A 245,590-nucleotide genomic window follows, 5' to 3' on the forward strand; every position below is an offset into this window, starting at 1 on the left:
ATGTGACGGTCCTGTTGTGCGCGCATGCGGGTGACGTCACTGACGCATTCCATTCCCAGTAGACGGCGCATTTGTTTTTGTAATGTGAACGACTCCATAAAAAGATCGGATTTAACAAAAAAAAAATCCAAATTGGGCATCATGCAGTGCAGTGTGAACGTAGCCTAAATGTGGAAAAAGTGAAGCATTGTGAATACTTTCCAGATGCACTGTATCTGCAGTCCCAGTGTGGGGTTTTCTTGAAGCCTTCCATGTTTCTAATAATGATCTTCGAGCTAGTCGGGCGTTGCTGCAGAAAATGGCACAGGCAGATGACTGCAGCGTGGGCTTAAGGACTAAGAGGTGCTGAGTTCTGCATTAAGTGTTTCCACAGGGTCATACTGGGGAAAGGTGGGGGTCCAAGTGTGACGACAGGCAGCCATGTGTCGCTATCAGCATGCTCTTCACTTAGAGTCCCATGGCAAAGATCAGTGACACCACCACACCTCCTCCAGCCTCTCCTGCACTGTGCAAAGAAATTGGATCTTGTCCTCGTAGCTGAGCACTTGAACACGAGCGATTTTCTCCAGCCCAAACTGTTTGTGTGACTACAGGCGGATCGATAACTCGGTGTCCTCGACCAGCCCGCTGCGCTGGCACAGGAAGCGACGCTGTAACATTGACAGGCCCCACAGAGGCGACAGTTTCACTTACTGGAAAAATGCTCTCCATTAGCTCGGTCACCTCCCTCTGCTGCTTGTCATTGTTATGCTAGCGAGGCTGTGACATTTGCGTTGGATGGGTGGCAAGTGCCTCCCTATTCATGCGTCGCACAGCACCATTAGAATTTTCATCAACTTTGACAGACAGCACCCGCCGAGTTATCATCAAGAGAATGGAATCCTCCCTGACCCGAAATGCCACAGCCGCTTGCCAGCGTCCCCCGGGGCAGCCGATAACAGCCTGAGGCGCTCGCACAGCGTCTCCCCGCGGCCTCTCGCCCTTTAGCTGTTGTCTTTCAACTGGGGAGGTTAAATGGTGCGGCTTTTCTCATAGTTTTTGAAGAGGGCTGCTGATAGGCCGCCTCCTCTCCTTGAAACTCACTGACCCTCGGCCCAGGAAGTGGTGCTCATATCCACCGGCACTTCAGGGCACAGTGTGTTTTTGCTACGGCTATGCTCTTAAACCCAAACGCTCATATTGACCCATCTCCCTCCTTTGCTCGCACAGCCCCTTCCAGCGTTTCCTTGTTTCAAACTCTATTGTCTGCCTGCTGCTATTGATTGCAGAAGATTGGGTCCTGGGAAGTGCTCCTTTGAGTCTGCTGCTACATTAGGCCATTTTTCCAGCAGCAGATGACAGTGCAGGGAAAGGTTTGACCAGTTTTAATTGCTATCATCTTAGTGTTAATTGATTTGGCAAGCAAATGTACAGAGGATCCTGTTACGCTCATGTGTAATTGATAGCATACCTACGGTCCAAAGGGCTAAATGGAGCAGAAAGACCAGAAAAGCAGAAAGCAGCAACAATAGAATGGTACTCAGAACCCTGCCAAGGCCAAAAAACAATGCCAGTGAGAGCAGTGGAATAATCCACCCTAGTTTAGTGACGAGTGAATACTGTATGTGAGAAAAAAAATGAAGTGGCAAACAACTGTGTAAACAGACTACAGACGAGCTGTTTTGGAATCCGTTCTGCTGTTAATAAAATGTCAGAAGAAAAAGCAGCAGAGCGATATAAACTTGAACAGGTGGTAGTTTGATTGGCGGCTGTTCTACTGTTCAATCCTATAAATGGCACTAATCTGCATTACAAAGTTACACACACTGCCCCAAAAAATGACTCTGAAAATACATACAGCGGTTATAAATCATGAGTGTATGTTTTGGTAGAGGCAGACAAAATGTATCAAAAATACAAATAAAAAGACTTTTGGGTTACATCACCGCTATAGGAACGAACGTTGTCATAAACTAAGGATCTCTGTACAGCCTCCTAAACAATTGGAGTGTGCCGCTTTTTATACATTGTTGTCATCTAGAGTACGACCATGCATTTCTAGTTACCTTTCTAAAGGCTGAATGCTAGCTACAACTCTCGTCTTTAATCCTTTCAGGGGAGTTTTCCCTGGTGTACTTAATTTTGCGGTGCATGAGTGTGCAGTAGATGCGTACTTGTGGCCTTAGAGTGGATCCATACTCACAGTAAGTACATTTTGTTGTTTATCCTGCCATCCATTCTGAGTGCGTTTGTGCCGCACAGTCAGAAAGTCCGAGCGTGTCAGCAGTAGCGGGCCTAATATTGCACATAGTGCTGTTTTATGGAAGACACCTCACCTAAATGCTCCATTCATCCACTCTGCCTACTCCGGCCTCCATTTCCTGCTCTGTCACATGCATGATTAAGACCAGCTTGAAGCATTTATCAAGGGGCCACAACATGGCGGGCGGCGGTTGCTCGCAAGCTCGCTTGGTCGGCGAAGTGAGGCTTAAAGACAATGCAAAGACAAGCAGACATCCTTCACTTGTCAGTAAACACGCTTTGCAGACTTGATGAGATTACTCGGGGACACATGATGCAGCTAATTCATTTAGAGCCGCGCGGTCATCATTTGTTTCAAATGGATTCCGCGTGCATGTTTATTTTGGTCAAGTGAATCCCATTAGATAGTGTTTGCCTGTTCCGCTGGGGTGCTTCTCAACTGAGAGCTAATTTGCTAATGGCACAACCCTTATTAGAAGGCCATTTTTATTAATTACCAGCGGCTGATAGCCCTTAAAGCCCACACTTTCCTCCTGCTCCTGTGGCCGTATTTACATGTCTGTGCTGTCTATGTCTGAGACGACTGCCGTCCATTCAGCCTGACCTCCCACTGGCTGTTTGCCAAGCAGCAACATTGTCATTATCAGTGTGCCCGAGGCCTGGTAAAGGCCATTATTGTAGCTTGTGGAGTCCTATAGGGAATAAGTAGCGAGACATTTAATTTCCCTAACAGCCAGGGAAATATTTGTTGCATCACCAAGCAAACATCTATTGCTGCTGTGGAATTAACGACATAGATCTTTTACAGAACTCATTTTCATAATGCTTCTTTTATTATCGGAGGAAGCAATCAACCCAAGAATGCATTTACACACCCATTGCAAATGGCAACAGCGTGCTAATTGGCTGTTAGATGATTAATAAGCTTATGGCACATGCTAATGAATGGCGCGTGCTCAGTGTTTCTGAGGTGCTCCGGCTCTGCGCGGCTTAATTAGACAGATAATTATGTCACTTGTTGCTTTGACTTTCAAGTAAATACAGTCAAATTAAAAATAATAATAAACATAATTTAAGTGGTTTGATGGCCACGAGCTTGTGTGGCAACTCGATATTTTGTATGTGTTATAAATTGACATTAATTGCATCAAGGCCTTCTGCTTCTCCAGTTAACGACGCAATTAAATTGTGACCTCGTGAACTTTTCACATTTGACTTTATTATCCAGCAGAATGTGTTTGCGTGCTCTGGATTTTGAATGATAAATAATACTTCAGTAATTACCATCCCGGACTACCTCTGAGAACAAGCTGAACGAATTAAACCATGTGAAATTTGCTAGGAAAGCCAATAAGCTAAATAGCTTATGTGGGGCGGCATTAGCTCATCTGTAAGGACTTTGAGCTGTGGAACTGGATGGTCGCGGTTTAAGTGGACAAAATGTGAAAATGGTAACCAGTTGTTGGAAAGATGCTAGTTTGCTTCTTGGCCACTGTTGAGGTGCCCTTGAGCAAGGTACCGACCACAATTCCTCAGCTCAAGAAATGCAGGACTTTTTTGCACGCTCTTATGTGTGGTGGACAACACAAAATTGATACAGCAGCAAATTTCCCCTTGAATGATTATAATCAGTGTAATAAATGAATACGAATGTTCAGGTAGGTAGTATTGTAGGTAGGAGAGTGTGAAATGTGATATTTACACATCTATTCAAACTTTGTACATTTTGCAAAAAATGCGGGTTGCATCATTTTGAGCGCTGTAGTGAGTAAATAAGCATCGCACAACACACAATGGCCAACAGGCTACTCTTAAAATAATGTGTTGACTATATTTTGCCAGCAGGCCATAATATTGTCATACAACAACTTTAAAAAGGTTATTTCCTACTAATTACTCAGAATTACGTTCTGTACGCCATCCTAGTCAATTGTGGTAGGATGAGGCAGGGCACTTTGGTGGTGTAAACATTCATTATTCATCGCTGTGTTGCATCTTAAAACGCTAGAGGGAGTCATGAAGTGTAGATTAAACACTTTGTCACGGCAGCGCGGACTATCTTGATGCACTGTTGGGTAATTACATTGAACATGTTGCAGTGTTTCGACATGCATAGATGTAAATGAGCTTTCACTTGTACAGCTGTAATTCTTTTCTACCTAAGTTACTCAAAACTCTTTTACACTATATCCTGATTCACCTACTGACGACATAGCATCAGTCGCAACCGGGCGTTCAGTATCTTGCTCAAGGATACCTGGACATGGTCAAAGGGGCTGAGGATGGAACCCACAACCTTTGGGTTGAGCGAGCCATGAGAGCCATGAGAGCCATGCTGCTCCATGTAGCTGGAGAATAATGTTATCCAAGGTGCAGAGGCTTGAATGAGACTTCCAGACATGACGTAGTTTGATTTTAATGCAGGGGTACATTGTTACAACGCAGGTGTTTGACCAAAATCTTTGTTAAAAAAATATATGATCACCAGTATTGTGACTGATGTTTTGTATTTGAAACCCTGAGTGTAGATGTAAACTGCGACGTTAGCTTCATGTTCTAACCGATAGCTTGCTAACTGTCTAGCGTCAATATGTTGGTTGCTTGTGACCATGGGGGCATTCGGAAATTCAATCTGACACTCTTACTGCGCTCTGAGACTGCAGTGTTCAGAGAGGCAGAGCGTGCTCCATTTTCTATGAATTTACAAACGAGTGTGTTGGCCATTGGCAAGGATACGTCAGTGCGTCGGCCATTTTAATTGTGTCAGTTCTGCCTGTAAACATCTCGTCCTGCCTGACGCTCGGGCCGTGCTTTCTCCTCAGTCAGAGCAGTGTGGCGCTCTCACTAACCGAACGGCACACTCCAACAACACTCCGAGTTTCCGAACGTTCCGGAGGCTAGCGAGTGTGCTTGGAGTGAATTTCCGAACGTACCCCTATGATTGTGAGTTTTTATCTACACTGTATACTACATACAAGGTAGTCAAGATTACACTGACCACTTTCTTTGCTGACAGAGTAAAAAAAAACACAGATCTTAGTGTTAAGAATCCACAAACTTATGGAGCCAGAAGTCGGCCATTAAGTGTTGGCTTGAAAACAATTGCAATGTAGACAAAAGTGAACTTTGAGAATTAAAAAAAAAAATACACCATAGATATATGAAGATAATTACTACAAATGTGCAAAGACAGAGAATTACGTAGTGCTCAACTGTCGAGCACTAAACAGTTTTTTACCATTTTGGTTTTCCTGATTTTTTGGTGTATGTATAAAACAGGGCCCAGTAATGCATTTGGCTACGGCATGTAACACCCCTCCCTCACTAAATACGAACTTCAGCACCTTTGTTCACATCAGCAGTTATCCGGCTGAAATGTAACGTGCAGTTAGCGAGCTAGCTATAACCTGAAAATGCGTCTTCCCTTGCGATAATCTGCTGGATTGGCCGCTTTACAGTGCCTCGTTGTCGGCCGTGAGTGCTGCATGTCACCCAAAGAAACGCAAAAGAGTGAGTAGGGTGGAAATAAAAAAAAAAAAAAAACTATTACAAAAAAAGAAAAGTTTGATTTGACAGTTTGATTTGAATGTGTTGACCAGGGATTCGCGCTGGCGGAGCTACTTTAGAGCGCCTCATTGTCGCGGTGTGGAAAAACCCCGCGGCGACAAGGTGAGATATATTCCAGCCAATGGAGGCTTTAAGAGGATATATTTTCACAACTCAAACATGACATAAGAAATACGCTAGATGCAGTGGCATCCCTTTTTCCGGGTTGTAGTAGTAGTGTTTGATTGACTGTTTGTTGAGTGGTGCGTGATTTCAGCGCATTCAGTGAGAGAGTAGAAAGAATGGTTCAATTTTTCACAATTTTGAAGCCTAATTTTATAGGTTTGGCGATTATTATTTTTTTTTACCCCTTTAATCATTCAAATTTCTCTTTGTGGTGCGTCAACTTTAAAAGGACTTTAGTACTAAAGATTAACTATCCACACTGAAACAAGTTTTGGCACTGAATGATTTGAAATGAAAGAGAAAAAAAAAGGTATTTAAAAATACAACGTTGCATTTTAACATTTTTATTGCTCTTTTTCCCTTCTCAAAGCCTTAAAGTGCATTGACGTACTCATCGCCCCTCCTCCACCAAAGACAATGCCGTTCAAATTGAATCTTAAATAACAGTCATTAAGGGTGAAACTCAGGAAGTTAAAACTGGAAAATATAATACTGCACTGAAAAAAAATAAAAGCACTTCCACTGAAAAAAAAATGGAACTCTAAAGATCAACATTAGAAAACACAATATAATATAAAGAAACATCAAAATAAAATATTGCATTTTTTTAAGATCAAGATTTTATTTCTCAGAACATACTTTTTCATTTCCAATACTTGTTTCAATACAGTCCAAATGGTGTTGTCAATGCCACAACTGAACGGCAATGTTCTGGCTCCATATTAACTCACAACAAGTTTGAAGTTTTATAAAGGAGCCAAAGCACTCCCTTCTGAGTTTTAAGGCCACCATACTGCCCCTAATGGTTGGTAAAGCCAAGGCTTAATGAAACTGTATTTTACCAACTTCACCATTACATGGAGCAGCTATACAGTACACTTGTGTGTTGTTGTGAATACATGAGAGGATCCAGAATGCATCTGGTGGAATGTCTGCCATCATGCATTTGTGATTGCAGGATCTAATTAATTTTTATATATTTAAAAATCATGAGTCCTTCTGCCAGCAGACATGTATAAAGCTATGGAAAAATAATTACATCATCTTTCCTCCATCCTTCAGGGAGTTGTGGGGCATTGTTCAATGGCCCTATATTTCCTCCAAACATAAATAAACACTTTGTAGATAATTACTGCAGTTTGTAACTTTTCTTACATAAGGCCCAATTTGGAGCATCTCGTCCTTACAGGGAGTTTGCTTGCTGTTTTGTTTTCCATCTGCTGCGTATAGAACAAAAGACATTGCTTGTCTGTTGTGCTGGATCCTCTGGGAAAGCTGGCGATGAATATTTGATGTAAAGCCTGCGTTTTATTGCCCACACGCTTCTGAGCAGGAGTCCTCATTGATCTGGTGTTATAATCACAGGCTAAAAGAGAACCCACTAGCTCCCCACCACCAGCCCAAACAATTCCCTGATTAAAGCTTTGTTTGTACGCTTACTTCATGACGTTGAGGAAAGCCCCCAAAGGAGCAAAGGCTCTAAGTGTGGGGAGGGCGCATACAGTACATGCCAGCTCCCACGGGGTGTTGTCAACACCACGTGTGTGGTTCTGTTGCAGCTCATTAGCGATCAAACTTGGCCTGAATGACATGCTTAGGAATCAAACCCACACAGATGAGAAGAGAAGCGAGGATGATGAGATGAGAAGATCTCTACATAGTTCCTCTGCTTATTAAAAGTATTTATCTTGAATCGTGGTTTGGGAGCTCAGTCTTCAAGGCTCTAGCTATCACAGGTGCAACACCCATTGGAGACAAAAACCTGTAATTGTTTGTTGGAGAGATGCTAGTGTGCTTCATGAGCTCTTCCAAGGTGCCCCAAAGCAGGAAAAAACTTCCTAGGGACACCATTAGTCCTACTATTGAAATAATAGTGTCGCTACTTTGTGAAATGTGTGTTCATTGATTAAGCATTGCACCTCTAGTTTTTTTTCCCATAAAAGTCAAATTCTGAACTGTCCTCAGCTGCGTTTGATTTTAGAGGTCTTAAATTCTTGCACAGCACTAAAAGACACAATTTTATTTTTATTTTTCATCCCTGAATGTTTGTCTGGTTTCTTTGATATTATAAAATGTGACCGCCACTCAAAGTTAACCATATGGCACTTCAATTCATTCCTCAGACAGTCGCGCACCCAAACTGGCAGCCAATGTCATTTTAATGGGCTTTCGGCCTTCCGTTGGCCTCCATTTCTGAGCCGAGTTTCATCTTAACGGCGACAAAGACGAGCCAATCCCCAAGTTCACTCTCATTCTCTTCTAGCGTCCCAATTATAAATGTGTCTGCCGGGGCGCCGGCTTCCTCCTCGCACCTCTCCAACCTTTATTATCACTTCAAGCAGGCGAGATTGCTGCGCGCTTGCCTCGTCTGCTGCCATGCTCACAACGAAATTCAGGAGATTAATCGCGTGTGCATGAGGCCAATTCGGACTAATATCAACTCCCGGGATACACCGTGCATGCTATAATCACATGGGGATGTTTTTTCATTGAAGTGAGCTCACACCATCATCAGACTCTGAAATTAAACTTTTTACAGTGAACCTCCCTTTACATTCCTGGTTGAAAATCTGCGACGTAGAGCAATATAAAAAAAACGTTGGCATATTTTTACCACTCCCACACGCTTTAAATGTAATATAAGTTATTAAAACACATTGAAACTTATTAAAACACACTTTTCTAAGTATCCCTTAGCACCTGTTTATTTAAACAACAAAATGTTCAATTAAACCATATAATAGCAAAAGTGTGATCGCTTAATGCTAACATAAAATGCAAAACACCTTAGATAGGCTAAATGAAATTAGCGTCGATGTTACGGTAATTGTAAATCTTCAGACAACTGCTACTTTAACACACAAAACAGCAACATATACGGTAGGAGGAAAAAGTATGTGAACCCTTTGGAATTTTCTCAATTTCTGCATGAATTGGTCATAAAATGTGGGCTGATCTTCCTCTAAAACAAGAATAAACGGAGTCTGCTTAAACGAATACGACACGAACAATTATATGTTTTCATATTTTTATTCAAAATAAACATTTGCAGGACAGGGAGGAAAAAGTAAGTGAACCCTTGGATTTGATAACTGGTTGACCCTCCTTCACAATAACTTTAACCAAACGTTTCCTGTAGTTGCAGATCAGACGTGCGCAACCATCAACATGCCAACATCTCTGTTGACAAATCTACCATATGTTTGTGTGCCCGCACAGGGCAGGAGTACGGACCAACCCCTCATCACGTATTCGGACCGTCTTGGAAATGTGAAAGATTTCCGTCCGCACTGACAATTTGATTTTCGGTGTAAAGATCTATCACAAGCTGATTTTAGACCCGATTTGAACAATGAATATAATTTAGTCGTTAAACAGGATGAAGTATGGAGTTCATGGGAGAACACCATGGAGGAAGCTCTTGTTGTCTAAAAAAAAACATTGCTACACGTTTTAGGTTTGCTAAATAGATAAAGTTTGGGAGGAGCACACAATGTCTGGAGCAAAAATGGCACAGCACCCCAACAGCAAAACCTTAACCCAACTGTGAAGCATGGTGGAGGGAACATCATGGTATGGGTGTGCTTGCTACCTCAGGGCCTGGACAGCTTGCTATCTTCAATGGAAAAAAATGAATTCACAAGTTTATCAAGAAGAATTTGAGGCCATCTGTCGAAAAGTTGAAGTTCAAAACAGGACGGGTGTTGCAATACCACAATGATCCAAAACACAAAAGCAAATGAACAACATAATGGCTTCAGAAGAAGAAAATACGTATTCTGGAGCGGCCTAGTCAAAGTCCTTATGATGCTGTGGCATGACCTCAAGAGAGCTATTCACACCAGACATCCCAGGAACTGTGCTGAACTGCAACAACTTTGGAAAGAGGAATGGTCCGAAATTTATCCTGTTGGTTGTGCACGTCTGATCTGCAACTACACGAAACGCTTGGTTGAGGTTATTGCTGCCAAAAGAGGGTCAACCAGTTATTAAAAAAGGATTGACTTAGTTTTTCGTCCCTGTCCTGGGAAAGTTTACATGCTAATAAAAATACAGGGGGGCGGGAGGGGTGTGTGCGTGCTGCCTTCGCACATGTTCCACTGATTACCTGCTCTGGCGTTACGATTATTATAGCAGCAAGGACAGAAAGATAGAGTTCGTGAGTAATTAAATTATCCCCGAATGACTAATTGGATCAATTTGGAAGGCAGACACTGTCAAGGATAAGAGTAATCATGTATGCAGCAGCAATCTTTTTATTGCTCAGACACATCTTGTAAAAGACAGGGTGTGATAGGGAGGTTAATGTAATTACTGTCCAATTCTCTCAGTCAGTGTGCACAATAATGCTAATTAATCGAAGATCTCTGGACTATAATGAAGCGCGACAAGCCAGGTAATTGTGATTATGCTATTTGGGGCGCGTCTGAATACTCTGCCAATTCCATGCACGCTGCAATTAGCTCTCTTCTTCCTCCCACTCCTCTCGCTTCAAAGCATTCCGTGTAGGGCAAAGTGGGAATATTTTCCTCTCACCTGTGAGGCTTTTTGCTTTTCAGCCCAATAAAGGTGTCATTCACGTTCCATGCAAGACAAGCTCGGCGAGGTGGAAAGCCGTGTAATGAGAGAGCGAACAGAGCATTCGTATTCATTATGATCAGGCCTTCAGGAGGATGTGTGACACAGCTGCCGTGCATGCTTTATGGGTGCACTTAATAGCACCCTGACAGCGGGGCCATCCACCAAATAAAAGCCACAGTAGTCGTCAGACCACTATTGATTCTCCCCTGTGTCCTATTGATCGCTGACGTTTTCATGTGGCACAGAGCCGCTAATCTGCTGTGTATCACAGAGACGCCCACAGTGCAGCCCATTGACTCCACTATCAATAGCCTCAAAGTTGGATATCATTAAATCCTCATCATTTGGTTTCCCTACCAGCCCCACACCAGTGAGCACGGCCCGACCTCTCAATAAACAGCGGTCGCTGGCTTGTTTATGGGCCCCTAACATACACTCACGGCTTCTTTTTAATAGGACCGCATCTGCTATTGACCACCAGAGTGTGTGTGGGATTGGACACGCTTTTATCCCATCGCGTGAGAGTGTATGCTAGGTCAGTGTTTCCCGACCTTTAGTGAACCAAGACAGACATTTTACATTAATAAAATCTCACGGCACACCACTATCCCGTGACCACGCTTGTGACTCAACATGCCATTCATCCGTTCCAGCCTCCCAATAAAAACAAGTAATTTTTGTAATAAAAATACCATTCTATAATATTGGACTTTATTTAAAAAAAATAAAAAAATACAATGTCATAATTAATAGAATTTAAAGAACGGAAACGGCTCAAGTGAACAGTTGAGAAATGTGAGCATTGGCTGAAAAATGAAAACATATTTGTGCTGACCACGGACCGATTTTCACTGCAGTTGACTGTAGCTCACCTCTCGCCCAAAGTTAGCTGGGATAGGCTCCACCTCACCTGCCATCCTGATGATGAAAAGCGCTATAGAAAATGGAAGGTTAAATGGAAGCCAATATTTACCATTTTAATGGAGTGGTAGTTATTGTCTGGGACAAAATGATGTCAAACTGCACCCTAGTGAATTTACACTATCCCTGCTGGTTTATTGGTTTGATCATGCACTGTCATTGTTTCCAATTGGTAGTTACCAAGGTGACAGGGGCTCCTCGGAAGGGTTACGCCAATGAGGAACATCTTTGAGTGATGACAGCATACTCCACCAGGGAGAGGCAGAGGGTTGGGGCGCCCGCAGGACAAGGACGGGAGACCAGGGGATCGATGGTGCTTAAGGGATGGGGAATGACAAGGACGGGTGCAGGAGAGCTCCCTCCACGGCCCATTAGAGACGGCGGCCCCCCGCTGAGAGCAGACAGCATGACAAACAGCCTCAGCTCTGATAATAGTGCTGCTGATCAATAGCCTGTCCCCTCGCCACCCCCCGGGGATGAGCACATCCACCACCAATGACCTCATGTCATTGTGTACGTCTGTGGCGGGAGGAGGGAGGACTTCACCGTAGAGAGAACGATCACTGACTCAGATGGAGCATCACGTCGCCCTGTGACCTCACAAACTAACCTCTAGATCTATCTATCTATCTATCTATCTATCTATCTATCTATCTATCTATCTATCTATCTATCTATCTATCTATCTATCCATCCATCCATCCATCCATCCATCCATCCATCCATCCATCCATCCATCCATCCATCCATCCATCCATCCATCCATCCATCCATCCATCCATCCATCCATCCATCCATCCATCCTAATGTCATACGAAAGAACACAAGTCCCATTTGATTGCTTTTAAGGACCCAGCATTCCGCACAATCAAATATAACTTCATTAACATAATAATGTATAAACATAATTCATTATTAGGGTTGCAGGTGAACCCACGCAAGCACGGGGAGAACATATAAATTCCACACAGGGTGGCAGGAGCAAATCAATTATAAAAATAAAAAAATAAAATCAAATATATACCCATGTTTTGCAAATGTTTTAATGGGAAATAAATACATCTGCAAATAAATCTATATAATATTAAAATAAATACATGCGGTGGTGTCTTGAGGTAACTTATTCCGTGACAATCCTCTGAACACTATCTAAAATCATCTTTCCCCATCGAAATAAATGGAAATGCCATTAATACACTCCAGCCTCCACCCCCCCAAAAAACCTACAAAAAAATGTATTGTAATGTTTTTGTAATAAGGAAAATAGCACTATATAATATTGTACTTTATAAAACATACAGTAATAACAAAATAATTTGTGCATACACATTATTATTTTAGTATAATACAATGATGAGGACATGAATGAAGAATACTTTCACAACTACTGTGACTCAGTAAACTGCACTAATATTATCTTATTTCACAGAGGATAAAGAAAATATGCCTGAGAGTATTGTTATGTCTGTCTACATGTGTTGATGCACCGTTTGTGTTCAAATATCCGTTGTTCAAGGGTTATAACACCGCAACTATCAACGCTATTCTTCTTTAGTCGATGGCGTTTTGCATTGTGTCTTAGCATTAAGCTAGGGAAGGCAACATCAGAATCAGAATCAGAATCAAAATCATCTTTATTTGCCAAGTATGTCCAAAAAACACACAAGGAATTTGTCTCCGGTAGTTAGAACCGCTCTAGTACGACAACAGACAGTCAATTGACAGAACACTTTGGAGACAGAAAGACATTGACAAAAAAAGTCACTGAGCAATAAAGGGTTGCTAGTTATCTGGTAATGCCGGTACAAATTATTATTATTATTATATTTTTTTTTTGACAATTGCGCAAAAAGATGCAGAGTCCTCTAGCACTTAGAGCAGTTTAAATGACTAATATAACAATAGTCCGGTGAAATGACCATTGTGCAAAGGGCGCCGAGACTTCAAGGAGTGTATGCAAGTTTAAAGTGACGAGTAGTGCGATAATCTTGGACAATGTTGATTGTGCAAATGTTGCAGATACTCCTCAGTCAGTGTGCAAATGGGGCAGATGCTACTCTGGCATGAGTGGCCAGTATTGGTCAACAACAGATACGCAAATAGTGCAGCGTGGCGAGACTACTACAGTGAGTGCACGAGTCATGTATAATTGGCCCCACAGAAATGTGACAACAAACTTGGACAAAACAAATTGGCAGCACGTTGCAATGGAATTGTAGTTTAGCTGTTTGAGACGTTGATTGCAAGAGGGAAGAAGCCGTTGGAATGTCTGCTAGTTCTAGTTTGCATTGATCGGTAGCGCCTACCTGAGGGAAGGAGCGGGAAGAGTTGGTGACCGGGATATGGAGGGTCCGAGAAGATTTTGCACGCTCTTATCTTAGTTCTGGCAGCGTGCAAGTCCTCAAGGGTGCTTAGGGGGGTACCGACAATCCTTTCAGCAGTTTTGACTGTCCGTTGCAGTCGGAGTTTGTCCTTTTTTGTAGCAGCACCAAACCAGACTGTGATGGAAGAACACAGGACTGATTCGATGACCGCTGTGTAGAACTGTCTCAGCAGCTCCCGTGGCAGGCCGTTTCTCAGAAGCCGCAGGAAGTACATCCTCTGCTGGGCCTTTTTGAGGACGGAGTTGATGTTAATCGGCCACTTCAAGTCCGGAGAGATTGTAATTCCCAGGAACTTGAAGGTCTCGACGGTTGACACAAGGCAGCTGGACAGCGTGAGTGGCAGCTGTGGCGAAGGATGCCTCCTGAAGTCCACGATCATCTCTACAGTCTTGAGCGTGTTCAGCTCCAGGTTGTGTCGGCCGCACCACAGCTCCAACCACTCCACTTCCTGTCGATATGCAAACTCGTCACCGTCCTTGATGAGGCCGATGAGTGTGTCGTTGGTTGGTGCATTGGATGCAACATTGTGTGGTTGGTTTAAATATGCGTGTAATTGTCTTTGTTTTGTGTTTAGTTGACAATACCCTTGAACTAAGAGTGGCAATAAACAGCTTAAAGCTTTTTTGACGAATTGTTGACTATCTGCCAAACTGCTGCTTGTTGCAAAAGGAGTTAGGTTCACTGCCCATACAGCGCTCGTATCTTGAATTTTTGTTTCAAAGCAAAAAAATAAAATAGAAAATAAATCAGCCAAACGACGGCTTCTCTCTTGGAGAAAAAAAAACAGGTTGGGGCATTCATGTCTCCATATTCTGTCCAGCAAACGGATGGAAACCAGTCCACAGTGTACTCAGCTTCTTGGCCAAAGTCAGGTGGGATTAGCTCCAGCTTTGCCGTGACCCTAATAAGGATAAGCACTCGTGAAAATGGATGGATGGATGGATGTATAAATACATTTTCATCCATCTGTCTATGATCCTATGAGCACCCTTTTTGTTTAGACATATTGTAACTCCAATGTAGGCACGTTATATCCTGTTTTGTTTGCATTCTTATACTTAGCCTCAATCAAATATAGCATTCAGTCATTTTGTTGATGCAGTTACATGTGAAGTACTTTGACTCCATAATCCCGCTCATTAACAATTATGGTCATGGAACTTTTTGTGTGTTCTTTGATAGACGTCAAACATCTCGACACGTTCTACTCTCTTGGAGTGCTTAAATGACATTTTTACAACATATAACGCACACAAAGTGCTTTTTCAAGAGTTGAATTTAAACATATTGGTGAGCCACAATGTGGTAGATTACTTGTGGGGGACAATCTTTGGCTGGAAGGAATTGCTGAACGTGAGACAAGACATTGAATTGAAAGTCTGACCTTAAAGGATCTTTCTACCTTGTTGGTGATGCTGTGGACAATCAAACAACAACTTGGTCTGTCACAGCTGCGTAATTTATGGGAGCGATGAGGAAGAATGTTTTTTTTTTCCAAATTAAACTGGAAGCAATAGTAGTTAGCAGGGCTGTTTGCGTAGGCGAATGTGTGAAAACACGCACGCACGCGCACACACACACACACACACACAGTGTATAGTTGTCAGTCAGTAGCCAAGCGCACGTCTGCTGTGCGAAGTCCTTTCTTCTCAACGTGTTATCTCGCAGAACCAGTTGTGGCTTGAACGGCACGGAGACATCCTGACTTGCAAAGTGTGACCGCATCTCTCTGGAGCGAGCCCACAAGCCGTAAACCACAAGGCAGCAGCTTCTGCAGGCCGCCGAGCTGCAACTTCAAATACTAACAAGCTGGAATAACATTTTGCTTGGGGTGGCTTCCCTTGACGACTCCCAGCTGCTGGCAAACTGCTGGGGAGTAAAGACAAGATTTATTACAGGGCCTTGTTGCATTCGGATAAAACCTAACCGCATCGTATAGAACATGTGGGATCAGAGAACACGCCATTACCGCTCCTTTCTCTTTAGATCAGCGCGAGATCCGGCCTGGAATCCATCAGTTGGAAAATCAATTTTCTTGTCTCAGCCTGCTTCTTCCTGCTGTCAGGGCTTCCTCGGGTTGCATGTGCAATTGTACTGACACTTTGGATTGCTAGCGCGTCTGCTTTTAAACACAGATTCTCTTTAAATGATGCACCACAGTCAGGGTAAAAGGGGATTGGAATCTCCTCGCTTGTGCTTTGTTAAGCGTTTTCTTTTACACGCTTTCATAACAGGAAATGTGAGGCAATGATGAACCTGAAAACACCCTCCCTGCAGGCCATGACTAAGTGAGGACATGCACTAGGCAACCACCCTAGAAGCGGAAGGAAATGTTAAAAAATATGGCAAGACGTTTGAGAGGTTTAGTATCCAACTAGTGTGCTGAATTGAACTAGTAGCACCCAGTTGTCAACGAGTGCAAAATTTTGCCTCAGTAGTAATATACTCCTGAAGGGCGCCCTAGTCATTCTACTAGTGCATTGAATTGTCTTACGAGTAAGTACGTAGAATGTACAAGTACATTGGACAATTCAGTGCACTGGTAGAAAAAGAAGGATGCGCAAGTAAAACGACTAGGATGCACTAATAGTATGTCTTACTATTAGTAATGTTTTTTTTCCACTACTGCCTTTCACTAATGTATGAAATCTCTGTGCACCAGTTGAACGATGAGGGCCCACTAGTAAAGCAACTAGTGTTACTAGTGAGCCAAAACTGTGCATTAGTTGACAACTGCGTGCTACTTGTACTACTAGTGACATTATAAAATTATATTAGTTAACATCTAGTGGTTCACTAGTATAGCTCAGATAACAACTACTGCAGTTTGTCTCACCATTAACATGCTGTTCTACCAGTGTGCCCTAGTCGTTTTATGCATGCCAGTCATTCTACTAGTGCACTAAAATGTCATAAAGTAGTGGAAGGCAGTGGTGGAAAATACGTCACTAGTAAGACATAAGTCATTCTACTAGTGTCCCCTCATAGTTTTACCATTGTACCCTTTCTACCAGTGCACTGAACTGTCCAGTGTACTAGTACGTTCTTTGTTCTCACAAGTACCGGTAAGACAAGTCAGCACACTAGCGGAATGACTAGAGGCACACTAGTGGACAACTACATGTTACTAGTGAGACAAAACTGTACACTAGTAGACAACTGCACGCTACTAGTAATACTAGTGTCGTAATAAAATTCTACTAGTTAACATGGAGTGCTTCACTAGTAGTACTAGTCAGCCACATGCGCACATAGCTGTTAGGTGGTGCTCAAGCACCTGCCCTTTTGCCCTGGATGAAAAAGTGCCCCTTTTGTTGCATCCCTTTTTTTCCGCATTCATTAATATATATATATATATATATATCCTCGTCATCAATTTCACCTACAGTACTTTGAAATCTGACAGGCATATTTCAGTTCTTGGGAGAACTGTACACATGAGTTCTCCTTCCCCCCAGCCCCTCCTTCTTCTTCCAAAAACCTGCCATTTGAACAGGGGTGTATTGACTTTTTATATCCATTGTAGCCTCCCTTGACCTCCTTTGTTAATAGTTGTATTAATTACTGTGTTGATTGTGTTAACAGAAATAAATACATAAGTTAAATTCTAATGTTTTTTTTCCGTAATCACATCAATCATTTCAGCGATGTGTATACCCTTTTTTTGACTTGAGCACCTGCCCCCAAACATGTCTGTGGACGTACCTGGTACTAGTAGTGGGCTGATGTCAACTAGTGCACAATTTTGCCTCACTAGTAACATTTTACTAGTGTGCAAAAATGTCATACAGTAGTAGAAAAACATCACTAGTAAGACAGTTGTTCTACTAGTGCGCCCAAGTCATTCTACTAGTGCAAGGAATTGTCTTACCAGTAAGGACAAGGAGCGTACTAGTACATGGACAATTAAGCGCACTAGTAGGATACCGGCTAAATGCTCAAACGGCTTCCCATGGTTCCTCGTCCGCCTGCTATCGTCAACATTCACATCAGCGTTGTGGCGCAAACGAAACAAGGAAGTGGAAGCCAGTGCAGTTTCTGTCTTGAAAAAGACGAGAAGTGGGAGGAAAGTATTGTATATGAGGTGATGTTCACTTGCACAAAGAGCTGGTGTAGAAAGGTCAAGTTGTGTGTGTGTGTGTATGTGTGGTTTAAGGCATGAGTTATTCTTGGCTACAAAGCAAATGTATCACAGATGCATCCTTCTTTTCTATTCCCCGCCATCACCTTGACTTCGTCGTGTAATTGAACACAGCAGCGAAGCAGACATGTACGCTCACAACAACGTGATTGCATGAAATGGTAATGAAGCACTTTATACAAAACACGACAACAGAAGTAGATGCTACGTGATGTTTACTCCGACCTCGCCCTCCAAATTGACACAAGAGGAAGCCGGGACCACCCACGGCAACTCTAATATGAGGCGCAAAGCGGGCCTCTTGAACCAGATAAATCTCGACTTTCATGAACCACATGAGAAGGGGCCACATCTGCACAACATTTCAGACTATGTTTGGACACGGTGCAGCTTGCAATTCCAACCCCGGAGACCCGGGAGGAGGTGGAAATTAGGGATGTGGGTGTGCGTGTGATGGAAAGTCATGTGGAAACAGCAGCAGCAGGATGAGTGAGGAGGCGGATTCACGTCCAGGAAAAGAACACCTGCCGGCATCCTTTTCCCACAACAACTCTAATAAGAAAACTCCTCATCGTGTATTTTGGGCCTGAATCGTCCGTTGTGACACCCAAACAAACTTTTCCAATTCACATCGTTACCTCCAGCCCGAGGTCTTGATTTTGGCTGCGTGCGATAGATTACATAAACAAAGCGGAACCCAAAGACAGTCAATTCCAGGGTGCTGATCCAACTCCCATTTTCTATAGTGCTTGTCCTGATTAGGGTCACGGGTGAGCTGAAGCCTAGCTCAGCTGACCAATAGCAGAGCACATATTGAGCTTGAGCCTTGAGATACAAGTTTAATACTTTCCATGACCAACACTTGTATCTCTAATCATCTGTCTCCATTCAAATGAACGGAAATACCATTAATCCACTCAAGCCTCCCCCAAAAAAACAAAAAACAAAGATTTTTGTAGTTTTTATTTTTTATTTTTAAGGAAGTAAGGAAAATAGCTCTCTAAATTGCCCATAGGTGTGAATGTGAGTGCGAATGGTTGTTTGTTTATATGTGCCCTGCTATTGGCTGGCAACCAGTTCATGGTGTACCCCGCCTCCTGCCCGATGATAGCTGGGATAGGCTCCAGCGCTCCCGCGACCCTTGTGAGGATAAGCGGCTCAGATAATGGATGGATGGATAATATTTTACTCTATAAAACTATACAGCATTAACATTATTAAATGTAATGTAAATCATTAAACAGTTTATGCATCAAAGTTAATTGTAACTCCTTCTGGTGTGTGCGACTTTGCCCCTAGGTGTAATGTTGGTCGTATTCTAAAGAGAATAAAGAATATATGCATGTGAGTATTGTTAGCATCAAGCTAGAAAAGCAAAGCAAAGAAAATGTATTTATATCGCGCATTTCATATGCAAGGTAACTCAATGTGCTTTACATGATAAAAACATTTAAAAAGAAAGAAAAAACAGCATATAAACATTTAAAACAAAGAGAAAAATAAAAGTACAATTAAAACAGCGTACAGTGCCAGAAATATCATTTAAAAGTGGAAATGCTCTAACAAGCATGAGAAAAACAGAAGCGTTTTTAACCTGGACTTAAAAGCATTCACACTTGAGGCTAACGCCACTTTTGTTTGCAACTTGTTCCATTTTTGTGCAGCATAATAGCTAAATGCTGCTTCACCATGTTTGCTTTGGACTCTGTGCTCCACTATTTTACAGCTTGAAGCCTCTTTTTTGAAGATTTGTTCAATGCCAAACTGCTGGTTGTTGTGAAGTGAGTTGAGTTTAGTTCGCAGCCATCATCCAAGACTCAAAAAGTCAAAGCAAAGCAAACATAAAGCTTGTAAATTGGGTCACTCGCATCTCGAGACTGTATTTAGTTTTTAGAAAGATAATGTTAAGTTTGATTACTTCCCTGATGTTAGTTATGCTTAAATGGCTGTTTGTTTCTACAGTTTTATGCTGATTCAAACACAAATTAGAATTGCCTTGCCTTAGCGGAGGTTCGTGCTCTGCTCAGTGCCATTCCACTTTGCTCCATTTTCCACATTATTTTGATTTATAACTGCAAGTTGGGCCGTATTGGACTAAAAATAACAAAGGAGTAGAAAACAGCACTTGTGTTTCTCTGATTGTATTGATTTCTTCGAGCTGGGCCCAGCGTTTGCGTGGCTCGGGGCGTATTTTATCGAGAGCTGTAAAATAACAAAGGAGATGGGCTGGAAGTTCTCCATGTATACCAATCAGAATTTATAAATTGCTCCATTACCTTTATTTCCCTGGTTGCTCTAGGAACATTAGCAATTATTCTCTCATGGGCCTGGCTCATAAAACTAATAATCTGGTGATTTAGTGCCTCGTGGCACAGTGCGAGCCGGTCTCGCCAACTCCAATCCATTCATCTTACCACCTATTAGTTTTATTTTGGTGGGACAAATTGCTTTCCAAGAAAATAGGTCAGTATGTGTCCTCTATTAGAAACAGCTAACAATGTAAGTGTGCACATTGGTTCGGAAGAGTGGCACTGGCTGATTACCATTCTATTTGCATAGTAGGAGGTTGCCTCAATTATCTTTCTTGGGCCGCATGACAAATTGCAAATAACCGAGGCTTTGTACACCATTCCAAGCGTGTTGTCTCTGAGTGTTTGTGTGCTGCCTCAAAGTGAAGTCAAAGTTGCTTTCTTGTGGTGCCGTGTGATCATGGAGATGGATGTCAGGGCCCCGGAGCTGAGGGCTTCTGTTGCCGCATGATGGATCCATCCTACTGTCCCATTAGCAACTCCCCTGGGAGCGAAAGCGCTGGAATCTCGGGAGACAGACCCAGATTAGCTCATAAATCACCGCTCTGGGGACCCAGGCGAAACAGTGACATCATCACTCTGAGACGCTCTGTGCTGTGATCTGGCGGACGTTGTGGTCCTGCTCAGCTGATGCGAGTTGACAGCAGACTGTGCCGCAAATCACTCCCGCCAAAACTGTCAGGATGCCTCAACGTCTTTATCACGTTTGTTTGTCAGCTATATGAAGTCATCTGCTTTCAATGAAACAGCAGGGATGATGCTTCCATGTTGGAATCAGGCACTGGATATAGCGACAGATACAGCAGAACCTCGTTGAACACCCCTGATCTCATACAGTTTAGAATTCAACCAATATGCTCAAGTAAGGTGGAACAGTGGACAAGGGGTCAGTATATCTGCCTAACAGGTCTGAGGTTGGCGTTTCGAATCTGGGCTCCTATGTGGAGTTTGGGTACTCTGGCTTCCTCCCACATTCCTAAAATATGCACTTTGTTATTCGAAGACTCAAAATCGTCCTCAGTTGTGAATGTGAGTGTGAGTTGTTGTTTTTAAACATAACATTCTGTTTTTAAATGGTTTTATTTATTACGGGAAAAAAACTATTTAAAGCTACGTGGCCCTTTGTGAAAAAGTAATTGCCCCCATAAACCTAATAACTGGTTAGGCCATCCTCAGCAGCAACAACTGAAATCAAGCATGTTCCATAACTGGCAACAAGCCTTTGACATCTTTGTGAAGACAATTTGGCCTACTCTTGAGGGGTTCTCGAGCATGAACTGCCTTTTTAAGGTCATGCTACAGCATTGCAATTGGATTCAAGTCCAGACTTTGACTAGGCCACTCCAAAACCTCGTTTTAAGCCATTCAGAAGTTGACTTGCTGGTGTGTTTTGGATCGTTGTCCTGCTGCAGCACCCAAGTCCACTTGAGCTTGAAGTCACGAACTTATGACCCAACATTCTCCTTCAAGATTTTCTGGTAAATAGCATAATTCATGGTTCCATCAAACACAGCAAGTCATCCAGGTCCTGAAGGAGAAAAGCACCATCACACTACCACCACCATGTTTGACTGCTGGTGTGATGCTCTTTTTTTAAAATGCTGTGTTACATTTACACCAGATGTAACGAGAGACACATCTTGCATAAATTTCAACTTTCGTCACGTCAGTCCAAAGAATATTGTTACAAAATTCTTGGGAATCATTCATAAAAAACATTTTTTATTTGTTTTGCTTTTTGAAAAAGTAAGACAAGCCTTCATGTTCTTTTTGGTCAGCAGTGGTTTTCGTCTTGGAACTCATTGTTGAGTCACGAACACTGACCTTAACTGATGCAAGGGAAGCCTGTACTTTTTAGCTGTCATCTTGGGTTCCTTTGTGACCTCCTAGATGAATCTTAACTGGGATCTTGGGGTAATTTTTGTTGGCTGGCCAGTCCTGGGAAGATTCACCACTGTCCATTTGATGTTAATGGCACTCATCATGGGTCGCTGGAGTCCTAAAGCTTTAGAAATGACTTTCCAGACTGATAGACGTCACGTGCTTTATTTCTCGTCTGTTTTTTGAAATTCATTGGATCGTGGCATTTTGTTGCAGCTTTTTGAAATTTTTTGGCCAACTTCATTTTGTCAGACCAGTTCCAGACCACCCTTTAAAAACTGCATTTTATGTTTCCTTGGGTTATCTTTGTCTGATATTTCCATTTCTTTGATGATCTTAAACATTAAAGTGGGGAAACTATGCCGAAATTATAAGAATATCAGAAGGGGGAGGGCAATACTTTTTCACAGCAGTATATATGTTAAAAGTGAAGAAAATTTGAAATTTTGATACAGTTTTTCTTCCAAAATGAAAAGAACAAACCCAGAACAATATTTGCTTTACTGGGCCACATAAAGTGATGTGATGGACTGGATCTGGTCTTGACACCTGGGCTGTAATGGATTTGATACCAATTCCTCAGAACTCCGAGGCAGATGTGCTGAGCACTCGACCATCGTGCCATCAGAAATTGTTAGTATCGAAGCAAATTAGAATTTGGCCAGCGTCTTGAAATGTACAGTGAGACCGCTTTAGTTCCATCCATCCATTTTCTGAGCCGCTTCTCCTCACTAGGGTCGCGGGCGTGCTGGAGCCTATCCCAGCTATCATCGGGCAGGAGGCGAGGTACACCCTGAACTGGTTGCCAGCCAATCGCAGGCCACATACAAACAAACAACCATTCGCATTCACAGCTACGGGCAATTTAGAGTTGTCAATGAACCTACCGTGCATGTTTTTGGGATGTGGGAGGAAACTGGAGTACCCGGAGAAAACCCACGTAGGCACGGGGAGAAAATGCAATTTTTCATTTTAATGACACATTTTGGAGTAGCTTCACTTGACCCTAACCGCAATTCCAGTCAAATAAATACTGCGAGTCAGACATCCTCTGACCTCACAATTGGATGAATGGACCTATTCTGGATGAGTGGACAAAATTCCCTCAAACACATCCCAAATATGGAAACAATGCAGCTGCAATTTCGTATTTTCTTGCATGTTCACTTCCTGTAAATGTAATGGCCAAGTGTCCAAATATTTTTGACCATACGTCATATTTGGGAGTACCGTATTGTTACGACCATAGGGCGCACCGTATTAAAAGGCGCAGTCTCAGTTACGGGCGCTATTTCTGTATTTAACACATATATAAGGCGCAGCGTATTATGGTAAAACATACGCTAGCTTAAAACATAGAGTAGCATGCATGCACGCTAAAACAATGTTTTTAAAAAGGCAGCGGGAGCAAAACTGAGCTCGGTTGTACTTTATTGAAATATTTAACAATGTACTCGTGGTATTTTTTGATCAATCCTCATCCATAAATCCATCAAAGTCCTCATCTTCTGTATCCGAAATGAACAGCTAGGCAAGTTCTCCATCAAACACGCCAGGTTGCAGTCAGTCTCGTTGCCGTGCGAACGCTCGAACAACAGTGCAAGACACGTTATCCCAAGCATCCACAATCCATTCACAAATTGTGGCGTAACTCGCCCGGCGCTGCCTCCTAGTCTTAGTAAAGCTGTGTTCGCCATCTGTCATCCATGGCTCCCACGCCGCTCACTTCACTTTGAACGCCCTGTTTAAGCCTCCCGGAATGATGGCAAGCCCCGAGTTATTGCACTCAGTCGAATGGTGACTGTAGAGACGCTTCTCCCGGCTGTTGTTTGCTCATTAATCCATTGCTCGAGTTGATCTTCCAACTCGGGCCACCTCGCCTTGTTTCCGCGTTTTGTTTTTCTTTTTTTCACCCGCGGAAACTCAGCTTCGTCTTCTTGACTTGGCGAAGCTCGTTTTCCTGTTTCCTCCACTTGCGAACCATGGATTTGTTGATCTTGAATTCTCTCGCGGCTGCTCGATTCCCATGTTCTTCCACGTAACTGATAGCTTGCAGTTTAAACTGTGCTTCGTAAGCGTGTCTCTTCGTAGGTGACATTTTCGGGGGTCCTTAACCAAACTGGTGTTGTTTTGCACAATGCACACCCCGGAAATGCTCCCAGTCATTCAAGCGGTATAAATTTTTATTTTATTTTTAAAAACACCCCGGTGCTATATACCTACTGGGGGCGTGGCTTTAGCGTCCTACTCGGTGCACAGATAAGGCGCACCGCATTACAAGGCACCCCATCCATTTTGGAGAAAATTTAAGACTTTTAAGTGCGCCTTATGGTCGTGAAAATACGGTACATGCCTTCTGCCGCCGTGCTACAAAGGCTGCTGTGTTCCTTGCTGCTACTTGGTGGTAAGTGGCTGTCTGTGAGGCCCAGTGTGTAGTCGGGTCTGTAATAAGGACCGTAGAGGCCTCCCTCCCTTCTTTCCCTCCTACATCCACACACTAACAGCTCTGTGGTCACACAGCTGGCCCTGTCTGGCCAACCACTCCAACCTCACCACTTCCCCTCGCTGGGTGGGATGACAGGCGCACGGAGAAGTGAAACGAAGGGGTTGGCTGCCCCCCCTCCACATGTACATACAGTAAACACATCGAGAGAGGAGAAGTGTTTTTATGTTTCCTCGCATAAAAAATGAACCTCACACTGTCTCATTCAGTCTGTGGATCAGGGAGGTCACATCCGCCTCACACCAACACACAAACAGCTCAACATAACCCATGGAGACGTTTATGCAAAGTGATCGATGCTGTCCACGACTATCACTGTCACTGCACCCAGCGTGGAGCTGACACTGCAAACAAATGCTGTGGGGGGTGCTTAACAATTTGGACTGCATGGAAGTTGGCAGTTATAATTCTGCTTCCTTTAGGGACTCACACGGCTCCTGTGCATAGAGAGAGAGGCTTGAATTATTTGTCACATGAGGGTAGTCATCCCGGTCCCCCTGCCACACACAACCCCCCTGTTGCTGGACTCTGTCCCCTGCAGGCTCCGCTGATGTAATCTGCCCAACTCAAACTTGCATTTCCACAGATGAGATAAGAGGCCCCACGGTTGACTGATCTGCTGCTATCAGAGGGCTGGCCAACTTTCCTGCGTCCCTCGTGTGTCCTGTTGTTGAGTCACATCAAGGCACATTTAAGTGATGACATCACGCTGCGACAGTGGCCCAAAGGCACCCCAATCGTAAACCTACTGTAATTGATGGCTGTCGCAAGTTAACTACAGAGCAAATTTCCACTGTCTCCCTGTGCTTTTTTCACACCGGAAATGAGGGGGGGGCGCAATCTTAAAAAGTTTGTATAATTTCTTGCAGATCCTGTTTAAAACCAAATCAACTGGTTCACCTATTTGGGTAGGATTATTTTCAGCAAGGCCTACTCTGCTAGCCTAAACTCTCAGGGGCACTGACCTACATTTAAAACCTAAATTCTCATATTTGTTCCATAAAATTGTATTAATTCACCCCCAACAGTCTATTCTCCTCATTTTGTAACTTTTAACTTGGCTGCACTGTTTTCAGTATGTGTATGTTAGATATTTTTTCATCCAATCAAATTTCAGCCTTTATGTGCTGCCATTTCAATCTATCTCCTAAAATCAGTAGGGCTGGCTGATGAAACTTAAACTGTATTAGCAATGCGACTATTTCTTTAACCAGTCAGATTTGAAATTCACCTCACATCGCCAGGTGTGCTGGCCTTCGATGACATCAGCATCAAGGTAATGTCAACTGCAGAATTGAAAAGGCAACAGGAGTATACCGGAGCATGAATCATATTTGGTCATCCAAAAATTTTGTTTATTCCAATAACGCTGCAGTTCTTCAACAACATTACAATTCCATCCGGCATTTATGCCAGTGAAATTTAGAAAGTGATGCTCAATTCCTTCCAACAAAGGTCTCTGAGAAAAATCCTCAAAATCACCAACCATGATAGGATTACCAATGAAGAGGTGCTGAACAGAAGTCAACAGCGGCTACTGACTGAAACTGTCAAAGATAGGCGAGAGAAGCTAGCAGGACACATTCACGCAGAATGTCAGAGTACCGAAATCCCTCTGGACCACGATGGGTGGCAAACAGACAAAGAGGAGACCAAAGAAGACCTGACGATCAACCTTGAAATGGGACACTGTACAAGAAGCTGCAGCTGGCCGTGCAAATGGGAGAAAAAGTGTTTTCCAATGTGCCCCCAGGTTATAGAAGGAGCTAATTCCTGTTTCGAAATCTTCCAATTTGTTGAAAACTATTGTGTGATACTGGCTTGGGGGATTTTCCAGCGTTGCTCAGCTAGTTGAATGCCTGGCGTTATCCAATGGTTAAGCATGGGAAACATGAGGAAAGGTAACGTGGTCATTATGAGGGAAACGATGTGCACATTTATGAAGGATCTTTGGCTGGGCTGCCTGAGGAGCCATTATAATGATGCGGGGGCTGCCATAGTCATTGCACGTAACCACAGTACCTCTGCATGAGGCACCCTCCACAAAAAATATGCTCTGCTCAGCCAATGGGCCGGCTCCACAGCTCCGGGTTAAGCGGCTTGCCGACCTGAAAGCGTGGGGTCAGTGTGGAGGAAAAAACATCACACAAGAACCACAATTGCAGCCCTCAAACATGAAAAGTCTCTTTTTATTTTTGACAGGCTCGCCATGTTTAATGGCCGCTTGTGTGCGCTACGTAAACAAACAGTGAGGCCCTGGCCTGCGCGGGCGGCCAACAGCAGCGGCTTCAGTGGCGAGCTGGATTACAGGCTAGCACGGAGCCGTGGTTAAGATGGCACTCGCACACACTCGGCCGCAGTCGGCGCATCCAGCAAGCGCTCTCCCGCCTTTTAACAGCTCCGCGGTGACTTAACATTTCCAGATGTCAGAGCTTAGACCGCACTCTCGGCTCACTTAGGTGTCAAATATTTCCTGCTTGATACATGTTGTTGACTTTGCCCTTTCGCACATGATGGACTAGTTCATAAATCCGAACAGTCTTTTCCTGTACACATGGATATATTGGTTTGATTTACATGGTTAAAAAGTAGCCTGTGTCTAGTTAGTCCACCTTTAAAGGGGGACATACTGTATTTTTCCAAACCCACTTTTCCTCGTATTTGGGATGTAATATTTTCTCTATGGTGCCTCAGCAAACGTGAAATATGAATTAAAATCGTCCACGCATTCCTGAGTTCCAGATGTTTTTCTACCAACAGGCCTGAAATCAGGTCATTCAAATTTCTCGAGCTTATCTGCGTCACTAGCGAAGATCACCGCCTACCTCTCCGCTCCTGAGCCAGCGCTGTCAACATAACAAACACGTGCTCTCACAAGTGGGTCTTCTCCACGGAGGCAACCAATCAGAGGAAAGGGGGCGGTCTTAGCCAAATCTGGACCAAGCGGATACAAAACTGGGTCAATCAGAAGTAGCTGTCAAAGGGGCCTTTTCTGGACAGTCATGACACAACCAAGGTGTTTTTTGAAATTAAATTGACACTTATATACTACGTCCATGTTAGAGTCACTCTATGGAGGTCTAAATAGCCAAAATATGGGACCTCTAAGAGTATTTATGTAGTTATTTTTAATTTATAGTGATGACTTGAGATAAGAGTTACACAACCCCACTGGCCACTTTATCAAGTAAATCTGCATAATTTAATGATATCTAATACATGATTTTTATCAAAACTCTGCCTTTACAAAAGTACTAATGCCCAATTTTGATTGTGAGGTATTCATTATTGTTGTTATTGTGGCTAAATAACACAATAACATACTATAATCTAGCTATAACAAGCTATAATGTGGATAGCCTCTCTGCCTCGCAGTCAGAGGGTCCCAGGTTTGAATCCTGGCTCAGACCTTCCTATGTGGACTCACATGTTTTCGCTGTGCTTGTGTGAGTTGTCTCCAGATAGACAGGAACTCATGCATGTAAACTGAAGACTAAATTGTCCACAGGGGTGAAAGTGAGTGTGGATGGTTGGTTAAACTGTGGATTGGTTGGCGACCAGTCCAGGATGTGTCCCGCCTAAACCATGCCACCTGCGATAGGGTCTAGCTCACCCGTGACCCGGATGAGGTCAAGCGCTGTGGAAAATAGATGGATAACAATATACACAGCTCTCGGTATGATGCCGTACAGTGACAGTTGATATTGACGATCAAGGCAGATATTTGATATGCTCTTATATTGGATCTCATTAGGTTGATGTTGTGACCAGTGACTGTATAATAATTCCTAGCCTATTAGTGTGTGTGCTGCTGAGTTGCTGTTTTATTGGGCCGCCTGTGTCGGCCTGCTAATGACAGTGAGTTTAATTGGTACCAGCAGAACCCCCGCCTGACTGTAACTTATTTAGCCGCTGTCAGCAGGTCAAGCTACGCTGCACATAAACACATCTCATTAGTCCTCCATCCTGTCCTTTGTATCCCGCTCTGGCATCCCGCGTACAATTTATCTCCATTTATTTGAATTTCACACATAATGAGATTCTTCCAGTTAGGATGGATAGCAGCGAGCCTGTAACGCCATTAATCACCCTCGCTGTGAAGTAGCAGATAAATAAAGATGCTCAGCATTGTGTGCATAATCCAGGATTCTATCCAAATGCATACACTACATAAAAGTTAAGATACTGTGAATGTTTTTTTTGAGAGCTTGCATTGACTGTTTGTCAAATAAACATGATAATGTAGCACTTGTCCTCATTATCCCAGTTGACTTTGGATAAGAGGCGTGGTACATCATGGACTGGTTGCCAGTCTATCGCAGAGCAATTATAATAGTGAAAAACTGCAAGTAACTGAAGATCCTGCCAATTAAAAACAAATAATTTTCTATATTAATAATTTAAACTGTAAATATACCACAAACTATCGTCTCAAAAGATTGTAATATAGCTTACAACATACCCTTAAATATAAAAGGCGAAGAGATGATTTGATTTCCAAAAAATGCACCAGAACTGCACATGTACACATGGCAAAGACTTGACTAACAACCCAGGCTAAACTCATTTGTTTTCCAACATACATAGACGTTAGTCTCTCAGTCGAGCTTGGGGCTTCTTAGCGCGTCAAAGCGCAAAAAGTGTAAATAGGTGAATAGCAAACCTTTAATAGGTGGGCTTTTGCTGTTTATAGACAAAAAACATTGACAATTTAGTCCTCAGATAACTTAAGATTCACATTTTTGTAATGTGGAAGGAATTACCTGGAGAAAACCTACGCAAGCACAGGGAAAAACTCACCACAGGAAAGTCAGAGCTGAGATTCAAACCCAGAACCTCAGAACTGTGAGGCAGACGCTGTGCTGCCCAACATTCTCTAAATCACATCACTGTTACATTTATAGCTCACACAAAAAAAGGGTATGGATTGACCCCCGATGCTATGGCAATGTCCCCTAATAAGCACCAGGGATGGTTGTTTTATCCATCCCCAGTGGGGCGTCTGGCAGTGTGTAAGTAACACAATGCCTGTAAATCCCATCTAAATCCACCATGGAGGGATTTATGGGCCTGCAGAGGTGAGCTTTCCCTTTGCTTCCTGGAGAGCTGCGTGCATCGTGCATGACATGTAAATGTGATCATTTGGCGGGTCAATTATCCTCCTTGCCTCCACTCTATTTGGCTGCAGCTCTGTTTGGCTGCTGATAGATAGAGAGATACCCCCCCCCCCCCCCCCACACAGCTTTGTTTGATCCCTGACAGGCGCAGCTTGTCTGTGTGTGCTGGTGAAACATCCCTAATCAAAGAATCTGTCAAAGCGAGCCAGTGCGTTCCGCGGGGCTGAGCATCATCTCTGCCTTTCATGTCGTGTGGCTGAAGGGAGAAAAGGCCGAGAAGGATCTTGAGCAGGTACACTGTGCTCTTTGTTTACGTGTTGTCTTATCTGTGGGATACACAGATGGCCAACAATTATTTCTCTGTGTGAGCGTCGCTGCTGGCGGGCCACCAGCTTGTGTGAGATTGCTGTAATCCTTTATTATTTATGATTGTCTGGGATTTTTGGATCAAGATTGAACACAATCTGTCGAATAACACCGAGATGAGCGCCAGGCAGAAGAGTGGAATGAAAGACAATCAAAGTGGGAGAGAGTGGAATGGAAATGAAGACGCAACGCACACTGTTAGCACTGCTCCTGAATCCAGCACACTTTAATCCCATTAACACTGACTAAATAAACCATTTGTTTTAAGATTGCCACTGGTGCTGTTTATGCTAATAGGCCGCTCGCTCTAGGCGATTTCACAAGACGTTTGGAGGGCACCGGCTAATAATTGGATTTAATAAGGAAGTCAATTTCCATCCTCATTTGAAATATAAATAAGAAGTTTAGGCTCTCATAGGATGTGCTTTCATTTGTTGATTTGTCTGTGCTTGCTTTCTCAGGGCTTCTGACTCACGCATTTTTAACCCTTCTGTGTCCTTATGTGAGGACAACACATGGGACATGATACACCATTACACCACCAGGAAGTAAGAAAATATATATATATGTAGGTCGAAATGTTACACTTTTCTTCTGGGAAGACTTTCTCCAAAATGCTGTACATCTGTGGGAATGCTTGTCCATACATCCAGAAGAACATTTGTGAGGTCAGTTAGAGTCTGTGTTCTGGTTCATCCCTGTTGCGTTTGATGGACTGAGTTTTGAAAGTCCTTTCACACCAAACCCATTTGAAATGGGTTGGTGAGAACTAGTGAGTTTAGTCCATACTATTTTGAGTAGCTAGCTAGTCAGCCATAGAAATATAACCGTTATTGGTTGGTCATTGTTTGAGCAGATTTGTCATTGGCACTCATCGTTGTAGCTTTTGAGGGTGAATGGCAAGAAATGAGGCAGCACAGTGGATTGGCACGTCTGCCTTACACTCCGACTTCCTCTCATGCATGTAAGGTTCAGTGAAAACCTCAAAAGTGTCCTTAGATGTGAATGTGGATGTGAACGCTCGTTTGTCTATACTGTATGTGCCCAGCGATTGACTGCCGTATGGGCTCCAGCTCACCTGTGACCATAATGAGAACAAGAAGATAGAAAAGGGAAAGAAAGAAGAGGGAAAAACAGCAACATCAGGTGGGGCACTGCCACATAATGCAGAGTCACAAGTGTTATTGTAGAACTAATACTCACCCAAAGGATGTGATGTCTTGCTCCAACACTGAGTTTTTTATTGTGTTGTGCGTGAAGTGGAAAAAGGTGCTACTTGTGTCCCGCCCGGCCAAGCTCATCATCCCAATCGAGCGCCAGGTTCTGCTCCGGCGGGCCCATGAGCACAAGTTCCAGCTGGAGAAGCTCTCTGATCTGCTGTCAGACTTTTTACTGACAACTTCCTCAGCTCTATTATACTTCTTCACTCACTATTTTCCCCGTGCGCTTCCTCGGCCTCTGTTTTTCAACTCAATAATGGACTCAAATAGCCCTCCAGAGAAGACCGCCATGCCGGCCCCTGGTGAGGGATCATTTTCTCCTAGCATGTGTTAGTCAGGAGGTACAGGAGCACTTGAGAGGAGGCACACTATTACACTGTACAGTGGATCCCCGCTGTATTAAAGATATTTAAGCAGTAGGTTTTTACAGTATGTAGGCATGTCCGAATTTAGAGTTGTGTGCCATCAGTGTAGTACCACGTTTGTGCACAATTAACAGCAATAGGAAGTGGCAGAGGTGGTCACCAAATACGGTAAGCTCTAGTAATAGTCGTTGTTCCCACGGAGAAAATTTATGCCTGTGAGTATTATTGTATGCTCTGTTTGTCTGTGTTGCTGCTCCATGTGTGTTAAATGTTGTTGTTTGAAATTTTATAACTTCCGTAAACATCGATGCTAATTTTCATTCGTCCGTCAACAGCATTTTACATTATATGTTAGCATTAAGCTAGCACAGTTTTGCTTGACGAAATTACACAGTTTGAGTCAACATTTTGGTGTATGTGTCAGTTTTTACAGTAAATTTTAACTGGAAGTTACATATAAACAGCGTGAAGCAAGCATGCGTTGTCTCTAGTTTGGAGAACTGTGCGAATGAGAGTATCACAATGTGAGTTGGATTGGACCCAAGAGCAGAGGAAGTAGATTTTGATTAGTTTATTGCAGTTTGACACAGGGTAAGGATATCCGAGGCGGGGTGGCGGACCGGCAGGACAAGGAGTGAGCAGGAAGCAGGAACTGGAGCAGGTGGAGTGGCTTGGCGGCACGACTGGAGCAGGCAGCGAGGCGAGGAAGGCACGGGAGGAACTCTGGAGACCGGAAACAACACAATTGGGTGAGTACAGTAGCGCGTTGTAGGATAGTTACTGTCATACCACAAAAACCTGGAAGTACTAGAGTCAGCCGGTGAGTCACAGACAGGTGTTAATACTCTAGCGAAGGCTGTAGAACTTGACAGGCTTTAAATGCAGGCAGTAATCAGTGCTGCTTGAAGACAGGTGCACTGCACAGGTGATGAGGATTGCTAGGGCGACAGAGGGGGAGAGGGAGAGACAAGGGACACAGCGCCACCCAAGCTCCAAAAGAGGAACTGCAGGGCATGGATCATGACAGAGTCTTATTTTCGTTCCATCAATATTATGTTATACAATAGTCTTCCATTTCTTGACAGCAAGTCAGTGAGAAGAGTTGCCGAGGAATACCTTGAAAAGTATGAAATAATAACTTTTTGTGAAGGGTTCAAACTCTTTTCTTCTTATAACGCAGATTTTCGTTAGGAATCCCACTGGGATTGCCTGGCACGCCCTGTTGTGGGGGATTTGTTCCAGACCCATCCGTGATGAGTAATTTGGAATCCATGCAGATGTAACGAGATTAACATTCCAAATATGCATCACATTTGTAGAAAATGAAAATTATTAAGTTTGTTAGGGTTAGGTTTAGGGCTAGGGTTGGGGTTAGGGTGGGTTACGATCGGTTAGGGTTAAGATTAGGATGGGTTACAGTTAGTGGGGATCATATAAACATCACTACATCCAGTCTGGAAGCAGTAGGGCGTGCCCTACTGGGATACAGCAGCCAATCATTGCAGCGGTGCATGTCCTGCAGCCAATCATAATGAAGCGGGCTGTGTCCTTTTCCTGAATACGAGTAGGATTCCTAATAACTCATCGTGGATGGGTCTGGAACAAATCCCCTACAATAAACAGTAGGGTGTGCCAGGCGATGTGAGTGACGCAGAAGAGGCCAAACGAAGTACAGGAAGAGAAGAAGGCTGCCGTCTCACTAGGAGGTCACAGGAGGTCGGTTGTATGTGACGACAATGTACACCCAGACGCTCGTTGGCAAATATTTCACACGCTCCAACCTAATTGCATTTTTCCAGCATGCGCTCGTTACCTTGATAATGCGACGAGAGGGTCATGTGAAGTCAATCCCATGCCATGTGAATGTAATCATGAACCGTGATGGAATTTAGGCCCAAAGAATCTTTTTAATCACATCAACCATTCAGCAAACTGGATTAAAGTAACCAAATCAGCTCAAAATGGGCTTAGTCAACTGGTACCGCTTGAACCTCTGATGTGTTTAGTGTTGAATCTTTTTAAGGTGTTTGTGTCCCAAATTGTGGAATACGTCCAGTAGGAGATTATCAGCAAAGACAGACTGCCTGTGAAGTAGCTGCACTAAAAAATGAGTGGGTCACCTTCCACTCTGGTGGGCTACATAGCAGGCAAATTAGTCTCAACTTTACTGTCTGATGTTTCTCTTCCTACTACCAAGTTTTAAATAAAACTTCATAACACTGAGTTATCTTGTAGTTGCAACAACGTACAGGTATATAAACATCCATCCATCCATTTCCTTATCCTAAGTCAGGTCACAGGTGATATGAAGCCTATCCCAGCTGACTTTAGGCGAGAGCTGGGGTACTCCGTGACTGGATGCCAGCCAATCGCAGGGCACAACATTTGCACCTATGGACAATTTAAAGTCTTCAATGACCCTAACGTGCATGTTATTTTAATGTAGGAGGAAGCCAGAGTACCTGGAGAAAACACACAAAACATGCTGGAGAACATGCAAACTTCACACAGCAAAACAACAACAACACACCACAATTAATCACTGCTATGCATTTAACATAAACTACTAGTGAAATTGATGAAAATGCACCCTTGTCTTGATCTAGTGGGATGCGGCATTCTCTATCCTACAAATGCAGTCTCCATTGGTGAAATATGCCTTCCATCTGTCCATCCATTTTCAACAGCGAATGTCCTCATTATGGTCACGGCTGAGCTGGCGTCTATCTTTGCTGACTCTGAGCGAAAGGTGGGATACAACCTAGATTGGTCGCCAGCCAATCACGGGGCACATACTGTATACTCACATTTATCTGTGCATTGTTCACATTTAATTTCAGTTTTGAACAACGAAAAATGCACATGGTTAGCAAAAAACGCTATGGAACGTTAAAGAAACAGCTCCATTGCTGCATTGATCCATTTGTAACGCATGTGCACGTGTGTGCGTGTGTGTGTTAAACTCGGTCTGCCACCTTCATCTACGACATTCTCATTACGTTATCATGTGAACATGCACACAGGTGCTAGTTGCTCCCACGTTTCTCCCCTCCTCCATTAATGGGATGTGAAAGATAAAAATTAATTAAATGGAATTAAAAGTAATTGAACCGTTTTTGTGACACTGGATACATTTGAATGGCCATTGTGCTGCTCTTTGTGGAGTGCCAACCTTGACCGCATGGGGCAGTATAAGACAGACAGAGACATCTCAGCTCCTCTTAGCTCATCCGTACGGCACTTAGATTAGTCGTTCTTCGCAGAGGATAAAAATATATGACTGAATACTGTTGAATTGTCTGTCTCCATGTGTTGCTGCACTGTTTGTGTTCAATCCGTTACTTAAAGGGTAATAGCACTCCAACATAGATGCTATTTAGCGTTAGCATTCAACCAACAGACTAAAAGGCTATGTGGTTGTTTCCAATACACGAGGTGCAATTCTCTTTGTTTTATTTTTAGTTTGACAATAAACTTCAACAACTTCAATAAACTTCAGTGGCAATAAACAGTTTGAAGCCTCATGTTTTAAAAAATTGTTCACTATTTGCCAAAGTGCTGCTTATTGTGACGTGAGTTGACTCAAGTGTGCACTCACAAGTCAAAGCAAAAAATCGGCCGAACAACAGCTTATAAAACTTGTAAGTTGAGTCATGGCTCAAAGCACTGTTGTATGTATATTTTAAATCACATCTCCAAACGTATGCTCATTATGAAGCCATATTTGTGCATTGGTTGTGTCAACGCAAAATACAATAAACTTGAGGGCTCCTGCCAAAGAGGGCATTTCTTTGTTTGTGTCCTGTCTGCATTTTTGTCCTCTGATAAGAACTTTTCATCCTGTGCTCATCGATCACTGGCTTATGAGTCACCCTGATAATACTCTCGGGGCAATGCATCTTGACACAACACGCTTGAATGAAATCTATGTGTGTGGTAGTGAACCACCGCCTCTTCTCGATGAATGACGCGTCTACGGTTTACAGAAATGTGTTTGTGAGTATGCTTATCCGTGTCAACGACGAGCGCCAATGTGTTAGTGCAACACAAAGTCTGGCTGTGCAGCTACAGCCGGCAACATTTCCAAGATGACATTTTCTGCTTCGTGAACAAGAACATGCAAAAACAAAAAAATGGCTGAGTCATTTATTAACTCCCGAGTCACTTTAATGAGCAACTACTGCACAACCCACAAATATATGGACGCTCATGGTACGTAAGTAGTTGCACCATGTTGTTGATCTTAGTCTTAAGGGTACGTTTACAAGACATCAACCAAGTACAAACAGGAACACTTATAGTTATGTGAAGCTGTCAAACCAAGACACAACATTTCTATTCATACTGACACACACGCAGACCTGCAAAAACAGCAGACATTTTTGACATATGCCAGGCTAGTAGATGGCGATATTAAGAAACACTGTCACCTTTTAAACAAAAGCAACCACTTTTGGCCTTCAGGTGCCTCCCAAACTATTGTTGCAACGAGGGTGATTATGTCCCAAACAACTGTAGTTGGCGGGCGGAGGGCTCTCCAATGTATCTTAAAGACTGGTGTTTTGCATCCCAAAAGAGTGAAACCACTTTGGGTTGAGGTGTGCCACTAATTTAGAGGATAAATAGTTGGGTTTCTACTAGTGATGTACCAAATTTGCAACCACCATAAATGGCCCAAAATTGCCTTTTTGGCTTTGGACCAAAAGATTTTTGTCACCGAAATAAAACAGCGGAAACGGGATGTTCTCCTGATGCAAGCAAAAACCACAGACAGCGTGCGGTGGTGTACACTAGATTGTTTAAAATAAATAAATAAAAATAAAATGCTCCATCCGCATTGAACAGTTGCTCAACCTCACTGCTTTCGCTGATCGTGTCGGGGAATACTTGTAGCATGCTTTTGGCGCCACACCAACTACCTACGAGCTACGGCTAATGCACCAAAATACGATGCCGAGCCGTGGAGGCGAACGTTCGCGTCGCGTCCGGTGTCAACACAGCATAAATCACTGATCATCGCCTCCATGTTAGCGAATAAGCTACTCTTCTCATACGTATCAATATCACAAAAGGAGGACAATGAGTAATTAACAGGAGAAAAACGTAGATGCCATGCTAATTGACAAGCTATCATGATATGAAGTCAGATAACATCACATAACAGTCACATAAGATGTCTATCATAGTACCAAGACTGACCTGTGAGAGGCAGCATGGTGCCACGTGGCATACAGACGGAAAATAAGGGGCAAAAAAAGATGAGTAGCAGTAGTTGTAGTAGTGGGAGTAGTAGAAGAAGAAGAAATAGAAGAGGCTAGACTCCACGTTTGCTTATCTTATAACTACATTGCGGTTGCAAACTCTTCTCCTTGTCATTTCGGTTGCGGTGAATGACTTGCGAGACACGTTATACACTCAACACAACCACTTATTCCTCTATTTGTGTATTTGCGTGATTGTGACATGAAACGGAGCGATAGCTAGTTAGTCGCTCTTTCTTCTTCTTTGTATTTTACGGTAGTCAAGGTGCACTGTGGCACCAGGGTGCCTCTCACAGGTCAGTCTTGGTACTACTAGAGACATCTGCTTTGGTGGAGGTGTCACGATTGTTGGTGGAGATATCATTTACTTGTGTGGTGTGCTGTGTTGGTCAACTCGAGTACACCACACACTAGAAGAGCCGTAAGAACACGTGCCGATTTATTTCCTCGTCGTGTGGGCGACATTTCAAATATCAGTTAAGATCTTAATAGTATATATCTGTGTTCCCTGCTTTACACTGTAATGGCATTGTTTTTGTTGTTGTTGTTGTTTTTAATCTTCACTTTTCAAACATTTACGTTTTTCGCCTCCGAAAATGCTGTCGTCACGTAGTAGACCAGCCAAGACAACAGGGTTTTTTTTCTCGAGTGTCAACGGTCCCTAAAGGTTTGCAGTTGCATGGACAAACGAAATCTAAGATAATGAAAGAAGCTGAATGTTTGAACAGGGGTGTGAGTTCACGCTAATTGTTCCGTGGTAGCAAGTATTTGTTTTGTGTTAGTGTTGTGCGGAAAGTGAGCCGGTTGGCAGCAGCGAGAACAATCACTGGTCTGTCAAGAATTTGAGCCACCTCTGCAAATAGGCCAGTGTGTAATGCCTAGGGCTGGGTGTTCCAGTCAGGCTGGGGTTTCCGTGTAAATAAACAGTGTGGGGGTCTCACAGGGTGGAACCCCCCCCCCCCCAACCCCACCCTTTGCTCTCTCTGGGGTTTGGCCTAGCCTTTGTTGCCGTTAATCCAAGTGCTCTCTATTGCACAGCAAGGGGGTTGCCTGTCTCAGATTAGGCTCTTGTGTGTGCTTGAGTTTCTCACACAGTCCTTTACTTTTTCAGGGAAGGGGGATGGTAGGAAAAAAAACCACACAGACCCGTTTCCTCAAGGTGGCTGACAAGAATGACAAGTAGACAACTGCTGCGCTCAGACCTTAACATGACACAATGACCTTTGCAATGCCAACAGGCTTCTGTACGACCAGTGTGAAACATGGCATGCTTTCACACTTTAGGCGTGGCACAACATCACTAAACCTGGGAAATAGACCAATAATAAAAAATATCGCTATCTACATCTATCATTTAAATATGCATGACCATCGCATTGTCCTCAATTCCCCATTGACTGCACTAGTTAAAGCGATTCATGATAAGTACTTGTGCCAGCGTCCATGAATACATTCGACATGACACTGTGTTTGGAATCATTCACTCAATTTTTTTACTCCCTAATTACTATACTGTATATTGATTTTTATATAGTGGACTATTTAGTTCACTCATCAGAGAAATTAAAAATTGTTTTTGAATATATTCGGGCACATCGTTAATTATGTCATTGCTGTCGCATACTTACAACATACCGGATCAATGTCAGCTGGTTTACCTTCTGTAATAAATACTGAATTTATAAATTCTAATAACATATTCTCACCCACTCTTCCAGTTCCTTCCTTCAGATAAGCTCTATCGAACAATGCACACTAAAACCAGCAGACATTCCAATAGCTTCTTCCCCCTTTGCCGTCAACTTCTTAAACAGCTGACTTGTAATTTCATGGTGAGATTTTGCCCATTTTGCACATATAGACATTATTATCATATTCATCGTTGTACTACTGGACACTTTAAATTGCTTAAGGGCTCTCTGCACCATATGCACAATTGGCGTTTTATCAGGATTACGGCACTACTGGTCACTTTACATTGCTTAATCACTCTCTGTACTACTACTAATTGTTGTGGCCTTGTTCTACTTATATTATACAAATATTTTTTCCTTACAACTTCTGAATTAAAAAAATAATCATTTAAATCTGTGTAATGCTTCATGGGATCTATTGCTTTTGTACTGACCATCAATTGTCACTACTTTTTAAGATGGATTGTGGGATACGTTAAGAGCACTACTATAGTCAGCACACATTTAAACAGCACTACAAAATGGCGAACTCACTATATAGGGCACTATATAATGAATAAGGGGTGATTCCGAGAACAGCCAAGAATGATAAATCCTCGTGTCGGTGTCCAAACATACATCCGCCATGATGTTGAGCCTAGTGTGAGCGCAAGCTAGCTTGATTAGCATTGTGCTAAAAGGTAAAACATTTGAATCATTTTGCCAGTGTAGAGGGAAAACTACAGGTTGTAATGTTACAACTGCTTCCTTTTCCTCTTTTGTTTAACATTGGCTCTCATTACCACGTGGTGGTAACAGATTGTTTGAACAGGAGAGAAAAGCCATTCGAAGCTAATTAAGCAGCTATTGCAGCCTCTATTCACAGGCAGAGGACCGAGGAGCACAGGCATTTGTCAGCGCTTGACCCCGCGTGGTATTGATTGACAACGCGGCCGCTTGACTGACAGGCTCCGCGAGCCCCGGCCAATGGGAAGCTTGCGAGTAAGTGCACCGCGTCTCCATTGGACGGGACGCCTTAAAGCAACAGCGGCGTCCCACGTGGGGCAGAGTGTAAGCTTCAAAATAAGGCGTCGGGGCTCAGACATGGCTGCTGATGTTAATATCAGACAAAGGCAGTCGGCTGTCCTCTACGCTGCAGCGCGGCTAGCACCCTAAATGAGCACAAAGGGCGTCCGGGATGTGTCGAATGAACCATCGTCGTATATATATTTATTTAAAAAAACAAAAAACAACTCAAGGCTGCGAGGCTTTAATTTGATAGTGGATCGATTGGTCATTAACGTGTTTTTCACGGTGTTATGGAGAGCGACGGGGAGTCGAGCGTCTGATTTGAGGCTTTTACTTCACGTATGTGGCCGTAAACCGTGTCACGTCGCATCAACGTCTCGCACACAAACGAGTTCATTTCGCTTCCGCGGTGATACGCGTGGAATTTCAAACGCTCCCACCCCTCCCCCAGCGGTGTTGGTCTCACCCAAGAAAAACTTTGATTAGGGCGCAAACTAGCGCGCTAATGAGGACGCGCAATTTGAAAGGCTGTTGTCGTTGTATACGTGTGTGTGTGTGTGTGTCTAGCAGCCAGGGGCGGGGCGGATGCCTCCGCGTGGTGACGTCATCTGAGCGCTGCCGCCACCCCACGTGGGCCCGTCGCCCTCCGATAGGCAGATGTGGCCGTCGTCCTGGCGAGTAATCCGATTGGACATTTCGGCGCTTTCACGGTCGTTCAGCCCCGCTGCCTGTGTGTGGCAACCGGGCTAAACTGGACAACTGAGAGGGAAGCGCGAGATGGTGGAGAGCACCATGTTACGCTTTTAAAGAATCTCCTCTCTCTCTTTTTTTTTGTTTTGTTTTTTGGTTGTTTTTTTTTTATTTTTTGAACGCGGAAGGAGCCGTTTCGGAGGCGTATTTTCGCCGCTCTTTCGGGGATTACGGCGGCCAAATTCCTGGGAGGACGAGGAGAAAAGTAGTTTTGTTTGCGCTCGGACCGCATCGCCGCCGTCTTCTTTTGCCCGCTGCCCCCCCTCCGGTGTGGCTGGGGTGCGCTCCGGAGACAGGATGCTCCGCCACGCTCTCGTTCGGAGGGATTAAACGAAACGAGTGGATTGTAGCCTGCTTTCTCTTCTTCGGTGACGGGTACGTGTTAAAACGAGCGGCGGGTAGCATTTTCTTGGCTATTACGTGACATTTTAGGGGGCAGATGGAACGCGCACTCGGAGGGCAGACTGCCATTGCTTGATCCCGCTCGCCTGGGTTGGCTTTTTTCTTCTTCTTTTCTTTTGTTTAAATTAAGATTTTAAACCGTAAACGCACCCTTCCCCGCGCCATCATTCATACACCACCTGCGTAAAAGTGGCTACTCCCTTTTCTCTTTTGTGTTTGGATCTATTTTTATTGCGAAAATCTGTTTTTTGTGTGTGTGTGTGTGTGTGTGTGTGTGCGTGTGTTTGTACCGCGACCGAATAAGGTCACCCCCGAGGCGGTGCTCTTTCTTTGGCTTCCACTTACTGATTGCGTTATTCTCACAGGGATTATTAGTTGCAAACAAAAGTGCATTTGATTGTACCCCTGGTGATTAAACCGCGTCGTTCTCCCAACACAGGCTGTTCACCACCTCCTCTCCTTCACCGACAACAAGCCGTCGGCTGTCGGCTGCCTGCTCTTTTCAACCATTTTGCCAAAGGACCTGCAGAAATAAACAAAGGCTTCATTTCAAGATGTATCCACAAGGCCGTCATCCGGTATGAGGCGCTTCCTCTTCTGTGCATTGCATTTTTTTTTTTTTTTTTTTTGGTATACATATTTATTAGTGGTGTTGACATGGCTCCTGACCGAGCTTGCGCCCCATCGAGTGCCTATGAGGTTGTATTTCAAGGATACATGGCAGACCATGTGGTAAATGGATGCAGTGCTAGCTCCAGCAAGTAAGAGTTCATGTTTTGGTTTTTAATTCACTTTTGAAATGCTATTTGATGTTCAGCCCGTTCATTGTGTTGTTATTAACAATCCCGAAGTATTCATGTCAAGATGTGAATGATTTTGGCTTGCCTCATGCACAAAGTAATGATAACTCATGACTTTTTTATTTTATTTTATTTTTTTATTTTTTTCTGTTCCTGTATTTCAGGCTCCTCACCAGCCCGGGCAGCCCGGCTTCAAATTCACTGTAGCGGAGTCGTGTGACAGAATTAAAGACGAATTCCAGTTCCTTCAAGCCCAGTATCACAGGTAGTGATGACAAAAGATGTCAGCGCGCACTCACTTACAGTACATTGCCAGGTTAAGGCTAATATTTGGTTGCATGCAGAATGGAACTGCCCTGTAATCCACTGCCAAGTGGTTAAGTGAGTTATGCAAGTGACAGAGCGCCTGAAATTGACACCTTCTTTCCTATTTTAGTCTTAAGGTGGAGTATGACAAGCTGGCCAATGAGAAGACGGAGATGCAGCGCCACTATGTCATGGTAAGATAATGTTGCTATGGGCAGCAATTATGGTCCCAAATTGCACGGCTTGTTGAAGAGCTCGCCTGGGTGGAGTGTGACGGCCTCTATTGTGATCACCTGAGTTGTTGTTGTTAGGGACTGCTCTAGTGTCACGTACGGGCCTGTGAAATCCCCCAGGAGGGTTTGATGGTAGCTGGTCGTTACGAGGGGTGGGGGGCTCCTCCTGACTGACAGACAGGCGGCGGTGGGCTGAGGCTCCATTAAAGCGCACCCCTGCTCTCTAAGGGTGGACCGCGGCGTTGCCACATGTGTGCTGATCTGATTATTCTCCTAGGAGACTTCATGCTCGCACACACGCACGGCTGTAAATGAGGAGCAACGTGCGGGGAAAATGCGCCCCAACAAAATGGAGGCGCTCACACTGCAGCTCTTTTTGCACAAAGTTCCAATGTGGATTTGGAAAACATAGGTGCGCCTGTGACGCAATGAGAGACCCTGTTGTCCCAGGTAAACACGCCGGGCAGGACTTCCAGCGGCAACATGCAGGTTGGAGCTAAACATTCTTTTTTTAGTGGGGAAAACAACATGTCAGGCCAACAGGGAGGAGGTTAGGTAAACGCGTGAGGAAGTATGGAGTGTCAGCTTACACTGCAGGGGCTCTGATCTCAGACAGAATGGCTCTCTTGTTTGAGACTCATTTTTTTTCTTCAATGCTAATGGACTGAATAATGCATTTGCTTCATCAAAATAGACACAGACTGGAAAGCCATTTCTGCCCCAGCTGCCACCTGTGGCCTGCCTTGGTTCAGCCAGACGCACTGACCTGGTTCGAAAAAAAACGCAAGTGTTGAGCAAACACTTTAGACTGAGTAAATAGACATCCTGGACATTCGAGGGAGGCTGCCAATCAAAACATCGAACGCTTTGTTTCTCTGCGCCTGCACAGAAAACCCCAAAAGTCAATTTCTTGGCTATTTGTTGCACTTGGATCTTTCTTGCTTCTCATCATAGTTGATCATGATCCCAATTGCTGCATGGTTGACTTATGTAGAACAACATTATCGCATGAAATTCAGATATTGATCTTGTCTCTACAGTGGAACCTCTGAGCTCGACACAATATATAAAGGGACCACTTTGTATGGATTTTATGAATGTGAACTTGTAGATACGAACAACAATGCCACACAAATAGTGACTCACACGCTCACAGTTAATCCTTTGATAGCTCTTCTTGTGATGTAATTTGGGATCTTAGATCTCTTATAATATGCGGAAGACGTCTCGTGACATTCTGCATGATGCCGATTGTTTCAATAAGTGGTCAAAAAAAAAAGCCAAGTAAAATGCAGTCAAGCACCTAAGATGTGTGTGTTTAAAAATAAACACCTTCATTTGACTTCATAGTTCCTATTGTATATAGCATGCATACACTAAATGAATGACTGAATGGCTTTCCTGTTTCCTTTGCAGTATTATGAGATGTCTTATGGACTCAACATTGAGATGCACAAACAGGTAGGTACCCTCTTGTTGATCATATCAATCACTTCAGTGATTTTATTTATTTCTACTGGGATAGGCTCCAGCACGCCCGCGACACTAGTGAGGATAAGCGGAACGGGAGATGAATGAATGAATGAATTTTTTTTTTTTTTTTTTTTTTCGTGTGTTAGGTTAGAGGAGATCAAACCTGCTCGGAGGCCATGAACTTTATTCAGTTCCATATTATGAGACATTTGCTGTTTTGATAATCTTATATAATTCTGGATTTCATTGAACAAAACCAGTGCAATGACAACAGTATTTACATTTGCGGAAAATTACGTTTTATTTCTGTCATTACATTATCAACCCTCTCATCTATTGATCTTGTGAGTCAACTGATATTGTCTACCTAAATCTCATTTGAGGGTTCAAGAACTGCCTTCCGGAGCTGCTGTTTGCAATCTTACTGCTGTTCACCCTCAAAGATCTTCCTTTTAAGGATTGTCAACAGGTTCTCAATTGGGTTGAGGTTAGGGGAGTTTTTACTCTCTTTATTCCCATAGCAACTAAAGCTTTGAAATGTTTTGCAGCGTGGGATGAAGCAATGTCTTGCATTAGAATTATTTTACTGTGAAAGGCACCGTTCCTCTCTATTTATTTATTCACCATAGAAGGAAATATTCTGTCAGAAAGTCTACACCTCCAGGCATTGTAAAGGAGCCTAACTTCTCACGCCTCGTGATTCCAGCCCAAAACATCACTTTGTCCTCTACTTTCTGACATTGCAGCTTTTTTGGGACGTGGTGGCCATCCACCATCGATCTAAAACTCCATCCATCTGGAGCATCCAAAATGGAATGTCATTTATCAGTGAATAAAACTGTGAAAATTAGTCTTTAGTCAGTATTTCTCAGCCCTGTGCAAAAGCTCCTCCTTGATACAACTTTGAGTTTTAATATGAGGCAGTAAATACACTCGTACTCATCTCAATAAAAGCAGAAATCTTGTCTAATCCAGTATTGTGAGCGTTTTGTCTTGGAGATCAAAATCCCGGATTTATCTCAGCCTGTTGATTAGATTTAAGTAGACTTTGGCTGGCTCGACCTTTGACTTCCTGATTAAAGAGAGCGTATTAACAATCAGGGTCAGGGTTGGCCAGTAATTACAGGAAGGAGTGCAAAAGTCCTTTTGTCAGTGGTTGTGCTCCTATCGTTGTCTAAAGATAGTGTCTTGTATTGCCTCACAGATCTGCTGCAAAGATCCTTGAAGCAGTTTTCGTCAAGCAGTGCAGTACTGTGATGTTCAGTAGACAATTGTTGGCGTATCTATTGTCAAAGGTCGCTGTGGGAATTGAATTTACTGGCACCCTTACGTTTGGGTAAAAACCGGCAGTTGGCGGGTTACACTGTTTCGCAGAATAATGATGTCACACTATATATTTAGTTGACGTAGCTATCATCATTCGGCTTACACGCCCTCCAGTGGAAATGCAAGCCAAACCTGCGCCATGACGACTGAACTGCATTAAACACATGGCTTAAGCCCTTCGATTCCCTGGTGTTCAAAGCAGTGCGGTTGTCCCTTCCCCCGCTACCACCCCGCTCGGCTAATGACAGTGCCGGAGGCGTAGGGTGATCCATCAGAGTCTGGGCCATGTGTCACACTGCCACATGTCTGTCAGAGCCGGCGGCCACTCTGATAGCTTCTGTCAGGCACTTATCGCCAACCAGAGGGCCGGGAGGGGGATGGGAGCGTGTGGACAAGTAGGAGAATAGAGACTAGTTGGGGGGAGGGGCGACAACCCCAGCTTTGTGTAAACAGGTTAATCGACTGATCCATTTTAGTGGCTGACTTTTTTTTTTTTTTTTTCTTTATCGCGAACCTAAAAAGAGCTGCAGGAAGTGCTTGAATAATTCATCAGTGGGGCCCTAACCTGCTGAACGGCGTGTTTGTGAGCAAACAGTGTGGCCCCCTTCCATGCAGCTCTCCCAGCTTCTGCCTAGGTGGGGGGAGGTGGAGTAGATGGCGAGCGGTTAACAGGCGAGGCTGGGATGGATTATTGGATGCACACAAGCATATTACTTTCCTGCAAGCAGAATTTATTCCACAGTAAGGAAATCCATTTCTATAAACCGTGCCTTAGTTCCTCACGGTGCAACGTGAATTCACATTTCGGTATGCACCCGCCTGCCTCGTTGGACTGAGGTGATCTGCTATTTGATCCCCCTCGACATCATATGTGACGACACCGCATGCGCGATGTCTGTTGGTAATCGCCGTCATCTGGTGCTTATTAGCGCCGTCCGATTGGGCCGTTACCTGCAGTCGTCACTCAGGAATGAGAAACATGGCTGTGAGATTTGTTTGCAGCTGTAGTAATCGCAGCATTGGTCATACCCGGGGCCAAAACAAACATGGTCAGCCAAAGGACTGTCTGCTGTGTACATACAAAAGAGGCATATGTCACGGAAAGTGCAAATGGACTACATCTTAATAATCTCAACCTTCTTAAGTCCATTTATATAAGCGACATAACATAAACTATTACAGAAAAGGGTTTTAATGCCAAACAAGGGTGCAACTCTTTAGTTTGGTAGAAACCTTGTACTGTGGATGACCTGTTAGAATATTGGTGCATTTCTTTCGTCGTTTACTTGTATTTGACAGCCTTTTGCAGCCTGAAAATGCAAACGTATCACAGTAAAAAACAAGAACAAAAAAAAAATACAGGATAAATACTGAATACACATATAGTATATGTGTTCCATGCATCTACAAAAAAAAGCAACCTCTAATGATGTAAAGTTTTAACGGGTTTCCCACAAAGTGTGCCTTTATTGTCCCGCTAATGCGTCAAACAGAATCACATTATATACATACATGCGGATTATAAAACCACACACAAATGAAGGATATTTTAAAGGCGTGTTCGGATAAAAGTTATTTTTGCACGTCAGTTGTCCTGACGTGTATTATGGTTTCGCAGGTCGTGTGTGATTGTTTTGCCTGTCCTCAAAAGCCCAAATGAAAAAGATGATCCTGTTTTTACTCGATATTTGTTGTTCAGGCGCACCCTAATTCTGCCCCTGCTGGAGAAACATACTGACTAGTGATCTTTGCATCACAGCCAATTTGGTGCCCCTTTTAATCGAACAGGTCAAATACCGTTTGCCGACAGACAGTTGCCAGTTGTTTTCCTCTAGTTATTTAATCCTAGTCACTTTCTCCACTGCGTTTTCCCTCTGCTGATGGCTATGGGCAAACACCTCACTGCATGCCACTGACAAGGCAGCGTGAGAGTGCTCTTAAAGTGGTGCTACACAAGTCCGAGTACCTGTAATTGTGTAGCAGCAGCGTAAAGTTGGCCTCTCAAGGGCAGAGCTGTCATCTACTGAAAGTGACAGTAACCGCCTGTTTTTATCTGTCAGCGGAGCAACAACAGGAAAAACTCCTCCCAGCTCTGCACTGAATCTTTTTCTTTTTTTAAGCAATTGAGTCGAGTTGACACCTTGTCTGTGTATTTGCATGTTTGTGTTGTTGTTGTTGTGCGTGCGTGTGTGTGTGTGACAGAGTGTTCTGCCAGTTGCTCAGGGCGCAGCGGATGAGCCACCTCCTGACCTCTCCCAGCCAGCTGTCACGGTAACACTAAGCTACAGAGGAATGGGCTGTGCGCTCAAGGCCTTCTCACAAATCCTGTCAAATGTTTGGCTGCTATTGACATGGCTTATCTCGACAAACATGGATTACACGAGCTAGGTTGCTTTTCAGCCATTTCTGAAGGCCCTTCTTGAGCTCTGTCCAGAGCACACACTTGAGTGCATTAATACAGATGCTCATAAAAGCCTTAATCTAACCGTCTTCATTGCTTGTTGATCAGTGTTATTATTTTATAGGGGTCAATGTCTGTCTTCTATGCAGAAAATAATCTACAATGTTGTTTTAAGGACTATTGCATCCTGTGGCTCTGATAGCACATCTGCGGTACATTTCAATTTGTTACACCACAGTACGGTTTGGAATGGTAAACCTTTATCTGCCATGTTTGTCACCGTGGAGCCGAGATGGGGATTGCTAAGTCAAATATGTAAATAGTGTGACATCATACTTGGCAGGGAGTACCGTGATAATGTACAATGCTGAAAATGTTGACATACGTAAAGTAGAAAGGCAAATAGAATCCACTCAGTTATCATATAAGAAAGAGGATAAGTACAGTACGTATTGTTAAAAAACACATTGTTGAAGAAGATAAAACACTGTAAAAAGACGTCCTCGTCCCCCCCACCCCCCCAAAAAAAATCCCATGTTTCCATCTGGCTCGCCATGCTAAGTGGCTATCCATGTTGCAGCTTGGGTCAGCAGGTCTCGTTCTGTTGCACATTACTCTCCAATCTCTCTGGCGCTGCTCAGAGGTAATACATCAGGCTGCCAAAACAGCCTGGCATTTCTGCCATGTGTCATAAATAAGCTGGCGGTCCGCAAAGTACACTTTGTGTGTGTGTGTGTGTGTGTGTGTGTGTGTGTGTGTGCGCGCGTGCGCGTGTGTGCGTGTAAGTGTGTGTAAGTGCACTGCTCCAAATGAAAAATCTGAGCAAATCCCTGTGATGTGTTTGTGTTCCGCAGTGGCCCTGGGATGAACTGCAGCTCATAAATTCCATAGATGATGTAGCTTTGGCACTGTTATTTTTCTGCTCCCAGTGCAGAGCTTGAACCTGAACAGTCTTATCTTCCATCCCTGGAAGAAAAGAGCAAGCAGAGCAAGCCAGCTGTGCAGTGTTTTTACAAGGGGGGGAGTCGATCACACCTCCGCTGCACACCTCCTCCTGCTACTCTTACTTTTTTTTTTTTTTTTTTCTTTAACCCGACATTCATTTGCAACATTCATGTGATCGACAGGCTGAAAATTCAATTTAATGACCAGCCTCCAAGCACGTAATATGATTTTAAAGCCTGTTACGGTCAAGGAGAGGTTCCATTTGCATAATGATCCCGGCAAGATAGGGCTGCAGCCGTTGCCATGGCACTTGGTAGACAGGCAGAAGAATGGAGGCAGGCCTCTGTGGATGGGGGGCTTTGAGGGCAGTGGCAGTTGGTTTGCAGTGACAAATGGTCCAGGAAAAAGGCAGCTTTGGCTCTAATAGTATTGATAGGTTTGCTGTGTGTTCCCCTTGAGCTCATTACGGCGTGTAATTTTTACATTGCGCATGCAAACTGCCTGAAATGTCACATGTAAGTAAACCATAAAATTTGCTTAGTGGGCCCCACTTCCCGGGGTGTGGTTGTGCGGTTTAACATGGAGGTTAAGTGCAGGACAGTGCACTCTCAGATGAGGGGAAGGAGGGCATTGCGAGAGAGGATCCTCTCAATCCAGCAGCACTCTGCAGCCTCATATCCGTTTAGCATGGAGTGCACTCTCAGCACAGCTGTGCTCCATCCCCCTGGGCTCGCCTAATGTTTTAAATCTTTCAAATGTCAATATCACGCTGTTTAGAGGATGTTGAGTCAAGCAGTTCTGATTGCCGCAGTAATTGACTTAATCGGTGTAAACATTAAAGGCGGGGTTATGTGAAGCTACTGTCTTGTTACATATTTTAACGTCTCCTTTTGCTCCTCTGTTGTCTTCTAGACGGAGATTGCCAAACGGCTCAACGCTATTTTAGCTCAAATTATGCCTTTCCTGTCACAAGAGGTAAGCCTTGAATGTAGCTGTCAAACACCATCACTTTACACTTTCAAGATAAAGGCACTTTATGCCTAATTTATACCACTTCACGATAAAAACACAGCGGAACCTCTGAAGTCGAACACGGGAATGCTGGTCGACCTTCGATTTGTTTGGATTTCAAAGCAAATTTTGAGCATGGAAATACAAATGATTCATTCCGTGTTCAAACCTTAGTCATCAAGAAGCTTTTGACTGTGCAGGCACTGTTTTTAATTATCATTTATCAACTGTCATACATGTATAAGGATACATTAACCTCTATTAAAATTACAACCTAAAAACAATAAATGTTTTCACAATTTCAAACTGTTTTCAGGTGTCATTCTTTGGTCAAAACACCCCTAGGATCAAGAATTACAGCACGATAATGATTTTTTTTTTAACACCTCTGTTGTGCCACTGTGCACGCATTACACGTTGTGCCGACATGAGTATGGCTTTGCGTTACCGCGTTTGAGTCCGAATTGGAATTTTACTTGCAAAGAAGAGAAAAATATGACACTACAAATTCAATTTGTGTCCCGGACCCATTGGCCAACACAAATTTGAGTGCTTATTTCACCTAATTTGGGGTGTATATTCTTCTTCTCTGAACAAATGCTGTTGAAGCTTGTCCTTCTTTTGGAACTAAAAAACAAAAGGCTCAAAATAGACCCCGCAAATCAAAGTACGCATCTTGTGATTCTCTGCACTGAGGTCTTGTGATATATAGAGGACCTCTGTTTGAATTCCAAAGTTTTTGCGCAAGATATATTCCCCGAAAAATATTTTGGTCAAATTGAAAATTGTTTAACTGTAGAGGTTCACTTGCAATTCAATATTTGCATAACGCATTTGCAAAGACTTTTTAAACTGAAAGCAAAGTGGTCGATTTACAGATGAGTGAGTGTCCTAATGTGTCCCTGTTAATGTCTTCCCACAGCACCAACAGCAGGTTGCTCAGGCAGTGGAGCGGGCAAAGCAGGTCACTATGACTGAGCTGAATGCCATCATCGGGGTACGTGGACTTCCCAATCTGCCTCTCACCGTGTGTACCCCCTTTTATTCTTTTTTTTTTTTTTAACCTTGGTTTATTTCTATAATGCACAATACATATTTATGAATGCTTTTCATGTATCCTATGTCGTGAACTGTTGATGCTATACCTCTTAATTAATGCAGCTTTGAGCATAGGGTGTGCTTATGTGTTTATATTCTTGTTTAGGAATAATTTCCAGCTATATACTCTATAAGTGGAGCTCTGAACCCTTGTGTTGCTCCCGCTTCGGTCTCTATGGCGTCTTCACTGCCTTGTTGCGTGTTTATAAATGAGAGCCTGAGAGCTCTTGAGAATCCTCCCCTCAGCCAGTATTGCTTTAATTGGTTAAGGTTTTAACGAGGAGCCTCATCCCTCACTGCCGACCTGGATAGCTGTGGGAATTAAAAGGCTGAGGGCGAGCAGAACACAGCCAGCTGAAGCTGAGGCAGCGCAGACAGCAATTGGCCATCACGCCTCTGCTGCACACAAGCCCAGCACTCTGTGTTCATCACTGCCTTAAAAACACCATCTGTTCTTCATTGATCAGCACCCACCCAGCGCAGCGATGATTGGTTTCACCCTCACGCTATCAGTAATCGACTTCACTTGCAGAGTCTTTAGCAGAGGCTGGCCCCCCAAGCTGATTTGATGATTGGAGCCGCGTATTGCAATTCAATTGATGCCCTCTTCGGGACTTTTTGTTCCAGGATGATTTCTCCATGGATTTTTTTCTGAGCAGGTGTCTTGAGAGCATGGATTTTATTATTATGATTTTTTTTTTCTTCCCTTCCCTGTTGGACTGAACCAGATGTTTTATTACACTTTACAGATGCTGCTTGGTGTAGACGATGCAATACTGATCCTTACAGTCGCTAGGCCAATTTAACTGGTCAGGTTGCCACTGACTGGATACATGGGTTCATTGTCAATACACACATTTGGTGAACAATGTGTTTTTTCCATCATTAATTTTCTATAGCGCAGGTGAGCTATAGCTACCCCAGTTGCCACTGGGCGAGAGTCGGGGTACACTCCAGATAGGTCGCCAGCCATTCATAGGGCACATACTGTAGACAAACAGCAATTCACACTCATTGAGTCGTCATACGCATATGTATAACATATGCATGTTTTTGGAATGTGGGAGCAAGCCAGAGTACCTGGAGAAAAGACGGGGAGAATATGAAAACTCCACACATACAAACAGAGATCCTCAGAACTGTGAGGCAGACATGCTAACCACTAGGTTACAGTGTTGACATCCACCTACTACTTTTTTTTTCATGAATTCAGTGCAAAGTGCCAAATAGTTAATGGTGTCGGGGTCATAGGTGGTGGTAGTGCAGACTACAAACAGATCGCTAAACACTTTCAACATTTGGAAGATTGTGCTTTCCCCCCTTTTTTGGCACCCAACCAATTTTATGAGACAGTCAGCCCACTCCCCGAGTCACGCCGGCCGCTCATGGTGCAGGAGTTGGTGATGTAGCTACTGTATGTTTTACGAACACCTTCCCATCAGTTATTCATTGAGGAGAAGCTCTGCAAGGCATGCCAAAATCCTCATGCATATTGGAAAGCAAGGTGGGGTGAAAGAGCGTGCCAGGCAGCCTTCAGGAGATGGCTACATGCCTTATTGATGGGGCTGAGGGCCATTAATAGGATGCAACTAGGGCAGCTGCATGTGTTGAGATGACTGCTTGTGGTTTGCAGTTAGAGTCGCTAATAGGCCAAATACAGAAGTAGTCCAGATGTAATTTTCCTGCAGTGAGTATGTGCAAATGTCTTTTTAATTTATGTTAAATGTAAGGTCAGCTGGTTTGTTTGTGTGTGTGTGTGTGTGCAATGTATATTTGCAAGTGAGCTGATAGGGTTAGCACAGCACAGTTAATCAAGATGGTACACAAGAGATTACATAGAATCATTCTTTATTGTCCACCGAGGTGGGAAATTATCTTTGGCTCACCAACAAAGATGACGGCACTAAAATAAAGATATTGACATATTAAAAACAAAGCAAAGATAATAACCACATTAAAAATGGAAGCAAAATGTTGAGGAGAAGAATAACAATAAAAGGACAAGGTCTACAGTAGTAAAAGAAGTAAGACATCAGTGGGAAGCAGTTCAGGTCATACGCGTAGATTGGTGTCACCTTGTTGAGTTCAGGATTGCGGTGGTATTTGGAATAAATATATTTTTTAAATGCGTTTTTGCCAAGTCCAAGAAGAAAGTGGCGAATATTGGCTCTTTATCTTGGAAGATTGCATTTGAGGAAACCGAACAGACTCCTTTATTTATTATTGTCTTCATTTATGGTCCTCTAATGAGGGCTGTTGCTGATCAACCATGCATATTAGCCATCAGTGGCTCATTAAACACAATGAGCAAGGATGGCTCTCCCCTGCCGACGACCCATAATTTCCCTTATGGATACAATATTATAACACACTTGCTGTTCATTTTTTTTCCCTCCGGCCCTCCCTCGCTGTCCTGGATGTAGTTTGTAATTACAATGACTTATGCCCTCTAGAGCAAAGGATGAGGTTGCATGGTAAAGGCACGGCAGCCATTTTCCAATGCAGGCCTCTCTATTTCCAAGACGGATAATGCCAGAAGAATGAAGCAATTAACAACAACAACCCTAGAGGTCTACTGTTTCACCTCCTCAGTCTTTACAGAGTGCGCAATATTGGTGAAATGGTGATAATGGCCACAGATTCTTGTAAAAGGGAGGAGGCGAACGTCGTAACAGCGGCTGAATTATTCAGCTGGCTCACAGACGGGTAATAAATTGCTGTTGTTTTTATTGGTGTCTCAGCTAAGTATTATTTAACCTTGCTTCAAACTGCGTACTTCCATGCTAAGGGGCTTTTTAACTCCCATCCATTTCCCCGTGCCTTTCAAATATTGATGGTGAATATGGGAGGGTTGAGTGGGTGCCAGCGTGGGACCCCCTGCTCCTGGCTCCCACAGCAGCCCCCCAGATGCACACAAACGCACACTCCAAACACTCCAAGTGAGACGGCTCCAGTGCCAGCTCTTGGCACTTAGTGTTCCTTCAGTCTTTTTAAGTTTGCCCGTGCAAATGATTCATGTTCTGTTAATTCAGGAACATGAATATGATGGGAGTAAAAAGAGGCTGCTTGGGTGTTTGGAAGTGTTTTCAAATCAGGTAGTTGTTTAGGCCACAGGCTGACAGATTCCTACACATCCTCACATTGCTTAAGAGGATTGCTCACCAATGGCGCAGAAGAGCATAAAGTGCTGTGGTGCTGCAGTGCACTATTTTACCTGAAGTGAAATGTTTACTCTCCATTAAGTGCAGGTCGACTCAGAGTGCCTCTTTGTCGTTACTATTTCTTTCACTCGACAGCCTACTCCTGCTGTGCAATCAAGCGTCATGGTCCCTTAGTCTCGTGCATGAATTTCGTAGAGGGGGTGAACAGAAGTCATTACGACTACTCTTATGTGTGCAAAGCTACGGTTGGCACATCCAGAAATAGCACGAGTGGGGTCGCATTCTGGTCCTGTCAGTAATAGAATGTGTCAATGTGTTAATTTTGTCAACAGATCAGCCTTATTCCAGTTTAGTACGTGCTCTCTACTTGCCTTTTCCCTCTGACCCACTTGGTGTCTTGTGTGTCTACTTGTAGCAGCAGCAGCTCCAGGCGCAGCACCTCTCCCATGCGGCTCACGGGCCTCCCGTCCAGCTGCCCCCGCACCCCTCTGGCCTGCAACCTCCTGGCATCCCTCCCGTTACGGGTTCAGGATCGGGCCTGCTTGCACTCGGAGCCCTGGGGAGCCAAGCCCACCTTCCGGTAAAGGATGAGAAGAACCACCATGATCTGGAACACAGAGGTGAGGTCCAATTAGCAGCGGACGGACGTGTACATTACTGTTGAGGCAGCGGTGTAGATGTTAAACAAGGCTAAAACATCTCATGGCGGAGCGCTCCTCCGTCTCTATAGAGCAGTCGCAGGGCCCTGAGGTGATGAGCACATCCTGTCTGTTCACATTCTGTCGGGGTAATGAGCTGATACATTCCCAGCCCATGACTGCATAAGCTATTCAACAGCTTTAGCTCGCTGATAAGTGAGGCCTGATGCCCTCAAGTTGATTCTCACGTTCTGCCAGGGGGCATTTGTTATTATACGCTAACAGGCTTCCTTTTTGTCTTTGTTACGCTTGACTTCTTCATCATCATCATCATCTTCATCGTGACCACCATGGTGATGTTTGCCACGCAGAGAGCACGGTGAGTGTGAAAGTAACCTATTCTTTCTATTTCTATTGCATAGTAGTTGTTTTGTTAAGTATAAAATATGGTTCACGGGCAGCATGGCAGCCTAGTGGTTAGCACATCTGCCTGCAAGATGTAAAGTTCTGGGTTTGAATCTGTGTGGAGTTTGTTCTTCCTGTTATTGTGTGGGTTGTTCTTTTTCTCACATTCTAAAACCCATGCACTTAAAGATTATTGATGACTTTAAATTGTCCCTATGTGTGAATGGTTGTTTGTCTAAATGAGCCCTACAATTGGTTGGGAACCAGTCCAGTGTGTTACCTGCCTCTCGCCCAAAGTCAGCTGTGACAGGCTGCAACGACGACAAGCGCTTTGGAAAATAAATGGGTGTACAGTAAGGTTGACAATGTTGTAATATGGAGGAGAAATTCCTGGACCAACGCCATTGTCCCGATGCACAGATTTAGTAGATTCTTCCTTGGCCTATGGTCACCCCTGCACAAAGTTTAGTATGAGTCTGTTAACTAGAGGTGTTTGAGAAACAGCCAAAAGTGAAGGAGGTCTTGGGGAAGACTGTGGATATGCCGGATGGCCTCTCGTCTCTCATCTCGGGATACTCCCGATGGAGCAAGAAGTCTAGGCCTCCCTGTTCAGACTGCTGCCCCAGCAAACGGGATCTGGGTAAGCAGAGGAAAATGGATGGATGTAAAGCAGTTTTTGTGTAATTTGGTCAACTGAAAAAACAAAAAAAAAACAAATGGAAATGAAAACTTTCTTGAGGGAGGTAAAAAAAAAAAAAAAAGTAGTGATTCATGTCAAATGAGGTTGGTAATGTAAATCCAATGTGCTTAGGGAAATAGGGAAATGACTGGTATCATGCCAAAGAGATTAGAAGCCATGTAATTTCATCACAATTATCGAATGACGCGGACATCCCTGTCTTAAAGGATTTATTTGATCCCTTCCACTGTCTCCCTTGTTTACCAGCTTTTTCCCTCTTCTGCTTGGCATGTGATGAATACTTAGAGGCACACATGGGAAACTGTTTTGATTTCCTCGTTTCAAAGCCGTGTGGGTGGACCTTCCCGAGCGTTTAATTTGAATGGCTGTGATCTCTGATGGCTTGAGATGGCCGTGTGCGATTGGGTTTCTGTAGGCTCAGTCAGATCAATGGGTTCAGTCATGTCTGAAGAAATGGAACTCCTGGGGCGATTAGCAGGCCTTTTTTTTTTGTTTTTTTTTCCTGCGCTCTCGTCCCAGGTCATCCGATAGCCGAGAGGTGACTTTGGTTAATGAGTCACGCTAAGCATCCTTATAAAGGTCAGTCATTATACAGACAGTGGCCTGTTGCCCAGGCTGCCAGTCCGCTGACTATTGTTCACTTCTTCAGCCTGCTGCTGACTAGCTTTTGTTCCATGCAGGGAATCACGGGAGAGCTTCTGGACTCTGGCCGAGTTCCTCTCATCATGTTGGCGTTTGGAGTGCGCTGTCTTTGTTTGTGTGGGCGTGCAGGCTCCACGAAGAAGCACCGGTCTGTCCCACGGTGCCGTGCCCACTGGCAGCTTGTCTTTCTGTGTCAAAGCCCGAGCTGACATGGCGCCCGAGAACTGTGCAGCAATCAATGCCCACGACATCCACATTCTCTCCTCCCTGTGCTCTCTCACGCTTAGCCTGAGTGACTGCAGAGAAAAGGCCCTCTGTTCAGCCACAACACTCTGCTCATGTCCCCGTGAGGTCGTTTGTTGTCCAGCTATGAGAAGGAGGGAGCCCGGCTTAGAAAACAAGCCATCCTCCTTTCAGCTCAGATAATGGCCCATTCTGTTGCGCGGCCAAAGACAGGCTTGTTTGTATGAGATTGGGCTTGGCTGGTGTCAGGGTACACTTTGGTGCTGGCTCACAGCTGCATTTTAAGAGTCTGCGGCATCCGTAATTGCGCGAATGAGACGCTTTTAGTGTTTGCCTTGGCACAGGGCGTTCCCTGTGAGCAACTTGTAACGGATGAATGATTCACTGGTAGATGAAAAGCTAATAAAGCCTTTGTTTGCCTTTCTCCTTTCAGAATAACTCAATATCACCATCAGAAAGCTTACGCACAGCCAGCGAGAAGCACCGCAGCTCCTCTGACTACAGTCTGGACTCCAAAAAGCGCAAAGTGGAGGAGAAGGACAGCATGGGCAGATATGTATGTCCCCGAAAAAGATGGTGCACGCAAAGATTACTTTAAAAAATTTATTTGTTTACTCATGATCGCTTTATCTTCACAGGACAGCGATGGAGAGAAAAGCGATGACTTGGTGGTAGATGTATCTAATGAGGTGAGAAAACGACTCATCTGACGATTGTCTTTTTTTTTTTTGGGGCACCCATTTAAAATCATGAAATTGTAATTTCTCTAGGACCCCGCCACGCCCCGGGCCAGCCCAGCACACTCTCCGCCTGAGAATGGCATCGATAAACCCCGTGCCCCCAAGAAGGACACACCCAACAGCCCTGCATCAGTGGCGTCCTCTGGAAGCACCCCATCCTCCAAGGCCAAGGAGCTCAGCCATGTAAGGCAGCAGAGAGTCAATTCAAACTAGGCCAGAAAGGGGTTTAAAAGAGCGAGCAAAGGGATATGTCCAAATAAATCTAGGACATTTTTGGCAGTGGATTAGAGAATAGCTGTCTGTGCTTTAAGTGCATGACTAAATATCAGGGATAATATTGTCCCAAGTCAGGATCAGTCAGGTCCTTGCTGTTAATAGCTCAATGTATTTAACTATTCCGGGATTTTTTTTTTTCCCCCTCCCTCTGCCTCACTGAAAGATTAAAGCCAAAGCACTAAAAGGATAAAAAGTGCCTATCCCCATTGTGGTTGTAATAGGTTTTCGAATAAATAGCAGTTTATGGATCTGCAGGACTGTATGCGTTGTCAGAATTAGACTGGATTATGTTCAGTTTGCTCTCAAATTGTCAGTCTGAATGTTGCCCAGCTTCCCAGATTGTGAACATACACACTCCATCGTTCCCTCGACAGAATGACAAATCCTCCACGCCTGGCCTCAAGTCCAACACCCCCACCCCGCGCAATGATGCCCCCACCCCTGGCACCAGCTCCACTCCTGGGCTCAGACCCATCCTGGGCAAGCCACCAGGCATGGAGGCTCTCGGTTGGTAACATTCTCTTTTCTCTCTAGACATTGTAATACAGTGCTAGGCTTTCCCATCCTGTTTTCCCTCAACCTGCTGTTATGTCACAAAGTAACGCAATGCTCTTCCTTTGTCTACAGCAGCCCCAGCCTTGCGTACACCTCTGTCCATCGCAGGCTCCTACCCCACGCCCTTTGCCATGATGGGTCACCATGAAATGAACGGAGGCCTGACAAGTCCTGGTGTGTATGCTGGTCTACACATTTCCCCTCAGATGAGCGCCGCAGCCGCTGCAGCCTATGGACGCTCCCCTATGGTAACGCATCTTCTGTGTTGATTAAGTGCCAATTGGGTCTAACAGCACTTAATAGCTAAGAATGTCTGAAGTACACAGATTGGATCATTGATTACTTCTGGCGTTATGGTTATTTTTCTGTTGTTAATGTGTGGTTTATTGTGTAGTCAATGTGAAACTGATGTCAAACGTTTTTGGGCAGTATGTTTAAAGGTTACTCATTGAAATATGGAATGAACTCGCACATTGACCTGTATTAAAATATATTATTAGAATTTCCAAAACAATTATTATAATGGCAAGAACTTGAAGAATTCTACATTTGTCCCATTATCCAGTTTTTTTTCTTTGAATCCAGGGTCAGAACTTCAAATGTCAGTCATCTGGAATACACATTAAAAAAAGTATTATATTTTAGATTTAGTTTTATGTATATACTATAGCCATCAGTTGTAATATAATGAATAATCACAAGTTATTAAATAAATGATAAAAAGTTAGGTTTTTTTTTGGCTATGTAGGAGCTTTTTGCTAAAGTTTCCTTTTAACTATTAAGGTTCTAGATCATTAATTTTACGGGTGCTAAATGTTTAAGCCTTGGCGGAGGTATTGAGTAGTCTTATTTTGTTCTCTTTAAGGGTTTTGATCCTCACACCCACATGAGAGCCCCTGGCCTTCAAGCAAGCCTCACGTCCATCTCAGGAGGCAAACCGTAAGCACTACACCTTATTTATTGCAGCAGTGGTTCAAAAAATAAATCAATAAAAAGACTTGAAAAAATGCTAACAGTTCATGTAAATCCCTTTATTCCCCCTCCAGTGCTTATTCCTTCCACGTGAGTGCCGATGGCCAGATGCAGCCTGTGCCTTTCCCACCCGACGCCCTGATTGGGCCTGGAATCCCACGCCACGCCCGTCAGATCAACACACTGAGTCACGGCGAGGTGGTGTGTGCCGTAACCATTAGCAACCCCACACGCCACGTCTACACGGGTGGCAAAGGCTGTGTCAAAATCTGGGATATCAGCCAACCTGGCAGCAAGAGTCCCGTGTCCCAACTAGACTGTCTGGTGAGGAGTGCCGCTGATTCACTGCTCACTCATCGAGTGCATTTTCACAACCGAGTTTGTTGTTTTGACAGGTATGAGCTGTTTAAACAAACGCTCGTTCCGTTAGCAATAGTATGAGCCTTTGTTACACGAGGGCCACGCCAGACACGCACACATACCGGTGACAGCTTCACTACAACAAAAACAAGCAAGTTTTCATTCAATAACATGAGCTCTAGACCACAAACATTTGAAGGCAGGAACAGATAACTATTACATGACAGTTTGCAAAGAACATAAACACAACAAAGGAGACGTGACCGTAAAAATCTGTTGAAAAAAATAGCCGACTAGCTTTGAGAAACACTCGTATTGATTTGTTATGACAGCAGGATTTTTTTTTTTGCTACCGACTTCTTCCTAAATCTCCCAAAGCTGCACGACCCCGAACACGCATTGATTGGCGTTTGTGTCATGTCCGAAACAGAACAGGGATAACTACATCCGCTCCTGTAAGCTGCTGCCTGATGGCCGCACATTGATCGTGGGAGGCGAGGCCAGCACGTTGACCATCTGGGATTTGGCCTCTCAGACACCACGTATCAAAGCTGAGCTCACCTCCTCTGCGCCGGCGTGCTACGCCTTGGCCATCAGCCCTGACGCCAAAGTCTGCTTCTCCTGCTGCAGTGATGGAAATATTGCCGTGTGGGACCTCCACAATCAGACTCTCGTCAGGTAGGAAAAAAGCAGTTGCGCTGCGTGGGCCGCTTGAAGAAAGCTATATTTTTTTCTTTTTATAGTAGATGTCTGTAATGTTTGGCCTTCTTTTATTTTTGGTTGTAGGCAGTTTCAGGGTCACACAGATGGTGCTAGCTGCATTGACATATCCCATGACGGCACTAAGCTATGGACGGGTGGCCTAGACAACACGGTCCGCTCCTGGGATCTGAGGGAGGGTCGACAGCTGCAGCAGCATGACTTCACCTCGCAGGTACGACGACAAACAAGCAGGGAATGGGAAGAAAACACGCCACATCACAATGTTTGGTCATTTGGTAGCCATGATTACTCTGTTTCCAGATCTTCTCGCTAGGCTACTGCCCGACTGGCGAGTGGCTGGCTGTGGGCATGGAGAGCAGCAATGTAGAGGTGCTGCACCACTCCAAACCAGACAAGTATCAGCTGCACCTGCACGAGAGCTGCGTACTCTCCCTCAAGTTCGCCTACTGTGGTATGAACACACAAAAAGCCACAGATACCTTTACATACACTTGAGTTTATCAGTTCAGTCTGTTGATATTTTTTTGTTTTGCTAATAGGGAAATGGTTTGTTAGCACTGGCAAGGACAACCTGCTGAATGCTTGGAGGACTCCCTACGGCGCCAGCATATTCCAGGTATGTAGATCAATATTTTCTTTTTGGAGCCGCTCCCAAATTATGCAAGTTTGGACTAAGAGCAAGGTCACCCTACCGCTGTCTGTCAGGGCTCTTTTATCAGTGAAACCTGAGTTATTGACTTGATAAATAAGTGTGAGGAAGGCGAACCAGGCTACCACTTCGCAATCGCTGCAATCTAATATTGCATTGCAGTCAACTGATCTTTTTCACTTCAAACAATGTCCAAGCCTGAATTGGTTCTCTTTATTTCTCGACACAGTCCAAGGAATCCTCGTCTGTCCTGAGCTGTGACATCTCCACGGATGACAAGTACATTGTGACAGGCTCTGGTGATAAGAAGGCCACAGTGTATGAAGTGATCTACTGAGAACGGAGCGCTTTGTCTGCAAGCATGCTCTTGCTCAGGACCAGCACACTCCTCCATGGATTCCCCCTCACAGACAGCATGGATGTTGCCCACAGCCCCGACATGGATGGACAGGAGGTTTGGCAGTGCCAGACTGAGGTGGATGTTTTTCTGGCCCCCGGATGTTGTGACCTTCGGCTCTGCACTTCCTCATTCATCCAACTAACACTTGTACAGCGAGCGCAGTTCCCCAAAGGCACTAAGAAGAAAATCATGTCTTGCTGTTTTTTCTTTTGTTTTCTTCTTTTTTTTTTTAAATGTGGAAATACATTTCCATGACACAACTAGAAGCGGCGCTTCGCTGTGGAGTTTCTCTTTGGAGGTCCTGTGAAAAGTGTACATAATGGAGTCCAAAAAAAAAAAAAAAAAGGCCTTTTTATAGATTTATATTTTGGTGTCCAATTACGCTTGTGATGGTTCTTTCTTGTTCTCTGTGAATTCTGTCCCCTCTGGGAATGAAAATTAGATTAGGACTTTGTAAGAGGATATTCTATTTCCCTTTTCCCCTCTTCGCTGCTTTTTTCCACAGTGGTTGTGCTGGACGACCTTTACAGAAATCTAATTTGGATTTTTTTTTTTTTTTTTCTCCCCCCTTCTCCCTGAAAAACAACCTTTTCCCCCCACTGGAATTTGCTTTAACACAGAACACAGATGGTTGACCTATGGATTTTAACAGTGGATAATTCTAAAAATCTTTTTGTCAAACTGGAAGGAGGAAAATGGTGGTCTGTTCATTTTTGCTCGGACTCCGGAAGGGGAAAAAAACAGCTCGATGAAGACCTCACTGTGTACTCTGGCTGCTTTCAGTAACATTAAAATGGATTACTATCTACTGAAGGACTGATGGCTTTTATGGAGAAGCAGCTGTGACTTGATTTTCAGCCTGTTAATGTGACGCTTCATTGCCTCATTCAACAAAGTCATCAGTCTAAATGGCCCTTCTCTATCTTGCTGGTGTTTGACGCTTTGTGACTGATATGCAAGTCTTATGGTGGCAAGTAAACATCATCAGCACATATGACATTTTTGATATGCTCTGTTTGCTTTTCTGAGTATCTCATAATATTCCACTACAACCTGCTCATAGAGGAGAATTGTCCCTGCGTAAACATATTCAACTCTCTCATGTCCTCGTCCTTGAAGACTGTACAGTTGGCAGTTGTTGATGAGTCAATAAACTGTTTTTGTAATTAAAAAAAAAAAAAAAAAACATGTCTTGGACTGCTGTCGAATTGAACTGAGTTTACTTTTGAGTATAGTTTATCTTTCAAAGTCGAATAATTTCAGGTCCTTGGAAAGACATAGGACCTCTTTGGATGCTGGCTTTTTTTTAGGAACATTTCTTTCCTATTTGAGGAAGATGACCCCGAAGAACTGTGTGGGAAAGGTTGTTGGAATTCTAAAGAATGCTTGGGGAAGGTGCCTCCATGCAACCTTTAACTCACTTTTGGCATAGATTACTCCTGATCAAACTTCACGAAAGGATGTTGGCCCACAGTCATTTACGGCAGCAATATTTTAAGCGACAGGCCACCGACGAAGTTTACGGACTACCCGAAGACGCTCGAGAGTACAGAAGCAAAACAAAACCCTAGTCTATGGCCAAGTGAGGAAGATAGCATGATGCTGCAAAACAATAACTTACATTGTTAGGATGAGAAAGTTATTTTTTTCATAGCCCACAATTTAAGCAATAAGAAAATAGAATTCCAACGTCATATTGAAAAAGGACTATGCGGAGGTAGAACACTTTTATATCAATATTAGTTTAGCCTCTTAAGTGATTGTCACTCTTTGCGACAACCTGAAATACAAGTACACAAGAAACGAAGGAGCGCTTATTGTTGTTTGTCTTTGAAAAATAGTACTGGTAGTTTCCCGCGAGAGATCTGCAATAATCACCAATGTGTGATGACATCGGTTGATTAAAAAAAGGAGTCGATTTTATCTTAAACAGTGCTGTCTTTTCCAATGTTTGAAGGGAGCCACAGTTTCACTTCATGGTCTAATGATGTTTTCAGCAAAGTTTAAGGAAAGTTGGTCTGAAGGTGAGGAGATTTAACTTTGACTTGTCATTGACTTTGTTGTATACCATTGGGGGTTACAAAGGATTTGTGGTGCAGAGATTATTTACGTATGCAGGTGCTCTTGTCCGTATCAAATTTAGTCTGTTTGTAACAGTACTTCAGCTCGCAACATGGTCTCAACAATGTCTCTGATTCTTGATAGTTTTTTCTTCATATGAAAGATAACAGTTTACTTTGAGCTGACCTTATTATTGGAATCTGATTGTTTTGTTGAATAACTTCTCCATTACTTGGGTTAAAGCACATTTTTTATTTTGTGACTTACCTTCCAATCAGGTAAGAAGTAAGATGTATTAAGATGTATTTGGGGGGGAAATGTATACATTTTGCCAAATGATTCAATGTCCAAAATGTTGAATATTTGTCTGTACATGCATACTGATTGTTTTATATGAATAGCTACAGACAGGTGATTAGAATGGTCGAGAATAGATTGTTCTAGATGATATCAGGATCCTTAAGAATGGTGCAAAAATAATTTGCATTTGTCTCGACCACAATGTCTCACATCTGATGCCACTTCATTGTGTCATTTCCAACCAGAGGTTACCCATTCAGCAACTACAAATTCACTTTAACTCCAGATTTGACTACTGTATGTTTTGCTGAAGTGCACAGGCTCGTAAACATTTGGACGATGCCCAGGGGATACATTGTGGTCTATTTTCTCGTCATCTCTGCTATTCTTTGTGTCTGGCTCGGCTCTCCATCTAGTTGCTAAACAGAGTCCCTTCCATGACAGTAAATGGGAGGTCGTCAGAAAACGACGGTAAATACATGCAGGCAAGAGTTGACAAGTATCTCTGCAGAAGCACAAACATAAGAGAAGGCATTCTGGGTACTGTTAGAGAGATGGAAGGGAACTTGAACCCAGAAGTGACATTAATATTGGAGGCACAAACTTGGTTCTGCCTTCAACTCATCAGTGTGCAGTGCGGTCAATACCTAGCAACCAAACTTTTTTTTTTTTTTTTTTTTAAATCAGTGTACGACAGTAGCATTATAACCTCACAATGTTTCTTTGAGCATTAATGTAAGACTTTATGCAGTGACACTTGAGAAATATGACGCAATTGCTGCTCTTGAATTCTCTCAAGTGGGCTTTTGGTAGTTGAGTACTTTTGAGCGTGGATGATTTGAATGGCCCCGGTCCCTGCACTCCACAGCCAGGCTCCTCTAGGACTTTTGTGAGCCCTTCTTATGGCTACCTCTTCACAGATGTTGTTGTTAGACTATAATAGCAAGGCCGGATGCTTTCAGCATGGAGCCAACTGCCGTGCCCCGCTCTCACGGGCCCATTTGTTAACGGCTGTAGTCTTTCTTTTCCCACATGGTTGAAATGTATTCTTCCTCCAACATTTGTAGCCAAAGCTCCTTGCTCAAGTACAAATGTCTTCCTCACTTAATCAAACAAGTAGAATACTGTATCTCCAGATGCAAAATTGTACCTCTGAGTGGCTATTGCTGCGTACTCTGGGGGGAGGCGGGGGGGTTATTGTCATTGTCTCGCCTTCCGCTGATCGGGCTTTCAGTACTTTCTCATGGAGGAGCCCATGTTAAGAGTGTTGTACTGCAAACACAAGAACAAGGTCCAGTATTCCACTTCTGCCTGTATTGTTGAGGCCAAGACCCTCTAGAAAATTAATGGGGTGGGGTCAGGGTTTTCAAATGCCAATACATGCAAATGACTGCTGCCAGGCTTTGGTCGCGGTCTGCCAGCCAAGTGGCTTTTTTTGTTCTCTCCCTCATCACGCTCTTTCTTTCGACAGCAGGGGAAAGAGAGGGACTGGCACCATGATGAAATGCAGAATAATAATCCCTTAATCACCTGAGTATTGCCAGTTTGAGGTTTTATCTGCAATGGATGTGAAAGCCTCCAGTGCCAAGTGATTACAGCATTTGATCTGGGTAATCATGTCTTCACTGGCCTGCCTAGGGCCCGAAGGCTGTGTAGCTCTAATCCACAGTGCATTCTGGTGGAATCGCATTACACAAAGACCACCAGGGTTCTCCTCGAAGGGGTGGGTTAAAGGAAGAGGTTGTCATGGAAACAGGCGTTTCTTTCTCCATCTCCTACACACACACACACACACAGCCTCCTGGGGTAGATAAGCAAAGGACAGGTTCTATGTTTACTTCCCATGAAGCCTCCAATCCCCTAGCAGGCCAAGTTCTGATAAGACCCGTACAGCCAGCGACCACAGGCAGAAGATAAGCAGCCCAGCCAAGGCGAGCCGCCATCAGCCGCCAACCAGGATGAAGAAACCTGCAAAAAAACAGGATTCATTTGGATTAGTTCGGATTGCTTTTGCTGCTATATTCAGACTAGTGGTTTTTGTTGTTGTTTTTTTTATTTTTTTTTTTTCATTAAATTTTGTATTTATTTTTTGTACATGCGCACTTGATGTTGCACTTGACTCTGGAGTCACATGACATCAGCTCAATGATGGACTGGATGCTACTTTAGATAGTCCAAGCATTGGAGCATCCACATTGGAAAATGTTGTGTCGCTGCTGCTTAAATCCTTTCTGAAGACTACACACACGTTATCACTATGTGTCGTCATCATCATCATCATCATCTTCATCCTCTGATTTTATTCCAAGCATCCACCAAAATGTCATTTTTCAATACCCATGGGAATACTCGTATCTTTGATGCTACGTCGGAGACTGCTACACATGCTTCATTATTATGCACAGTATGCTAACATAATTACAATATTTCAACACACACTCTTTGAATAAGGCACAGCTGGAGGTATAAATGCAACATGACTAATTACAGAGGAAAATTGTGCTGGAGCTTCAGTGTCAGGAGCTAGCTTTCCCTTTTGGCATGTTGTGCCTGTGTTTATACTCTGGTCTTTATCTTTCTTTTGTTTGGATGAAAATAACTCATTACGTTCCGTCATATCAAATTAAAGATGGGTTTGCATGTCTCTTTGTGAAACAACAGAGTACATGTTTTAATTATTTCAATTAAGCTGTATTGACATTGAATGTTCTCCAAATGCACAATTCCCTTTTAATGCGGCTATTTGATTTAAAAAAAAAAAAAAACTGTATTTACATGTAGCCTACATTTCCAGAGACATCTATCCGATATGGTTGTGTTTACACTGAGATACATGAGTTTAAGTAATGCCACAAATGTCAACACCGAGCGGTGACAGCTCAGAAGTAAACACATTTCTGCTTTAAAAGAACAAGAACGATCCCACCCACCTGCCCGAATGACTACAGACCAGCAGCACTCACTCTAGTTGTTATGAAGTGCTTCAAGAGTGTGATGCTGGCTCATTTCCAGCGCAACAAACCAGACTCATTGGATCCCTGCAATACGCGTACGGACACAACAGATGCACCTCAGATGCCATCACTGCCACAGTCCACTCCTTCCCCTCCCAGCCAGAAAACAGACTCTTACATTAGGATGCTCTTCACTGAGTACAGCTACACCTTTAACACGCTCATCCCCTAGGCTCACCCAGAAACTGTCTAGGTCAGGCCTCTGCAACTTTAAATACTCAAAGAGCCATTTGGACTCTCCCACAAAAAAAACAAAAAACTGGGAGCCAGAAGACTCTTCTGATATCTAAAGTGAGGATAGAAATTGAAAACACAATAAAATTTGTAAAATATCAATAAAAATACAATATAACAAAAATATCCACTGGAAAAATACCATTCAAAATATCTGGTAGTACAACCAATTTTCAAGGAATGTACACTGTTGTTTTTTGTACATTGTAATGCACAATGTTGATGACAATCATGCTCCTCTAGCAGTGCCACAGTATTTGCGGGTAATGTAAACATGTATTGCATTCAGTTTAAGAGTGACCAGCGTAACACCATGATCTATAAATCTCTCTCTCTCACTCTCTCTCTCTCTCTCTCTATACATATATATATATATATATATATATATATATATATATATATATATATACACACACATATAAATATGATCTGTTCGGGAAAGAAGTCAGGACCGACAATCATAAATATCACACTTGCTTGTAAAAATTGTTGGGTACACTGTTACATTCTATATTCATTGAATTCGTCTTTCCATGTTGTAATGTTTGTCTTGTGATGTAATGTTTGTTTGTCAACAAACAAAGCAAAATCTTAGTTAATAACAGCTAGCATCTTGACCATATTTTTTTTGGGCCCCTAGTCTGTTTTCTCACACGTAAAACACTATATCTATTTATTGTTGTCCATTGAAGTATCCGTCACTCCCAGTATTCCCACTGAGGCTCACAAAAGCAAAGGCACATTACATTGAAAAGACAGGCGAGCAATCTTTGGAATGGATCTCTTTTCAAAAATATATTATGACATAATCATGTTTTCTCCTTAAAAGCCCAGGGGAGAGCTGTCTGTCAGATTGCACTCCTCTCTTGGCCGCCTGGCCCGAGCAGAAGCAGCCGTTGTGTGTTAATAGAACCCAGAGGCACTCTGAAACCTGACTACCCATTCTGCTTTACGCGCTCAGCCAGGAGATTAAAGTCAGGGAAACATTACTGGGGGCTGGATAATTGCCCCGTGTCTCCAGCAGACAAAAAGCAATGTTCGGCAATTCCCCTGGTAAATTGTCAGGAGAGGCTCAAGGATCCTTCAAGGCTGCAGCAAATTGTACGGTGCTGTCCAGCAAACTAGCAATCTCTGGATATTATGAGACTTCCATTTATCCTTGGCCATAATGACAACTTGCACTCTGATAATGGAGTGGAGGTACCAGATAGACATTGTGAGTGCACTTCCAATCGAAAAATTACTACCTTGGTTGCCACTTTGCTTGCTTTCTTGTTTTTAAATCCCCATTTGTATTCTGAGTTATTTGTTTATACTTTTAAAATTTTGTTTTTCATTAAAAATGTTTACCGCTTCCACCAGCACACGATTGCAACATTCATCCCTAAGGGCTACTTGATCCTGACGTAAGGGAAACACCTGCAAGCAATAGAGATCACAATAGGTTTCTTTGGCCCAGGTCCTCATTCACATTTTCTATTTGCTATGTTTGTAAAATACAGACACTAGACGATTTTAGGACACTAAACATAAGACTTACATTTGATATATCATTACAATTAGAATTATAACATATTTCCTTTTGTAATGTCATTATTTTGTGTGTTCATTGGCTAGGAGAAATCAACAGCTTCTACTACCTCATAGCCTCGTCAGGCATTGTGAATCAATTTTGCCCTCTGGTGCATGTAGGCTAAAACAAACACTTCAACAACGCTGTGTTCCACCAATATTTGGGCTGTGACTCACGCATGTCCAGACTGAAAACATGGCCTCAATTTTCAAAGGGAATATTGAGACTATAACAGTAACCACTTTTCCACTGCACAATACCAACTTGATTCTACCCAGTGTTCCACTTCAAAACAGTATTGTGGTCCACAGCAAAAAAAAAATTAAAATAAATAAATAAATCTCTGCATTGACCGCATCAGTGAGAACGAGACACACTAACAACAATGGAGAATCGATGGGTCCTGTATTTACTCCTCAGCATGTGGCTGTTGGCCACAGTGGGCCCATTTGATCCGAGATGAGTCTGAGAGCATTAGGAGAATGGAGCTGCAGCAAAGTGGAGACTTTTGAGTATGCAGCGTCAAGATCTAAGGCATAGTACGTGTGTTCCATCTATCATTTTTTTTTTTTATATAGTGCTTGTCTTCATCAGGGTCGCGGGTAACCGGAGCCTATCGCAGCTGACTTTGGGCGAAAGGTGGCGTACATCCTGAAATGGTTGCCAGCCAATCACAGCAGTATGTGTCCACTGGAGCAGCCGTTACAGGCCAAGCATGTTCCATGAGATGGATATGATGCCTTTGAGACTAGCTGCTTACAGCAGTGATTCTTAACTGGTTGGTCTGGACGCAAAAGCGGGTTGCGGAACCATTTTGGGTGGATCGTGGACATCTAGTAAAAAAATTACATGTGTTCTTATTTTGATTACATGTACAGATGCATTCCAATTTCCCACATGGAACATATTAGGCAAGCGACAGGAAGTATAGCTACCTCGCGCTTTAGCAACTAGTTTACGCCATAAACAAATACACTGTTCAGCGCAATGCACGAGCGCTGTTTTGAAAATGTCCTGCAGTTCTCCTCCAAATCGGGGGGTGTCGCTACGGCTAGTATTGGCCAGGACACCACAGGGTGGAGTTTCCGCTGCATGTTATGGCCATTTCCGGTAGCCGTTTTTTACTTTCCTTTCCGGGACAAGGAACAAAGCAACAACAATGGCGACTGTGGAACAGTGTCTGCTAGAACAAATAGACCTAAATGACCAGATGATATGTTTAATTATGCTGCAAAATCGATCAAGAAGGCGGCAGCAGCGTCGGTGTTATGTGGAACCAAGGGGAAAGCTGACTACGTCATCACAGCATGTGACAAAAACGGACCAAATAGGAGAGATGAGCTCCGCAGCATTTGTGCCGCATAGGGGCCCCGCGGCCCTATGCGTCGGTCACGTGATGCAATGCGGGCGCGGGGGTATAAAGAGGCCTTCAGAGCGTGAAGATTTGGATGTGCTGCACTTATTGCTAATGAGTGGCCTCGATTCCGAAAACTGGCTCGAACCGTGTTGATAACCTTGAGATGGACAGGGGGCATCCCCTGCAGTTAATGAGTTGCTGTCAAGTGTTAGGGCTCTGTCCAAATTAACAGAAGCCTTTGTCGGGGCTCTCCTTTGCTCAAGCACTTTCAATCGCTCACGTCCCCCCCCCCCCCCCTACCCCACTCCGTAATTTTCTCCCTCTATCTACCTGCTTCACGCTCCAGTGGCTCTGTGTTGTCTGGCTTTGGCTCTGAGCAGCACTCTTTGTCATGGCGGTTCATGTTTGGAATTAGCATCTTAATGAGAACAAAAGGAATTAATTGGTGGTTTTAAGCCTAATGAGACCCCTGTGAAATTAACGGGCCTCATCAATAGAAACAAATACAATCCTCCAGCTTGCTGTTGGAGAGCTTTATTCTGACAAAGCGTTTGACACAATGATGAATAGCAGGTCAGGAGAGACCATCTGTGCTTTTTTTTCAAACCCCTACGGGAGGAGGGGGTGGAATGCAGGCTGGCTGTAAGAGATGGTGATATAAAGAGGGATGAGAGAAAAGGAATGAGCAAAGAAAGTTGAAGGGAAAAAAAACAAATTTGCTCACTTTATTCATCGTCCTCTAGCATGATACCACTGTCCAGCCATGGTTACAAAAGAAATTAAAAAAAAAAAACACGCGCATTAGCATGTGAAAGGTACTTGCTGTCAGACGATGGGTCCAGAGAGCCAAAGAGCTCTGATTTGGAGGGATATTTAACCTCCATTCAGACAGCAACAAAAGCCTGGCTGTCACACTGAGGGCTCTGCTTCAGCCTGATTGGGGCTTGCTTGCGAGGGAGGAGGAGGAGATGAGGAGGGGGTACAGCTAGGATCACAGACCTCATTTGTTCTCCCTCTTTACTTTAGCCTGTCTCTATTCCCACTGAAGAGCTGCATTTCCTCCCAGTCCGCCCCTCCCCCAGCTTCCTCTTCTCTCAAAGTTGTAAATGTATGACCTGAGAAATAAATTGGATGGGAAGGAGGCGGCCAAGGGAGGAGTAATACATCTCGATCACGTCCGTCGAGCCACATTGTTGTCCGCTCGGCGCATCGGCCTCGCTCCTTCTGCTTTAAGCGGCGCAGTGAGGAAGTCGTAGATGTGATGGAGGTGGTTATGGTCAGCTCCACCCCTGCCCACATTCTGGCCACCCAGCAGGGCCAGTCGTGCCCGGTCTGTTTGTGAAACTGCTTGCTTTCCTTTGCCTAGCAAATAAACAGGCTGTTTCTTTGGGGGCGGGCGGTGACAGGCGTGCTGTCTCAGTGTTGTTTAGCTCTCTGGGTGGAGATAAGGAATTCTTTGATGGGCTCGAGAGAAACGAGAGCGATTTAGAGCAGCTAATCTGATTTACCGAGAGATGCTCTGGTCATTGCAAGGAGCAGTAATTACATAGACGGATTAGGTGCACGCCCCAGGAGCTCCCAACCTGTAGGGAAGAGAGAGAGAGAGAGAGAGAGTTCAAGGTTTAAGGCATGAGAACTGCTTGTTGCCGCAACAACTGCTGAGCAGTTGATGGTGCAGATTAAGGCTGGAAAAAAACAAAACGTCATTTCAAGGCACTGAAGAAATGACCTTCGAAAAATTCTGGCCAGGATAAAGATTATCAAAGGGAATGTTACGTTTACCACAAGATACTAAAAACAGGAATGTTGCAGCTTTGCATTTTGTTGTAATTAAGGTCATGATGAAACAATAATCTCCTAACTGACAAAGTTGATTGGAATGAGCACGCCAGGCCAATAGTTGCCGATGGCTTGGATGAATTCATTTTTTGAATACTACAGCTGGAACGTTACACTAAAGTTAAGATTCGATTTGTATCTCGATTTCTGACCCACCGTTCAATACATGATTTGATTTTTTTTATTGAACAGTTTTTTTGAAGGACTACGCAATTTCCATCTCTGTTCTCAATCGGGAGAAGAGTATTAGAGTATTGCGATTTTCTGTTTCCATACTGTATCGTTCCAGCCCTATAATGAACAGTCCTGGTCAACGTACAGTATCTGTAAATGAAGACATATGCAGACCCGTCGCCACACCTGAGTCCTAAGGGGGGCACATGAAATGCATGGGAGGGGCCCAATTACTTGTATTACTCTACAGACAGTACTTACTCTGCTTTATATATTTGATGATTCTTTACTCGATTTGCGGAGCACTGCCGCACAAAGTGTTGTTGCTAGCTTAAATGGCGCCTTGTGCAACAGGCCGCAAGTATTACCTTAGACAACATTTGCAGTACATCTGCAAAGACCCCAACTTGAGTGCTGAATCGTACATGAACATTTCAGCTGTATTGGACGCGGCAAAGTGAAGCGATCTGTCAAGATGCGTCGTTCAACCGCTGCATGGAGATGCATCAAGCGTACCCAGACAAAAACCCACGTAAGCGCGGAGACATGCAAACTACACACAGTGGAAATTCAAACTCCATCTCATGACTGTGAGGGAGATATGTTAACCACGGTTTCAACGTATTATAGTCGAAAAGATCTGCTTTAGATTATTTACCAACCTAATAGCTATTTATGTCCTATGTAGGCAAAAACAATTTCTGGATATGTGTTTTTCCCAGCATGCCCGTCTGACGTGACCTTTCTTCCCAAGCATCCCATTCCATTTTTCTTTCAGACACGTTTACAAAAACCACAGCACTCATTCTGTCACGTTTGCAGCACGTCTTATTTTGAACGTGTGACGCATGAGCACTTCCAGCATTGACATTCTCCGCACGTTTTTATATGCTTCCGTGAGGCGCACAAAGCACATATTCAGCATCTCTCTCCTTGCCATTTATCAGTGTATTTAAAATGCACGGCTGAAGAATTGCACCACCAGAGCCATCACTTCATCTACAGGAATGACTTCCACGCTTGGCTACCGTTTCTAAAGTGTGCTTGGCTAATCCACTCATTGCTTTGTGCCTTCAGTGCTGTGAACCATAGGGCACCCGCTTGGTTGCCCATGCATAAATTACTGCCATGGGACATAAAGTGCTGGGAGGATTTTCCTTAACGATCGCCAACGCTTTAAACGCTTCTGCTTCAACAGTCGATATTGCTCAGCCCATTCAATTATTCAGCGGCCCGTCCCTCATTAACAAAATCCTGACCTTGACATGTCTGCCCTATTTCTCTCCCCTGACAGACTCCGCTCGCCAAACGACTCTGTTTGCTCTGATATTGGCTGGGAAATCCATGCATATTGATAAGTTGTTTGCAGTGTAATTGAAAATGTCAGTTATGAGGCCCGTGCAGACAAAGGTCGGCCCCATGAATAAAAGCTGACAGGCTGCTATGTATGGCGCGCATATTGCAGTGGAAGGAAGGATGAATTCTGTTTTTATACACTTGAATGAATTTCCTCCCCTCCTATATATGTGCTCATTATTTGCCCAACGGACCCGTGCTAATGACCAGAGCACATTGTTGTAAGCCTGAGCTAATTGCATGGAACCACTCTGCATTTTCCTATAGCTTTGTGCATCAGTTTTTGGTCTCTTGATTGAAATTCAAACCTGCTCGCAAAGGTCAAATTGTTCATCATTCATATCTCATGGTCTGGGTAAATATCCGCAGCTCAAAGATTCGATTGGACCTATGAATATTTTCATCAAATTGGTTAACAATGAGGCAAAGCATGTGTCCTTTGGGTGCCGTCTTATCTTCAGCATGCGTTGTAGCTTGTGCAACGGTGACGCGAAATGTCAATCAAAAGCTCTCATGCTCTTCATACTGTGCGACCAGCTCGCAATTTTCATATCATGTTTATAGCGAACAAAATGATCCTTGTTATGAGTAATATTGAAACCTTACTCAAATAAATATACACACCATTTTTTTAAACATGCACCAAAATAATATACTGCAGCAACCAAAAGGAATTTTCATGCATGCAAGTTCCCACCATATATAAAACCAAATTACATTTAAAAAGTTGAGTCAACAGATTTGCCTTGTTTTTTTTCTTTCTCCATTTATTTGGACCGAACGGGAGAATGATGAATAAGGATAGTGAAATAATAAAATCAATTTATGATTTAAAAAAATAGGATGATGAAAATTTGAAACGGTAATCCCGTCTGAAATTCTATAAACCGTTTCATCCCTAATCAGCTCCACAGGGGTGCAATCCAATGGTTAGAGTGCTTGCCACTATTTCTACATAAACAAAGATTTGAACCTCAATCCCCAGGAGTCTTTGCTGGCCAATAGCCCCCCCCTAGCCCGCCCACGACTGCCAGTCCCCACCCTCCCCGCAGGCTGAGTAGTGGCTGCCTGCTGGTTCTTTAATCGATTGCTAATGGGTTCAATTCCAACATTGAAGAGCTGCTTGGAACCTGGCCTTGAGACTGAATGAAGTGGAAATACCATTTGCGGCTTTATGAGCCGTTATACTGCAGTGAGAGACCTCTATTCGGCATACTCCATAGAGCTGCACAGACTTCTGCACAATTGCCTGATGGTTTTTCTTACGCGCTCTCCTGCTGCTTTCGTCTCAGTGCTTTACATTTACACCGTGCCCTAGAGCATTTTCATCTATTCAATCTGCAACAAAATAGCTTTGCTTTGCTGCATTTTTCACAAGCTCTGATGGGATTGGTGGGAGGTAACTACGATATCTTCCTTGTACACACGGGCCCCAACAGATGAATTCTGTCTTTTAAAGTGTTGTATTATTCATCACTTTGTAAGTCGGGCTCATAGGCGCGCGCGTCTTTTAGATCACAGCAATGAGCATGCAGCCCGGAATAAATGAAATAATCATTTACGAAACCGCAGGGATTTTTGGTCGTCATCGTGCCGTCTGAAGATGCTGCCGTGCGAGAGCTTTGGCCTCACACCCCACTCTCCCAGGTTTACAGCTCTGCCCAGGGTTCTGCAGTCCTCTAAAGAGCTTACTCTGGCTGAAATGCAAAGCTAAGCAGCCAACACTGCTCTACATTTCACAGCCAGTCCCAGCAGACATGTGCTCTTTGAAGCATTTCTGGGCCAGGGATACAAGTCTTGTTTGTTCAGTGCTTCTGGAGAGGGAGTGAGGGGGGGGGGGGAAATGCAAGCTATTTTTTCCTTTCACCACAGTAGAGAGTAGCATTCTTTGACGTCTTAACAGAAAGCCTTGTATTACAGTGCTTGCTGCCAGATGCCTTGGTAGAATCACCCATGTCAAACAGGAAGAGAAATAAATGCTTCATTGAACTAGAGTACAGCTTAGTGATGGTGGGATAGAGGAATTGCTGAGGAGAAAATGAGTACTGGGGAAGCTGCAACACTTTGTGGGTGTCAGTTCTCTCAGGAAGTGTAATTCTCAACCCTGAGTAACAACACTGTGTTCCCTGCGCTGTGAATAATTAGCATGCCGTAGACCTCATCGTGGACATTTTAAGCCCTGTATTTACCAAGCAATACCATTTGTTACACTATGCAATTTCTTACATTTCTATGGGCAAAAGACAGAAGGTTACCAAAATAACTAGCATCCTTCTCTTGTTAACCACAGTGGTACTGTAGTTGGTGGTGGAGTGAGACCCACTGCAGTCTATTCGTTATCAATTCATTGATCATTAAGAATCACTTCTTGATCATTGAAAATCATGTTGATGTGGAATTGATGGATGATTATTTGTATCGTTACCAAAAAATGTCATCCTGTGGCAAAATGCTCCAAGGAAAAACAACAGGACATCAGCAACAGGAAATTGCGCTACAGCCAAGAAGACCTCGGGGCAGGACTTTCCTGCTCAAAACAACAATGCCATCCCATCAAAAATGCCATTAAAAAATATGCTGCTGATTATTCAATCACTTAGTCAAATGCCCATTGCGGTTCAAATCGTCAGCTTTTAAAAAACAGTCGATTATGTTATGACAAAGATGATTTGAAGGGATTTTTGTTTTACGTTGACAGATAATGTCAGCATGAAGTAACGTACAATGTCACGTTGCTCGTCTTTGTGGAATTCATCGTGTCGCCGCAGTGGTGTCACCCTATCTAAGTGGCTGACACAGCTACGTATCGCCGACCCCGTGTGGGGGGGAAACACAAGTCAGTTTGAGCTTTACTGTTCCGAACAATATCGCGGTGAGCTGAAGTGAACTTGGTGAATTGATCTTCTCCAGAATTAATCAAAGCCTACTGCATTCAAGGAAACAGATGATACTGGTTGCCAAGCTGTATCAAGCAGTTGCAGCAGGGTACAAAGCACTTGTTTGTGTTTGTACTCCGCTGGCTCAACTTCCAGCAGCAAGTAGAGTATGCCAGGATTTACATGCACGTTCCTAATCTTTGTCAGTGAACCTGTTTCGGGATGTAATTCACATGGTATGTCTTTTGATTCGGATTAGTCTGGGCAATCCTCTTACCCACGGCTCAGTATAACTTATCACTGACAAGGCCGTCTCGTGGAGCAGTACAAATCCTCATATCCACCCCTCCCAGACTTCCAACTCTTAATTCTAATCTGGCCAAATCTGATCTGAGACTTTAACTTCCAAATACCTCTTGAAAGCCAGAGCTCAAGATGAAGTTCATGCGAGGGCTTTGGATTACATAAATTGCGGTTGCGGATTTCCAATATGGCCTTATGGTTGAGAAGCAAGCAGGATTTACATGTTAGTTGAGCGGCAAATGTTCTTCATGTTACCATTTTGCCTCTTTCGTGTCTTAAATTAAGTGCTCATTACTGATGCTACCCAGCATCCTTGCTAATTCTTCAGTCACTTATTCAGTCTGAGCATGGATTTGCACAATCCATCTGTTATATTTAGAAAATGAATTTGTCGAATAAAAAAAGTTGTCAAATGCACTTGATGACATTCTTTGACATGAAACTACTATGAAGTATTTAAATGTATGAGTCATACTCCTGATCCTTTAAGGTTCTTTATAATTCAATAAACAGGATTTAAAGTAGAGCAGGCATGCTCCACTTTTTCTGCCTCAGCCGGAAGCCCACAAACCGGCACTTATTAAACGTTGTAAGATTATGTGTTAATCTCACAGAACACATGTTGGGTGGAATAAAAGCAATTTTATTTCTGAAACAGTACTCCACTCTCCGCTCTCCCTCTCGATAATCTTATCCCAGCTTCTGCTACTGAATGGGAAATGTTGGCATCGCCAAAGAGGCTGTGTGTTTTAAGGATGCTGAGCGATGTGGCTCCTATCTAAGCGTTACAACCCATTAGTAGTACCTGCGCCCGATTTGGCCTGCACCTGCAGCCCAAAGACAAACTTGGTTCACAGTCGTAGAGGATTTAGGGGCCGTGTACTTTGCTCTTGGTGAGACAGTGTGTGAAGATGACGATAAGCCAAAGCTCTAAATCCCAGACTCAGCTGTCTTATCTGGGACGTGTGGCATGCTTTAATGGAGGCGGCTCACTGTCTGAGCTTTAGCTAGAATCGCATTAAGATTCCCCTTCACCTCGACGAGGCATGTTTGTTGTCAGGTTTTGATTGAATCTCATGTCGTCTTGGTTAAAGTCATCTCGCGGTTTAATTCTTGTGACTACCGTGCTTCCAAGATGGAACAGTCTGGTTTAATCTCTCAGCACATGCAAGAATGACCACAAAGCTTTTAATAATATTACAATAAGTGCAGAAGATTTTCTTTTTTTTTGTAACTTGCAAAGGGAGCAAAACCTCACAAAGATTTGATCACAGATTTATTCATGTTGGAAAAAGTAAGTTTGAATAAAAACACTTCCCCTTTTTGCCATTTGAAGGCAAACACTGGATGAGACATTTTGAATAGCAATGATCAACCAAATCACAAAGCATTTTTTTCGTACTGTCATTTCCTGAAACTAGGATGTTTGAAATATGGGTGTCTAACTTGTACTTGATATGATTTGAATAATAAAGAAAAGGCCTGCCACTTGTACAACCCCAATTCCAATGAAGTTAGGCCGTTGTGTTAAACATAAATAAAAACAATACAATGATTTGCAAATCATGTTCGACCTATATTTAATTGAATACACTACAAAGACAAGATATTTAAAGTTCAAACTGATAAACTATTGTTTTTAGCAAATCATCATTAACTTAGAATTTTATGGCTGCATCACGTTCCAAAAAAGCTGGGACAGGGTCATGTTTACCACCTTTTCTTTTAACAACACTCAAAAAACGTTTGGGAACTGAGGACATTAATTGTTGAAGCTTTGTAGGAAGAATTGTTTCCCCATTCTTGCTTGATGTACTGCTGGAGTTGTAATGAAATGCTCTTTTTTTGACAGGTTTCTCTGATAAATGTGTTTGTTGTAATGTACCATGGTTGCCTTTGCTCTATTTTGACAAAATAGTTTGAGCCACCGAAATAGTGCTAATGCTATTGCAGTATTTCAAATCAATTCGATCTATATCAATCAAACAATATCATTAACAATGCCAAATCATTACCCTTGTCTGATTAAACACTTCACTAGTCACTTCATTAGTGCACAATCGAATAAACTCCAATACAAAAAGGGTTTCTGGCAACACAGACTTTTTAATGCAGCTCCAACAGTGAACCTGGTTGCTTAAAATTTGGTTGGTGCCTGTATATTATGCAGCAGTTAAAACGACAACCAAAGGCACTAGGCCATAACAAAACATCAGTTTTGATATGAGTAGTCTCAGTATGATGCTTTTGCTGCTTGATCTGCCCTGTGTTTAACCCGCCCACTCCACACCTATATGGACGGGTGCCTACTGCATCCCGACCTGTTTACTCAGCGCAGTGCTGAACTCCTGTGCAGACTTTAACACTCTGCTGCCTCTCAGGCAAATGCCAAAACAAATCTTGTCATAATTAGCAGTAATCCTGCTCATTACCATCTGCTTAATTATCCTATTAATAGCACTTCCTGGGAGAGCTTGTTTGCCGTGCAGACAAATGTTTGTTCCTAAATTAGCAGACAAGAAGACAGCTCCATTGTTCAAACAGCAGCTTTGACAAAGCAGAACAGGCAGAATTAACAGCACACAGAGCGCGCCACCAGCTCATCTCTGCTTGGCGCTGACAGGCAGGGAGGAGGCAGCATGGGGCAACAACAGCACTCTTCTCCTGTAAGCTGCTGTAAATGTGCATAGTCAAGTACGCACAATCAGCACTAGCCACTGGTGTCAGAGCAAAGCAGCTGGGAAATGTGAAATAATGACACCAGACCAGAACAAAGCAAGGCACAGGTGCCCGACTGTTGTGCAGCTTTGCATCCAATATTTTGTCTCTCAACAACACTGAAGCTACAACATCACATCCCATTGAATGCATCAGTCAGCATCAACAATAGGTCGTTTTCCCGTGATGTAACACACCCGTGGAGACGCCCGCGGCTCCCATGTTGGAGGTTGACGCATTGTTTTTCAATGCTTATTGAGTTTTTGAATAGATACATTTGATAGCCAACATCAAAAGGCTATGTAGCCTGGAGACTAATGTTAGGCAAAGTCAATGCTGTTTTAGCTAAAGTAAGCCAGGCTGTCAACTAAGTACAACAGTCTTGTCTTCGTACACAGGTAGGCAGTGAGAGATGCTTGAATTATGAAGGGATCGTAGTTGTTTATGACAACCACTTTCTCATCGTGTCGTGTCTTTCCCACTGCACCCAAAGATTCAGGGCTCGATTTTCGTAGTCGAGGGCAAAAACTGGCATATCTTCTTGATTTTCGTGCTAGCGCAAGGCTTTTTTACGAAAAGGCGGCAGCATTCGTCTGCCAAATTACGAAGACCTGGTCTAACACCCCCCATGGAAACCATGACTTATTCTATTGTATGAATGGCAACAGGTGGATATGCAGGTTTATTGTACCTTCTGCCATCTATTAGGAAAAGCATTTCATTGTTCTTTCTGTAACTATGTCGCTGACATAAATAGACAACAAAGATTTATTCGTGATCAATAAATTCAAATATTTGGACAAATGATGTGAAATTGGAAACGTTCCCACAGCACAGCTGATGATCTCATACGGCACACTAGTGCGCCACGGCACCCCGGTTGGGAATGACTAACCTGCAGCACTGTTATAACACCCAGCTGACAATCGATCGCCTGCTGTAACTTATTACATCCTCAGTTACAAGACACTAATGTGGTCTTACGATAATGTGTGACTTTGTGTCTGCTCTCATACTTGTACAATTCCCAGTATTAGCGAATTGGATCTGTCTTACCCATTAAGCCCAAGTTTCCAAACAAGAGGAAAGCTTTTAAAGTAAACGAGGCAAGTGCTCAGGGTGAGATGAAGACCAGCCAGTAAGCTAAGCACACAACCTGAACAGACCCAACACCTCATGTTCTGGCAGGCCTATACATTATAAGTGAAACTCAGCTCTCTCCCTCTCCCCACATGAACCCCCCCCCCCCCCCCCCCCCCCCCCCACACACACACACACATGCGAGCGCGCACACACACACACACAGACAGACACACACACACACACACAGTTTGCCATAGCTGGATAAAGTAGAGCCTGCAGCACTGTCAGCCCATTGATGTACGACACTCTGCCCTTTGTTCCCTGTACACAAACGCCCTTTCCACATTAATATTTTACAAGAAATTTACTCCACGCTTGTGATTTAAAGCATTTTCTTGTTAACAATCCTGTTTTCTCGATTCTGTTGTGCTGAATTATGAAGTCAACATGTCAGAACGAAGACATGCCTGTGAGATTATACCACTGCGGATAAATGATTCCGGGCAAGGCACATGTGACTTCATGCACAGTGCCTGTGTGTTCTAGTTGGAATATTTTCCCTCAGGTTGCACTCGCAGCTATTAGTTAAGAGCATGGCGATGTGTTTAATGTGGTGTGTATTCGAGCGCGTCTACAAAATGTGTGTACGGATTAGGCACTTATGCATAATATTCATTGCCTTATTGTTACCTCATTTTCCTCAGATCTGTCACGAGTGTGGAAAAATGCACGGCCATGTGATGTCATGTATTTGTTCTTTTTGTCATAGAGAAGGCAAGGATCAATGGCTTTTCCTCGCAAGAGTGAAACATGACAGACATAACGAAAGGCTTTCATGAGAAATGAATGAATAATTTATAGGTTCTCTCTTGCTGTGCTTTGTTGTGTCTCATACAGATGGGATTACAGAGGGCTAGATCTTGGAAACGTATGAAAGATTAATTTGTGATCTGGGACACTGCTTGCTTACAAAAGGACTAAATAATGATTTTACTGAGAGTGGCAGCGATCTGGGGATAGGTATGATGTGCACAGGGGCCGGACACAAAGAGACTAAGGAGAACAGAGCTCACAAGAACTTGGAATAATGCAGTCTGACTGATATTCAAAAACTTTGTAGAAAGAGTCAACCTCAGCTCTCAAACATAGGTCTCACAACGATTGATTTACTCTCTGCAGTGATAAAACACAATGAAAACACTGAACTAATTCTGTTTTTTTTTTTTTTTGTGATCTCAGAGGAGGTTTGCGTTACCTTTTTTTTTAGCAACAAAATGTTTTCTGTGTAATAATGATGTTGAATTCATCCAACTGTTATAGTTTTACAGAACTTGGATTTTTATGTGGATTTGGATGGCGGAGCGAGACACATTGCCGTCTATGAATTGGTCATCGGACAATTGTCTGCCTCTTGCTCTGTGTTACAATGGAATGACTTAATAGGAAAACAATACTGCGGATTATGGCAGAATGAAGATTCAAAGCAATGTTTCTGTATTAGTAAGTAGCACACTGCACTGTAACGTGAAATTATTTGAAGAATAACATATTTCACTGGTATGATATGATCTGATCTCCCACTGTTAACTCACACTCAGCGGTAGGAAAGCAAGCCTGATCAGGGTTACCGAACCGTCCCGTCATGAACTGAATGAAATGTACCATCTGGTGGGACAAGCTGTGGTTGTTCTTGACCATGCAATTTTTGTTTTACATGGATTCAAACCCTCAGCCAGTAGAAGTTCACATTTCAACGCATAATCGGTCATCAAGTAACTGCTAGCTTCTATTCTGTTGATCTGGCTATGGAATTAGGGGCTTGCTTGAAAGTACCTCGTTTTGAAACAATGTCACCATGAATTCACCTGGGAAGACGGGATGCTTTTCTCTGGTCTTACCCAGATGGCAGGGATTCCAAGGTGGCACTGCTTGCTGTTTTTTTATGAGCTGTGCGTATACAAAAGCAAAACATCTGGAGCCGCCATGTGGCCTCTCCATTTGGCCAAGCCTCGTGCCTCCCTTAGCCAGATGCACCCAAACAACTGTGAGCTAAACAGCATGAATGATTCATAGAGCAAAATGAGGCACAGCTCGCAGCAGGAGACCTGCCAGCCACTGATCAGAAATTTAACAAAGCAATGAATATGCGCAAGACATTAAGCCTCCATGGACGTGTGGGGGGGGGGGGGAGGCAATTCTTCAAATGATCAGTGTTGGACTATTATAGACAAAGCTCCTGTGGTTATCATGATTACAAAATAAGAAATTGAACGACTAATTGTCAAGATCACTTAATTATATTCTCAGTCAAAATGTTTTTTTCCCCCTCAGTCCCATTACTACCAGTCTTAGGTAAAATGAGTTCTCCTTGTGAGATGTGCTCATTGTGGAAGATTTTCCTCCTGACCAAATACATTTTTCTATTTGGAACGTAACACTTTTGTCTGTATATAACAATATTTGAAATCAAAATATTTGGACACATTCATGATGTTTGAAGGGTTGATCAAATTGATTTACTCACTTGGTTGAGCCAATACAGTATACTCTTATTATTATTATTATTGTTGTTGTAGTTCAAATGTGTAAGTCAAGTATAAAGAACGAGGTATTTACAGTATAGGAAAATCCAACATATACGTGTTGGGATGAGGCATGGGCCAGTATCGGATTCTGCAGGCATGAGCAAAAATAGTGTTATTGCAACTCCAGCTTTAAAATTGATTATTTTCAAATGTTTAGATAAGTACCAACAGGCTCTGTAAGTAAATAGTAAATGTAAAAGAAAAATAAACAGATTATGTCTATAGAAAATCAAACTGTATCACAACAGTGAATGTACTTAATTCTATGAAAATGGGTAGCGACTTCTCTGCTCTCTCAAGTGAAGTCGGAGAGGAAATGAACTGATGTTAGCTATGCTATTTAGCTCGTTAGCTCGTTACCCACCTCGGTAGCGAGCATACATTATTTATTTCGCCAAATGTTGACACACTAACTCGTAGCTGGTTGCAAATGTTCATTTCAAGACAGTGTTATAGTAATACTACCTTGAATTTGGCCAAGAGTGATGAGTGGCACTCTCCTAAATGTATTGGAAGTATTGCCTCCTAAAGCAGACACTCCTTGTAAGCACTTTTCTTGTGCAGATTTTTACTCGAAGAAAATACCCAAAGGGTTGACTTTTTCGACAACGGGAAAAGTTGTCATGGTCACTGATCGCTTGCACCAACTGGACGTGGAGTTGTGTCACTTTGCTGCACTGATGAGTCAAAAAAATAAATAAATAAATAAATAAATAAAAATAAAAAGCTTTTCCGCTGATACAAACTTTTAGCGTTTTTTTAAAATGTTTTTTTTTTCACTGCGGCATAGTTTGAAACTGGGAGGAAACTTGTCTGAATCACCCATGCCTACTCGGGACATCTTGTGAACATCTGTGACCATGCACAGACCCCAGCAAAGCCGGATATGGCTGCAACCAAGTACGCTTTCACATATTATATGATTAAATGCATGCCAGTGATTTATAAAATAGGTTTTAAAACAACAGGGCAGAGGCAGAAAATGTTTTTGAAAGGCAGTGTTGAAAGCAGACAAAAAAAAAAAAGACTTTGGCAGCATTTAGATAAGTACCATATTAATCTCTCATTTGCTGCAAAAACAAAAATGCACTGCTTATTAGCACAGTGGGTGGGTGTGTGCCATTGTGCAAACAAAACAGTTTTTAGATGGAGGCAATGCATGTGTCTCAACAATGAGGTGGTCACTGTCTAAATACAGCCCAATAAACGGAGCGTTGTTGAAGAAACTCTATGGAGGAATGTATCGTCAGCGCTCTGGCAGCATGTTGTCGACTCAGCACCAATGCCAGCCGCTGTCTAATGAGATGAGCTCTCACTGCTAATTAACCCGGCGCTCTATTCATCACCACACAACATGAAAACAAATGCCGACAAGGATGGCAAGGATCTGCTAAGTATCTCTGGATATTGTATCTGACGGACGTTAAAACATGTTATTGTTACTGTATGTATTGATCAGTAATGTGCGCAAATTGCTATCCAGACATCAGTGCATTTGTTTATATGTTTGGAACAAAGACGACGACGAATATAAGACACGAGAAGTACTTGACGCAGAGTTGGGCCACTTAGTTTTAGCATCTTGGACAATTTTGTGGAAAAAGTTTTAGGAGGCCCTTTTCTCTTTCTGCTTAACTTGACTTTAACTCAATAAAACAACGTTGAGATGAACTATGTTTTTTTTCTGCCCAAATAGACACCAAATCATCAGAGTTAAAGCTGTTAATTGCTGCATAAGAACCGCTCAATTTTTTTTCTTCTGTTTTCACTTCCTGTAGCATTATTGGTCCCAATACATTTTCCATTACACATACATAATACATTCATAATCAATAAATAAGGCAACCAATGGGTTCATTGAATTTACTGTTAACTTGACTGTTAAGTTTCATTTACATTATTATGGATTGCAAATAAAGGAGAACTATTGACTGGCCAGGGTTGGTGTTGACTCAGGCATCAGTTTGATTGTTCTGTGACTCAATTATTATTCCGAGTTGATACTTGTGTGGTTTACTGAGCCTTCTCAACACCACCCAGAGACAGTCCCTGCCCAATAGGTCAAAAGGCATCACAACAAGCAAACCACCTGCTTTAGTATTTCAGGATAGTGGCTCCCAAAGGAGACTGAAGGATCCTTGATGCTTCATAGGACACTCTGTTCTGAAGCGACAAATTGCCATTGTTACACCCATTTTCAGCATACATAATTATTCTTGAGGGAACATTCATATTAGAATGACTAGAAACATCCATCCATCCATTTTCTGAGCCGCTTATCGTCACAAGGGAGTGCTGGAGCCTATCCCAGCTATCATCGGGCAGGGGGCGGGGTACACCCTGAACTGGTCACCAGCCAATCGCAGGGCACATAGAAATGAGCAACCATTCGCACTCACATTCACACCTACGGGCAATTCAGAGTCTTCAATTAACCTAGCTTGCATGTTTTTGGGATGTGGGAGGAAACCGGAGTGCCCGGAGAAAACCCACGCAGGCACGGGGAGAACATGCAAACTCCACACAGGCGGGGCCGGGGATTGAACCCCGCTCCTCAGAACTGTGAGGCAGACGCCCTAACCAGTCGTGCATCCGTGCCGCTGAGTAGAAACAAATATACAAATTTGATTTGCTGTAAAATACAATTACTCAATGACCTTAATTCATTAAACATAAAATGTGTGGGAGGAGTCTGCAATTACAAGAGTGATTTGTTCTTTTTTAATGAAATTAAACAGTAAATACTCTACATTTATAATATTATCCTGACTACCAGAGAAAAAAATATTATCCAGTCACGATTTTTTTAATTTAACTAATGAAAAAGAAGTCGGTAACAAAGCCCCACCCCTTCACATGTGGCATCAATGAAAAGCTCTAAATGTCCTCTATAGAGGGCAAAAGGAGTTAACTCAGTACTATGCAGGGGATGGGAGATATTAAAGTTTAGAAATGTCCACCACAGAGGACAAATTTGAAATACTGGTAGTCAGCTGGTAGCACTTTTTTTTTTTTTTTTTTTAAACCTTTGTGATGCACTGTAAGCACTATTAGCATCCTCTTAACATTAATAAGTGGAACATGTTTTCATTGGTTTGGCTTTTTCTATTTATTTAGGGGGGATTAATCTTAAAAAAAATGTCAACACCAAAATATGAATTAGACAACAAACTGCCAGAAAGTTCTTGAGTGTGGCCTTCATCCTCCTTTGACTCACTGTTGCCGTGTGAGGATCAAACTGATATTTCGAGACAAAATGGATCAGCGCTAGCCACCACCAACACCAACCCCAGCCACCCACCCCCACCCCCACCCAAAACTCAGCAACACAAATGCCAGCTCTTCACCATGAAAATCAGGATGAGTGGGTGTGATTACCCAGGAGAAGTGCATAATGCTGTGTGGCACTAGAAGCTAGCTAGGAACTGTCAATATGGATGTCATGCTATAGGCAAAAACAAAAAATGCAGTTCCCCTTACGGTGGCCTTATAGGCTGTATTTGGTCAAGGCAACTACAGTTTGTCTTCTCGTCCATATGCTTACATGTCTTCAAATTATGCCAGTGGCTCGACTTAACCGTGCATGTATAAACGCACCGAGGGTTATTGCCAACAAACAATACGATCTTACTTTCTGTTTTTTTGAATCATGCAACATTAAACTGTGAAGGGAATCAAACATCTCATCTCCTGTACAGAGGGCCTGGATATTTTTGCAGCTTGTGTCAGTAACAATGCTTTGCACTGAGGGACACAGATGAACAGCTTTAGTGTCCTTGTATGAGAATGACATTGGGCCCTTCTGCTTGTATCTGAATCCGGTTTATTGCATTGATGGCAGCTTTCAATTTCCCCTGTTCCCCTTGGTTTCAGGACTAAGCTGCGTAAAAAAGGATTAAGATTACGCTTTGAATGAGTCATCACTTTAAACTACAGATGGAGTTTACAGTTCAAAAAAGGATTATGAATATTAAAGAGTGAAGTTTTATTTTCCAATAGGTTTTGTTCCGCTTTATTGGTGAATCACGTAGCATACATGAAATTAAAGGAGTACAGCAAAATTTGAATATCTCCCTGGTGACAAGGACTTTATTTGAATCACCTCTGAGTAATTCAAGCAATCACAATGTCTGTAGGACAAGCGGACCTGTCACAGAGACGGTGTGAAGGCGCAATGATAAAGTCCACAGATATTTGATGTGGCTGAATATTGTATCATATCTTATGATTTTTCTTTGTGCAGTCACACACACTTCCTGTGGAAACAAGAATAGAGTGGCCATTAGAATGATAATGTTATGATCAAAACACTAACACAGTAGCGAGTAATTTTCTAGTTATCATTATCCATTATTTTCATTAATTCTACAATTAATTCTACAAATCATACTAATCCCAAAGAATGTACAAATACTAATAAAACTGATATGTACAAAAACTGCCAGTAGTCTATTAAATCAGGCTTCTCTCAGAAATGATCAATTTAATTAAATGTAGTAGGAAAAAGCTTAGTTGCCTAAACATTTCTCTGTAGCCACCAAAATGATGAACCCATTTCAATGTAGGCTTAGAATATATAAAAGACATCCATTTGTGGGAGAAAAAAAATGTATTGGCTGGGTCGATGACCGGTAAGCACATGAATGGATCAATATTGTAAGTCCGGGGTTACAATCTTCACTAAGATGACAGTATATTGACTTCTTAATACTTTAACCGCTCATGTTTCAGTAGAGATAATCATTGCTGAAATTGGTAAAATGTGTGTTCGTGTGTGTGTGTGTGCGTGTGCATGTGTGCGTTTGGTTGCGTGAGTAGGCCGATGATGTCTGTGTCTCCATGTGTGCAGTTGTTTATATATGTAAGGTCACACGTGCAAAGATGGCTGCTTAGAGGTTATGCGTTTCTACTTGTCATGCATGAGACTTAATGTGTAGGTGCATGTGTCAGGCTTCTGTTTATGATATTAGATCAAACATCTGTCTTGCTGTTAAATATCATTTGCCTGAATTCAAACAGGCATTTTTTCCCCCCCTGAAAATCAAACTACATTGGAACCTCGATAGAACGAACTAATATGGGTGGGGGGTCCAATATAGTTGATTATCCATTACATTGAAGCACTTTTTTTTTTATTTTTTATTTTTTTGAGGCTATATGCACCCATATTACTGTACAGTACAAAATGATTGTTTTGTAGGTTTTTTTTCATGGCCTAAAATGCCCAGTACAGTACAAAGATATTGTAAATAAATATAAAAAAAACTTTCACATTTATTCACATTTTATCCAAACTTACCATGCCAGTGTGCTTGGTCATGATGATGTTGTTGACGTACATTAGGTGAGTCGCTTCCATGAGCCATGAGCAATTAGTGTGCTTCCTAGTTCCAAACCCTTTGCCAAAGGTGAACAGCTTGACAAAAAAAAATGTTAAATGTCAAAAATAGCATGTTTCATACTCCAGAGACTTGTTTTACATTCCTCAGAGTTAACACTGCCGCCATGCCGCTCTCTCTCTCGGCTAGAGCTCTACGTACAGTAGACAATAGATATAATCATCATGAAATGGCTGCTATGTCAATGCGCCACATTCAACATGGCCACCACGTAGGCACAAGAAGAACATCTTTAGGAATTGGCTGCATTGCGCTACTGTGCCAGTGAACAACAACTGCCAATTCTGGAACTAACAGACTTTATCAACGGCAGTTTGAGTGACAAGTAGTGCTTTGACAGACCAAGTGGAACACTAAATGTAAACAAAAAACACCTTAAGATACCAATGTTTGTAGTCATATCAAAGCAACAACAACAACAATAAAGAAGCGCCAGGTAATGCAGGAACCCAATAAACTCAACCCAGACCGGAGGGTTGATATGGAATGATAAAAAATAGCTAGATAAATACATTTTAGAACACAAGTCCCAAAATATGAGTTCCATTGAAAATAGTAATAATCCTGAAAATTAAAATAAATGAATAAATAAGTAGATAAAATCAATAGATAAAAATAAAGAAAGAGAAAATGCCATCCCATAAAAGCCAGTCTGTAAAAGTGTGTTTTAAGAAGTGATTTAAAAGATGCCACCTGTTTTGCGCATCTCAGCTCCACAGGCAGGTCATTATGGTGGGCTTCACACAACTTTACTTAAACAGCAAGCAATTATAATGTAATCAAGGATTTGATTGATTTGATTTCAGTAGGTATGTCAGTAAAACATGCAGAATAGATGAGATCATTGATTGCATCTAGGGCTGCAGCTGTCGAATATTTAAGTATTCGAGAATCCTACCAAATAGTCGTGTATTCGGATAAATTCTATTTTTGCTTAGCTAAAGAGCAATTATGAATACACAAGAAAAAATAAGCTCGTTCACTTAAAAATTAATGACAAATTGTTTTCTTTACTGAGATAATCAACTGCTTTATTTCTTAAATTCACAATGAGCAGCAAACTGCTTTTTCTTGTCTAAAAATATTTTCAGCGAGGCAATTTCAAACACAAATAAAAATAAATAAAACACTAATTTCATTTTAAACTTAGCATTTTTTGTTCTTTGTATTTCTTTTAAGTATAAAAAAAACACAAGTTAATAAAAAAGGCATAAGGAGCCTGTTGTGCAACACCACTTGAGCAGCTTGCGTTTTAGGATGTGACATTATACAGTAGGTTCGTGGCTGTTTGCTTAAGAGCTTAGACCAGACTCAGTAAACTAAAATGAAAATTAAGACACCTTTATAAAAAACACAAATATAAACTTAATACTTTTTTTTTTTGACAAACTTTGCCACTCGCTTCATTTTGTTTTTTCACTGACAGTACTTGACTCAAAATGTAGCCACTTACAGATACAATGCTCGTGCACTGTCTCACATACACACTTAAATCACTCAACATAACTGTCCCTTGACAAGCAAACACCCTGAATGAAGTCACATTATGGCCGCACACATACTGCTCAGTCTGAAATGATCCTACACTTTCAGAATGTTGCTTTCTTTTCTCACATTTGTCTATGCTGCCGTTGTTGCCATCTTCTTCTTTTGTTGTGTTTAACAGCGGCTTGTAAACTACGCCATTTATTTCGTGCTCCTTCAATCAAACACATGCACGCCGCTTCCGCTTCCGCCACCTTTACACACGTTGATTGATGTAACCATGTTGCGCTAGTCCGTCTGCGCCGTTAAACTTCACAATTTAACTCTTTCCTGCAATTAACAGGCAGCTATTGTTTATACTAAAAGTATCAGGGCTGGCTGTGAATGAGTTAAGTAAGCAGATCCTCGAGGCAGAAAAAAATCCTTGAGCATTTTGTCTACTCGAAACATTTGAGTCGAGTACTCGTCGCAGCCCTAATTAAATCAGTCACTGTCATCCCTGACACTTTTAGAGAGCCATTAATACTTAAGACCCTGCTGGTGTTCAACTGATTAGTATAGGAGTCTACAAGTAGTACAACTAGTAGTTTACACAATTACTTTAAAGACAACCGCCCTGAATATAAACAGAATTGAAATGTTAAATTTTTACAGTGTCAATAGAATAAAAAAGTTAATGGCTAAGATTTTTTGTTGCATTACTCTGTATAGTCAGAATGGATGACGATGCCAGAAACTTTTCTTCCCAGTCACATTTTTCACATCACAATTTGTGAACAACACATTAACTGTTTCAAAAAAAAAAAAAAAAAGCAAGACAAATGCACTGGGTGAGTTTACCGATGTGATGGATTTAACGCAGAGGTCAAATGTTGTGTATGCATGCTCTTAAAGATGCTCAGGGGTGAGACAAACAGAACCTTTTGCGTGTCAGACCAGCACCACATTTCACTCTGCAACCTGACCTCTTTCCATTTCGACTCAATGAGTTTAAATTGTCCTGCTGGCTGCACAGGCTGAAATCCACAAGACTTCAATTAGACGACAACAAGACGTAGCAACGAAACAGCATAACCTCATTGCCATCAAATTCCACCATCAATTATTGATAATCAATAAATCATGCACAATTGTTGCAGACGACATATGTAACTAAAGTATCTATTAAAATACAAGTGTCATAACAATGCCTAAATTCCTGCATTTGGAATATTGCATTTAAAACTCCAAACAGCAGCTGTGACATTTGCACTCACACTGTTTAGTGATGAAAAACAATGGTATCTTCTGTTATTCCACCACACTCCACATGATTTCATTTATATAATGTGACTGACAGATGCATTTGCACCTAGCTGAAAAGCAAATACAACCCGGAGAGCAATTTTCCTCCTACTTGTGTCTACCTCATCGCAGTGATCAGAGAGACAAGAGAGGCGAGAGGGCCCTATGTTAAGTGTCTTATTAGTGGGAAATGACTGCAATGTCGCAGCAGCCCAAGCTGTCACAGTGCAGCCATCTTTAGAATGAGAAGCTCTTGTCGTGGATGGAATCACATTTTAATCCCCACCACATTATTACCGTGGTGACGAAGGTCAGCACTCAGGCACATTTAAGCAGGAATAAACCCCCTTGAGAGCTTATGATAATGTGTTCCCTCAATGGGAAATATTGGTCGTATTTTAGTTTCAAGCTTTTTGTAGAATACGGCGCTGCTAATGAAGAGCCTAATGCAATGCAGCTGTGTGGGCCGCCATGGTAACCATGAATAATGCAGCCTCCTTGTTCTTTGGTTTCCTGGTCTCAGGAGGGTTCTGCCTATATTGTCCATTATGACAGGCCATTATCCAGCCTTCAGCCTGCTAGCTCTCAGATGGAGCGCAGAGCCCATTTGTTACCCCTCTTGCCCCGAGTAACCTTCAACCAGCTGGAGAGAATGATTGAAACTATGCTGTTATATAAACATGAGAGCGAGAGGTGCAAGACGTTCGAAAACGAAGAGAACCCTGCGCACCGGGGAATTCAAAGAGGCCTTCCCTTTTCATTACATGTGCATATTACTTCTGCCTCCAAAAGCCAGTAGTTACTCTTTGAATACAAATGCACAAACAGACCACTTTTATATTAATGCATGTCGTGGGTGTCTTGTTCTGTGGAGTAGGCGAGACTTATTCGGATGCTTTGCAGTCATATTGGGGTTGGAATACCACAGTGAAGAAGTTGAATAATGTGATTATGAACAATACGGGAGTAGCGATAAAATGTCAACGTTTGAAGACATTGTCTGCCACCCGTTCATCCCATAAATGCCTGGTTCTTTATCATTGTGTCATGTTAACCATAAATGTAACTTGAAATGTAAGTACTATAACCCCTTTATTTTTACATTGATTACTTTGACGGGACCCATAGCAACCGACCCATTGGCAGCAAGCTAGTGGCTAACGTTAGCAGTCGACTAACTTTCATACAACATTTGATTTGAATTTGCAGCACAAGCCGCACAGAGTAGAAAGTATATATGCTTGTGACTATTGTTATATCATCTTTCTGTGTTTTTTTTCTGTGCCATTTGTGTTCTAATGTTCGTTGTTAAAGGTTTATACTGCAACACTGACATTCATTAGCCTGTCTACAGCGCTTTGCATTGCGTGGTAGCATTTCGCTAGCGGACTTTTACAAGATCAAGCTGTAAATATGGTAAAGTGGTATCTGATGTTGTTTTCACTAATACAGAGGTACAATACTGGCACAATACCGATACTGGTATCGCTTATTAATATAAATAACAACTGTAAACTCGACAGAACATATTCAGCCATGGTCCTTTACCAGAAGGGAGCTGTGTGTGTTTAAGTGAAATCTCCACTGTATTTGCTGCAAATTGATGATCACAGCCTTAGTATTCAAATAAAGACGGCTCACAGAATACATTTGACTCAAAATGATTGTATTTGGTTTGGAGCGTAATCAATATTGGACCAGCCAATTGACGAGGTGCGATGCATTTGATCTAGTCATTAAGGCGGACAAGATGCTCCGTGCCCCGCTACCTCGGCCATCTCAAATCAATGTCTGCGGTGGCTCTTAAATCAATGAGCGCGTTGCATCTGAGCAGCTCATCAGTGGACCGTCCCCTGAGAGAATGTGTAGAAAAGTAGAAAGAGACCAGGATCGAAGAGGAAGATTGACATCAGGAGTGGTGAAAGAGGGTGTTTGTGGCGGAGGTGGGGGGCCTTACGCTGTTACCTATACTAACCTGTATAATTACCGTGTGTCACTGCCTGACTCTAAATGTTATCCAATTCAGGTAATTGTCATTTGGAAACAGCTTTCAGTGATCTGAGCCTGGACCACCCTGAACCTGTGTCATGCTCTGGCTCAGCTGCTGTCATGCCTGATATTTAGCAGAGAGCTGAATTGAGACTGATGTTTGTGTTCTTGTGATTCCAGGCCAGCCATTCTCCCAAGGGCAGGGCACAGTAATCAGGGTAGTGATATCATCCCTCGGGTGGGAGGAGGAAGAAGCAGGGCGTGTGGGGCTGATCCTTGGGGCAGATATATTTATCTGGGTAATGAGAGCCCAAACACTGCACCTCTGCGGGGAGGGCCGGGGACATGGCCTATTGCGCTGGGGGACCCGCCGGTGCCATGGCAGCACAGTCCCCGTGCTGCTCATTAAACTTCCATCAGCATGTGGTCACCATGTTCCTGCCTGGCCTCCAAAGTGCCTGTTATTAATTCATGAAAGCACAGTGCACATGTGATTGAGTCTGGCGAGGAGTGAAGCAAGTGAGGCATGGGAGATGGGGGAAATATTGTCTGTGTCTGAACATCCATCCTTCCACCAAACCCCTCCCACGCGTTCCCTCTGGCGATGTGGTCTTGGGGAAAAAAGCAGAAACACAGACATAGATACACTATGTTGTGAAACATTTAATAGCCTTAGTTGCAGTTTTCCTACAGCTGGAAAGAGAGCAATGCAGGTGGCGCGTGTGTGTGTGTGTGGGTGTGTGTGTGTGTGAGAGAGAAAGAGAGAGAGAGCACTTTTATTGTATATGAATCAGGATGCTCAGTAGCTCTTTGGCTTCAGTGTGTTCAAAGGCTGGTGGAGGAGGTTGAGAATTGCAGAAGCATTTTGTGTGAATATATTATGAACAAATGTGGTGTTGTTTGGGAATGCTTGCATATATGGTGAGCCAGCTGGTTTTATCTTTGCTCCACAGACGTGCTTTCTTGTGTTGGGAATCCCCGCTTAAAACGGGAGACAGTAATTTGGACTGGATATGGATTGTTGCAATTGAATTTAAAACATTAGCTCCAGGATAATAATGGTTGTGACAGAGAAAATCTAGGAAATGCATTTGGTCGTTAGAGCATGGAGGGATGGGGCTAATGGCGCGCGGGGGTGGGCTGGGGGTGGAGGCAGAAAAAGATGAAAACCATTTTTAGGATGAATGGGTTATTTCAGAGCAACAGCGATGGGGGAGAGAGAGAGAGGAAGTGAACTAGAAGGGGGAGAGTGAGAGCGAGAGAGAGAGCGCGAGAGGGGTGCTACAAGATTTCAAATTAACCATTATTGTAGGCTGTGACATGTATTATGTCTCCCGAGGCTGTGAATCTTGAGCTCATTTTCACAGTGGAGAAGGGAATATGAGTCCACTGTCACAGTCTGAATGCATACAGCTGGCTTGCGCTTCTCATCTTTGGGCCAATTATAATTCCTTCTTCTAGCAAATCTTGAGACCGGCTCTTCCAGGCAAAATCTCGCCATGCATAGCTTATTGTTAGCAGCACACGATGTCCAATTAACAAAATGTTCCCTTCCATTTCTCTCCTCCTTGTGAAACTGGCCAATGCAACTGCGTTAAGCGGCAGTATCCTTTATCAACATAATGATAATGAGAGGGGGCAGTTTGAGATAATTATATTCATGCAAAGAATTGGGTAAAATCATATAGCAATTTCCATAGTTGCGCGAATAAGTGGGAATTTAGTTATTCTAATTAAGCAAGCCATCAAGGGACAATGTTTCTCTACCTTGCCAGAACTAAAGCCATAGATAGCATCTTCATTTCGTTTGTAGACCTCATAAATCATCAGTTCACATCTTCTCTACTGACATTAATTCAGTCATTATTTTATTAAGGCTCATCTCATAATTGCCAGTGTGAGGTACTAAAGATTAGACAGAGAATGAAATTGATGTTGTCCTAGCCTGCAGAAGACAAAAGAATCGATAAGACAGCTAACCTTGCATGAATAGACAAAGAAGAGAAGTTTCACAACAGTAGTTCATGTTTACTCTCTTGTCAATGTGACAAGCAGAGATAATAATATGCTGCTGTCCAACCCCCGGAGCATCTCTGTCAGATTCCATCATCGTATAATTAATAAAAGACGGTGAAAATGCTCCTCTCATATTTACTGCCGTATTAACTGAAGGGTTTATGATATTGGGCCAGTGTGTGCTGTCATTATCAGAAGCGTGCGACTGATAATGTAATAATATGGAAAGATTTATGAAAGTCTGATATGAAAGAAGCCATAATTATTTAATAATATAATCTTGAGTTCTGCTCAAGTAGTCCTATTTTATAGCTAATAAATTATGTAAAAAAATCCACATGGTTAGCACATCTGCCTCACAGTTCTGAGGACCCAGGTTCAAATCCGGCCTTGCCTGTCCGGAGTTTGTCTGTTCTCCCCGTGCCTGTGTGGGTTTTCCTCCCACATCCCAAAAACATGCATGGTAGGTTAATTGAAGGCTCTAAATTACCCATAAGTGTGAATGTGAGTGCGGATGGTTATGTGTTTATACTGTATGTGCCCTGCGATTGGCTAGCGACCAGTTCAGGGCGTACCCCGCCTCTTGCCCAAGGTTAGCTGGGATAAGCTCCAGCACGTACGGAAAATGAACGAATGAATGGTTTGCGGATGTGCAAAGTAAACTTTTAATGGCTATGCATTGGGGAAAAAAACAGTATAAACAATGTAAGTAACAGTATAAAAAACTGTAGTTGGTAGCCAGCGGCGGTAAAAAAAAACTGTTTTAATGTCTTTATGCCAAAATAGACATGTTACCATAATGATCTAAATTGGATAACGACCTGTTAATTAAACAGATCCTCCTTCAAGAGCTCTGTGGAGTGAATTTCTTTTGGAGTGGTAGGAACAAAATCATCGGTTTTCCATTGGTGTCGCTAGAGAACCAATGAGCCGTGTACCACTTGTTTCAACAGTACATTAGGTTTAGTAGCAAGTAAGCAAGTACTAACCTATTATAGCCCACCGGGGGGGACAGATGGCATGGCCTCAAAAGCACAAGGTGCGTGCTTTTGAAGTTGAAAGAGAATGTTAGCTTCCTGTGCAGCAGTGGGAATGAAACGGGTATGACGGAGAAAAATTGATTTTAAAAAATACAAGTAAATCAAAACCTGTTTGCTGAATTCATTGGCAGATTGGCACGCTACTGAAATAGCTGATGCAGTTATTTGCATCTGTTGACATTTGGGGATTGTGGTTTACTCTTTCAAATGATAACTTAAAGAACTGAACTGAAATACTTGGTGGAAACATGTTTGTAGACGGTAAAATGAAAGTAGAAGAGAAATTCTTTCAAATAGATGCTCTATTTTTTCGTGATACATCATGAAGGTCTCTCATCTGTATCGTTGTCTCACCCTGTAGAAATTAAGCAGTTAGCATCACCCTGGCAACCTGTGACTGCAGTCTAACCCTCCCAGGTAATTGGAACCAATTGATTTGATTGATTCTGTTATGTCTGCGGTCCATGTCTATCACACAGCCATACATTATCTGCACAGAGTTACTCGACTACGGTAGCAGTGAATGGAGCTCTTCCCAAGTGATTAAGCAGGAGGCAAGGTACACCCCTGGACACATCTCCAGCAGTAAGAATCACATAATTATCTTGGCAGAGGCAATGATACAGTAGGCGGTGGTGCATAAGTGTTGATATGGGAGCTGCCCTCTTAGAATTCAATGTGAAGAAACGACGATAAACCTTCCTTGAATCTTTTTTTTTTTTTATTATTATTTTTTTTAATCATAGGTGATTCACAAGATGGGAAGGCGAGGCAGCAGGAGCCTGAGAGCACTGCTCTTCGGGCCTCTTCATCAGTAATTTAACTGCAGTATGCGAGAGGATATGGATACATCAACGTTCGGCACCTCAGTACTTGAAATTGACTGTGAGGATATGCGACAGTGCGTCACTGGGTGTCGCTCAGCTACAGAGCTGTTGGCTTGGGATCTGAAAAATCAGTCTTCGGAATATTACTTCATGGGTAGAGTGCCGTCACTGATGGTGTCGTGGTACACTTGCCTGACTTTGGTGCGGGCAGCGTGGGTTCAGGATGGGTAGTGTGCCATCTGACAATAACAAGACTATTTCGTGTGAAAGTAAACTTTTGACTTCTGTATTGTTTGTTGTCAAGTGAGTTGTTATTTATTTGTCATTCACTTTATTTTTTCTTATTCATTTATGTACTTGTGTTTTATCTTATTTTTATTTTTTGTCATTTATTGATTCTCTTTTTTCTTTCTCACATTTTAGACCGATTTGCATGGTCAAAGGACACGTGCAAGGAGTGGGGATCTTCTCTTCTTGTCCCTGTGTTTGCCGTTCCAGCGACTGTGGGGGCTTGACTTTCTTCACTCCGTCCCGATCTCAGGGGGGGGACCACTAGCTTGACCTCACGGGGAGCATTGATGGTGTGATGGTGACTCACCCATGTTCCATGGGTGCTGGGGTGTTGCTAGCAGCTGCCCGTCTAGATCCCCCGCTCTGGCTACTGGTGTGGCGGTGGGACCCCCTGTTGCTCCTCAGGCCTGCTTCCTCCTCTTCTCTCGTTCCTTGCGTCCCGCTGCGGTTGCCTCTTTCTCTTCTCGCGGGGGGTTGGGGGCAGGGAGGGGGGGGGGGGGGGTGTCCACCTTCCACACTTGGGGGTGGTTAGTGGGTGCTGGCTGGAATGTGGGGGGCGGGGGGATCCCGGGTACGGTGCTGCGGGGCTGGGTGAGGCGGCCCTCTTCATCTGTGATTGTCCTGCCTGATGGGTCCGACCTGCAGGAGCCATGCCTCTTATTCATATTTTTCTCACTAGTCACATCTGGGCACACATACATATCCAGAGGTTCCTGGGGGGCTGCTATGGGGTTGGGTGGGTGCGGGTGTCAGACCGGGTTTCAGCACGTCAGTGCTGTTTCCTGGTCCGGGTGCCCTGCACCTCCACCCTGCCTACACCGCTGGATTTTAGTGCATCACACACACTCATCCCCATGTGTTTTTTAATGCACCACATACACCCATCTCTGGGGGACGGTGGGGGGGATTCGGCTGTTAGGCAGCAGGTTAGGGGGGCGTCTTGCTCTGGAGGGGGGGTGGGTGGTGTCGGAGCGTGTGGGGCGGTGGGGTTTGGCTGGGTGGGTGGCATTGGGTCCCTACGGTGTCCTCCAGAAGGCTGGTTGTCGTGGCGCCTGGGTGGGGTCGGCGGACCGCCCTGGGTCCCTCGGTGTGGGACGTGTCCCGTCCACCGGGCTGCTCTTAGGTGGACTCCTTTAGGTGGACTCCTGGGCCCAATCCCCCCTCTCGATTGAATGGGTGGGGCCCTCAGGCACCGCGGTGCAGGCACAGCAATTAAAGGACACTTCTGTCAGTCATTGTGCATGCGAAATAGTGTCAATTCACTTGCATGTGTCCACAGGCACACACACCTGGGACTTTTTCGCTGGCTGCGGGGTCACTCATTTATTGCGACAAATAACTCATGAATATGCAAATTGATTGAGTATCCGCTCACTCACGCTCACCTCATATAGACTTTTAAAATTTACATAGCCACTCCCACCAGACTTCAGTTGCACAGCCAGGTTCACGACCTTTGTCCTGCATGCTTCCTCTCCTGTCCTTGTCCTGTCCTATCTTGTCCTGTCCTTCCCCCACAAGGTGTAGCACTACTGCCCCATACGACACTTATATCTAATGTTACATTGTTATATATATATATATATATATATATATATATATATATATATATATATAAGGATTTTCTTTTCTCATCTTGTTTACCATTAGTACTTTTTCTCGTCTTCTTTTCTCACTCCCCTCTAGAAACTTTGTTCTATTCGACTGCTCGACTCGGATTCCCAATAAATATTCATTATAATACGAAGAAACCACAGCGGCATCTTAAAAACTCCACTGCGACACAACAACACTGTTCCGGCATAAAAGGGTTACAGATCCTACATTCTGCTTGACATAACAGCCGAACAGGACAACAACAAAAAAAAAAAAAGGAATATTAATTTATGAATGATGTCTCAAGGATTAGAGTTATTTGTTTTCATCAAGCATGTTTCATGCGTCATTATGAGTCAATGGAAACCTTAACAGTAGATATATTATTTTAATCACAGTATTAACTTGTGCCTTGTTCCCACTACGCTGCTATAACAACTTTTTGGTTTACTAATTGGCTTCTAAAGTGAGAGAATCTGGTGTGCTGTTAAATGGCAGGCAGAGGTGCAATCTTATTCTCATACTTGGAACTAACTTGATCTTCGCTCCTGCAATTTGCTCTTTGCTCTTCCAGACACGATACTTCTTTCGTTGGGGTAAAAAAATCCTATTGAGCACTTTACCCGACAATCAAAATGTAGCTTTGGTTAATCCAGTGAGGTTTATTTTACCTATTACAAAGTGACAGGTGATATTATGAATCCAAGTTGTAATATTAATTACAATATAGGCAAATGTTAAGGGGGCCATGGCATTCAGGGTGTGCCACAAAATCGGGGGGAAAAAATTAACCTTAAAGTAGTTACTACTTTTAACTCTAAAAATGTAAATGCTCACATTTATTACAATGTACAGATAAATAACGAAAAGAAAAATAATGGTGCTTTTATTTTTTTGCATTTACAGTACTTTACATCTGGATAGCTAACGTTTTTCCAGCTTTTAATAGTTAATCAAAATAGTTTTAACTGCGATTTTCAACTGTAGTTGTTTGTTGTGTTACAGGACAAATTGTCTGAAAGCATGTTAAGTGTTTTCAACTTTACATCAGGGTTAAAGTAGGCTACACATTATAATTAGAATTATTTTGACGCTATAACAGCAATCAAACTTTCCATATTAAACTACAGTTTACAGCTTCTTGGCATCTGCAAATCAGCATTTCACTGTATTGACAATAGTTATATATACAGTAATCTAATGTACATATCAGAAAAATACATTGTATATTATACACGCATAGTAGACAGCATCCATCCATCCATTTTCCGTACCGCTTATCCTCACTAGGGTCACGGGCGTGGTGGAGCAATCTTCGGGCGAGAGGCAGGGTACACCCTGAACTGGTCGCCAGCCAATCACAGGGCACATATAAACAAACAACCATTCACACTCACATTCACACCTTTGGGCAATTTAGAGTCTTCAATTTACCTACCATGCATGTTTTTGGAATGTGGGAGGAAACCGGAGTGCCCGGAGAAAACCCACGCAGGCACGGGGCGAACATGCGAACTCCACACAGGCGAGACCGGATCCGAACCCGGGTCCTCACAACTGTGAGGCAGATGTGCTAACCGGTCGTGCACCGTGTCGCCTGCTTTTATATTTTAAATTAAACTATCGTAATTATCTTAAGAATTGAAGACAGTGTTACAAACAATGCTATTCAATTTCTCGACATTCCTTCAGCTTCTTTTTTAAGCGTATGTAAATCGTCGACGGCTGGGCCGTCATATACTGTAAAACCTAGACTAGGGCCCTACATTGGGTAGGTCTGTCTCTGGCTGTAGTAGTTGTGCTTATGGGCATTTAATTTGAAATGTCTTTCTATTAGTGACCGATATACAGCACAATGTAATAAACGCTTGATAATTGTATAGAGTGCAAGGTAATTTATTTCTTTGTGTCCATGCTGTTTGATTGTGTGTGAAATAGGGAGGGCATACATGGAAGGGGACTGTGACATTTCCCAATCGAGGTCTAATCTGAGCCAACGCACTTAAACAATGTAGCACCTGATTGTTGGCTTATCCCATGGTCACCGAGGTTTGTTGTGCACACACCGCCTCAGTCACGTGGGGGCTTTATTGAGGCGCTCTTATTGGTTACCGAATGGACAAGTGTCTGCTTTTAGGGTGGGGAGTGTGACTGAGCACAGATATCTGTGCTTGCCCACTTGTCCCAGCAGGATCCCGTTGCCACTCCCCTCGAGCTCGCTGGTTACCCCCACCCCACCGTGACAGCCGAGTCATCCCAGCAGCTGAGGTTAGCGATGCTTGTCAGCAGGACGATCATGTATCCTCGGAGGCTGTTCCCTGCATGTCCCGTGGCCACGTCCACCGACAGCCAGCATCAGCTGATTATCGCCACTGTGGCAGTAAAAGAAACCCACTTTGGCAGAGACAGGCTTCTGGCCCACAAGGAATGCTGATATTGAGTAACCAACACTTCATCCACAGGCTCAGGCTCTGTTACCCTAGCCTTGAGAGCACGCCACAAGCCAGATGCCCTGACACATTAGCAACCTGTTTAAGGTGAAGGGATCACATTTATAAATTGCATCACGTAGCTATAAAAGATGTTAATGTGTTTATACGTTGTAATTGAACTTTATTGCTTCTTTGACAAGAAAAGGAGGCTTCACGGAGAGGAATGGCATTCTGACTACATCTACAATATTATCTACCAGCCCATTAAAGCAAACAGCTTCTCCTCAATGAAGTGGTTCTTTGATATGTTTGAGTAACTTAGATTGCCAAAGGGCGCAAGTGTGGAAGGTGTACGAACAGGGTACTCGTAAAAGTTATTTTAATCCCTGCTGGCCAGTCAAGCTTGGTGTTTGTATATTTTGAGTGTGTATCTCTGAGAGGTTAACACCCCTGCACTCAGAGGCTCAGACGGACTACTGGTGTCTGGTATCAAGCTGAATTAAAGCTATGTCAACACATTCAGTCAGCTAGGCTTACTTGACAGAGGCCCACAGTTGTCTCTTATCTGAGGCACTGACAGTCAACTACATCGCACGCGCGCACACATACACACACACACACACACACACACACACACACACAGACACACACATGCACGCGCACACACACACACAGTTTATGCTGTTGCCAGTGTTTATTCTCTAAATATATTTTTTGCGTTGAAATTCAAATGAGTTTGGGAGTCTCTCTGTTGTGCGCCATGAGGCCTTGTTTGACTTGTTTACAACACACAAGGATTAGAAAGCAGTGAAATGTATTATTTATTGAAGGACTCAAATTAAAAGTCTGATACTTGTAGCTGTAGGCATCAGCATTGATTTAAATAATAATAATGACGTAAATTGAGGTCTTCTATTCTTGCCGCAGCTTGTTTTTCCACACATATTCTCCAAAACCGTTGTTCAGAGAACCATGTTTATTGTGCATCTAAATGATTACAAAATCTGCTGCCATTGTGTGGGATTTTAAATAACATGTCTGTTTTTTAGACATAATGACCACCCTTGTAGAAATAATTTTTAATATTGGAGCAAGAAAGCTAAACAGTGAGCAAGAAAGCTAAACAGTGTTCACAAGTAGTTCAATCTTGGGCTTGCAAAACCCTAATCTCCACAGTCAATCTAAAGCTAACAATGAATTACCACCACACAGGACAACAGTTAAAGACTTTACTTTTTTTTTTTTTTTGTTAGACTTCATTTTGGAAATAAATTCAATGTTGAGAGTTTTCAAAAATGTCTAGATACAGAAAGTCAACCAAGGCAACACAATTTACTGCAGAAATTCTTGACCATGCTATCATGTACTGTTTACATGTGGTCTAATGGAAATGCAAAATGCTAAAATTCTAACTCGAAAGGAAGTGCTGGCCAAAGTGAATGAGGAGGTGTTGATGATGTCCTCACAATACTATTGTTCTGTTGATTGTCTGTGTGTCTTGTTCAGATGCTGACAGCATTGTGTTTTGTCCCAGATATGGCGGCTTGAAGGTGACATCTGTCTGCAAGGTAGAGGGGAGAGTAGAGTGCTTGCCAGGATGCTATAAATACGCCCGAGCCGTGACAGCTCACAGAGGAAGCAGCTGAGAAGAGCTTTGCTGTGCTGCATACCTCCTAGTGACCCTGTCACTTCGACAGAGGTCTTAATTATTCTGCACTGGCAGCTCCCCTCTGCTCACTGCTGAAACTGTGACACACAAGGATCTGTCAGCAAAAAGGGCCATGTTTTTCTCCACCTGCAGACCATGCCAACATCAGTTTAGTCTAATGTAAGTACACTCACTGACTACAATATTATACTGTAAAATTTAAAGGGAGAGGTTACAGTTTGGGAAAAAAAAAAACTTCATCATATTTTTTAAAACTGCCAGTATGACCTGACAACATGAGGAAAATGATCTGTGAAAAAAACGTCAACCCTCTCTGGCCCCATCTGGCTTCTCTAATTAGATTTTTAAGAAACCACCAAATTCACCAAAATCGCATTAGACCAGCAGTCTCCCTTACGGCAAAAGTTAGGCATGGTCTGAGCAGGTGTAAATTTAGACTTTCTGACACCAAATTGCCACTCCGCCGCAAGCATCTCAAAGAACACACCCTCGCTGCACCGGAACGCTCAGCTTGGCACAGACCAGTCTACCAAATTGGCAAACACGCGCAGCCAGCCCTACACTTGCACAAAAATCAAGATAGGCCAGCATTTGTGCCCCATCGCAGATGCGTTGTGTATGAAAATAAAGCCCTTTTTTTTTTAAACCGATCATATTTAAAATTAGCCTCACAATAACGTGAGCATTTTTCCGACCTCTGATCGGTTAGTCAGAGCAAGCCAAGTTCGACTAGCAAAATATGTCTGTAGCAATCTGCACACAATACATTTAAAAATCAGCATCTCTGGTGAGTATGATTTATTTTATTAAATGTTGAATGTTTTTGTCATGTTATTTGACAAATATTGATTATGATCTGCTTCATGTGATGTACATACACGGCACAGTTGTGAGCATGATATTATATTGCGTTTTTGTACAGTATTGATGGTTTCCATAACAGCGATGTGATAGTGGTGGTATTAAGCGGTGCCAAACGCACCTGTCACTGCAGTATACGTAGTGTATACAATATGATAAACTTGATACCTTCGACGATGTCCAGTGGCATGTATAGCATTTTTTTACATTTTTGCATTCAATCTTGTATGTTCTGTTATGCAGGTTTACTGAAGTGAGTTACAATGCACTTTAATTTCAAAAACCTTTCGTATAAGGTCATATGAGTGTCCGGTATGTGGTTTGTGCTCTCCAGTTCTATACCTTTATACTTTGTACTAAACTCGAAAGATGACAATCAATTTTAAAACTAAAACTGTCCCCCAAATGCAAATATTCAGTAAGGTGCATAGTTTCTAATCTTATCCTCAAGGTTGCAGACCATAAAACAAGTCATATTTTAGCATAGTGTGAATGACCCCTGTTACTCTGTGAATGACGTTAGTAGCTTTAACAGCGTGCACTGGTAGGGAGGTGCATCATTTTCACCTTTGCAGGCTTAATGGCAACTTATATTGTAAATGCGGCTTGTGTTTCTACACTCGGGTTTCGATGTGTCAAGGACACAAAGTCGATCTTGTTACACTTTTGTGCACAGCACACAGTAAATACATAAACACGTCTTTGATTAAGTGTTGAAAACACGTACATATATTTTTGCTGCTTCCACAATTTTGTCCACTACCCAACCTTAAAATATGAACTTGACTCTGACAATGATACAGTTATGTTGCCTTTATCTTGACCCAATCGTGTACTTTTGTTCTATGTGTGTATGTGTGGCTGCGACACGAACTGGCATCAGTGGATAGATTACCTAATACAGTCCAAGCACGTTATTAGACCCCAGGGCACTGGGTAAGTCACTCTGAGTTCTGTTTCTGCCCTTTTAATTATTCATCAAGGTACATCCTGGGATGTAACCTCAATTACTGCGGGCTGTGAGGCCAGGTCACGTGTTGTTAACACTGGGCTGTGATCAGAGCCACCACAGGGAAGTCTGCCAAGAGGAAGCAGTGCTCTGTGGTATGGCCTTCCACCCACAGCCGCTGATTGGTTCGCATTTAGCTGGGATGCTGCCTGCAGGGAGGGGCGGGCCATTCCTCGCATTCCCTCGTAGCCACAGCGGGGGCAAGGGGATGGTGTAAATACTGTAAATCAAAGTTTGATTGGTGTGATCAGATCACCGTATGAGGATAAAGGAGGGGAGGCGAGAAAGGCCAAGAGCAGCTGAGGGTTTAATGAGATTAGAGGAGATGTGAACTCGCCCTCTGAGCACACCTGTAGTCAGCAGACAGGCAGCTGCATTTTGGAGGCCTCGGCATGGAAGTTGAGCGGACTCGGGCTGGCTTTGCTGCTACACTTGATTGAAGGTCACAGGGAAAAGACACTGGTCTCTGAAAACATCCATCCATCCATTCTCTGTACTGCTTCTCCTCACTAGGGTCGTGGGCGTGCTGGAGCCTATCCCAGCTATCTTCGGATGAGAGGCGGGGTACACCCTGAATTGGTTGCCAACCAATCGCATTTAACTGATTTTTAGAATATAAGAGACCATCCACAAGAATAAAAAACAATTGTCATGTGCGTTCTTTCTACTCATATAGTGTGGGGTGTACTCATGCCTTCGTTTTCGTACGGTTGGGTTTTGGCTGATTTCTTTTGCTGGAATTTTGTCCCAGTTTTTATCCATCAGCTCTTTTCATACAGTTAAAAATGGTCAGTACCAAATTCATCACGTGACTCAGGCACTCATTTCCTGGAATCGAGCGCCCACAGAGATTCCGCCATGCACATGCACAACTTTGTTTTCTTGTTGAGTTAGCGTTACCCCATGGGTTTATTGGAAGCATATCGAAAGTTTTGTTTCTGTTTATTTATTGAGTGCGATTGTTCAAAAAGCCACCATGGGGCCCAAGAAGGTCCCCTTTGATAAAGAAGATGAAAAACACCATAGAATTCAAGAAATAAATCATAGCAAAGAAGAAAATGGTTGGTTCCCCCTTCCAAACAATATCTTCTCTTCCCTCTCCCCTCTTTGCCATCTTTCATAAGCAATCAAGTGTCTTCAGTAAAGGTCAATATAATTTGTCCATTTAATTAGTCATTTATAGTTACGAAACATTGTTTTCTCTATGTTAAACTATAGTTATTCTCTATGAAATGTATTTTTGTTAATATCCTTGGGTGTTGGGAGCAGACTAATTGGATTTACATTTTTTCCTCTGGCAAATATTGTATTATTAAATTTTCATCAAATTCGGTTTTACTCAGTTTTTTGGAATGGAATAATCAGGAAAACCGAGGTTCAAGCGTTATACTAGTAGTAGTGGTGGTGGTAGTACTAGTCGTAGTTCTTCTAGTAATTGTAGTAATAGATGAAGAATAAATAGAAGAAGCTTGGCTAATTGTTAGCTGAAGTGGTAAAAATATTGCGGTGGCAAACTCATCCTTGTCATTTTATTGTGATAAATAACGTGGGGGACACGTCATACAAACACTCAGCATAGCCCAGCTGCTTCTCCATTTCTGAAGTACAGCAACAGCTTCAGGTCGCTTCCTTGTTGGCTATCATTCATTTTAGTTTAGTTCAGAAATTCAACTAAACACAAGGGCATAAGGATTTATATCCTGTGAATATCACAGTCGTCTCTCCAGAGATCATGTTTGGACAACGTAGAAGCTACTAATTAAGCAGCTTGTTCTCCTACTGGTAGCGAATGTCACAATATTGCTTTGCCCATGTGGATCCAGCAGATAAGCTTTGTCTCATTGCTTTTCATTATCCTTAAAACCAGAAAACCCTGAAGTAAACCTGCTTGATGAATTCTGGGACAGAAAATGCAAACCCAGTGTGAGGCGTGTGAGCTGAGTAGATTATCTATAGCTGCAGTCCTGCTGCTTCCCCGGGATTGTGGCTTTTATTATGGAGTGTTTTATTGCTGCCAGGAGTAAAGCTGACAAGGAAGCGGCAGCTATAAAATGAAGCCTCCCATTCTTGATTGTCTGCCACCTCCTGTGGCGGCTCTGCAGTCTTTATGGATGTGTGTCCATGTCAACTGTAAAGTGCTTGCAAGGGATTGATGTGTATTGTGGGCTTGTTTGTTTATTTAGTTGGTAGGAGATGAGATCTCTGAAATAGACCAACCATCAGTAAAACTTGGTACTAAACATTCAAATAAAGTATGAGGCACCATGGAACATTACAGTTGAATGCAACCTAGTTTAGTACAGTACAGTGTGGAAAAATAAGCATCGAAATTCCCTCCTGATGAGATGGCGTCATGCAGGACGTCAGCATATCGCACTTGATGCTCTTCAGTGAGCATCAAAGAATTAGATCTGGGCATGTTTTTTACTTTTTCTTTGGCTTTTTGGAAACTCATTTTTTAAAAGGAGGACCAGGTTCAACAAGGACGGACGGCTAAGACAAGAAGAAAAATACACTGAAGTTTATGGAGTCATTATGACCATGGGTGTCATCATTAAAAAAAAAAAAAATATTTAAAAAATCGAAGTTAAGGCAGAGTATCCATCCATCCATTCTCTGAGCTGCTTCTCCTCACTAGGGTCACGGGCATGCTGAAGCCTATCCCAGCTATCATCGGGCAGGAGGCGGGGTACACCCTGAACTGGTTGCCAGCCAATCGCAGGGCACATACAAACAAACAACCATTCGCACTCACATTCACACCTACGGGCAATTTAGAGTTGTCAATTAACCAATTAACCACAGGCGGGACCGGGGATTGAACCCCGCTCCTCAAAACTGTGAGGCCGACACTAAGGCAGAGTATTTTGTCGTTTTTATGTTTTACACATACATTAAGAATGTTTATCCTTAAGAATGTTTAAAAAATGTGTGGATGTGAGGTGCAGAGAAGTTTTACTGTCTTGTATTCCTGACTAGAGGTTTATCCCACAACATCAAGACCACTGCTCCTGCACAAGCTCTGTGTGGCGTGAGAAACTAGAAAAATGTGAGAGTCCAATGTATATGATATTTTGCCACAGGATATTGTGCCATCAATTATGAACAGGATACAAACTTGCATGCATGGCTACCTTCACCATGTTAGCTTGGCACTAAGGGGACAGCATGTATAGTGTTTGATGACTTTAAGGCTTTTTATTGTACCCTAGTGTAATAAAAAAACAACAACACTGCATCTGTCTTGCAACAACTCCCCTTGGTGTGATTCCTAGCTGGCAGGAGATTTCCCCCACACACACTTTAATCTTGTAAAGCATTGTGTTTTCTTTCTTAACAACCGTTCCATTCATTTTCTGTAATACATCACTTATCCTTTGCAGGGTCACGGGGGGATTAGGTTAGGCACTACTTCCTGATTTGAGATATGAGTTACTCAAAACACTTTTATCGCAAATCCTCATTTCTTATTGAAATTAATGAAAATGCCATTAATCCATGACAACCTCCCTCTAAAAGCCAACAAAAAATTGTAATGGGTTTTTTAATAAGGAAATTAGCACTCTATGATATTTTACTTCCTAAAAACAAACAGTCATCCTTTCCAAGTAAGCCTATCTCCCGCATCCTCCTCTCGAACACCAACTGCCCTCATGTCTTCCCTCACGACATCCATCAACCTTCTCTTTGGTCTTCCTCTCGCTCTCTTGCCTGGCAGCTCCATCCTCATCATCCTTCTACCAATATACTCACTATTTCTCCTCTGGACGTGTCCGAACGTGTCTGGACGTTTCGAAGTCTGCTCTCTCTAACTTTGTCTCCAAAACATCGAACCTTGGCTGTTCCTCTGATGATCTCATTTCTAATTTTATCCAACCTGGTCACTCCGAGAGCGAACCTCAACAGCTTCATTTCCGCCACCGCCAGCTCTGCTTCCTGTTGTCTTTTCAGTGCCACTGTCTCTAATGCATACATCATGGCTGGCCTCACCACTGTTTTATAAACTTTGCCCTTCATCCTAGCAGAGGCTCTTCTGTCACATAACACACCTGACACCTTCCTCCACCCGTTCCAATCTGCTTAGATCTGTTTTTTCACTTCCTGACCACACTCACCATTGCTCTGGACTGTTGACCCCAAGTATCTGAAGTCCTCCACCCTCGCTATCTCTTCTCCCTGTAGCATCACTCCCCCCCCCCCCCCCCCCAATTCATGCACATATATTCTGTCTTACTTCGGCTAATCTTCATTCCTCTGCTTTCCAGTGCATGCCTCCATCTTTCTAACTGTTCCTCCACCTTCTCCCTGCTTTCACTGCAGATCACAATGTCATCTGCAAACATCATGGTCCACTGGGATTCCAGTCTAACCTCATCTGTCAGCCTATCCATCACCACTGCAAACAGGAAGGGGCTCAGGGCTGATCCCTCCACCTTAAATTCGTCTGTCACACCTACAGCACACCTCACCACTGTTCTGCTGCCCTCGTACATGTCCTGTATTATTGTAAAATACTTGTCTGCCACTCCAGACTTCCGCATGCAGTACCACAGTTCCTCTTTGGGTACTCTGTCATAGGCTTTCTCTAGATCTACAAAGACACAATGTAGCTCCTTTCTAGGCATGAAACCATACTTTTGCTCGCGAATACTCACTTCTGTCCTGAGTCTAGCCTCCACTACTCTTTCCCATAACTTAATTGTGTGGCTCATCAACTTTACGGCTGACGTTGTTAACCCGGTCCACGACCGATCCGGTATGGAATTCTTTGGATGAACGCTCATATTTGTTTGCCAAAGTTTTAAGCCGGATGCCCTTCCTGAAGCAACACTCTGCATTTATCCCGGCTTGGGACCGGCCTACAGTTTGCACTGGCTTGTGCCCCCAATAGAGCCTGCATTTACACACAGTAAATGACATAATTAAATAGAGTGTACAGAGTAAACAGTTTGTGGGTCATGATTAATTCCTCCTTCTTGTGTGTGGGACTTGGCCACAAAATCATGCACGCAGTAAACTGCAGTTATTTAGTCGCTTTTCGCAAAGGATAAAAAAAATATATCCCTGTGAGTATTGTTATATTCTCTGTCTACGTGTGTGCCTCTACTGAATACAGTTGAAACCAGAGATCTACATACACTAAATGAAAACACTATAGTATAGTCAAATCAGATGACAGAAATTTGACAAAACTGTGGTTTGATCATCACAAAAAAATCAATTCACTGAGACTCGTAGCTCGCCTTTGTAAAATTTTCATTTGAGTCACGGGCTCTTGTGAAAAAGCGCTGCTGTGGTATCAAAACAGCTTCCAGTGGATTCAGTTTTTCGGTGCGTTCGTTCACCGTTAGCTTGTCGTAGTTAGCATGTTTCTTCTGGTAGTGCCTCTTAATATTAAATTATTTGAAAACAGCCACAGTCTCTTGGCAAATTAGGCAGACACAGTTGTTTCGTATGTCAGGGAAAAAATCCATTTGTCCTGGACACGGCGGCCCAGCGTTGTCAACTTTCCTCTTTTTAGTTTCAGTTGCCATTTTAGAAATGGGCTAAAAACATACCACAGGGGTCTCGTGACAAGAGTGCGGCCACAGGTCTACTGCCACCCTCTGTTGAAATATAAAATGGCTTTTTTTTTGTATGTGTGTATTGTTTACTGTGGTAAACTGTGCTGGCGGGCCACATATTATTGATTGTATGACATGCTTTGGGCCGGCGGAAATTTGGACACGGGCCGGATTTGGCCCGCGGGCCGGACTTTGGGCATGGCTGGTCTTATACTATGTTTTCACTTGTTAAACAGCACAATACTGTAGGCTTACCAGGCAGATTACAAAAGCAGGAACAAGACTGCAGTGGATATAAAAAGTCTACACACCCCTATTCAAATGCCAGGTCTTTTTGTTGTAAAAGAGGTTTAACCAAGATATATAATTGTAACACTTTTTCCACCATTAATGTGACCGAGAATTTGTACAGCTCAACTGATTTATTTTTGCATCTTTTTGAGAGGGGAGGTGGAAATAAACAATTGAAATAAACTTGAATGTAATTGCCTTGAACTTGACGTTTAACTTGCTGCATTCTTGGCCAAGTCACCGCTGCAAAAGAGATGTTCTGTTTTAAACTGGTCTTTTGCTTGGATAAATAAAATTTCAATTAAAATAAGTATGGTTGCAGAAGGATGCACTCCCTGTTATACTGTAACATGTGGCTGTATTCAGTAGTAACAGATCACATTCAAACTCATGTTTAATGGGAGTCCACACACACCTCCCGCTATTTCAGTTTTTAAGTGAAAAAACAACAACAACACATGCATGGGGCCTTACAGAATGACTGAATGAAGAAGCCGTTTGCTGACCAGACTGATTAATAGAGTGTGTGTGTGTGTGTGCATATGAGAGAGAGAAAGAGAGAGAGAGAGAGAGAGAGAGAAAACAAGGTGCAGTTACTTGTTACCAGAAAATAGTGCTAATGTTGCCATATGAACAGCCAAAACAACATCTGCAACTTACCGCAAGGTGTTTTCAGAAGAGGGTTGAAATATCCAAGCTTGGGCAGTGACAAAACTACAACGCATGATGCAGCTGTTGTTTTTCGTAGTCTGTAATGTAAACACGAGTCGCGCGCAGCTGTCACGACTCAATTTGATTGGGCCGTGAAGCCCAATTGAAGACTTTGTGTGTGGCTATGTGGCTTTCTTGTGTCTTTTGATTGGTGCACTTGAGTCAAGCATCACTGTGGTAATCACGGTGGATTGGAGCAACGGAGCCCGGTGCGGAAGTTGTAAACAAAAGTCTTAAAATAGGTAAATATAAATGAAAGTAGCGAGTGACATGTAGATTATTGTAACGGAGTAAAAGTACAGTTTTTTCTTAACATAAATACTCGAGTGAAAGTGAAAAGTATGCTTCATTAAAATTACTCTGACAAGTACAATTTATCCAAAATGTTATTTGAGTAAATGTAATGGTGTAAATGTAGCGCGTTCCTACTCTGGTTCAGCATATGGTTGTTTTGAATACATAACATGTAATTGCCTGTTGTGAAGTACTTTGAGTTGAGTTCACTGCCTCCATACAGTGGTCGTATTTCAAGTTTTTGCTCGCAAGTAAAAGCAAGAAATTGGTGGATCAACAGCTCGTAGCCTGAAAAACTTATGTCAGGTCATTCATACCTCAAGACGTCACTGTTTGATTCTAGATGGGGAGGAATTATTGGGATAGTCATCACCAATGAGACTATCTGAGGGATTTATACTCCAGAAATAATTTACATAAATATGCAGTGGTATTTTCTTGTATTACTATTATTTTTAAATCCTTTTTTAAATTGATGCCACATGCAATGACACAACATTGTGTGTGCGTGCATGAGTCCATAACAGTGTTCATATATTCACGTGCATGCCTTACGCTGGGGAGCATCAGGGATGAGCGGAAGCCGAGTGCTGACAGGATGACGCACGCAAAAGCCCTCTGTCATTACAGGGATCAAACTGTTCAAGGCCACAGACCTTCACTCACTCCACACGCTGAAAAAAAAATGCTGGACCTGCACTACTTATTGAAAGAAGTACAGTTTCATGATCACAATATTATACAAGAATGTACAACATGCGCATTTTATGACGTAAAAGCCTCCTTGCTATCTATATTGAGTGCCTTTGTGAGAATGATGCAGAAGCTTATTTTTGGTGAAATTACTACATTACGCTGCAACAACTCATTGAAATGTAATCAGCATGTCTACTTTTATACTTCCAGGAAAGACATTTCTGTATTTGGCACCTTACTCTTTGGCCAAAACATCTTTGGCCTCATGCAAGGAAATAAAGACACAATATCACAGCACTTCATCCAGTATCACTTTCCAGCTTCTAAAAATGACATTTATGTACTTATAATTAGTTTGACCAAAACATTTCAGGGTAATTGTAATTTCAGCCTCGGCTGGGATGCTACATTCCTGTATGTACTTGAGATGTGATTTGTGGCCACTAGAGGGTAAACAACCTGTCATGACTGGGACATTTAAGCTAATAAGACTTTCGACGGTTAGACATTGTGGTTTTGGTTACATCTTGTAAAGACAGATTGTGTCTTGTGCTTCGGTTCAATGTTGATCCATTCCAGGCCACATTTACTAACTTTAACTTTTGGGCATCATAACCATCAAGATGACACTCATTTTCAAAAAAAATAAAAATAAATAAATGAGATCACTGTTGACCCATTTAAGGCTGCAAGCGTTTACTAACTTTAAAGACTCTGTAAAGCAAAGTCAGAGATTTGGGCTTCGTGTTGGTGTGGCCACTTAAGAGAGAGTGCTTTATTGTCGTGGCGCGAAAAAGCCCCACGATGACCCGTTGGGATATACAGTATTCCAGCCTCCCGAGGCTTCAAACGTACAGGATATATTTTCACGGCACAAACATGTAATTACATGCAGGCATAAGAAAGATGCTAGACGAAGTAGCATCAATTTGTCCAGGTTGCAGCAGCGGTGTTTGATTGACAATTGAGCGGCACGTGGTTTCATTACATTCAGCGGACATGCCAACAGCATTCAAGAGTGAATTTTTCACCATTTTGAAGCCTCGTTTTATATACTTTCTGATGTTTTAATCATACAACATTGGCTGGGTTTTTAACAATACTCTTCAATTGTTCTCAAATTTAGAAGACACGTGTATTTTCACTTTACGGGGACTTTAAACCGACGCCACTAATGTGTATTTCTTATTTTTTTTAATTGTCTGATTTCCCAATGTCCTGTCATTTGACTGTTTAGGAGCAAGATAAGATAGCAGCTTACTTTTTTCATATCTACTTATAGCTTCTCATCTTTACCTTCATTTTCGCATTAATCATTTCCATTTTTTTAATCATTCAATTTTGGTAGGGTTTGGAGGGCCAATAATTAATCGATTAATCGACAACTAATTCATTATCAAATTAATTGACAGCTATTTTGATAATGGATTAATCCTTTAGAGCCATTGTTTAGCTTAAAATTGTCTGGATCCCCAGAATTTCAGCCTCTCAATAGTGAATATTCTCAGATTTCTGTAGTCCTCCATGACAGCAGACCGATTATCTTCATATTTCATCAAAATAAGACATTTGCAAACATCTGCTTTTACTTTGGAAAACAATGATAAGCATTTTCATCTATTCTCTGACATGTTATGAACCAAACCAGTAACTGAATCATAATCAATGTACAACCCCAATTCCAGTGAAGTTGGGACGTTGTGTTAAATATAAATCAAAACAGAATACAATGATTTGCAAAACATGTTCAACCTATATTTAATTTAATACACTACAAAGACAAGATAATTAATGTTCAAACTGATAAACTTTGTTGTTTTTAGCAAATAATCATTAACTTAGAATTTTATGGCTGCATCACGTTCCAAAAAAGCTGGGACAGGGTCATGTTTACCACTGTGTTACATCTCCTTTTCTTTTAACAACATTCAATAAATGTTTGGGTACTGAGGACACTAAATGTTGAAGCTTTTTAGGTGGAATTCTTTCCCATTCTTGCTTGATGTACAGCTTCAGCTGTTCAACAGTCCGCGGTCTCCGTTGTCGTATTTTACGCTTCATAATGCGCCGCAGATTTTAAGTGGGAGACAGGTCTGGACTGCAGGCAGGCCAATCTACTACCCGCACTCTTTTACTACAAAGCCACGCTGTTGTAACACGTGCAGAATGTGGTTTGGCATTGTCTTGCTGAAATAAGCAGGGGCGTCCATGAAAAAAAAAACGTTGCTTGGATGGCAGCATATGTTTCTCCAAAACCTGCATGTACCTTTCAGCATTAATGGTGACTTCACAGATGTGTAAGTTACCCATGCCATTGGCACTAACACAGCCCCATACCATCACAGGTGCTGGCTTTTGAGCTTTGCGTCCATAACAATCCGGATGGTTATTTTCCTCTTTGGCCCGGAGGAGATGACCAAAATTTCCAAAAACAATTTGAAATGTTGCAGCCCTAACACTAACAGGGCTAACACTAACACTTTTCTCTGTGACGTGTCACATTTCGAAGAAAATCTTATTTTCACTTTACATGAACTTCAAGGTTTCAGCATCCAAATATAATCATCAAGATGAGGTTTATTTGCTAAAAATAAAACAGGTTGTAATCATTTTGTATCATATGTTGTGCTGCCCAGTGTTAATAGTTGATAAACAGTTGTTGTTTTCCAGAACTGTAGTTACTAATTGCATTTTGTCATAGACACAGGCAAGAGGTCAAAACTAGCTTGGGCTGCCTCTTCAATAACAGCCTTCAGAAAACACGAAGTCAGCAGATGTTCAGTTTGTTTGAAAATTATACCTGCTGTAAGGAGTAGACTATGCGTTTATGTGCTTGATGCTGTGTTAATGCTTCCTTACAGCAAAGGCAAAAGGAAGGTGTCTGTAGTGTGAAAGCGTGTTTTCTCTCTCCTCTGATTACTGCTGTTTAGGCTGCTGACGCCCGGTAATGGAGACATGGCTGTCAGGGAAATTTGTAGCTGTCTGCTGTAGCACTGCTCTTCATTCCAATCAGCAGCTGTCAAGCCAGCCAGGGTCCTAATTAATGACGGCCACTGCCTCACAAATTCTCGACACTATTTGAGAGCCAGCGTGAAATAAGGTTACACTCTCCTAGTGTGTTGCAGGGGGTTTGGTGCCTTCATCTCAGATATCAAACAGCTCCACTTCTAAAGCTCCTCTTTGGAGGTTGGGATTTTAGAACAATGATTAGAAAGATTGTTCATTGGGAAAAAGAGCAGTCGGATCAGTAGTATATTTTAATATGAAACCAAATGATGGGGAACCAACCACTTTGGTAGGCTCCAAGAAAAAAATTACTCTCTCACACTGTCTGATGATTTTTTTCCCCACACTTCTAATTTCTATCTCAACTGCATATCTCTAGCTTAGTAAACTTTGCGAAGAACATTTTAAGGTCCCAGTCCTGAGATCACTTGTTACTAGGCAGTTATGGAAGGTGCAATCATTTGTGCTCTCAAGCGTTTTAAAAAAGGGACACTCTCATTCGTTATTATGGACAGGCATGGTAATAGATTGATTATTAATTTTTAAGAATTATGTTGGTTCTGTGGAATTGATTGTTAATTAATTGCGTCTTCGAGGAACCAAGGCAAATGGGAGTGATGCTGTTGATTCAATGTCATCTTCTGAGGAATTGCGAGAACAACATGTTGTCAGCTATGGGATGTTGAGCCACATCCATGCTATGGCAATGCCTTTGAGTGGCATTATTTATCTCCATACCACAACTCCATATAAGCAATAGTTCAGGACACTCTGAGAGAAATGTTCAATAATGACATTTAAAAAAAACATTTTAATAAACTCAAACTGACCAACAGCTGCCATATAAATCACTCACTCCCGAAATGCTTTTCCATCACTCTGCAGGTGAACGGGGCAGAGGCTCAGGACGGGTAGGGGCTGACACCCAGGAGGTGACACCCCTTCCAAACTGCATGCCAGGCAAAGCAACACAGTTCTCCAGCGGACACGTTGGTTAAGTCTGCTGCACCCTTCTTCCCTCTGCGCTCCAGGCCAAGCAGTGTGGTGTGGCGCCGCCCAGAAACACACAAAGAATTCCACCACAAAGTACTCCTCAATCTATGTGGCTGTGTTGGCTCACAGGGTTTCCTCCTATCTATCATCTGCCAGATTATTTATCCGCCCTTTTAGGTTGATGAGCTGCTCCACAAAGAAGATTGATGCTGTTGGCTGTTATGGTCCTTGTAAAAAAGGGAGGGAAAATTCCTGTCCTGTAACAGCAAGCAATTACGTCTTAAAGAGGTGTAACAAGCTTCTGGATTATCCTTGTCAGAGGTCAGATCAAGAGCAGCATGCCTGCTATTCATGAGTAAAGACAGAGTTGAAGCGTTTGTATTAAATCTTGAGCCTCAGAGGTGTAGGTGTTTTTAACTCTCAGTCATAGGACTGCTCTTTCCATCCCTCTTCAGTCTGCCAAAGAATGCCCACACCTGCAGCAGTTCACCTCAGTGCAGTCGTCTTGTGGGAATCCACCTCCTGCAATTGCATATTGCTGATCACTTAGCAGATAACATGCTGTTGTTTTGGCAACTGTCCGACTATCTGATAAATGAAAGAGCAAAAAAAAGACTAGTGGAAATAATAATAGTAATGATGAGAGTGTGTTATATGAGATGTTGGCGCCATTGCTCCCCGTGGCTGTATGTGCTTCAATAAGACCTGTCTGCCCTAAATCAAGCCACATTCCGCAGCATGCTAAGCTGTTAAGTGGCTGAGGAGGGCGGATGTGTGTGAATCAACACCTCTAACAAAAAGTGCATGTCACAGGTGAGTGCTTGTGGGTGACTGATGTACATGTGGCTTGTTTGGTTGTTTATGCATTTAGTGTGAGATTAGGAGGTCATTTCCTAATCAGTAAAAGTCATGAACTGAATGAAAAAAAGTAATCCATGCCCATGTACCATGCCATGCACAACAGTACACCATAGATAGATAGATAGAGAGAGAGATAGAGAGATAGAGAGATAGATAGATAGATAGATAGATAGATAGATAGATAGATAGATAGATAGATAGATAGATAGATAGATAGATAGATAGATAGATAGATAGATAGATAGATAGATAGCTAGATAGATAGATAGATAGATAGTTTACATGTAAAGGTATTTTTGCTGCCCTGACTTTTGAACAATGATGACGTAACATTCAATTGACAGGTACTGTACTTACTTTGATCAGTGTCTACTATTCAATTTACAGTAGGCAAAGTTTGACATATTTGATTAATAAACTGTTAATAACTTGGGATAAAAAATCTGACCTGAACAAGAGATACAGATATCATTTTCAGCGATGCAAAATTGCCCTAAATCAGTTGGAAAAAAAATAATAATAGACAATAGACAATTCATAATTATCTCGCATCATTGGAGACCGGAGAATGATGAGTTCCGAATTGACGGACTGAAGAGTTCATATCCAGATTTGAGAGAAAATCTTTGGGCGTGCGTACAAGACAAGTCAACCGAAGTTTAAGGAGGCTGGACAGTTTGCTCAATAGTCTGTATTCACATATGGGCCAAGCTAAGTGAAGTTGCCAAGTTATGTGGCTATCATTTGTTGTTTTGGCACATTGACAACTGCTTCGCATAATATAAGCACACAATTTGATCCTTATCCAAGTACTGTAAATCAACCTCATGGTGGCACTTAAGTAAGAGGGGGGGATCCCTATCATTAAGACTCACATCCAAGACCCATCATTGGCTACATTTAATAAATACTGTAGCACCATATGATCTTAATTTAGGCAACATTAACAGTAATCAACATTATCAGATTAACTTAGGCAACATTAACAGTAATCAACATTATCAGATTAACTTAAGTGGATAAGGTTATTTTTGGTATTAACAATAACCACTTTGAGACAAAGAAGTGTTCGATCTAAAGGAGGCGTTAAAAATATTTAACTAAAAATGCATAAAACCTACACAACAACAGCATTTAGGAGTGTCAAAATATAAGTATTGAAAATGGACTCAAAGTGGTCGTCTATGAAAAGAAAAATCCTGGGCAAGTGTTCAACGTAGGCATGTAGTACGTCACAACCAAACCAGCAATGGTGGACTAATAGCACTGTTATAGCATGGGAGCTTATAAAGCTTCTCTAACAAAAATAGAGTCACATTACTTACATATGCATCAAATTCTAAATCCAGACACACACAGGTAAAATATATTTAAAATAAATAAATCCTACAAAATTATCCTGGGAACATGTTACAATGCTAATGTTTTTAGTGGTGGTTTTGGTTTTTAAACAGATACGACCTCATGTTTGGTTCATACTTTCTGTATTGTGCCTCTTGTATGCGTCACCCCTCTGTATAAACAACACTGATACGGAAGCTCTTCGTTCACACAGTAACATCACAATATGTGTAAAAAATGAATGCACATGCTAGGGTGGTGTTACAATAGACCAGTGTCTATACAAGCAAGCAAAAAATGTGATATGTGCGTGGCAAGACTTTCCACCTGTATGTTGAAATTGTGTTGTGCGCACCTGGGAATTACACCACAGGAATGTGATCATGAGTCATTTATTGGTGTGAATTATCTTTAGTTTGCATCACATTCCAAAATTAATGAAGCATGAAAACAGCCTGACAGTAACCTTTAATTGTCACCCTGAGGAGAAATTTTATCCTAACATATTTTCATGCTGTAACATGTTACATTTACATTGTCAACACAGTATATGGTGATCCTCACATACTGTATGTTCTCACATACAAATTTACTGCCAACACTGTTTGGTTCATCTCACTGATCAGTGAATAAATTTTTTCTGGAATTTTTGCATTTTCCAAAAGTCAAACAGTCAGAGTAGCTCTTAGAAATAATGGAAATAACAAGCCTCGAGATATGTGAAGCGCTGTGAGTTTTAATTTAAAATCTTTGATTACAAAAAAAGCTCTAAATTATGTTTTTGAATAAAGGATTGTAAAACTGTCTTAGTTGGACTACTAAATCTCCGTTCTGAGTCATATACTCTGTTTGTATATAAAATGTTGAATATTGTTAGTTAACCATCTAATTGTTGTGTTCTTGGATACAGAGATAATGTGTTTTTATTATATTATTAACCATTAGCCTTTAAACAGCAAAACTATCAGATTTAGCTTCAACCATTTGCCAAAGCAATTATACACAACTGCCTTATATATTTTGTATAAACAGCAGTGAAAGGTCTATTAACAGACTCACTGAGTTCTCCTCAGAGCAATGTTAGCAACACCAGAATGTTTAATCCATCAGCCTTTGCAGGCATAGAAATGGCAAACCTTGCTTTACTCCAAGTCGAATGAAACACAGTGAAGCGCAATAAAGTCCCACAGAATTATAAATTCACTTTTCATGTGTTGGGCTGCCATCGAGCGGGACGCGTCTGGTCAACCACAAGGCCCATTATTCATGCACGCTCCCTGGGTTTCATCTGTGGGAAGATGAAAAAATATCAGGTTGTGGGATTTGCTCTCTCACTCTTGTGTCATCTTATTCATCAATATTCAGCAGACACAAAATGAAAAATAATTTAGTATACATTGCAGTCCCTCAGCGGCACGATGCTTGACGGGTTAGCACATTTGCCTCACAGTTCTGAGGGCCCGGGTTCAAATCGAGCCTCGCCTGTGTGGAGTTTGAATGTTCTCCCTGTGCCTGTGTTGTTTTTTTCCGGGCACTCCGGTTTCCTCCCATATTCCCAAAACATGCATGGTAGGTTAATTTAAGACTCTAAATTGCCCGTAGGTTTGAATGTGAGTGTGAATGGTTGTTTGTTTCTATGTGCCCTGCGATTGGCTGGCGACCAGTGCAGGGTGTAGCCCGCCTCTCGTCCAAAGATAGCTGGGATAGGCTCCAGCACGCCCGCGACCCTAGTGAGGATAAGTGGTACGGAAAATGAATGAATGCAGTCCTTCATTCACTTGGCTCACGTTGATGTAATCCCTTGAAACAGAAACCTTTTTTTTTTTTTTTCCCATCCACACTTTTCTGCTAATACTGACATCTGGGTGGTTGAATCTTTTGGTTCCCACATCCATTCACAAATACCTTTCAATTTTAAACCGACAAATTAAAATGCTGGTATGACACACGATGTATTGGGAAGGCTGGCCACTGGAATTAAAAATGGAAGAAAACATGGAGTTGGCTTCAGCCAGAGGTGGGGTAAATTACATAAGTGCAAGTCACAAGCTAGTCTCAAATCATAACCTTCAAGGCTCAAGCAAGTCCCAAGTCAGAGGGGGAAAAAAAAATCAAGCAAGTCAAATCGAGTTGCCAGTAAATTTCAAGCAAGTTGCAAGTCAAGTCATACAATCTTGCTCCAGTCGCAACATATATTGGAATGGTAATAAAATGCTTTTTCACAAATCATAACAATAAAAAAAGTATTCACACCTTATAAAAGTTAAATGAACAACAACTAAGACTATGATTTATTGAATTGAATGCACTGAATTGTTTTAAAGTTTAACTCAATTTAACTCAACTTTGACAGCCTTGTAATGCCTACGAATGGTGGGGCTAAAGCACAGCCCCGTGACATCACAGGGCTGGGGCGTATACTTTCTCGCGCGAGTTCCCTCTCCACTATATAAGTAAAAAGTGGCGTCATGTCTTTTGGCTGCACTCACTTGTGAGTTCGCTGTGTTTAGCGTCCATAACAAGGCCCATTTACCACTCCGGCTTGCACTTAGCAAGCTAACGATAGCTACGCCCCGAAAATGCGTCTTCGCTGGATGCGTCGATTTACAGAACAGCTCGGTGATGGTTTTTTAAGCTCCCAAAAAATGAGGAAATAAAAACGCGATGGATTGACTTTTTAAAGACACTAGACGCTACTTCCTGCTCTGCTCTCGCCCCATTAGTAAATGAGACAGAGAGAAGAGAGAGAGACTTTTGCGTGCCTATATGCACCGAAAAGAAGGGTTACGACAATTATCATAAAGCGTCCCACTCCTAGTTACGCTACTTAGCTGTACTAAAATGTTCACACTCACAGCATTTTGTTTTTTAAATCGTCCCAAACCAGTATGAAACTGAATGTTTGACCAGCTAGCTAAGCTGTTAAATTAGCTTACCTGTCTTTGTGACTTTTGTAGTGACGGAAGAAGTTCGACGTCGTTGTTGTTGTTTCTTTAATGCGCGAGTTGCGAGCCATGCTGGTTGCCATCCTCTTTTTGCAGACTTCGACATAATACTTGAATCCAAATTGTATTATCTTTGGAGCTCCTTCCATCGTTAGTCATGTAGGTGGCTACATCACACTGGCAAGTGCCCAACAACGCAGACTGTGTTGACGGGTTGGCGCGAATGACGCCCCTAAAATGTTTCTTTCTTTCAAAAAAAAAAGGCAAACGGTCTTAATTCAAATCCAGATTTCTAAACGAGATGACTTTTCAAGTCATGTAGTTCAAGTCAAAGTCAAGTCTTTCGGCTACCGAGTCTAAAGTCAAGTCTTCCTTAAGTATTTGGCAAGCAAGTCGCAAGTCATAAAACTGGCAACAAGAGTCCCCGAACTCTTCTGCACAGACTTTCTATGAGATTTTGAAGTGTGTCTTTTGGAATGTATGTCCATATTTTACATTTATTTATTAATTTAATTTATTTAGACTGATGTTATCAGTCTTTTGGTATTGCATATGAAAAAAGAGCTACTCTTTGTATATTTGTTACTAATGTATACTATTTGTAGTACAATATAATTGCTTTTTGTATTCTAGAAGCTGAGAAGAAGAACCAAATAGAATAGAATATCTTAAAAAGTATGTGGGATCTTGGAATTAGTCACACGTAGCTGTTTTATAACCCATCATTTGCTTAGTTTCTTGTTGGGATTTGCACCTCACAGCCACTTATTAAAATTAAGAGCTTGAGGAAATGCCTTATTTCTTTCTTCCTCTTCTCAACCTTTTTCTGCCAGGTCTCTGTGGCCTACGAAGACTAAATTGCCTTGTGACTAAGTGCCAGATCTTAAAATCAATAGTAAAATCAACAAGACTGAAATGGGAATAATATGGCTGTTAATATGGCCCCTACTGCTCATTAAAAGTGTGGACGTGATTAACCTTATTACAAGTAAGTCATTTCATGGATTACATCACATTATTACAACTCACCATTTAAGATTCACACCTGAAAACCTTTTATGACTTGGCACGACTATGATGGACATCCTCTCTTGTTCGAGAGGTTGTTTTGGGTTGGAATTATACATAAATAATTGCCCGTGGGCAGAAGTACGAGTCAAACATGCACTCTGCTCATATGTATATAGAGCTGACTAAAACAATGAAAGGAAGCCATGGAAATGAACAATTTAATGGCTGAGCTATTAGCGTCGCTTTGGCTGGCAATGGTAAAGATGGATCGCTTATCTGACTTTAATAGCTGGCACAGCAGCATTAGTGCTGAGCTGAAGCGAGGAGAAGAACAATACGGCACATTAGACGGCCCAGCCAGCACATGCCAGAAACTGCTCCAGAATCCTAATTAGCATTCATTAACAGTAAGGGAAAGAGCGATTATGCTCTTTAAGTAGTGCATTAGCTCATGTTGCTGTTTCCACTTGTCAGCAGATTTAAATAGGGAGATTGTGCTGCCACATCAGGGAGACTACTTTGTGCTGACTGCGAGGTTATTGCTGCTTTTTGCGACGACCTTAAAAAACACCGCCGCGCTTTGTTTACACGGCTTGTTACTGCTAACAAGGCCTCGGGCTGAGTCAAACAGGACTGTCTGCTACTGTTGCTGCTGCTACAGACTCTCATAAAAATGTGTGACTTCTCCTTTGTGTTATCACTTTTATAACAACAGCGTTTTGTCCCAGGGTACGCATAGATACGACCTGGACTAAGTAGGGATTATAAAGTAGATACTGTATACGGATGGATAGATTGAGTGCATATTAAAAGTACCCCTCTTCAAATGCCAGGTTTTTGTCATGTAAAAAAAAATAGACCAAAATACATTGTTTTAAAATGTTTTCCAGCATTGACATGACCTATGATTTATACAACTCAATTGAAAAAAAGATTTGGCCAAAAAAGTGGACTGTAACACATTTTTTCACACGTGTTTGGGTGATTTTGTTATGGTCCAATGAAACCAAGGTTGCACTTTTTGGGCATAAAACACAAGACTGGTAGGTGCTCTACCTAATTGGTTATAGTTTAAAAAAATTGACAAGGAGTTGTAAAAAGTGTTAATTTAACTGTGTTTATTTTTGCATGTTATTTTTATGTTAGTGTGGTGCAGTAAAATTCTACATCGCTGCAAATTGCAGCTACAATAAAAAGTATACTATATTGTTAAATGGATACTCTAAAACTACTATAACAATGTCAATTAAAATTGAGCATTACTATATTTGTAAAGGCAGAATTTTCTTATACAGTTGTTATCATCAGAATGTACATGTGTGCCTAATAAAGAGAGTGAATTGCATGTATTTATGCAGTCTTCACAGTGAGAAAACAAATAGTTGACATCATAATTATCATCACCCACCATGAGAAGAAAAACATCAAGTTTTCAGCTGTTCAGCCCTGACTTAGCTCAAAGAGTGCCGACGGCCGCGAAAATGACCGCAGGAACTCCCAAGTCTAACAATAACTTCCTCATGAAGAATAAAAAAAAAGATAAAACAGGTGATAAAAGAGATGTCGGTGGGCTCAAAGGAAGTAAGCGAGACAAACATACGCAGGAATTGGCTTGCTTCCTTTTTTATTATCTTTATTGTTGTTACTGGAGCAGGCGGTCAAGGTTCACTAACGGAGCACCCTCAACCACATATCCTCCCTCTCTCTCTCTTTCTATCATACACATGCACGCACGCACACACACACACACACTCTCTCTCTCTCTTTCGTCACACCAACCCTGTGTGCTCTGCCAATATTGACTCTGCTGACTTACACTGCCTCTATTGAGTCAAACACAGAAGTGTTTGGCTAGAATTAGAACATCATTGAGATAACAGCCATGGAGCTGCCCAAGCTGGGGTTAGGTGCTAATGGAAAGCAGAGCAGGGGAGCTGCAGCCATTCAGTCACCACATCTACATGCACTAACAAAACTCAACAAACTGAAATATTTGTTTTTAAAAGGGAAAATGTGAAACCAACCACCATTTTAAACTGTGATATGATGACGAGGCCAATCCACTTATCCATGTATCAACCAGTTATATCTTCAACTTGCCTCTGGTTAACCTAATGGAAAAAAAAAAACTCTACTAGAAGAACAGTAGAGTCTGTTTGATAAAACTTTATTTTCAGTATATTATTTTATATTTTATTCATGTAATGCAGTGGTGCCGTGACTTAAATTTGTTCCATGACCACGCCCATAACTCAAAACACTTTACCTTCCCCATTGAAACAAACAAATGTTTTTCAATTTCAATTTATTTTTCACAGAGGATGAAGAATATAAGCCTGTGAATATTGTTATATTGTCTGTCTACATCGATGGCTTCAGCATTTGAGTTCAAATATCCATCGCTTAAAGTGTTATAACACAAGTGACATCAATGCTATTCGTTAGCCTTCTTTGGCAGCGTGTGTTAGCATTATGCTAGCAGACCTTTCTAAGGTTATGTGGTTGTTTTAAATACATAATGTGTTTATTTTTAGTTTGAAGTAAACTTCAACTGCAGTGGCAATAAACAACTTGAAGTGTCTTTTTGGAAGTGATTGTTCACCATCTACCAAACTGCTGCTTGTTGTGAAGGGAGCTGAGTTGAGATGAGTTTGCTGCCATCATCTAGTGCTTGGATATGACATTTTTGCTCAAAAGTCAGAATCAGAATCAGAATCATCTTTATTTGCCAAGTATGTCCAAAACACACAAGGAATTTGTCTCCGGTAGTCCAAGCAAAGCAAAAAAAAAAAATAATAATAATAATTTAAATTGACCGGGACGGCTCATATCTCGAAAAACTCATAAGTCGGTTCACTCGTATGACAAGGTAAAAATAATAATAAAATAAAAATAATTTCGTGAGTACCTTTATTGTAAAAGTGGGCAAACTTATTGTGTTGAAACCCTCCTTGCCTTTGAAGGTGCGAGATATGCAAAGCTGTAAAGTTAGCCCTTGTACCATTTATCATGTAGCGACCACGTCCAACCTCTCGCCAACAACTTGTTCCTTGTAGAAAAATCCACTGCGAAACAAGTAAAAAGGAGCCGTTTCACCACCTAGTGTTAGGGGTCTTCCATTGTTTGGCCAAAGATCAAATTACACCCAGTGCAATGTAAACTGGGACTTCACAGAACAGTGTAACAAAGTGGAGCTAACTAGGTTAGCACAAGGGCTGTCACTATTGAATATTTTTAGAATCGATTATCCTATAGATATTTCGTCGACTAACCGAGTTTACATCCCCCGCAAAAAAAATAAAATAAAATAAAATAAAAATGTTGGTACTAATAATGTTACAACAAGCAATGCGAGAGTAAGAGTACATTGTGACCACCTGATGTTAAGATTGCTCAATGGTAACACAACCGTGATGGGACACAGAAAACACTAGTTCAAATCCCGGTCACGGACATTAACAACCAGCAGAGTAAAGGCAAGGCGCTATATCCCCCCCCCATTCCAACTGAATATGTGCGTCTGACTGCCTTACGGAATTAACGTTCATGCTTGCAGTTCCAGCTTTCCACCAATAGAGGATGTACACAGTGGAAGGAATTTAAATGTAGGTATATGCGGATATGGCTGAATGCAAGGTGGCTTGTATGGCTCCGGCGGAGCTTCGAGGCGCAGATATCCGTGTCGACTTATTTTTGATGTCGACTTATCCGAGTAAGTAGATCCCCCCCATCCCAGCCCTAGTTAGCACCTTGATTAATATTTGCACTTAAAAGTGGGCTACTGATTGATTGACTGTAAACGGAAATAGGTTCACCAAGACTGTAAAATTGGCTTGGGTATTTTGTCGTTTGTGTGTCCGCAGTGAAAACAAAGTACAATAAAAGTGGCTAACAATGGTCTTGTGTGCAGGAGCATCATTAATCTCAGTGCTTATGAAATTATCTTACTCACAACAGCTATGATATTAACCGTGCTAGCCAAACATAAAACACACAAAGAGAATGCTCATTTTTGCATATTTATTCCTTTTAGGGAGAAAAAAAGACATGGACATTACTATATTGCTTTCAAATGTACTAAAGCACTAAAGCTTCTTTTCCTTTCTGGCTAGCTACTGTTAATTGCGCCTGCAGTTACAGTAGTTTGCACTCAACACTCGTCAGATTTTATAGGCTGTGCATGCAAGCTTAGCTCCTCTGGTGGGCCATTTTTAAAGGCCCAAGCTTGCTCATTTGAAAACATAATCGTCTAATACAACTTCACCTTCCAAACTACCAGCTAGTTCAAGGGAAATATTTTGGCATGTGCTGCTGATGTGAAATGAAAGTGCCCAAAACAGAATTAAATGCAGTCAAGGAAGAGTTGAATGCAAGCTTGTTAGCCTTAAGCTTAAAATAGAAGTATTCTGAAAGGACACAAGACGACCCCCTCCAAAGCTTTAGTAATGCATATCATTGCAAAGCCATGAATTGTACACGGGGGGCTAGATTTAACGTATCAATGCCACAACGTAGCGTCCATGTAAGTGCGTTGAACTGATGCAGCTTGTTGAGTTGAGCCCTCCGAGGCAGGAAAAGACCACATTTTAAACAGCATGAAGGAGGTGAAGAGCACAGTGAAACGCTGGTGGCAGTGCAGCAGTCTTTCCAGCTTACGTGGTTTAGTTTTATCCCTATAGGCACTCGGAATGTTTTGAATGGCCTTGGGTTATGTATTCACTGGGTCATGTAAGTTAAACGAGCCAAGCATAGTGTAAGTGGGAAAGGGGAAGAGAGAGGGAGAGACAAGGATGCAAATGCAGTCAGTAGTGGTGTTGAGTCCGCATTTTACTTTCAAATACTCTAAGCTTCAACTGACTTGATTTAGTCATCAATATTATCATCAATAACAGCCAAAAGATCTGCATTTCTTTTTAAACACTGAAACTTTTTATGCAAAAAGAAAAGAAATGATGTCGTGGTATCGCCTATTGCACGTACTAAAGCGTCCAATCAGATTACTCTGTTATCTCTATGCCACTTACAGACGCTAAGGGACATATTTGCATGGGGTCTGGTGATTGTTATTTGTCGCTTCTTTTTTTTATGTTTATCTGAAAAATAACAAATATAACACATGTATTTTTTGTTTACAGGGCTCCAGACTGCTAAATGGTTGTTTTTGCCCCTAAAATATGAGACACTTGGAGTGAATTTTTAATCTAGTCACCGATGTGCGACCAGTTATTTTTCAGATTCTTTAAAATTGTTCTTAAATAATAATAATGAACTTAGTGTGCCAGAGGAGACAAATCCTGATAATGACACATTTTGTGAGGAAAGTGTCGTGCTGAAAAAAGGCAGGAAACTTTCTACGAGTGGCTGCGTGTGTTCATCTGGCCAAGGTATTTCAAGGAGACGGATTCAATGAACTGAAAATTCTGCTGTCAATACCCAGATGCGGAGAACATGAAATTTGCTGATAATGAAAGGAGGAAATGTGGGTCTTTACTTTGCTAGTTGATTCGTAGTCTGCACCCTTCCATTTTCTAATTGCGCCCCCAAAATGATAAGTTAGGGGCCACTGTGCTCGGACTAAAACGAGTTTGTTTTGGGCTCTGAGTTATGATAAAAATGTGCACAAGCCACTACTAGAGGTGACTCAATGCTGATTAATGCTATCAGTTCCTCTACCATCTTGCTGCAGTTTTCAGAATTTGATTGTTTATATTTCATGTCGACCGCAGACATTGCAGGGCATCGCGCTTGATGGCGAACAGAAAATGACGTAGCGGAAATTTTATCTAGCAATGTTGTTGTAATGGAGAATTACAGCCTTGGGGGCGACAGAAGCTACGCACTGCAGCTTTAAGTCATTACTAGTTATTAGTTTGTTAAGAGGGGTTTTGAAATTTTACGTTATAGCAAAGTAGCTGTGTCTTTGTGTTCATATAGGGTCAGGTCCTCTTATCACATTGACTTTAATGGAGGGCGGTATACTTAACAAGCTGGGTTAAATTAGTAGAATAGTCTACTTAGCCAAGGTTTACGATGTACTTAACAAGCCAAGTTAAATCGATGGTTGGCATTATGTTACGTTTTTTTTCAAGTAAACTCTCCTTATCTGGGTTTTTCTAAATCAAATGTTTTCTCATGCAAGAGACTGATTCAATATATCCATACTCCACTTGTCACCAAGGAAGTGTCAGATGACAGTTCTTTTGTGTTCTCTCAGTGAAAAATCTTTGCATTTCACTACTTCCACAATGTTCCAGCCAATTTAATGTCAGATATTTGAGATCCCACACAATCAGGCATAAGTTAGAAGAAAAAAAAAAAAAAAAGGGGGGGGGGGGGGGGGGGGGGGACAAGACCTGGCAGGGTGGACATGTTTGTCTGCTCATATTGAGGAAGAAAGAGGGGAGGGGCATTGTCTGTTCTCCATTTGAATACACTCAGTTCCTGTTCAAACACAGAGGATGCTATCCAAACAAGCTTATTCAAGGGGGTTCTGCGTGGACTGTGTTAGCTCAGCAAATCCAGCTCCACAAACATGCTTCAAAGGATCCAGCCATCTCCGTGTAGCGCTTGATGTGCGTATTAATCACACAGCGGCCTGTGAGAAACACGGCTGCCCCGGTTCTGGCTCAGATCGACAAGATAATAGCCAAAACATGTCACCTGTGATTCAGCTGCATGACCATTTTCTGGTTGGATGGTGCATGTGATTAGTAGTAAAAGACAAGGGAACAGGAAAATGGATCAGTTGCTTTAAGACAGGCTGCTGAGCATTATGTCTACCACAACGCAAGAAGCACAACAGAATCTAACTTCCAGCATGCCGTAAACATGACACAGGAACATAGCAGTTCAGTAAACATCAGCTAAGTAACTATGCATGTGTTTTGTGCTTTTTCTTTCATTGGCTGTTTTGCAACACTTATTTCATTAGAAGATCCATCCATCCATTTTCTGAGCCGCTTTTCCTCACTAGGGTCGCGGGCGTGCTGGAGCCTATCCCAGCTGTCATCGGGCAGGAGGCGGGGTACACCCTGAACTGGTGGCCAGCCAATCGCAGGGCACATACAAACAAACAACCATTCGCACTCACATTCACACCTACGGGCAATTTAGAGTCTCCAATTCATGTATGTTTTTGGGATGTGGGAGGAAACCGGAGTGCCCGGAGAAAACCCACGCAGGCACGGGGAGAACATGCAAACGCCACACAGGCGGGTCCGGGGATTGAACCCTCGTCCTCAGAACTGTGAGGCTGACGCTCCAACCAGTCGTCCACCGTGCCGCTTATTAGAAGATCCAACAACAAAAAAAAGGAGTCTGTAAATTACATGAATTCAAAAAAAAGTAAGGCTCCAACTTAACCATACGCATCTTCACTTATGAAAGTGAACTTTTTAAAAATTGTTTTTACATTTTACTATTAACAGCGGTTAACTTCTTTTTGAACGAGTGTGTGACGATTAAGTATGAAAAAAAATACGGGTGTAAAGACCACTGTTTGCTACGTACCTTCGTTTTAAGGTTATAGATAGATTTATATTTGATAAAGTAAGGAACAAAATGCAAAACATAAACCTGCTTGTCTTTAGCGCTGACAGGAACACATTTAATGACATTTATAATGAAACTTGAAAAAAAAATCTAACTTCTTGCAGTATGTTCTTGTAATTGTCTTAAAGGACAATGGTTTGTCTTTATAGGAAATGAACAATGCAGAGAGTAACAACAACAATAATGGTTAGAGTTCATTTGTATGCTATAAAAACACTAGTGGTGTCTTTTGGCTCAGTCAACATCATTCTTCATTAAAGTCAAGATGAAGTTCACATATTTTTACAAATTGGTGACGATTAAGAAGAAGAAAAATTCGATAATTCGACTCACATTATGCCTTTGTTGTTAAAGTACAATGTTGGTGCGTTATTGATACTAGGGTGTCACAATTGAATATTTTTAGAATCAATTCTTCTATTGATTATTCCATTCATTCATCGAGTAATCAAATAAAAATGTATTTTACATTAGTGTATTGCCTATTTTACCCCCAATTATTGTTTATTAAGCAATTATTGTTTGTTTAATCATTAAACAATACCAAATAAATGACAGTTAAGCAATATCACACGAAAGGGAGTTATTTTGTACTCACCAAACACAAAAACAAACTAACAGACACAGAGCTACTTCTAGGGTACTGATTAATGCAAAGGACTACAAGTTTAATATATACTGTACATGTGAGGTAAAGGCTGACACGGGAGTGGGTGTTGACTCCCGCCAGAGGTGGGTAGAGTAGCTAAATATTGTACTCAAGTAAGAGTACTGTTACTTTAGAATAATATGACTCAAGTAAAAGTAAAAAGTCCAAATATTTACTTGAGAAAAAGTAAGAAAGTACTGAGTGGAAAAACTACTCAGAGTAATTTGTGAGTAACTTCTGATTAAAAATAAATAAATAAATCAGAGCATGAACGTCAAATCAAATAAAAATAAAATAAAAAATAATATATGGGTGTCCACACACACCTGCCACCATTTAAAATTTTAGCTGCCCACAAACCAACAACACTTGCATTGGGCCCTACAGAAACAATATTGGCTTTATTCAAGACTTATTGATAGTGTGTGAGAGAGTGAGAGAGAGAGAGAGAGAGAGAGAGAGAGAGAGAGAGAGAAAACTGAAACTTACCGCAAGATGTTTTCTCAAATTAGAAGTGGGCTGATATATCCACGTTTGGGCAGTGATAATTTAAGACGACATTGCATGACAAAGCTGTTGTTATTTGGAGTCTGTAAACACTTGTGCGACTTTTTTTTTCACCCCAAAATGAGACACTTTGATAATACCACGAAGGGTTTGTGTGCGGTCCTGTGACTGTCTTGTGTGATCTAAATTGTGAATTGGAGTCAAATGACACTCATGATCACGTTGGATTGGGGCAACACCACTGGGTTTATAAGGTCAGGCCTTTCTCATGAGGAAAACAAGTGTACAGTGTTCAAGGTCCTTCCAAGTGCCACAATCCAGTAGCAAGAAAAGGCAAAGCGAACCCAAACAAAAGCAACACTTCAAGAATCACACAGTCGACTTGTAAGCTCTAGAAAGACGAACAAAGGCTGTTCCTCTCCCAGCCACCCACGGCCCCGCTCCTGTCTCACACTGAGATCATTAGTCACAATGATTTCTCGGCCAGCTGTCCCGGTGTTTGCTTAAATTGGCCTCACAGGCAGGTTGAGCCTCTTTTCAATTTGTACTTCCCGTTATCAGGCATGTTATGTAAGCCGGATGCAGATATATGCGCTCCTCAGGTGATGTTCAAATGGAAATGTTCAATGGGCATTAATCAAGTGGATAAACACGCTGTGAAAATAACATGCTTGGTGAATTACATAAAGCCCTGCAGTAGGCATTCAGTGTTTTTGCTCTGGTCCCGTTCACCAGAATTCTAATCTTTGCCATGCACATGGATGCTGTAATCTCAGCCTTTCTACGCATACCTGCTCTTGTGCGATAAAAGGTGATGCCTTATTAGACTGAACGAACTTAACAACTTGACCATGTCGAATGAATTAAGTAACAACTCCTTAATGCACCACCTATAATTGCCAACCAATTACAAGTGAAATGTGCAAAGCAGTGGATAAGAGCAGCAGTGTGAAAGACTATTTAAAAAAAAAAAAAAAAAAAAAAGATGAATCACTAATGTGTGTATTTAAAGCCCAAGTACCGGGCTGACTTACACAGCGCACAGATAATATGGTTTTAGTGGGAGTGCTTTACACGTTTTGATATTGTTAGTACAGTGGATATAAAAAGTCTACACACCACTGTTAAAATGCCAGGTTCTTGTGATATGTGTGTATATATATATATATATATATATATATATATATATATATAAAAGTGAGACCAAGAACTCCGTACTTACCATGGCGCACGGTGGCAGCAGCATCATGCTTTTTGGCTGCTTTCCTTCATGTGGAATTGGGCTTTAGTCAAGGTGGAGGGAATTATGAACAATTCCAAATACTAGCTCAAAAGCTTCAGGTTTCTGCTAGGAAGCAAAACACATAAGGAAAAGCCTACTAAGAACTGCTGAACATTATTTGACGTTAATCAGAGGCTCTTGGCAGATGTGTAATGATTCCTAATTCACGAGTTTTAATATGAGTGGTTAATTCTGCACATAACCACATCCCAGTAATAAGAATGTGTGTATAGTTGTGCAACCACATTATCTAAATTTCAAGATTTCTTCATTTTTTTGGTAGAGTTTTACAGGTTAAGGGTCACATTAACCGTGGAAAATGTTTTGAAACGATTTATTTTGGTCTCATTTTTTTAAATCCCACAAGAACCTGGCATTTAAACTGGTGTGTGTATACTTTTTATATCTACTGGATATGCATTTAAATTATTCACACTCATTCAGTCTTTTTTTTTTTTTTTTTGCATTCGAGGGAAGGAAGCTCATGTGACGTGTGAAAGTGAAATTCAGATATTATTTAGTCATCGTGCATTGGGCTGCTTTGTACAAGCGTCAGCGCAATCTCCCCCCTCATTTCGTCAGCAAACTCCTTTCAGCGCTGCTTAATTCATCTGCCAAATGCACGCAAAGCCACAGCTTTAACTGGATGACATCAAGCACTGATTCTTTCTTTCCCCCTCCTTCTGAGGGACCCATTGTGGTTACAATGAAAGTGAGTCAACGGAAATCCGTCATGGCATACTGTCACCACAGGAAGGACACCACTAGCTAAAAGTGCAGCCAGTATACACTCAGCTGAGAACTGCGAGCACTTAGTCGACTGTTTAGAACAAAAAAGGCAAGAGGAAAAACAATTCAGCTAAATTTGGTGCTTGGTGATAGTGACTTCCAATATTTTGAGAAGGAAACTACTCATTGTTTTATTTAGAGGTCCACTCACCAAGAAAAGAAATAAAGATAGAAGCATACATTCCAGATCAGAAATAGTTTTTTTCTTTTTAAATCCACTGCTGGCCATACAATTAAGACAGTGGTAAAAGCTAAAGAGGCAAATCCTCATGCTAAAAAAGTACGGAGACGTTACTGTAAGAACAACACCGGTGTCATTCTCTAGTTTTCCATTTTTGTTTTGCTTGTAAAGTACACACAAACATTTTTCAAAGTTTTGTATTTTCAGGGTCCGGTGTGCAATTGTCACATACAGAAAATGTGCATCTCAATAAATCAGAATGTGGTGAAAGTTTCATTTATTTCAGCAGTTAAATTCAAATTGTGAAACTCACATACAGTGGCGTCTTGAAATACGAGTTTAATTTGTTTCGTGACCACGCTCGTAAATCAGAACATGTATCGTTAATCGTCCTTCCCCATTGAAAAAAATGGAAATGTCATTAATCTTTTCAACACTCACCCGCCCCATAAAATTTGTAAAAATGTGTTTTTAATAAGGAAAACATCACTCTAGAAGCATGTACTTTATAAAACATAATAGAGTAATTGCATAATTATTAAGTATAACACAGTCATACAGACACAAAGAATAATAGTTTCAAAGATACTGTGACTTAATTAGCTGCTGTAATATTAGTTTTTCTTAGATGAAAAAATGTGAGTATTGTGATATTGCCTGTCTACATGTGTTGCTCCGTCATTTATGTTCAAATATCAGTTGTATACAGGGTTAAAACACTGCGACTATTGATGACAAATGCTAGCCAATCAATTGCGTTTTCCATCATGTGTTAGCATTAAGCTAGCGGGAGCATTCTTAAGGCAAAGTCGTTTGGTTGTTTTTAAGTATGTGTAATTCTCTTTGTTTAGTTTGACAGTAAATTTCAACTGGGTGTGGCATTAAACAGCAACAACGAACCCTAACCCTTTTTGGAAAAAAATAATTGTTCACTCTCTCCCAAACTGCTGCTTATTGTGAAGTGAGTTTAGTTAAGTTCATTGTCACTATACAGCGCTCGTTTGTCAAGTTTGCACTCGCAAGTCCAAGCGAAAAAGTCCAAAATCAGTCGAATGACGGCTTATATCTGGAAAAATGTGGAAGTCAGGTTAATTGTTTCTCAAAGCAGCACTTTATTTTATAGAGTCACTACTCACTTACAGTGAAATATTTCAGGATTCAAGTTTTTTTTTCGTAATTTTGATGGTTATAGTTTTCAGCTAAAGAAAACCCCCAAATTCACCATTTCAAGAATTTTGAATATTACATGGAAAAAACTAGCAAATTTGAAAAATAGAAATTAGGTAGGAATTGGCCTTCCTAAAAATATTTTATGCGTTTTTATGGCTCTTTTTTTAATTTATTGGGATGCACCTATGTATGAAGAGCCAAAGCAATGCATTTTTGATTGCGGACTTCAGCTGTTTTCATTTCAAAATGGTGTCATGTAAACAACCGCCATAATAGCTTGCCATGTTCATGCCTTGAAAATTTAGTATTCTACCAAGTGCCCACAAACTGTGAGCACTGTTGTTAGCCTGAGACAATGGTTAAGACTGCATTACTTCCATAGACCACGAAAATAAGGCAATCCAGTATTGCCATGGCAACGACAGAGGCTCAGTTTTCTCAAATAAAAGCCAGTGTACAATCAGAATTACTATATAATACCTGTATAATCATCTATAAACAAACTGTTGCTTACACAGTGCTTAACGAGGATATATGACACATTTAAAACAGTTCCCAGGTGTGTTAATAACATGTCTAGTACACTTAGACACCCTATTTCTTGTCTTTCTTGAGTCAACCCATTTCAAGTGGGTGCGGAACCGAGAGTGGAAAAAAGCAATTCCCTATAGATAAAAGTATTTTTACTTGTGGAAGGAGGCAGCACTTCACCGAGTACTAAGTATGTGTTACTTATCAGAAGATCAGAATCAGAATCATCTTTATTTTGCCAAGTATGTCCAAAAAAACACGAGGAATTTGTCTCCGGTAGTTAGAGCCGCTCTAGTATGACAACAGACAGTCCATTGACAGAGAACACTTTTGAGACATTAAGACTTTGTCACTAAACAATAAAGGATTGCTAGTTATCTGGTAATGCCGGTAAATTCTTTTAATTTTTTATTATTATATATATATATATTTTTGGGACAATTGTGGAAAAAGATGCAGAGTCCTCTAGCACTTAGAAGGACTAATATAGCAATAGTCCGGTGCAATGACCATTGTGCAAAGGGCGCTGAGACTTCAAGGAGTGTATGCAAGTTTAAACTGAGCAGTTCCGCGATAATCTGGGACAATGTTGATTGTGCAAATGTTGCTGATACTCATTCAGTCAGTGTGCAAGTGGTCCAGATGCTACTCTGGCATGAGTGGCCAGTATTGGTCAACAAGATAACACTAACCCACAAACCCAAGAAAACTCAATGCAACTCTGCTTACCCTATGGCTTTGACATGATAGCAGAGGTGTGCACCCATGGGGGATATCCGTGTTTCTACATGATAGAGTTTCTGCATGTTAGTGTTTCAGACTGTGTAGTCCGACAGCCGGGGTCCTGCTATTGCTTGAAAGTGGCTCTGGATCTTTACTCAGCCTAGCTGGTCATGTGGGTGGTGAAACTGTGTGTGGGTGTGTGGCATTGTTTTTATGTCCAGTGAACCCCTGCCTATTCACAGTTGGCTATTCTCAAATTCACCTATTGATTTCCCCCCCCCCCCCCCCCCCCCCCTGTGGAACCTATCCTCGGTTGTTGATGGTGCCAAAGCCCTAACTAATAGGAAAGTCTGATGCTTGTTTCAAGGAAGAGACAATCTTTATGTCAGGGCGGAGCTAGGTTTAACCTGGGTTGTTAGCAGAAGTTATGGAGAGTCTTCCCTGCGTGTGTACAATTTTGCTTTGCTAAGTGGTTATTGAAGCTCAAGCATCTGTAAGCCATTTACTTTCACGGTAATGTTGTAAAACGAGTTTGAAATGATGACGTGTTTTGGGGTAATAGTTTGTGGTATATTTACAATTTAAACTGTTGTCAATTATTACAATTTTTAGGGGGTGTGTTTTTTTTTTTTTTTTTTCGAAACCAGTTTACCTGCAAGCGTGTCTGCAGGCTTGTGATTCTGACCTCGGTGTCTGTCAACAGCAGGAAGAGAGAATGAGATTTTCATTCCTTTGGTATACTCAGCAACACAGTGTATTAGCATGCACTAAGGCGAAGGAGCGTGAGGTGAGCAAGCGCCGAAGAGGAAGAATTCCCAGGACGTCTGGAGATGGGCTGAATGACAATTGACTGTCTGTCAGCCCTCATCTCCAGTCTCATATCTTTTGTAGAACATTTGGCTGGCAGGCAGCCACAGCCTTGACATATGACAATGCAGACAGATCCCACTCAACCAAAGCTTGGCTCTCACGCACTATTTGCACGCTTGCCGCTAATTGACTTTCACTGCCAGGGTTTCTTATCCCTGCCTGATAGAAAGTGTCATCATGAATTCTAGTGTGGTTGTGGTTGAAGTTCTTGCTCCAGCAAGTCCTTTTACAACCCCAGTTCCAATGAAGTTGGGACGTTGTGTTAAACATAAATGAAAACAGAAAAAAATGATTTGCAAATCATGTTCAACCTATATTTAATGGAATACACTACAAAGACAAGCTATTTCATGTTTTTAGCAAAATATCATTAATTTAGAATTTTATGGCTGCAACACGTTCCAAAGAAACTTGGACAGGGTCATGTTTACCCCTGTGTTACATCATCTTTTCTTTTAAAAACATTCAATAAACAGTTGGGAACTGAGGACACTAATTGTTGAAGCTTTGTAGGTGGAATTCATTCCCATTCTTGCTTGATGTACAGCTTCAACTGTTCAACAGTCCAGGGTCTCCGTTGTCATACGGAGACCCTGGACTGTTGAACAGTTGAAGCTGTTGTCATATTTTACGCTTCATAATGCGCCACACATTTTCAATGGGACTGCAGGCAGGCCCGTCTAGTACCTGCAGTCTTTTACTACGAAGCCACGCTGTTGTAACAAGTGCAGAATGTGGTTTGGCATTGTTTTGCTGAAATAAGCAGGGGCATCCATGAAAAAGACATTGCTTGGATGGCAGCATATGTTCCTCCAAAACCTGTATGTACCTTTCAGCATAAATGGTGTCTTCACAGATGTGTAAGTTACCCATGCCATTGGCACTAACACAACCCCAAACCATCACAGATGCTGGCTTTCGAACTTTGCGTCCATAACAGTCCAGACGGTTCCTTTCCTCTTTGGCCCGCAGGACACGACGTCCACAATTTCCAAAAATAATTAGAAATGTGGACTCATCGGCTTTCAGGACACTTTTCCACTTTGCAACAGTCCATCCGAGATGAGCTGGGGCCCAGAGAAGCCGGCGGCGTTTCTGGGTGTTGTTGATAAATGGCTTTTGCTTTGCATAGTAGAGTTTCAAGTTGCATTTACGGATGTAGCGCCGAACTGTATTTAGTGACATTGGTTTTCTGAAGTGTTCCTGAGCCCATGTGATGATATCCTTTACACATTGATGTCAGTTTTTGATGCAGTGCCGCTTGAGGGATCGGAGGTCACAGGCATTCAATGTTGGTATTCGGCCTTGCCACTTACATGCAGTGATTTCTCCAGATTCTCTCAACCTTTTGATGATATTATGGACCGTAGATGATGAAATCCCTAAATTCCTTACAATTGGACATTGAGGAACATTGTCCTTAAACTGTTCGACTAATTTATCACGCACTTGTTCACAAAGAGGTGAACCTCGCCCCATCGTTGCTTGTGAATGACTGAGCAATTGAGGGAAGCCCCCACCTGTTCCCAATTAGCCCGTTCAGCTCTGGGATGTTCCAAACAGGTGTTTGATGAGCATTCCTCAACTTTCTCAGTCTTTTTTGTCACCTGTCCCAGCGTTTTTGGAACGTGTTGCAGCCATAAAATTCCAAGTTAATGATTATTTGCTAAAAACTATAAAGCTTATCAATTTGAACATTAAATATCTTGCCTTTGTAGTGTATACAATTAAACATAGGTTGAACATGATTTGAAAATCATTGTATTCTGTTTTATTTGTTTAACACAACGTCCCAACTTCATTGGAATTGGGGTTGTAAATCAGGATCCAGTAACTTGTTAAAATACTACTTATGAAAGCATTACCATGCCTGTACAGCTAAATTTAGTTCTTCAGGATGAGGTAAGAGTTGAATACAAGTATTTATACGTTTCACTGCTTCATCCTATTTTGGTAGCCCACATTACTGGAGATGCATAAGTAGCCATGTGGCTCCTTTGAAACTGGTACCTGATCGGCCAACTGTCATATCCCCATATCCCCAACACTGAGGACTGTATAGTTAATACAAATAAGAAAACCCTGTTCATGGAATTACATGCACATCTTTGGCTGACTTCAAATTGATCCCACGGGTTGGACGACATGTCTGGTTTAAACCGTCAAAGTTGAAACTTTAAGTACAGTACATTTGTTAATGAAGCTCAGTTGTATTTAACTTTTAAGTACATTTGTTTTTTGTTTACAAGCATTTCTTGAGGTACAATGTTTATTTAACATGCAGTTTGATGTGCAATACATTTTAATCGAATCAGTTTTTTATTTTGTGCATGCTACAATGGCTTAAAATAATAAGCAATATACTGTATATAATAAATACTTCTTAGCAATAAAACCATCTAATTTTTGATGAACACAGGCTTCGTATTAATGTTGGTCATGATGGTTTTACTTTTAGCGCAAAGTATTATTTGAGGTGGTACTTTGAGTCAAAGGTTTACGAACACATTTGTCTGAAGGTGGATGTGTAATACAACAATACAGTTGGTTGCTTTTAATATTTTCCACATCGCGATGACTGTGTATTCAGAAGAATATGAACATTTATTAAATGTTTCACAATTGAAAGTGCGGCACGGTGGACGACTGGTTAGAGCGTCAGCCCCACAGTTCTGAGGACCCGCGTTCAATCCCCGGCCCCGCCTGTGTGGAGTTTGTATGTTCTCCCCGTGCATGCGTGGGTTTTCTCCGGGCACTCCGGTTTCCTCCCACATCCCAAAAACATGCATTAATTGGAGACTCTAAATTGCCCGTAGGCATGACTGTGAGTGCGAATGGTTGTTTGTTTGTATGTGCCCTGCGATTGGCTGGCAACCAGTTCAGGGTGTACCCCGCCTCCTGCCCGATGACAGCTGGGATAGGCTCCAGCACGCCCGCGACCCTAGTGAGGAGAAGCGGCTCAGAAAATGGATGGATGGACAATTGAAAGTGTCGTACGTGGATGCTCATTGCAGACCACTGTGTGCAGCTCTCACCGATTCACCTCAAGAGTCTCTTTTAAAACTTGTAATGTTGATTAGGGGCTCAAACATAATAACATCTCTATGATGCTCGTACCACTTGGCATTGAGGGCTTGCAGACCATAATAGTGCGGCCGGTGCAAGCCTGGTCAAAAAGCAAAGCACTCGGAGTGAATTTAATGGCCGCTGGTTGCTCTGGGCTCTTGACCTTCTCCAAGAGGCTCCATGTTAGTCACTCTTCAGCGCTTTCCAATTGAAACTCAGCCAGATGAGATTTCAACTGTCTCTGTAAAGCTGGGATTAGCTTCGGCTCATGTTCACACAGGGAATGTGCGCCCTCATATTTGGTGGCTTTTATTTAGATTTTGGAAAAGTGGAGAATGGCAAATATAGTGTGCAATTACAATGTAAACACAATATGAAAAATGGGCTTAGTAATTACTACCGATGCACTTGTTAGTACAAATACTTGTTACTATAGCTGATACAATTACTTTAAGTAAATAATACATTTTACATTATTTAAATCAATATTGTGAAATCCCTTTTTGATATGTTTGTAAAGTTGTCCAAATTGAAATTAGTGAGAAACAGTGATGCTATAGCACCTCCTTTGAGCCTTGTCCAGATTTAACTGTTGTCCTGTGCTGCCACTCAGTGGTTATTCACTGTGTTGCACTAGGCCCCTGCTATGACAAAAGACAACCTGGTGGTAAGGAATTTTATTCCTGAGAACAGTGAACACTGGAGGGTTCCATTTATCTCAAAAAAAAAAAAAAAAAAAATCTCCGGTTTAAAAAAACAAAAAACAAAATACATTGTAGACTACAGAGTATAACTGCAGTAACGACAACAGGCTAAACGGATGCCCTGCAAAAAAAATAAAAAATAAAAACTGACCTACATATCACAAGTTCTGTTTGTTCAAACAACACATAAAATATTTTATAAACAGCTTTGGAAGTGTACACGCATAAAAGCTTCACATGTTAAATATCAGCAGAGATATAAAAAAAAAAAAAAAAAAAAAAAAAAAAGTGTGAACTATTGCACAAAAGGTGAGAGTATAAGAGAGTGATCATCAGTGGAGCAGTCACTTACTTGCTGCTTTCATGGTTTTCTGCGCCTGTAAAATAATTGACATTTTATCAAATCAGTCCTGTGGTCATGTATTACAATATAAAACTTGAGTCAAACAGACAGCAGCTTACTTGGTGATGCAATGATGCTCGACACCAGGACCCATGGTGGAGCCAGCCCTCATCGCCATAGCCACAGCGCACTGTAGAGAAATCACGATTTGAGACACCCCTTGCACAATAAAATCTCTATTTATCCATCATTTTTAACAGGGCTGCCAATACTGGAAGAATGAAAATTACAGCTTTTCTGCCTAAACATATTTTCAATGCAGGGCTCAGATATAAAAGACAATCATTTGTGAGAAATGTGTGCCAGTAAATAAGTTGCATCACTTTGGCAACACAACACAGCAGTCTGCAGTCAGGCTTACAGTGTTGTGAAAAAGTGTTTGCCCGCTTCCTGATTTCTTCTTTTTTGTTTCTCACACTTAAATGTTTCCCCATCATCAAACAAATTTAAAAATAAGTCAAACACAAGTACACACAGAATGCTTTTTTTTTTTTTTAAACGTTTTTTATTGATAAGGGAGGAAAGAAAATCTAAACCTACATGGCCCTGTGTGGAAAAAAGTGCTTATACCCCCCGTTAAAACATAAAACTGTGGTTTATCATACCAGAGTTCAATTTCTCTAGCAACACCCAGGATTGATATTGCTACACCTGTTCTCAATCAAGAAATCATTTAAATAGGACCTGCCTGACAAAGTGAAGTAAACCAAAAGATCCTCAAAAGCTAGACATCATGCCGAGATGTAAAGAAATGCAGGAACAAATGAGAAAGAAAGTAATTGAGATCTTTCAGTGTGGAAAAGATTAAAAAAGCAGTTTCGAAAGCTTTGGGATTCCAGCGAACCACAGTGAGAGCTATTATCCACAAATGGCGAAAAAACATAGAACAGTGGTGAACCTTCCTAGGAGTGGCCGGCCGACCAAAATTAAACCAAGAGCGCAGCGCCGACTTCATCCAAGACGTCACAAAAGACCCCACAACAACATCCAAAGAACCGCAGGCCTAGCTTGCCTCAGTTAAGGTCAGTGTTCATGACTCCACCATAAAAAAAGAGACCGGGCAAAAATGGTCTTCATGGCAGAGTTCAGCAGGACAATGATCCAAAACACACCAGCAAGTCCACCTCTGAATGGCTGAAGAAAAACAAAATGAAGACTTTGGAGAGGCCTCGTCAAAATCCTGACCTGAATCCTATTGAGATGCTGTGGCATGACCTTAAAAAGGCGGTTCATGCTCGAAAACCCTAGAATGTGGCTGAATTGCAACAATTCTGCAAAGATGAGTGAGCCAAAATTCCCCCACAGCGCTGTAAGAGACTCATTACAAATGCTTGAATGCAGTTGTTGCTGCTAAGGATGACCAAACCAGTTATTAGGTTTAGAGGGCAATTACCTTTTTCGCACAGGGCCATGTAGGTTTGGATTTTTTTTGTTCCCTTAATAATAAAAACCATTTAAAAACTTCATTTTATGTTACTTGTGTTATCTTTGACTAATATTTAAATATGTTTGATGATGGGAAACATTTAATTGTGACAAACAATAAGAAATCGGGGCAAACACTTTTTCCACACCACTGTATGTTCCATTGGTTGTCCAGATCTTTTAATTAAATAGAGATTATATACCCTGCACTCGCTCAAATAAATTAAATTTAAAAATGCATGTGTTTCAAAGGTGTCGTCTTTGAATTTTCGAACAAACATTACAACATGCAAATGGAAGTAAGCTTGCAGCTTGGCTGTAGAGTAAACCCCTGCATATTTCGTGGCTCGACATTCACAAATGCACCTATTTGCTTTTGATATACAATCGATTTGCCATTTTGTGCTCAGGCCAACCATCTTGTGGCATCTTGGTGCCAAGAAAGTATGTTGATGTGTTGTGCTCATATTGTGATTTTCCGCCATCTATAGAACATTACAGCATTTGCCTGGAGATATAATTAACCCCGACTGACGTGTTTTTCAAGATACTGATTTTTTTTTTTTACTTGCGAGCAACTTCAGGTACAACTCAGTGCTGTATGGTGGCAGTGAACTCAACTCACTTCACAAAAAGCAACAGTTCGACAGATAGTAAACAATTCTTCATTCCGTTAAATGCCACCTCCAGTTGTCTTAATATATACTGCCCCCAGGCACACATACCGGGAGCCGTGCAATTGCAGTAAATGTGTGTTTAATTCATTACGCTCTATTTAATTATGTCATTACCATGATTTTATAATGTACAATTATTATAGTCTATTTTCTTTATTTATAAAAAAAAAAAAAAAGTACAACAAAAATTTGCGGGGGGTGGCGGTACTTTGTCTTTGCATGCTTTTGAATTACAAGCATGGTCATGGAACACATTAAACTCAGAGCTCAAGGCACCATCTGCATAAAAGTTTCAATCGCACTGATTTTCTCTGCTCGCACCAGGGCTTAATCCCTATCCACCACAAATACTGGGGGTTCACTGTGTTTCCAAAATCTATCTATTTTCATTATTTTTTTCTAAAATTCTCACTCATCATACCCTCGTCTCCACATTGGTCGAAGCGCCAGCTTTTTGGTCTCCACTATCTCCTTCTGAAGATTTCCTCTTGCGGCTTTAGAGACAAAAACAATCAGTCAACATATGGAAGCTCAGCAGTTCTATTTCATCCCTGCTGAACGCTCAAAGGAATTGCTGAAAGCACTGAATATTCCCTTTGTGAATGCGCAGTTCAAGTATGCATACCAAAAAAGTCACGTGTGACACCCCCCGCCGCCCGTGACGGGACGTTCTGGTGTCACACTTCCAACAAAAGCTCCACACATGAACATGAGGATACTGAGTGACAGAGTGATCTGCCGGTCATTCGGGACTCATAGAACCGTAGTTAAATAGTACTAACTTTCGTTAGTCATGGCCAATGAGTGAATACCATTCGATTGTGGTGAGCTGCTGTTTCAAAGTCTCGATGTCAGTGAACTGGACAGCCTGTCCTCCTCCTCTGGTCTTCATCACATCACCCTGGAACATACACAAACATGTATGAACTAGTGGCCTGTGCTTTTCTTTGTAGCAGTCGACACACAGAAAACTCAACAAAGTGAGTAATGTTAAAAGCATGCTTGGAGTCCTTACCTTAATAAGTTGGGTCTGTATCTCGCCGTCAGAGGCAACTTCCTGATGCGTCAAAACGTATCTGTCGCACTTGGACAGCACCTTCTCATTGGGTGTTGACACTTTGATGGCGTTCGGAACGATGGGCTGCAGCACCGTGCCCAAGTCCAGGCTGGAGGAGGGCTTATGGTCAACCCACTTCTCTCCACCTGCCGAGCGGGACCGTCGGTGAAGGGGCCGAACCGGCGTCGAAGTCTGTTAGATCACAGAGGGGAGCAACATGCCCCCATGTTTAGAGTCAAATCGTTGTTTGTGGATTATGTCGCGTTACAAGAAGTTTTGCCGTTCCTGACAAAATATGTTGGGCCTGATCTGAAAAAATCGGCTGCGATTGCTAATCGGGCTAATATCGGGGCTACAATCCTGTAGTCTGAGCTAGGCATAAAGTCCTATACTAGTTCACGTGGATATGAAAAGCCTGGTGATTGAGTTTGCCTTGGACAACGTCACTGTGCTTAGTTATGGATCACTCGGTTTGTGCTTTGATTATTAAGAACGCAGCTAGCTAACGAGCTAGCTGCAGGATGATTATTGGCACTTAAAACGTACGCTTAATTTTCGCACAGACCTGGGCGCTGCACGTAGACAGGCTCTCCCAGATGCAGCCTTCTCTTTACCGATGGATTGTGAGGGATCGTGAGTCGTGACTTCTCAGCTCCTCGCACGTGAAAGCCGCCGAGCCTGTCTGCCGAGCCCGCTGAGAGCGGCGGCACTACGCCGGAGTACTTTAAGCCATGCACTACGCAAGCTACGACTACCATCAACCACTGCGTTTGACTAGTGAGTGTGGAACACCAACTATTTTGCAGACCACGTGTGTGCCGAACTGTTGAGAGTTATCCGTACGGATCAACGATGATCCGTTGCACTAGTTGCAGCTCTACTAGTGAATTTATCTTATTTCCTGTGAAAACATCACACTGTACTTATTTTATACAGATTTTCAGCAAGATGAAGACGTATTTTAATTCATTCTTCATTTAATTCATACTAGTTCCATAGGAAAACATTTTTCACTTTAAACAAGACAGAGTGAAAAAGAAAATCTGCCAATGGAATTAGTATGAATTGCCATGATACAATTCTTGTATATCTTAAAATAAGTCTTCACCTTGCTGAAAATTTAGAAAACAGTCAAAACGGTCTTAAAAGATGTACAGTAAGAGGTTTCCACTAGAAATGAGAAATTCACTAGATAAGATTTGCATTTTTGCAGTACAATCAAATACTTAAACTTTGAGATAAATTACTAGCAGAAGATGTTTTACATTTTATGATTAAATATAGAAGCCCTGTAAATAAGAAGATAAAAAATAAGGTCTGCTTTTTATATGTGCTTTCGCAACTTGACGTACTGTCGGTGAGGGCGAGACAGATCTCTTCGCGGGGAGGGGCACTCGCTCCTCCCTGGGCGGCGGCTTCGGTTGTGTCTGACGGGGTGGGGGCTCAGGGCGACCCGGCGTCTTGCCCTCAGTCACAATGGCTTTAAGCTGCTTCAGCTTCTCGTCTTTCACCCACAGTTTGTTCTGCATCTCCTGTTGCATTGCATTTACACGTCGCTCCTGCACAGTCAGAGCACAGCTTGACATCAGTACAGAATTGTGTTGCGTGCGCAAAATGAAAAGTACATTTTGTGTAAGAAGGACACTCACGCATTCTTTTTCCCACTTGTGCTGCGTGTCTGTGACCGCGCCATGCATGCGCTGCTCCATGCGTCTCTTCTCAGACAGCTCTCGCTGCAGCCTCTGCGCTCTTGTTTCCAACTCGTGCTGCAGGGAACGCTTGTCGTCCTCATAGATTTTGGTTGTTTTTTGAAGGATGTCAATCTAGGAAAGGAAATGGCTCAGTCAGAGAAACCAGCTCTTGAGGGCTTGATTCACGGACATAAACTCACTTTATGTTCAAGCATTTTTGATTTTTTCTCCAGCCGCTCAATCTCTGCCTTGTTGTTTTGGACGACCTTGTCCTTTTCCAAGAGCTTGTTGTTCTGTTCATGAATGTAATTCTCTTTGGAATTAATATTGCTGTCAAGCTGTTGTAGGAGAGATGTCATTGTGCTGGCTAAAAGACAAAGAAGAAGGGGATAAGCAAAGAAAGTTTTGGATTCAAGACAAGATCTCAAACGTGAGCAGGCACCTGCTTTGTTGTAGTCTTCTAACATGGCCTGTCTGATTCTGTGTCTGTTCTGCAGAGCCTCAATCAGCCTGGGCAGGGTGATATCATCGTGAACATCTGTAACTTGGGTGGAAGGGATGGGAGGGAGGCTGTGCATCGCTAGATTCAAAATCGAGGGTATGTCTTTGAAAAACCACAGATCAAATCAAAATCAGCTTTTTGTCTAGTGTGGCAAATGTTCATCTCAGCAGCACATTCGAATAACATTTTTGCAAACATTGTTCAATTACTACATTTGACACAGTCAAACAAAACTGGGCATTATCATCTTTGTGATGGCAGATTTGCCAATTACACAACACTACCTCGGTCTACTGGACCACCACGTTCCTCCAACTTGCGAGACAGCTCTTCTTTGAAAGCCTGGTTTCTTTGGCGGCGGCCCGGCGTGAAGCCACAGATGGGTCTGTCCATTGGCCGAGCTACTTCCACTTCCTGTGTCATCTCTGCAAAGCGCATCACCAGCTAGAAAATGTAGAGAATACCATGTTACACAGAGGAGGAATTTGCATGTTAATGGTAACAAAGAGTTACAACGCATGTTGAGCTGACCAAGGTTTCGTCATAGTCGTCTGCCTTTGGGTTGACGCACACGATCATTTTGACTTTGCCTTCTCCGTCAAAATAGTTTTTGAATACATGGGTGACTTTGGAGTCTCTGTAGGGAACCATCTAGTGGAGAAACATCATCACTCACACTGTGGATTTACGTTGGTGAGTAATACGCTTCAACTGAACACCGACCCTGTTTGTGCCACACAACTGGTTCTCTCGCAGGATCTCGATACACGTCCGCAGGGTCAGAAGAGACTGATTGATGTTTCCTGCAAGGTAACACACGCAGTTGAACGTTAGGTGCTTTTCAAGTAAGAATTAAGGCAATCTGCAAATAAGAGGCTTTTAAAATCCTACCAGCTTCGCGTATACGAGTGCCCTCGGCCCCTGTCCTGCCAGTTCGCTCACTTCCTGCCAAGTCCACCAGACACAGCTGACTGATGGCCACCTGGTTCTTCTCATTAAAATAAGTCAGGAGGGCAAAAGAGCAATAAAGGTCAAAGCGGTTCTTAGTCCAGTCACAGTTAATGCAGCTTTAGCTTCAGCTTACCTGCAGGATGGTATCGCCATCTGCGTCCAGAGGAGCCTGCGCCAGTTTGATGATGAACACGCTGTGGGAGCGGCTGGACTCACGGTTCAGTCGGGTGTTTGCCACCTTCCTCCTCTTCTGACCTGGTGTGACATCACAGAGCAGGGGGATTATCAACACAATCTACTAAACAGAGATAACGTCTTAAAAATCTATATCGAAATCTTCCGTAGCCTGCTCAGAGAGAAGATCAACTGCGCTCACTTCCTGGTCAGAGGCCGCCCGTAGGGCAACAATACCAAGTCAGAAAAATCTATGATCATCAGTGCAGAAGTGCCTGACATTTACATTTTGTCCCCTTAGATTTAGATTTCTACTACTCACCTTTCCAAAATACTTGAAACGCCTCTTCAGCAGATTTGACTTCAATCTCCATACAACCAGCAACATACATGTTGTGGTTCTGGTCCTCTCTGAGAATTTTAGACTGAGGTGGTCTATGTTCAGGGGAGGGGGGGGGGGGGGGGGGGGGGGGGGGGGGGGTAATAAGCATTAGTCTCAAAATACAACAAATTGCATGTGCAGTTTAGGAGAAAACGGGAGCGAGAGGCAGGCAGACCTATTATTTAAGCGGTTTTAAGGACATTCAGGAACTCTGCCATAACAAAGACAACAAGCAGCAGGGAGGCAACATCAGACGGAAAAGATGCCATCACTGGATATGGCTTGATTGCATGCACTGAGGAGAATTGCTTTGCCAATGCCTCTGGATTAGGTGACAAAATTAGGTACACATGCACAATCCATATCTGTATCATAAAGCCTGCCTTTAAAAAGATAACATGCTTGGATTTATTGATGCTCTCATAGAGATTAAATTCAAACCTATGTTCATGATTTCATTGCAGTGTTGTATAAATGCACTGCATTAGACAGTGATGTTAGTAACTGGGAACAAAGTAAAAGCACCTCATAAGATTGGGGAGGTGTACCTATTAATGTCTACAGTGAGTAATATTTTGCACATGTACAAATATTAGATTTTCTTCCTGACATCAAGAAATGGGTGAATTCATCCAGCAATGGCAAAGTTTTGAGGCATAGTTTGCACACTAATGTACAACAAGAATACCAACTTTAATGGAAAACCTAATACAATCCCTGCATCATAAATATTGAGTACAAACTACAAAGTAAAAGTTTGCCACTGGGGTGCTATAGTTTGGTTTACTTCGTGTTCACTGGTCACATACGTGAACTCAGTGTTCTGACGCACAGGTGTGCCTCCAGCATTCCACCTAGCAAAAATAAAATACAATACAACAATTTGAGATTTTCAGCTACTTTCAGATACTCTACTGTAGCTATCAGAATGTATTGTGGCAGTTTTCATGTCTATTCAATCATTTGATTTCCTGGAACTCACTTTGGCCTGGGTGCTTCCTCCTGGTTTTCCTCAAGAAGATCATAGATGTAGTTGTTGTAGATTTCGATGTAGGACACAAAGACGCTGTAGCTGCTGTCCTCGTCGACATTGTCGGCTTTACAGGCCTCCGCCAGCTTAATCATGTCAGCAATTTCAGGATCGAGCTTTGGTCTAAAGTCCAAGTAGCCAATTCCAGATTAAACTGACATCAGGTACATAGAAGCAGGTTTATGTGAATGGTCATGACTCAGACATACCTGGACGAGGCCAATTTTGGAACACACACATTTTCTCGCCTTTGCCGCTCCAAGAGGGCATCAACTTCATTCTGGACCTCTATGCCATTTTTATCATCTGACTTAAAGACCTATTAAAACATATTAACTGATGTTTGAACTTTGGTCAAATGTGTTCTACGTTTGTGTGTACAAAAGAGGTTTGAAAGCAGCCCTTACAAATCTTTTGGCCTGGTAGGGCCCGATGCTGTTGAAGAGCATGTCAAGAGAGCGAGGCAGAAGTCCACCTAGGCCCGGAGAGCCAGTCATGGTGAATGTCTTCCCACTTCCTGTCACTCCATATGTAAAAAGCAGGCCTGCATCAAGCAAGAGAGACAACTGACTGAAGTGAACCTTGGAGGTAGCGGCAACAGCAACACAAAAAAACATATATATCAAGTATCTCAACTTAGCCAGTGCTCTTACCGTTTCTTCCATGGATGAGGTCATCAATGAGAGGTTTGGCAACACTCTCGAAGAGCTCGGTTTGAGATACTAATACTCCAAAGACTTTTTTGAAGGAGTACTGCGTCTGTGAAGTGAAGAAGATGGAGTAAAAAGGACAATGTTTTTTGGGTAGGATTTTAAATTGCACTGGGTAATTTTCTGACTTTCCAAATGCCTCTTAAAAAGAAAATACTTTTAGGGTGGTATGCAGTACTTTTCTACTTTTAATTCAGCAGCCTACATCAGTCGTTCTCAAACTTGGGTTTGCAAGGCATAACTTGTGGCTCCGCAAATTAAAAAAATGCACTCCTATATATGCGGATGGGAGCACTAAGAAAATAGACCAAGTACTTCTCTCTACCATAGCGTTCACTCAACGAGCTACAGCACATGCTTGATTGTGCAATCTGAATAAGTGATCAAACTGCTGAATTCCGTGTTTCTCTGTGTTCGCGTTAGTTTCCTTACCACTATACACCAATACAGATGACGTAGAACACAGCTCCTCGTTTGTACACAAATTAAAACTTTTTGTATCAACCAGGTACAAATCCCAAAGTTTACAGCTGACAAAGGACCATCAAATACATCAAAGACTTTCAAATCCCTATGGGTTTTATACTATGAACTTCTGGTTTTGATCCAGCTCAGGTTCTTCCAGTCCATCTATCGCCATGCAAAATGACTGTATTCTTCACAAGATCGCTTAGGTATATCAAAGATTTCGGTGAATGATCCAAGTAGTATCATTAAAGTTTAATTTTCCAAAGCAAACTCATCCACATTAAAACTTCAGTTCAGTTCAGTATGAACTGATAGTCTAATGTGTAGGCTACAATAGCAATCATTTCATTTCCTAGACCCCACTCATGCTTTGGTCAAAACTACAAGACTATAGAATCATCGACATTTTACTAACATCTATTAACAAAGCAAACTACATCACAACATTGTATTGCCCCCCACCCCCTCATTTCACGGTTACTTCAAGTAGTGAGCTGTTTGTATCAGTTGGCCCCATGAATAGGGATAATGAGGACCGCAGCCCGGCTCGTCATCTCTGTGTTTTTGCACAGAAAAGATCTTGACACCTCTTGTCCCGTATTTAAAATAGGGTATTGCGTTTTTTTTTTTTTTTGTTGAAGGCAAGCAAACACATTACTGATGTACAAAAAAAGAAATAGATCACTCCGATAATATGGGGGAAGCCAGCAACCGCATAAAAGCCATGTTTTTTTTGTTTTTGTTTTTAAACTTGGACCGAGTGCATTCCAATTTGATGTACAGGTATACGCTCATCTTGCTTAACATTGCATTTAAAACTTGGAACAGTACACCCAGAAAAGCATGGGAATGCAGAGATGAAAGGAGTTTTGAAATAGTTGGGTGGGCTCCTTGTAACTGGCTCCAAGTCAACCCTTTGATCATTCATCCATCCATCCATTTTCTGTACTACTGAGCTCCAAAAATTCTATTACTTAATAGACAATGTGTCAAAATAATGTTTTTTTTTTTACAAGTTGAAAAGTTCTCCCTGCCCACTCTCATTTTGCCCGCTTTGCACACTGGTTTGCTCCTGCCTTCCAGACGCACGGTTACTTAATAGAAGCCTCACACAAATCCACACATAGGCAGTAGTGCTCTTTGGTTGTTGAAACTTGAACTCTTTCATTTTCCTTTGTGACCTTGCCGTAGCATTGACTAGCAGAGAGTGCTTCCAAAAATCAGATGGCCGTAGCGATTGTGGCAACCGGAAATAGTGGAGCTGGTCTAGAATTTCAGCAAGAAGTCCCGCACCGTCTTTCCAATTATACCAACCTGTTGAAAATACGATAAAAATTTGTGATGCACGATAACTATCGGGACCGATAATTATCGGCCGATATTGGGGGGAAAAAAATGACGACGCACTAATCGGTTTGATATGGGGAAAAAATAGACCAACAACAAGAGCAGTCTCATTCAGTGGTGCGCTGATCACCAGCGGCTGCTGTTGCATTCATGGATATTGAGACAAAAATGCTTTGTGTATGACACCAAAGATAGTCAATATCCAAAGCAAATTAGCATATGATCACCAGCACTGAAATTGCTATCATCCAGTGAATTTGAGTTCATGACTATGACACTCCCAACCGTTTAGTACCCAACGGCTTACGAAGCCTTGTCTAGCAGCGTAATCCAACAAAGGAGCAAGCGGAGGCAGCTCAATCGGACGCGAAAATGCGGTTGTCGGTGTGGACTGATAAGCAAGATAAAAGGTAACCCCTACAGAGCGCTGCTTCTGTCCACCTTCCTCTCCAGCATTCACTGACTGAACAAATTAGACCATCTACAAATGTAATCAATATCAAAACAGACAACAGCCCTCCTTCGTTTGATAGGGCCAATGTGCCCGCGCATCCAATAATGACGCGGGTCGGGAGGCTAATCGCTCGGCACCAACACTTCCCCGCCCCTAGTACCCTTTGCTCAGCCACAAATTTGTTTGAGTACACATTAAGATGATCGCCCTTATAGTATATAGGGGGTTCCTTGACCTGGAATTTTTGGAAGACGCCTCATATAAACCATTAAAAAAATGATATCGGTTATCAGTATCGGTTTGGGGAAGTAGCAAGTGATCGATGGAAAAAACATTTATCGTGCATCCCTAAGAAAGATCATGATCATGTTTGAAACAGATTTAACACAAAAGGTCACATCTGAATATTGACCCCTGTTTAGAAGTTGGACAGATATTTGCCATTTTGACCAGTTTCAACGGTTAATAACGGTTAATATTCATCAATGGAAATTATAGTTATATCACTGTAATAGTCTTTTAAAGATCTGCCTGATAATGTTGGTCTCATGTAATGCTAATCCCAATTAATCGTTGAACTGTTACACACACAGCCATTGAAAGGGCTTTCTGTACCAGATATGCAGTTACCCTTTCCGGGCCTATACGTCGTTACAAATTCATTCACCTCTTTGTACTCTCCATTGCGGTTTGTTTTGAAGCCTTCGGGTGCATGCAGCTGGATGGTGCTGTCGCTGATCACCTCGATGCAACATTCCTCGTCTTCACCGCCGAGAGGTCGCACACGACAATAAACCTGAGTGGGGGGGGAGACGAACGCCGATGTACTCGTGAAAATCTCCTACGCTTACATCCCATCTCGACACACATCAGTTAATTGTTGAACAGCCATCTAACACTCACCCCAACTGGTTCTTTCTCGCTGCTTGCTTTTTTGGGAGGCGGTCGGCGGGGGTTTTTGCCTTTCCTGAAAGAAAGTCAGTTTTTGAAACTCACGCCATTGTTATTGGACAAGTTGGAAACAAAGTCACACGCTACATTGGTAGCCCTGCGGCTAAACGTTTCAACTAAAACTGGTGAACGTCCAAACAACAACATGAAAACAACACGCCGGCTACAAATATCACGTTTCTCTTTGGTGATTAACATATTTAGCATTTCGACATCTTTACTTACCCTTGTCTGATCATTTTGGCTTGCACCTTTTGTAAAACGTTCGTGCCTCTTATTTTCACTCCCTCCCTCGTCTGTGTTCAAACGAGAGAACGTTTTCAAAACGAGCCGGTCGCAGCCAATCAGATTCGCTGTCTTTGATACAAGTGTTTCCGCTTCCTGTTTAGTGCGTTCAGTTTACCAAGGAAACCCTACAACTAACTTGACCGACATCCCTGGAGTCTTTACGAATGGAGAATGTGTAAACTATTGTCGTTTTAGACTATATAGCCATTGTACGTGCTTAACTATAAATAATTTAATGAGTTAATACGATTTAAACAATTCCCTTTAAAGGATTAACGTTCCAATTTTTCTCGTAACCATATTTGCGCTTTTGTTTTCAAAGAAGGCCTTTCTGTGCCCAAAACAATTTTTTAAAATTTATTTTCAGGTTACACTTTATTTCGCCGGTGATGACAATCATGCAAATCGATAACTATTTGTTTTGACGTGCTAAAACGTTAAGGTGGCTTTCACGTCACGCGCTAGTGGTTCAAACACCGCCACCTACAGTAGAACTAGGGTAAAACAAGTTACAAAACACCCATGTTTTGAAGTCACATACGTTATGCAAACGCCAGTGTGGTCTCCTCGTTAAGCTGCTACCACAGACTGTAAAACATCACAGGTGAGCTGTCAGTGTCTATGACGCATGTATAACGTATTTGGTTAACTCGTCCTATTGTCAAACGCTCCGTGTTTGCAGGGTTAGCGATGAAAAGCAAATCTTCCAAGTCAGATGACCTCAAGTCCAAAAAGGCTCAGAGGGATAGTGGGGAGAATTCTGGTGCAACTTTTTCCTCTAAACTACGGGACAAGAAGGATGCAGAGGCATGCAAAAAAGGTATTTGTACTGTGCACAAGTTAGTGGCACTAACGTAACTTTGAGTGATGTCTGTTGGTGTCTGTGGTTTTGCAGGGTTTCCTCTCAAGTCCACAGGAATCCAGAAGAAAATTGCACATGGAAGCATACTCCACTACATCTACAAGAACACTCTGGGTCAAAGTGTTCATACCCAGATGAGACAGGTAGGGGCCGTTGGTGTATCACGAGAACACGAGCAGTAGCGCACTGGCGCCGCCAAGGATTTGGCGCCCTGCAGAAAACAAAAAAAAAGACACTTTGGTCCCTACCCAATCATGCATCTGTCCATTTTCTTTCACACTTGGTCTCATTATGGTTGCGGGTAAGCTAGAGCCTATCCCAGTTGACTTTGGGCAAGAAACGCAGTACACACTGGACTAGAGGGCCCTTAGAATTGTCATCTTTTTTTCTCCCCTTTGCGGTGCCCCTCATCATTAGAACTGTTTACTTTCCATTGCCATTATGTAGCATTGGTGAGCAGTTGTAATAAACACTTTGGTTATTTTCTTCTTTCAGTGTCTTCAGGAACCTTTTGTCCGCTCGCTCTCTTTGTACCACTATCACGCGTCGAAGCTTCCTTTCGACCGCAGAGTCACCTGCCTGGAGTGGCATCCCACTCATCCCACCACACTGGCAGTGGGATCCAAGGGTGGCGACATTGAGCTGTGGGACTTTAAGCTCCAGGACCAGAAGACATTCATCAAAGGGGTGACTAGCTCTCACTGCGCGTGAAGAGGCAGTAAGGTGCTTCGCTTGGTTTAATAGCCAGCTGCTGGTTCTCTGTTCAGATGGGTGCAGGAGACTCAGTTACAGATATGAGGTTTAACCCGTTAAACCCGACTCAGCTGTTCACATCATCTATGGGGGGTACGACAGCCCTCCGAGATTTCAATGGGACCCCTCTCACAGTGTTTGCCTACACAGACACACTAAAGTAAGACTGCAGTCCCCTTTTGTTACATTGGGTACATGTGGTGAGGGTCACAGAGGTTTTGGGTCTGATCAGTAATTCATCAGTCTTCTTCTGAGGTGCTCCTTACTAGAGATGGGATTGCACTACCACACTGAGGCAGCATTTGATCACCAATCTATCGAATTACACTTGTCAATTAGTGAAGCCGTGTTGCACATGACAGATATGGTAGGCCAAATAACCTTTCCCCCCACGTCAAAAACAATGTGCCGATATTTGAAAGCTAACCTCTCCAGAGTGTACGTGGCCTCTGGTGAGGGGCACACTGACCATGCAGAGCTTTGAGGGCCACGCGGCCACCGTTCTATCCCAAACGGAAGATTAGGGCCACAATCACCACAACGTATGGTGAGAAAAGTGCCGAGAAGACTGATGAAAGATGCCCAACCTATTTGTTTTAAGATACAGTATTATTTAAAATGTTTGAATACATAATTTAAAGGCACATTTTTTGAATGCTGTACACCCAGTTTCTGGTACTGCTGTGTGGACGTGTCCATCAGCCGACAGATGCTCGTGACCGGAGACAATGTTGGCAAGCTCCTGCTGCTGGGTTTGGATGGGCAGAAGGTGAGTGATCCTTTTTTTAATAAGGATTTCTGGAACAACTGCACTTTTAGCCCCATATAAGGATACTGAATGCTTTTTGGTTTTCGTTCAATATTGCAGATTTTCAGTGATAAGTTACACAAAGCCAAAGTGACCCATGCCGAGTTCAACACGCGCTGTGATTGGCTGCTTGCGACGGCGTCAGTGGACCACACGGTGAAGCTTTGGGACTTGAGAAACATAAAGGACAAGAAGAGCTTTCTTTATGACATGCCTCACGAGAAGGCCGTCAATTCAGGTGCTTCTCTAACAAATTAACAAATTGACATGGTATTGGTGTGTACTTAAGCTTGGGTACGCTGGGTTTTTCAATCATTTTAACAGATTTTTAAAATGTGAGACCTCGTATCAATGATGTGGTAAAAATCGCTACGTGTGTGCCAACTGCTTTTATGGTTTGTGGTGCACTTGAGACGCATGCGATTAATTGATTTTATTAATTAATTTAAGTTTGTTGTTCTCGGGACAATTTCTTTTTTAAAAATGTTTGTTTGGAGCATCTTCCATTGTTCAAACCATGTGCTTACATGCGGTACCTCCACTAACAACAAGGCTATGCCAAGTTAGCAAAGTTTCGGACCCCTCTACAGCAATTTTTCAAAAAAGCGACTCCTCCCTTTAATTCCCGCTAAAACAGACAGGCTGAATCATTTTTACGTTGTTTTCGATATGACAAGAAAGGACCACGCTGTAGGGCAATCATGGACCCAATCGCACTCAACATTGCAAAAGATATGGTGGCCCATAATTATCCATTCTCCGTACCGCTTCGGGTCGCGGGCGTCCTGGAGCCTATCCCAGCTGACTCTGGGCAAGAGGCGGGGTACAGCCTGAACTGGTCGCCAGCCAAGTACCAGAGTACCTGGAGAAAACCCACGCAAGCACAGGGAGAACATGCAAACTCCACACAGGAGAGGCCGGATTTGGACCCGGGTCATCAGAACTGTGAAGCAGATGTGCTAACCATTCGTCCACCGTGCCTCGCGCCATAATTAGTGGATGTAAAATGTCTACACACTCCTGTTAAAATGCCATTTTTTTGTGATTACTGATGCCTTTTAACAATGAGATCCCTTTGATGGTTTGTAAGTTCTCTGTGGACCATGGTTTGGTGCTTTAAGATGTGACAACTAAAACGTCAGGAAAAGCTTAATGGAGCATCTGAAATTTATTTGGGGTAAATAATGGCATGTGTGTGCTGACTCCATTTAACATGATTTTGAATGTTAGCAAAATCCCAGTTGAGAGGGTGTGCACACTTGTGCAACCACATTATCTCATTATCTACTTTTACTTTTCCCTCTCAAAAACACTTTCTCAATTTAGTTTGACAGATAATGTCACAATGGTGGAAAAAAGTTTTGAAATGATTATTTATTTATTTTTTAATATCACAAAAACCTGGCATCTGAACAGGGTCATGTATACTTTTTATATCCACTGTATGTTGCAAAAGCAGTGATTTTGACATGTTGAAAACGTTTGACCCAAGGTACTGTATGTGCTTCCAAGCTGCAACAACAGCATGAGCTTCAGCAGTTCACTTTTTCCGTAACTACAGTATACAAGACAATTGATTTTCCTAAGAGTCAACGTGTACCGAACTGAAAACTGTGACCACAAAACCGAGATACGAGCTGAACTATGAATTTTGTGAACCATTCCACCCCTAGAGTGTACCCTGTTTAAGATGATGAGAAAATGAAAAATGGCTGCCAGCATTTCATAGCAAGCAGCTTGTTCAATGTTGGCAGATGATCCTCATACATCATGTTCTGTTTCATCTTCAAAGCTTATTTTCATCCCTTGGACTCCTCAAAGTTGCTAACAACTGATCAGTATGACCAGATCCGTGTGTATTCATCCTCTGATTGGTCCAAACCTCAACACATCATCCGGCATCCACACAGACAATTTCAGCATATTACATCCATCAAGGTTGGTTTCTCTGCGTAGTGACTTCCTGGTCCAAGATACTCCCCCAAGTTCTCACAAAACATGTCTGACACAAGCTAGGAAAAAAAACTATCAAGCCAGACTTGCTTTGTCGTTTCTACAGGCTACATGGCACCCTGTGTATGACCTTATCGTGGCGGGTCGTTACCCTGACGACAGGGTCTGTCTCGGCGACCAGAGAACTATCGACATCTTTGATTCCAACACAGCGGAGCTTGTGGGTCAGCTGTATGATCCCAACGTTGCAGGAATCAAATCTGTGAGTGTAACCGAGCACAGCAACAGCAGTGTTTGTATACAGACAGTTCACATGCATGCGAGCCTATATTACACTCCTGGAATTTTTTTTTTATTCACTTAGCAGAACTCCGCAGGAGTCAGAAAACAGATTCCTGCTGCTGCAAGATGCATTTGTCACATTATGTAGAACATTATACAATTGGTGGCTCGGTGGCCGACTGGTTAGAGCGTCAGCCTCACAGTTCTGAGGTGTGGGGTTCAATCCCCGTCCCTGCCTGTGTGGAGTTTGCATGTTCTCCCCGTGCCTGTGTGGGTTTTCTCCGGGCACTCCGGTTTCCTCCCACATCCCAAAAACATGCATAAAATTGGAGACTCTAAATTTCCCGTAGGCATGACTGTGAGTGCGAATGGTTGTTTGTTTCTATGTGCCCTGCGATTGGCTGGCAACCAGTTCAGGGTGTACCCCGCCTCCTGCCCGATGACAGCTGGGATAGGCTCCAGCACGCCCGCGACCCTAGTGAGGAGAAGCGGCTCAGAAAATGGATGGATTATACAATTGTTATTAAAAAATATATAAATAAGTGCCAGTCACATGGCAGTTTGTTTATGTTAAAAAAAAGACAATTTTGAGCCCCCTCTACATCCCAGTTCATTGTTCGCCATATCACAGATTTTCATGTGGTATTTTTATTTTTTATATATATATAAAAAAAAATATATATATATATATAATATATATTATATAAATGGGCTTTTACAGTACAGTATACAGGTAAGTCTGAATTTTAAGTCGCATATCATCAGTGTAGTACCGTGTTGCGTCGCACCATGCAAGGCAGAGGTCCACTGAATGTAGGTTAGAGGAAGGAATTGATAAGATTTTATCAATATCAATGCCATTGTTGATTCTGCTTATTGATTCAATTCCTTATCAACAGTGATGCCAGTAACGCGTTACAAAGTTATGGGGGAAAAAAGTACTTCTGCTGTCTTCCACACCAAAGGCAACCATTTCTTCCCCCCCAAAATGATGTCTGCACAAGACCTTTTTTTTTTAAATTAGTACGTCACTGCTGCTACGCCACTTGAGAAAATGAACCTATAATTTAAAATTATGTTAATATAATAAATATTGATAATATAACCTTTATTAGATCATTTTAGTAGCAGTAGTGGATACAGGAAATATAAAAAGAGCGTGCAAGAGATGACATTTGGCTGCAATAAGTACTTTAAAATAACTAATATTGATGTCATAATTTATTAACAATTACAGCATACTGATTATGGTGTGAAATTGAACAGTGTGCTGACATTGTTTTTATTCTATTACATAATATACTGCAATGACTGTCCCGCGGTAATGTTCTTGACATAATTTTAAAATTATGGAAATTCAAATTGTTCTGGAAGTGAATTTCTCTTGGTTGGCAGCTCTGCAGTCATAGCCATAAATGCAATTTTACTTATAATTGCCATAGCTTTATAATTAGTAATTGGCGGGTTTGATTTATTTTTATATTTTAATTAATAAAAAGCACTTTGTGTTGCATTTCTTTGTATGAAAAGCGGTTACAAATAGTTTGACTGATTGTTTGGTCATTTCCTTCGGTTTTCGGCCTTAGGTTCCTCAGTTTCAGTTAAAAATGTTAGTCCCGGTGCATCACTATATAATATGTTAAGTTTTAGTGATTATTTCATATATACGTCTTTATACTGTATTATTTGAGACCCTTTAACAAATTATTAATACAGTTGCTCTCATGGCTATGACCGTTAACCTCATTAAATCAAGGCATTGCAATTGGACAAATTAATAATAATGCGTCAAAGAAAAAAATCCAGCCATCCATCCATTTCAATGACAAAAATATTAAAATATTTACATAGCACTGACATTCTAGCAATGGTTTATCTTGTGCCTTGATGTTGTGTACACTATGTATATTATGCATAAATATTGGTTGGTTGGAGGGAGGGAGGGTCAATTTAGGAGAGCATCAAATGTGTGTGTGTGCGTGCGTGTGTTTGCTTTCCTACTTGTGTGTCTGTTGCTTGTATTGTGATTTTCATTCACCTTTAATTATTATTTGGTATTTTGGTGACTGTGTTGAAAGAGAGAAAAGGAAAGGATGCATCCCTTAACCCTAAATAAATACATAAACAAATAATGCACAGTATAAAATATATGCTTTTTTATATAAAGGGAGCAGTCTTAAAACGTTTAAGCGCCACTGACCATTTTCATGTGAATACATTTTTGGTCATTGACACAATAGCGATAAATAAACACGTTATAGTATACAATATCTATTATTTACACATGCCGGCCATATGCCGTATTCCGTCCGACAAGTAACGACGACGACACAGCGCTGTAAAGTTTTATGTGTTGGTGCGCGTTTTCTTACTTATATGATGAAGAAAGCTTTCGTTAGCACACAGTTGTTGTCCACGAATTATCGGACATAATAATCTGGCGATGAAGCTTCACTTTGTATCACTGCCCTTCTTCTTCACCGACGTTCCTTGTCCCGCTGCCGGCATTAGCTTCGTTAGCTTTGGCGATCAACTTGAGGCTGACACGTCTCCCGTCAAGCACGTGTCGTGTTTTTTTTCTTTCATCATCATAACATCCCGTGTCAGTCTGAGCGGGCCAGCGTCAAGAGGCACGTGGCGGCTGACACCGCGTGAAGTGACGTTATGCTGGGAAAATGAAAGCGTCGTTAAGGAGAACCGACAATGTTGGAGATGTACCACTACAATGGAATCGGTAAATAAGACCGGGTTCTAAGTTGGAACCGGTTTTCGATTCCCACCCCTAATGGAGATAGATGCAGTGTATTCAACAAGTACAAGAGGTACAGAAGGTCCCCTACTAAGCTGCTGTAATAGTTGTTGTTCCCACATCGCAGAAAGAAGATATGCCAGTGAGTTTTGTTATATGCTGTGTATGTTCGTTTTGCTACTCCCTGTGTGTTAAAGTAGTTGTTGTTTGAAGGTTTATAAAGACCGTAACATCTATGTTTCCGTCAGCTCCTCTATGGCATTTCGGAATACAGTGTTTATTAGCATTACATTAGCTGCCATTCATCAGACAAAACTACACGGTTTGGTTGAACGTTTTGGTTTGGTGTTTAATTACTTTGTTTAATGAGTCAGTTTTACAGTAAATTTCAACTGGGAGTGACAAACAGCCTGAAGCAAGGATGCCCTGCCTCTTTTTGTGTGCGTGTGTGTGGGGGGGGGGGGGGGGGGGGACTGTGCGAGCGAGTCTTCTTTTCATTTCCTCAGTTGTTATTTGAAATTAAATGTGTATGTATATAGCATGTGAGAAGGCTAAAACTATATTTAAAAAATGATCTCTCATTTTCACCTCACGCTCTTGTCTGGAAGAAATACCGCATGATAAACGGTTTTCATTGTTAAACAACTTACTCTAAAAGGAAAACTAAAACAATGTTTGCCCCACTCTTATAGCACTTTTTAAATGCATTTTTAATGTATTAGCAGTATTTTGTCTTGTTCCTTTTGGTATTATATGGTATATTAGCATGGTAAAAAAATTTAAAATGATAGTTTGTGTATAACTTCATTAAATATAACAAAATGTGTCTACTCGTCCTGTAAAAGTGCTTCAAATGAGTCAGATTGTGGTCGGCCCACAGATTTTTCATTGGACAAAAAAAAAACACCCAACTAAAAACTTAAAAAGCTCTGATCTTTTTGGCATCCACCGTGACTGGTTTTCTTCATCGATTTTGGTGGTGTATTTTTTGTTTGTTTTTGTTGCTGTTATGCAATCTTGGGGATTTGCAGTACATCCACCCACCCTTTCCTGGCTGATATTTGATCAGTTTAAATCCTTTCCGTCCTTTTATACTAGTATTTACAGACATTATTTACTAATGTTGGCCAAATTCCTCTGGATCACTTCACTGTAATTGTTGACAGTAGGTTGACTGACTATTGTTTAACTTGTCTTGTCGCATCTATAATTATGAACACATGCAACTACATCCCCATTCCAAATGTTTCTTTACCCCACCCCCCAAATTCCCCTTTGTTAGTATTTTTTTTCTTCAGCCGAATTTACATTATTAAGACTTTTTATTTTCTTGGCATTACATTTTTATTTAATTTTCTAAAATGAAGGTCTTACATCCTTAAAATGACAATCCATAAATATTCAGTTTTTAAAAATGACAAACTGCAGGGGACACTATTGTTGGTGGAATTAACTAAATACTGCATTGCATATTAATGTTGTATCTCTGCTATTTTACTATAATTGTAGGGCTTGCACCTTGTGGTCACACTACAACATTTTTTTTTGCTGTGTTTTGAAATCACGTTATTTTATTTCCAATCCACAATAGGGGTGGGGAAGGAAAAATCTAAATACGTCTGGACTTAACTGTAAATAAGGATATATGGTGAATGATGTTAATGTACACAATTGTAAATTTGTTTTTCAGATCAATAAATTCAATCCAATGGGTGATATCATTGGCTCAGGAATGGGTAAGCTGAAGGGGGGTGGGGGGGTTTACACCTATATTTTTATGCTCGGAATAAACCCATCACTGTATTTGTGTCACAGGTGTAACAGTGGTAGTTTGGGCCCGAGATGAGTCATTGCTTGGTGATGAGCACACACTGCAGGTGGAAACGTCTACCTCAGCTGAGCGTCCGCAAAGAGAGCGGAATAGTCAGCAGCGGGCCGCCAGGAGCAGGAGAACTGGTGTGGAACAAAGCAAACTTAAAAAGAAACTGCTTGCTGTGCATGAATCAGAGACAACGACGAAGACGAAATGCACAAAGCGCACAAGAAAGCATTGAACTAAAGCTTGTGGATGTATTTTTTTGTATTCATTTATTACGTAACTGCTATACGTTATACTTCAGGGAACTATTAAACCTTTTGCAGATATTGTTCTTTTCTACTAAACTGTAATAAAGTGGTATTGTATAAACTAGACCTTTGTTTTCCTTTCCATATCTATCGCTCTAATGAAGTATATACATATGCTAATTGTACCTTCTGCCACATAGTGGAAGAGCATTAAATTGTTCTGCCTGTCCCTCATTTACAATGCTGACCTGCACCAGAGTAAAACAGTGAAATCAAAGCAAATACAAATGCATACAAAAATTCCATAGTGTGATATAGTTACATAAATTACAAATATAATAGAACTCTAAATAGAACAGTTACATAAATTAGAAAAATAATACAAGTCTGAATAGAACAATAGAAAAAAAAACTATACAAATAGACTAAGACTATACACTATGTCACTGGCATAGTTGAACGGAGAGATTACAGGTGAGGTGCGTTTTCCAGCAAACTAGGGAAAGAGGCGAGGTCCACACTGGAGTGATCGCTGGCCAGTCACAAGGCTTGTATTGTTGTTGCTGTTCATGTTCATGTATCGCATCTGAGTCATAGTACTTTCAACAGTGATCGTGGGGGGGGGAAAAAAATACCTCATTGCTTTTAAGAAGGAATGAAATGTTGGTGACATGCCTTCTGGAAGATTTCCAGTCTATTCTAATGTTATGAGGTTATGGAAAATGTGACTCACATGTTGGTGGTTTGTTTATACTAGAAATTTGGAGTCATCGATAAGAACTGTCAAGCAAATGTTAAATTTTTTTTCCATATGTTGCCTATTACCGATGCACAATACACAAGATTATTTTACAATTTTGTTGTCTATATGACTATCCATCCATCCATTTTCTGAGCTGCTTCTCCTCACTAGGGTCGCGGGCGTGCTGGAGCCTATCCCAGCTGTCATCGGGCAGGAGGCGGGGTACACCCTGAACTGGTTGCCAGCCAATCGCAGGGCACATACAAACAAACAACCATCCGCACTCACATTCACACCTACGGGCAATTTAGAGTTGTCAATTAACCTAGGATGCATGTTTTTGGGATGTGGGAGGAAACCGGAGTGCCCGGAGAAAACCCACGCAGGCACGGGGAGAACATGCAAACTCCACACAGGCGGGGCCGGGGATTTAACCCAGGTCCTCATAACTGTGAGGCTGACGCTCTAACCAGTCGGCCACCGTGCCGCAATCTACATGACTACTTCATTTAAATTTCACTTTACTGGATAACTTTTTTATTTCCAGTTTGTACGCTCGTAAATTCCCACAAGTTCCCCATGAAAAGTTTCCATCAATGCTAGTTGTAAATGACAGTGCTGTTCATTTGGAAATGTGTTTATTAGCAGTAGTTTGAGAAAGAGAGGGAGTGATTTTTAGTTTATTTTACTCATTTTAGTTTAACTTTTTTTATTCACATCGGTTTAGTCCTTTTGTCTTGATTTGATATTTTGACTCGTAGCTTTTTAGTTTTACTAAATGTATTGTATGTTTTTTTTTTTGTCATTTGTTTCCATTAGTCTTGACTTGAGTGATTTTAATGTCTTTATGTTCCAAATTACAGATGTCATTCACAAGCAGATCCTGCACATGCATTACATGTACCAGTACATGTTCTGTATCTAACTGAGCTTGCATTGAACCAGTTTTACAAGTTTGCCAGCATTGATGGTGGGAGTGCATGTGGAATGACATCAGCGCTCAGTGCACCTGAGGAGCAGCAAGGACCCACACTTGGCTCACATGACCGTCCGTCCTTCAAGGTGATGGCAACGCACAGTGTCATCTCCAGAGAGGACCTCATTTGTCCTCAGTGTACGGACATCTACTGCTTCCCTGTTCTCCTCCAGTGTGGACATAACATTTGCAAAGTTTGTCTGCAGAAGTTCTGGGAATGGAAAGGATGTCAAGAGTGTCCAGTGTGTCGGGTCGTGTCCATTCCCAAAAGGCCTCCTATCAATTTGGTTCTGAAGATAGCAGCCGACCACTACCACCTGGAGAAGATGAGTGCAGACCGTTGCCAACTTCACGAGGAGAAGCTCAGTATTTTTTGTCAGAACGACGAGAAGCCCATTTGTCTAGTGTGCCAAATGTCCAAACAGCATAAAATCCACGAGTGCTGTCCGCTGGATGAGGCTGCCAAGCAGAAGAAGGTATAGAAACTCAAACTATAACTTACAAACATGGATGTATCAGAATTACACCACTCGCAAAAAGTTAGGGATTTTTGGGTGAAAAATTGACTGATACATTTCTTGGTTCAATTACAAATGGTATTTAAACAGTCTTCTTTATCGTGCTGTACCAAGACGACGCCTGACAATTGATCAACAATATCTCACCATTGCCAAGTTGTAAACTGGATGTTTTAGGAGCAAAGTGGCCACTGAGCGTAGAGTATCACAGTGTCAGCAGTTTGCAACAGAGACTAGAAGAGTCACAGAAAGGCGTAGAAGTGGACATCGTTGGAAATCGCTAAAACACGTGAATTTTGCCATTTAGCTTTTTGTTAGAGAACAAACTGTGCTAAAAAGAACTGCACTATATAAAAATACATTTATACCACAAAATCTCACGATATAGTGAAAAAAGTGCAGTATAAAATTTTATATGTACAATTTAAAAAACCTCAATACAGTGAACGAAAACTGAACAACGAAACGGTGAGGGACAACTATCACCTGATTATCGATAGCATTTTGTGAGTAGTGTATTTAATGGTAACTGTGGACTAAGGCCCGGCACACACACTAAGACAATTGGCCTCTTTTTGTGCCTAATTTACCCCTTCCCGACCAAGCACGTCAAACACCAGACAATCTTAAGTCTTATAACATTACCCTATAAAATTGTCCTTTGTTTAGAGTGAACTCGTCCTGATTTTAGGGTCCAAAACAGAACGTGTTCAATATTACGCAGAGAATGGTGATGTCGAACGGAATGTATCCAACCAAAGAAGCACCCAAGATTATTTGGGAATTGCCCATACTCTGCCCAATTATGGAAATAAAAAAATAATAAATTGGATGTACTGATGTGCTCCATATAATTTATTTCTGTAATGAGACTGATTGTTTCCTTGTATTTGTATTTCACCTCCTGGCAATTGAATTTGTATGTTTTGTATTCTTAAATAAAAAAAATTAAAAAAATCTGAAGCACCCAAGACTGACAAGACAAATACGGAAGTGAGTGCAAATGTCTCACCCGATGTTGTTTTATGTAGCAATGTGGGTCCCAGAGACAACAAGACGTATTTTCCTTTTTTTTTTTTTGTCCTGTTTGGTTGTGAGGTCAAGCAGAATGGAGGATCTGTATCCCTTTTATGCCGGAACAGTTGTACTGTGTCACAGTGGGGTTTTTAAGATGCCATTGTGGTATTATTATAATGGATATTTATTGAGAAAAGACAAAGCACCAACTGTAAAACAAGATGAGAAAAGTAAATCCTTATGTACTGTATCGAGAACAATGACACATTAGATATGAGTGTTGTATGGGGCAGTAGTGCTCCACCCTGTGAGGGAAGGACAGGACAAGCTCAGACAGGACAAGGACAGGAGAGGAGAGGAAGCATGCAGGACAAGGGTCGTGAACCGGCTGTACAACCGAAGTCTGGTGGGAGTGTAAATTATTTAAAAAAACATATACAAGACCAGATTGTGAGTGAGGACATACGCAAGCAATTCGCATATTTGTGAGTTATTTGTCGCAATAAGTGACAATAAGACGTATTTTCCAAAGCAAGTCGTTTTTTGAAAATATTTCCATTTTAAAAGGTTCTCGACATCGGCAGCCTTCGGGAAATATCGGCGCGTTTCCCCGGTTTTGTGAGATCACGTCTAATCACGCGATGCTTCGATCGACGGTGCAATTGAATCTTTGTGTGTGGTCTGCTGTGTTGAGATTTTCGGAGAACACCACACACATGACGACCAAAGCTATTGACTGCCCGATTTTTTGTATCTCTATGTTTGGGGTCTGGAGCATATAAAAAATATTTTAAGTGAATTCAAATCTTTATGTGCGTACCAGGCTTAAGGTTAACAATTCCGTGTTAATGTGAACATGTCAGGAAGACGTTGCAGGCAGGATGGAGTCTCTGAAGAAAAAGCTGCAGACTCTGAACAAGACGAGGGAGACCTGGGAAAATACCAGGACATTTATACAGGTTGAAGTTACAACACACACACACACACACACACACACACACACTCCAGTGTACATGCTTCAACTAAGAGGCTACAGTCACATTACAGAGACAAGCGGATGAAAACAACAGAGCCATCAGGGAGGAATTCCAGAAGTTGCACATGTTCCTTTTCGAGGAAGAAGACTCCAGACTTCAGGTGCTCTCGCAGGAAGTGGACGTGAAGGTCAAAGTGATGAGCATCAAGCTGGATTCCATTGAGAAGCAGATCAAGAGCCTCGTCTCAGTCATCAGCGACACCGAGACGAGACTGAGAGGAGACGACTTATCCTTCTTGCTGGTACGCACAAACACATGAAAGCTTTCTTCTTCAAAAGTCTTAACATAGCTTTAAATGTCTCGCCTTTACTTCGTAGGACTACAAAGACACCAAGAAGAAGTAAGTGTGTGCAAGTGCAAAGCATGAGTTACACTACTGTCCTCAAACAGTCAATGTGTTTTTTTGTTTTAATGTAGGCTCAAATGCAATATTGGAGAACCGGAAATAATCAGAGACATCCTGATCAACTCTGGCACACATCAGGCGTCTCTCAAATTTCAAGTTTGGAAGAAGATGGAGCGTCTCGTCAAATATGGTGAGTCAACTAAATAGGGACTTCTTTTTTTTTTTATTATTGTGGTCAGCACACTGCCACAGCCAACCATTAGCTACAGTAAAGTATGACTTCATTTATTTCCTAGTCCCTTTGAAAATCCTCTGACAACATTCTTCCAGTTCCCATCACGTTGGATCCAAACACGGCCCAGGCCAACTTGGAGCTGTCTGAGGAGCTGAGCTGCGTTCAGTACACCAGTCAGCGGACGCTCCCGGACAACCCGGAACGCTGCACGGGTGGCGTGTGCGTGCTGGGAGCGGGCGGGTTCGTGTCCGGGAAACACCGCTGGACTGTGGACGTGAGTCAGGGTAAAGACTGGTACATCGGGGTGGTCCGGGAATCCATCCAAAGGAAGGCGGCCATGTCCCTCAAGCCCTCCGAAGGGGTCTGGATCATTGGGGGGATTATAGGGGACGTCCTGTGGGCTCAGACTTCGCCTCGTACCAAGCTGGAATGGAAGCAGAAGCCCGAGAGGATTACAGTGGAGCTGGACTACGACAAAGGGAAAGTGACGTTCATCAATGCTGTAGATTCAAAGACCATTTTCACGTTTAAAGACAAGTTCACTGAGAGGATCTTCCCCTACTTCTCTCCTGGGATTCATGATGAGGGAAGCGGTCCCTTCCCCCTAGCCATCTGTTCTCAGACCATCACAATCGCCGTTTCAAACAAGTGAAGACCACAGCTCAACAGCCATCCATCTGTCCATGAATCAATCCATCCATCCATGCATCCATCTACCCATCATTCCATCCAACCACTTACCCATCCATCCATCATCTAGTCATCCATTGATCTATCATCCATTCATCCACTGATCACCGATCCATCCGATGCATCTGTTCACTGATCCATTCATCCATCTATTCACCCATTCATTATCCACCCACCCATCATGTATTCATGCACTGATCATCCGTCCATTGAGCCATTCATCCATTTATATCCACTGGTCCAACATCCATCCAGTCATCCCTTCATCCATCTACTGATCCATCCTTCATCATCCATCAATCCATCCATCAACCATCATCAAGTTAGCCACTGAGCTTTCATCCATCCATCTATTGATCCATCTGTCCACTGTTCCATCCATCCAACCTTACTTAGAACCATCCATACCGCTTCTCCTCACTAGGGTCGCGGACGTGCTGTAGCCTATCCCAGCAATCTTCGGGCGAGAAGCGGGGTACACCCTGAACTGGTCGCCAGCCAATCGCACGGCACATACAAACAAACGACCATTCGCACTCACAGTCACACCTACAGGCAATTTAGAGTCTTCAATCAACCTACCATGCATGTTTTGGGGATGTGGGAGGAAACCGGAGTGCCTGGAGAAAACCCACGCAGGTACGGGGGAGAACATGCAAACTCTACACAGGCGAGGCCGGGATTTGAACCCCGGTCCTCAGAACTGTAAGGCAAATGTGCTAACCAGTCTTCCACCATGCCGCTACTTAGAACCAGCTATCAATAAATCCACACATACTGGAGATAGGTGTTTTGCTGGCTGGCTGTAACAAATTTTGCTCTGACCAACCAGTCAGAGGATGAAAAAAAAAGTAGTTTTTGTTGGCTGCCCGTGTGAGGATGAATTTGAAAGCTGACTGGTTAAAGCAACAGTCACATTGCTAATTTGGCTCTGGGCAGATTTGACGTTAGCACATAGTCATAGAGACTGAAATGTGATTGGACAAAAAAAATCTATCATACACATGTACTGGAAGCAGTGCAACTAAGAGTAACGCTACGATATGAAGAGAATAGATTGTTGGGAATCAAGTAATGTAATTTCATGGAACAAATATTAAAATTTAGACACACACACCCACACACATACATAAACACCCGCAAACACCGTGCCGAATGTAAAAATACAAGTCTGGCAAAGAGTGTCAGCATTGTCTGCAGTTCATTAAGTCACTATCACAATGCTGTAAATCATGCCAGACTTGTTCCTTGTACATCTCTATTGGCATGCTTGTGCTTTTTGTTCTTGTCTTGTGATGTCAATAATTGAGTCCCGCAGTGGAAAGCAATAAAATATCCATCTGAAAGTTTTATAACTTAGCTCAACCGAAGATCAAACATCAGTTATTTTTGTTTTCTTTTTTCTTTCTTTCTTTGTTTTCGAAAATATTAACTCTGATGGTATTTTAACTCATTTATGACACATTCAAACCCACTTAAGGTGCAAGGTGCAATTGTAACTTGACTAGAAGTAGAATGCAAAGTATCTGCTGAGATGGAATTGTTATCAAACGTGAAAGCAACAATTGCTGAGTGTCATATTTGTAATTGTCCAACCAAGTAACTGAACGGTATGATAAAAAGGCCTTGTTTCCAACTACTGTGACAGCGCAACCTCTTAACAGGACCAGCATACCACTTACAATAGAGGGCCTATGGAGAGAGTGAGGGTACTTTGCAGACACTAAATGGTAAGCAAGAAAGAGAAGAAAATCAGTTGTTTCCACTCAGTCTGAAATCTGGGACCTTTCCTGTGTGCAGTAAACATTGTGACAAATACAATGTGACTCGGGGTCACCAACCTTTTTGAAACTGAGAGCTACTTCTTGGGTCATGATTAATGTGAAGGGGTTCCCAGTTTGATAGGCACAAAAAATATTTGCTCACATTTTATTTTTAAAAATAAAACCCCAATTCCAATGAAGTTGGGACGTTGTGTTAAATACAAATACAAACAGAATACAATGATTTGCCGATCACGCTCAACCTATGTTTAATTGAATACACTAAAAAAGACAAGATATTTAATGTTCAAACTGATAAACTTGATTGTTTTTAGCAAATAATCATTAACTATTAACTATATATATATATATATATATATTTTTTTTTTATTACAGGAGCCAGTGTCCTTAAGCAGCGCGATGCTTGTTGTACTGTCAGAAAAAAGAAAATAAATAAATAAAAACAAATTTAATACAAAAAAAAAACACACGCACACACACGCACACAAAAAAATGCAGCCTTTGTCGCTATTTTGTAGATTTCCTGGCATCTAGTGGTAAGATGTCGCATTGCAACTCATCAGCCTCATCCAATCGTGACGTATCTATCCGAATGTAAAAAGATGCGTTATTTGTATGGTCTTTTTTATTCTTATAATGAGTTCTAATGTGAATATAATCACATCAGTAGTCATTTCCAGGGTTTTCAGCATGTTATTTAGATCGTGTGCATGAGTGGAAATTCAGCAAACCAGTAGGTAAAAAAAAACCTGTTTGATTCGTCGTCATTATAGAAAAAAAGAAAAGGAAAAAAATTAGACTTGTTGAAAAGGGATATCATTACAGTTCCATATGTGGACTCCTACTGGTATAAGTATACGGACTTCATTGACTGGAAAGAAATCTGGCTCTTACCCAGCCGCTACTTGCTATCCAATAAAATCTCGTTCAAAATGATTCATAGATTTTATCCATTTAATGATCATACATTGATGTGTAACATACTTTTTGTTCTGTACATGTTGAAACAGTTATTTATTTTGGCACTGCCCCATTGCGGCTTGAGATCTGTGACTTTATTGCTCACAATGTTGCTAATTGAGGCCAATTCGATTGTAATTATAATAACATAAAGTCCATCAAAACCTTTATTAGTAACCAGCATTATGTTAGTCATGTACGTACAATTTTGTTGATTATAGTTTACAGTTAAGATTATACATACAGATTATGCATACAACAATGCATGGCAAAATTTACATTTCTATCGAATGTTCATGCACAGGCGTAGGTCTGCTTGAAAATCCACATGTAAAGAATTCTGCTGCCCTATCTGATGTAACTGCTGTCAAGACACCAAATCTTCCATTTGAATCCTGTGGACTGGATGTAGCTCACCCAAGATATTTAGCAGTTGTTATTTGTTTATGTGGACCATTTTCAATACAGGCAGCAGTCAACAACAACTTGAAAATCAAGATCAAGAGGAAATTGATGCGGAAGGTTGTCATTATTATTATAATTATTATTCCGTATTGTTAGTCTTTGACTAACTTTATCTAGATGACTAAGATAAATGGCGTATAGTTCAAGACCAACTGTGTCTTGTTTGCTCATTTGCTGGTTTGAATTAACAGTGAGCAGAACATGTAAAAACATGAATATAGACAGATTTAAGTTTGTTATTTATTAAAATTACATCACACCAGACAATGGAAAAGGGACATAAAAGGATGAGGTTATTTTGTCAGATATTGCCCTGATAATATAATATTAGCTTGATATACATTTATAACGCAGGTGTTACGTTTGATATTTCACTGTTAACGAGACATGGGGCAGATGTGAACTTTTATTTATTATATTCAATTTTTACTAAAAGCGGATTTCCGACTCCGCACAGTCTTGGACTTGCATTATGGGACAAGTTGGTATTTTTGAGACACTTTTATTTTGAAAAAAAAAAAAAAAAAGCACACAACCCGGAAATGAGCCAGCAAGGTGTGTTTACAGCGTGGATCCACTTTCACAAGCGCCTCGCGACGAAAGATATTTATTGTAGTTGTTATTATTCGTCCTTAATCGCTGTTCATTTCTAGTCATCCGAACAGGCTCGCTTTTTTGGCTCGTCCGTCGGCGCGGAAATGTTTTGGGACGGTCGTCGTTCACGGCGCAGCCATACAGAGCTGAGCTAGGCGCAATTATTGTTTTATTTCACCACCAATTTAATATTGAATTTTTAATATATTTTTTTAAATTATTATTTTGGAAATGAGAAGGACGTTATTGGTTGTCGTGGTGTGCTACTGCTGCTGCTCTTTGGTCAGTGGCACACTCTCGAAAACGGATCTGAAGAAGTCACAGAAAGCTGAGTTTGAGAATGAGGTAAAACCACACACAACTTTAAACTATCAAATAAATGACAGCGCTAAATACGTATTCTTAAGGACACTGCGTAATCCTGAATTGTCGTACGTCGGGACCGTCGTAAACCCAGGTTGGCTATTTACGAATTCACCTTTGTGTTCCCCCCTCCCTTCCCTGTGGAACCTGTCCTCAGCTGGAAAAACTCACCTGTTCACATTTTTCAATGCTTTTTCTGTAACTCTCTCTGATGCCTCAGGATTGTGCAAAGTATTGATTGGTATCACGTAAATACGAGAAAGTATTGATTGGTATCAAGGAAGTACCTATGTTGAAATTACATAATACATTTTTACTGAGACAGAGAGACTAACTAACGTCTTGGCTGTTCGTCGAAATTACGGAGAGTTCACCTTGTGCATCTACACTTGGATTTATGATACATTTAAAAAAAATCAAATAATCTCAGTGGATGAATAATTTTTTTAAGAGTAATGATGTAAAATAAATTAGAAATTATATTGAACTGTTTTGGGATAAGTTTGTGTTATATTTATAGTTTTAACTATTCAAGGGAGGAATTAAAAACATTTTTGGGCGGGCATCGATTGTTCACATTTCCTCGCTATTTACAACAGGGCTTGGTCCCTCTTACTGCAATACTTTTGTCCACGTGTTGGTGTCCAGGCATCCCCAGCATCAGAGTCTGTGTCAGAGAGAGGACTGGTGGCATCAGCCATCCACTGGAAGGATGTCGTGAAGGAGGAGAAGAGATATTGTGCTCACATCCAGAAAACTTTTGAAGGAGAAGTGCTTGGTTATGTTACACCTGTAAGTCTCAACTACTCTACTGGTGCACTTTTATAACTAATACACACTATTTGTATTTTTTTACATTTTTTATAGTGTATCTAAACTAACTAACACACATTTGTGGTTGTAGTCTGCAGTGGTGAAGAATGGCACTGCATCATAATGAGAAATATAATCTGTAATGCATTTGGCTGGCATTTGGATTCTAAATATTACAATCAGCTCCTCAGTATGATGCAGTGGAGTGGAGTTGTACAAAATAATACACACATTGTTAAACTCCCTGTAAAGTGAAAATAAATGACTTCTAAAATTGTCAGACCACAGAGATGAGTGTTGTTAACCACCCGGCAAAAATTTAAATGAACACGAAAAAAAAAACAAGTGTAGAAAAACACACACACACACTGGCTGTCACATCTGCACCCCCACCCCCCTCGGTATTCCACCTTCTCTCCATGACGTGCAAGCACTCATGGCCCATGCCAGCCCAAAGCCCCAGTCCACACGCAGGCTGTCAAGTCGGATAAAAAAAATCAAACAAAAATTATAATAATCCCCCCTCTTCCGTATTTCTCTACGTGACGTGCATGCACTCATGGCCGACAACAAGGCGCTCTAAAGCGATCACGCCAGCCCGAGGACCCAGGCCATTCCAGTGGACTGTCTGAAGGGAAGATGTATTTTTGGGGGGGTCTTTGGATTCCCACATAGTTTCTAGGCCGGATACACCCCTCTGCAACATGATTGGCTCCTGCATTGCGAGAAAGGCAGGCTACGCAGTACGAAATAAAAACAAAATTTGTTATGGTTAGGTTTAAGGGTAGGGTTGGCGCTTAAGGCAGTTTAGGATGGGTTAAGGTTAGGATTAGGGTGAGTCAGGGTTAATGGGAAATATATTCGCATCACACTTAAGTCACATCTTTTCCCGTCTGGAAGCAGTAGGGCGTGTTCTACAGGGATACAACAGCCAATCATAGTGCAACGGTGCATGTCCTGCAGCCAGTAATATTGGAACAGGGCGTTTCCTGCCTGGATACTATGTGGGAATCCTAATGCATTTTTGGGGTGTAGGGATAGCTGGCTAGCTAACTGAATTTCGGAATTGCGTCGGATAACCATTTATACGACTGAAAGTGCGCAAGTTCTTGGAATATTTAGTAATACTACTAGTAATAGTAATCCTTTTAAGTTATATGTGGTAAGGCAATGTGCAATATTCATTAGTACATTCTGTTACATAGCATTTTATTATTAATTTGCCTTTTACAAGTGCGTGTAGTTTTTTTTTTTTTTTTAATAAGAGTAACCGTTTCATATCGCTCCTTAACGAACAAATAAACACATCCCATACATACATAATAGGCCTTCCCGCTGCCCTTTTTCTCACCAAGGTAGCGAGCGGGGAGCTCCTGCTCCTCTGCCCTCGTCCCACCCCTTCAGTTGTTGAACAGATATGGTTCAGTATCCACGCTGAGCAGTGGGGAAGCTAATTGCTGTGGATCCCCTGCTTGACACGCCCCACAAGGTACTGAAACAATGCTAGACTATGTGCCCAAGATGAATTTCCTGTAAGGGACAGATGCATCTTATTTACGCTTAGCACTTACAGGAAGCCCTTCTCTCTTTTGCACACTAACTCTAATGGTCGCCCGCCACTGAATAATCTGTGTACTTGTATTGTGTATGTCTTAATTTTTCTGACTGTATTTTATACTTGAAATGTTACATCAGCCTGCCAAGGACTACAGATGGAAACTAGGCTATGGCTATAATCTGGCGCTGTCCCTTTTTAAATAAATGATTAAATTGGGGAAGTGGTGACACATGCTGGGGCTGAGGTAGGTCACTGGGCCCCGTTTTAGCCATGTCTCCCAAAAAAATCTGGAAAACTGAAATGGTGAAAGAGTTTAACGCTTTATCTCCACACTTGAGTACTACATAGTTCTGACTTTGCTCATGGCTTTTGGAATACATGTCAGAAATGTGGTGGAACAGCGGAGGTTGGTTAGCATGTCTGCCTCACAGTCCCGAGGTTCGAATCTCAGCTCTCGGTCTCCTGTGTGGAGTTAAATCCAGTCAATTCCCAGGGGGGGAAAAAAAAAATCATTAAAATTCTGCAGCCTTTCTGACACCTAAAGTGTGTTCCATTCTGTTCTTCTCTACCAGTGGAATTCCCACGGGTACGACATCGCCAAGCTGTTTGGCCCCAAACTGACCTCGTTGTCTCCAGTGTGGCTTCAGCTTCGCCGGCGAGGACTTCAGCGCTTTGAGGTCACGGGGCTCCACGACCATGATGCAGGTACACTGCTCACTCTTTTTATCTTCTTCTGCTTTGACGTCATTCAGAGTCCTATAAGTATTTGTGTCTATCCAGGCTGGGTCAAAGCGGTGCGCAAGTCCAACAAAAAAATCAAGATTGGTGAGTAGATAAGGCCTCATTGTGTGTATTTTCAGATAAAGACTCAATGTTGTTTGTGGTCAGTGCCTAGGCTACTGTTTGACGGCTGGTCCTATCAGGACTACATGAGCGTGCTGACCAGTGAAGATGAGATCGAGGAGCTGGGAAGTGAGCTGGTGCAGGTTGCCAAGGTAAACCTGTGCCGAGTCAACTATAGTGAACCTCTTTGCAACTGCAGTCGTGCCTTGAGATACGAGTGACCTGACTTAAAAGTTATTCCAGATACGAGCTGTCATTCAGCAGATTTTTTTCTCAATTCACAATAATCAGAAATTTGGCCACTATTGAGCAAATGAGTGGTGTTTCCCTACCTTTATTGAGACAAGGCGGATATAAATATATTATTATTAGTATATTATCCTAACACATTAATAGTCATAATTGCAGTAAATATTTGTATGAAAATGGAAGTGTAGGTCATAAATACATTTTTTTTTTTTTTAAAGTGAAAAACAGTACATTAACCGACTGTGTATTGCGCTGTGTAACAATGTATTGTTACGCCCAACACGTTTGTAAACCCGAAAGGCCCCGTAATCACGCACTCGGTCGTATTTATTCTTCCAACTGTGCGCGAACAGTTTGGGGAAGGCCCTTTTCTGTTGTAGTGCACAGAGTAGCATCCAGAAAGAAAAGCTTGTTTAAGATGAGTGTGCAAAATCATGAGCGCCCCTACCTCAAAACCATCAAACTACCGCAGAAATTGTGAGTCAGAACAATCACAAACGGTAATCCCTGCAAACCAAAGTCTACCCTAAAGAGTGCAAGCTGCTAGAGCTGTGAAGGGGTGGGGGGACAACTCCATATTTTTCCACTTTTTCTTCACTTCTGGTTTCAGTATTTAAGGTAACCCAATACTTTTGTCCATATGGTGTATTTGGATCTGTTTGGATGCCTGGTGCTGCAGTCGGAGGGATTTGATGGCTTCACCTTGGAGCTGTGGAGCCAGCTGGCAGGCAACAAAAGAAAGTGAGTTCTTCCCCCCCCCCCCCCCCCCCCCCCCCAAACCTGTTAGCACTTTTGAACTTGGAATGGCACCAAACCTTCCCCGATCTGCCTGAGTATGAAACATTATGTATGTGTGTGCCCCACAGAGAACTGGTGCACTTGGTGACACACATGTGTAAAATGCTGAAGGCTGACCAATTACACTGCATCCTCGTCATTCCTCCTGCTGTGACGAGGTGAGTAAAGCCGGTAAGACAAAGTGGGCGACGCGCCGATGTTGACCGTGTGTGGAATCTGTGTCCTGATCAGCACCGGACAGCCTGGCATGTTTGACAGGGAGGAGTTCGAGCAACTCGCCCCTGTAGTGGACGGCTTCAGCCTCATGACATATGACTACTCCAGTGGTGCCAAGTAAGGACAAACATGCCTTAACACATTTTAATACCCAAAAGGAGGTCAAAAGTTTCATCTGGAAGAAACTAACAGTACAAATTGTACTTGCATCCTACAAAAGCCCACAGTTACATTTATTAGGTGGTTAATGTCTGGGTTTTGCTTTATTTAGTTTTATTTTACTTTCTTGTTCCTAATTATTTCTATTTAGTTTTGGTATAGACACTCTTCAGCTGAGAGATTTTGCTTGAGAATCTCATTTTTTTGTTATACCAGTTTTTGTTTTCAAGTCTTACCAGATTAATAATTGGTACATTTTGTGTTAATGTTGTTTATTTGTTCAACTGTGTAGCATGCATTTCGAGTAACTACAGCATCAATGAATGATGTCTTAAATTAGGCAAATATGGTTTATCCGATGGGTCATCCCTTGACCTCTTTATTTGTTGTTGTTCTTTCTACCTCTGTCAGTTTGGAATTTGTCTTGCTTTGGCGTTTTGTTCTCTGTATGTATAAAAAAACAAAACAAAACCCAAACATAAATAGTTGACAAAATGAATTTATCTTTAACAGAATTAAAAATGTACTGTCTATATAAAAAGTACATATTAACAAGGATTCTAAATTAATAATACAGGCAAAAAAATAATAATGCATTAATGCGGCCCCTGCGACCACTACCGAACATCCAACCACATCCATTTATGGGCAGTGTGGGTTAAGTTGCCCAGGGATACAACGACGACGTTTTTCGCTGTGGCTAAAAAACATTTGCTGCCATCCAAGCAACGTCTTTTTCAGGGACGTCCCTGCTTATTTCAGTAAGACAATGCCGAGATACATTCTGCACAGTATTGCATTGTACTTAAAGAGTGTGAGTATTAGACTGACCTGCCAGCAGTCCAGACCTGTCTCCCAATGAAAATTGCATTGCATTATGAAGCACAAAATATGATAACGGAGACCCTGGACTGTTGAGCAACTGAAGTTGTACATCAAATCAAGGATGGGAAATAATTCCACTTATAAAGCTTCAACAATGGTGGTCTCAGTTCCCAGACGCTTATTATGTTGTTAAAAGGAAAAGTGATGTAACACAGTGGTAAACATACAGTCTCAGCTTTTTTGGAACATGTTGTAGGCATCTCATTCAAAATTAGTCAATAGTTGCAAAAACAAAAAAAGTTTATCAGTTTGATTAAAAAAAAATCTAATCCCTCAAACTTGTATGACATTCTCACTAAAATGCATTGTCAGCAATACATAGAAATAATAAAATGCCTTTTTATTGGCAATCACGCTAACACAATGATTTTTATTGTTCTTATTATATTGAGCGTGCATTTCTTTAAACCATGTGACACACCAAAAACAGCAGTGCAGTCGATGTAAATAACATAAAACCACATGAAGCTAGCATTTTTCTGCATTATCCTCCACATAGAAAGGAAGACAACATTTTGCAGTGAAGTGCTGCCCAGCAGCATAAAAGTGGCTCAAGCGTGTACAATTTTAAAGTCCAAACTTGTCAATTGAAGGCACGTAAGTCTCCAAGCGCTCATGAGGTAATGACACTAAAAAAATACAACATCAGTATGGCTCATCTTTCAGATTTTGATGAAGGCAGCAAGTAAAGATCATCCCAAATAGCTGAAATAAAAGATACAAAGAAAGTGTTAGTTCCACACTTTACATGGACACATTTGTCAAAATATTTACTTGTAAGGGACTTCACCTGTAAAAATGCAATCCCAATGCCCAGTGCACCCACAATATACAGCTGACTGAGAATAAACTCCTCCAATTTCACAACACAGCCTCCCTGGCGTTTTGTTCTCTGTATGTATAAAAAAACAAAACAAAACCCAAACATAAATAGTTGACAAAATGAATTTATCTTTAACAGAATTAAAAATGTACTGTCTATATAAAAAGTACATATTAACAAGGATTCTAAATTAATAATACAGGCAAAAAAATAATAATGCATTAATGCGGCCCCTGCGACCACTACCGAACATCCAACCACATCCATTTATGGGCAGTGTGGGTTAAGTTGCCCAGGGATACAACGACGACGTGCACTCGGGTGGGATACGAATCGGCGCCACAACCCTCACATTATTATTATTGACATAGCAAACAAACAATGATGGTAACTTGCCGTCCTGTATTAAATGAGGCGAGCTTCTTCTTGCATTTTGGTTGTTCCTTTGCAGACCGGGTCCGAGTTCCCCCGTGTCCTGGGTGAATGACTGTGTCCTCCAGCTGGCCCCCACCAAAAAGTGGAGGTCCAAGATTCTGCTCGGACTCAATTTGTACGGCCTGGACTTTGCCGACCAGCAAACGAACCCCGTCATCGGGGGCAGGTGAGCATCGGGCGGCTGCCCTACTTTTATGCATGATTGCCATTTGAGTTGAATAGTGTCACACTCCAGTGGTTGACCTTCTCCAGGTACATAGAGATTTTGCGGGAATACAAGCCAAAAATCATCTGGGATAACTATAATGCTGAGCATTACTTCACCTGCAAGAGGTAAAGATGTCATTATTTGTTTACTAACGCATTTATTGGCTTCCATCACTACAGTTGGAACTGATCTGCCCTCTCATTTCAGAAGCAATGGAGTTAAACACCTGGTGTACTATCCATCATTGAAGGTACAACTTGAAATATACTGTAGTTCTTTAAACATACTTTCTGAAGGTAAAGTCGATGTTTTTAATGATTCAAAAGGTCCAATATTTGCATTTCAAATCTTTCTTTATGGTTCTTTGTTGGATGAATGTTCTTTGACTTTCCAGTCAATACAGATTAGGATCGCTGTGGCTAAAAAACTGGGTACTGGCCTCTCCTTATGGGAACTGGGACAAGGGCTTGACTACTTCTACGACCTCCTTTGAGCCGTCAGCACATGGATATTTCATCTATTTCTCATTTTGTTGCACTAAAAACTCACGTTTCTGTGTGGGTATATTTGGTTTGGAAGTGCAAATGATGTAAAATCTATGACAAAATGAGCTGCCGAAGGGATTTAATGGCTGATCGTAGCAAAGGAAAGGCACCTTGCTGTGGTTTCTGTGTCATTTCTGAAAATAAATCAACTGTGAAGTTCAGTCGTGTGATGCAGCAAGGAGGAGCATGTTTTGCAGATGAAATCAAGCAACGTGTATTCTGTTCAGTCTAAACGATACAATAACATTGCCTTCACTATCAACTACGTTTTCTCTTAGAACACATTTGTCATTAGAAAATGCTGGAGGGGGGGGGGGGGACAGTTTAGAGGTGCAACAATTAATAAACAACTCGTAGATTTACTTTGCGACTATTTTGTGATGGGCTATTCAAATAAACTTGATTTGAGCATCAAATTAATCAATAATGATTGTATAATAATTGTTTAGACCTTGTTTAACTTAAAATTGTCCCAACCCTCAGGATTTCAGCCGCTCATCAGTAAATATAATAATAAAGCAGATGCAAATGCATCCATTTTCTGCACCGCTTCGTCCTCACACGGGTCGCGGGCACGCTGGAGCCTATCCCAGAAATCTTCGGGCGAGAGGCGGGGTATCCAAGTTATTATAATACAGTCAGAACTTGTGAATTTTTCAAGCTGATTATTATTTTTTTTGCTTTCTGTTGCAATCACAATTTGAGTAACGAGTGAGCTTCAGATACATCGCCGTTTGAGTGAAATGGAAAAAGATTGGCACAATTAAGGTCCCCTAATGCCCTCTCATGTGGGCAAGGAGAGCCAGTCGCTGAGGCACCTTCAGCTGTTTATTGAACGGGACAAATACACAAATACAAAATTAGATGAATACCAGCAGGGAAATTCTGACGTCACTCACAATGGTACATTCAACACATGAATACCGCAGTACGTACAGTAATTACATGTTTTTATACAATACAGTTATGTTTCGTTAAAAAATAATAATGTTGGGATTTTGGGGGGGGCTAAAATGGATTAACAACATTTCAATTTGTTTGATATGCAAATGAGTTACCAGCTTGGTCAAATAACAAATTAAACTCCTAGGTCGAGGTACCACTGTACAGTGTTATGAAAATTCAAAATGTGACACAGGTAAGCTTACTTGGCGCTAGTGAGCAGAATTAAATTGTTGACCGCAAGCCAGGTGGACTGCGTGTTCTGTCCCGTTATCAGGTGTCTGTCGGCGACGACGTGCACGGCGTCCTCTTGGCTCGCTGCGGAAACAAATAATAAAAGATGTTCCCAGACAGGTTTTGGAAAATATGATCAAGACCGATGATATCAATTAGCGCTCACCTGTGTACGAGCCGCCGCTGTCCTTCACAAAGTCTTCCACGATAAGAGGCAGGTTGGCAAAGTCCGTCCTGCGCACTAGTTCAAACACCGACGGCTTCAACAATAACACAGAAAACGGCACTCAGCTAGATTTGTCCACAAGCGGCGGAACTTTCCAATGTACTGAACATACCCCAGTCAAACTATACCCGTTGAAGATCCACCTGTTTGCCTCCGTGGCACAACACAGCGCCGACACTCCTTGTCCGACTGCACACACGGGCTCTGCGTACACAAACGCTTAATAGCGTGCACAAAGAGACTCACACGACACTTTGACAAGAGGCCTCACTCACTTTGCTGAGAGATGAAGTGTGACAGAATACGGTGCAGTGAGCCGCTGTGCGCCAGGTCGCCGGCCGCTCCAGGACAGTCCGGGATGAGCAGAGACTGGTACCGAGCACCTATTTCAATAATAAATAAATAAAAATTAGGCCATGGCGACACAGCTGAGCGGCAGTGACACGTGGGGTCAAGCAAACAATCTGACAGTGACTGTGAATGATTCTTACCATCGATGGATTCAAGTTTGGCGGGAGTTGCGTATGGTTTCATGTTGAAGTCCTGCACCCATCTGGACGTGCTGTCATCCACCCCAACGAAATCCATTGGCTTCCCCTTGAATGAAACATCCAGGCTTGCTTCAGCTTTGTGTCGTGTGTAATACAGAAAGTATACAAAGTGAAGCTAGTCCCTGTGTAAATAGCAAAGGCGGATAAATAACCATTTACACTCACATAGATACCTATGGGCAATTTAGAGACTTGAATGAACTTACAAAAGCACGGCAAGAACATGTAAATGAGATTCGAATCAGAACCTCTGGACAGCGAGGCAGACTCCCGAACCACTCTCCAAATAGCAAGACCTTTATAAAAGTCAGAACCCCGTATACAAATCTACTGGAACAGCAATACTGATTGAAAAAAATTTAAAAGTATACTAAAGAGACTATAAGGTGGTTGAATAATATTGCACCAACCATCTTTATCTTTAATTACATCAAGATGTCTTCACAGAGTGTTAGTTTTAAGCTAACATCTTACTGTACATTTGATCATTTCCACATTCAGTTCCTTATTATTTTAATCTCAGAGAAAGCTGGTACGCCATGAACTAGATCGCTCAGGGGTGGCAGGGCCGTAAAATACAGTTGTATCCTCGGTTTACGAACAATTCGGGTCACGTCCCAAATGTTCGTTGAAAAATGACCTCTGGTTACGTATTATTTAAAAGGTCTTTTTTTAAAATGAGAATGTTTTAGTTTCATCGATTTTAGTGCAATTTGAGCAGATTCCTGTCTCCGGTAAAAGAACACTTACCGCCGGCGTGGCTGTCTGGAGGTTAAACACAGAGGAGCAAAGACTGAAGCACTGCTGGAAAGACTTTACTGACACTCCTTTGCGCCATTGAACAAACGACACAATTACAACAACACTCAAACATGAAACGGGAAGAAAAAAATGGATCGTATTTCTCGCGTTGCCCAACGCACCTTGAGGAGAAGCGCTCAACACAATCAAACACGTCGGCTTCGCAGACATTCTGATTCTTTCAGCTCACTTGACATTCAATTTTTGACAATATACCGAAGCGATCGAACGTATATTTGCCGATTGTCAACAGGAAGCGAACGCGACGAGGAAGGAAGATCAGCTGACCAAAACATCCGCCTGAAGACCTTCACAAAAAAAGAAACCGCACTGAGTCTCATTAGTGAAAAATGCATTCTTTCTACTTTTCAGCAGAGGGCGCTATTACAGTTTTTGTCATAAATGCACAAGCATTACATAAGTCCACTTACAGTACTATTCATACACAAGGTGGTTAACATTACCAAATGTACTTTGCGCAGCAAAGTAAGAACACAGTATCACACGACATAAGGTACGCTCAGTTACTGCTGTGCTTACTATTTTTTATTGGCTTCTTCTACAAACCCAAATTCCAATGACGTTGCGTAAAACGTAAATTAAAAACAGAATACGTTGATTTGCAAATCCTTTTCAACCCAACTTCAATTGAATACACTACAAAGACAAGGTATTTCATATTCAAACTGATGAAAGTTATTGTCTTTTGCAAATATTCTCTCTCTTTTGAATTTGTTGCCTGTAACCTCACATTGCAAAAAAAAAAAAAAAAAGCAGGAACAAAAGACTGGGAAAGTTGAGGAATGCTCAGAAAACACCTATTTTGAACATTCCAGAGGTGAACATATTAATCAGAAACAGGTGAATGTCAAGATTGGGTATAAAATGAGCATCCACAAATGGCTCAGTTGTTCACAAGCAAGGACGAGGTTCACCACTTTGTGAACTGCGTGAACAAATCAAAACGTTTCTCAACGTAGAATTGAAAGGAATTTAGGGATTTCATCATCTATGGTCCATAATATCATCAAAAGATTCCAAAAATCTGGAGAAATCCAACAACGCCAAAAACCAAGGCACTGCATTAAAAAAGTGGCATCATTGTGTAAGAATATTGCTACGTGGGCTCAGTAACATTTCAGAAAACCATTGTCAGTGGACACGGTTGGTCGATACAGCTACTGTACAAATGCAAGTTAAATCTCTACTATGCAAAGCGAAAGCCATATACTGCATCAACAACATTCAGAAACACCAGCGGCTTCTCTGGGCTTGAGCTCATGTTAGAGGACTGATGCAAACGAGTCCACATTTCAGATTGTTTGGGAAATCATGGATGTCGTCCAAAGAGGAAAAGAACCATCTGGATTATTTCATGACAAGTTCAAAAAGTTCAAAAGACAGCATCTGTTATGGTATGGGGTGTGTTAGTGCCCATGGCATGGGTAACTTCCACATCTGTGAAGGCACCATTAATGCCGAAATGTACATGCAAGTTTGAGAAACATTTGCTGCCATCCAAGCAACGTCTTTTTCAGGGACGTCCCTGCTTATTTCAGTAAGACAATGCCGAGATACATTCTGCACAGTATTGCATTGTACTTAAAGAGTGTGAGTATTAGACTGACCTGCCAGCAGTCCAGACCTGTCTCCCAATGAAAATTGCATTGCATTATGAAGCACAAAATATGATAACGGAGACCCTGGACTGTTGAGCAACTGAAGTTGTACATCAAATCAAGGATGGGAAATAATTCCACTTATAAAGCTTCAACAATGGTGGTCTCAGTTTCCAGACGCTTATTATGTTGTTAAAAGGAAAAGTGATGTAACACAGTGGTAAACATACAGTCTCAGCTTTTTTGGAACGTGTTGTAGGCATCTCATTCAAAATGAGTCAATAGTTGCAAAAACAAAAAAAGTTTATCAGTTTGATTAAAAAAAAATCAAATCCCTCAAACTTCTGCCGGGTTGTATGACATTCTCACTAAAATGCATTGTCAGCAATACATAGAAATAATAAAATGCCTTTTTATTGGCAATCACGCTAACACAATGATTTTTATTGTTCTTATTATATTGAGCGTGCATTTCTTTAAACCATGTGACACACCAAAAACAGCAGTGCAGTCGATGTAAATAACATAAAACCACATGAAGCTAGCATTTTTCTGCATTATCCTCCACATAGAAAGGAAGACAACATTTTGCAGTGAAGTGCTGCCCAGCAGCATAAAAGTGGCTCAAGCGTGTACAATTTTAAAGTCCAAACTTGTCAATTGAAGGCACGTAAGTCTCCAAGCGCTCATGAGGTAATGACACTAAAAAAATACAACATCAGTATGGCTCATCTTTCAGATTTTGATGAAGGCAGCAAGTAAAGATCATCCCAAATAGCTGAAATAAAAGATACAAAGAAAGTGTTAGTTCCACACTTTACATGGACACATTTGTCAAAATATTTACTTGTAAGGGACTTCACCTGTAAAAATGCAATCCCAATGCCCAGTGCACCCACAATATACAGCTGACTGAGAATAAACTCCTCCAATTTCACAACACAGCCTCCCTGGCAGCACAGCAACAACAATTTTAGAACGTCGTTAATACTGTATGTCAGCTGATATCAATGGAACATGCGTACCCACCTCCACCTTGTAGACATTAGAGGGATGGTCTCTGAGGCCGCAGAGGCTGCTGGGAGTTTTACAGCAGCTGTCGGGAACAAGTTGCTGGTCCTGTGCGGCCCACAGAGAACTGGTGCACTTGGTGACACACATGTGTAAAATGCTGAAGGCTGACCAATTACACTGCATCCTCGTCATTCCTCCTGCTGTGACGAGGTGAGTAAAGCCGGTAAGACAAAGTGGGCGACGCGCCGATGTTGACCGTGTGTGGAATCTGTGTCCTGATCAGCACCGGACAGCCTGGCATGTTTGACAGGGAGGAGTTCGAGCAACTCGCCCCTGTAGTGGACGGCTTCAGCCTCATGACATATGACTACTCCAGTGGTGCCAAGTAAGGACAAACATGCCTTAACACATTTTAATACCCAAAAGGAGGTCAAAAGTTTCATCTGGAAGAAACTAACAGTACAAATTGTACTTGCATCCTACAAAAGCCCACAGTTACATTTATTAGGTGGTTAATGTCTGGGTTTTGCTTTATTTAGTTTTATTTTACTTTCTTGTTCCTAATTATTTCTATTTAGTTTTGGTATAGACACTCTTCAGCTGAGAGATTTTGCTTGAGAATCTCATTTTTTTGTTATACCAGTTTTTGTTTTCAAGTCTTACCAGATTAATAATTGGTACATTTTGTGTTAATGTTGTTTATTTGTTCAACTGTGTAGCATGCATTTCGAGTAACTACAGCATCAATGAATGATGTCTTAAATTAGGCAAATATGGTTTATCCGATGGGTCATCCCTTGACCTCTTTATTTGTTGTTGTTCTTTCTACCTCTGTCAGTTTGGAATTTGTCTTGCTTTGGCGTTTTGTTCTCTGTATGTATAAAAAAACAAAACAAAACCCAAACATAAATAGTTGACAAAATGAATTTATCTTTAACAGAATTAAAAATGTACTGTCTATATAAAAAGTACATATTAACAAGGATTCTAAATTAATAATACAGGCAAAAAAATAATAATGCATTAATGCGGCCCCTGCGACCACTACCGAACATCCAACCACATCCATTTATGGGCAGTGTGGGTTAAGTTGCCCAGGGATACAACGACGACGTTTTTCGCTGTGGCTAAAAAACATTTGCTGCCATCCAAGCAACGTCTTTTTCAGGGACGTCCCTGCTTATTTCAGTAAGACAATGCCGAGATACATTCTGCACAGTATTGCATTGTACTTAAAGAGTGTGAGTATTAGACTGACCTGCCAGCAGTCCAGACCTGTCTCCCAATGAAAATTGCATTGCATTATGAAGCACAAAATATGATAACGGAGACCCTGGACTGTTGAGCAACTGAAGTTGTACATCAAATCAAGGATGGGAAATAATTCCACTTATAAAGCTTCAACAATGGTGGTCTCAGTTCCCAGACGCTTATTATGTTGTTAAAAGGAAAAGTGATGTAACACAGTGGTAAACATACAGTCTCAGCTTTTTTGGAACATGTTGTAGGCATCTCATTCAAAATTAGTCAATAGTTGCAAAAACAAAAAAAGTTTATCAGTTTGATTAAAAAAAAATCTAATCCCTCAAACTTGTATGACATTCTCACTAAAATGCATTGTCAGCAATACATAGAAATAATAAAATGCCTTTTTATTGGCAATCACGCTAACACAATGATTTTTATTGTTCTTATTATATTGAGCGTGCATTTCTTTAAACCATGTGACACACCAAAAACAGCAGTGCAGTCGATGTAAATAACATAAAACCACATGAAGCTAGCATTTTTCTGCATTATCCTCCACATAGAAAGGAAGACAACATTTTGCAGTGAAGTGCTGCCCAGCAGCATAAAAGTGGCTCAAGCGTGTACAATTTTAAAGTCCAAACTTGTCAATTGAAGGCACGTAAGTCTCCAAGCGCTCATGAGGTAATGACACTAAAAAAATACAACATCAGTATGGCTCATCTTTCAGATTTTGATGAAGGCAGCAAGTAAAGATCATCCCAAATAGCTGAAATAAAAGATACAAAGAAAGTGTTAGTTCCACACTTTACATGGACACATTTGTCAAAATATTTACTTGTAAGGGACTTCACCTGTAAAAATGCAATCCCAATGCCCAGTGCACCCACAATATACAGCTGACTGAGAATAAACTCCTCCAATTTCACAACACAGCCTCCCTGGCAGCACAGCAACAACAATTTTAGAACGTCGTTAATACTGTATGTCAGCTGATATCAATGGAACATGCGTACCCACCTCCACCTTGTAGACATTAGAGGGATGGTCTCTGAGGCCGCAGAGGCTGCTGGGAGTTTTACAGCAGCTGTCGGGAACAAGTTGCTGGTCCTGTGCGGCCTGGATCCAGACACTGTCTTTCCAGTCTGAGGAGCTGTTACTGCCGCAGCACTGGAACTGAACGTGACGAACACGCACACATGCATCGCATTTCAACTAGACTCAGTCAGTATGTACAGAAAGTATTGGACGTCCACACCTCCTGATGGAGCTTGTCCACAGCATGTGTGACGCTTTCCTCCCCAGCTTGTTGGTATTTCTGCTGCATGGTCACCTTGAGATTTTGCCTCAGTTCCTCATCCAGCTGTGAAACACAAGCCGCACAATTAGCACTGGTGAACAACAAACTTTTCTATTCTACCGTACAGCCTATAAAATTAAAAACGGACCACACACTGTATGACTTGTCTTCGTGTTGTTCAGAATTGTTTTAAAATGATTTAATCTTGAGTGAAAACATTAATTTCATATCAACCTGCAACAGAGCGTGTTGATATACAGGTGCAACTCAAATTATGGTAGAATATCATACAACAGTTCATTGACAGTATTTCAGCAGCTTAACTCAAACAGTAACATTCATACAGTATATTAAACAGATGCAAAAACAGGAAAAACACTTGTCAGAAGGCCAATTTCTACCGAATTTAAAATCATTTTGTTTCTCATTTAATATCGCAATTTCTCGATGAAAAATAAAATAATGAAATATTGCACTCTGTGTGTAGTGAATCTATAATGTATAACTTTTATAACTGAACTAGTGAATTCAATTGAGTATTCTCTGATATTTGAATTTACTGAGATGCACCTGTAAAATGAATAAAATGGCAGCAGATTACCTGGTGGCAGAAAGGGAAACACTGGAGCGAGAAAAGGGGAAAGAACGAAGGAAGATGTGAGATGTGTACACACAGGTACTACTGGTATTTAAACAGTCAACCTCACACTTTTGTGTTAAAACCCTCCCAATAAGAAACACAAATGACCAGGAGGAGGAAAACAATTACGAAACATGCATGAAGAAAAACATGATCTGTTCAACTTTTAGAGGCATTTAAAAACATGCTGGAGTGCGATTTAAAGGGGCCCACAGCACTTGAAACACACAAACAAACAAACAAATTGGGGGTAAAACAGTTTACCTCTTGGTAGGTAATATATGTCAAGACCCCGGCAACGATTTCCAGCAGAAAAACACAGAGCAACAGGACCAAATACTGAAAGAGATACAAAAACAACAACAAAAAAAGAACAACTCTCAATCATATTTGCAGGGTTGAGCGATGGCTTTAAAATCTGTTTTCCGATTTTAATCGATTTTTCCCTTTTGCTTACAGAAAAAGCAAATGACAATGACATTATTCAAAACAACTTTTTTTTTTTGTTTGTTTTCCTTCTGCGATTTGCATTATTTCTCCTGAAATGAAACAAGCTTTCAAACGTACATCAACTTGGCAGTGAAAAGCGGTTTTATGTGTTAAAATATGCTCAAACGAGTCTTTGAAGCGGTCATTGGAAACGAAGACTCTTTTACAAAGTATTAAATTAATTACCAGTTGGCGTGTTCCAAAAAAATCCACCACCTGGAAATCTGCTATGGACCTGGCTCAAAAAAAAAAAAAAAAAGATTTAGAATTTATATCTGTTTTAATATGTTGTTGGAATTTTTATTTTTTTATTTGAAATAAATCCTATTTAATTGCATTTGCCTAAGACAGGGACCACCAACATGGTGCCCACAGGCAAGGACCACATGGGTAGCTGTTCTAAAAATAGCTCACCGATGACAAGTCGTGATTTCGTTGTAGAAATGATTATTTGAAAATGTATAAACCTGCAGTGCTACATATTGAGATTTATCTGCTCCCCACCTTGTTAAATCAAGGTAATTCGAGCACATTTGTCATTTTAGAAGTGTATCAAACTGATAGACCTTCACATTAATTAGTACCAAAGATGTAGCTCTCAGCTTCACAAGCAGTTATGCAGATATTCACATGTCAAATCTTTCAAAGCTACAGAGCAAGTTGTTCGTATGTTGTCATAGTAATACGGTCAGTGGGTTTGTTGACTGGAGCTTCTCTATTTACACAACACGTATCTGTGTCTGCACGTCTGCTGCATGCGGACGTTTGTGATGCTCCTCATTCCTCTGACATTAGCCACACTCTAAATGTAAACTCTTGAAGACACGCCACGTGACCCGGCGCGTCGTACTGCAGCTACACTTACTGTGGGCCATCAACAGTGAGCTGCAATCAGACAAGGTCACCCAGAATTAACTTTCAACACCCCCAGACCAGTGTGTGTATGTGTGTAAAATAGAATCTTTAACAGGACTTTCCTTGTCTTCTTTAACTTGACGAAATAAACATTATTTTGCCTCACCACAATCAGAAGACTTTTCATCTCCCTCAGAGAGGCACAGCATCCAATGATGCCAATGATGATCACAACGGCCCCGGCGGCGATTAGGATGTAAGCGGACGCAGTGTAGAAGCTGGAGTTGAGCAGACTGATGTAGTCGATCTTCTCCAACAGAGTCCACACACCCACGGCCAGCATGGCACCCCCTGCCAGCTGAGAAAACATGCCCCACACACTTATATACACTTAGAAATGTAATGACTTCTACTTTGGGTTAGTCTACAAGTAAATAGATGTGCATGAAACACAAACAATTCAAATGAGCACATCTTCTGTAGAGATTCTCCTACATCTCTGATTGAATCATTCTTATAATTGTCAAATATTTAGCATAGCTAAGTATACATTAAAACAAATAACACACGGAATATTCACTGTACAGTGGGAGGACAAATTATGTGAACATCAACCCTTGGGAATTTCTTACATTTCTGCATAAATTAGTCATAAAATGTACGGTAGTCTGATCTTCATCCAAAGCACATGAAGAAAATAAAAGTTTTCTTAAACTCATACCACACAATTTTTTTATTGTTTTCCATATTTTTGTTGAAAATAAACATTCACAGGACAGAGAGGAAAAAGTAAGTGAACCCTGGTTGAACCAACTTTACCAGCAATGACCTCAACCAAACGTTTCCTCTAGTTGCTGATCAGACGTGCACAAACATCAGGATGAATTTTGGACCATTCCTTGTTACAAAACTGTTACGGTCCAGCAAAATTCCTGGGATGTCTGCTGTGAACAGCTCAATTAGATTGAGGTCAGGACTTGACTATGCCACTCCAAAACACATTTTCTTCTTCTGATCACATTTTGTTGTTACTTTCTTGTTTTGGATCATTGTCCTGTTGAAACACCCATCCTCTTTTGAGCTTCAACTGTTGGACAGATGGGGTCAAATTTTTCTGCAAATATCTTGATAATCTTCTGAATTCATTTTCCCATTGATGCAGGCTCCCTTTTTCCTCCCTGCCCTGTGAATGTTTACATTTTTTTCAAGAAAAATATGAAAACGTAATTGTTTAAGTGGTATTACAATCCCAATTCTAATGAAGTTGGGAGGTTGTGTTAAACAAATAAAAACAGAATACAATGATTTGCAAATCATGTTCAACCTATATTTAATTGAATACACTACAAAGACAAGATATTTAATGTTCAAACTGATAAACTATTGTTTTTTCAAATAATCATTAACTTTTTAACTTGAGAATTTTATGGCTGCAACACGTTCCAAAAAAGCTGGGACAGGTGGCAAAAAAGACTGAGGAAGTTGAGGAATGCTCATCAAATTGAGGAATGCTCATCAAACACCTGTCACCACAGGTGAACAGGCTAATTGGGAACAGGTGGCTGCCATGATTGGGTATAAAAGGAGCTTCCCTGAATTGCTCAGTCATTCACAAGCAAAGATGGGGTGAGGTTCACCTCTTTGTGAACAAGTGTGTGAGAAAATAGTGGAACAGTTTAAGGACAATGTTCCTCAATGTACAATTGCAAGGAATTTAGGGATTTCATCTTCTACGGTCCATAATATCATCAAAAGGTTGAGAGAATCTGGAGAAATCATTGCGTGTAAGCGGCAAGGCCGAAAACCAACATTGAATGCCCGTGACCTCCGATCCGTCAGGCGGCACTGCATCAAAAACCGACATCAATGTGTAAGGGATATTGCCACATGGGCTCAGGAACACTTCAAAAAACCAATGTCAGTAAATACAGTTCAGCGCTACATCCGTAAGTGCAACTTGAAACTCTACTATGCAAAGCAAAAGCCATTTATCAACAACACCCAGAAACGCCGCCGGCTTCTCTGGGCCCGAGCTCATCTGAGATGGACTGATGCAAAGTGGAAAAGTGTTCTGTGGTCCGACGAGTCCACATTTCAAATTGTTTTTAGAAATTGTGGACGTCATGTCCTCCGGGCCAAAGAGGAAAAGAACCATCTGGACTGTTATGGACGCAAAATTCAAAAGCCAGCATCTGTGATGGTATGGGGCTGTGTTAGTGCCAATGGCAAGGGTAACTTACACATCTGTGAAGGCACCATTAATTCTGAACGGTACATACAGGTTTTGGAGAAACATATCCTGCCATCCAAGCAACGTCTTTTTCATGGACGCCACTGCTTATTTTAGCAAGACAATGCCAAACCACATTCTGCACGTGTTACAACACCGTGGCTTTGTTGTAAAAGAGTGCGGGTACTGGACTGGCCTGCCTGCAGTCCAGACCTGTCTCCCGTTGAAAATGTGTGGCGCATTATGAAGCGTAAAATACGACAACGGAGATCCCGGACTGTTGAACAGCTGAAGCTGTACATTAAAGAAAGTTGGTCCTGTTGACATTCCTGTGGAGGTATGGAAGCATCTAGGAGAGGTGGCTGTGGAGTTTTTGACCAGCTTGTTCAATAGAATTCTAGCGCGTGAGAAGATGCCTGAGGAATGGAGGAAAATTGCGCTAGTGCCCATTTTTAAGATGATGTGATGTGCAGAGCTGTGGGAATTGTAGAGGAATAAAGTTGATGAGCCACACAATGAAGTTATAGAAAAGAGTGGAGGCTAGACTCAGAACATAATTGAGTATTTGCAAGCAACAGTATGGTTTTATGCCTAGAAAGAGTACCACAGATGCATTATTTGCCTTGAGGATGTTGATCAAGAGAAAGCCTATGACAGAGTACCCAGAGAGGAACTGCGGAAGTCTGGAATGGCAGAGAAGTACGTTAGAATAATACAGGACACGTACGAGGGCAGTAGAACAGTTGTGAGGTGTGCTGTAGTTGTGACAGACGAATTTAAGGTGGAGGTGGGACTGCAACAGGGATCAGCCCTGAGGCCCTTCCTGTTTGGAGTGGTGATGGATAGGCTGACAGATGAGGTTAGACTGGAATCCCTGTGGACCATGATGTTTGCAGATGACATTGTGATCTGCAGTGAAAGCAGGGAAAAGGTGGAGGAACAGTTCGAAAGGTGGAGGCATGCACTGGAAAGCAGAGGAATGAAGATTAGCCCAAGTAAGACAGAATATATGTGCATGAATGACAGGGGTGGTGGTGGAAGAATGAGGTTACAGGGAGAAGAGATAGCAAGGGTGGAGGACTTTAAATACTTGGGGTCAACCGTCCAGAGCAATGGTGAGTGTGGTCAGGAAGTGAAGAAACAGGTCCAAGCAGGTTGGAACGGGTGGAGGAAGGGAATGAGCTCATCAGAGGGACAGCCATGGTTCGATGTTTTTGAGACAAAGTAAGAGAGAGCAGACTTCGATGGTTTGGACACGTCCAGAGGAGAAATAGTGAGTATATTGGTAGAAGGATGATGAGGATGGAGCTGCCAGGCAAGAGCGCTAGAGGATGACCAAAGAGAAGGTTGATGGATGTCGTGAGGCAAGACGAGGGCAGTTGGTGTTCGAGAGGAGGATGTAGGAGATAGGCTAACATGGAAAAGGATGACGCACTGTGGCGACCCCTAAATTGACAAGCCGTAAGGAGAAGAAGAAGAAGAAGATAAAAGAAAAAGAGACATAACACAGTGATAAACATGACCCTGTCCCAGCTTTTTTGGAACGTGTTGCGGCCATAAAATTCTAAGTTAATGATTATTTGCTAAAAACAATAAAGTTTATCAATTTGAACATTAAATATCTTGTCTTTGTTGTGTACTCAATTAAATATAGGTTGAACATGATTTGCAAATCATGGTATTCTGTTTTTATTTAGGTTTAACACAACATCTCAACTTCATTGGAATTGGGGTAGTAGTTTAAGCAGACTATTTGTTTATTCTTGTCATTTAGATGAAGATCAGACCACACTTTACAACCAATTTATGCAGAAAGTTAAGAAATTCCAAAGGTTTCACATACTTTTTCCTTCCACTATACCATTATTATATCTCCATCATAAAAATATGCACTGACTGAAAGTGTATCTATCATTTGTTTTGTTGACACTGCTTTTGTAACTTACCCAAAAAAGAATGTTAATTATAAAGAGAAGATACTTTAGACAAATCGTCCCACAGGTGTTGTTGTTTTCCCTCCGAGTTTCCATTCTGAAAAGAAAAAAAAAAAAAAAAAGAAAACAAAGAGAAAAATTAATGGACCAAGTTGTACAGTGTGACATGGCCTCAAACAAATTTGCATCAGAGCATATTCGGGCTACATTAGATTGATTGTGATATAACTTCAAGACTTTAGATTTGGCAACAGCCTTGTACCTTTCGAATCAGATAAAAATAGAATGTCCTTTCTGTCAAATTGGCTGAAAATTGAACCACTAGAAAAGTAAAAAGTGCATTTTTTAATTTTTTTTATTTTATTTTGCTATATGTGGGTCAGGCCCTCATGGGCACCAGATCTGTGTGTGTAAGGTTTTCCAACACCAGAGGAGCAAAAATAACTTCAAAAATGTTTGCGACAGCATTATCTGTCGAATTGGATGAAAATTGGTCCAATGAAAAAGTGCAATTTTTTGCTTTTTTTGTGTGTGGAAGATTTGATTGGTTATAGTATAAACTAATATTGTGAGAAGCGCTGTATGTCCATGCCCGTCGTGTAAGTCTTGCATGGAATGAAAATCTAACAACGGTGCTGTGAAATATATACATTGCAGGTGCAATACGGTACATGTTGACGATATTCCCCCTTGAGTAAATGTGAAGAACTTCCCCAATCTTGCATAGACTGAGCAGCAGCAGCTCACTGATGAAATCAAATATGTGGCGGGTGACAGCTTGTGTCGCATGACATGCAGCAATAAATACACTGTAGCGCAATGGAGCTGAAACCTAAATTAACTGTTCAGATTGAACAATTTGATATTTTAAGACAAATAATCCTACTTTAAGAGCAAGTGCATGTGTGAGTGGCGGTCTAGCAAAACATTCTCCTACACAGTTATTTTTAACTATGGTATCATGGAAAAAGTGCTACTGCTTTCAAGTGAGGCCAAAACTGTCCTACCTGATTCAAAATGTTAATTTCTGTGGCAACGTCTTTCAAGATCCCACTCAGCCCGCTGCGGATTTCCTTCTGTCTGTGGAGGTTGTCTGCAGCACTTGTGTGAGTGTCTTACTGTATCTCCAATTGGAGCTGCTAGCTCAAGCAAACACTTTAAAAAGTGCATGGCTGCCCCCCACTGTCCTTTCCCACACACAAGTGAGTGTGGCGCCTGAAGGGAACCTTCAGCAAATACTGATAAACACTGTGACAAGTGGCTTCAACAAAACAATTATATTTGACTGAATCAAAGCATTCTAAAAGCATATAAACTTTACAGTAACCATGACTTTCAGTAAACAGAAGACTATACAGTGTGTTAATACAGTCACAGGAAGAAAAACTTGACCTCTGGACGTGACAGTCCCGTTGTTAGGTGTGATTTGAACCTTTAACTCAACCCCAAAAACTGTCTCATCATTAGAACTGGTAACAGCTGAACCCTGGTAGTTGTAACCCGTTTTCATACATTTGTCTTTTTACGATTACATACAACAACTTCTTTGTGCAGCATACTCTGTCAGGGAAAGTGTGTCTTCACTTTGTCGATCAAGCTGGGCAATTAACTTCCTGAAATAAAGAAAAGGTGATGCACACTTAACAGTTTCTCAGTGATCCAGTACAAGAAGTGGTAAGTTTCATTGTTGTGTATAACTATACTACATCATACTGAGAGGTGTTACTAATATTTTACCCCTCTCATTATTTGAATGAGGTAAACGGTTCAATTCTACACCGCTGCATACTATAACTCAAATAATACACATATTGTTAAATCAAAAACGCTCTAATGATGTGAAATTGAGCAGGATGAAATAATAGAACTTTTGTAATGGTTCTCTTTTGAATGCACATGGCCAGTAGGGCTATGTGTGAGGCAAACAATTTCACTGTGATGAAACCATTTTGAAAGAAACATCATAAGCAAGTAAAATGAAACATAACGGCAATCTAAATCAAAGCATCTTAAAAACAGAGTTCATACTCAGCCAGATGAGTCATCAGCTCCTCCATGTTCGCGCCAGTTTTGGCACTGCATTCAAAAAACGAGGCCCGGTGCTGCTGCATGGACCAGAGTTAGACAGAATATATTAATTTATTTTTTCTTGAGTTGAAAAAGAAAGCTTTTGAACAATGAATTGGACCTCACCTCTGCCAACTTCTGTCCATCTTTCTCTGCGACTTTCCTACAGCGACTGTCAGCCAGGTCCAGCTTGTTTCCGAGCAGCATGAGCATCGCACCATCGCACATCTTCTCCTAGGACACATTCCGGTTTATGTTACACATTGCGCAAACCACCAAACAAAACTGTCACAGAGTATGACTACTGAAATAATGATGATCTCATCTCAATTTACTCACAAATATAGACTTTCTCAATGTGAAATTAGGGCTTGTTTAATTGAACAAATAATAATTGACTCATTCTGTTGAATGCGTGTAACATGGTCAGTTAAGCACGTCAATATTTTGTATTTAATTTTTTTTTATTATAATTACATAAAGTCGGTTAAATGATAACCTGACGTTCTTTTAATGCGGCCCCCAGTATCAAAAGGTGGAACATAAATTTTGTGTGTTGTGTCCAATACTTAATAACTATTCCAATAATTGTTACACTGCCCTCTTCAAGTTGGGTCCTTTCATTTTCCCATTTTTTTATCTTGATGTCCATGTGGGAGGTAAGTCCCATTACCACTTGAGAAATGTATTTTTTTTTTGTTTTATTTTCATTTACAAGTTTATTTAAATATTTTAATATATTCCTCTGTCATTTCATCTGTGTAGGGGCACGTTATATGGCCACATTTGAGGGGACTTTTGTTTTGTGCTGACTTGGTCAGGTACGATGTCACGAATAAAGTACAACCTCGACACACTCCTGGTATGTGTCGTCACTACTTCAATACACAAAATTTATGTTCCACCTTTTGATACTGGAAACACCACTGGTTACCTAAACCTGTTTATTGAACATTCTGCAATCTAATGGAAGAACATTTAATTGTTCTAACTGTTACTATATGTGCTGACACAGATAAATAAACAAAAGATATGTTTTTATTCATAAATAACTTTCGGACAAATTTATCAAACTGGGTGTGCCACAGTTCATTGTGTGGTGGCTCTGTAATAACCCAAAAACTAATGGCAAAATACTGCCGACTTAGCATCCACCAGGTCACCTCCACAGAGTCTATCCACTCTCTCGCAGCGGTGAATGAGGCCGACCAAGTGATGTCATACACTACCAGGATGGCGTCAGCCTTGCGGTAGTACTGGTCGGTGATACAGCGAAACCTGCAAACGTGAAAGGGTGAAGGATGTCACATGCGGCGTAGCAGCAGGCTAAAGAGGCGAAGGACTTACCTTTCCTGACCGGCAGTGTCCCACAGTTGCAGGGTGATGGAGGTAGAGCCCAGAGAGATGATCTTCATCTGGAAATCAACACCTAGCAACGCCTAGCAAGCTCATAAACTAAGCAAGGTTATAGGCTGTACAAATCTGATAAAAGCTTACCAGCAGTTTCGCTTCTAGGGCTGCAGAAATGTCCTGTGCAGTAGTGCTGGATGAAGGCGCTCTTCCCCACCCCTGAGCTACCAAGGAAGACCAACTTGAACACGTGCTGAGGAGGACTCATAAGTCTGCTCTAAAAAGTCACATATAATTAAATCAGCCTTTGTGTTTTTGTTGTAAGGGAAGGAGTTTGACTCTCTGCTGCAGTGAATTCTGTATTTGTGAATGAAGTACAGCATCTTCCCTACCTGCCCAACTCTCTCACACCTGACTCTACATGATGCCTTTGAATCTATCGCTATTTTCTCCGTGTCCTGTTCCTGCTCATCGTACGAGCTCAGCCGTCTTCAGTGGTGATTAGCAGGTACACACAATTAGTTACTTCTGCCTCCATGGGCCGCAAAAACAGTGGATGCATGTAGACTTGCTCGCACAAACCTTTTCACTGGCTTCTCTTGGAGAAAGTAGTGCCCTACAACTGACCCTGTCTTCTGCAAAGTTTCTTCCATATTTGGACTCTGAAAGGGGTTTAGTGGAAAGTCATTATTATTGTTAGTTAACACCATCAACAAACACCAACTTAAAAAAAAAATGGAACTCATAGCTCAGTAGACATTTATTCTGCTGTGCAAGTAAGCATTACACATGTAACACTCGCTGAACTGTAATTGGTACATGATATCAAACAGGTGGCATTTCAATGGAGTGATTACTAATATACATAGCCTTTTGTCAAATATAACAGAAGGAATGTTGTTTGGCAGAATAGCCTTCCATAACGCAGAATAAATGTCTTTTCAACACAAGCCGTCAGGTCCCTTATGCAGGCAAGATGCTGACTGAGTTCAAAAGGTAACAAGCTGTCGTATGGTATGATGGTCAAGGGGCGGGAGGGTTCCATGATGCTGTCCCCACACTTAGCTTAGGGCGGATAATTGTGCTGTGTCCACGCATTGTAAAAGTCTTCATTGAGGTCATAGGTTAGCGGCAGAGGAGGAAGGAGCTCAGATGGATGACTAACCCTATTCTTGGTCAGCTGGGCATCTTTCTCATCCCGCAGCCGTTTATTCATGTCCCTGCAGAGAACAAGGTTTGGCACGCTGTTCTTATTTACAGTGGATATAAAAAGTATACACACCCCTGTTGAAAAGCCAGGTTTTTGCAATATGAAAAATGAGACCAAGATGAATCATTTCAAAACTTTTTCCACCATTAATGTGACATATAACCTCTACAGTTTAATTGAAAAAAATATAAACATTTTCAAGAGGCACCGTAAAATAATGTGCTTCCACAAGTGTGCACACCCTCATGGCTGGTGATATGGCAGTGTTTAGAAGTAATCAATCATTTTCAAAACATTGTTCCACGCTTATGCATGAATCCACGCTCCCCCCTCCTACGCATGCACATTTAATCCAAATGGCAACCTCACGGAAGCGAAAAAAAAACAGTTCCAATGTCTCTTGCATTTGCATGAAGAGGAGAAAAAAGTCAAATGAAGATACAATGTGCAACCACTGAACATAAATAGGAGAAGGGGCGGACAACTCAGCAGACTGGTGCAAGAAATGAGAGGCATAGTAGAAGTATCCTCACGCATAGGGGCAGATGAAGATATTAATGTCACATGGACCAATGCACACCCTCCGGAAGCCAAAGCGGACAGCATGAGCTGGCCTTTAATGAGGACACTTGTCAAGTGAGCAATATTAAACATGCAAGACAGAATTTTAAAGCCAACTCTTGTATCCGATCACATTTGAATGTGCAAAGTGTACTTGAAGTAGCGTGTGTTGAGTGTCAGTCTAATTTTTTTTACCTTTTATTACTTTGCAATTGACTTACCTCAACAAGCCGAGTTGTCGCAGGAGACTATCCTTCTCTTTCTGCATGTTTCTGGACACTTTGATCATATTTCTGTGGTGGAACAAGAAATGGATTATTAAAACGTATAAGAGGATGCCTGATTCATACATGCAATAATATTGTATTAACAATATATACTGTACATTCTAGAAAATGTATTTTATGTCCTGTGATCTGTGTAGGAAAACCACATTTTCTGTATTTCTTAACACTACCAACAAATAAATGCACTGATTCTGCTCTTCAGTTTGAGCAAAATATATATCTATCTTAGTATGACAAAAATATATTTATTCAAATGTAATTTTTAACATACGATGGTGTAATAAATCTACCCAAAAAACAAAGTGAGCCTGAATCTTACTGCTGTCTGGCCGCTTGCTCCTGTGCAGCGCTGAGCTGTAGCTGGGCCAGCTGAAACAAAGCAGCCTGCAGCTGCATCCTACTACTCTGTGCCTGCTCCTGCAGCTGGACGTTGAGGCTGCGCAGCTCCTGGTTCTGTTCCTTGATGTTTGCCTGCTCACAGATGAGCTGCTGCATTTTGCTCTCCAGCTTCATGCAAAGAGAAGTTCTGTTGACTCCCCCGTTATGCTGGCGACCACTTTATTAGCTGGAATATCAGCAGGACCATCAGTACGGACCTCTTTCTGTTTGCTCAAGGTTATCTCCAACTCTTGGTCCCGCATCTTCAACTCTTCCTCAACCTGTATTCCTCTCTGCTTCTGTCTGATGCTCTCCTGTATTCCATCAAAAAATTATTTAATTGGTGAAAATAATGCTGGAAGAATGAACATGTCACCATCCTGTTTTGTTGCTGTCCCCCCTTTCTGTTACAGTCTCCATGGAGAGTGTTTGTGGGCATAGTCTACTGCGTTGCACCTGTTGGTGGTTATCATTAGTAGGGTATTTAGACGCAGCAGAAATAAATGGAAGATGCTGAGTTATTGTTTTTGCTTATCACCATTGCCACAGCATTGTGTTACTTTTGTGCTTGTTCCTTGTTCTGCTCGTCCCGCCACTACTTATTTTTCACCAGACTTTTGCCTATAAGTGCTACTGTGATTTTCCGTTTCTTGTACTTCGCCTTGTGTAGGTTATTTGGGTTTGTGTTTTAGTTGGTACCGACTGTCTTCCTTCCATTGTACTTTGTCCATCTCTTTTTGTTTGTTATGTGAATTATCCTAGTTAGATTAGTCGCACTGACCTTTTGTCACGTCGCCTTTTGTTACTTGTATTTTTCCTTATGTTTGCATAGTCAATGGTTTAAATTAATACTGCCAAGCTGTTTGTGTTTGCTTTGAATTCACAGTCAGCGTTTTGACGCAAACTTACAGAGCACCCAATGATCTGTACCTTAGCCAGGCGTTTCTCTCGTTCCTCTCGGACTTGGTTTTCCATTTCTTCGTACATAGACTGAACAACTTGATCATGTTCACTCTCCCGTCTAAAGTGCATAAAATTTGAAGGAAATTTTAAAAATCACCTCACTGTTTAAGCCCACTAAGCAGAATGTGAGCGGATGTGTTTGTGCAATACCTGCGCAAAGCTTGTTCCAGGCTGTCTCTCTCTCTGATGGAGTCCCTCAGATGTGTGACAGCGTGGAGCAGGATGCCTTCCAGGACCCTGAGCAGCTCTGGCCGCTCTCTCTGCAGCTCACACCAAAAAGTACAAAGCTCCTGCTGACTGACACACAACAGCAAAACAAAGTGGCACTTCACAATAGTGTTATACAATACAATACAATCCATCAGGTTTAATATCAGCACAAATCAGCAAAATGATTAAATGATACTACATCTGAAGCCACCCAGGAAAAACTCCATTACCTTGTCAGAATTTTATACAAAAAAAAACAAAAAAACTGTAGAGAAAACAGTTCAGCAGCTGAAACCGTCAACGAGCTGTCTTGACTCAATACCCTCTGACTTTTTCAAAGCTATTATGAAGTCTATGCTGGCTGTTTTGCAGCAAATAATCAATTGCTCACTTCAGTCAGGCGAGTTTCCTAAAGCTCTTAAAGTAGCTGCCATTAAGCCTCTTCTAAAAAATAGAATGCTGGACGCTTCCATGTTACCAAGCTATAGACCCATCTCAAATCATCCTTTCATAGTCAAGATTGTTGAGAAAGTAATTTTTAATTAACTCAGCAATTTCTTGAATTTAAATGGACTTTTTGACAAATTTCAATCTGGTTTTCGACCTTATCACAGTACAGAATCTGCTTTTATCAAAGTGCTAAATGACATAAGGTTGAATACTGACTCGGGAAAGGTGTCAATTCTGGTCTTGCCTGGAGGAAAGGAGTTATTTTGTAACCATTGGAAGTGTTCAATCTCATTGAATGGCAATGCCCTATGGGGTCCCTCAAGGGTCAGTTCTTGGACCCCTCCTGTTCAGCCTGTATATGCTACACTTGGGTCAAATTTTTCAGAACTTTAATTTTGACTATCACAGCTATGCAGATGATACACAGTTACAGTATATCTAGCAGTGTCTCCAGATGACTACAGTTCAATTGAGGTGTTGTGTCACTGTGTAAAACAGATAAAAAACTAGCTGAGCCAAAATGTTCTTCAATTAAACCACTACAAAACTGAGAAAATTGTTTTGACAATAAAGAAAAGAGGATTGCTGTTAGTCACTCTCTTTGAAAACCAAAGACCAAGTCAGAAACCTTGGTGTACTGATAGATTCCGACCTGACTTTCAGCAGTCATATCAAATCAATTATTAAAACTGCCTTCTACCATCTGAAGAACATATGCAGAGAGAAGGCTTGCATGTGCCAAGCAGACCAAAAGAAGCTCATCCATGCTTTTGACTCAAGTAGATTTGACTATTGTAATGGTCTTCTGACTGGACTCCCCCAAAAGATCATTAAACAGCTGCAGCTCATTCACAATACTGCAGCTCGGGTTCTGACCATAACAAAGAGGTCTGAGCATATTACTCCAATTCTAAAGTCTTTACACTGGCTCCCAGTCAGCTTTAGAATAGATTTTAAAGTTCTGCTACTGGTCTATAAATCACTAAATGGTTTAGGTCCTGAATACATGAAAGAAATGCTAATGGGATATAAACCCAGTAGGGCTCTGAGATCGACAGACTCAGGTCAAATAGTGGAGCACAGAGTCCAAAGCAAACAAGGCGAAGAAGCATTTAGTTATTATGCTGCACACAAAAGGAATAGGTTGCCAACAGAAGTGACGTCAGCCCCAAGTGTGAATGTTTTAAAGTCCAGGTTAAAGACTTATTTTTTCCTCAGGCTTTTTAGAGCATTTCCACATTTAAATGTTGTTAAAAACGCTGTTTTAATTGTACTTTTATTTACGTATTTTTTTCTCTCACTTTGTTTTAAATGTTTATAAGCTGTTTTTTTCTTTTTTTGTAAATGCTTTTAATCATGTAAAGCACATTGAGTTACCTTGTGTGTGAAATGCGCTATATAAATACATTTGCTTTGCTGTGCTTTGTCAGAATACTAAAATTCTTGACTTTGACACTATACCTGTATAAAATACCAATACTGAAACAATACCATTGCAAAAAACTAACATTTCAGTAAAAGGAGTCGAACCATAGATGGCAAAACATGGATGGTGTGGTTGCATGTGCAATCTGAATGCTCAGATATTTTGTTCTAGCAGTGGCGTTCCCACCTGTCAGAAAGTTTATCAGCGCCAAGCTCATTCAGAATGTCAGTAAGTCTTATTGTAGCAGCATCCTCCGACCAGTCCACCTGGTCTATGTCTTTGCCTGGAAGCTCTTGGCTCTGCTCAGTCGTGTCGTTATGCCCCATCAGCTCTCCTGCACCAGAAAGACAGTTGTTTGCTAGAGAGATTCCCACATAACTGTTCTACTAAAATATTGCAGTATGCGCACCAAGTCCAGTGCTGAACTCAAGTGGTGTAAGGAACCCGTTGCTCTCACGGTCCAAACTCTCAAATACGGTCTCCAGCTGTTCGGGCGACAGAGGCAACTCCACCTGTAGCCTCTGAGGAAATGATATAAACATTAAAGATGAGGAGTGAACTTACATTCTGCCAAACTATCAGTCCACCTGCATGTCCCGTTTCGTGATGAAGCCTTTCCCCTCTTTGTCACACAACACAAACAGCTGCTTGGCCTTCCCCATGGTTGCTGCTTGCGGGCTTGCTGTTGCCTTTCTAGGGGTGGGCGAGCTTAGTGGGCTGCGGCCCCTGGCCAGTCTGGGGCTCCCTGCTGACATGCTCTGAGGTCGCGGGCTTACAGGTACAGCCTCGCCGCTGCCTTGACCTTCCAGCACCTCCCCATCATTCAGCCACTTAGACATACTGTAGCTTTGCTGGGACAGACAAATTAATGAATACAAAAGTAGACATCTTAGTATTTACACTGACATTTTTACTTACTTTTTGCTGGAAGGTTCTGTGACAAGTCGGCTCACAGGTCCTCCCTTGTCAAACAAGAACAACAAACTCTGTTGGGACCGTACGCATTATCTACAGCTGCTCTGTCAAACTTGACTTCACTTATGTCTGCATAGGAAACATGACTTACATACAGAATACAATTTTTTAAACAATGTTCGGCTCAAAGTGCTTATAGGACTCTTTCAGAAACAGGGTATTAGGGGTGCATTTCTGTACTTTAAAGTACAATCTATACTAATGGACACTATATGGCCGATTACAGGAATCCAAGGTAACTGTTTATACCTTTCCCATGGCAAAAAGGTACAGCTTGGAGGAGAAGTGACACCCAATAAATTAACCTAGCCCTAGGATGTGTATAAAATAAAGAACAGGATGGAGTCATGTGAGTTCGTGTGTACAGTACTTGAAGAGGAGGGTGAGGAGATGCAAATACACTGTTTGTACTCATTTGAATGGTGCGACTACCACAATTGCTAGCAAATATTTTCCCACGATGATATATTACATACTATTACACATTTTAAATCTGTCACACTATCGACAACTCTTCCCATAAGTGATTTATTCTAGCGATGATGGACGCATTTTAAATTCAAAAGGCAGAAACAGTATGAATGTGACCACATGAGAAGCCTCTCCAAACAATGATGTTGCCATATCCATAAAAATAAACATTTAGACAGTGGCTACTGATAGCACTCTTGGAGATGATCTATGAAGCCTTCACAACTTCCTCCTAACACAAGAGATAAAATGAATTCCAGCGTATGTAGAGGTTTTTTCTAAAGTAGTCAACGGGCAGGGCAAAGCGTAAATAAACTTTACAACTTAGTCATGTTTTTAAGGTGCGCTGTTTTCTCACAGAAAGGGGAAGTGGAGGAAAAAGGTTTAAAACTTAGATGGGCAGACTTGACGACGATTACATGTCAGCTCTGAAGAACTTCAATGTAGATGGTTTCACGTGTACAAAACGTAAAAGACAGTCCTATTCCAGCCTCATAATCAAACAGCTGTCATTCTTGTAGCCACTGTGACGCTAGCTAACCAAGCTAGCTGAAACAACCCAAACAGTGTTGCGAACACAGTACTACTTGATATTCTTAAAAAAAAAGGCAAATAAATGGGAGCAAAACATGCTGAATAGCCTATGTTGTGAAAAACATGAAAATTATTTAAAATCTAACGATACTGACTGTATAATAACGTATACCATTTAAGACAGGTTGGAAAACTGGTGAAATAATGACATACCTCCACGGAGTTGGACGCAGGTGTCCACTTGACCACCTTTGATCACTTCTCACGGCAAACCTGGCGAGTAGTACTGCCTGTAGCCGATAGATGGCACTGCGTGCAAATGCCGCTCAAGCTTTACCGTAAAGTGTAGTATGGTGTGCAGTAAAAATGTCGTGTTTGTATCACGCGTAATTTTGTCTGGATTTTAATGTGATTTTAGCAAGTATGTTTTATTAATGAAAAATATTAGCCGAATCAACACAATGTGAAATTTCATCAACGCAGCTAAATGTGTCTCATAACTATTCCAAGAAATCCTTTAATTGTGTATTACGGTAAAAGGTTCCGTTACCATGGAAGATACGGAAATGCGTACGCGACTGGCGAAAAGCATTTGGGGGCTTCAAGTGTGCATTATTGTCTCCCGACCAATTCGGATTGCAAGGATTTTGTTGTTCTTGATGTTGTTGTTGTTGTTTTTTTTTTAGTCATTTCGTGAGTCAACTTTAGTGTTCTCGTGGATTCTGTCGGTAAGAAGATACTTTTGAAACCTTGCTAGTACGTTAACAAAGGAACAAAACAACAAGACGAGGGCTTAATGTACAAGTCTGGGCGGAATTCCTCGAAGTAAAAGATCTGCTGTGCAGCCATGCCAAACTAGCGATTAATTACCGGTAGAGATAAAACAGTGTGTTACTCATTTCCGAACGAGTGTCTGTTGTCTTGAGCTAGTTTGCGCAGGATCGCCATCGTGGCTTGAATCACTGCGTCAAAATCTACTTGAGGTGATGATATAACTTAGAATACTTGCTTGAGTAACATCCCGAGCGCGTTGATTTTTATATAGTAGTGTTACATCAGCTCAATGCACAGAACAGAATACACAACCTTTGGTTTCCTATGAGACAACTATGTCACCATTTCTGTGTGCTTCCTTGCAGGTAATTCAGCATGAGGAGACCTTCCGTCAATCGACCAACAATGTCAGCAGTAATTTCTTGGACTACTTCCAATCATCGGCAAACATCTCCCGCTTATAGAGACCACACAGGAGGTTACTTTTTGGAAGTACTTTATGCAACACTTCCTCACAAATGTGAATGAACTCCAGCAGTTCTTCCAGAACAAAAGCATCAAGAATTAATGTAGCTAAACGTGCAAAGAAAGTGTTTTTGAGATGCTGCAGACGGGCAACTACTCCTTGGTGCTCCTGATCCAGCTCACACTGCTGGCTTTTGACCTTTTCGTCAACTCCTTCAGTGAACTGCTGAGAGGAGCGGCCGTCATCCAACTGGTGCTCTTCATGTAAGTAGCTGGCCTACATCATCCTACACATGGAAGTGCTGGAACACTTACAATTACATTTTATTCATAAGGATACATATACAATATACTTTTGAATTTGAATCATTTTGAATTGTGCATAGTCCTGGAAAGTAATTAATAATACTATCATACTAAACCACTGCACCCCAGCTGCCTTTTAAATGGAGCTTAAATGCTAACATGATTGCTCAAACCTCACATTTAACAACTAAAACGACTTAGTGGTTATAATTGTATTATTATTTGCAGTGTTTTGTTGTCTTAGGGGTAAGTGTGTTTCAGAGATATTCAGATATATATGCATATTTTTTCTTCATTCCGTGGATATAACTGTAGAACTGCAAAGCTTCTTTAAAGATCTGAAAAGGTTTTGTCGGTATTCTATTATTACTTTCAGCTTACTTGAAAACTGTTTTCAGCATTCAGGACATCGCCATCTTGTTCAACGTGATCATCGTCCTGCTGATGATGTTCAACACGTACGTGTTCCAGGTGGGCCTGGTCTCTCTGCTGCTGCAGCGCTTCAGAGCTCTGCTGTTGTTCTCCACTCTCTACCTGACCCTCAGCATCTGTCTACACAGCTGGGTGTTGGTACGTACGTCAGCTCTGTACAAACTCCTCAGTCTCTTGTAGTATTGTGCTTATTTTAGTTGTCCTTTTTTGTATAGAATCTAAGATGGAGAGTATCTTACCGCTTTGTTTGGACGGATGGCCTTCAAGCTCTCTTTGTGTTCCAGAGGATAGGTAATTGGTCAAAGTTGTACATTTTCCAACTCTTTCTTTTTGTGTGTTCAGCCAATATCTTTCTGCTTCCAGTGGCAGTGTTGTATTACTACTTGTACAAGCGCACAGCCGAGTACATGGGGGACCCAAGGCTCTACGTGGACTCTATTTGGCTGCGTGAGGCCTTTGCCAGAGCTCGACAGTAGACGCAAAAGAAAAGCACAGGAGCAGTGGATTTTATTTGCTAATAAGCAAGAAATGCGCTCCTGCTGTTAGTGAATACATATGTAGCAGCTTCAAGACTCACAAAGCGCTTTGACACTATTGTTGCCTCATAGACAGACCACCGGGAGTAAATGTTGGTCTGGAGTCTTGCTCAAAGACTGAAGAACAACAAGGTGATCACAACACAAGCCCCACTTACAAAAGAGTGTTTGTTTACTATACCCAAGCGGGCTGTTGGTTTAAATCTTTCCACTGGCAGGTAAGACAAGGGTGGCAGCTTGTATTAATCAGGATTGAGCCTGGTAATCTACTGTACGTGGCCTTTGTACTCAACTCTTGAGTAGGAAACTGCATAGCAAAATAATGTTAAGATCCAGTCTTATCTATTGTAGACCTCTTTACTGACCATCCATCACTTCCATACCTATGAAAAAGCCTGGTGGCTCATTAGGCCCTATGGAATGCAAGTCTTGAGTATTTTTACATGATGCCAGTGATGATTTTAGAGTGAATCCACTCATCTGTCAGTGTAGATATTGTGAGTTGTGTTCCGGTTGTTGTTGTTTTATTTTTTTTTAATGTATTTTTATTATCAATTAAATAATCCTTCTCTAATCCTGGTGTAATCTATCACTGCATATTATCCTGGAGACAAGGTGAAACAGACTGCTCTATTTTTAACACAAAGATTAATCAGGATTTAGGTAACATGAGTCCAACAAGCCATAAATAGTTGTCCGAGTGTCACACATAACCTTTTCGCTGCAGGTCCAGTTGCTATTGTGTACCTTAATGGCTGGTTCTTGCAGTGGTGTGAAAAAGTGTTTGCCCCCTTCCTGATTTCTTATTTTGTTTGTCACACTTAAATGTTTCCCATCATCAAACCAATTTAAATATTAGTCAAAGACAACACAACTCAAAATGCAGTTTTTTAAATCAAGATTTTTGTTATTAAGGGGGGGAAAAAATCCAAACCTACATGACCCTGTGTGGAAAAGTGATTGCCCCCTGAACCTAATAACTAGTTAGACCACCCTTAACAGCAACAACTGCAATCAAGCATTTACGATAACTTGCAGTGAGTCTCTTATAGCACTGTGGAGGAATTTTGACCCACTCATCTTTGCAGAATGGTTGTAATTCAGTCACATTGGAAGATTTTCGAGCATGAACCGTCTTTTTAAGGTCATGCCACAGCATCTCAATAGGATTCAGGTCAGTACTTTATCTAGGCCACTCCAAAGTCTTCATTTTGTTTTTCTTCAGCCATTCAGAGGTGGATTTGCTGGTGCGTTTTGGATTGTCCTGCTGCAGAACCCAAGTTCGTTTCAGCTTGAGGTCACGAACAGATGGCCGGACAGTCTCCATCACAATTTTTTGGTAGACAGCAGAATTCATGGTTCCATTTATCACAGCAAGTCTTCCAGGTCCTGAAGTAGAAAACAGCCCCAGACCATCACACTACCACCACCATATGTTACTGTTGGTATGATGTTCTTTTTATGAAATGCGGTGTTACTTTTACACCAGATGTAATTGGACACACACCTTCCAAAAAGTTCAACTTTTGTCTCATCAAAACACACAGAATTTCCCCAAAAGTCTTGGGAATCATCAAGATGTCTTCTGGCAAAATTGAGACAAGCGTTAATGTTCTTTTTGCTCAGCAGTGGTTTTCGTCTTGAAACTCTTGTCATGCAGCCATTTTTGCCCAGTCTCTTTCTGATGGTGGAGTCATGAACACTGACCTTAACTGAGGCAACTGAGGCCTGCAGTCCTTTGGATGTTGTTGTGGGATCCTTTGTGACCTCTTTGATGAGTAGCCGCTGCGGTTTAGAGGTCATTTTGGTCAGCAGGCCACTCCTGGTAAGGTTCACCACTGTTCTATGTTTTTTCACATTTGTGGATAATAGCTCACTGTGGTTCGCTAAAACTTTAGGAATGGCTTTATAACCTTTTCCAGTCTGATAGAGCTCAATTATTTTATTTCTCATTTTTTCCTGAATTTCTTTAGAGCTTGGCATTATGTCTAGATTTTGAGGATCTTTTGGTCTACATCACTTTGTTAGGCAAGTCCTATTTAACTGATTTCTTGATTAACAAGTGTGACAGTATCAGGCTTGGGTGTTGCTCGAGAAATTGAACTCAGGTATGATAAAACACAGTTTGTTTTAACAGGGGGGAATCACTTTTTCACACAGGGCCATGTAGGTTTGGATCCCCCCCCCCCCATCCCTTAATAATAAAAACAATAAATAAAACTGCATTTTGTGTTTACTTGTGGTCTTTGACTAATATTTGTTTGATGGAACATATTTGTGTGACAAACGTGGAAAACAAATAAATCAGGAAGGGGACAAACACCTTTTCACCACTGTATTTGCTAATGGAGCTAGGCCAATGTTGCATCTACCCCACTCGAACGAATGGAAATGGCGGAAGTTGTACAAAGCCCTCTTTTATTTGAAAACAATCCATGTTATTGTCAGTGCAGTCCAATCAAACTCAAAATCCAGTTCCTGTGTCAATGTTATCCGTCCCACTGGAATGTGTCATCTTTTGTGTCGGCCACCTGAAATGACAGCAGAGCTGATTTAGCTGTAGTCTGTTACCAAAACAATCAGTTCTTCACAGAGAAATAGCTTCTAATACCGTTATACGTAGATGCCAACCCAGAGTAGTAAGAAGAGCACACCAAAGCCCATGAAAAGTGAAGCCACCAGGGAGATGAGCAACTCCTTGTAGATGTCCCTTGTGTATTTGGTTGAAGTCACCTCATAGCTGATATACAATGTCAAGGCCGAACTCACTTTATATATATATATTTAAAAACAACAGTACCAGCTGAACCATAACTCATGCCAAAAAAGGTGGTGAAAATAACATCTGCTGGCATTTCAGAATGTTGGGGTACAATGTTGATACAGTATTTGAACAAGAGCGGGTGCTTATTATAAGTGTTTTTCAATGTATTACAACCACTGTGACATACCAGTACTTCTTATTTCTAGACATTTAGGACAGTATATGCTTGTAACATTGAGGGAATTTGGAGGATTGTCATTTTTCATTGACAACATGACTCTGCTCTTGTGCCAAGAGAGATCATCAGTTGTGCTGCGGGAAAATGATCCAATTGCTTGGGCCAACTTTTTTTTTTTAAATTACAAACAATGTAGTGCCGCGAAAAAGTATGGACCCCCTTCTCAAATTCTTATATTGTTGCATAGTTTCCCCCACTTTAAGATCATCAAACAAACAAATGACAGACAAATATAACCAAAGTGAACTTAAAATGCTGTTTTTAAATGGTGATTTAAGGGGGGGGGGGGGGGGGGGGGGGGGGAATATTCAAAGTTACCTGGCCCTGTGTGAAAAAGTACTTACCCCCTTGTTAAATTATCAATTGTGGCTAATCACAATTTTTGGTTAATTTTCACTGATCACACCTAAGCCGGATTACCTCCAGACCTGGTCAATCAAGAAATCACTTTAACAGAATCTGTCCTGACAAAATCAAGTGGGGGAAAAAAGATCTAAAAAAGCTGCAACAAAATGACACGTGCCAAAGAAATTCCAGAACAGTCGAGAAATAAAGTAATTGACATCTATCAGTCTGGAAATGGTTACAAAAGTCATTTCTAAAGCTTTAGGATTCCAGCGAACCATAGGGGCAGCTATTGTCCTCACATGGAGAAAACATGGAGCAGTGGTGAACCTTCCCAGGAGTGGCTGGCCTTCAAATATTACCCCAAGAGAACAGCAATGACTCATCCCGGAAGCCACAAAGGAACTCAGGACAACTTCTAAAGAACTGCAGAACTGCTTATCAACAATAAGGACGGGACTGGACAAAAATGGGATCCAAGGCGAAAATCACTGCTGACCAAAAAGAACATAAAGGCTCATCTTACTTTTGCAAAAAAACAAACAAAAACAAAAAAAAACATCTGAATGATTTTCAAGACCTTTGGGAGAATATTATATGGACTGACAAGATGTAAGGTGAACCTTTTGGAAGGTGCGTGTGTCTCGTTACATCTGGCATAAATGTAGCATAGCATTTCTGAAAAAGAACATCATACCAACAGTCAAACGTGGTGGTGGTATGATGGTCTTGGGCTGCTTTTGCTCCTTCAGGACCTGGACAACTTGCTGTGATTGCTGGAACCATGAATTTTGTTCTTAAATAGAAAATCCCAATGGAGAATGTTCAGCCATCAATTTGTGACCTCAAGCTGAAGCGCACTTGGATTCTGCAGCAGGATAACGATCAGAAACACACCAGCAAGTCAACTTCTGAATGGCTCAAAAAGACAAAATGAAGGTTTTGGAGTGGCCTCGTCAAAGTCCAGACTTGGGCCAATTGAAAAGCAGTAGTGGGACCTTAAAAAGGTCATTCATGCTTGAAAACCCTCCATTTTGGCTGAATTCAAACAATTCTGCAAGGACGACTGGGCCAAAATATCTCCACAGAGATGTGAGAGACTCATTGCCAGGTATAGAAAGTACTTGATTTCAGTTGCTGCTGCTGAGGATGGCCCAACCACTGATTAGGTTTAGGGGCCATTATTTTTTCACACAAAGCCAGGTAACTTTGACTAGTTATTCCCCCCTTAATAGATGAAATCACCATTTAAAAACAGCATTTTAAATTCACTTGGATTATAATTGTCTGGTATTTACATTTGTTTGATAATCAAACATTAACGTGGAGAAGCTATACTAAAATATAAGAATTTGAGAAGGGGGCAAATACTTTTTCACGGCACCCTAACCTTGGCTCATCTGTGCCAGCGACGTAAAGTGACGGGCACAGCAATTAAAGGGTCTAGATGGCAGAATGTACATAACCTGTGCATCCACTTTTTGTGACAGTTTTGTTTGATGGTGTGCCATGAGATTTTATTCATAATGTGCCTTAGCTCAATAAAGGTCGAGAAACTCTTATGTGCACTAATGAAGTAGCCGAAAGGATACACGAAGAACCAGGCGGTGAAGAACATGCCGATAGCCAGCAGGACCACTGTGAGGTGGGGGAACACAGCCGGATTCACCGGGCTGGTGTATCTGGTCATCGCCTCGAGTTCCTACAGCGAAACAACACAATCATATGATAATTTTTCGTTGCATACAGTTTGCATCATTTGAGCACAATCGGCTGGGTTCACTCAGTGATTTGTATTAAATCGGAGTTCAACGCGTGTGAGGCTACCGCCAATTTAATTTTCTAGCAAGCACCTCGTTGCTCAACAAACGACACATTATAGCAACTTCGTGCTTTGGTAATAAAATGCACAGTTACATTCATCAAGTGCAAACGCAAATTAAAAAAGAGTAAAAGTGGAAACCAGACCATTTCAATGAAGCGAAGCTCCTGGCTCTGTGGTCCAAGATGATAAGGCCACGTACTGACTCTCTTCCTAATCTCTTCCGGGTTGACTACATGACGTAGCGAATCACAAGATTGCAAAATATGCTCTTTATTTAGTCTTTCAGGGTTCACCAAACCTCATTTTAGTCATAATAGCGCATTCTCTCCAAACCAAAAGGCTTCAAACATTGCAAATACATCAAGGTAAAGATTATTAAACAAGCTATCAAATTTAAAAACGGCGTATGTTGCCACAAAATTATCTTTTTTATTTTTTGGGCACCTTTCAGATATAAATCAGGGTAAAATGACATAACGAACTAAACCTTGGCTGTTGTCTGCTGTCCACAAGAAAGATGAGCACTTACCTTACGTTTATTTCTTTATTTATGTATATGTTTATGTATTCATTTATTTGCTTTTACAGTATTACAGCATTTTCTTGACATAAAAAGCTCTGGAAAAGTGGTGACAAAGTGGACTCAATAGTGATTTAAGTATTCAAGTTAGTTATATGGTATTTTAACTTCACATTTCATCATTAATCTTGTTCTGAGTAGCTAAAGTTGAATTTTTTTGTAGACAGCAAGAACAAAAACATGGACTTTAAAAACAACATGATAACACAAAAATTAGCATCTGTTTTAAACACAATGCTGCCACACAGTTACATGTAATGCAGTTCTACTGGAGTATCTAAAGCTGACGGGCAGAGCAAGATAAATTCATTACTTATATACAGTGTATATATACACACAGTGTGAAAAGTGCTACAGTGGTTTCATTTATGCTAGCTGGTGCATTATAAATAAGCAAAAGTACTACACAACCCATAAGTAACAGAACAAATCTTGCTCTGAGTATTCATATTATGGTAAATACATTGTTTTCTCTGATGGCTGTTTTTCCTATAGAAGGTATTGAATTTGTTTGAAAACCTATGTGTGGACAACTAAAAACACAACATTTGAGAACAAGACAAGAATGTTTTTAAATCGGAAAACATACCCAACATTATATCACCCATATTAAAATTGTTACAAAACGGTGCAGATTATTCATTGTAGTGTGAGAGACATATTTTAAACAGTGATGTTATAGTCATTTCTGGAGTGTCTTGCAGCTTTATAATCACTGATGAAAATGTGGGAAAGGATTTTTTTTTTTTTTGGGGGGGGGGGGGGGGGGGGGTGGAAAAGCAAAATGTTCGCACATTACCAGCATAAGCAAATTTCAGTGTGAGCTATTCCAGTGTTGTTGTTTTTGTTTCTGTGAAATATTGTCATATTATATTATAATCATCTATGGAATTTCCAGTTACTAACCATTTATTCATCCAGTCTTATCACATGTAACTGAAGAAATGAGCATGACTTGGTCCCCTCAACAACAGACAAGCATAACCATATTTGTGCAGTAATGCATACATTATCAGTTTTATGCAGGATTCTGATATTTTGAATATGCCATTAAGAGGAAAAGTGTCCTCATCTGGATGCGCAGTATTCTCACAAACTGAGGCAAAAGATGCCAAGGAAGTAGCAGTGTGGACTATTTGAGGTAAAATGCAGGTTGCAGCCATACCTAGCTGTACCTTTTAACTCACCAGTGTATGAACGTATTCATGTTTTGAGGTGACGGTAGTTTCAGTGTACATATAGTCAACAAAAATGTGTACAGTGTCATCCAGAGAATTCTGGTGCACAGTACGATGTGTTTGTGATCGTTAATTTCAGTTCAAAATTCTCAAGCATCATTTCACGGTGGCATTAAACTGTGGTGCAACACAGTTGTCAATCAATCTCAAACATTTCCAGACGCAAACAACAGCCGATGACAGCAAAAGGAGATGTCGATCCGAGCGAGACAACATGACGTGCAGTGATATATAGTTTTACATGACTTTTTAAAAAAAGAATGTACAATAATGAGACAAAATCCACAGGTGGATGTGGCTCGCTCTAAGGCACAAGGAAGTGGGCAGGCGTCCTCTCACATCTCACACGCAGCTGCTTTCAATGACAAAGTGGTAGTCTGAGTAGGAGGTCGTTTCTCCCTCGGTGGCACAACTCATTCCATCCTGTCAGTAAACAAAATTCAACACAAATAAAAACAATGAATGGTATATGTAAGTCGATTCACTTTTAAATACCTCGTAATACCAAAAGAATGCTTATTATTAAATCACAGCATTTATAGCAATAGAAATGTTTTCTCCCATAACAGTATCAGGATCCAGTGCCACTGTTGTTATTATCAATATGACGATACATGACGATATCTGTGTAAACCAACAAGTTAAATATTAAGGAAAGCAGTATTTAAAAAATAAAATAAAAATAAAAATAGAATACAACCCCCTACAAATAATAAAATAAAACCCATCCAACCAACCATCCATTTTCTATAGTGCCTGTCTTCATTCGGGTCATGAGTATGCTGGAGTCTATCCTAGCTAACTTTGGACAAGAGGCGAGTTACACCCTGAACAGGTTGCCAGTCAATCACAGGACACATACAGAAACCATTCAACCATTCAAACTCACATTCACACCTGTGGTCAATTTAGAGTCTACATTAAACCTAACATACATGTTTTGGGAATGTACTGTAGGTCAGTGCTAGAGTATTTGGTGAAAACCCACGCAGGCATGAGGAGAACATGCAAACTATATACTTTAAAGCTGATGCCAAGATTTTAACCCGGGACCTCTTGTCTATGAGGTAGACATGCCATCTACTAGTTCACCAGGCTGCAAATAAAATAACAAATCAACAAAAAACACAAAATAATAAAAACAAAAACACGAATCTGTTGTGTGCACAAATTATACAAATAAACGGAAAAAAGTAATGATGTAAAAAAAAAAAAAGTGTTCACTCATGATTTACCATAACCATAATACCCCTGAGGATCTGCAAATTAATACAAATATTGATAACTGATTATAGTGTATCGACATGAGATAACCACACAAGATATTGCAGCGCTGCATTAATATTTCGTCCCATCCCTTCTTGATTCCCAGCCAGTCCCAAGCTAAATTCAAGTATACTCACAGACGAGGAGACACGAAAGTGATAGGTGATGTCCTGGAAGGACAGCAGAGGCACTGACCACAAGTGATGAGTTCCCTTAAAGAGGAAATTTATCAATCAGCTAACAAAGCAGAAGGAAATTTGACTTGAGTGAAAATGTGTTGTGATTTTATGATCAAACATAACATGTTGTACCTGTGTTGATGTTTGTTCTCCACTGTACAGCTCTGTCTCAGTGTGATTTGGACAAAGACGTCCTTTGGTGGCTCTACATTGTTGGACCCACACACTGTCAGTGGACCTGAAAATCAAATGACTAGGCTTCAATATATCCCTGTACGTGCATATTATGTGGTCAAAGTCATTTTTTCTTTGCATTTTTTAAACATATTTTCCCCTCATTTATGTTCTTTGTGTGCCACCATCTGTATTGAAATAACTCCTTGAAAATAAATGCCCTGTTGTTGCAATGCATGCATACTAATTACAATAAAATACAGTTTCTTTGTCACATACAGTATACGTTAATGTAGGTCAGTGAGTGATTCTCAAAGTGTAGTACGAGGGCTAAGTACAGTTCAGTTATATTTAACTTTTTAGTACAATACATTTGCATTTAATGTTTGTTTTTCAAATTTTATTTAGGTCATTTTTTAAATGTAATTTTTATGTGCAATACATTTTAATTGAGTCATTATTTAAGTACGGTATTTTTTATTTTTAAATGTTAATGTTCAAACTGCATAATGTTACAGTAGCAATGACATTAAATATACTTAATACAATAATAAAACCTCACTCATTTTTGATGAACAGTTAGGCCTACTACACGGTTGTATCATAGTGTTGGTCATGATGGTGCTACTTGGAGAGCCAACTATTTTTTTTAGGTGGTACAAAATGTAGAAATAGTAATAGTAATTGATGGGGGTTACCAATTTAAGCTGGTATTGTGCAAATAAATGCAATTTATTCCATAAAATCCATTCTTGTAGCCATGCAAATAGTGTGATGCATTCATATACTCACATCATGTGCAAAGTGAGTTGTGATAGTGAAGAATTTGTGTTTCCATGGAGGGATATTGTGTAGCTAGAGCAAAAATAAAAAAAAGTAGCATGAGGATACAAAGACCTGCTTTCAAAGTCTGAAAACACCAGAAGAAATAAAACGTAACTATACAGTAAAAAAAAAAAAAAAAAAATTCAGACTACAATACACACCTGCAGCTTTTGGGGGTTTTACATTGTTGTGTTGTGATTTCTTGGTCCGTCTCCACTATATGAAGACCGGTCAGAGATGGAGTTGATCTTCCTCCTGGAAAAATAAGCACAGCATTCCGGTGTATACTATGTAGACCAGCTGTATTGCAGACAAACATTCTGCTTCACCGTGTTTGCGTGCTACTCTTGAGAATTTACCTTTTAAATATACACTGCGCTGTCTGCGTGGTGGTGGTTGCTGTCCGCCAGGCAGACGGTTGGCGGCTCCCGCTCCATCCAAGTCTGTCGATGGAGGCCTTTTGGACTTGGCCAGGTACAGCGGCGCAGACGTGTGACTGAGACGGTTTCTGTTGCGTCCATCCTTGTCCATTATTCGGGACTTGGCCTTCTTATTAATGGTGCCTGGTGTGGGAACCAAGTTGTCTGGAGCTACAAAACACAGATCATTATTTATTCCTCTTAATTCATTCAATAATAAATCATTTAGTTGTAGTTTCATAATATCATTCATTAAATATGCACCTGTATGGAACACAAATATACTCAATGGACTTTTGATTGACACTGTCAGAGAGGTATTAATTTAACAATAGTTTGTCTCTCTCATGTAAGAAATATAAACTACACCCTGTGTGAGGCAGTTCAATCTGCAATCTATACCCACAATAAAAAAAAATATATACTGTTATATTAATAAGCAAAATAATAAACAGGTTAAATTGATGACCACAAACAAAGAACATAATATTAAATTAATAACACAATAGTAAGTATACATTTAAATGAATACCTCACTGGTAGTGTCACTTTGAACTGAGCTTCACTAAGGCAGATTTTTTGATACAGTTGTTGCATTGAATCTCATATGGATGGGGCAGGTGTTCCGAATGTTGAATGACCGGTGAGTGTTTATCATGGTGTAAGATGTGATTTTTGGTGAGTAGCTCTCTTACCTGCAGCAGATTGGTTGTTATTTAATGTCACAATGGTTGAGGATTGGTTGCTTGAGGCTGTGGTCGAACAGCAAGCTGTCAATAAAGCAGATTTGTCCCATGTAAGTGAAGTAAAAGTATTCTGAAAGGACTTTTATCGATCCATTCATTTTCTCTACTGCTTATCCTCGTTAGCGTCGGGGCTGTGCTGGAGCCTATCCCAGCTGACTTTGGGCGAGAGGTGGAGTACAACCTGGACTCCTTGCCAGCCAATCGCAAAGCACATTTGGACAAACAACAATTCACACCTAATGATAATTTAGAATCTTCGATGAAACTAACATGCATGTTTTTGGAATGTGAGGAAACCGGAGTACCCCCCCCCCCAAAAAAACACACACATGCACAAAGAGAACCTCTAAATTCCAAACCTCAGACCCCCAACCTCAGAACTGTGAGGCGTATGTGCTAACCACTCACCTTCCATTTTTATGAAACCTCCAAAATATGTTTTACCTGATACAGGCGTCGTGGAAAGCAGAACAAATGGACTCTTGTGTGAGGATCCCATTGCAGCTCTTGACCTGCACCAACCAGATTGTATACATGAACTGCACATTAAACCACATTAGTATTCATGATGGCAATGTATTTACAGCCAAGATTGGAAGAATCCATGGAGTCAAAGACAGAATTTCAAGAGAGGATCAGAAAATCAAAGAAGAACTGTAGCAGGGAAGAGAGGCATGCATCGTACCATGAACATGCAGGCGGACAGAAAGTGACAGTGGCAGTGAAGATGGGTATCCAAGAGACGGAGAGAGCACAGGGGTAGGAAACAAAGCTACAGCAGACAGGCACAGATCACATATAGACAAATATTAAAGAAGGATGTATCAAAAACAATTTTTTTTCCTGGATAGGTATGCAACTGAAAACACTGACATACCCATCTTTGTCTGTGACGTCTCCTCTATGATGAAGAGTCAGTACGTAAAGGATGGACATGGATATGACACTGCGGGGGGGATTAAGATTGAAAAATTAAGATTCAATCCATTTATAGTTACATTTTCTTTCTTGGGTTATGCCCAATAGAATTTTTTTTCAAGTCTATCCATACTTATGTGTGTAAGTTATTCAAGGTGACATGAAAATGCATTTAAAGATTTGAGTGTGCATGCCAAAGCAACAGGGCGGCGCTATAACATCACACAAAAACATTTTGCAAAGGAAAGTTAAAAACACAAAAATTGCTGGTTTTGTTCAAAACACGTCTGGTCTTGGGTTCAAAGTGAAAACACTTTGTCAGTCAAATGCAGTTTTCCATAGGCCACCATGCATACAAAACATTACAAAAAATAAATAAATAAACATATCCGTGTGAATATTGCCTCTGTCTAACCTGAAGGCCATGACGATGACGAGGGCCAGGATGCTCCCCTGCATGAACTTCTGACTGATACAGCCTTGATCTGGAAGTGGGCTCTGTAAAAGGTCACATAAAACTAAACATCTTGCTGCTACGACAATACCAATGCCATGTATGTATCCCAGCAGACCTTGCTCCCAGGTTTGACCGTCTTCTTTTTGTGGGGACCACTTCCTGTCCTGCTAAAATAACTTCCTGACTGGCTGCAAAGAAAATGACAACACTTGATTGATTAGATGTTACATCCTTGAAAATAGGGACGTACTCCTGCATGCACCATCGCGCTCTCACCTGACCGTGCCTCCGCTCACGGTGCTCTTCATGCTATCGAGACGTCGCAGCTTGGCCAGTTTGCGGCTCCAGCGCTCCAGTTCGTCTATTCGGGTCTCGAGGTTGTCTGTCAGCTTGCATAGCTCCTTCACCGCACCCACGTTCTCCATGAAGATGCGCTCCTTGTCAAAGAGAAAATTGGAGATAGAGAAATATTAGCGTTTTTGGAAGAAGTAACTGCGTTTTACCTCTACCAAGGAGGTTTCATTTGAGATTTGATTGTTTGTGTTTGATATCAATTGTTTAATACTGACTGAGAATCTAAACGTGATGATGTCTATCAAAAATCACCAGTGTTGTTTTATACACGTTAGGGCCACTGGTATTGTAGTGTGGTAGCTGATGTGGGATCAATTCACACAAAATGCACCATTTGCAATTGATCTGTGATGGACGGATTGGATGGATGCAGGGGTAGAAGCTGACCAATGTTCATCTGATTCTGATACAAAGGTATCACTGTTGATTATCAACTCTGTTGGAATTTATTTAAAAAATGAAATAAAAAGTTTCCTTTCCTGCCCTACAGTTGATCATAGATGGAATTGCAGTAAGTGTGTTGTAGTTGACACACACTTCTGTAGAAGTTGATTGGAATATTATTGCCTTGATTTTTCAATTGAAGCAGATGGATATGCCTATGTAATGGGAGCCAGCTAGGCTATGCGGGTATACTGTGAGAAACGGTTCGTTCAACGATCAGGAAACTCGACTCCCAATAATAACAATACTAGTTTGTTACGTTCACATACAAAAACTACTGAACACATATGCAAAAATTGATCCCTTGGGCATTGCAGAGAATTAAGGGTGTTCGAGAGCAGTGGACAGTTCAAGGACATTTGGCTCAGGAAATAAACATATCTGCTGAGGTGATACCGCAGCTAAAAACGAATACAGCGGTGTTACGGTTACCTTGTTGACAACTAAAAGGTTGGGAATGGTTTCACCGTTGGCGCACACAACATCACCCCCCTCCTTGACTGCCTCAGGTAAGATTTGTTGGACTTCTTGAGCAATCACCCCTGGAGGAGAACATGTTGGTATAGTATAGAGGGAAAAAATACACATCCAACACCCATGAAGCACAACGCATGCAGTTATTAGGATAGTGACCACGATATACAGAAAGTGATGAAATGAGATGAGTTACTATGTTTGTTACCAGTCTCTGCAGTGTTCTCTATGCCGACGGTGGCAGCAAACTCGGGCTTGTATTGATAATGGACCAGCCTCATCTGAGAAATCCGTTTCAAATTGTCTGTGGTGTCCACCTACACGCACACGGAACAACAACCAAGCAGATGCAGATGGGATGAAAACACAGATGAATGGATCAAGGCAGGAATGATTCACGATGACAAGGAAGGAATGACAAAACACACACACACGAACATCCTGACCTCTTGTACATTCTCTTTGGCTCGGATGTCAGACGGATGCACAAGGGAGCCCATGACCTTGACATTACCGTGGACAACAAGGGCCTCGTCCGGCCGGTCTGTGTTGATGCCGACTCTCCCGTGATGGTAGACTGAGTCGGGTAATTGGCCTCGCTGCCACAGCACATCTGAGTCACTTTCAAATTGGCCTGGGTTGGATGCCTGTGACCGACAGATGTGGCAGAAGCGCAAAGAAGCTGTCGTTGAGTTATTTTCAACGACAAGCTAAAAATGTCCACATAGACACAATGGACAAAAGTATCGGGACACATTCAATGAGGTTTATTAGCAACAAAAGTACAGTGAAAAAGTATTATCCTCTGAGGGATTAAATACCCTCTAAAGTGAATTCATAGATTTGTTTCTAAATACATTATATTATGGAGTTGGAGTCATGTGACACATGTTTTCCAGTTTACATTGAAAATAATTGCTGAAAACGTGCAAAGACAGAAGAACTATGTAGTACTGAATTGTGGCACTAGAGTGTTAAACTGTTTTTCACCATTTCAATTTTACAGATTTTTTTGGGTTAAGCTAAAATTGGGAGTCCGGAATGAGTCCCCCCTCCCCCACTATATAAGCACTTGAGCGGCTTCGTTTACATGAGCGATTAGCCGGCACAATTGTGACCTGCAGTTAGCTAACTAGCTAGCTATGCCTATACCTCTAAAAGTGCATCTTCCCTTCGGATAGTCTGCTGGTTTGGCTGCTTTATAATGTATCTCGTTCGTGTGTGCACATCACACAGAGAAAGGCAGAAGTACGATAGGAAAAAAAGGTCAGTCAATGTGTGGAACAGGGCTTCGGGCTCAAATGGTCGTTTTTGAGCGCCGTGTGTGCGCGAACATCATAGAGAGAAAGACGGAAGAGCGATGACAGACAGACAGCATATGGACCGGGGCTTTGCACTGGCGTGGCAGCTTTCAAGTGCCTCGTTGTCGTCACGGCGCATTTCCACGCCGCTTTAAGCGGACATTTTTTCGTTGCTCAAATAAGTAGTTACAGTATGTGTAGACATAAGAAAGTTCTTAAATAAATTAGCATCCATTTTTGAGGTCACAGTAGTGATATTTGATCGCCAGTTGACAGTTGGGTGTTATTTCACACATTCAGCGGACGCGCCCACATTAAGAGTGGAGACATTGGCTTGATTTTTCACAATTTTGAAGCCTCATTTTTTTAATCATTCAAATTTGGCAGGGTTGTAAACAACACTGTCAAATTCAGAGGACATTTATTATGTATTGTATGTTTTAGAGATGCAAAACAGGTGACCAACTCCATACTTTGCTCAATTTTCACATCCTATAAGTCAGTGTTTCGTAGCCTTTATTGTGCCATGGCACATATTTTACATTAACAAAATCTCACAACACAGACCCACAGAAAAAGAAAGAAAGAAAGAAAGAATTATGATCTTGTCTCAATGTACACACATTTGTACTGGCAGAGTTCTGCTATCTAGTGGAAGAGCATCTAATTGTTCTGCTTGTCCCTATAAATCACTGGCATAAATAGATGAACAAAGAAAAAAAAATATCTGACTAATTAAGTCAAATTGGATAATTTCACACAATAATGTGGCACGACAGTGTTTGGGAATCACTGTTATAGGTGAAGTTGCAGCTGTCCGAATACCTTTGTCCATGTATGTCATATTACACAAGCCTATAATGTAAATGTACATATACATTTGATTGACTATTTACTGCATTTTATTTTGACATTACAGAAATTATACCTCAGCCACGCAAAGGAGAGGAATAGAATGAGAGAAACTACAAAAGAATGTCATGCAGAAAAAATGACTGACAGCTGATAAGATTGCTGTAGGAGGCAGACAGACATGGCTGGACGTTACCCTGACGATGATCCTCTCAGACACATGAGCAGCCACAGTGTAGGTCTGACTGTGGGACTGAGCATGCAGTGCCACCACCAGCATGAAATACCTGCAAGGACAACATATGCAGCACCACTTAGGACTCGTGGCGCTCTGAATGTAACTGAAGTGAATCGAGACACACACCTCTGGTCAGGATTTGGTTTGCCTTTCTTCCTCATGTTGTTTGCTGTGGTTTCGCTGAAATGGAGCCGCCCCACTGTCACTTTTGTGACTTGCTCTGGGGGCAAGGAGACCCTTCACGGAGAGAAAAGTCATGAGAACATCCTCCTGGAACTTTATTACCTCTGCCAAGGAGGTGAGGTGAGTTCTTTTTTTTTTTTTTTGTGTGTGTGTGTGTGCAACTTTGCGACTACAGTTTTTGATATAGCACCTGGGATTTTATATAAGAATACGGTAAACCGCAGTTCGCTACTGACAAATTCATCTATTTGCGTTTTATCTGTAGTACCTATTCACTGAAAAACTCACCTCTTTGCATTTTGTGCACTTCCTAAAGACGCCACAAGAAGGCGCCACGGTAAGTAAGATACATTTCGACAAACATATTTGTATTTATGTCTTACTGTTTTATTGCCTTCCTGACATGTATGATTTTGCTCTGCTGAATGTGTATTAAAAAAAACTTAAAATAAACGATGGAGGTCTCGTTATTGCTTGATGATTGGTATTTTTCGCAAAGAGAAAATGCACTTTGTGCATTTTTTCAAAATTAAATAATTTGTAAGGATTTACTTTCAGGATAAAGTTGTGAAATGAGTTTGAAATTATATTAAAGTGTTTTGGGATCTTAATGTAATTTGTGGTATATTTACAGTTAACTATTAATATGGGCACTTATGAAGAATTTTTGGGGCATCAATTACTTGCGTTTTTCCACAATTTGTGGCAGGGCTCGGTCCCTTTACCCTGTGAATAGCTGGGGTTTACAATATGTATTTCCATGGGTGCTCCTATTAATATTTCACAGAGTCATACAAATGATCAAAAATCTATAAAAAAATCTATAAATCTATATCTTTGATGACATAAAAATGAGGAAATCATATCGCTGTCAAATATTATTTGTTATGAATCATTGAATAGAACATATTATTGAAAATATGTGCTCTGATTCTTTTTTTCATCATAGTGTAAACCCAATGCGTTCCCGACTTACAGAACTGGCTTGAAAGGCCTCTTGCTTCGATCTGACTGTGACTGCTCCACATTGATGGACTGGTTCATGGCCTCCACCTTGCAATCCAGAGAAGGAAACAAAAAAATATACTAAATAAATTTCATGAGAGGCCCCTTTTAACATGATGGCATCTGTAACTACAGTCCCTCACTTTCACTCCGTTGAGTTTGAGATAGAAACAGTCGATGGGCTGAAGGCCTTCACTTGTCTTGACGAACTTGGGATCTCCTAGCATGCCTACGTACACCGTCACCTGGAAGTGGTTCTTCTTCTGGCACACAAAAGCATCGTCGGACAAGGAGAAGTTGAAGCCTTTGTCAGCGTCAACTCGGTAGGTCGGCATCGGACTAAAGACACGGTGACATAAGAAGAATGTGTGAAAAATGCTGCATCATAGAGATTCGACATTTACATTAACGGTGGAAACGGAAATCTATTTTTAGTAACAAGGGCCTCCAGCCATCCATTTACCATACTGCTTATCTTTATTAGGGCTACACTCGACTAATCATGAGACAATCACAGGGCACAGACAGACAAACAACCATTCACATTCCTATTCATATATGGGACAATTTGGAGTTTTTAATGAACCTATCATTAATTTTTTTGGGATGTGGGACCCTCAGAAAATCCTCAAAAGTTCACAGCGAACTCCCATGATTTCCGAAGATTTTTTTATTTTTATTTTTCAAAATCCAAACACATCCGATGCTACGTTACAGATTGTGTTGGACCTTAGAGTGAGATTCCTAAAATACATGCGACATCTTTTCCATGCGTTGCCGTCCACTACTAAAAGGACTGGTCCGATCATTTTCACTCATGACTTTCCTTTTCCACCATTGCAAAAGCACTCGTGTCAGCATACGTGCGCACTAATTTCTCCCTTCACTCTCCTCCTCCCTCCTCACGATGTCTTTCTTAATCGAAACCCTGCGCTGGATCTCTCCCCCGCATGGCTCACCTCTGAGGAATTTATAGACCTCTGCGGCTCAGCGATGCCAATTCTGTGGTTGAATTATCTTTTCAAACAATTATCATTCCTTTCCATTTTTGGCTGTTCTTTCTGTATTTTTCGCCCAAATAAAGATTTGCCAACATAAATTCCACCCACAGCTCTTTGCAGTTTGCATCATAAAGTGGCGTCCACTTGTTCTGCTGGTGAGGTTGCCACTTGATGCACTGATAATTTGGGTCCATGTATCCACTGTCTGCATCCTGCATCAAACCTGTAAGAAAACCATATGGTATAATATCAGGAACGAGGCAAGAATGCATAACACCCCTAGAATGTGCAAACTGTTCTGTTTTGTTAAAAGCAAAGAGTGGGTGAGGTAGAATAGGTGAGGAAGAAAGAAAGATGCCTGCCTACCTGGTTCTTGTTTGATGATACCTGTGAGGATTTGGGAATTGAGAGTGCTGTTGGGTGAGTCAGAATGCTTCCTCTTTTTGGCCTGGTGAACAGGAATTCCACTGTTGAAACAAATGGAAACAAATATCTGATCATTCCCTCTCTAAAGTATGTCAACAATATAGCAATCCCTCACTAACAGCGGAAAAAAAATCACAAGTAATTGATAGCACCGGCACACACACACACAATTTATTTTTAAAATAACTGCTTATATTAATAGTTCAAACCGGGGGTCACTGACCTTTTCGAAAATGAAAACTACTTCTTGCGTAGGCTACTGATTAATGCAAAAGTCTACCAGTTTGATACACAGTTCCGAAACAACAAATTTGCTCCAATTACCTTTAGTTACATATCATTCAAATTAATGATATTCTTCTATTTGAAGACGATGATGTTAATCATTTCTCACAATATTCATCAACAATGATTTAACAAGGTCAGAAAAAGAAAAATATGTTGCTGACCCTGGTTTAAGCGGCAAATATACCACAAACTATGATACGAAAGCAGTTTAAAAACATTTCATACAAATTTTCTTAACCTTTCAAAACAAATGGCTCGCAAACGTTTTTATTTGGAAAGAAAAATGCACCTTATGTGCGCATGCAGCAAAGACTCTCCGGAACAACGCAGGCTAAACTTAACTCCTCCCCAACATACAATACAAAGCTCGTCTCTCAGTCAAGATATATCACTTCCCTAATTAGACTGGGCTTTGGCACAATCCTGCCTTGGCGCCACCTTAAGTGCATTTCAGAAATATTACAAAAAAGTGAATTTACTTATTCAGCAAATAATGGAAGATTAGAAATTAAAAAAGTGAATTTGCAAGTAGTGAACAGCGACTGTGGGGAGAATTATTGTATTTCTTTTCATCATCATCATCATCATCATCATCATCACTTACTCCTGCCCCTGCGGATGCTGCAGAAGCTGGTGGAGCATCTGTGCCTGCTGCAGGTCTCCTCCACCTGCACTCGTGGCTGGACCGATGGGATATTGTGATATTATAGGCTCAGGCTTCAGGTACATGTCACGGTGCATGCTGGGATAATGCCCATGAGGCGGAAGGGGTGGCGTTGGAGTCATGTGACACATGTTTTCCGGTGTCATGGTCCTGATCATGTGGGGATCTGAAAGAGACAGTGGCAGGTTTACACAGTCATAAATAAGAAATGACCTTTTGTCCTCAAAATAACTTGTTTCAGTCATTGAAATGTCAGCCAATTTCCTGAATGATTTACTTTTATTATTTTTAAAATGTTATATGGATACTTCATCATTGTCAGTCCCATTGACTGGGAGAAATTACATTATCTTTCCATTGAAGACTAAGTGCATTTTGCATTCTTTCAAACTGGACCAGTGTCACTCAGATAACATTTCTCCTTTGAACAAATGTATAAGAACAAGGCAAGTATGTGGACGTTTAGTTTCTATACAGCTTAAAACAATTCATTCTAAGAGGGACCACTTAAAGCGTTAAGTCTTACATTAAGAAAATGTAATGATTCTTCTTGTGGATTAAATAGTAACAGATGCAAGCTGCTTTCAGTGTCTTGAAATATTGACTTATTTGCAGATCAGTTCATTTTCATCTTGTGTTTAGGCTCGTTTGAATGCCATAAAGTGATGCGTAAAATCACATTGATTTGATGTGTTACTCCGATGAGGCTCATTATTGTCCTCTCATTTGATGATCGTCTGAGGGCAGACGGAATAACATTTATTGCATCTTTCTGTTTGTTTTGTTTGTCAGTCCATTTGGGAAGAAAATGTAGGTGCTACAGAAACTACGCACACTTTGATTCCTGCATTTTTCTGACATTACTTGTCCCTATATTATGTGTATCCCCGGTCTGTAGATGTGCTGTCTGGTGCGTTTATATTTGGAACACTACAGTGGTACCAACAACCACCGATACATTCATAGTGTGTTCAGCATAAAGTAGGTACTCACCATTCACCTGTTGAGGAGAGTACGGCTCTGAGCTTGAGTCTGGCGGAGACTCAGGAAGAGTTCTAAAAAAATAATAATAATTGACAGTAAATGAATAGATTAATCTAGAGTATCATTCTTCAGTTTGTCAAAAAAAAGTGTATCTACATTTTTTTCACAATACCTTATTTATATAAGATTGTGGGTTCCTTTAATTAATTTGACTCTGAGTCTGTTACTGCCTCTTTCCTGATGAAATGTCAAATCAATGGATAATATTAGCAGGGTGTGCATCTTGTTTCATGCGAACGGAAAATACAAAATAAATCCTTGACTTTTTCCTGAACAAATGACTTTTTTTGCTCCCATCCTTTCACATCATGGGTGGACAAATTATCGGCAGTGGGTCACATATGGCCCGCTAATCCAGCCCATCGAGCTTTATATGATGAAGAGGGTTATCATATTTGTTGCTGTATTGCATCGGTCTCTCGTCTCAACACTTTTCAGCTCATCAGTATGGCACTCATATTAGTCATTCTTCGCAGAGGATAAAGAATATGTGACTGTGAGCGCTGTTATATTGTTTGTCTATTTTTGTTCAATCCTTCGCTTAAAGGGTTACAGCACCGCAACATAGACGCTATTTAGTATTAGTGTTAAGCTAGCAGACTGAAAGGATAAGCTACTAAATACACAAATTCATTTTGTTTTATGTTTAGTTTGACAGTAAACTAACTTGGAGTTGCAATAAACAGCTCGATGCCTCTTTTTTGAAAAACTGTTCACTGTTTGCCAAAGTGCTGCTTTTTGTGGAGGTGAGTTCACTGCCACCATACAGTGCTCGCATCGGCACTCACAAGTCAAAATATCAGGCGAATGACAGTTCGTATCTCGAAAAACTCGGAAGTCGAGTCACTCGTATCTCAAGGCACCGCTGTAGAATAAAAAAATACATAGAAATTTAAGGTTTTTGTTAGTATTTTTAAAAGAAGATTGATTATAATTATTTAATTTGTTTTAATTCTAAATGACTATTTTACTATGAAAATGAACAGCTGTACATATTTTACAAAACTTTTTTTTTTTTTTAACCTCATCTACAAATGACCTGGCCCATCTGTCCAGTTTAAAAATCAAATTTGGCCCCTGAGCACAAAAGTTTGCCCAACCCTGATCTAAGGTGTTCTCACCCAGGGGCGTAGTGGCCTCTGTGCTCGGGTTTGACGTGAGCCTGTTGCTGGTGGTGGTGTTGTTGCTGTTGTTGGTGTTGCTGATGCTGACCCAGGCAGGGGTAGCTGTGCCGCAGGCTCAGGGAAGGACCTGGAGGGTATGCGTTTGGACAGTTTTGGGGTCCGGGGGGCGGGGCTCCCTGGCGGAGGGGAATCGGAGGGCTCACGCCACACACCAACCCCCCAGAGGAGGACACTCCTGCCTGGGGAGATGAGTAATTTGGTCCCGGGGTGCTGTGGACCTCTGAGAAACAGCTGGGAGACCGAAGAGAAAAAAGGGGGGGATTAGCCTTATCAGAGAAAACAAATTCCTTTGTAACGACATGATGTGTATGGGCAGTGTGTGTTGTTTTGACGTTGCCGGGTTGGCGTGTAGTCCCTACTGACATGTCAGTGCTATCGTCCTCCTTGCTGATGTACTCTTCCAGGATACTGGTGTCGATGTTGGCTGTATCCAGAGTACTGGTAATATCATGGCCTGGGGTAAAGGGGAGGGGGTCAGAGAGAGGAGATGGAGAGCATCTGGGATTTAACAACAGGAATCTTTCAGCAACTCCACACACTGCCACGTGGTCTCTAGTTTCAAGACAATCTCACTGTATGTCGTAATGACCAGTTTGTATCCTTTTCCTTCTTATCACAACTGGCTTGATTAGATGGCATTTTCATGTACTGTATTTCAAAAAGGATAAACATGTACATGAAAGTCTATGATTTGCTTACTCGGAATGAGAGGTTACTTTCTAAGTATGTTACTGGTTAACATTGACTCATTCATAAACTGGAAACCTTCCCTCCTCAATTATACCAAACAGTTAATCTTGTTGGTACTACATGACTGCACTCTAATGTCTGATATACTTTTCACAATTATTGAAATACTGTATTTTTAATACGTTTCACATGTTACATGTTGCCGTCTAATCCAGTGATTCTCAACCAGCAACAACAGCAACTCAATACTTCTCCATTAGATGGCTGACAGTACTATAAACCTGTGTATCTACCTGTTGCCATTCATGCAACAGACTAATTCATGGTTTTCTGCAAGTATGTCAGCTTTTCTTTCAATTAGACAAACCCAGATTGCACACAGAGTAAGTCAGTTTGTAAGTGAATTGAGATGAGATCATCATTTCAATCATTTTGTATACTTTCTGCAACATTTATGTAGGGTAGTGTGCTGTGAGATTTTTGTAATGTAAAATATGTGCCTTGGCTCAATGAAGGTTGAGAACCACAAACATTCTCTGCTATTTGAGTGCAGGGTCTTTCTTTTTAACCCTTTATAAGACAAAGCCTCTCAAATCTTTAACGCATGACCTCACAAATAGCCTGATTTACTAAAAGTTTGCGCAGGCAAAAATGGTCACAAACTTGATTGCTCACGTAATCAGATGTAGAAGCTGATCTATTAACTGGGGGCACCCAAGATTACGTCTGCCAAACGCAATGCGATTTATCAAACCTGTGACTAATTGCAATGGCTGATTTTGGATCTTTAAATAGTGTGTCTTATTAACAGGTACCCTAGACTGAAGGGTGGCCGCGGCAAGATATCAATGCCATGGGGACTAACAAACCCCCATACCATCACAGATGCTGACTTTTCCTTTTCCTCTTTGCCCGCAGGACACAACATTCATGATTTCCAAAAGAAATATTTGAAATGTGGACTCGTCAGACCACAGCACACTTTTCTACTTTGCGTCCGTCCATCTTAGATGAGCTTGGGTCCAGAGAAGCCAGCGGCGTTTCTGGATGTTGTTGATATATGGCTTTCATTTTGCATGGTGGAGTTTTAACTTGCATTTGTAGATGTAGTGACAAATTGTGTTAACTGAAACTTTTTTTTTTGGAAGTGTTCCTGAGCCCATGTGGCAATATCCTTTACACAATGATGCCGTTTTTTAATGCAGTGCCGCCTGGGGGATCAAAGGTCACCGGCATTGAGTGTTCGTTTTCGGCCTTGCGGCTTATGTGCAGAGAGTTCTCCAGATTCTTTGAATCTATGTTATAGACCGTAGGTGATGAAATCCCTAAATTCCTTACAACTACACATTGAGAAATTTTGTTCTTAAACTGTTGGACTATTTGCTCATACAGTTGTTGTAGTTGGTCACAAAGTGGTGAAACTCGCCCCACCCTTGCTTGTGAACAACAGAGCCTTTCGGGGAAGCTCCTTTTATACCCAATCATGACACGCTTCTATTTCCAATTAACCTGTTCACCTGTGGAATGTTCCGAACAGGTGTTTTTTGTTTTTTGTTTTTTTAGCAGTCCTTAACTTTCCCAGTCTTTTGTTGCCCCTGTCTCAGCTTTTTTGGAACATGTTGCAGGTATCAAATTCAAAATGAGAGAATATTTGCAACAAAAAAACAAACAAAAAAAAACAATAATGTTCATCAGTTTGACTTGACTTGACTACTTGTCTTTGTAGTTTATTCAACTGAATGTAGGTTAAAAATAATTTTCAAATCACTGGATTCTGTTTTTACTTACATTTTGCACATCTCAACTTCATTGGAATTGGGGTTTGTAGTTACACAAAGTGCATACAGTCACATCTAACCATATGCTACAGTATATAATAAAGCTTGATGATGATGTTTTTCTTATTCTTACAAACAACAATTGGGTTCAACTGAGGTTTCTCTGTGTGCGCGTGCGTGTGCATGTCCATGTGTGTTTGTTGAAACAGAGGGTTAGGACCTGTTTTACGCTGCATCGTCAAACAACCGCAAGCCCTTTTTTTTCTTATACATTTTATGATAGATTAAGCAGTTCACTCGGAGGAATTGCTGGGAATTCTAGTGTCATAAAAATATGCAAATTTTCCACCTTTTATCCTCTGCAAATGCATTTCTTCTAATTAGTAGAAACATCTTCATAAATGTAATAATGTCACATCTAAGATCAAACCACCACATATATTCGAGGCATAAACCAGACCACATGTCCTTAACCAGATTAGGGTCCCACTGAATTTTATTGTGTCACATCAATCTTCACATTGCCATGTCAGGTCCTCTGCAACTTTTACCATGTTTACACTCTCTTCACTGGATAGAAGCAGATGGTAAATGTCTCCTGATGCATGCCAGGGCAGCGGGAGAAAAGCAGGATGGTTCCCCCTGAAATAAGATCCAGATGTGCACCCCACCCACAACAGCCGTAAATCTAAACTGGCAGGCCTGATAACGAAATACTACAGGGAGAGGGGAGGTTGAATAGATGGATGGTGAAGAGAATGGGGGCAAGGAGGACAAAATATAAGTTGGACATCCCAGGATGGAATGAAAGAAACTGTGAAGGAGAACTGCAAAGAGAAGATGAAACACGGTATGAAGTTTCACCACCTTTTTTGTCTAAGTGATGTCAATGACCTCCAGTCCAGAGTGCAAGCATAAGATCAACAAGTGATAGAAAACTTGTCTCCAAAGGTTGCAATTGAACTATGACACACTCATCAAGTTGAAAATAAGAAATGAGAAAATTATAGAGTCATTGGCGAGTTGAAACGATGCAAGTTGGTAAACCATTGCTTCACTTGGATTCTACTCCATAAGAGGAGAATTAAGAATTTATCATTAATTCATTTATTGCAATACGGCAAAAGCACTTTTGGTGAACCCTTTGTCCAACAACACTAAAACAACTCTGAAGGAACGTATCCCTGTCCTCTAATTGACTCTTGCACACTAAACAGGACACTCTTGTTATGTTTTGCAAGCTGTAAAAGTTATATAACTAAAATCTACTTAGCTAATGAATAGCACAGTTGTGTAATTTATTTTAGGTTGTAGTCAGAGGGAGGCAGTTCATACACTCAATACTATATACTATACTAAACTACACTACACTATACTTTACTCTGTATTATATATCTGCCTTAGCTATGGTAAGCCTGGATCAAATACTTGTGCTGTGTTATTTGGGTGGACCAGGCAGGAAAACCATTTGTGTTATGTTAACATGAGCATCAGTGCTACGCATCTTTACTGTTCATGATTTGTGTGCAGTCCTCACACAAACAAACACAACAAGCATTTTTTGAAGATGATATTTTCCTTCTTTTTTTTTTTAACTTCTGCTTTAAGAACTTTGTCAGTGGTGATTAAATGTTGACATCTTAAAAAACTTAAAATACAACAGAAGAAGTCTTCTTTTCCTTTCGGCTTGTCCCTTTAGGGGTCGCCACAGCGCGTCATTCTTTTCCATGTAAGCCTATCTCCTGCATCCTCCTCCCTAGCACCAACTGCCCTCATGTCTTCCCTCACTACATCCATCAACCTTCTCTTTGGTCTTCCTCCAGCTCTCTTGCTTGGCGGCTCCATCTTCATCATCCTTCTACCAATATACTCAATCTCTCTCTTCTGGACGTGTCCAAACCATCGAAGTCTGCTCTCTCTAACTTTGTCTCCAAAACATCTAACCTTGGCCACCTTTTATCCTCCTTTTATCCATCCCTCTGATGAGCTAATTTCTAATCCTATCCGACCTGGTCACTCCTATAGAGAACCTCAACATCTTCATTTCCGCCACTTCCAGCTCTGCTTCCTGTTGTCTCTTCAGTGCCACTGTCTCTAATCCGTACATCATGGCTGGCCTCAGCACTGTCTTATAAACTTTGCCCTTCATCCTAGCCGAGACTCTTCTGTCACATAACACACCTGAACCCTTCCTCCACCCGTTCCAACCTGCTTGTACCCATTTCTTCACCATTGCTTTGGACTGTTGACCCCAAGTATTTAAAGTCCTCCACCCTCGCTATCGCTTCTCCCTGTAGCCTCACTCTTCCCCCTCCACCTCTCTCATTCATGCAGATATATTCCGTCTCACTTTGGCTAATCTTCATTCCTCTCCTTTCCAGTGAATGCCTCCACCTTTCTAACTGTTCCTCCACCTGCTCCAAGCTTTCACTGCAGATCACAATGTCATTTGCGGACATCATGGTCCACGGGGATTCCAGTCTAACCTCATCTGTCAGCCTATCCATCACCACTGCAAACAGGAAGGGGCTCAGGGCTGATCCCTGATGCAGTCCCACCTCTACCTTAAATTCCTCTGTCACACCTACTGCACACCTCACCACTGTTCTGCTGCCCTCATACATGTCCTGTATTATTCTAACATACTTCTCTGCCATTCCAGACTTCCGCATGCAGTACCACAGTTCCTCTCTGGGTACTCTGTCACAGTCTTTCTCTAGATCGACAATGACACAATGTAGCTCCTTCTGACCTTCTCTGTACTTTTCCATCAACATCCTCAAGGCAAAAACTGCATCTGTGGTACTTTTTCTAGGCATGAAACCATACTGTGGCTCATGAATACTCACTTCTGCCTAGCCTCCACTCTTTTCTATAACTTCATTGTGTGGCTCATCAACTTTATTCCTCTACACTTCCCACAGCTCTGCACATCATATCATCTTAAAAATGGGCACCAGCACAATTTTCCTCCATTCCTCAGGCATCTTCTCACCCGCTAGAATTCTGTTGAACAAGCTGCTCAAAAACTCCACACCCACCTCTCCTAGATGCTTCCATACCTCCACAGGAATGTCATGAAGACCAAATGGCTTTCCATTTTTCAAACTCTTAAATACCTTTCTAAATTCCCCCTTACTACTCATTGCAACTTCCTGATCCACCACCTCTTCTCCGGGTACCCCGGTTTCCTCCCACATCCCAAAAACATTCACAGTAGGTTAATTGAAGAAATTGTCTCTAGGTGTGAATGTGAGTGTGAATGGTTGATTGTTCATTTGTGCCCTGCGATTTGCTGGCAACCAGTTCAGGCTGTACCCCGCCTCCTGCTCCCAGTTACCTGGGATAGGCTCCAGCATACCCGCAACCCTAGTGAGGAGAAGCGGTATGGAAAATGAATGAATGAATCTATCTTTGTTCAGCTATCTATGCCAGTGACGTGTAGTGACAGGGAGAACAATGAAATGCTCTTCCACTAGATGGCAGAAGGTAGAATTAACCTGTGTAGCCACCTGTTGCTATTAACAGAATAGTCATGGTACGCTTCCATCTTGAAAGCTGTGATAGTCATTTTTGACTAAATTAAGATGATATCATCATTATTATATTATACAGTATATACTTTTCTGACCTTTTCGTTCGATGATGTGCCATGATTTTTTTTTCACGTAAAACGTCTTGGCTCCTAAAGGTTGGGAAACATTGATTTGATTTGATTCATTCTGCCCTTTTTTTAATGTCTTCCAACAATTAAGCAATATGTTGAAGTCTTATACAGACACAAATTAAGCAGTTTCCACCTCCATCACTCAATCAACAGAGCTGAAAAGATGCAATGGGGTGTGCAAGTTTACTTGTGCTCAGTCCAGCTGTGTCCAACAAGGAACAGTGAAATCATTGTCAGACTCACTTCAGTACAGACTGCTCTTTTCAGAGATTGGGAGTGCATGTGTGTGTGATTATGTACTGTATATGGATGTGTGTGTGTGTTATGGTAGTTTTTTCAAAGCCAGGCTGTCAGCAGAACATTAATCTAAAATGCACGCAAAGAAAAACGTGTGCGCAAGAGTCAATTAGATCGCAGGCGCACATACAGTACAAGTTCCCTTCCTCTTTTGGTACAATATACTGTAGAAGCGCTAAAGGACAATGTCCCTGAGGTCGTACAATTCTGAATTTGACCAAATGTGAATGTAAAATGAATGTAAATGAATGTGACCTGTGTAAAATACTCCCTGAAGTCACACAAAAATCCCAGTTCCAACTGCTGGCACTTACGACGTCACAAGGGGGGGGGGATATGTACAGGACCTCACCACACTTCATGAGAGTTCAGTTCAGCGAGTGTCAAAGGATTCACTTTTGTTTTCTTTTTGGCTTTTGTGAAACGTTTTTAAAAGAGGGAGCAGCCTCAACAAAAGGTGTTAAGAAAAGGAAAAATGAAGACGAGAAGAATATACTCAGTAAATTACTGAAGACGTACAAGTGAGACAGTGGTGGTGTCCTAATACTTTTGTCCAGCGTCACCATACACATTGTCACTTGTTATCAATATTAAGGCATTTTATTCAAGTTCTCGGTGACTACAGTTAACAAATGATTAATGTGGTGACAGTATGACTATTTTCAGTTTTCCTATGGACATTTATTTTTCGAAAGTAAAAGCATTCCAGATCAAATGTGTTTGACCTTAGAGGTTCCAATGTATATTCTAATTATGTTCATCCAGCAAAAGGAAAAAAATCTTACCTTTGAATGCATGCATAGGGCTTAATACTTTAAGACTTCCACAGTTAGTGTCTAAGTTTATTTCAATTTAACACACACACACACACACGCGGATTATGTGTGTCTCTTATGGACACTAAACTACTGCAAGTGTTTATAACAGCAATCAAAGACTGGATCATGTCATTTAACAGATTGCGACTTTGTCATGAGACACACAATAGACCATTCCTGTCTCCCAAGGTACAATATCCACTTGCCCAAGATAACTAGTAATACCTTGTCCAGGGACAAATAAAGTAAGCACAGGTGTCAAAAGGTACGAAGTCATACCTTTGTGGGCACTGCCCCAATAACAAGCCATTATGGATTTCTTTTCCCCTGAAAGTGTAGGCTAATCATCTTCTACAAGTCTAAAGAATACACATTTGTTCAAGGATAGCAAATTGGTTCTGTAATGAGTCACCATAAATAACGCAGGTGAAGACAGATCAAAACTCTCATTGCAGAAGAACACAAAGTGTGGACCCACATTCAGATATCGATAGGAAAAGGAAAGGTGTGAGGAAATACATCCAAGTTACAGAAAACGTTTCTGCCGTACAGCCTAAGGATTCTATACATTTTATACACATGCTGCAGAAGAGAAAGCCCCTCATTGTGTGGGGAGCACTAAATCAATTAGAGTACCTGCACGTAGCCAAAGCATGTTGATGTCCTTGAGATGAAAACACCTTAAAGAAAGACGAGAACAATTCCACTCTAATTTTCACATGTTTCACTAATGGCACTGGACGACCTTCTCCTGCAGACCCGAGAGTCACAGATCAGCTCAACAAGTGTGTATGTGTGAGGCTGCGCGTGCATGTCTACGTGCAAAACATATTGTGTGCGTGTGTGTGTGTGTGTGTGTGCGTGTGAATGGCTTGGGGGTGTTATAATGAGGATTATTCCCCAGTCATGAGAAAGGGCTGTACCAGGCTACCACACACAGCCCTCGTCGCTCACAAGCACTGGTCGCACTGGTGGACCTGGCTCAGAAGATTAGAGAAGTGACAAGGCTGGGAGCGCGACACGCAGCCAGCTTTAAAAGAAAGAAAGAAATGAGACGTCGAGTTTGGGGGTTAGAGCAAATGGCTGCAGAAAGACAAAAGAGAGAAAAATGAGGGGAACCAAAGAGAAAGATGCTTAAGATAAAAAGACTAGAAAGGGGATATCTGGTTTCACATTGAGAAAATTCTGAAAATACAGAAAAGCTGTTTTTAATGCCGACTTCTTGGATAGAAACTTTCTTTTCCCTCTTTACCTCAGCAAAGGAGGTTGTTTTCATCACTTAGTTAGAGGATTACACAACAACTAGTAAACATATGAGCCAGGGGTCAGGGAACAAACATTAAATTTTGCTGCGGATTTGGATAAAACTGCAGTTCCAGGAATTGTTTTCCACTTCTGCTAACACAGTATTGTTCTGATCAGTACTTGTTGTTTGTTTGTTCACAGACTAAACAAAGCGGTGGCACATTTGCCAAAAAGGATCCCATTATGTTTTAGTGAGGATCCAAATATTTCCACTGTTACAGTCCACTTGCATTAGGGTCAAGTGGGGCAAGTCCCAAACAGATGCAGCAGATGGAGTAGAGTGGAACCTAGCCTTTGATCGTCACCATTTTTCATGTTAAACTTGAGCAGTTGTAAATCAGTCATCTCCACAGTTCCAATCCACATTCATTTTACAGAGCACAATTCATTTAAAGCACACAGGTAAAACAAACAAACAAACAAACAAACAAAAACCTCACAAAACTACTATAAAACTAGGTAACATTATATACACACACATACACTCACATACACACATTGGTTGAGGATGACTGCTGGCACTGATGATGAAGGTGAGGCACGACAATGAGAAGTCATATGCACATGTGAGCACCTCACGCCTGGCTGCTCTCAAACAATACATTCCTCTCAAAGCAAATCACCTTCAAAGCTGTAAATCAGAGAATGCTGGCGAATGAATATGGCTTTCAAGCAGCATTTCCAAAATAGCCTTCTGGAACCATGATTCACTAGCTTGTTGGGAGTACAGTGGGCCTTAATAGGAATTCTGATATAGAGACATGAGTAATGAACTGCAATTTTTTTTCCAAGGAGATAAAGCGAAAGACGGTGATGTATGCACCACTCCAGATGTCAGTGCTGCTTACACACTTAGTCCATCAGTTGGCCTCAAGTGAAACACTATCTGTACCTCAAGAAAGTTGTTGAGAGAATGTTTTTTTTTTTTTTTGCTCTCAAATGTTTCATTCAAACACATTCGTGTTTCCGGGTGGATGGATGGATGGATGAGGACATAATGGAAGTGCGGCTTACTGATTGTGCTCACCACGCCCTGATGTTTGTGTCTTACTTGTAACTATCACATCTGCTACATTAAGAATGATTTTTCTACCCCTAATCTCTCAATTTCCACCCTGTTGTAGCTTTTCATGCAATAAGCATGATACCATATAGCTGAACCATCCATCCGGTTTCTATTTCGATTATCTTGACTCAGAGGTGGTGGAAGCAGGGGGGCACTGGGGGGCACAGCCCCCCCCACTTTTTGGCTTGCCTTTGATGTGCCTCTTTGCTCCTTTTATCCCCTATGTTTTCACACCACTATTAATTGCACTGGGTGGTGCCTATCTGAGCAAATATTGCTTATGAGTGGCATAATTATATGTAGCAACCCATCCAAGAGTAACATGAACAACAGTATTAAAAAAATAAGTAAATAAACTGTCAATGCAGAAGACAGCACAGGTCACGTGCATGCACATAAATATGCATCTGCTGCAATACAAAGCATTCTATATTTGAAATCAATGACATGTATTTAATTTTTGAGCATGGTTGCTTGCCCACTTTGTTGGACTTGCCGCCGAGCACTGTGCCGCTCACTCCACAAGTTGTTCCACCACCTTTGTCCTCTCTAGAAGGGTGAGCTGTAGCCTATCCCAGCTGACTTTAGCCGAGAGGAGGGGCACACCCTGGATTGGTTGCATATATGGACAAACAACCATTCATACTCACATTTACACCGAAGGACAATTTAGCGTGCCCAATGAACCTAACATGCATGTATTTGTAATGTGGAAAGAAGCCGGAGTTACCGAAGAAAATCTACGCAAGCACCGTGCTGCCATAAAAGAAACAATTCACACAAATAATGAAGACAAGGGATGGGGCTGCTCACAGGTATAGCCCCAATTAGTAGTCTGGTTGTTCTGAACAATGCTCTGAGAGCAGACTAGGATCTGTCCAACAACTTGTCCTAATATTTCTTTTTACTTGCAGGAGTCTCGAAACCTTCAGTCCTACAGCCAACTGCTGCTGTCCAATTCCATATACAGTAATTCCAATCAAAATGTCAGCAGCCTCGGGTATTCTCAGTGCTAAGTATCTAATTAAAAAATGTGGTTTTATTTTTAAATGTCTTGAAGATACATAAGATATCTGCACCGCTTGGATATTATGCTAAAATATGTGGGGTTTTATATCAAAATGTCTGCCATGATGAGGCAGGACTTGGACTTGGATGTTCAAATGAAATGGAATACAAGCTTGGCGCTTGGTATAATTTCCTATTTTACTGTTGTAAGAACTCTTTGACAAGTGTGTCAAAAATGCATCTAATAACGGATCATAGTAATTTGCTGGCTGGCCCTGTGATTGACTGGCAACCTGTGCCGTGTGCCTTCTGCCCGAGGTTGGCTCCAGCTCCCTGGGACCTGGAACAGGATAAGCGGTACGTTATAGAAAATGGTTCGATGAATGGACAAATTAGCTGGCAGAACAAAGGACAGGCACGAACAATAAAAGTGAGTGTTTAAAAAATATTTTTAAGTTCCTTGAAAGCACTGCTCTACATATAAGTCTAATGGGCAGATTCCTCTAATGATGGCAGCAAAGACATGGGTTAGTCATGCATTTTATTCAGTTCAACAGTGAAAGTGGACTATAGACTTTGTAGCGGAAGATGCTACATATTCCTTGTCTATTTCGAACCATTATCTTCCTAAATACATATTGACATATCGGGCTGAATTTGAGCATTAGTGCGGGGTGTGTTATTAATGATTTTTTTTCCCCCACCCCGAAATGCGGAAAAAGGTCAGGGCAAACGATCGTAAATATTACACCTGTTCAATATCTCCAATCGCAAATGCTCGCGTGTGTGATCAACACCGAGTTTAGCCGAGCCACCGTGATTGTGGCGTAAAACGGAATTGCAGCCAATGAAGAGGCGACATGAAGCTCACGCTGTTGCTGGACACAAAAACAGGTAGCAACGAGTTGCGTTGAGTGTTTGTTTGTGTCTCCCAAGTCATTCACCGCATGAAAAATGACACAGAGAAGAGCTTGCAATTGCAATGTAGTAGTTAACAGCTAAGCTAACAGTTAGCCTAGCTTCTTCCATGTCTTCTACTGCTGCTACTCTTTCTTTGGATTTTTCGGCAGTCTGGATATCCTGTGGCACTTTGCTGCTTCTCACAGGTCAGTCTTGGTACTATGACAGACTTTGGGGGAGAAGACTTGGGATCGTCAGGGGAGGTATTGTTTTGTGCATGTTGCGCTGTGCTGGTCATCTCGAGTACACTCGGAGCAGTAAGCACAAACATGCAGATTTTTTTTCCTCGCCACGTGTGGGGTGTTTCAAATTTAACAAATTGGTTAAGATGTTAAAAATTTGGTATGTGTCCACTCCACTAAACCCAGTATTGCAACTGGACTGTACTGGAGTGACAAGTTGCTTTAATGTAGCTGTGCTTGATATCTTGATTACAGTGGAGATTTTAACGCACAGCATATGTTTGAGCTCAAAGGACCGCGAACTGCTGCTAGAAACGCCTTGCACAAAACACAAATGCTGATGTTATGGTTCAATCAACTGTTCAGTTGCCTTAGGGGGGATGGTTACGTGAGATGAATTAACACAGCAGCAAAAAATGTCACTAACCTTTGTGAGTGCTTGTGCGTGTGAGCAACTGTTTATTGTCTAAGTGAGTCAGAGATGAGGAGGTCAAGTTATGGTGTTGGTGGTGGTGGTGTGGGGGGGGGGGGGGGGGGGGGGGCAATGGAGATTTGGTTGGCTTTCTCCCAACGGGCGAGTCTCTCACCACTGTGAGTCTGCTCTGTCTCACCTCCTCACCCTGTCTGCTCACTGTTACTCTAATGGAGTCTGCTGAGGAGAAACACACCAGTCTCACCTCATTGTGTTTTAACAACCACAAAGGCTATGCTAGGAATGCAAGCTGTGCATTAGTGTGATCTATACATATTTCGGTAATCCTATTAAAACATAATTTATGAGTGATATCCATCACTGTGATGTGTGCGAGCGTTCCTGAATAAAGGACAGCAAAAACAATAACTGTACAATAATCTAAAATGAAAGTCAAATGCTAATGTTTGGCTTCCCTGGTGAGCAGTTTTTATGTCCTCCACTGCAGTTGAGTGTCAGTTTGAGAAGCTTCATGGCTGTCACACTGCTTCAACACATGGTACAATTTATGTATCCATGGCAAGCTCTCGTGACATAATTTGTTCTCGAAGGCCTGCTACTACTGCCACTGATGAAAGCAGCAAACTCTTAGAGCGGGAATTTGCGCAAAGCCTCGGAAACGAACCGGAGAGCTGCACTGGAACTCAGCATCAACCAAAGCTCGATTCAGCAGATGCTTAGTAGTTGAGGTTGGTCAAAGGCTTCAAATGAAGACAACCTGAAGCCTAAATTGTATTGCGTGATGGAGCAGTGTGAGAGCCATAAAGCTTCTCAAATGGCGGACAGAAAAATGTCTTGCCAGGTGGCAAGTTTGCAATGCTGCTCCATTGTCAATTGGCGAGTCATGGGCAAGGGAATGAATGATATGCTTACAAAAACTGCAAAGCCTAAGCTGTCAAACGCTGATGACATCACATCTGTCCGAATTATACCTGCAATGAAATGAAAGGAAGTGTATAGTGACCTTTGGGACACCCTGGAGTTAAATTTAAAGTGGCGCCTTTGATTTGAACAATTTGCAACGCTTTTCGTGATAGTCGGAGATGATCACAAGGTGTCATGTGGATGGTGTTTTGTTTAGCATTGTTACCAGTTTTATTTTGGTAGGTCTACTTCCCGTTTTTGTTCCAAAGCCATTTACTTGATACGACAAAAAGCCGGTATCGAGCAGCTTTTTGTGAACAAAGGACTTTGATTTGAATCTTCGGTGTCGTGCATTTGAGTGCTCCATTCAGTTATGTTGTTTGACAAGAAGGAAAGGTAAATAAAAACATATTGTATATATTTAGATAAAGGTGATGAGACTGGATTGCCTAGATACAACACAAACATGTACCCTAGTGGCTGTGAACTGCATAGAGATGACATGGTTAGAACCTATGACATCATTACATTAGCGATGCCATCACCTGCCATTGAAACACTTTTTTTTATTTTTTATTTTTTATTTTTTGGGTCAACGAACGTCATTATGCTTGATTCTCAGCATTTACGCAATTCAATTCCCTTTTTCCCAATCTGAGAAAGATATCTAGGGCTTGCAAGTTTACCGTCCTTATCTTAAAAATCATTAGCAGTCCCCTCAAAGGCAACATCTGACGCAGTGCGGCACAAAGCATCAAAAACAAGTATTTACTTTTCATGGCCAAGCTGACATTTTAGTGCAAGTGAGTGTGGCTGACATAAAGCCAGAGAGAGAACATCTCTCTTACTCCCAAAGCAAGAATGTAAACACACTAAATTCCTGTCAAAATGGCATGGAACCTCTGACAGTCCAGGGTGGCTCTGTATATAAGTTAGCACTGTGTGTACACTATAACCAAGTGTTAAGTACTTGCACAGATAATTGATTATCCATAACACCACAGAGTGCGCACTTGACTTCTGTAAGACACTTGACATTGACAATGTCTAATTAGTGAGCGTAAATTCTGAGACATGTTGGCTATCCTAGAAGTGTTGTGAATGAGTCGAATAGATGTGAGTGAATGTCAAGCTCTCGCCTTGTGATGTATGTCCTTTGTTATGAGAAAGTGAGTCCAAGTCACTTCTGGGATGAATTCAAATCAAAGCAGTGCTACGACGCTCAACATGTCAGGAAAAAAACTAATGAAAAGCAAACAAACCATTTACAAACACCAGTTTGTCGATGTCATATATGTATACTTTTTTTTTTTTTTAACCCAGTTTTAGGAGACTCAGTATTACTATCGGCTTTCTGGGCAACGTTATGCAATTATACAATCCTAACTGCATGAAATGACATTGGCCATGTCCCAAACTTTGCCTTTGCAAAACACTCCATCTATCTTCTTAACTTGAATTCCTACAGCTTCCATCCGTCAACCCCCCCCCCCTCCCCCGAGAGTTAAACTTGATCTGCTACCCATCACTAGCACTTTTACAGCTGCACCTTTTAACCCTCCAGCTGGCTTGCATTTTTGGGGGGGTTAAAAAGGATGGATAACAAAGGCGTGTTTCACATTAAATTGAATGACTATTGCAGTGAGTTACAAACACGGACAGGTAGTGTGAGTCGTCACTCACTCGTTGTGTTTTTATATAGAAGTCGGCCATACGTGTTGAACTTGCATTACAAATCTAACTTAACCGTTTCAAGAGCGATACGTCTCACCTTCAAAAAATCTCTGTAGAGCTTCAGTTTCATCTACCACGTCCATCCTAGCGGGTCCCGCATAAAAAATCCATCAAAGGTCCCCCCTGCTCCGAACGACAGCAATTCGGAAGGGGGAAACTCTCACAGATGCATCGCAATGAACAAAAACTTTTAGTGGACGGAACTTAATGTTGAAATTCACTTCAATCCAATCCTGCACGAAGAGAGCGTCTGTCTCCCGTGCAGTTGCTCAACACATTCGTGACGAAACGCGGTCAAAGAAGCGATTTCTCAAGCAAATCCACAAGTGATGTGGATACTCATTTTGGTGAGCAAATTTACTTCAGCTCCCACACGCCACAGCAACCGTGTGACGATCTCAACCAATCAATAAATTGCGAGGATAGTGCATCCAGTCTGTCAAATGCTATGCGTAAAATCTGCGTAAAAATCCTCCAAGGCGAGTGAAGTTGGTTTCCCTCCTCCTGCCGCTCCCTCTCGGTGAGGATGTGTGCGGGGAGGGGGCGAGAGGGTGGTCGGAGGAGAGGAGCCGATAGCAGGTGAGGGATGGGCTGCAAATGGACAGAATCAGAAGCGCCACAGTTTGCTCAAGTCTAAAACATTACTTTACGTTTTATTGAACTTTAGGGTTTGAAGTCACTTGGGAGCAGAACAACCTGACTGATGAGGTTTACTCAAGACAATTCAATAAGTCGAAAGTGGCAAGTAATTGCTGTGGCGTACATGACACTTTTTTCCACATATAAAAGCAGTGAAATGTAAACAAACAAACACAAAAAAAACATATTTTACCTAATATTTTCATGTCAAGCAGTTCCATCCGTCTGTCTGTTCGTCCGTCCGTCCATCCATTTGTTTTGGTTGTCCTCATTAGGGTTGTGGGTGTGCTGGTGCCTATCCCAGGAGACATTGGGCAAGAGGCGAGGTACACCCTGGATCGGTCGCGAGCCAATTGCCGAGACCAGAGGTCACCAACCCTTTTGAATATGAGAGCTACTTCTTCACTCCTGATTAATGCGAAAGGCTACACACTTCTGAAATAACACATTTGCCCAAATTGCCTTTAAAGCTGTAACTTTTTTATTTTAAAAAAAGCCATTTTCACCCAAGCCACTAACACAGGAGATGACACAATGCTCATCTATCGGCCCCTCTAACATCTTGCTCTATTATTCATTATTTGATGTTTTAAATTTTGGGTTAACCGGCGACAATCCCAGGCAACGCGCTTGCTTGCAGCTATACCGGAAATGGCGGACCAAAAATGACACATTTTACCGAGCAATGGTCGGAGCGTGTAAAAAGCTAACTAAACATACTATTTTGCGTTTCTGTAGCACTGCGATTGGCTGGCGACCAGTTCAGGGTGGAGGCCACCTCTCGCCCAAAGTCAGCTAGGATAGGCTCCAGCTCCCCCGCCGCTCTAGTAAGGATAAGCACGATAGAAAATGGATGGATGGCTATTCATCTATGTAAAGACACTGATCATGTTAATGATTGCTCACTATAATTATCAACAGTGATTTCACAAAGTAGGAAACAAATAAATATCGATATGAAACAATTTATTCTTATAAATATCTGCAAGTGTTTACATTTTCAAATCATCAATTCTAAGAAAAAGGCAACTCATGGTCCTATGTCCTTTGGCCCGCGGGCATTGTGTTGGTGACCCCTGGCATTGACAAATAAGCATTCACAAACACATTCACATTTTTGGGACAATTTCGGGTCTTCAGTGAACCTAACACGCTTGGTCTTGGGATGCGAAAGGAAGCCGTAGCTTCAACTCTTCACCAGAGTCAAGATTCGAAGCCAGAGCCTCTCAACTGCGACGCTGTCATGTTAACTACAACCAAATGCTATACTGCCAAGGCAAAAAACAGCTGGGGGAAAAATACAGGATTAGGTAACGTTGTAGGAAGCTGCCTCCTTCCAAATGGAACACTAATTAGATCTCTCCTCGAACTAGTAACTGTTGTAGTGTGCCAAAATGACTGACATGGAAAAGGTCATTAAAATGGCGGCTTCAGAGTTCTGCACAGTACAGTATTGCGCTCATTGACTCAATTTAGTTGTATGTATGTTTATAATGCATAATTTGTAATTGACCAGTACACTCGTGCATTATGAAACTGTGTAATTTTAGAAACATGTATATATTTTTCACATTTTTCCCAAACATTGATTTTGTATCGGAATGTTTTTCACGCTGTGAAAAGCATTTAAATTGCTCCCGTGGACCGTTCTTATAGTTGAATAATCAATTTTATGCTTATCCTATTAAACACTTGACTTGGGTTTAACTCTGTAAATCTTCCAGAACAAATATCCTTACATCACATCTGGGGGAGGGAACGTGTGCACGAAACTTCATACTGTCACAACAAGTTATGTTTCACTAGGCAAAATTCATTGGATTGACTGCAGATAAGACATGTTTTCTAATAAAAACCATAAAACATAATTCTTTTATGTAGTTTCATGATTTAAAACACATCTGCGGGGCCTCCGCA

The 245,590-nt window shown here is 41.6% G+C and overlaps 11 protein-coding genes, 2 long non-coding RNA genes and 1 other non-coding gene across 34 annotated transcripts; 6 read left to right on the forward strand and 8 right to left on the reverse strand.

Annotated features, from left to right (window-relative positions):
* Positions 1-29,970: 29,970 nt before the first annotated feature.
* On the forward strand, positions 29,971-35,555 carry LOC133478755 (uncharacterized). 4 transcript variants are annotated; one of them, XR_009788754.1, is made up of 4 exons: positions 29,971-30,844; positions 31,060-31,140; positions 31,225-33,477; positions 34,368-35,555. It is a non-coding gene; the product is annotated as an uncharacterized LOC133478755 (long non-coding RNA). The 4 variants fall into 4 exon arrangements; XR_009788757.1 differs by having other exon boundaries at positions 31,225-32,510; positions 32,942-35,555; XR_009788756.1 differs by having other exon boundaries at positions 31,225-31,322; positions 31,437-35,555.
* Positions 35,556-40,377: 4,822 nt separating this feature from the next.
* Positions 40,378-61,930, forward strand: tle3a (TLE family member 3, transcriptional corepressor a). The gene is made up of 20 exons (XM_061774559.1): positions 40,378-40,849; positions 41,316-41,454; positions 41,841-41,941; positions 42,113-42,176; positions 43,632-43,676; positions 49,273-49,335; positions 50,294-50,368; positions 54,046-54,279; positions 56,692-56,814; positions 56,897-56,947; positions 57,029-57,181; positions 57,649-57,781; positions 57,902-58,077; positions 58,695-58,768; positions 58,876-59,125; positions 59,592-59,839; positions 59,948-60,095; positions 60,185-60,335; positions 60,424-60,500; positions 60,763-61,930. Exons 2-20 carry the CDS (start codon positions 41,431-41,433, stop codon positions 60,868-60,870), a joined length of 2,298 nt encoding a protein of 765 aa, XP_061630543.1. The 5' UTR covers positions 40,378-40,849; positions 41,316-41,430; the 3' UTR covers positions 60,871-61,930.
* Positions 61,931-118,360: 56,430 nt separating this feature from the next.
* kif23 (kinesin family member 23) lies at positions 118,361-152,605 on the reverse strand. 2 transcript variants are annotated; one of them, XM_061774560.1, is made up of 24 exons: positions 152,488-152,605; positions 152,215-152,278; positions 151,979-152,107; positions 148,986-149,091; positions 148,740-148,876; positions 148,542-148,651; positions 148,285-148,455; positions 148,112-148,156; positions 147,243-147,355; positions 146,880-147,001; positions 146,687-146,783; positions 146,519-146,598; positions 146,327-146,446; positions 146,080-146,239; positions 145,736-145,897; positions 145,494-145,660; positions 145,252-145,425; positions 144,955-145,161; positions 143,561-143,794; positions 143,358-143,446; positions 142,967-143,039; positions 140,503-140,573; positions 140,393-140,417; positions 118,361-119,349 (listed from the first exon to the last, which is right to left on the reverse strand). In XM_061774560.1, exons 1-23 carry the CDS (start codon positions 152,499-152,501, stop codon positions 140,402-140,404), a joined length of 2,661 nt encoding a protein of 886 aa, XP_061630544.1. In that variant the 5' UTR covers positions 152,502-152,605; the 3' UTR covers positions 118,361-119,349; positions 140,393-140,401. The 2 variants fall into 2 exon arrangements, with proteins under 2 accessions (XP_061630544.1, XP_061630545.1); XM_061774561.1 differs by lacking the exons at positions 118,361-119,349; positions 148,112-148,156 and having other exon boundaries at positions 139,671-140,417; positions 152,488-152,602.
* LOC133478797 (Z30 small nucleolar RNA) lies at positions 147,093-147,189 on the reverse strand. The gene has a single exon (XR_009788794.1). It is a non-coding gene; the product is annotated as a Z30 small nucleolar RNA (small nucleolar RNA).
* A 2-nt stretch (positions 152,606-152,607) lies between the features above and the next one.
* ddb2 (damage-specific DNA binding protein 2) lies at positions 152,608-162,148 on the forward strand. The gene is made up of 11 exons (XM_061774562.1): positions 152,608-153,154; positions 153,233-153,370; positions 153,446-153,555; positions 153,908-154,099; positions 154,180-154,325; positions 154,835-154,934; positions 155,034-155,211; positions 156,766-156,911; positions 157,033-157,188; positions 161,648-161,693; positions 161,773-162,148. The coding sequence occupies exons 2-11, from the start codon at positions 153,241-153,243 to the stop codon at positions 162,009-162,011; spliced, it is 1,443 nt and encodes a 480-aa protein (XP_061630546.1). The 5' UTR covers positions 152,608-153,154; positions 153,233-153,240; the 3' UTR covers positions 162,012-162,148.
* Positions 162,149-163,781: 1,633 nt separating this feature from the next.
* Positions 163,782-169,221, forward strand: LOC133478479 (zinc-binding protein A33-like). Its single transcript, XM_061774563.1, has 6 exons — positions 163,782-164,218; positions 166,141-166,236; positions 166,325-166,555; positions 166,632-166,654; positions 166,732-166,850; positions 166,991-169,221. The coding sequence occupies exons 1-6, from the start codon at positions 163,832-163,834 to the stop codon at positions 167,545-167,547; spliced, it is 1,413 nt and encodes a 470-aa protein (XP_061630547.1). The 5' UTR covers positions 163,782-163,831; the 3' UTR covers positions 167,548-169,221.
* A 2,100-nt stretch (positions 169,222-171,321) lies between these two features.
* chid1 (chitinase domain containing 1) lies at positions 171,322-179,444 on the forward strand. Of its 2 annotated transcripts, none has more exons than XM_061774566.1 (12): positions 171,322-171,733; positions 172,400-172,543; positions 174,695-174,827; positions 174,903-174,947; positions 175,011-175,117; positions 175,894-175,955; positions 176,081-176,170; positions 176,244-176,345; positions 178,547-178,696; positions 178,783-178,863; positions 178,949-178,988; positions 179,133-179,444. In XM_061774566.1, exons 1-12 carry the CDS (start codon positions 171,620-171,622, stop codon positions 179,229-179,231), a joined length of 1,167 nt encoding a protein of 388 aa, XP_061630550.1. In that variant the 5' UTR covers positions 171,322-171,619; the 3' UTR covers positions 179,232-179,444. The 2 variants fall into 2 exon arrangements, with proteins under 2 accessions (XP_061630550.1, XP_061630549.1); XM_061774565.1 differs by having other exon boundaries at positions 171,323-171,733; positions 178,946-178,988.
* LOC133478483 (uncharacterized) lies at positions 177,134-178,550 on the reverse strand. The gene is made up of 2 exons (XR_009788696.1): positions 178,063-178,550; positions 177,134-177,977 (listed from the first exon to the last, which is right to left on the reverse strand). It is a non-coding gene; the product is annotated as an uncharacterized LOC133478483 (long non-coding RNA).
* Positions 179,445-180,093: 649 nt separating the features above from the next.
* On the reverse strand, positions 180,094-184,777 carry gatd1 (glutamine amidotransferase class 1 domain containing 1). 4 transcript variants are annotated; one of them, XM_061774569.1, is made up of 9 exons: positions 184,686-184,772; positions 184,520-184,606; positions 182,160-184,434; positions 181,987-182,063; positions 181,177-181,282; positions 180,961-181,068; positions 180,798-180,889; positions 180,626-180,719; positions 180,094-180,543 (listed from the first exon to the last, which is right to left on the reverse strand). In XM_061774569.1, exons 3-9 carry the CDS (start codon positions 182,206-182,208, stop codon positions 180,428-180,430), a joined length of 642 nt encoding a protein of 213 aa, XP_061630553.1. In that variant the 5' UTR covers positions 182,209-184,434; positions 184,520-184,606; positions 184,686-184,772; the 3' UTR covers positions 180,094-180,427. The 4 variants fall into 4 exon arrangements, with proteins under 4 accessions (XP_061630553.1, XP_061630551.1, XP_061630554.1 ...); XM_061774567.1 differs by having other exon boundaries at positions 181,987-184,434; positions 184,686-184,777; XM_061774570.1 differs by lacking the exon at positions 181,987-182,063 and having other exon boundaries at positions 184,686-184,770.
* A 1,524-nt stretch (positions 184,778-186,301) lies between these two features.
* On the reverse strand, positions 186,302-194,525 carry cd151 (CD151 molecule). 2 transcript variants are annotated; one of them, XM_061774577.1, is made up of 9 exons: positions 194,374-194,523; positions 193,379-193,463; positions 189,369-189,560; positions 188,123-188,197; positions 187,820-187,840; positions 187,177-187,281; positions 186,939-187,094; positions 186,773-186,859; positions 186,302-186,687 (listed from the first exon to the last, which is right to left on the reverse strand). In XM_061774577.1, exons 2-9 carry the CDS (start codon positions 193,460-193,462, stop codon positions 186,628-186,630), a joined length of 780 nt encoding a protein of 259 aa, XP_061630561.1. In that variant the 5' UTR covers position 193,463; positions 194,374-194,523; the 3' UTR covers positions 186,302-186,627. The 2 variants fall into 2 exon arrangements, with proteins under 2 accessions (XP_061630561.1, XP_061630562.1); XM_061774578.1 differs by lacking the exon at positions 187,820-187,840 and having other exon boundaries at positions 194,374-194,525.
* A 103-nt stretch (positions 194,526-194,628) lies between these two features.
* Positions 194,629-204,553, reverse strand: cracr2b (calcium release activated channel regulator 2B). Of its 5 annotated transcripts, none has more exons than XM_061774571.1 (19): positions 204,462-204,553; positions 203,187-203,230; positions 202,856-203,119; positions 202,678-202,789; positions 202,455-202,602; positions 200,333-200,479; positions 200,150-200,240; positions 199,438-199,533; positions 199,161-199,348; positions 198,776-198,847; positions 197,949-198,003; positions 197,366-197,445; positions 197,176-197,272; positions 196,931-197,060; positions 196,781-196,862; positions 196,597-196,711; positions 195,560-195,667; positions 195,395-195,471; positions 194,629-194,979 (listed from the first exon to the last, which is right to left on the reverse strand). In XM_061774571.1, exons 3-19 carry the CDS (start codon positions 203,105-203,107, stop codon positions 194,895-194,897), a joined length of 1,935 nt encoding a protein of 644 aa, XP_061630555.1. In that variant the 5' UTR covers positions 203,108-203,119; positions 203,187-203,230; positions 204,462-204,553; the 3' UTR covers positions 194,629-194,894. The 5 variants fall into 5 exon arrangements, with proteins under 5 accessions (XP_061630555.1, XP_061630556.1, XP_061630557.1 ...); XM_061774572.1 differs by having other exon boundaries at positions 203,187-203,254; positions 204,462-204,512; XM_061774573.1 differs by lacking the exon at positions 204,462-204,553 and adding an exon at positions 204,421-204,447.
* Positions 204,554-204,815: 262 nt separating this feature from the next.
* Positions 204,816-207,335, forward strand: tmem138 (transmembrane protein 138). 2 transcript variants are annotated; one of them, XM_061774587.1, is made up of 5 exons: positions 204,816-204,976; positions 205,388-205,751; positions 206,192-206,363; positions 206,441-206,516; positions 206,589-207,335. In XM_061774587.1, the coding sequence occupies exons 2-5, from the start codon at positions 205,624-205,626 to the stop codon at positions 206,699-206,701; spliced, it is 489 nt and encodes a 162-aa protein (XP_061630571.1). In that variant the 5' UTR covers positions 204,816-204,976; positions 205,388-205,623; the 3' UTR covers positions 206,702-207,335. The 2 variants fall into 2 exon arrangements, with proteins under 2 accessions (XP_061630571.1, XP_061630572.1); XM_061774588.1 differs by lacking the exon at positions 204,816-204,976 and adding an exon at positions 205,049-205,231.
* A 1,827-nt stretch (positions 207,336-209,162) lies between these two features.
* tmem258 (transmembrane protein 258) lies at positions 209,163-212,192 on the reverse strand. The gene is made up of 4 exons (XM_061774589.1): positions 212,077-212,192; positions 211,701-211,810; positions 209,373-209,501; positions 209,163-209,292 (listed from the first exon to the last, which is right to left on the reverse strand). The coding sequence occupies exons 1-3, from the start codon at positions 212,077-212,079 to the stop codon at positions 209,375-209,377; spliced, it is 240 nt and encodes a 79-aa protein (XP_061630573.1). The 5' UTR covers positions 212,080-212,192; the 3' UTR covers positions 209,163-209,292; positions 209,373-209,374.
* Positions 212,193-212,297: 105 nt separating this feature from the next.
* Positions 212,298-243,533, reverse strand: myrf (myelin regulatory factor). 7 transcript variants are annotated; one of them, XM_061774585.1, is made up of 27 exons: positions 243,072-243,533; positions 228,557-228,647; positions 228,131-228,424; positions 226,959-227,020; positions 225,906-226,131; positions 224,975-225,054; positions 224,696-224,810; positions 223,730-223,925; positions 223,558-223,634; positions 222,525-222,635; positions 222,342-222,447; positions 220,454-220,654; positions 220,216-220,324; positions 219,966-220,075; positions 219,012-219,172; positions 218,851-218,923; positions 218,694-218,776; positions 218,238-218,306; positions 218,046-218,132; positions 217,805-217,872; positions 217,310-217,384; positions 216,555-216,785; positions 216,357-216,450; positions 216,163-216,225; positions 215,329-215,434; positions 215,155-215,229; positions 212,298-214,174 (listed from the first exon to the last, which is right to left on the reverse strand). In XM_061774585.1, exons 1-27 carry the CDS (start codon positions 243,115-243,117, stop codon positions 214,094-214,096), a joined length of 3,090 nt encoding a protein of 1,029 aa, XP_061630569.1. In that variant the 5' UTR covers positions 243,118-243,533; the 3' UTR covers positions 212,298-214,093. The 7 variants fall into 7 exon arrangements, with proteins under 7 accessions (XP_061630569.1, XP_061630564.1, XP_061630566.1 ...); XM_061774580.1 differs by having other exon boundaries at positions 222,309-222,447; XM_061774582.1 differs by having other exon boundaries at positions 224,954-225,054.
* Between the last annotated feature and the right edge of the window lie 2,057 nt (positions 243,534-245,590).

Source organism: Phyllopteryx taeniolatus, chromosome 5, assembly GCF_024500385.1.
Source record: "Phyllopteryx taeniolatus isolate TA_2022b chromosome 5, UOR_Ptae_1.2, whole genome shotgun sequence".
Classification (NCBI taxonomy): domain Eukaryota; kingdom Metazoa; phylum Chordata; class Actinopteri; order Syngnathiformes; family Syngnathidae; genus Phyllopteryx; species Phyllopteryx taeniolatus.

Bases quoted from the DNA above. Each gene is read 5' to 3' on its own strand.
- tle3a (XM_061774559.1), top strand. From the start codon at position 41,431: ATGTATCCACAAGGCCGTCATCCG. The intron at 57,182-57,648 runs GTAAGGCAGCAG...TTCCCTCGACAG, and splicing joins AGGCCAAGGAGCTCAGCCAT to AATGACAAATCCTCCACGCC. The intron at 59,840-59,947 runs GTAGGAAAAAAG...TTTTGGTTGTAG, and splicing joins CACAATCAGACTCTCGTCAG to GCAGTTTCAGGGTCACACAG.
- kif23 (XM_061774560.1), bottom strand. The intron at 146,240-146,326 runs GTCAGCTCAACA...TACATTTTCTAG, and splicing joins ACGACTATGACGAAACCTTG to CTGGTGATGCGCTTTGCAGA. The intron at 145,898-146,079 runs GTAGTGTTGTGT...GGTTTTTCAAAG, and splicing joins TGGTGGTCCAGTAGACCGAG to ACATACCCTCGATTTTGAAT.
- ddb2 (XM_061774562.1), top strand. From the start codon at position 153,241: ATGAAAAGCAAATCTTCCAAGTCAGATGACCTCAAGTCCAAAAAGGCT. The intron at 153,371-153,445 runs GTATTTGTACTG...GTGGTTTTGCAG, and splicing joins TGCAGAGGCATGCAAAAAAG to GGTTTCCTCTCAAGTCCACA. The intron at 153,556-153,907 runs GTAGGGGCCGTT...TTCTTCTTTCAG, and splicing joins TTCATACCCAGATGAGACAG to TGTCTTCAGGAACCTTTTGT.
- LOC133478479 (XM_061774563.1), top strand. From the start codon at position 163,832: ATGGCAACGCACAGTGTCATCTCCAGAGAGGACCTCATTTGTCCTCAG. The intron at 166,556-166,631 runs GTACGCACAAAC...TTTACTTCGTAG, and splicing joins ACGACTTATCCTTCTTGCTG to GACTACAAAGACACCAAGAA. The intron at 166,655-166,731 runs GTAAGTGTGTGC...GTTTTAATGTAG, and splicing joins TACAAAGACACCAAGAAGAA to GCTCAAATGCAATATTGGAG.
- chid1 (XM_061774565.1), top strand. From the start codon at position 171,620: ATGAGAAGGACGTTATTGGTTGTCGTGGTGTGCTACTGCTGCTGCTCT. The intron at 174,948-175,010 runs GTGAGTAGATAA...GTTTGTGGTCAG, and splicing joins CAACAAAAAAATCAAGATTG to TGCCTAGGCTACTGTTTGAC. The intron at 178,697-178,782 runs GTGAGCATCGGG...GACCTTCTCCAG, and splicing joins AACCCCGTCATCGGGGGCAG to GTACATAGAGATTTTGCGGG.
- gatd1 (XM_061774567.1), bottom strand. From the start codon at position 182,208: ATGTCTGCGAAGCCGACGTGTTTGATTGTGTTGAGCGCTTCTCCTCAA. The intron at 181,069-181,176 runs GTAAGAATCATT...TTATTGAAATAG, and splicing joins CAAACTTGAATCCATCGATG to GTGCTCGGTACCAGTCTCTG. The intron at 180,720-180,797 runs GTATGTTCAGTA...TTATTGTTGAAG, and splicing joins ACGGGTATAGTTTGACTGGG to CCGTCGGTGTTTGAACTAGT.
- cd151 (XM_061774577.1), bottom strand. From the start codon at position 193,462: ATGGAAACTCGGAGGGAAAACAACAACACCTGTGGGACGATTTGTCTA. The intron at 188,198-189,368 runs GTGAGGCAAAAT...TATCTCTTTCAG, and splicing joins TGAAAAGTCTTCTGATTGTG to TATTTGGTCCTGTTGCTCTG. The intron at 186,860-186,938 runs GTGGGTACGCAT...CTGTGCTGCCAG, and splicing joins CTAATGTCTACAAGGTGGAG to GGAGGCTGTGTTGTGAAATT.
- cracr2b (XM_061774571.1), bottom strand. From the start codon at position 203,107: ATGTCTAAGTGGCTGAATGATGGGGAGGTGCTGGAAGGTCAAGGCAGC. The intron at 200,241-200,332 runs GTATTGCACAAA...TATGCACTTTAG, and splicing joins CTGGAACAAGCTTTGCGCAG to ACGGGAGAGTGAACATGATC. The intron at 199,534-200,149 runs GTACAGATCATT...GATGGAATACAG, and splicing joins GAGAGAAACGCCTGGCTAAG to GAGAGCATCAGACAGAAGCA.
- tmem138 (XM_061774587.1), top strand. From the start codon at position 205,624: ATGCTGCAGACGGGCAACTACTCCTTGGTGCTCCTGATCCAGCTCACA. The intron at 205,752-206,191 runs GTAAGTAGCTGG...AACTGTTTTCAG, and splicing joins ATCCAACTGGTGCTCTTCAT to CATTCAGGACATCGCCATCT. The intron at 206,364-206,440 runs GTACGTACGTCA...TTTTTTGTATAG, and splicing joins GTCTACACAGCTGGGTGTTG to AATCTAAGATGGAGAGTATC.
- tmem258 (XM_061774589.1), bottom strand. The intron at 209,502-211,700 runs GTATCCTTTCGG...ATTGTATATCAG, and splicing joins TTCACCGCCTGGTTCTTCGT to CTATGAGGTGACTTCAACCA.
- myrf (XM_061774579.1), bottom strand. From the start codon at position 243,117: ATGGACGTGGTAGATGAAACTGAAGCTCTACAGAGATTTTTTGAAG. The intron at 222,636-223,557 runs GTAAGTCGGGAA...CTCTCCGTGAAG, and splicing joins AGGCCTTTCAAGCCAGTTCT to GGTCTCCTTGCCCCCAGAGC. The intron at 214,175-215,154 runs GTGAGTATACTT...GTTTACTGACAG, and splicing joins ACTTTCGTGTCTCCTCGTCT to GATGGAATGAGTTGTGCCAC.